The sequence below is a fragment of the Ctenopharyngodon idella genome, chromosome 20, assembly GCF_019924925.1.
Source record: "Ctenopharyngodon idella isolate HZGC_01 chromosome 20, HZGC01, whole genome shotgun sequence".
Classification (NCBI taxonomy): Eukaryota; Metazoa; Chordata; class Actinopteri; order Cypriniformes; family Xenocyprididae; genus Ctenopharyngodon; species Ctenopharyngodon idella.
The window spans coordinates 6,054,068-6,329,537 of record NC_067239.1 but is presented as its reverse complement, the minus strand read 5'-3'; the positions used below and the strand labels follow the sequence as shown (position 1 = coordinate 6,329,537).

The 275,470-nt window shown below is 37.1% G+C and overlaps 9 protein-coding genes, 1 long non-coding RNA gene and 1 other non-coding gene across 16 annotated transcripts; 4 read left to right on the top strand and 7 right to left on the bottom strand.

The window, feature by feature from the left end:
* Positions 1 to 31,173: 31,173 nt before the first annotated feature.
* On the top strand, positions 31,174 to 38,685 carry psma6b (proteasome 20S subunit alpha 6b). Of its 2 annotated transcripts, none has more exons than XM_051876442.1 (7): positions 31,174 to 31,383; positions 32,197 to 32,291; positions 32,494 to 32,575; positions 32,657 to 32,812; positions 35,860 to 36,038; positions 38,219 to 38,313; positions 38,522 to 38,685. In XM_051876442.1, the coding sequence occupies exons 1-7, from the start codon at positions 31,308 to 31,310 to the stop codon at positions 38,577 to 38,579; spliced, it is 741 nt and encodes a 246-aa protein (XP_051732402.1). In that variant the 5' UTR covers positions 31,174 to 31,307; the 3' UTR covers positions 38,580 to 38,685. The 2 variants fall into 2 exon arrangements, with proteins under 2 accessions (XP_051732402.1, XP_051732403.1); XM_051876443.1 differs by having other exon boundaries at positions 31,214 to 31,379.
* A 1,903-nt stretch (positions 38,686 to 40,588) lies between these two features.
* On the bottom strand, positions 40,589 to 42,995 carry nfkbiaa (nuclear factor of kappa light polypeptide gene enhancer in B-cells inhibitor, alpha a). The gene is made up of 6 exons (XM_051876441.1): positions 42,699 to 42,995; positions 41,946 to 42,051; positions 41,645 to 41,852; positions 41,463 to 41,551; positions 41,099 to 41,356; positions 40,589 to 40,989 (listed from the first exon to the last, which is right to left on the bottom strand). The coding sequence occupies exons 1-6, from the start codon at positions 42,935 to 42,937 to the stop codon at positions 40,957 to 40,959; spliced, it is 933 nt and encodes a 310-aa protein (XP_051732401.1). The 5' UTR covers positions 42,938 to 42,995; the 3' UTR covers positions 40,589 to 40,956.
* A 13,329-nt stretch (positions 42,996 to 56,324) lies between these two features.
* On the bottom strand, positions 56,325 to 57,467 carry LOC127502952 (uncharacterized). Its single transcript, XR_007926969.1, has 2 exons — positions 57,391 to 57,467; positions 56,325 to 56,938 (listed from the first exon to the last, which is right to left on the bottom strand). It is a non-coding gene; the product is annotated as an uncharacterized LOC127502952 (long non-coding RNA).
* A 1,781-nt stretch (positions 57,468 to 59,248) lies between these two features.
* Positions 59,249 to 69,197, top strand: brms1lb (BRMS1 like transcriptional repressor b). The gene is made up of 10 exons (XM_051876440.1): positions 59,249 to 59,584; positions 59,678 to 59,768; positions 59,850 to 59,977; positions 60,888 to 60,967; positions 63,660 to 63,756; positions 63,837 to 63,926; positions 64,378 to 64,442; positions 64,532 to 64,571; positions 64,723 to 64,849; positions 67,909 to 69,197. The coding sequence occupies exons 1-10, from the start codon at positions 59,449 to 59,451 to the stop codon at positions 68,024 to 68,026; spliced, it is 972 nt and encodes a 323-aa protein (XP_051732400.1). The 5' UTR covers positions 59,249 to 59,448; the 3' UTR covers positions 68,027 to 69,197.
* A 26,975-nt stretch (positions 69,198 to 96,172) lies between these two features.
* calm1b (calmodulin 1b) lies at positions 96,173 to 107,759 on the bottom strand. Its single transcript, XM_051875099.1, has 6 exons — positions 107,549 to 107,759; positions 103,409 to 103,439; positions 103,176 to 103,319; positions 98,688 to 98,794; positions 98,413 to 98,548; positions 96,173 to 97,146 (listed from the first exon to the last, which is right to left on the bottom strand). Exons 1-6 carry the CDS (start codon positions 107,549 to 107,551, stop codon positions 97,118 to 97,120), a joined length of 450 nt encoding a protein of 149 aa, XP_051731059.1. The 5' UTR covers positions 107,552 to 107,759; the 3' UTR covers positions 96,173 to 97,117.
* A 4,492-nt stretch (positions 107,760 to 112,251) lies between these two features.
* Positions 112,252 to 118,231, bottom strand: psmc1b (proteasome 26S subunit, ATPase 1b). Its single transcript, XM_051876119.1, has 11 exons — positions 118,125 to 118,231; positions 116,776 to 116,829; positions 116,595 to 116,691; positions 116,387 to 116,511; positions 116,124 to 116,309; positions 115,516 to 115,644; positions 114,878 to 114,974; positions 114,576 to 114,765; positions 112,929 to 113,080; positions 112,678 to 112,832; positions 112,252 to 112,535 (listed from the first exon to the last, which is right to left on the bottom strand). The coding sequence occupies exons 1-11, from the start codon at positions 118,125 to 118,127 to the stop codon at positions 112,401 to 112,403; spliced, it is 1,323 nt and encodes a 440-aa protein (XP_051732079.1). The 5' UTR covers positions 118,128 to 118,231; the 3' UTR covers positions 112,252 to 112,400.
* A 1,336-nt stretch (positions 118,232 to 119,567) lies between these two features.
* Positions 119,568 to 127,312, bottom strand: kcnk13b (potassium channel, subfamily K, member 13b). Its single transcript, XM_051876477.1, has 2 exons — positions 126,772 to 127,312; positions 119,568 to 123,695 (listed from the first exon to the last, which is right to left on the bottom strand). The coding sequence occupies exons 1-2, from the start codon at positions 127,109 to 127,111 to the stop codon at positions 122,797 to 122,799; spliced, it is 1,239 nt and encodes a 412-aa protein (XP_051732437.1). The 5' UTR covers positions 127,112 to 127,312; the 3' UTR covers positions 119,568 to 122,796.
* A 24,164-nt stretch (positions 127,313 to 151,476) lies between these two features.
* On the bottom strand, positions 151,477 to 159,549 carry tmem30ab (transmembrane protein 30Ab). Its single transcript, XM_051875148.1, has 7 exons — positions 159,099 to 159,549; positions 158,833 to 158,952; positions 157,394 to 157,501; positions 155,429 to 155,513; positions 155,199 to 155,339; positions 154,900 to 155,106; positions 151,477 to 152,666 (listed from the first exon to the last, which is right to left on the bottom strand). Exons 1-7 carry the CDS (start codon positions 159,342 to 159,344, stop codon positions 152,473 to 152,475), a joined length of 1,101 nt encoding a protein of 366 aa, XP_051731108.1. The 5' UTR covers positions 159,345 to 159,549; the 3' UTR covers positions 151,477 to 152,472.
* A 7,185-nt stretch (positions 159,550 to 166,734) lies between these two features.
* ches1 (checkpoint suppressor 1) lies at positions 166,735 to 246,208 on the top strand. 4 transcript variants are annotated; one of them, XM_051875035.1, is made up of 8 exons: positions 166,735 to 166,939; positions 184,086 to 184,160; positions 196,635 to 196,721; positions 223,241 to 223,791; positions 231,799 to 231,947; positions 234,494 to 234,552; positions 238,044 to 238,152; positions 239,629 to 246,208. In XM_051875035.1, exons 4-8 carry the CDS (start codon positions 223,255 to 223,257, stop codon positions 240,125 to 240,127), a joined length of 1,353 nt encoding a protein of 450 aa, XP_051730995.1. In that variant the 5' UTR covers positions 166,735 to 166,939; positions 184,086 to 184,160; positions 196,635 to 196,721; positions 223,241 to 223,254; the 3' UTR covers positions 240,128 to 246,208. The 4 variants fall into 4 exon arrangements, with proteins under 4 accessions (XP_051730995.1, XP_051730994.1, XP_051730993.1 ...); XM_051875034.1 differs by lacking the exon at positions 184,086 to 184,160; XM_051875033.1 differs by lacking the exons at positions 166,735 to 166,939; positions 184,086 to 184,160; positions 196,635 to 196,721 and adding an exon at positions 200,148 to 200,338.
* A 4,001-nt stretch (positions 246,209 to 250,209) lies between these two features.
* On the top strand, positions 250,210 to 264,770 carry gtf2a1 (general transcription factor IIA, 1). 2 transcript variants are annotated; one of them, XM_051875068.1, is made up of 10 exons: positions 250,210 to 250,459; positions 253,083 to 253,184; positions 253,270 to 253,426; positions 253,521 to 253,585; positions 255,760 to 255,835; positions 257,597 to 257,730; positions 260,456 to 260,557; positions 260,659 to 260,916; positions 260,999 to 261,088; positions 263,152 to 264,770. In XM_051875068.1, exons 1-10 carry the CDS (start codon positions 250,430 to 250,432, stop codon positions 263,257 to 263,259), a joined length of 1,122 nt encoding a protein of 373 aa, XP_051731028.1. In that variant the 5' UTR covers positions 250,210 to 250,429; the 3' UTR covers positions 263,260 to 264,770. The 2 variants fall into 2 exon arrangements, with proteins under 2 accessions (XP_051731028.1, XP_051731027.1); XM_051875067.1 differs by having other exon boundaries at positions 253,500 to 253,585.
* Positions 264,771 to 273,813: 9,043 nt separating this feature from the next.
* Positions 273,814 to 273,929, bottom strand: LOC127503029 (U5 spliceosomal RNA). Its single transcript, XR_007927013.1, has one exon. It is a non-coding gene; the product is annotated as a U5 spliceosomal RNA (small nuclear RNA).
* Between the last annotated feature and the right edge of the window lie 1,541 nt (positions 273,930 to 275,470).

The window sequence follows — 275,470 nt, the reverse complement described above, 5'->3', positions numbered from 1 at the left end:
AAAATAGGCTACTTTCCCATAGACTGGAGTGAGACCATAGACGTCTCTCGAGCTGTCGTGATTTTTTTGGCGCTCAGTGGTGTGACTGACAGTTCAAACAGAGGCAGAGCGCACGTGAACGGATCATCTCTTCCGCTTTACAACACGAAATAAACATAAATGAATGTAGGATGAATGATTACCGAAGGTATGTTGAAAGATACAGTACAACTTACTGAAATCCGTATCATGTTATATGTAACGTTAATCGATCAATCATTGTTTCAACCGCGGAAAAGCGCCAATAAAATAGCTTGTAAAAATGTCACGTTTACCATAACATTTACCTCAGAAAAGCCGTTCCATGTCAAAAAAACTTGTTAGTCAGCTACAAACATGAACTTGGAGAGGAGCATTTTTATATATATCCACTGTGACTATAGGCCATTGCATACTCATGTACTTAACGCGCATCAATACTGAATGTATAAAACCGTTTTATGATGGTCACCACTTAAATGTTTAGGCCGATATTAAAAACGAATAGAAACATAGTATTAAAAACGAGTAGAAACATAATTATGTCTTTAAAAATTTATTATAACGTTAGTATAAAAACTTCTTTATGTGTAATTTATATGTAAGTACAAATCAGTTAATTTTAACCTTTAATATTATAATGATGTACCAGCTGTGGTTCCCTGTATAGTTTACAGCAGTAGTTGAGAGATATTTTTTCTTTGAGGAAATTTGCCATCTACTGTACCTGATAGGCCCCAAATTAATCATTATTGAATTGAAGGTGATCAAATTGAAATCAAATCGCAAGCTTCTGAATCAAAATAGAATCCATTTGTGAAATTTGTGTCAATGCCCAGCCCTAGTGTCAATAAATGTTTTTTGTTTTTTTACTTGAAGCAAATGTTGTTTTTTCCATTTATTTTCTTGCACCAGAATGCTTAGTTTACATGTTAAAATCACGAAAATTTTCTAATGGGGAAGGATGCCCCCAGACCCCCCTACTGCTATTTACTTTGTAAACATGTCACCTTTTTCACCACTTTGGAGTTTGCAGGTATGTGAATTGCATTCTCCTTCGTTCTGCGCTTCCTTGCACAGCCACCTGTGACACCTTAATATTGCCAAGTTATAACCACTACACTATTATGTTAATCTTTTGGCTTGTTTTAAATAAAACAAGCCAAAAGATTAATATAATAGTGTAGTGACAACTTTTGTTTTTTAAGTAGTTAATGGGTTAATACTTGTATTTCATTTTAAAATGAGAAAAAAAATTGAGAAAGAAATGTGTATGAGTTTGTGAAATGTTTCTTTTAAATTACATTCATAGTAAAATGTATGTTTATGCTGTTTAAATGTAGGCGGCAGACAGATGCTGTTTTCTGCAACATCTTTACTCATTTCACTCAGACAAAAACAGATTCAGTATTTCTCAAAATGAATAAAAATGTACAAGAAAATACAAACACCAAATTTTATGCAAACCTGCAATAATTACATGTTTAAAATAATGCAAACATATTTTATGCCACCTTTAGACTTTATACCCACCTTTGAAAAGCACCAACTGCCCCTGCTTGAAACTGATGGTAATGTGATTCACTCTTAAAATATTATATTACCTCTGTAGGTATAACGGTTATGTTCTGTTTGATTTACTTCTCATTGTCGCCCTGTTTCCTACTGTGTGCATGTTTGTTTTCTTGATCGATTCATTATTCCATTCACCTGTTGTCTCATTAATTATCTCGTTAGCTCCTGTGCATTTATACTCCCTGTTCTGTTCAGTTCTTTGTCTTGTCTCGTTAAGGCATAGTGATTTGTTTCTCCTGTGATTCCCTGAGTTTTTCCTGCCTGTACCGTGAGTTTTGAATTAAAGACTGTTTCTGTGAATTACTCGTCTTTGTGCGCTTAATACTACCACCCGTGAGAGAAGACAGGACCAAACAGTAATTCATTTTTGCGTCATTTTTTCCCTTTTGTTTCTTTTTTCCCTTGTTTTTGTTTCCCGCAGTGCAGTAACTCTGCCTGGAGCAGGATGACCGTCCGCTGGAAGAACATACATGGGACTTCATACATCTAGGGTGCTAGTGTGGTAAAATACACAGAGCGAGCAGTCCAAGGCACATCTTCCAGCAGACGGTCCCAGAGATAACTGTGCTGCATTTGTGGAGTGGGCGCTGGTAAATAACTCCCCGTTTACCATCGGCCTGGCAAAGGACCACACCAGCCCCATTCCACATCCAGAGATCAGCCATCCGCCACCAACGAACAGCAGGATGGGGTTACAAGTGCCCACCGCAGACAAGGGAGACTAGCCTGCTGTGAGTGACAAGCCCGAACCTGAGAAGAGGACAGAAGCAGTCATCGCCCCGTCATGAGCCCCTCAAAGTATCTGACCAGGTGTGTTAGCCGGCAACATCGTGCAATGCCGAGGGAGTGTTATTGTAGTTCGAGGGCTGGGAGGAAAGCCCCGGCCACAACCTCACCTCTGGAAATTATTTGGAGGATTTGCTGAAGGCATTTGAGGAGGAAAATTATCTGTTTCTCCAAAACCCGCTGGTTCCGGCCAGCCCTGAATCTCCTGTGTTCCTGCTGGTTCCGCCCAGCCTTGAATCTCCTGTGATCCCTTCCAACTTCCCTCTCCTGCCTCCTCTAACAGCCAGTTTCTCAGCCCGCCTCCGCTGGTTCCATTCATCCCTTCTGCATCTCCAACACCATCATGTGAGGATCTGGATCAGAGCCTCAATTCATCAGTTTCGCCCAGTAAAGAGGATCCCCTGGCTCCGCCTCCAGCTTCTGAACCTATCATTCCACCATGGCCTGTCGACTCCACTTTGGCTCCTCCCTCCCTCTGCTCCACCAGAAACCCTCATCCTTAGGACTCCACCAGGCTCCCTCGTCCCACCGGCTCCACCTTGGTCAGATGTCATCCTGCCTGCACCTTCGGATCCACCTGGCTCTATCTTCCCTGCGGCTTCGCCTTTGTCCTCAGTTCCACTGGCTGCACCTCAGTCCTCTGGTTCCCTGGTTCCAACTCGGACGCTTGGCCCTCGGTCTCCAGTGCCAGTGACGTCGTAGGGGCTCGTCTGCTCCACCTGGGTCTCCATCTCCAGTGGCTACATCTCCATCGGCTGTCCCCAGGGTGTCGTCTGCCAAGTCAACAGGTGCATTCGACATCGGCTGCGGCTGGATGTAACAGATCGGCGAGAGTTGCCGCTTGCAGTCGGGGAGGAGCTGAAAACAAAGATGTAAAGTCAGACACTTTCTGCTTCCCATAGTGACGCTCACACTGCGTTTGCATACTTTATCACAGCTGAAGTGAAATAAATGCAATATTTGTCAAACACAGATGTTTCAACGACATTTTCATTCAATACTTTATGTACTGCTTACAGCGTCTGTTTGTACAAGAATAAAGTTCAACATAAGCCTATACTATTTAAATACCAAAGAAGTGGGGTCAAAATTTATCAGTTTTATTTTGATAGACACAGTATAACATTGCGACTACATGAAAAGAGCTTTTACTGTTACAAAAATACAGATTTGTGAGCATTAGGAAAAACAGGAAACAGGAAACAGGAAAACAGACGTTATCATTGTCATCTGATGAATCCGGCCAATCGTGAAACAGCTGTGTCGTCATCAGAGCTTGTGCAGCCGCTCTGCAGAAGCTGCACCAGCCTAGTCAGCCATTTGCTCTCGAATCGCTCTCGTGGTACTTTGATGCCATACGTCACATACATCACAGTGATGTGGTGTCGGTGCTGTCTCAAGTCGGACAATTTCTAACTTCCATGCACTGCTTCAAGTCAGCTGCCGATTGGTCTGCGCAGCACTGCATGAAGTTGAACAAGCCTTTCACCGTGGCTCCTTCCTCCCTCGACTCCGCCCTGGGGCTTTGTCTTGGCTGGTCTCTGGACCAACATCTGGCTCCTCCTGGTCCTGGCTTCCCCTTGGCTCCTCCCATCCTCCACTCCCCCTTGGCTCCTCCCACCCTCCACTCCCCCATAGACTTACGTGTTGGACTTTGGACTTGTCTTACCCCTCTCCAGTTCCTCGTCCTCCTCCAGAGCCCCAGCCTTCCCTCCTCAGTTGAACCATTTACGGTGCGAGGACACGCCTTTTCGGGAGAGGCCATACTGTAACAGTTATGTTCTATTTGATTTTGTTTCATTGTCACCCTGTTTCCTAGAGCCCGTCCACACGGAGATGCATTTAGATGTATCCGTAAAAATTTTGTATCATATAGGCGATTTGTCCAGACGGATCCGACGTTTTGGGAGCCTGAAACTGCTATATTTTGAAACCGGGTCCCAGAGTGGATAAATCTGATAAAGACACCCTTGTGTTTTCGTGTGTACAGCCAATCCGTATATTTTGTGAAACGATCACCCCACGTCTCAACCCTAGTCAGATACCGCAACATCACGTAACAGCAACATGCGCATGCTCCAAGTCTTATTCTCCAAAGAGGAGAATCTCTGTGGCAAAATTACAGTGCCACATACTGATCTGGCATGCTTACTACATCGATTTGAGTCGGTTTCAGTGGTTTCATCAGTTCGCAGATATTTCTTGAGACAAGGAAAAAAAAAAGATCAGATAGGAAAAGCTCTAGCTTCGTGTGGATGTGGCCCTAGTGTGTGCCTGTTTGTTCCCTTGATTGATTCATTATTCCGTTCATTATTCCTTAGCTCCTGTGCATTTATACTCCCTGTTCTGTTCAGTTCTTTGTCTTGTCTCGTTAACGTGTAGTGGGTGTACCACCCGTAACAGTAAGTTGGATAGATCTGTATGTGTTGTGTGGGTAGATTATGTTCTACTGTGCTCTCCTCTGATAGATACGGTTTTGTCTTGGGCAACAAAGGTCTCAATGTCTCTGTGGTACTGAAGGCCAGTTGAGCATGTCCTCAGTGTAACCCTTCTCATATGAGTAAGGCTGTTTTCATTCAGACAGAGACATTCATTATGACATTATCCAAATTAGCATTATAGTACTTGATCAAGTATATTTACAGTATATTGCACAAAACTAATTTTTACTTTGCAAGGACACGATGCATATAAAATAGCAATAAAACTGCTAATAATGAAGGAATGACTTTGAATAAACTTTGAATAAATATATTTTCAATTTTTATATCTTGGCCACACCACATCCAGATATTAAATATAAATATTAGTCTGTCAAAATTAGCGCGTTAACGTGTGCATTAAAAAAAAAAAAAATCAGTTTAACACATTAAAAATATTGGTAACACTTTGCAATAAGGTTCATTAGTTAACATGAACATATATTGAACTGCACTTATACAGCGTTTATTAATCTTTGTTAATGTTAATTTCAACATTTACTATAACATTATTAAAATCTTGTTAACATTAGTTAATGCACTGTGAACTAACATGAACAAACAATGAACTGTATTTTCATTAACTAACGTTAACGAAGATTAGTAAATACAGTAACAAATATATTGCTCATGGTTAGTTCATGTTAGTTAATACATTAATGAACCTTATTGTAAAGTGTTACCAAAATATTAAACGCAATTTACGCAGCATCCTTTTTTAACATCATCATTTGGCTAGCGTTACATTATATGTTCACGCTCTTATTCACGCAAATGCTTAAAACATTCAAGCGCCACAAGACAAACGAGAATGCGCTGTCTGTCAATGTTGTGTCTGTATGACACACACACGACTTGTGTGCATAGAAAAGACACGCGGCAGTATCAAGTTCTTTCGTGCTTGAACAAACTATAACACACAAAATTATGCCAAAATGCCAGAGTATCCTCATAAGAGTATGAAGAGTTGTGAGAAAATGAGATGCGGGTCAGATCCACATCATGTTCGGCAGCGGCAAGTCTTAAAATTCTCCAAAGAAAAGAAGGCTTTGGCTCAGAAGAAGTCCTGACGCTACCAGTGTCAGACTTCTGAGGGCAGCCCCCCGCGAAGTGTATCAGTGTTCACCTTATTATACGGGGCCCGTTCCACTTCGTTGCCCTCAGGGGGCCGTTCTGCCAACCCCGCCACCCTTGGTGATTCGGGGCACAGCGGCTTCCAGCGAGTGTATGACTCAGGGTCTACAGGGTCTCGGCTTCAGGTCACAGAGATGGCTGTTCAAAGAACACCAGAGACCAGCCTCGCGAGTCTGGTTCCCTTATTAGATTATCTGGCGAAATGGAAATCTCTACCAAATGTATCTCTATGGGTCCTGCAGATAATAGAAAAAGGTTACAGAATCCAGTTTGGTTCTCGTCCACCTGGTTACAACGGGATGTTACTCACGCTAGTGCATCCCGAGCAGGCCCTGGTGTTGGAACAGGAAGTAAAGTTGCTCCTGGCGAAGGAAACTATAGAACGGGTTCCTCCTCCTGACAGAGAATCGGGGTTTTGCAGCCGTTAATTCATAGTTCCAAAAAAGGACGGAGGCTTGCGTCCGATTTTAGATCTTCGACATCTGAATTGTTCAGTGAAAAAGCTCAAGTTCAAAATGTTGACTTTGCAGCAGATCGTGATGCAAATCATATCCGAGGACTGGTTTGACACAATAGATCTGAAGCAAGATCGCTTTTCAGCAGGGCTATCCCCTTCCATTCTGAAAGTCTATGTGGCTGCCATTGCAGCTTTCCATGTCCCATTGGCTGGTATATCTTTGGGGAGGAACCCTCTTATATCTCGTTTCCTTCATTGTACTTTGAGGCCTGAGGCCTGCAACCCTACTTGGGACCTAGCCATTGTGCTAGAAGGGCTATCTGCGGCTCCCTTTGAGCCCAATGAATCAGTTTCAGAAAAGTTTCTGAATCTACAAACAGTATTTCTCCTAGCCATTTCTTCTCTAAAAACAGTAGGAGATCTCCAGGCCCTGCCAGTGTCCCCTATGTGCCTTGAATTTGCACTAGGGACGGCCTCCAAGGCCTTAATTTTGGGTGTATCCCTTCAAGAGGTGTGTGATGCTTATGTCCTAGTGGTGCACAGTTTTCACATGGACAGGCTTTTGTAAGCATGGTGTTTGGGCATTTCGTTCCCAAAGCGTCCTTGAAGCAGCACGAGTTCCCTCGAAAGGGAACGTCTCAGGTTATGACTGTAATCATAATTCCTTGAGAAGGGAATGAGACGCTGTGTCACCCAGCCATACTTTCTTCATCCTGTTGATCAACTTGCTTCGGCTATTTGAAGCTAACGCCGGTCATTCCAGATGTGCTTTTATGCTTTCCTGGTCATGACGTCACCCGCCCGTGACGTTCACTCTCGCCATTGGACTAGTTCACACAATGACTAGTTGGCAATCACGCAGAGGCGTTCCCAAAGCGTCCTTGACGCAGCGTCTCGTTCCATTCTCAGGGAACCATGGTTAAAGTTGTAACCTGAAAGGATCTCTTTCCAGCTTCATTGAAATGTTGATGTTTTTGTTTCACTTAAAAAAAAACAAAAAAACAATAGTGTTAATTATGAGTTCTATTAACAATATAAAAATAGGTATTTTTCTTACGTCAAATTGAAAATCATCCCAAGAAAGATTCAGGCCTCTTTCCATCTTCACTGAAATGTTGATGTTTGTTGTTAATTATGAGTAATATTAGGTGCACAACCTAAAAATAGTAAGATGTAAATTAATAGTAAGTGAATAAGAAGCATTTAGCATTTTTAATTATATATATATATATATATATATATATATATATATATATATACAGTATGTATTTAACAGTAATTTATTTTTTTAAATGTAGTCATATTATACGATTGTGTATTTGTTAACCTGATTGACATTAGATAATGTTACTAGAATTCGAATTAGTCTGAATTACTGAATTAATCCCAGTTTATTAACCAGTTTATTCACGATATACAAACATCAACAATTTGACAACGAATCCTAGGCTTCTTACATGTTGTGAAAGGAGTTTTCAGTTTATTCCTGCATGTTTTTTTTCTCTATTTTTCCTTATCAGCTTTATGAAACTTCACCTCTTCAGTGTCCAGCAGGAGACTGACTCAGTTTTAGCCTCTGCAGTTCTACAGACAGTGTTCTGTGACATCATAACATGACTGAAAACAGTCGACAGAGGGCAGCAGCAAGCCCAATGTGTTGTCATGACAACCAGATTCTTTGCAGCTGACTGATTGAAAGACATTCTACAATTAGAGTATTAGGAAATAAACTTGAAACGGCAAATAAACAGCTTTCTTTTTCTGGAAACTATATATTTCATTTTAAAGAAAAAAAGTCTGTGAGCCTAAACAGCCGAAACTGGGATATAGTTATGTTAGTGTAAATGTGTTTCTCAAAAGAGCCAATAGATGGCAATGTTAACCAAGTGGAGTCAGAAACAGCCAATTATAGTTTTTTTATTCACTTTGGTACTACTTTCACAAGTAAGGTGTACATTTTCAAAACTCTTAGTACAAAACTCCAAACTGATCACACTTGTAACACAGCTAATCATTCTTTCAAAACCTGATCCCATGCTTTCATTACAGTTATACACATTTTTAGTCCTCATAATCATTGTTTCAAACACAAGATTTTTGTAATATGTGGGGGAAAAAAAACAAAAAAACATGAGAACATTTGGTTTAATTACCCAAACACAACAGTATGACCTTCTTTCAATTTAGTACTTTTAACAGTTCATTTAATAGCAAACATTGCAAGACACGTTTCAAATCACCCTTGTTGCTGAAATAACTACAGTAACACAGGCTACAGATGCCACATTAGTGACTTATCTAACTTATGTAACATAAAATCCATAATGTTTGTAATAGTATCTATTCAGTGTGTTATCAAAAGTGATTAAGTATGACACACAGCCATGAGGTTTTGTGCAAGAACAGAGTTTTTGCTGGCAATACAGTAAATGTTCTCACTGCACCATATGACTTAATCTATACTATAGTTGACCTTTATAAGCGTTAGTTACAGTAATGTGGCAGTCTCTACCATGGTAATCTGTTTACAGTATTACATGGCATACATACTGTAATGTAAAATGCTGTATTTGATGCCATCTGTCTCCCTTCTTCTAATGCATCTCTAATCAATCTGATGTTATACAGTCATTGACTGTACTCTATTGTACCGTACTCTATCCTGCTCTATGTTCATAAATTGCAAATCTCTCTCTGTGTCACACAAACACTTTGAACATAGTGGTTACTTAAGATAATAATCGATTATAATGTAAAAAGAATTCATTACATTTGGTTATCTGTATCGGAAATTGCAAACAAAGTAGAAACTATATCTATAGAATCTGTATCTAAAGAAATCTATAGATGTACCAAATTATTAATTGATTAACCATTGAGATCAGTTGGATTAAATAACAGACAAATGTATTAAAGTGAAAATTTTGATAGGAATAGCATTATGAAAGGCAGTTACTGTGAATGAAATGTTTATAGATGAAACACTTATTTTGTGTTGTGAAAAGGATACTTTGTGATTTTGTGTATTGTACTAACACAATTGAAAACATGCTGAAATGTTTGAAAAAAGTGCACTTTTGATGATCTGTTGTGATATTAGTACTAAGAGTTTTGAAAATGTAACACTTGCTTGTGAAAATTGCGCCAAAGCAATAAAAAAACTAATAAATCTTACATCACTTACACATTACACCCATTGATAGCATTGTTCCAGATGTACCCGTGCTTAATTTTTTCTATTTTATGATTTATAATCTGTTTAAAGGTGCAGTAGGTGATCTGGGAAAAGCTAACGTTAGCCTGCTAGCATTGAAAGCATACGATCCCACCCTTGCAAATTGCCGTCCAAAGCCACGCCTCCTCCAAAACACATGAACGCACACACACACACAGCTGCTCTCAGCAAAGCATCACAAGAGATGGCGTTAAACTACCTCTTGTCTCAAAGCACATACATTACAATAATAATGAATGTAAACAACTTAGAGAGCTTGTACCTGACTGCTGCAGATTCATTTCGGTGTTGATACTGTTGATGGGAACACATAATTCTGAGTCTAAGGACTTGAACAGCTCCGGTTAGAACGTCACGGGTTGCCATCTCTTAATTACGGTAGTTATGGTGTGAACGCAGCATAAGCTTGTTGTTTTGATTCGGTAGGAACTGTAAAAGGTGGCTGCTGTCTGTATGAACTCTGCATTGCATGAAACGCGCTGATGACGTATGATGTCTGAGCGAACGGTGCAGTGTTGCCAGACGTATGATAATTTGACCGCTGTACAATCAATAATGAAAAAATTTTTGTGACACTTCAAATGATGGTTGTTGTAATCATAGGTCTGTAATCATACTCATTGATCTAGCTATGGATTCTACAGCTACCATCACGTTTGTGAGGAGAACGTGAACATGGTGTTAAGCATGTCTTCCATCTCATCTCACGTTACGTCTTCTCGGCCAATCATCATGGAGAATGACTCTCTCTCACGAGCACAAGTTGACGTTCCTGCCGTGGCGCTTAGGTCAGTTGTTTCCAAGCTGAGGTTGATAGTTTAGCAATAAAGTATAGAAAATGTGTTTGAACCTTACAACTAAGGTACGCCTAGTTATTTATCTATTGTGGTAATTTGCAGGTCATGTCAAAAAGTTGTTGGTCTAGATCAGGGGTTCCCAAACACATCCCTGGGGCCTCCCCAAAACTGCATGTTTTCCATGTCTCCTTAAACACACCTGATTCAGATCATCAGCTCATTAGTCGAGACTCCAAGACCTGGGGCCAGTTGCATAAACTTAGTCACTCTATTAAGACTGTGTTTTAAGAACTAGTTTGACCAACTTGCAGTTAACCAAGGGGTAATCAATGTTATTTTTCCAATTCAAATTACACAATCTACCTTTAATGTAACGGACTTTAAAAAATTAGGACCACTCTTCAAGAAAAACATTAGTGTCTTAACTTTTAAGACTAGTCTAAGTGGTTTATGCAACCAGCCACTGAAATGGGTATGTGAGACAAAGGAGACATGCAAAATGTGCAGTGCTGGGGAGGCTCCAGGAATGTGTTTGGGAACCCCTGGTCTAAATAAATAGCTGTATTCTGTAGGTTTGACTCATGTACAATAATTTTCTTCCAAATATGATAATTTTGAGTTTCTGGTACGATACTTGGACTGCTGGACATTTCCAATCTGGCAACACTGGTGCGCGAGGGTATGTAAAAGCATACGTTGACAGGCAGGTAGGCCTTGGATGAACATTTTAGGGTTCTATGCCTTCCACAGACGATATATATTAATAAAAATACATTTAGACTGTTTAACATAGTTATTGCTATCAGGATATGAGGAGACGTTCAACCAGTATAACAAAAAATGTTTGTGTAGAGAATCACCTATTGCACCTTTAAGTTTTATAGACCATGTGGCTGGATGAAGACCATTTATCATTGAAGCAGTTATACATGTTATGCAAATTTCATATTTCAAAGCAGCAGTGCAAAGGTTGGAACGGTGTCACAGGTGGTGTAAATAAAGTTTTAGGCAATTCTGTCTGGCAAAACAAAACAAAATGCAAATCATGTGGCTCTGATGATCAATCATGAATAGACCTCACTGCAAATTGAAATGTTCACTGAACAAACAAAACAACATCAAAAGCATCAAAAGATATGCTAATACAGTTCTTTGTAGTACGGAGCACCTAAGGGGAAAAAATAAGAGATGGGGGAATGGAATTATATTTCAAAGCTTTTGCATTCACTTGAAAAACTTCGTTCAAAAAAATTTAACATTATCTAGCAAAACGTCTCCGGTTACTCGCATAAAGGTGCGGTCACACTGTACTTTTCGTTCCATTCGCTCGTGCGAAAAGTTTCGCATTTCGCTGCGTTCCAAAGTTCAAGTTTGGTGAACTCTGAACTGCATGACCATTAGAAGATCGATACATCACAGCGTGACCTCTTGGCTGAACTAAAAGAAAGATATTTTTGCAGTTAAGTCGAGTATATATATTTTTTTAATATATTTTGAATGTATTGCTATTTGTTGTATGTTGAATTCATGTTTATAAAAAAGATGCTTCAGAGTGTGACATCATATCACGACCGTTGCAGTGTCCGAAGAAATTTCGCAAGCTCGAAGTCTAGTGTGACCGCTGCTTAACCCTGGTTTCCTGAGAAGAGGGAATGAGACATTACGTCAGTAGCTGACACTATAGGAGAAACACTTATATCTAAAAATACTGAAGCCTCATTGAATCGCGCAGATACAGAGCATCGGCCAGTAGTGTTCGAGCCCACCTCACCATATAATGCGCCGCCGAACACTATTTCCTCAGAATCTTTCAACTGAATAGGACAGTTTATTTAAAAAGAGTGATTAATACTGCAGCTAACACAATGTCTTGTTTCCTCCTCTCGAGGAATCAGGGTTACGTGAGTAACCGAAGACGTTCCCTTTCAAGTTTGGTTTACTCAACATTGCATCAGTAGCTGACGCTGTGGGGATTGTATAAAATCACGCCTTAGTAACCGAGGAGTCAACAGATAACTGCCTGAGTGAAACTCAATCACCCCAGTCTAATGCATTTCTATTCAACAGCAGGAATAGTGAGAGCGACAAGACAGTCCTCTGTTAAAGGGTTATTTCACCCAAAAATGAAAATTCTGTCATTAATTACTCACCCTCATGTCGTTCCAATCACGTAAGACCTTCGTTCATCTTCAAAACACAAATTAAGATATTTTTTATGATATCCGCTTTTTGTGCGCAAAAAACAAAAACAAAAAAATCACAACTTTATTCAACAATTTCTTCTCTTCCATGTCAGTCTCCTACCCTGTTCATGTACTCATTATTTGCCGACGGCGTTCACGTGAGCAGCACGACACATGTCTGTGATGCTGACACAGAAGCCAGCCATTAATGAGCCGGCATTCTGACGCAGAACCCGGAAGCGCTGCACTGTGTGTAAAATGTCAACAGTGTAGAAGACTGACAGGGAGAGAAGAAATTGTTGAATAAAGTCATTATTTTTGTTTGTTTTTTGCACACAAAAAGTATTCTCGTCGCTTCATAACGTTAAGGTTGAACCATAGTAATCACATGGACTATTTTAACAATGTCTTTAATACCTTTCTAGACCTTGAAAGTGGTAATAACGTTGCAGTCTATCGGAGGCCAGAAAGCTAGCGGATTTCATCAAAAATATCTTAATTTGTGTTCTGAAGATAAATGAAGGTCTTACTGGTTTGGAACGACATGAGGGTAAGTAATTAATGACAGAATTTTCATTTTTGGATGAACTAACCCTTTAACAACATAGCTGAGTCCTAACGCTGCAGTGGGAGGGTCACATTGACATCAAGTGCAACGTCACAGGTTCCCTGCTCACCAGACGCACAACTAGTCGAGCTATGCAGAATAAGCATGAATGTTTCACAAGCGATGCTTAATATTCTTGAGAATATACACTGGTGAACAGAATAAAGGCAGCTGCAAGTGGCTACCAAAGTTTGAAACAGCATAAACATAACACTGCGCAGACGCTCACCACAGCATCAGCCCAAAGCCCAAGCCGGCAGCGCCAGTGCTGCCCAAACTTAGAATAAGAGTATACGACCTGATTAAGCTCCATCTCATGCTGGTCATGGTAAGATGAGAGCAGTGGCATCCTTTTTTCTTACCTGAAATTGAAAATCATCCCAAGAAAGATTCAGGCCTCTTTCCACCTTCATTCAAATGTTGATGTTTGTTGTTTCAATACCAAAAAAAAGTGTTAGTAAGAAATAGTTATAATAAGAAGTCTTTACCAATTTAAATTATATATATATATATATATATATATATATATATGTGTGTGTGTGTGTGTGTACTGTATATATGTATTTTGTACATATAACAGTAATTCATTTATTACTTAAATGTAGTCATTACGATTGTGTATTTGTTAACCTGATTGACATTAGATATTATTACCAGAAATCGAATTAGTCTGAATTACTTGAAAGAATCCACTAACCAGTTTATTCACGGTATACAAACATCGATAATCTGACTACGAATTCTAGGCTTCTTACATAGAAGGAGTTTTCAGTTTGTTCCTGCATGTTTTTTCAGGAAACTGACTCAGTCAGTTGCAGTTCTACAGTGTTCTGTGACATCATAACATGACTGAAAACAGATGACAGATTGCAGCAGTTCGCAAAGTCCCGCCCCCTTTAGTTACTGTTGCTACGTCCGACAAGCCATGCCTCTCATACAGTGAAAACAAATGCCGTTTTGTGGCTCTTTAATTTGTCGTGACAGATCGCTGTTGCTTCTCAATTCAAGCGTCTCGTGAACCGATCATCTCTTCCTACTAGTTAATTTATAGCATCAAATAATGAATGAACATCAGAAGGAATGGTGTTTCAACCGCGGAAAGACGTCAGTACACACAATTTTTCAAGTACAAGTGCACCGACGTTAATCTACTAAGTCCCCTGTCTGCTTTGTCGGACAAAATGGCGGATTCAGTGTTAGATTGGTTGGATCGCCCATCAATCAAACTCCCAGCAAAGGTTCAATTTGTTGTCATGACAACCAGATTCTTTGCAGCTGATTGAATGAAAGACACTCTATAAATAAACTTGAAATGGCAAACAAACAGCTGAAACTGGGATATAGTTCAATTTTAGTCTAAATGTGCTCCTCAAAATAGCCAGTAGATTAACCGTGTGGAGTCAGAAAGAGCCAAGTATAATAAATCTTACATCACATACAAATAATTGATTATTATTTCTGTTTTAATGTTTAAAGCAGCATCACAGGTAGAGTAATATAAAGTTTTAGGCCATTCTGTTATGCAAAACAAAAAATGCAAGGCACTGGCTCTGATCGTCATGCATGAATGGACCTTACTGCAGATTTAAGCATTCACTGATCATCTAAGCAACATGTTTTGTTTCTAATCGCAAACCAATGTCCTTGATATTTTATAATTTGACCATTTTAATTTCAATCGGTTTCTCATGCAGACATTTTATGGAATACAGTTTTATGGTTATTTTTATGAACATTGTGGAGCTCAACGGAGCTGGATCAACGAATAACAAGCGCCATAAGGTTTTGGAATGGCATGATGTTGAATAAATGATGACAGAATTTTTATTTTGGGTTTATTTATTTCTTTGTTTGCTTCTTGCTATTCATTGAATAACATTCAGCTATACATGTACTTATAATTTTGTATTGCTGGTTGAAAACTTTAGTTTATACCATGTTTGTGAAATACCATGTTTTCTTCTTCTTCTATTTTTATTGACCTATTATACCAGATAATTTCTATTTAAATTTAAATTATAAATGATCTGGGCTCACTCGCATTCTATTATCTATTATTGTCCAAACATGTTTCAGATACTTGATTGATTGTTCATTTATGATCATACCGTATTTTTTAAACATTTCAGATAGTTGTTACCAAGATCATGTGCAAATTTAAATAGCGACAAACTGTTTTGTGCTGACCTCTATAACACACAGCCCATAAGTTAGTTTGCACAAATCTAGTCAAGCGACGTGCTCAATTATACTGTCATGGGCAACGGTTTATAATCAGTGGGAAAACCCAGATTACACAAATCTTTTAATGATAGTATTTAGCAACACTTGATGGCAGTGTTTATCTGGGCTAACAGCTATTGTGAAACTGTATCTTGTTACAGTGGGAAAGCAAAACTGTTTTCTATCGTACTCATCCATCTCTTTTTATTTAAATGGAGCTCAGAGTTTCAGTTTGTGGTTTACTTCATTATACATATATGTATTCAGTCCCCTGAATGCATCACAGCTAGTGGCTTCCAAAAATAGGTCACACTCACACACCACATCTCTCGTCCTCTCTGATTGTGCCCTTCACAAAGATTTGTTTCTAAACTAGCAGGGGGATTCTGTGTTATTTGTTACATCCGTCTAGACTCACACATCAGAGATTGTTCACCTTTTCCGCTGTGGCTTTGCGTCAGACAGCTGCAGAAAAGTGGGTGAGTCTGGGCTTTTTTTTTTTTTTTTTACCAGGGAAAAAAAAATAGACATGAATGTAATCTGCAGAGACTCCCAGGCTCAAAATAGATCTGCACAGCCATTAGCTTCACTGCATGATTAGGAACAACTTCCTTTAATTCAAATCATTGTCCGGATCTCACAATGTTGTCCAGTGCAGTCGTGGTATGCAGCTGGACTGCCACTAGATATTTAAAAACACTATAATTTATAAAAATCATTATTATTATTATTATTGCTTAAAGTCCCCCTGTAGTCAATCATTTTATCCCTTAAAACTAATATTTGATCACCAAAATTAGCTTGAATATAACTCTACACCTTTGCCTCATTTATTACACGCGGATCTATGAATATGATAATTAGCCCCACCTTCACTCACTCGCACAAGCTCGGAGATCCACTCATTCAAGGATATTGTGCAACTGAGGTAAATGTTGCACAATGGTATCGCTTTTTACAATACTGAGCCAGCATTCAGGTGTAGAACCTGGAAGCGCTGGACGTAAACAGCGTTGAATAAAATCACAATTTTTGCACAAAAATTATTCTCGTCATTTCATAAAATTAAGGTTGAACCACTGCAGTTACGTCGACCAATTTAACGATGTCTTTAGTACCTTTCTGGACCTTGAAAGTGGGTTGTTAAATTGCTGTCTATTGAGGAGTCATACAGCTCTCGGATTTCATCAAAAATATCTTAATTTGTGTTCCGAAGATGAACGAAGGTCTTACGGGTGTGTAATTAATGAAAGAAATTTTAATTTTTGGGTGAACTAACCCTTTAATTAAAATAGCTTCTCCCTTTTGCAGTGACATCTCTTCTCTGATGATGTGTTTACTGGTACAAGGGCGGGACAACCTGTCACTCACATAGGATCGACCAATAGCAAACCACAACCATCCAATCAATTCCTGATGGACAAAATCAAGTTCCACCCTACATTTTTCTTGTTCATGAAGCCGTTTCACTGAGATATGTCACAAGAACAGACTATTTTAACTTCCGTTTCATGTCTACTTTAAGCAGTATGACAAAAACAAGACTGCTGTTGTACTAAATATCTGGACGGATGTGATTTGGTTGAGTGATCAGAAAACAAAATGCTTCAGCTTTTAAAAACCCACTCTTACAACCTCCCAATGCTGTAATACCAGAGCTCTACCCAAAGGGGGAGCCTCCAAAGTTCTAAAACTGCAGCTGTGTTCGAAATCGCCCCCCATACCCTCATTTACTATTCCCTACATTACTCCAGTAATTTAGTCCACTTGAGGGAGTGAATGAAAACGAGTGGTTGAATTCGGACACTGAATGCGCCAGAAGGGCTGCCGCTTTTGCATGGGTTGTGCATGCTGTTTAATAATCATTTGAAACTTAGCAAATTGGCATCTCCAGTAGTAATGAAAAGATTATCTTGAACTCTGTCATGGAAACTAGCATGTATAAACCTTAATTAAACAATTTAATAATCAATCTAAAAGGAATTTATACCTGTATGATATTACGCTGTAAGCTGTTTGGAAAATGGATGGATGGATGATTCAGCTGTAGGCGCCATCTTCTGGCGAGACACAGGAATAATTCAGCACGACTCTTACAGTGCATTATGGGTATTCTCTAGCCCCTGAGTGTTCATCAGTTGTACACTCGTTATTGCGTTGCATTGTGGGATTGAATGAGTGCACTCGATAATGTCCACTATAATTTCAGACACCACTACAAATGGCTGTCCCCTTAAATAGGGCACTATTTATAGTATAGGGGGCTATTTTTTTGACACAGCCTGCGTAACTTGGCTGCTGTCGTGAACATTTGGGATGGGGTCTGGCCAGGGGTTCCAAAAAAACATTTTCAGCCGATCCCCTTAGATGTAAAATATTTATGTAAAGTACCCCGAGATTTTAAGGTAATGTTTCAATAAATGAACGTAAACAGATTTAAGTAAACAGATAAAACATCTAATCTTTTTTAGCAAGGTTTATTTAATCCAACTGATCTTAATGGTTAATAAATTAATCATTTGGTACATATATATATTCCTATAGATACAGATTCTATAAATATAGTTTCTACTTTGTTTGCAATTTCCGATATGGATAACGAAAAGTGATGAATTCTTTTTACATTGTAAGCGATTTATCTTAGGTGATAACTACTATGCTCAAAGTGTGTGTGCGTGCGTGTGAGAGAGAGAGAGAGAGAGATCTGTAATTTGTGAACATAGAGCAGGATAAAGTACAAAGGAGAGGAAACAATCAATGACTGTATAACATCAGATTGATCGGAGATGCATCAAAGAAGGGAGACAGATCATTTTACATTACAGTATGCCATGTGGTACTGTAAACAGATTACCATGGTAGGGTCTGCCACATTACTGTAACTCACGCTTATAAAGGTCAACTACAGTATAGATTCATATAGTCATATGGTACAGTGAGAACATTTACTGTATTGCCAGCAAACTCTGTTCTAGCACAAAACCTCATGGCTGTGTGTCATACTTACTCACTTTTGATAACACACTGAATAGATACTATTAGAAACTTTATGGATTCAATTACATAAGTAATATTTTCTTTATTTTCTAATGTGGCATCTGCCTGTGATACTGTAGTTATTTCAGCAACAAGGGTGATTTGAAACATGTGTCTTGCATTGTTTGCTATTGAATGAACTGATTGTTAAAAGTACTAAATTGAAAGAAGAACATACTACATATACATTGTGGGATACATATTACAATAATCTTATGTTTGAAACAATGATTATGTGGACTGAAAATCTGTATAACTATAATGGGATCAGGTTTTGAATGAAATGACTAGCTGTGTTACAAGTGTGATCAGTTTGGAGTTTTGTATTAAGAGTTTTGAAAAAGTACACCTTACTTGCAAAAATAGTACCAAAGCGAATAAAATAACTGTAATCAAAGGTAATATGAGATTTATTAGGCTAACAGCACGTTATGCTAGTATGCTGAGCAGTTAAAGAATGAGAAATATTTAATTTCACAGTCTTTGCTTGTCACATAATAAATTGATGCACTAAACACATTGGTATATTCATTTTGGAGTGACCTATTTTATAAGACAGGTCATTTTGTCACAAGTATGATACATTTTAATAGCACTACTCATTTCTGCAAAGAATGACTGTGTTGTAAATCTCTAAAATCAATTCAATGACATCAGGGTTATAATATGATTGTCTTATGGGGAACACATGATCCAAGATGACTACTAAGCTTTCTTCAATGATACAGAGGTTACCATCTCCTTAATAAGTAAATTGCTGGTTATGCAAAGTCGCAAAATTTTCTACAGATTCTGAAATTTCTGTTTATATGAACCCTAAACTTTGCAATCTGATTCACATATTTACGCACATTTACATGTGCATTACATGTATTCCAAACAAAACTTGCAAGTGCAGAGCCCAGTAGACAGACGTCACGCACACGGACCGTTGGCTGAACATCTGGGCTGCGTTCAGCCCTGACAAAACGTTGCAAAACGTTTTTTTAAACGCAAATGGTGGTTGAACACCCGGTTCTAATGACGCAAGAGTTGCAACTATGGCAGCTGAGAAGGCCATTCTTTGTGTTCTTTTTGAAGAATTTTCGGAGCCTGATGAAATCGGTATAAATACATATTAAATACTGCAAAATACGCTCAATTTTACAGTCACTGCCCTTGCTGTCCAAGAATAAAAGAGAACATCCCAATCGAGTGAAGGGATTTGTGGAAACTGTGATCCAACCTCACATTTCAGGATGAAAAGACAAACATTGAAGGATAATCCACTTTTTACCTCCGAGACTATGTTATAATCTATATGACCTTATTATTTTTATTGTGAGTAGGCTTACCATTATTGATTATCGCTATTGTTGTGCTATGATATTGTAATATTTACCATTATATAATCAGATGAGAATAGAAAAGTTTATGAAAGTGTCACTCCAAAATACAATAGCAAAATATATAAATATGTATAGTATTTTTATGTTACAGTAGTCACTTTACATGGACCCATTGTGGCTGTCTCTTTAATACCTCGTGGTTTATGTTGTTGCTGATTGGGCTAACATTTTTGACACACCCACCAAACAAGAGAAAACGTATCTCAAACCTGTTGTACACCGTTTCCATGAAACATGTCGTTCAACCCGGAAACCGTAGCAAAACGTTGCGCACCGGTTTGAGCTTGAACGTGCCCCTGATGCATATGGCACACTTATCTGGAAACACTTCAGGAGTTTCGAAGTCATCATATGGTTGGTTGAATTCTACAGGATGTCCAGGAGACGCGTGTGTCAGATTTTCAAAAGAATGTTAAGTTCGCGGCTCCACTGTTGCAGTAAACTTGCACAACATTCTTGAATTAATAATTAATAGATGCACGCTGGTCTGTTATTGCAGGGACATGCCCCTAAACATGACGCGGAACAAAACGAACTGTGATTGGTTGAGTTACATGTCAGTCAAGCGTCCTCTTGGGCGGTCCTTGGTCAATGAAAGCTGGCATAGAGCTGCTGCCGTCAGTCTGGCCCTGTCCCAAGTGGCACACTTCTATGCACTTTCAGTCTTGTGGACTTAGGGTGGCTGCCGCGTGCGAGTGTAAGTTAACTCCACGAGACTGTGGGGTGTCCCATTTGTCAATTTTAGGCTTCAGAAGGGTGCTCGCGAGCACCCCCTTTGCAGCCGTTATGCGCACTTTTGCTGAGCCCGCACTGGTGCGAGCTCCGCGGCAGACTTCTTCCCTGACAGTCAAAGCGACGTTACGTCACGAAAGTGCGGACTCGTAGGAAGGCCGTGAGTGTTTAGGGTGCCATTTGGGACAGGGCCTCTGAAGGTCTGGCTACGTGAGACTAATGGCACGATGACGTACTGGATTCAATCCAATAAGTGGTGGAAGTGATTTTTCCCCCTCCAAATCAGTTGGCGCAAACTCCGACCCCCCGCAAATTTCGTTAATGATGTCAATCACAGTGATGATTGCCTAAACAACTTTAACCTGGCTTGGGGGGGGAATCACTCATCCACTATGTAAGCTATTTGATTTAATCCAGTACGTCATTGCGATACTATGGAAGATAATTGCGATTTTTTTATCACACAATTCGGACTATTTTTTTCTCACAATTGACCGTTCGCAAAGACCCGCCTCCTATAGTTACTGTTGCTATATCCGACAAGCCATGCTGCTCTCACGCCACACACGTTCTCACGCAGTGAAAAATACATCGCGGAGCAAAGAGGATACTGACAACGTGTCGACAGACAAGACAGAGAAGGTTACTTTTGAAATGAAACAAAGTCTCAAATTTCAAATGTTGTATTTTTTAAAGAGTTTAAAATAATAAATACCATTTTGTGGCTCTTTAATGTGTCGTGACAGATCACTGTCACACATAATTTTTCAAGTTCAAGTCCACCTACGTTAATCTGCTAACTCCCCTGACTGATTTGTCGGACAAAATGGCGGATTCGGCGTTATGATTAGTTAGATCGCCTGTCAATCAAACTCCCGGCGGCTTTTTTCTCGCAATTCTGACTTTTTTCCTCACAATTGTGAGTTTATACCTCACAATTCTGACTTCTTTTTTCAGAATTGAGATATAAACTTGCAATTGCGAGTTACATTCCAGTTCTGAGAAAATTCTTAGAATTGCAAGTTTTTATTTCACAATTCTGACTCCATAACACACAATTGCGTCTTTTTAGCACGCAATTCTAACTTTATATCTCACAGTTGTGAATTTATATCAGAATTGCAAGAGGAAAACTCACAACTGCGAGAAAAAAGTCAGAATTGTGAAATAAAAAGTCAATTACTTTTTTTTAATATTTTATTCAGTGGTGGAGACAAGCTTCCATAAGAAACCAAACTGCAGCAAGGACATCTTGCAAAAAAAAAACCTCTTTCCAGTCGCCGCGTTCAGAACCAAAGAAAGCTTCCGCAATAATGTCACCGGAGCTAGTTTAATTTAAGTAATTTAAGACAAATCTACAAAGAAAACTGACATGTATGTCAGAAGATCTTTTTTCAAAAATAATTAACAAGTAGGCTATTTAGTCTGCTCCGCTGACCAGTTCATAAGACATAAGTAAACATACGGATATTCGTAAGTCGTAAAATATGTAAACACTTACCATACCATTGCACATGTACACAAGATACTTTTGAATACGATTGAGAAAATAGTCAGATTAAAGCATTTACATGCACAATTTATTTCCTATCGAATGGATTATTTCAGGTTTACAACCAAATTTCATTCAGATGTGCATGTTTACATAAAGGCCATTGATTACTAAAGTATTATATAGTTGCATGTAAACTTAGCTATTGTTAGTTCAGGTTACATAATGCATTAACTAATGTTAACAAATTGGCACATAACATTTTATAATGAAGTTCATTATAAAATGTTATGTGCCAGTTGAGCTAAACTGGGGTTTACTTTGTTGCACATAAAAAATAAGGACATATAATGCAATGTGGGCAAATGATGACAGTTTGTAAGCAACTGAAAATGAAATCTGCCAAATTCCAAACAGGGGAAACCACAAAAACTGGTTTTGACAAAAGCGACTTCACTAGTCTAAAAATGCAGCTGAATTCCAAATACAGCACGACTGGCCTGCGCAGATACTCTGTGACGGGGATTTCCACCACCCATCCTCTTTCCTGTTGCTTTGCCCAAAACCCCGGATCTCTTCTTTCAGCACACCAGAGCCGCAGACTTTTCCCAATCATTTTGGCTGCAAACTGCAATGCTGTTAAAACCAGAACAGGTCAAATTCTACCATTTCATCATTACTAGACATTACTGCATTGCTAGACTGTTTAAAATTTCTACATTGACAAACATGCACAGTCATTCTGACATTGAACTTGTAGGAAAAAATGCAAAATAGCTAGTTCATATTATTTAAAATCTATCTATCTATATATCTACAGTTTCGCATGAAAGGGTATCAAAGCCAAACGAGCATGTGTGTGATAGGCTACTTGTTGTATCGTGCTGTGAGAAGAGCGTACTGAAGATAAAACGCTGTTACTCCCTCAGCTCTGGAAAGTCCCCACCAGTCTGCTCTACGAGCGCAGACCGAAAACTTCTGCAAAGGCAAGAGGTCAGATCTACCCTCACTGTACGGGTGTGAACCACAAAGCCTGAGCGAGTAAGCATGCCAAAAATGGAATCAGTTCTCCCTTTGATAGTGAATATTGGGGAGATTTTTGGTATTTTTCTGTTTGGCTAACCGTATTTCAATCATGTATTTTTGTTTGTGGTGAGACATCATGTGCAAACGTGCATGCCATAACTCAACAGATATAGTTTAACATATGCGTAGCCCACTTTTGGTTATATAACGACCTGATTTATAATCTGGAATCACACACAAGTCTTATTGCACAGGGATTCACGTCATTGCATGTGTAAATGGGTCATAATCTCCCACCTCACACTTCTAAAGGGATTTTGAACAAAAATAAATAAATGAGGGTATAATATACTGAGAAATTAATCAATAAACTAAGTTGTGGTTAGCAATACAGGCCGGTGCGGTCACTCCAGACATAAATGAGCTCACTCATAGAGGACTGTTAGTTGGGGAAATTCAGGGACATTCTGTCCTGCACTAAGCATAGTTCCAGCATTTCCTCTTCCTGTCTACAGGAACAGCCCAGCACAGCATGCAAGTATTATGAGAACAGGGAGACATTGTTTTTGCTTTAATGTTTAAACTAAAAGGTGAAGTGTGTTTATTTGGTAATACAATAGCTTCTCCTATCCCAATTTAGTATGCAGAAACAACTAAAAGTAAGTCTTTCATAGTCTGATTTCCCCAAAAAAGTGTAAATACTTTAACTCTGGCTCTATCACAGTATTGTGTTTGTTTGAACATCTTGACCAGCCCAACACAGCTACTCATTTACTCAACCACTGGTGTGAGTTTGGGGTGGGCCTATTTGTTTGTATGGCCAGTGGCAGACAGGGGGCGGGCTTGAGTCATTAAATTTTACAAATCTGTTTGGTTTTGCCACTCATCCAGACATTACACACTTAAATTGCAATTAACTGGATCAAGTCTTCTGTTTGAGGTAGTTTATCGATAGCTACATTTACATGCACACCAGTAGTCTGATATTGCTAGTAATTAGAGTGAGGAATACTGAGACATGGCAAACTTATATTATGAGCTTACAGATTATTCGCTAAGAAATCAGGCTGTTTTACAGCCGTTTTACCGCTATTCGTTTATACCCCAACCCACAACACAAAATTCTCAATTCAATTAGACCACAAATACAAAATGTTCATCACTTCTATGTTTTCACTTTCTTAATTTTGAAAGTGAAAGTGACGTGTAGCCAAGTATGCTGTCCCATACTCGGAATTTGTGCTCTGCATTTCACCCATCCAAGCACACACACAGCAGTGAGTACTGAAAACACACACACACAAACCCGGAGCAGCGGGCAGCCATTTTTGCTGTGGCACCCGGGGAGCAATTGGGGGTTAGGTGCCTTGCACAATAATGAATAATGACAGTGGAAGAAAGTGCTGTTTCCTGCCAGTACTGAGACTCGAACTGCAACCTTCAGGTTACAAGTCCGACTTTCTAACCTATTAGGCCACAACATCTAAAAATGTCTCCATGCTAGTGTTTCTGCCCAAGAATAAAACACATGATGTCCATGAGTACTACAGGTGCAGTTCCAATCATATGCGCATGCAAAATTTTCAGATTTTCAAATATTGAGAATTATCAATATTTTTGCACTAAAGCATTCTTTAAACACTATTTCTGTTTAACACGCTCGTCATTTGCTAAATCCAACAAAGTAAACTATCAGATTGAAGGGTGATTCTCATAAAACTGTATTTTCTGCAAGCTTTTTTCTGGGTAAGTTTAGGTGACTTTCCAAAAAAGGACACTTTGAGACTCAAAAAGGACACCAAATAACCAAATGATATAAGGAGTCCATATAATTCATAAATTTAAGCACACCAAAGCACCCAGATTTCACAGTGTATAGTGTACAGTGCAATAGCAAAGAGCTTGTTTACATTTTAGACAAGTCAAGTTGTGATATAGAACAGGACCACATGGAGATGCCAAAAAAACCCTAACCAACCGCCTTGACCTGACTGCATATAGCCTACCTACTACAGTACACGAATCCATTCAGAATTACTAAACACAGCAACATACACATGACAAATCAAAACATTATCCTGAATGTGTGTGGAAACAATGTGAATATAATGAAATGTGTGCGATCAGTACATCGAGACTCAAGAGCTCTCACAGGCCTTGTTTGTGCATCAGTATTTCATCCATTAAAACTTTACTAGCGAGACGCTGGTTTGCTTTATCCAGCCGAGAAACGTAGTTTGTGTATCATCTGGCCATACAGCAGTGCGGTGGGATGTTTTGACCTTCCATTCAGTCTGTATTTCAAACAGCGCTAGTTTTTTTTAGCGCTGTTTTGGACTGATTGTTTGAAAGAATTCGCTTACTGGATCACTGGACTGAAAACTTTCCTGAAGATTAGCGGATTAAAATGATCTGAAATGGTTAGAATAGAAATTTCTGCCTACCAGGGTTACAGGTGTAGATTGTAGATGTGTGATGACTTTTATAAGATGTTTATCTATCTGCGTGATGTAAATAACATTAATGACGCGATTTCAAGTGCTTCGGTAATTTATTTTCATTAAATCATTTTAACGCATTAAGGATTTTGAATTAAACGCATGCGTTAACGTGCTAACATTGACAGCCTTACAACCGGAACCGGACTGCATGGACAACTTTTTGTAACTTCATACAGGTCGAGAGAGCCGTTCTGCGCTGAACGCGGGTTCAGTAACTTGAATATAATATGCATGTTATAGTTACAGTTTTCAATCCGTGCTGCTTTAGTCTCAATTTTAATTCCAGGAGGTTTTAATCTGGGGACGGAAAAACAGGAATCACAATATTGCTTAAATGTGATGAACTTTAAAAGGCTATGATGTAAATAATTAAGCACGAGCACTATGTTTAAAAGTAAAAACGCAGAGCTGCTGTGCGTTATACGTGCTCGCATGTGTTTAGAAACGCAGCGCTGCTTTGTTTATGTAACACCTATAATTCTACTGTTCCACAAGCGCCACCTACTGGCAAAGAGTGAATTTGCATATGCACCTATATTTGACCCATGATTTTAGGCAACATATGTTGTAAATGTTAACTGTGTAACGACAAGATAAATTGCGACATAATCAGCAGGAAGCTGAAATTTTTTTTTATCTGGGGTAGGGGCGCCTACCGTAATGCTGTAGCCCCTGCTAATACATTTCAAGGAAACGTTACTGAAAAGAAATCAGCTATCATTAAAAAAGGAAAGAAAGGAACTCCCCTTATCTCTAATGTGGTACTGCTGACGTCACTGGATGAACACCCTTAAAAACAGCCCCTAGAGAGGCATAGTTCCTTTTACATATTGTCACACGTGGAACAAAAAGAGATGCGAGTCTTGTTTCATGTCTTGGGGGAAAATATACGTACCCACATCAAAGATTCGTGGTAAATGCTCTTGCTACATTGTGCACTGCATCAACCAAAAGCCCCGTTCCCATAACTCAAATACCCATTTTCACACATAGCAGAGCATGCTGTAAGCTTTGGCTTTTTTATTTGAAGGCGTGCATGTTTTGAAGTTGGCCCTCTACAAAAAAAAAAAAAAAAAACATCAAAAAAACAACTTGCTGTCAGTGTGAAGGTGTAACAGAAGTAGCAGATGTTGACACCATAAGAAAAGCGTTTGCACGCTGAGGTTTGGTTTATGTTATATTATACGCCTAGGTCATAAAAAGCAAATAGATACATGCACGAGGGAATTCCCCTGAGAGGCTGATCAATTACAGATGTGTAAATCCCCACTCCATGTCCTCCGCCAATCTCTTCCCTTTGACAGGAGCACAATATCCTCGCACTGCTGCTCTGGGAAGCAGCTGGCAGCTTTGCGCTTTTCACCAATAATAGTTAAACAAACTCTTGATCAAATAAATGTCCTGTTTTTGCAATATTATTGTTTTTGGTGAAGCGCTCAGCAGCCTTTCTTACTTTCTGGGATACGCATTATCACGCACCTGGGCCAGACATGATAGGGAAAGTTCAGGGGATTTTAGAGAAGAGGAACTGTAACTATTTTAGGGAAGCTGATGAAATTTAAAAGAGTGACATTCGGTGTGTCCCTCACTACACATTTATAGACTTACTAAATACACATCGCTGATAATGATTTGTACCTACGCCTTATTTTTAACTTTTATAACATGAATTTATTTTGTTTTTGCAGGATGAGCGGTATTGCAGTGTTATATTGTGTTTTTATATATATATATATATATATATATATATATATATATATATATGTATATATATATATATATATATATATATATATATATATATAATATATATTATAATATTTATTATAATAATATTACATTTTATATATATAGTAATTTAACAAGAACCACTAATCCACACTTCACAATATAACACTGCAATTCTGCTCATCCTGCAAAAAACCCCAAAAAATTATCCCCTTAAATTCCCTGTTTTGACCACACATTTATTTTTGGCACAATCCATGTTCGGTCAACAAAATAATGACTTCATGTTGACTGTGTGAGGGGAATTTTGGGATATCCATGATTCACTTGCAGTGGCTTTACTAAGCGTTGCCATGTGAAATCCATAACATGTCATGACACATGTCCACTCAATGACTTTCAGTTAAACAAACTTGTTCTTTCATACTTGACTCCACCAAAGCATGACATCATTTGTCATATTTCATAGGTGAAATTCAAGATCACGTAATAGAGCAAATACAGTAACAATGTTTCACTGGCATGGCAGAAACCAAGAGATTTAAAGAGGAGGTTCAGTTTTCAAGCCTATACTGTAAAAAAAAAAAAAAAAAATCATTTTGTCAGACAAACTATTTTACAGGATGATTGAACTATTAAGTGTAGGAAAGTTTATATTACATAAAATAGTATCTAAATTTATTTTTTGGCCATTTAGTACTAGAAACTTAAAAATATTCACATTACAATAAGTTTGGTGGTGAGGCTGCTGAGCATACTCAGTTTGATCATTTGTGCTTTTGATTTTTAATTTTATTTTCCTGTAAAATTTATGTGAAGTGGCATTAGTGATTAATGTTTTCTTCAGTGAAGTTTCTTCCATCCCAGCACATATATTAGTGGCCAAAGTGATGTCCGGCCTAGGAAAATTGGCATCTTTACAGTTTATTCAAATATTATTATTATTTTTTTTTTTTTTTTTTTTGAAGATTGTGCTTGGAGTCTCTTGTTTTATTTGTGATAATGCAATGAAACATGCCAAATTATGTGGACATAATTTTTGCCAGGCTGTCATACAAAGAAATTATGAACCTGCAAAAACAAGAGAGAACCAATGAAATATTAATAAATTATTTTTCTATGCATTTTTTCCTATTTCAGTGCATTTGTGTGTGTGTGTGTGTGTGTGTGTGTGTGTGTGTGTGTGTGTGTGTGTGTGTGTGTGTGTGTAGTAAAATAAAACCTGCAGTTTGCCTTTTTTGCCCAAAAAAAAATAAAAAAAATAAGTTTAGTGTTTTGTTCTTCCCTCATATTTAAAGTATTTAAAAAATATAAAATATTTTCCTCATATTTTGATGGTTTAATCAGACTTGTAGGGTCATTAAAAAAAAAAATACTTTTGGCCACTACTACACCACTTCATTTGGTGTAAAAGTAATTCTATATAACCTTTTCAGTTTGCTCAACAAACTGATACACAAGTTATGCAAACTAAGAACGTTCTACATCACTATTATGTAATATCAATGCTCATATATTAACCTAAAATACAAACTCATTCAATGTGGATCTACAAGTAAAACAAACATTAATTTCAAGTTCACAGAACATATTATATTGTGTTTGATGAAAGCTGACAGACCAACTTTATAATACTTTTATTTTTATCTATCTATCAAACTGAAAACCTTCAAATTCCAAGCTTTTAAAACTACTTCAAACTTTCTGGCTAGGCTTTTACTTAAAGTTTGTATACAAACTTTTTTTATCTATTTACTTTATACTATTTTATACGTATATACTTTAGAATAGCAGTAAATCATGGAGGAATGTTAAAGGGATAGTTCAACCAAAAATGAAAATTCTGTCACCCTCAAGTTGATCCAAACCTGCATGAGTTTCTTCTGTTGAACACAAAAGAAGATATTTTGAAGAATGTTGGTAACCAAACCTTTGATGGGCCCCATTGACTTCCATAGTATTTTTTTTTTTCCATAAATATTATGTAAATTATATATAATACATACATAAAGGATTCATCCACTATTAGGATGTTTTATGTAGCAAATCTTTGCATCTTTAACAGGGGTAATCTATTTTGCTTAGGTTGCAGTCAATATTGTTGTGTAAAAAGTGCTTGCTGCAACAATAGTGACTTCATTCACTCTTTTCATTACAGATGATTAAAATGGGAAGTGGTAACAGGGACTTTTCCTTTTGATTAATTCAAGTTTGATTCTCTGATCTTCAATGAATCCCTTTTCACACACATTCTATTTGTAGTCATAAATTTTTTAAAATTTTAGACAAAGACCATTATGGGTGCTCTGGTTTTTACAATCTTCCAGATTTACACCATCACAAAACTGTATCTGCAGTGTTACCTGTGAGAGAGAGCAGGAAACCGCTCTGACATACTCCCACAGTTTAGCTCTCTGAAGATGAATTGGGTCACAATGGGATTTTAGCGTGGTAGGTGTTATAACAACGGCCGTGTTTCACACCACTTTTTGCACTTCAAGTACTTTTTTTTTCTTTCCTCCTTTTACCTCTCTGTGAGGTTTAACAATACCACACTGTAAATAAACATATGAAAAGACATACAGTAAAATGTATTGTGCACATCTTTTTGCCTAAATCTCTTTGCCTTAAAACATGTGAGTTCTCTGCATGAACTATGCTTCTAAGAATCAAATACCAAAACCTAAAGGAAGTGAAATGAGATAAGTTTGAACCATTTTCTCTGAAACAGAACATTCAGAGATGAGATAGAGAACATTCACAACCGTGTGGTCAACACCTTCTGAAACGCCAAGTCAGGACAGCCAAACATGTAACTCAAAGGTTTGGGGTCAAGAGCTTTTTACCTCAAATTCATACATTTTATCCTTTGGAAGCATGGGCTAAGAAACCTACATTTTAAATGCGCATTTAAGATATAAAAGTTTGTTTTACCACTTTGTGGTATACGTTAATTGATAAGATTATCAAGGATCCAAATGTCTCCTTGTAAATGTTTGGCTACTTCTGAGAAAGTGTACAATGTGAAAAACAACCAGAAATGAAGTATGGCAACCAATGAAGTTTATTTAGAGTTTTAGAGGTTAAAAGTTTTATAGATTTGTTTTTGTAAAGCCTTTAGAGTACTGGAAAAACATTTTAAAAAGTAAACGTATTTTGTTTTTATTATTGCTGCTGTTAGTAAGTTGAGTTGCAAGACACAACTGTGAACACTTTAGCAAACTTTTAAAGAGAGTATATTTACTTTAAAAGAATACTTAAAACCCATCAGTTACACATTCTCAGGTTGTTCCAAATCTGTATGAATTTCTTTCTTCTGCTGAACACAAAAGAGGATATTTTGAAGAATGTCGGTAACCAAACAGTTGATGTGCCCCATTGACTTCCATAGTAGGAAAAAAAATATTATGGAAGTCAGTCTTTTTGCGAAGGGTCAATTGCATGTTAATTGCAAATAAATGAAGTGTACTGTATGCCTATAGGTTAAATTTATAACAAATGCAGTTAGTTGAACTTAAGAGTGCTTTTTGACTTTTAACAGGGGTCGACCCACTGTAAAACAATACAGCTTGACTGGTGACTGGAGTCTCATGTCAGAATACAGAAAATGTTTTTTCAAAAAAATACTGTTTTATTTATTTTCTTTTTTATTTGTATTTGGGTCAGTGTAACGTGTAATATAACAACTAAGAAAGCAAATACATTATACAACATTTCTTTAAAGTGTAAAAAAAAAAAGTTAAATTATCAAAAATAATAATAATAGAATGACTGCGCACCTTCGCGTCCGATGCTGACCCGGAAAAACAATCTCTGCACACTGCTTCCGGGTCATTCGTTCTGCATGTTGCTATTCAGTGTAGTCTGCAACACTTTTTCAATTTTACGTTTAATAAACTTATTATAAACATGTCCCGGGGTTCTAGCGCAGGGTTTGACCGTCACATCACTATCTTTTCTCCGGAGGGAAGACTTTATCAAGTAGGTGAGTACGGAAGACTTGATTTGACTTGAATAACAGCTAGTAAGTGCACAGTCATGTCGCTTCAGTTCAGCTCACATTTACTCTCTCTTACAGCAATGGCTTATTATGAAATGGTATTATTATTATATCTGTCATATAAAATGTTTTTTAACTGAATGTGTGTTTTTTCTATTTTTTCTTTTTATGTAAAGTCATATTATTTAGTCTACTAGCTAGACCGTTAGCACTAGCAGAGAGTGAATGATGGAGAACCGGTTCAATAATGTTTAATGTAGTAATTTAATTAAACACATTTACAGATATCAATTTCACAGTGTCTTATAAGTGTGTGTTAACTGCTCTAATGCAATAGTGACGTACCTGCCTTGACATATCTGTTGGTTAAGTAGTTTATGGCTTCTTCCATACAAACATTTACCATGGCAACAGCAGTTTCCGCCAAAATAGCGTCGTGTAAAAATTTACAAACAGCTTGGCATTATTAAAGCTCCAGGTCTTTTCTTGTAAATCATAGTCTTCTGTTAATTCAAAAAGTTGTATTGCAGTTTTATTTTTCATCCCGTTAAGGGCTTTTGTATAAAAGGCTCATTGTAAAATACACAAAACCTCAAAATACTGTAGTTACTACAGTTATTGTTTCAACTGTCAAAGCATGATGGTAAAATGTTTTCTTTCTAATAGCGTAAGAAGATATTTTTATTTTATGTATTTATTTATATCAGTTTGTCGTAATGTACCAAATTATCCATTTGCTTTGCTAGTAAATAGCATGCGTTACATATTCAAGTAAATAACTTAATTTAATTCCTACAGAATATGCATTCAAGGCCATAAACCAGGGTGGTCTGACATCAGTTGCTGTTCGGGGGAAAGACTGTGCGGTAGTCGTCACACAGAAAAAAGTCCCAGTAAGTCTGCTTTCATGTACCGTTTTTCCATCAAAATTGCTTGGAGGGGGTATTATAACCTGCCCACAAAAAAAACGCATTCTAACATTAATTTAAATTGTTTTTAATTCAATTTGTTAATTAAAAGGGGGCTTTTAATTAATGTGACTGGTAAGCTCAGTTCTTCTGATGCTGGTGAACTGAGACATTCTCTATTTTCCAGGACAAGCTGCTCGATTCTTCCACTGTCACTCATTTATTCAGAATCACAGAGAACATCGGCTGTGTGATGTCAGGAATGACAGGTACAGATCTCATCCACATTGTTCTTTTCATGATGTCTGCTGGAATTGATGCACTCATTATTGTCTTGTGTTTATGTTCAGCTGACAGCAGGTCTCAGGTGCAGCGAGCTCGCTATGAGGCGGCGAACTGGAAGTACAAGTATGGTTATGAGATTCCAGTAGACATGCTTTGTAAAAGGATCGCTGACATCTCTCAGGTTTATACACAAAATGCCGAGATGAGGCCGCTCGGCTGCTGTAAGTGAACACTTTTTGCTAAATTATTATACACACGCTTATAAAGTAGTTTAAAATGCCCCTATTATGCTATTTTAAAGGTTCCAAAGTTTGTTTTGAAGTCCTCCTACTATTGGTTTACATGCATCCAAGGTCAAAAAACACTTTAATTTTCTCATAGTAAGAGAAAATTCTTCACCTCTTTTCTCAGTGTCTGAAAGGGTTTGATGAAGGATTCAGTCATTTTAAACTCCTCCTTTCCGAGAGCCTGCTCTGCTCTGATTGGTCAGATAGCCTAGTTTGTTGTTATTGGTCTACCACTTACAGCACATGTCATAAAGAAATGGCCGTTATCATATCTGTATTTCAACTCTGGAGTACAGATGTGGCGGTGAGGAAATTTTCCCACTGATTTACCAATGTGTGGTAACACCGATATCACCGGGAGGTGATCACCTTGTATTTAAATTGTTTATGAATGCTTGTGCAGCCATGCGCATTTTACTTTCCCTTTCAAATTAGCAGCAATTCAGGGGTGGCAGTTGCTTGAATTGTGGGTTCGTTAATATTTTTTAGTGAAAAATACAACAACAAAACAGTACAATGACAAAATACTGCCAAAAAGGTGCTTTTACGTTACTCACTCTAGCTCGCCTCACTCTCGGCACGTGACTCCCGCTGCTGATCTGTGCTGCAACTCTTGTTCGACTCACGCTGAATTGAGCAGACACATTCGGTTTTTAAGGCCCCGATATACTTCAAGTGAAATTGAATTTTTCGTCAACGACATTTTTTCACGGACGAAAACGAGACGATGACTAAATAAAAATGCGTTTTGAATGACAAAAACTATGACTAAAATCTACTCTAATTTTCGTCAACGAATAAAAACGAGACGAAAATGATAGAGAGGGACGATTTGGGAAGATATCTAGTCAGGACTGCTGTCCTGTGTGGAAGATGCGCACATTTGAAGTGTGAAGTGCTGATCTAACCACAGGAAAATGCGGCGCTTTTGCGCGCTCTACAGGCTAGTGCAGCAGCACATCTGACTGCTGTGCAATCAATGAATAGCGCACATTTATGCCATGCGGTTGTATATAAGCTAATGTTGATGAATTATGACAATGTTTACTACACGATGATTATATGGTAATATGTTTTAGACGCTTGTAAGAATGCTTATTTTATCTCCCTTATCTGAACTTTAATGAGCAACCTGCCTAGTGCAGACCTCAGACATTTCAAAATAAGAGTCACAGTGTATATAATTATTAACTTTTACTGGTCATTATTGTTACTTTGTTTACACAATAAACTGTATTTAATTTAATTTCTATTTAATTCATAGTAAACTACTGTATCTAAGAACATTTTTTGACACATTATTCAATATATTTTACAAGTATAATGGTTATTATAGTTAACTAAACCTAAAACCATAAAAAAACTTAATTACTTTAAATAAACGTTAACTGAAACAAAAAATATATATATTAAAAATGTAAAGTTATTTCATTTCATCAAGTTTCTATGCTTTAGCTTAACCTGATACTAAAATAACTAAAAAAGAAAGCAGAAAAACTAAAAATCAAATTTAATCAAAATTTTAAACAAAATCTATAATAGTACCTCAATGATAAGTGTGTCAATCCCTGAAAAGCACTGAATTGAGCTCTCTTTCATGTCTTTTTGCGCTTGAATGGTCAAAAACCATCCGTTTTTAAACAGTTGGTTGTCTTAAGTGAACATAAACAGTTTGGAGAATATCAGATGTATATCAGTGTATTGGATCTGTGTATTGTTTGAGAAATGCTTACTTAATGCATTACAATTTAACTAAATTAGATTTTAGTTGACTAAATCTACTGTAGAAATCTACTGTCGACTAAAATCTTATGATATTTAGTCGACTAAAACTAAAACAATTTCCGATGACTAAAATATGACTAAAACTAAATGCCATTTTAGTCAAAAGACTATAACTAAAACTAAATCAAAATTTGCTGTCAAAATTAACACTGGTTTGGAGTTCGTTTTAGGAGTTAGTTTTCAGCTTGCCAAAGCAAACTTTCCTGAAAAGTTTGCTACGGCTGGTAAACACTTTCGTACTACCAATGGTCCATGGCGATTACGTAATAGGTAGGTGTGCGCGGAGGCTCCGCCTTCTTTCAAGTGGAAATCTTTTCTGGTTCATTTCTTCTGTTCAGTCCGTCGAGGTCAGACGTCCGTGAGTGAAAACATGAACACACTGGAGAGCAGCTTTATAGTAGAAAATGAAGTTGTACTTCTGATTAAATGAGACACTGACACTGTTTTTGATGTTTAATATGGTAAAGCTGCTTGTTTTTAAGCGATCTATTGTATAAAGTGGTATATAAATAAATGTGACGCAACTTTACTAGAGTGCCGAATTGCAGAGCTTGTGCAAACATGTCCATGTTGCTATGATCAGATGTTTTACATTATTAAAAAAATGCTTGCTATTTTCTCAATTTTGTTGGGTGTTTATTTTGTTATTGAGAGGAAAGCGCTTGCCGATCTTATGGTTATTATCGTTTTCTAAAACTATTAAAAACTGTTAATTGAAATAAAGCTGAAATAGAATATAAATATTATTTAAAAAAATAAACATAAATTAGAAAATGTATCCTTGCCTTTAAACCAAAATAAGTTTGTTGAAGCACTAAAATTATGGAAATAATTAAAAACTAAAATTAACTAAAAATTAATCCAACCTAAATAGCAATATTTTAAAAAATAAATAAATAAATAAAATGACATAAGCACATAATGAAATTACTAAAAATTAAACTAAAATGAACATGAAAAATTAAAATATAAAATCTAATTCAAAATATTAAAAAAACTATAATAAAACTAAAATAAAAAGTAAAATAACACTGGTGCACAGATAAATCATTTATAATAAATACTGCAATATTCCATAAAAAAAAAACAAGAATTGTCCATTTTGATTTCATGGTGACTTTAACATTGCATGTTGGCTGTTTATGCACATTTTTGTTCCCTGCAAAGTTCTTTAAGTTTTTAAGTTTCTGTTTCAGGCATGATTGTGATTGGTTTGGATGAGGAGCTGGGGCCGCAGGTGTACAAGTGTGACCCGGCAGGTTATTACTGTGGGTTCAAGGCCACAGCTGCAGGAGTCAAGCAGACAGAGGCTACAAGCTTCCTAGAGAAAAAAGTCAAGAAGAAACTCGATTGGACCTTTGAGCAGACAGTTGAGGTACATTAGAACAGTCTACAATTCACAAAGACATTTCTATATAGCTTTATCAGAATTGATTCCAGCTGCTAACATTGCCCATATCAGCTTGTAATTTAATTTTAGCAGTATGCTGCTGGTAAAAATGTTATTTTTGTCATTTAGACATCAGATTTCAGCAAATATGCTTTTATACACCTTATTTTTCAACAGGGAAGTAAGTGTTTTTCTATGAATGTGCCGAGACGTCCGATCATTTGCCGCTAAAGGACAAATAACTGGAAGAATAACAAAATCCAGTAAATGCGCTAAAAACCAGTGTTCATAATTACAATGCTAAATTAAAATAATATGATAACAAGTAGCTAACAGTTTGCAATATCAAGCAGCATAACAAACTGTTTTTGTACAGCTAAAATGACGGGAAGCCTTGACAAAATCAAGTTACAATGGTCATGCCGCTTTTACGTAAAAAGTAAGGTGATAACGTGCCATATTTATCACTGATATAATTAAAAATACCTAGTGAGTTAAAAACTATTTTTATTTTTGTATATTTGTGGCACCTCTGTTGTACAAAAAAAAGATAACATTATGCAATCTTTAGCCTTATTTGGTCTGTAATTGTTTCTCACGTGGATGTCTGTAAAAAATAAATTTGCATGGCACCTCAATGATAATTCATGGTGGAGGAGTGAGATTAGTGATCAACGTGCTGCTCACGTGATCACATGATTGTCTGCTGTGAATAAAATGTCATATGCTTAGAATCATATGAATAAATTCATATTTAATTTAATAATAGGAAAGTAATATTCTATTTATTATGTGATTATTTAAATCTCCTGTTACAGGAAGATAGACATGCTATAGTTGAAATGGTTTTCTGTCTTGCATTTGATCTCAAAATGATGGATGTCATTTTAAAAATATGGAAATTAAGTTAATGCAGCCTCTTATTTACATGGGGTAATCACAAAGCTGCTTGGTTTATATTTTTCAATGTATATAACTGCATATAATATTATACATTTTATAAATGTATTGCTCTAATATTTTTACTTAAATACTTCACAGAATTTCAGTAATAAAAGTGCACATATTTAAAATGCCAGCAAATTACAGTGAAGCAAAACAGTTATTGTACGGTGTTCTGCAGTGGTCAAAAAGGATTTAAACTGATTTTTGAATTGATCTCCGCTTGTAAACTCAGAGATGTGGATTCAGACAGCAATTAAATTAGCACATGACTTTGCCGTTTGTCAAAAAACAGTAGGTAATTCGACCGGGGATTTTTACGTGGGTGGTGGGAGAAAAACACTGACATTCTGGATTCGGACGGCAATAAAATCACCGATTAGCCCCTGTAAATGTTGAAAATACCTTACATCCCCATGAGAAACAATCTCAATTTTCCCCTGGTTTCACAGACAAGGCTTAAGCTAGTCCTAGACTAAAATGCATGATTTGAGCTGTTTTAACTTAAAGTAACTTGTATTGACATATCTTAAAATATGTCAGTGACATTGTTTTGTCTCAAGATGCACACCAGTAATGTTTTTTTTCTAGAGTATGTTTATAAAAGCTACTTAAATACCTCAAATAATTGAACTAAGGCCTAACCCTGGCTTAGGCTAAGCCCTGTCTGTGAAACAGTGGCCCCAGTTTTATTTCAGGCACTTAAGTCACATTTAAAATGTATTAATGTCAGTCCATTAGATGACAAACCAAGTAGTATTGGAAAGCCAGTGGAGCTAAAAGTTTTCTCAGAACTAACGTTTTTTTTTTTTTTTTTTTGTAATTACATTTAACCATTTGTTCCCAGGGTGGTTTTTAGTAGATCCGTGTCTTGTCACTGTAGCACAATTTCTTTGGAATGGAAATATCAACTTCCTCTAAACTTGCTTTGCTCAATAATGTAGTTAAAGATATTACAGAAAGGTTTGGTTATATAAGCTTGTTTCCTGATTTATTACACAATTTCTTTGTAAACAGGGAGTACTGGTAAGTTTTATATTTCGAAATTAATGAAAAAAGGAAGGGTTATATCAACAATCTGCTCTTTAAAAATTATATAAAACAATTTAAATTTAAAGAAAAGTTTTTTGTTTTTAGGGTGTGTTGCTGGACTGATATGTATATTGTATATATCCTAAAGCCAAAAATGTACATTTGCACTAATAAAACATTTCCATCCACAGACGGCGATCACTTGTTTATCAACTGTGCTGTCAATCGATTTCAAGCCTTCTGAGTTGGAGATAGGCGTCGTCACGGCAGAGGATCCGAAATTCAGGTGGGTGGAAGAAGAACCATGTTCTTCTACACTGAGAGCTCTGCAGTCTCTGCTCTACACAGGAAACCAGTTCTAGAAAGGCAGTCATTCGCTTCAGTACTGATATTCGTCAAATGATGCAACATGGCTTGGATATGTCAAATGCATATTATACTACTGCATATATTTTTCATGGTTTTGGCAGCTGAAATGACTTGCTCTGTTTCAGGATTCTGTCAGAATCAGAGGTGGATACTCATTTGGTCTGTCTGGCTGAGAGGGACTGAGATCTCCAGGGTGCTGCTCACAGTGTTCAAGATACGTAGGATCCCATTCAGAGCTTTTGTTCTTATGTAAATTCCCCGTTCCATTAAATACATTTTGAGAAAAATATTTGTAAGATTCCAGCACTCTTTCTTTCTCTTTTTCTTTTGAGGACTGAATCTTTAGCTAGGGAAATCCCCAGCATTAATATCTTTCATTTTTGCTGCATCCAGTGTTTTCCCAGGTTGATTTGACAACAGGGAAATGGTTTGCAAATCGTTTTTGCTTCGTGGAATTATTTGTGAACTTTGAGCGTCTTAAGTGTACTAAGAGTCGCTTGGGGCTGACTAGAGAAGATCAGGCAAGGAAACATGTGCTTTAGAGTTTATTCACACTCCTGATCATCTGATCATCTCATTGTTTAATTTAAAAAGCGTTCTTTCCCTAACCAGATACTACGCAATTCCCACAGCAAATCTGGTCCACAAATACATGCTTGAAAAAACATTAGAAAATCAGATTAAGTAAAGGATCATGAAGCTTTACAGCATTCATTAATACTGGTTTATGTTAATTTCTGCATGTACTGATATATTTTTAACATTTAAAGTCATATAAATTATAAATAGAAATGAACAATAGTTGATGTATTATGAACAAACATGAATTAACAATGAACAATAAATATATTTATAAATTAGCATTTAACCTATAAATTGTTCATTGTTAATGAAACCTAAATGCATTTTATATATATATATATATATATATATATATATATATAATTTAAAATTTATTTCTGTGATGCACAGTTGAGAATCCGAAATTTTTTTTTTTTATATATATATATATATATATATATATATATAATATAAAACTGTGCATCACAGAAATAAATTTTATATATATATATATATATATATATAAATATTTTCTAACATTATAAGTCTTTACTAAAACTTATCAATTTAACATCCTTGCTGAATAAATATTACATAGTTTCTGTTGTAAATAAATGCTGTTCTTTTGTAACTTTTTATTTATCAAAGAATCCTAAAAAAAGTATTGCAGGTTATATAAAAAAAAATTAAGCAGCACAGCTGTTTAGAACATTAATAATAAATCAGAATATTAGAATGATTTCTGAAGGATCATGTGACACTGAAGACTGGAGTAATGATGCTGAAAATTCAGCTTTGCAGCACAGAAATAAATTCTGTTTTAAAGTAGATCAAAATAGAAAACCATTATTTTAAATTGTAATAATATTTCACAATATTACTGTTTTTTTCTGTATTTTTGATCAAATAAATATAGGTTAGATGAGCATAAGAGACTTCTTTCAAAAACATATATTATATATATATATATATATATATATATATATATATATATATACACACACACAACACTGTCACATGGTAAATTCCAATTATATATATATAATTGGAATTTACCATGTGACATTGTTGTGGATGATCATGACGTATGTCATATTGAAATCTTTCCAATGGCTCCTGTGATACTCATTGTCAGGAGAACAAAGCAATGGAATTTCCCTAAAATTCAAAATCCCTGGCTCATCCGTCTCCAGAAACATGATTAATTCCTTAATAAAAAGAGAGCTATGACTCTGAATTAGGTGGCCATCTGAACAATCCATAAATTACGCTGATCCATTGTGTGTTTGATTCTGAACCTCACACCTTTAGTGGTCATGTGTTCGTTCTTGTGGGGAACTTCACATCACTCTAAGCATGAGTCAGTTGTACGTGACTCCATTTCAGCAGACCCAAGGAATTTTATTCAAACTATAAGTGACGCATCTACGTGACTCATGTGTTCCAGAAAGGAAATGATAGCACTTACAGTACACATTGAGGGCTTTTTTTTCTTAACTACCACTATGTGCTGGAATTCCACCACTACAGGGGTTTACATGTTCTTTCACAAGTTTCACAACTCAAGAAAATTTCCAAGCCTTCTGAAATCACTCCAGCACATTCAACACAAGAAACACCCCAACTCAGAATTCATTTCTTTCTTTTTAATGTAAAAAATATTTTCACAGTGCAATATATAGAATATAAACATTATTGACAAGTGTTTCATTTGAGTTATTTACAAATATAAAAATATATCTCTATATATTCACAAAATATACATATTTTCCCAAGTCTTTGGCTTCAGAAATATTGGTAAAGTTTTTGGTCTGGTTCTTTCCATGTTTAACAGCACCACCGCTATCATGTCCCCGAGGGGGGCAGCTCTTTTCCACGTTGTGGAGTCCCATCGAGGGATTGGTGTCCTGGGTCAGGGTACAACCTGGCACAGACCTTGAGACAGCACCTACAGCCTTTGCTGCTTTGGATTATGGGCAATGTTGTCCTGATAGCCAGACTATCTCCCACAGAACTGGATGTCGTCATACATCTATAAAAAAAGATACATATATAGATATAAATAACAGAACTTATGAAATGACTTTCCTGTAATTTCCTAAATGAATACTAACAATAGGATGGAATGTAAGAAAACTTACACAGTCATCATCAGACGAAACCTCCTCGTCGCTCTCCTCCGACTCGCTCTCTGGCATCGCCCTCAGCTCTTGGGCCGTCCGGTTGAAAAGCTGCCTCTGGATCTCGCTGTTCTGTCGGCCGAAGGTCAGGTGGTACGGTGTGTATCCACCGTAGGTAAGACTGTTGACATCAGCTCCCAAAGCAATGAGCAAGTGCACCAGTTCCAGGTTCTGCAGGTCTACGGCCAAATGGAGCGACGTCCGGCCACTGCATTGCTCCTAAACATGATAAACACCATGGTCAGTTCACTTTTCGAGTCATTTATGAAGCTGGAGAGTATTATAAACTGAAGAAAAATTGGTGTAGAAATGGCAAGTAACGTACCTTTGCGTTTACATCTGCCCCAAGCTGGACCAGACTCTCCACCATTGAGAGGTAATTGTGAATGGCTGCTATGTGGAGACACGTATGTCCTGTGATAAAAAAGAAGGACAATACTTAAAAAACTGTACTTTAAAGTCATGTGGCTTACTATTATGACTTGGTCATGAGGGACTTTGACTTACCGCTGTAGTTTGGGAAGGTGAGAATGGAGCGCAGATGCTGAGTCTGAATCTGAGTGAGTACTGAGAAGCAAGCTAGCGACCCTCTTTTGCAGGCGATGTGGAGGGCCGTGTTTCCACTTTGATCGACCAGCCGGGGATCACAGCCGGCCTTTAGCAGCCTGTCCACCATGTGTGGCTGTTCTGTGATGACGGCGAGATGCAGTGCAGTCTGCGGATGGTAATTGGACGTTGATTAGTTTTAATTACATTTTTTTTTTTGTGCATTGTTCAAGTGAGTATTTCTTTGTGGAGGTTCAATTACCTGTCTTTGGTTGTTCTGTCTGTTCAAGAATGGGTCATTCTGACACTGTTTGATGATCTGGATGGCATAATCTTCCGCCTCGTGGATGATGGCAAGGTGAAGATACCTGGAAAATAATGTGGGAGGGTTTTTTTTTAGAAAATATTTTAAGAACACTCTCAGAGGATGTGGTTTAGCAGACACACAGTACAAGCAGGCGGCCGTTTCGCAAGAATGGAGTTTTTAAGGTTATTTCCAACCAGTGTGGCTCCACACATCTGATACATTATCTGCGCTTGGCCGCGCGCCAGGGACTTTCCTGCCTGCGCACTTTGTTTCTCAAGCTCCTCCCACTTTGGGCGCTGCTCCAAAGCGATATTTGTTTACTTCCGCACTTTAGTGATATCTCGTGAGTTAAAACTATTTGCATAAAACTTCTCTAAGCAAATTTCAAAAAGTTAATTAGATTTTTTTTTTCCTGCATACAATTATAACTGCAGAATCAAAATTGCTCAGTTGGTCCAAACAGTTTTTTTTTTAAATATTTATTTTTTAATCAAGTAAAGGGAATAATAATCAAGTAAAGGGGAAAATAAATGCATTTGTTTTAATTTAACTTTGTTTCATTTAATAAAACCAAATTTTTTTGACCCTCCAAACTCTGAAGTAAATGTTGGTGAATTGTCGCCTACAGTTGCATAAAATTGGTCAATTTCTGCACGTTCTTGCTAGAAAAGCTCGCACTGCATTATTATTATTTTAAGTTAAACTTACGTGTCTCCATCCTCAGTGACTTGTGTCCAAGGTTCACACATCCCCTTTGGATTTGCACTTGGGTTTGGCAAAGTCAAACTCTCCATTTCCTCCACAATTTTCCTATACTCATCCTCCTTTAGCGAATCCACGCCGCTATCGACGCGATCCTCGCAGTGTTGCACTTTCCTGTTTTTCGTATCCATTTCATCAACATTACAATCCATATAGTTCATTATGGCAGCTCTGTGTACATCCATGTCGCGACGCTCGCAGTATCGCAGTCAGCAATGAAGTGTGCTGAGAGGGTGGCGCAACGCCCTTTTATAGCTGCGTTTCCGATTCCATGCTTAACATCGGGGGATTTCCATCTGCTACTTATCTTGAAAAGGGGAACTCGTGGCGGGCTTTTATTTAGAGAATTTCCCTCAAGATGACTACGCGAAGTAAGAATGAAAATCTGTATTTTCCTATTACACATTCAAATGTACCTGGTACGCAGTAAGCCAAACTCAAGGGTAAAATGAATGACAAGAGCGCATGAATGAAAGTCATGAGGAAGGGGACTATTAATAATGCAGGAAATATATATGCAGCTGAAAATAGCACTTGATATCCACATTATTTTTGTTTGTTTGTTTTTGTATATACGTAGGCAAATAGTATATACATATATATAACAATTTATGTTAGATGTGATTAATCGCGATCAATATATATATATATATATATATATATATATATATACATATTTATTTTTTATTTTATTTTTTTTGCAAAAACTTTATATATTTATACATATTTATGTTATATTATGGTTTTATAATTTGTTACATATAATGTAATATAAAAAAATATATATATCAAGCAAAGTTTTTGCAAAAAAATAATTATATACATATATGTTTTTTGCAAAATGCTTTATATTATATGTATAATATAATAGAAGGTGTTATATTTAATATTAGTTATATTTATATTATATTATATTTATGTTATATTACGGTTTTATAATTTGTTACATAAGTAATTTTTGGGGTCAATAGGCCTACGTATATACAAAAACAAACAAAAAAACAATATATATATATCTTTTCTTTTTCTTTTTTTTTTGTTGCAAAAAGCCTTGCTTGAAAGGTGTTCTCTCTCTCTCTCTCTCTCTCTCTATATATATATATATACATTTGGACACTTTCTGTTTAAAAAAATATGTTAGTGGAGCATGTGGTTAATGCTATGAACTGTGGTTACTCTGCTAGAAAGCGTGTGGGAACTTACAAGGGGAACTGACTTTATTATATATCCACTAAAAATCACCTTGACACAAATTCTGTGTCTGAGAAGCATTCTTGGACTTTTTTTTATCAGATGTAAGGCGTCTAATACAGATCAAGGCAGGCCTGGTTCCTCAAATGTAATTGCAAAAATGGTTCAGACATGTGTATTAAAATTCTGAGAAAAAAAACAAAACAAAAAAAAAAAAAAAAAAACATTGACATCAGTTTGTTTGCTTGCAGATGTAACTTGCTTACATATTTCATATCTAATGTACTGGCATTCAGACATTATAATTCTATATCTCTATATCTCCTTAAAATGCAAAGATCTTAATAGTGAATTTGGTAACACTTTATTTTACAGTGTCATTATTACATATGTTGTACAGTTACAGTTAATAACTATAAATTATGCATAATTACTAACCCTAAACCAAACCAAACCCTAATCCTATAACCCTATAGTAAGTACATGCAGTTACTTAATATTACTTAGTAATTAAATGTATAATTACACTGTAACAAAGACACCTTCAAATAAAGTGTAACCGATTCTATTAAATTCTGAAACCATTTCAGAATCAGTAAATATATGAATGTGAAGCAGGTAAGAAGGGCTGAGTCAGTTTAAAGCAACTGAAGTGAAACATCCCACATGGAAGGCCCCTGAATGTTCCACATGATTCAGGTTTGGGGGGTCCACGATATTCCCCTGCACTTTTTTGTTTTTTTTTCCGGGGCTCCCCCTTCAAATTTTTTTTAGTGGCAACCATCTTATTTCATGCCTTTTTAGTATTTTCCATGACAACATTACTGTAGTGTCCCTTAAAGCAGAAATGTCGTGTAATAAATCACCTACTAAAATGTATTTACCCTCATTCACATGATTAAAAATACGCATTTGTCTTCTGCATGAACTGCAGTATCTGTCTGGTTTCATATCCACCTCTTCAAACAGAGAAAGACAGGTGGACAAGCCAAAAAAAAATGAATATGGAAAGTCCAGGTAAATGAAGCTTTAACTATTGTGATACTGTCTACAAAACCTTTCTTCACTGGAAACTGCTGAAGCTTTGTTTGCATAAGGGAGGAGCCGTAACAATAGCAACCGTTTCTACCAACAACGCTTATGTCACCATGGCGATACTGTGACATGCGTCAAGATGGATGTCAGTGTCACACCTTGTTGCGTCTCGCTTGCTTTATCATGAAGTAATTGAAATGCATCATTGACATGATGCTCATGAATTCCAAACATTGAGTTCAGTCTGAGTTCAGGGAAAGGAGATTCACTGAAAGTACTAGAACATTCCCTGGATTGTCACGCATACAGGTTTGAACTTGAATGCACATACTGTTCCAATAGGAAAATTTGGCTACAGTCCTGGCAGGAGTTTCTGTACTGAATGTACAGTGTATGTGTAGAATTATTTACTGCTTCAACCTTAGTGTCTTTACATGCATATGCAGAGGATTTAGTTCCGTTCTGAATGGAGGGAGTTTTGGGAGGTCCAGGTTTGAATTTGTAACCCTGTGTGGGACGACAGTTTGACCCACTATTCTTAGTCTGACAACACTTTAAAGATCAGAGCGTGGGCTGTGTTAATCTGGGGTAGACCTGTTCTTAGCCTAAACAGTGAGTCACGATCCAGCTTCTGTTCACGGTGGTATTCGGGGTGTCTCCGAGACTCTGCAAATTGCCCGTCCACGAATAAACAAAGAGCAAGAATCCTTCAAATGTTTAAGAATACGCATACCAGGAAAACCCTTAAACCACTTGTTCCAGAACCTGTTTTACAAGATCCACCCACGCTTCAAGTTTTACCTCCCCCTAAGTCCAACAAAGTCGTTTGTTTTAATGTTGTGTTGCTAATAGTAATGTTACATTATTAATTTTTGTGGAATGTTGCTTGTTAAGTTACTTTTGTGTTGCTCTTTCACATGTCAGATGACTCAGTGTAGAAGGGCTTGGTTTGATTTGCATGGATTTAAGTGCTTTTTTTTCTGTTTTTTTTTTTTTAGCATTTTTAGCAAGTAGTTAGAATACACATATCAGGGTGGTTTAATAGGGACCCACCCCTATTTCTTCCCACAAGGGGAAGGTAGACTTTTTGTTCGTTGGTGAAAAAATATGAATAAAAATGATTATCATAACACTTTATTTTAATGTTCTTGTTACATATCTTGCATGTACTTAGTAATAACAGTAAATTATGCATAATTACATGCAACTAGGGCCGGGCGATATGGCCAAAAAATCATATCTCTGTATTTTTTGGCTGAATGGCAATATACGGTCTACAAACAATGTTTATATTAAAGGCTATGAAAACAATAGTGAATGTAGCCATGTAGTCTATGCTATATATCTGCAAAAAGGGTCAAATCACATAACATTCTAACATTGTAACATTACAATATAAAAATAAAAAAATAATGCCTTTTAAAGAAGAAGTTAAATTCAATAAACTAAAAATGAAAATATATAAAAACAAAAGCAAAGATTATATTAGGCTATGTGATTACCCCATTACAATACTCACTTTACTGTTACTGCTATCATAAAAAATACACTTACTTGTAGACTTACAGTACTACATATGGCACATTTATTGTTCAGCAACAAATATATTTAGCTAAATGTATATTTTAGTCAGAATTATGGCGCTCCTATACTATAGGTGCGTTCACGCGGCCTAGTAATTCCTGTAGTTACGAGATTCTAGCTTGTAAAAAGCGTTCACGTCCTCGTAGAGCTCGTAATTACAGCTTGTAAACTGGGAGTTTTCTGAAAGCTCCCATATGTACCACGTGGCCGCTGTACCACCTGACCGCTGTAGATTCATAGGTGTTGATAGTGGTGGCATGGAAACGCATAATGGGCTATATGCACGGAGCGTTCTTTAGAACTTCCGCATTAAAATAAGCCAGCTCGAAAACTTCCGGTGAGATGTCATTTGCTGGTGTGTTGAGCATCAGTAGTGTAATACTTAGTTTATAATCAGAATATAGTCACTTAAATAGACAGGCATAGCATTAATTTAGTTATTCAAACGTAAGACGGCATAAAAAAATAAATATGTGTTCCTCCTCGGCTAAATTCAATTCGACCATCAGTTTTCACACTTTTATGTGAAAAAAAAACTGCAAAAATTAAATATTTATTGTGCACTTTAGTTAGATTAATTGAATAAAATGTGTTTTCACAAGTGTGCCAAAATCATTGATCTTGCGCTGCGCTGACTGACAGCTGCTGTGATTACAAAGGGAAAGCACGGTGCTCGCTTTCTGTGTCATTCATTCACAAGAAAAGTTATTGTTTTTCTTAAGATTTTTTGAGTATTTCATACTTCACATTGACAAAATGTATTTTTAAACCTAGTTATTTTATAATGTGTAATATTTAGTTAAAAACGAACTGAAAAATGAATAGAGGAAATGGCTGATATATGCGCAAATAAATGCTACTTTGCCGCCACCTGCTGGTTAAAGCCGTAATTATTGTCTTTTTTTATTTTTAAATAAGTGTTTTCTATCAAATGTTGAATTTCCTACATTTTGAAACGTTCGGTTTTACAGTGGGGACAATCTCAGAAGGATGAACAAGTAATGTTTGTGGTCATCACATTAAAAATAACATCTGAAGTGCTGGGGGGAAAATGCGTGTGCGTGTCTAATTACAGACACGGCGTTTTTAAACGGTCCCAATAGCTTCGTCTTTATTGCAATCAATAAAACTGGTTTATTGGAAAATTAGGTAAATGTGATAAGTGCATTAAAACATGAATACAACATTAAAAAGTCAACCATTGATGGTTTTGTGTCGATGTACAGCGACTACAAAATGAACAGCTAGTTCACCGGAAATGCCCGAGCTGGCTTAACTACAACCTGGAAGTAACCGTTCATATAGCCAATTCCCAGTCCAAGGACGTGAACAGCTCCGAATATAACGTCACGTGTTGTCATCTCAAGATACCAGTAAATACGAGGTGGCGTGAATGCAGCATATTGCGCAGTCTGTTTGGCGCGCATGCGCGCGGCGGCGCTCGTTCAATTAAGTGTGAAGTTTAGCAGAAATAAACTGGCTTGGATAAGGCTCGTCCATTCCTGACAGCAAAATGGAAATATTTCCATGACTTTCTAACATCTACAGATGGAGAATATACCTGTGAAATGTGACACATTTTTATAGGCCAAAACCTGGAAGCGAGTTAGCATTTTAGCACTTCCGGTTCCATCGTCCCAAAGTCAGTGGGTTTTTTGAATGGGTTTTTGGTTAAATGGCTGAAACAAGGTCCGTGGTGAACACAAGCTCAAGATACTTTCACGTTTTATTCTACGACATAAAATGCATCAGTATTCCTACCTGTGATTTTTTAAGCTGTTACATGTCTTGAAAATGACCGGTTGCTAATAAGTGGCTGAATCAGAAAGACGGTTCACTCCTATTAGTTATAAATGGGAGAAACTGCAACGCGCAGTATGGCGGAATATGTCCCGTCTTCTAAGTAAAAAGCCAATCGCTGATTGATGAAGTCATTGCGTCACTGCAGCTGCCATTAGAAGCTCTGGTTCCCATAGAAACCTGAGACTTGGGCTTAGGACTGCATGTGCAAATTGGCTCGTCTAGCCTGAAAAAGAAGCTTTTTTAACACTATTTGAGCATAAGAAACAACATTTATGGGACAGTTCATGTCAGATTTTGTTGCTGATTTGAAATATGTTATTAGGGGTTCAAGCACAACGTGCTGAAACCCTATTGTAATTGTAAGGATTTTTATTATTTTTCTTCTCCCCTAAAACGAATTGTGCAGACCAAACCGTAAGTGGTAGAGACTTCAAATGATAGTCCTCAATTTGGGGAGAACCTCAGAAGTTATGACCCCAATTGGCCAATAGGTGGCGCTACAGCGATCAAAAGTTGAAAATCGCTAATAACTCCTAGAACGTTTGTCCTTGGCTCAAGACAAACAAAACGTATATCTCCGATTTCATTTCCGCCTAGAAAAATTTTCCGCCATTTTGAATTTTGTCCAAAACCTACTTTTGTGAACTAGTCCTAGGTTTTTCACCCGATCGGAACCAAACCAGTGCAGAAATGTTCTCTGGAGTGTGAATATCAATAATTATTAAAAAAAATTAAATTTTGATTCACGGTCGCTAAAGGGCACCAAAATGTACGATGTGGGCGGAGCCACTTTTATTAAAATGGTTATAACTTGAGAATGAAATTAGATATTTGCACCAAACTCGGTACACATATGTATGGTCTCAATCTTTGGTCATGATAAAAAAATTGCATCGATTTGACACTAGGTAGCGCTATAACTTGAAAAAAACATGAAAACAGCTGTAACTGCAACCGTTAGTCCGATCGACTTGAAATTTGGCATGCAGTGTCCTGGTCCAAGGGGGCATGATAGTCTATGAGGACACTGGCGTATCTCAAAAAACATGGCCTCCATCAGCACCTATTAGACAAGGTTAATGGAGGCCGATCGGAACGAAACTCATGGTGGTCATGTTCGATTCACGGGCCTAGAGTCCTGTAAGAATTTTGAAAGAAATCACCCACTAGTTGGCGCTAACAAGTTTTTATGCCTCTGTAATCACGTGGTGTTTCACAGATCTACACAATATGCATATCATTTGATAGATCTCCTCATTCTGAACAACTTTGCCTCAAGAACCAATGCTGTCAATCAAATCTTTCCTTAATTATTCGCGAATATGTGAAAAACCTACTTTTGCGAACTAGTCCTATGTTTTTCGCCCGATCGGAACCAAACCAGTGCAGGACAATTCTCTGGACTCTCAATTAGAAAATGGGCATGGCTAAATATACCCAAAATCCTATAAAGCCTAAACAAAAACTCAGAACTTCACGAAATTAAATGAGCACATGCAGCATATGACTCTAAAGAAGCATGCCAACTTTTATGGAGATCGGACCATAGGTGGCGCTATAACTGTTAAAAAGCTTTAAAAAACATATGTTTTTAATGGTTTTGGCTGAAAATGTATATAACTTTGGGTGTGACGTTGGTAGACTTCTGAATCCTTGCTGAGTCCAGCGATACCCAACATGCTAGGTTCCGCCCTATGGTTTGTGCTACGTTGTGATTTAGCGCTTAAAAAACTTTTGCGAATATCTTCGAAACCGTTAGTCTGATCAAGACTAAACCAGCGTAAGAAACACGGAACCTAAGTTGATTAACTAAACGTGAGGGCCCAAATGTCAAAATTTTGATAGGAAGTGGCAAAAAAATCCAAAGACGTTCTTGGGTCATTTTTTATGCTCTCATATATATAAGTATCTACAACTTCAAAACGAAATGAGATATTTTTTACTAAAATGAGCACACATATGTATGGTCACACTCTAAGGACACCCAAAAAAAAGTGGTGGAGATCAGGCAATAGGTGGCGCTATAACTGTCAAAAAACCTTTAAAAACCATATTTTTCCTTACTAAATTGCCTCTATTGGCTGTAAATGGTCTTTTCCATCTATGATCTATGTGTTTACATGCTTGCTAAATAAAATATAATACCTTTTTTTTGCCTAAAGGCCTTAAAGTGCTTGAACCCTGGTAAATGCTGCTTGCAGCTTTAATTTAATTGTGAGTTCGCCAAGCAGTTTTTGAGATTTCTGGATTCCCCTATTCAAATAGATAGGACTTGGTCTTGGATGCCCGAAGTAGCTGCCCAGAGGCGTTGCAGATATGGCCGCTGAGTGAACAGACTTTCCTTGAAAGGGACTACAGAGGCTGTCGACGACATTAAACGTCATCACGCCGAACAGGTAAGCTCAGTCCGCTTTTACAGCCTAGTTATGCTTATAACTGCGCTCTTACAAACTATTCTAATTCAAACTTTCAGCTAAAATATCTTTAGATAAAGATTAAAAGAGTTGTTGGAAGCGTAGTGTTGGTGACGTTGGAATTGTGCGACCGTGGTGTAGTTCGCTTATAGCCTACCTTTAGCATTTTGCTTCTGGCGACAGCATTTAGGCTTCAAAATTCATAAAAGTTGTGTTCATCTTTGAAAATTGTCGTGATGGACAAATCGTGCAAATATCATAAACTTTTGTTGATCACAGAACTAATTTTTTGCGATAATCCAAAAGCCTATGGGAAAATTCTGTTGGGTTTTTGTCGAGGGAACCAGCGTGATGCTAACTGCCATTCGGCCTACAAAGTAACCTAGTTCCACCACTCTATTAGCATAAACATAGCCCTGAGTGAGAAGCACAGAGTCCGTCATTTCTGTATCCTCGTTGTATCAGCTGGAGTTTTGCAATGTCTGCGCCAAAGATGCATTACAAATGTTGTGCTTTGGGATGTACCAGTGCACATAAGAGTCTCCATAGTCTCCCACCTGAGTCACTGAGGACATCGTGGTTGAATTTAATTTTTGAAGGAAATGTCCTTAAGAACGTAGGTAAAGTCTTGTATGTTTGCACCAATCATTTTATGCCAAACTGCTTCACAAATGAGGGTCTGTTCAATGCTGGATTTTCAGAAAGGTTGATCCTGAAACATGGGTTATTACCAGCGCTTTGTGCTCAAACTTCATATCCAGAACTGATGCTGCCCTCATGTGCTGTTGGAATTATCGTAAACAAGAGTTTCCTAGTTAAAAATTGCACATGAACGCCCTTTCTGACATTTTTGGTGTGTGAGATTGTCCTGTTTTGTTGTTGCCGGTATGGCGGAGCATGAGTTCTTGAAACTTCGCCCTCTTCTGGAAAGGGGGCCTGGAGCAACAGCTTATTTGCATTTAAAGGGATACAAACACAAAAACGGTGCGTTTTTGCTCACACCCAAAAAGTGGCAAATTTAACATGATATATTAGTAAATTATCTATGGGTTTTTTTTTTTTTTTTCAGCTAAAACTTCACATACACACTCTGGGGACACCAGAGACTTATTGTACATCTTGTAAAAAGAGGCACAAGAGGTCCCCTTTAAAGGTGTTTATTATAAACACCTTAAAATAAAGTGTAACTATTATTATTATTATTATTATTATTTATTATTATTATTACTGTGCACATTGAGTTAAAAATTGAATTTGAAAATGCAAATCAGTTTAATTCTTTTTTCATTCAACTTTTATGTCGACTTTTCTCTGTTTAAATGTTTCAAAATCCTAAGATCCTAAATCCAAAATCCTATTCTGTTTATCTTTTTAATGTTGATTTTTTTTGACACTGTATATTCTTTTTCTATTCTATAGACCTTATGCACCAGAGAAACAACCGTGCCGCCATCTTTATAAAATTGTCTTTGAACTTCCGTTTTGCGGTAGCTCTGTACATTTCTATGGCATCGCTGTCAAAGAATAATTAGCTGGTTAAGTGGATTTACTTGTTGTAGAGTTAATGAAAGTTATCATGAGCATTGTAATGTTTAAAGCAGATGTCTTAACAAATGTCAGTAGACCGGGAAGATTTTAAAACGAGCAGTTCATTCATAAATGTAAGATCGCTGTGGAAATACAAAACGGAAGTCAAAAGACAAAGAGCGCAACGCTGAAAAGGGGCGGGGCTACATAAGATCTATTAACAGTTCAAGGAAATTCATCATTGTTTCATAATGGACAGTAGTTTCCTGTAAATAGTCTGATGATGTAAAATTGACTAAACTGACATTCATGACGCCACAAGTTCTGATCTACTCGCTGTTATTCTCTGTACAGCATGGCATGACATAACAAAACCCAGTGGCCTTTTCCCCACTTTACGCCTGCCATACATCTACATTTGAGTCAGCAAGACCAAATCTGATGATTGACATACCGTACAATGTAAAAGTCTTCACATTTGTCAATTGTTATGATTCGAAGGAAAAGAGTATACAGTAAGTGATGTATTGTGGAAAGATCATGAAGAGTGTTTCCACTAACAGGGTCTCTGCAGTGTTCCCTGCAGCCTACACAGCTGAGAATTTTTGTAGAAGTCCCTCTGACAATGTTTGTCCATTTTGAATACCATGCAACATTATTAAAAAAATGGATGCTTGACATCATATCGTCACCTTGGAATTATAAGGTTCTATCTGAAATTTTTGTCAAAATTGAGTTATTCACATATTCTTATTCTGTCACAACTTACTTACATTATGTGATTTTTTAAAGTTGTGTACATTTTGGGACTTTTTATTTAGAAAACAAAAAAGTTTCTATATACAAAGTCGAATGGAATGCAAAAACTTTGAAGCTCAATATCTCAATAATTCCAAGGTGGCAATATATCATAGTAATACTACAATTTACATAAAACCAAATACAGTACAAATACAATTTTTGTAACAGTTTGGTAACAATTGTTTAAGGTCCATTTCTCACTATTAACTAGTTGCTTATTAGATGCATAGTACTAGGATATTGGCTGTTTATTAGTACTTATAAAGCACAGATTAATGCTTTATTCTGCATGACCATATTCTACATCCCTTAATCCCATACCTAAACTTAACAACCACCTTACTAACTATTAAAAAGCAGAGTTTATTGAGGCAAAAGTCGTAGCTAATAGTTAGTTGATCGTGAGAATTGGACCCTAAACTAAAGTGTGACCCAAATTTTAAATAATACAATATAATGTTTTATTTAGCCTGTATGGGTTACAAATGCTCTAATTTTTGCAAGGTTATAATGTCATAATATACATTCAAAATTTTATTTCAATCTTCATATAGGCTACACGCTAACCTAACAGCAACATCAGAACAGAAATATATATTTAAATTTGTGTTTTACTTTGTGCAAAAATTAATGAAGTATAAATGATTATCTATCTTTAATGTGTCATACTACTATTCCTAAATCATATACTGTCACATCAATAACCAGTGTTTGGGTAACGCATTATTACAAGTAATGTGAGTTACATAATCAGATTACTTTTATTATCAGACGCCATTCTGGATTTTGGTGTTCGCTTGTACGGTGGCTCTGAATTGTCAAAACACCTCTTAAAATGCTTGCTATGGATGCAAAAAAAATGTAACCCGATCCAAAAAAATTTTTTATGACGGACGAAATTTTCGGAGGCAGTGTGTAAACATGATTTGACACAACAGGAGGTTGTATTTATTTTTTAATGTGCAAAAATTTTGGACAAGAATTTTGGCCAATTTCTCCCCTTCCGATAATCCTAGGTAATGTCCCGATTATCTTGATGGTTCTACAGATTATCTTGTGTGAGAGGTGTGTTAAAGGGTTAGTTCACCCAAAAATTAAAATAATGTCATTTATTACTCACCATCATGTCGTTCTACACCCGTAAGACCTTCGTTCATCTTCGTTCGTCTTCTTAAACACAAATTAAGATATTTTTGATGAAATCCGATGGCTCAGTGAGGCCTCTATTGCCAGCAATGTCACTGAACCTCTCAAGATCCAGAAAGGTACTAAAAACATATTTAAAACAGTTCATGTGACTACAGTGGTTCTACCTTAATATTATAAAGTGATGAGAATACTTTTTGTGCGCCAATAAAAGCAAAATAATGACTTTTCAACAATATCTAGTGATGGGCGATTTCAAAACACTGCTTCGAAGCTTTACGAATCTTTTGTTTCGACTCAGTGGTTCGGAGCGCCAAAGTCACGTGATTTCAGTAAACGAGGCTTCGTTTACGTGATCCGAGCCACTGATCGCCCCAATCGGCGAATCATAAATTTAACTTTGAATATTTACGATCAGAAATCGTGATGGGTGGGGGAAACCCCAACGACAAATGCGCGCACACACACTCTAGCGATTATCACGTGAAACGAAACAATATCCAATCAGAAAGTGAGCTGACAGAAGACATAGAAGCATAACAAATGCAGTCACCCAAACCCTTTTCTTTTTTTCCATGAATTTTCTGTCAAAATCATTCCAAACACTATCATCACAATTTCTTCCTGCCTATCGTCTGCCATGTTTATTCTGAAGTCTCAAGAGATTTTATGAGATTTCCCGTGTTCACAGTCGGGACTCTGGTTGAAAATCTGTTTGTGCGTGTTGTGCTGTCTTTGTCACATCACGGTACACCACACAATATAGGAGCAAAACAGTTAAATTGTCCTCATATTTGTGGTTTCTCACATTTTGAAAATCTTATAAGAATCTTTTAGTGTGTACCTAGCATTACTTTGCTTTCCCATTTAGATAGCTCTCTTGTCTCCATGCTGAAAGAAATCGTGAGTAAGTGCAGAGGTGTTGTGTGCGCTGTGTGAACATGGTGGTTGCTGTAGTTCTAGACTAATGTGAGCATTAATTTATTCATCTCAATTCTACAAAAACAGATTAAGTATTCCTCAAAATGAATAAAAACAGGAAAATGCAAACTCAGAATATTATGCAAACCTGCAATTAAATGTTAAATACTATAAATATGCTTTTATAAATATACTTTTTATGTATTTATTCTCACTTTATTAACCAATGTCTTTGCTGCTGACCGTCTATGATCCAATTCAACCGTATAAATAAGCAAAAATACTTTAGATAAACATCACATTTGTGTTTTTAATTATTTTTATTGCAGAAGAGTGTTGAACTTCTCATGCATCATTTCACTTTGGTGTGAAAGGGCCTTTACATTTGCCAAAAATATAACTTTTTTTGTTATTAAAAAACACGCAAGCAAGCCCAGTAGAGACACAAAAGTAATGTAATGCATTACTATCCATAAAAAGTAACTAAGTAATGCAATTAGTATTTTTTTTTTTTTTTTTTTTTTTTTTTTAAGAGAGTATAAAGCAGTTTTGTAATGCATTACTTTTAAAAGTAACTTTCCTAAACACTGTTAATAATGAATTTTCTATAATAATTAGACAATGGCCTGCACTGAACATATTGCTACTGTATATCTCCACTCTTTGTCAATCCACTCCAGCAGTTGTTGCGAAGGTTTGGGGATTTCTTTAGCAAAAGTGCTGGTGATGTGTTAATATCATTGAGAAATTCAAGTTTTTATTAATATTTTGAATCTGTTTTTTTTTTATATTTTCTGTTTTTGTTTTAATTTTCATTGAAGTTTTAGTAATTTCATTGTGGTTTTTTATGGGTTTTTTTTTTTGTCTGTGTAGTTTTTTATTAATTTTTGTTTTAGTTTTGTTTTAGTTATTTTAGTACATCAAGTTAAACTAAATTAAAATGAGAAATGTTGCCTTGACAATTAACTGAAAACAAATTATATTATATTTTATATTATTTCAGTTAAAATGTATTTTATATTATTAAATATTATTTTATATATTATAACGACACCTATGCAGGTGCCTATTGTAAATATTATTTAAAATGCGTTTCATTCAGTTACAAAAACATCTGTAGTTGGCAAGGTAAAATGTGTACAACTGTGGCTTCTAATATATATTCATTTACTAATATATATCCAGGTAAATTTCATCTACACTGCAATACATCTCAAGCTGTTTGTCCACCCTCTTCAGCCATCTTTTTGGTGACCTGATTCACAGTCAGGGTGATTTGCAGCAACTGCAGAATAATGGGACACTGATGCCGCAGCCGGGAACAATCTCCTCAGAGCTGCAGAAGATGCATTGGCATGATATTAAGATCAGTTCACCAGCCAAGTTCAACACACAAAAGTACATTATAGGATGCTTGATGCATCTGTGCTCACATTAACTCGCTCTGTACACTCTGTGCAGCTGAGGAAACCTGTTCGGTCACAGGTTGATCCTTAGGCTGAAGAGAGCAGCATCCACCTGAGGAGAACAACAATATATAAACAATCATTTATATATAGCATGATGTATGAGGGGCTTGAAGGACAGTAACTGAATGCTCTACAGTACTTATGGTCTTGCCTGAAATCACATAAACATGAGATCTCTTGTTAGTCATCACAAACATGAGAGGGGAGCATGAAGTCCTCCAGTCAGGCTGATGGCTGGACAGGTGATACTGGCTAGAGTTTGCTGCAGTGTAAAGCTGGACACCAGTGACAACTACTGGGAACAACCAGAATTGCTAATAAATCTTTAGATCAACGCTTCTCAACCAGGAAGCCAGAGGCCACAGGATAACTTATTATGTACTTAAAAACTGAAATCATCGTTTTATTGAAGAACATCCATAGAATCTTGGATCTTCTGGAATCACAAAACGAATCATGGTTATTTAAATTTAAGTCATTAACACTTCTAGTTTCTGTGAATATATATATATATATATATGTGTGTGTGTGTGTGTGTGCGTATATATCATTTATATATATATATAAATGATATGTATATGTTTATATTATATATATATTTGAATAATTTGAATAATTGTGTTGGACACTGGTGGATCATGGAGTGATCATGGAATAGCCTACCTCTTTACAGGTAGGCTATTCAAATCAAGTATTATTAAATGTATCTTTTTCAATAAATTCAAATTCAAATTTCAGTGTTCTTACCTGAAGATGAAGCACTTTGGAAAGACATGTTTGCCTAAAAGTAGTTTGATGGATGCTGAAGTCTTCAAACCAACAATCTTTTGAGAATGAATAAATCTTTTTTAAATGATGCAAAAATGCATCTATTCGATAATGTTTAAAAGATGCACTTTCAGGATTCATTTCATTATTTGTAAAAAATACTATTCTAACAAATAAAACTTGATTGCTCAACATGTTTCAGCACATGCAGGAGGGATTGTGGAGGCTAAATAATTGTTGCAGTTTCTTGAACTTTTAGATTCAGAATTAATATTTAGGCCTAATGGCTATGTTGGGCTTCTCTGAGACAAAGACCAACTCATATTTAGACTAATGAAAAGAAGTAATAAAAAAGAAAGAAGGATCCGTATGCTATATTCTGAATAAGTGACTTTGGATTTCATTGGATATTTAAAATGGCTGTTTACAATGAGGTCTGCTTCGCAGCGCAAAGTAAGGAATGTGAATGAATGAACATGAATATAATATGTGTCAAGATATATTGAGCAGACAACTTCGTGAACATAATCACCTGTGTTAACATATCACCACAATATGTTTGCAGACAGCGCCCTCTGTTGGTTGAGAGTCAAGTTTCATGCGAAACAAAGTTTCCAGGGTGTGCTAAAAAATCACCATGGCTGTGTTCCACTCCACTTTTAGACACACACTCACAAACTTCCCTAAGCACTTCCCCTCGGGGGAATCCCTGCCGCCATTTTTGAAGAGTGGAAGTTTATATGGACCTCGATTTTGACCAAAGGAGCGTGTCTACTCTGATGTACACTTCAAGCACCTCTATATCCCACAATTCAACTTGATTGTGATGTCACAGCAGATTGCGCTTAACTGAAGTGTATGATATATTGATTATTTTAAGAATTAATCGCATAATAGTGCATAATATATTAATTATGTTGAGATTTAATCGCATAATACTTGTAGCTACCTTATATTCACAGTCAAAGTTTATACTATTGATATTTTGTTTAATTTGTGTCATTTTATTTTTTTCCAACAGCTCGTATACAGGATTTTATATATTTTCTCCAACAACTTATAAGCATATAGAATGTTGCATAAAACAAATTCATAAGTACAAAAGGGGTTTAAATAATAAATCAGCTCCATAGTGAATTCCAAGTGATCAAGGGCTTAGTGCTTTTCATTTAAAAACCTTATGCACGAGTTCCGCCAGTAATCGTGCAACGTAAGCAATGATGCACATCCGAGTCCACGAGACGGAGGGAAGTTTAAAAATTCATTAAAATTTGGAGTGGAACGCAGCCCATGAAATCAAAATTGACAATTTTTATATTTTTATCGAATTTTGCTGTATTTATTATAAATGATTTATCCGTGGACATCATCATCATTATTATTATTTTAAATTTATGTGTCCTGATATTTTGTAATCAAAATAATTTCCCCTCCCTTATCTGTTATCTTCTCTGATGACGTGTTAACTGGCACGAGGGCAGGACAACCTGCCATGAGTTCACAGCAATAGCAAACCACAACCATCCAATTAATTCCCGATGAACAAAATAAAGTCCCGCCCTAATTTTTTTTCGAGAAGCCATTTCAATCAGATATAAGTGAAAAAAAGATGATTGCAATTTCCATTTCATGGCGACTTTAAGCCACATTCACATCTCAGGATTTTTTTGTGCTATTGAGACATTTGTTTAAAAAATGTTTAAATCTATCAATCATTGTCACCTGACAGAAAATGAAAATCTGCCACACAGATCTCTATTAAATTATGTATGTGTGTACTGATGGCAATTTGGTATGCAAAACAATCATTCCAATAAAGTACAAAAAAATGGAAATTTATTGGAGTACTACATATCCCATCATCCACCTGGTCATGCGTAAACAAAATCTGTCCAATGAATTTGCAGCTCACATGTCTAGCAGCCTGCTGATTGGCGGTCCACGAATCCATGTTTGAAACGTGGATTGTCTTCGCCTGCCGGTGGTGTTGTCTTCGTCCTAGTGGGTTGTTTTACTGTATTAAAGATTTAATATAGGATGCCAGTGCACCCGCGTGACAGAAAAGAGAATAATCACGAAGAAATGGACGTGGACTATCCAGAACAAGAGGCCAGCAGCTTCGACGAAGAGGAGTCCGTGAGCTCGTCCGCCTCTGAGGATGGAGACACTTCAGGTAACGTTACAGACAGACTTCACGAGAAACACCGAAATTATTTCGTGCGTGACAAAGGGACGATAAAGATAATGATGAATTATAATCTTGCAGACATGGATGATGAAGACTGTGAAAGAAGGCGAATGGAGTGTTTAGATGAGATGACAAATCTTGAGAAGCAGTTCACAGACCTGAAGGATCAGTAAGTGATGAGCAGCACATCATATAAACCTAAATTATTTGACGTGAAGACTCGAGCCGGTGTGTTTTGAACTCTCTTTAGGTTGTATAAGGAGAGGCTCAGTCAGGTGGATCTTAAATTGCAAGAAGTGATAGCTGGCAGTGCTCCAGAATACCTCGAACCCCTGGCCACCCTGCAGGAGAATATGCAGATCCGAACCAAAGTCGCAGGTCTGTTAATGGCATAATTGGATACAAACCTTATGCAGTTTACAGGAATTACAATAATCAAGTCTATTTGATATATTATGTTGTAAAGCAAAGGTCTTCAACTTATTTTATGTCAGGAGTTTTGCATTTAAAGCCTGGCTTATAATAAAGTGTAGGTAGGTCCATATTAATTTCAGTAGTCATTTAAACAATTTCTTGACATTTTCTTGTACATTAACCTACATTTTCCATCTATGTTTTCATGTGGGAGGGTTGATGAAACTAGATTTAATTGTTGTTAACTTAATGTACACTAGTTCAAAACAAAAGTTTGGGGTTGGTAAGATTTTTAAATGTTTTTTTTAAGTCTCTTATGCTCACCAAGGTGGCAATTATTTAATTGTAAAAACAGTAATATTGTGAATTTTTGTTTTTTACAATTTATCATAAATATTTTGTGGAAATGGCGATACATTGAATAGAATTTAAAAAGTACAGCACTGTTACATTATAAATATCTTTATAAATCTTTACTGTCACTTTTGGTCAAATTAATGCATACTTGCTGAATAAAAGTATTAATTTCTTTTAAAAAAAATTCTTATTGACCCTAAACTTTTGAACGGTACTGTATATTTTCATTTTTCACAAATCCAAATAAGTAAATAAAATAATAAGTAAATAAATGTTTACAAATGAGATATAACAAAAATTGCTTTATTTTTTGCTCCAAAATAAAGTAATGCATTTTAACAAGTGTATATTATATAAATTTGATTACTTCCTCGTCCTGCAATCTTCGGCTTGTGGTCTGATTTTCTGATGCTGTATGTATTATGATGGCCTTGGTCACTTTTTGCTCATATATATATATATATATATATATATTTTTTTTTTTTTTTTTTTTTTTTTTTTTTTTTTTTTTTTGCAGGTATCTATCGTGAGCTCTGCTTGGAATCTGTCAGGAACAAATATGACTGTGAGATGCAAGCAGCCAGCCAGCACTGGGAGGTAACATGCAGGCATGGGAAAGGGCTTAAATTCACAGGGTTCTGGACGAAATTTGTGATGGCTCCACACTTCCAAGGGCCCAAAGGCCCTGTTTACACCTGGTATTAAGATGTGTTTTGGTCAATCGAATCACAAGTAGACGAGAGAGACACATTCCCGTTTACACCTGTTTATTTTAATCCGCCTCATCTGACCACTTCTGTTCTGATTTCTTCGAGGTGAGGGTCTATGGGCAGGTAAATGTATGGGCTTTTTCAGATCTTTCAATCTAATGGAAGAAATAATCTTGTGCAATTTACATATGGATGTGACCAGAGATGACAGAAAAACATATGGAGCACAGCACCTTTCATTTCTGCTCTGACAGTTGCAAGACCACGCCGAACGCGGTGCGTGTTAGAAATCCAGAATGGTGAGAGAACATTGTGCTTGGTACATTTTTAATCTTCAGACCAAACTTGGGTCTTCAACCAACAGAGTTTAAATCCTGTCTGGCTAGCGTGCGTCTCATAATGTTTATGCATTAGGTCAGTAGGAGGAGAGAAGGTGGTCCTTTGTGGCTGTTTGAACGCATTCAACCACATGAGCGTTTACACTAAGAAAGCAATTCAAATCAAAATGTTTTAGACCCGTTTACACCTGTATTAGTGTCATCCACTTGTGATCTGATTGATGAAAATGTTTAAAGGATTAGTTCACTTCAGAATTAAAATTTCCTGATAATTTACTCACCCTCATGTCATCCAAGATGTTTGTCTTTCTTCAGTTGAAAAGAAATTAAGGTTTTTGAGGAATTTTTTCTCCATATAGTGGACTTCACTGGGGTTCAATGAGTTGAAGGTCCAAATTGCAGTTTCAATGCAGCTTCAAAGGGCTCTACACGATCCCAGACGAGGAATAAGGGTCTTGTCTAGCGAAACTATCGGTCATTTTCTAAAAAAAAATACAATTTATATATTTTTTTTTTAACCACAAATGCTCATCTTTCACTGCTCTGCGATCCACCACGCATTACGTAATCATGTTGGAAAGGTCACGCGTGACGTAGGTGGAAGTACTGCTCCAGTGTCTAAAAAGCGAACATGCAAAGATTAAGCCAAACACCCTTTACAAAAAAAAGGTTAAACAACGATGTCAGATGATTTTGAAGTTGAAGGAGAAAATGAGATAGAGTTTTTCGCCCGACCGCGGTACTTCCGCCTACATCACACGTGACCTTTCCAACGTGATTACGTAATGCGTGGCACATCGCAGAGCAATGCAAGATGAGCATTTGTGGTTAAAAAGTATATAACTTTTTTTTATTTTATTTTTTTAGAAAATGACCTGATAGTTTCGCTAGATAAGATTATTCCTCATCTGGGATCGTGTAGAGCCCTTTGAAACTGCATTGAAACTATAATTTTGACCTTCAACCCGATGAACCCCAGTGAAGTCCACTATATGGAGAAAAATCCTGTAATGTTTCCCTCAAAAACCTTAATTTCTTTTAGACTGAAAAAAGAAAGACATAAACATCTTGGATGACATGGGGGTGAGTAAATTATTAGGAAATTTTAATTCTGAAGTGAACTAATCCTTTAATACCATTTCGAACAAATTCAGGCCAAAATGAAGTTCGTTTTGTGTTCGTTTCAAGAGTTGATAGAGTTTGCCAAAGCAAACTTTCCAGAAAAGTTCGCCCCGGCTCATAAACACCTTTGAACCACCATTGGTCTGTGGTGATTACGTAATATGTAGGTGTGGCTCTGAGGCTCCGCCTTCTTTATTGTGGAAATCTTCTACAGTTCATTTCTTTTGTTCAGTCCGTCGAGAACATGAACACCATGGGGAGCTGCTTTATTGTAGAAAATGAAGTTGTAATTCTAATTGAAAGCAACACTGACACTGTTTTTTCATGTTTAATACTGTAAAGCTGCTTGATTTAAAACAATCTATTGTATAAAGTGGTATATAAATAAACTTGACTTGACATTACTGGAGTGCCGAATTGCAGAGCTCTCATCAGGGTATGGGCAATGTTGGGATGTTCGCTTAAGGCTGATTTATACTTCTGCGTCGAGTGTATACCGTAGCTACGGCGTAGGCCGTTGGTACCACGCGTGGCCTACGGCGTAGGCCGTTGGTACCACGCACCTCTTCAAAAATGTAACAATGCGTCAATTCTACGCGGACCACAAGCGCTGTGATTGGTCTGCTAGAACCCCTCCCTTGGGTCAAAAAACTGGCGCGGAGCATTAGGAGAAGAGCGAGCATTTTCAACTTCCATAGGAATGAAAAAACACTCTTTCAGGGGACACATGCAGTCAAACTGCAACAAAAGTCGTTACCTATTTGCCGCTTCTATTTGTAAGCTTCTCTGACAACGTACATGACAAGCTGCTTCTTCTTCGGCTTTTGCCTTGATGACATGACCGCAGACACTGCCTACTAGTGGTCTGCATGCACGTCGATGCGGACAATGACTCAGAAGTATAAATGAAAACAGACGCATAGCCTATGGCACAGAGGCTCCGGCATAGGTCTGACGCAGAAGTGTAAATCAGCCTTTACAGTATATCTCTGCTCAAGCATTTCAAACTTCTTTTTACCCCAAAGCGAAGAACGAAAAAGAACTTTGTGAGAATATCGGGGCCTTAATGTTCAATTTGTTACTGAGTTAATTTACCATATTCATGGTGTTTTTCCACAGAGTGAGAAGCTCCTGCTTTTTGACACGGTTCAGAGCGAACTGGAAGAGAAGATTAGGCGACTTGAGGAGGACAGACACAGTATAGATATAACTTCAGGTAAAGTACAGATTACAACTCGTACTGTGTAATCTGTAAATTTAAATGTTATGTTTTACCTTTTCACTTTTCTGCTCCAGAACTGTGGAATGATGGTCTGCAGTCCAGGAAGAATAAAAAGAAGGATCCCCTCAGTCCTGGAAAGAAGAAAAAACCTGTCATTGTGTCAGATATCCTTTGTAAAGTAGCTAGTGTTGCACATCTGAAGTCATTTGCGAGTCTTTTTATAGTTTTTGTGGTAACACTTTACTGTAAGGTTCATTAGTTAACTACATTAGTTAACATAAACTAATAATGAACTGCATTTATACAGCATTTATTAATCTTTGTTAATGTTAATTTCAACATTTACTAATACATTATTAAAATATTGTTAACATTAGTTAATGCACTGTGAACTAACATGAACAAACAATGAACAACTGTATTTTCATTAACTAACATTAATGAAGATTAGTAAATACAGTAACAAATGTATTGCTCATGGTTAGTTCATGTTAGTTAATACATTACCTAAAGTTTAACTAATGAACCTTATTGTAAAGTGTTACCATTTTTGTTTATGGCAGCTGCCTAATTCTGTAATACAAATGAAGACATTAGTTTCCTGATCAATCCCACGACCATACATTGTTTACATGTTGCAAGACCTGGATATACTTGAAGACTGGACTGCAATTAGAAAGGTTTTATTTTTCACCTTAATCAGTTTTATTTTTTGCAGGTGAGCTATTGGAAGATCTCTAGCATTGATAAACTTCATTGTTTTTTGTAGGCTATGGCTTCAATGGGTCCCCATAGGGTAAAAGTAGATGGTAAGAAGAATTTTGAGCATTATTTTTATGTTTTTGCATGTAAAGCATTGCACAGAAAGTTCACCGTCTCTGTATGAGTCTGTATCAACTGTAAAGACTCTGTGATTTCTGGAAAAGCATTTGAAGTGAATAAACTGTATGTGTTTATCAGCTCCTCTGAAACCAGAAAGACACCATCATGTTGCACGATCAGAAGATGGCCGTCTGTTCTATGACAACAAATGGTACAGCCGGGGTCAGGCCATATGCATCAACAGGAAGGATGATTACCCCATCAGGTGTGTGTTTGTGTGTGTGTGTGTGTGTGTGTCTTTGTTAACTCATATGAGTGATTCATCAACTTTTCTGTCCCTGTGGATAATTTATCTTTAAAATTGTTAAAAGAATTTTTTTTTTTTTTTTTTAAAGAAATGAATACTTTTATTCATCAAGGACACATTAAAATTGATCAAAAGTGACAGTAAAGACACTTACAATGTTGCAAATTCCATTAAAAAAAAATAAAATAAATAACTGTCCATTCATCAAAGAACTCTGGGGAAAAAAAATGTTTTATGGTTTTCACAAAAGTATTAAGCAGCACAAATCAGCATTTTAGAATGATTTCTGAAGGATCATGTGACACTGAAGACTGGAGAAATAATGCTGAAAATTCAGCTTTGATCACAGAAATGACATCTTAAAATATATTGCAATACAATTGCTATTTAATAATATTTCACAATATTACTGTATTTTACATAAAATAGCCTTTGTGAGCATAAGAGACTTATATGTATATATAGTTTATACTATTATTATATAGTACTTTTTATTGCCTCTTTAATTACATTTTCTTAATTTTAATAGTGTTAAATTAGTTAAAATGTTAAATTAGCTAGAATGTCTCTTTTTAGAATTTTCCACTATACATTTTAAATTTAAAAATCACATTTTTAATTAATTTATCATTTTTGTACAAATTTTAGCTGTTTTTTTTTTTTTTTTTGTCACACTTTAAAGTGGTATGTTGTAATTACATAAATAATTACAATGTAATTCTAATTAATTACTTGTACTTGGTGTGTCATTTTTTTGAGCTACTTGCAATTACAAAATTTTTGATATTAGCATAGTAACGTGCAATATTTCCAACACAAACACTATAAAGCATTACCTCTTTTTTTGAAAAAATAACAAATAATCACTAGTCATTACGATCATGCCAAGTGTTTTAGAAAACAAGTTAATCAGAAGAAGTTAATATTTTGTTACAGGAAAGCACAATGACAGCTTGAAGAGGTCAATCATTTTAAGATCTGTACCATCATACTTTAACTTACTTTACTTTGAAGGGATAGTTCACCGAAAAATGAAAATGATCCCATGATTTACTTACCCTCAAGCCATTCTAGGTGTATATGACTATCTTCTTTCAGACGAACACAATTGGAGATATATTTAAAGATATCCTGGCTCTTCCAAGCTTTATAATGGTAGTGAATGGGGGGCGAGATTTTGAAGCCCAAAAAAATATGCATCATAAAAATAATGCATATGACTCCAGTGGGTTAATAAAGGCCTTCTGAAGAAAAGTGATGGATTTTTGTAAGAAAAATATCCATATTTAAAACTTTATAAACTATAATAACTAGCTCCCGGCAGACGGCCGTATGCATCAATTTACGGCGAAAGAGTAACCCCTAACCATAGACTGTAAAAAAAGATGGACGCCGCAACACCGCTTCCTTCCATTGTAATGAACTGAATGTAAAACGTACGACGATGGGCGTTGACATGTTACGTAAAAACGTCAGTTTGGAGCCTGGGCATGCGCAGAAGGAATCGTCAGTGGAGCCCGGAGGCGGAGTCGCGGTATCAAACTTCCGCCCAGACGACTGTGTCATCATTGATGTATTTTAAATAGGCTATATAAATTATACACAATTTAAAATTCTACCTATAAAAAAATTGGCTATTCTGTTTCTAGAGCGATAATATTTTTGAAACGGCAAATTCAGTAGATAAACTCAATATGCCACTAGAAACAACTGCCATTTGTTTCAGAAACGGTCCTGCCATTTTAAATAAAGTTGAACAGAGACGTTACAGGAGATCGATTGCTGTAGACAGTGCTCTATAATAAGAGTAGGCTATCATTAGTTTTGTCCTGCTAATTATTATTTTATACCCATAAAAATAATTAGTAACTGCCAGATAACGATCACCTGCTTTTTCCCAACATGGCTAATGTCAGGCGTGTTATCTTAACTAATAACATTTATTAATTAGCTTATAAAGCCCACATTTAACGTTACCGATAAAAGCTCAGTGATCCGTCAGATCCTGTAGGTCGGTTAGTACAGTTTACTACTGAACAACTCATTTTGTCGATGTGAAATAACACAGAATCGAAAATTAATAGTTAGTTATATATCTTCAATCTCCCCTCGAAGCTCCGACAGTCCTCAGAGAAGCTGTCAGTTACAACTGTCAATCACAACGACACGCCCCGTTTCTATAGCATCAAATTGCTAGCTAAAATCAAACTTAACACAAAAACGAACAATTGAATATATATCAGCGTGATAACAACTACCTTAAATGACCAAAATCATCTTTCGGAAAATTTTATTTGAAGCGTAATTTATTTTTTTGTTTTGACTCAAGTCCTGTTCATTTGCATTGAGAGGGCGAGGTTTATGACCTGTACTGCATCCAGCCACCAGGGGGCGATCAAAGAGCCCGCAGCTTCACTTTTCAGGACATATGAGGCACACCCGTCCCTGATGCAACGTAGGATGTAGGAGTAGCGTAAGCTCTTACGGTTCAAACAAATACGGCTGGGCAACAAACTCAAGCTCCTCTTCTTTTATATCGAAATCCTCTGACATTTCTTGGTTTAGACTTCTAATTCATGATTGGTGTTTTGTTTTCGCCAGTGCATCATGTCAGAGATTACTCTTTATTGTGTAAGTCGACTTGAGTAGGCCCTCTGCCGGAAGCTAGTTATTTTAGCTTATAAAGATTTAAATATGAATATTTTTCCTGCAAAAACCCATCGCTTCGCTTCAGAAGGCCTTTATTAACGCCCTGGAGCCATATGGATTGCTTTTATGATGGATGGATGCACTTTTTTGGGCTTCAAAATCTCACGCCCCATTCACTACCATTATAAAGCTGGGAAGAGCCAGGATATTTATTAATATATAACTCCGATTGTGTTCGTCTGAAAGAAGAAAGTCATATACACCTAGGATGGCTTGAGGGTGAGTAAATCATGGGATCATTTTAATTTTTGGGTGAACTATCCCTTTAAGTCTTTCATGTCTAATGCTTGACTTCTTTCCCCCTCCAGTGCCACAATAACCACTGTCAACCAAGATGAGGTTTGGTACAAACGTCTGGATGGCAGCAAATCAAAGCTTTACATCTCTCAGCTCCAGAAAGGCAAATACACCATGAAACACTCATAAGTGTTCTTCTCATCGTCCCCCTGCTCCCCGTCTCCAGTGTGGAACCCAAACCTTCACTGGTTCGACTCTGTTCTCCGTTTGTCACCATGACTACTCATTCATGCTGGATGGACTCGGGTCTTACATGCACGTACCACATGTTTGCACTTCCTAAGTTAGCTGCTAAACAAACACCTGGTTGCCAAGGAAACAGTGAAAGTGTGTGTGCCTTGATGACAAGGATGAGCCAGTAAAGCCTTGTTCAAAGCAGTAGAGCAGTGAAGCTCAACTTATTGCTATTGCTGATACTGAACACATGACAGTTTCCATGCTTTTTATGAAATACAGAGTCAGTATTTTTATTTGTTGATTTATGGAGCATGTGTTCTAAAACAAGTTAGTGCCATGAATCCTGTTCTGTCTGTGAGATGCATAATGTTTTAAACAACAGAACGGTTCGCCAAGCTCCGCTGGGCTAGTGTTATTTTTATACGTGTTCTGAAAATAATAGAGAATAACTTGTGAATTCACTCTTAAAGACTATAAAAGGTGTATTAATGTAACTTGGGCTTGTGCAAGTCATATTTTTGATTTGTAGCTATTATTATTTTCAGTTAAGCCAACCAAATGTAGCATATTCTGAGCTTTTGATCAAATTTGTGACTCATGTCTTACTATATTGGATTTTTAGAGCCCAATCATCAGCTAGAGACTATGAAATTCTCTAACCGTTGTATTGAATGCTGTTTGTCGTATTTTCAGTATTTATCATTTGTTCTCATCCATTTTACAGTGTTTTAGCTCTTGAGTGGTTTGTAATTGTGTACCGAGTTACATGATTTGAAATTGTCTGAGTGCTTGTATTTTATTTACTTGGATTTAATTGATGCAATACCAAACACTACACAAACCCTGCCAAAAGAACCATGTCTTCCACAAGTCATAGAGATCCAACACATCCTTAATGAAATTCATGGCTTTAATATCTCCTCATATTAGTAAAGTCAGTCATATTCAAGTGTTATGTGAACCATGAAACATGATTTTTGTAGCAGATAAAGAATCTTCCTGCGATGTTCAGAAGAAGCTCTAACAGAGTGTAATCATATTGCTGTTCTCTACACTGGAGTTTTTGTTCAGAAGTTCACAGTGGAGTTGTAATGTTCTCATATAAAGCTGATTTTGCATGGTATTGTGTTGTTTTTGTATTTATCCTGTGTTGGATCAGAATATCAAAATTGGTAATGTTTCCCAACTTTTCTTGGTTATTTTTGTATGTACCACTCCATCAAAAAGACTGACCCTTCGTCGACACCAAATCAGAATTGTGTTCCTTTTAACTTGTACTGGATATTTCATTCAGCACTAACATTAATATTGTTTTTAAAATTACTCGAAAATACTGTGCGCGAAACAGACTCTCAAAGCACGCATGTCTGCTACGAATGTCATGTCACACATGGTAAAATAATAGCTCACCCAAAAGTTAAAACTGTCTGCAGAATACAATATTTTGAAGAACACTGGGAACCAAAAAAAAAACATTTCTCAGAATATGTTCTTTTATGTTCCACAGAAGAAAGAAAGTGGGGTTTGGAATGACATGAGGGTGATCAATTTTTATTTTTTGGGTGAACTATCATCATAGAACACACGTAAACTTTATTTATTTATTTTTTTTTACATTTACTTTGGGACATTCATGCACAGATAGATTTATGAATGAACTCCACAAACTGATAGGGTATTTGTACCCATTAAGCCCAATTTAAAAAAAAAAAAAAAAAAACCTTATTTTACGCTGCTCATTTTAACCAATCCAAATGATTTTTTACTTCCGTGACATTTTTTATTGGATACTAATCACATTTGCACATTGTGCTGTCTGAGGGGACCTCACACAAAGAAAACCCTTCAGAAATCAACACATTTTCTGCCATTTCTTTGGTAAGTACATTGATATTATGTCAAATAAGAGATAAAGGCTAAAGTGTTCATTAGTTTACATTAATTAACTACATTAGTTAACATGAACTAATAATGAACTACACTTATACAGCATTTATTAATCTTTGTTAATGTTAATTTCAACATTTACTAGTACATTATTAAAATCTTGTTAACATTAGTTAATGCACTGTGAACTAACTGAACTGTATTTTCATTAACAGATTAGTAAATACAGTAACAAATGTATTGCTCATGGTTAGTTCATGTTAATACATTAACTAATGAACCTTATTGTAAAGTGTTACCGATAAATGTATTGTTTTTTGTGTATGAATAAATAGTATTTTATCATTTTATATAATTTTCCTTTAAATGGAAAGATGAGTTTTAATAGCTTGCTCACAAAGCTAATCTCAAGGTCAAACATTAGCCTGAAAGATAGACTGCCAAAGAATTAAGCATGTGAACTACAAACAATAAATGTTTTGTGATTCATTTTACATTAATTTACAAATAAATACATCATAAATTGTTTTGTAGAGCAAATTATTTTCATACAGTGCCACAAAATGCATGCAAACTGTAGCCAACACAAGCTAATCTTAAATGAAAAAAATCTTAATATTTCTCAATGTGGGCACAATGAAAATTACTTTGATACTTAGTCCACAGTATATTTAAGCTCCATGCATGTCTTTGTGAACATACCTTACATTTTTAAAAGAAAACATTGTCTTTTTTCAACATTACTAACTGGAACCATTTAAGCCCACCTTATGTGTTTCAATTAGGAATCCCTCTAATTACAAACTTTGATCAATTTTCTGAGTGAAAGTGTTTAATGACAACATTTCTTTGTGCACTTTTACCTTACCTTACTTACTACCTTAATTTACAACAATATTTAGACAGGCCTACAAATTACACACATTAATTAAATTGAGCCCATTTTTGTCCTAAAGTTCCTTATGTATAACCGGGCATAACTCAGGAGCCAAGCCGAATTAAGGCTTTAGACTCCGGGCATGGAGAGGTCCTACTTTCCCCATAGTCCCGACCCCCTGGGACCGTCCTGTTCCAAGATATCGCCATTTCCTGTCCAGTTTTACTGGGCATAACTCGGAACCCAATCCGAGATGGGGCTCCAGACTCCGGGCATGGAGGGGTCACCCAGTGGGCTCCCTATGCCGGGAGTATGGAGCCCCAACACGGCTTTCTTCCCAAGATGCGGTCAATTCCTGTGGAATTCTGACTCAACATAACTCAGGAACCAAGCCGATTTAAGGCTCCATACTCCGGCCATGGGGGGCCCACTAGGAAACCCCCCTAACACCAGAGTCTGGAGCCCCAACTTGGATTCGTTCCAGAGAAACGGTCAATTCCTGTGGAATTTTGACCGGGCATAACTCAGGAACCAAACCGACTTAAGGCTCCATACTCAGGGCATGGGGGGCCCACTAGGAAACCCCCCTATCCCTAGAGTCTGGAGCCCCAACTTGGCTTCCTTCCCAAGATACGGTAAATTCCTGTGGAATTTTGACCGGGCATAACTCAGGAACCAAACCGACTTAAGGCTCCATACTCAGGGCATGGGGGGCCCACTAGGAAACCCCCCTATCCCTAGAGTCTGGAGCCCCAACTTGGCTTCCTTCCCGAGATACGGTCAGTTCCTGTGGAATTTTGACCGGGCATAACTCAGGAACCAAATCGACTTAAGGCTCCATACTCCAGGCATGGGGGGCCCACTAGGAAACCCCCCTATCCCCAGAGTCTGGAGCCCCAACTTGGCTTCCTTCCCGAGATACGGTCAGTTCCTGTGGAATTTTGACCGGGCATAACTCAGGAACCAAACCGACTTAAGGCTCCATACTCAGGGCATGGGGGGCCCACTAGGAAACCCCCCTATCCCTAGAGTCTGGAGCCCCAACTTGGCTTCCTTCCCGAGATACGGTAAATTCCTGTGGAATTTTGACCGGGCATAACTCAGGAACCAAACCGACTGAAGGCTCCATACTCCAGGCATTAGGGGCCCACTAGGAAACTCTCCTATCCCCAGAGTCTGGAGCCCCAACTTGGCTTCCTTCCCAAGATACCCGGTCAAACTTCCAGGTTTGATCTTTAATCCACCCAGGACTCTAATCAAACATTAGTAAAAGGATTTTTTTAATACTTCCCTGTCATTAAATAAATACACTGATGCTTTACTTCTTTAAAAATCAATAAATTTTTATATTCCGTGAATCAATCATGTGGGCTTATTCGGAACACACGCAGGCTTAAGTGGTGCCAAAGTACCAAAAAGCCAGACTTCTGAATTTATTCATAAAAGATCTTAAATTTATATTCTAAAATGTACATCAACTAATTAATACATTTTCAAATGAGAGATAAATCTTGCATTTTAACAAATGATTTTCTTATAAACCATGTCAATATCTATGAAAAAACACATAAACTTAGATTTTGGTGGGCTTAATAGGTACCATATTCCTTCTGCTCAAGTTTCATGAGTAAGGCCCATTATTTTCCTTGAAAAGCAACTGAAAATCATGAGATTAATCATGATTAGTCATTTTGAACAGCCCTAATATTTCCTTATTTAACAGTTTGAAATGCAGTGCCTCTCTATGACCATGTAGAGGCAGTACAAACTTGCAGTTCTGGCGGTCTCTGCATGTGGGACATCTACTGTACTGCTGCACCACAGCTGCTGTTTTCCAGGGTCTTTCATCAGTTTTGTGGCAGTCTCTCTTCAAAAATCTCATCTTCAATCTCTCAACATTTTTTTCATTTGCTATCTATGGCTGGTGTAAATGTCTTTTGTATTATTTCTCGACTGATATTTAAGTGTTTTTAAACCCAGCACATTCTCTTCAGTCACCAAGTGAATAATGGTGGTACTCATAATGAATTGTTTATAAGTCAGAAGAACCTGACACTCCTTCACAAGAGCCAGAGCTAATGAGCTCGAGCAAAAGACAAAGAACACCTTTATGAAACGGTGGCTGAAACCTGCCTTTCTGTTTGAGACCAAGCGTTTGTACTCTGCTGAACTGATCATGCAACAACCTACTGATGTGGTCAAACAAAGGTAAAAACACTACAGCAGCAAAGTGTCCGTAGCCAAGAGCAGAACCGACTTCCTGCAAACACAACAAAAATAATTAAAGCTGAAGTGTGCTCTTTCTGCTCCACTAGCGTAACCAAATAGAACTGCAAACATAACACACAGGTTTCCCGAACACTCCCCCATCTTTTATTAGTCGATAAAACAGGTAGCCACGCCTCCAAACTAATGGCATTGGCTGAGCAAATGTTGCCATACCCAGCTGGAGTTCTGATATCAACATGAAGCCAAAGTTTGCACAAACCTACAAAAGGTTTCAGTCTCTGTTTGGAGTAAATAATTTAACATTGAACAAATCTATACACTTTACCTTCAAATAATGTAACTGGAATATCAACACACTCCAGAGAAAAGGGTTCTAATGTATCAGAAATGTATCAGTATCATTGAACATTGCCTAATATAATATCATTGGGTTATTTTATATCCAATATAATCATATTAGCCAATGTTCCAAACCAATATGGCTCAAATTTTGGCAGACACTTGAGGTTTGTTGTCGAGTTTCCCACACAAATGAGGCAGGCGTTTTCTTGTTGAGTTGACTGAGGTATGTAAAGCAACACCTGTCCTCGTACCTGATATCCACCAGACTCAAAGCAGGCCAGGGATGTGGAGGCAGACTCGCTGTTATGCCGTTTAAAGAAATTGATATGGAAATGATATTTAAATCATCAACGGACACAGCCAACCGTTTGTAGAGCTCCTCAAAAGCATAGATTGCTCTAATAGGCAAATTTCTTTGGTTTTATAAGGAACGTGTCTTCAAGGGGAAATTATGTAACATTACTCACATTGCTAACATTCCTATCATTTGTTTAGATGCTCCAGGAAAAGATTCATTTATCAGATTTCTGTCTTGTGCACTCTACTTGCCCCAGACTGAATTTGTTTTCCAACCATGAGAGAAAAAAGACGACAGCATGACAGCTCTTATGGGACCTCAGGTGTTTTGACTTTGAAAACTGTGACCGAGGCACTATTTTGTGAGATCACAAAATAGTTTTGTTTCATTTTGCTAGGATTCAGGATGTGTTTTGCTGATTTCTCTGACCTGTTTTGCTGTCTTCCCTGAAAATGTCATTGATTATTTGCTAATTTTCAGGCATTAATGTCCAGTGAATGCGGGAACATATTTGTTCATTCATCTTTATTGGTAATACTTCAAGCCTGACCACAGTGAGATCATTTGTGTCTGTTCCAGCTTCATTTAAAAACATCACATCTTCAAGGGCAAATGCAAAGCAAGCAATCCAGAAGGGAAATGAGAATCTTTTATGAGAAATTCCTGATGAGTGTAACCAGACTTAAACTAAAGGTGACAATCTGCACTGGAGTCACATCCTCATTGAAAAATAAAGGTAAATGCAGAGAGGGCAATGTTGCGGTTCATGTAGGAAAAAAAAGTATATATATATTGATGATTATATATATATATATATAAATGTTTATTGTAAGGTCAGACTAAGAATATTCAACCTTCCTTCCTGAAGTTCCACTCTAACCTCAACCTGCTAATCAAGGTCTTCAAGTTCACAAGAATATTACAGGAAGGACCAAATGGCAAGAATGTAGATCTCAAAGATGCATTCCATTCGAGTGTATAAGTACCCTGAAAAAGTATACTGCACAAGGTATTCCGCCATCTTAAGTGAGATACCAATCTGAAGAGAGCGAACAATGGTGTTCCGAATGAACGCATTTTGTCTTCAACATATATGCCGTGCTCAGAGAGTAGTGAACATTGCGTAGGTAGGGACTCTGTCAGTCGAAATGATAACACTTTGGTATGGGGAACACATATTCACTATAAACTATCACTTTTGCCTCAATAAACTCCTAATTTACTGCTTATTAATAATTAGTAAGGTAGTTTTTGTAGCATTTAAGTTTAGGTATTGGGTAGGATTAAGGAATGTAGATTAAAGGGTTAGTTCACCCAAAAATGAAAATAATGTCATTTATTACTCACCCTCATGCTGTTCCACACCCGTAAGACCTTCGTTAATCTTCAGAACACAAATTAAGATATTTTTGTTGAAATCCGATGGCTCAGTGAGGCCTCCATAGCCAGCAATGACATTTCCACTCTCAAGATCCATTAATGTACTAAAAACATATTTAAATCAGTTCGTGTGAGTACAGGTGGTTCAATATTAATATTGTAAAGCGACGAGAATATTTTTGGTGCTCCAAAAAAACAAAATAGCGACTTATATAGTGATGGCCGATTTCAAAACACTGCTTCATGAAGCTTCGGAGCTTTATGAATCAGCGTGTCGAATCATGATTCGGATCATGTGTCAAACCGCCAAACTGCTGAAATCACGTGACTTTGGTGCTCCGAACCGCTGATTCGACATGCTGATCCGAAGCTTCATGAAGCAGTGTTTTGAAATCGGCCATCACTATACAAGTCATTATTTTGTTTTTTTGGTGCACCAAAAATATTCTCGTCGCTTTATAATATTAATATTGAACCACTGTATGTTTTTAGTACATTAATGGATCTTGAGAGAGGAAATGTCATTGCTGGCTATGCAGGCCTCACTGAGCCATCGGATTTCAACAAAAATATCTTAATTTGCGTTCCGAAGATTAACGAAGGTCTTACAGGTGTGGAACGGCATGAGGGTGAGTAATAAATGACATTATTTTAATTTTTAGGTGAACTAACCCTTTAAGGTCATGCAGGATAAAGCATTAATATGTGCTTTATAAGTATTAATAAACAGCCAATATCCTAGTAAAATGCATGCTAATAAGCAACTAGTTAAAAGTGAGAATTGAACCCTAAAATAAAGTGTTACCGTCGGAACATATCTCAAGATTTAACACCCATAATGGTAATAATAATTACCTTATATTAAGAACAAGGTGTGTAGGGAGTTCCCACAAGGTTATCTATGTATCAAATGTATGTCTGAAAAAAACTGCCAGTCAAACGGTTATCATTTTCCATCCTGCTGGAAAAAAAAGACTGAAAGTTGATTTTAGACAACCCTTTGTCCCTTACTGGCACTGGACATTGAATATTCATAAACTGCCTTGTCTGTTCCAAACGGCTTAAACTGTTCAGTAAGGTTGTATGGGATACCAAAATAGAGAGTTAATTAACATTTAATCTCTAGTTCAACCCTGGGTCAAACAGACAGGCCAGATAAGCCGAGCCATGGCCTGTGAACAATATAAAACATGTTGAAAATGTTGAAACTGTATCTTGCCAGAGGGAACGCACAATACACCCCACGGCGCTTGGACAGTCCCCCAGTCTGCTGATAAAGATACTGCTGACAAACCTTTTGAAACAGAGAGCAAACCAGGGAAGTAAACAAAAGAAAAATGACCCGAAGTATACTTACCATATGCCCTTCAAAGTATATGCCATTTGATCGTGTGCACACAGGTTCTCAACACGTGCACTTGATTACTATCCTTGTTCAGTGTCTGTGCTATTTCTTTCCAGAAGTTATGTGTGATATAAAATGTCTTGATGTACTGATTTAAATAGTTCCAAGTGTCTCTAAAGGTGCGGCCACATTAGCGAAATGTAGCCATAATTTTATGGACAAAAAAGTTCCTTTTCCATTGTTAATAATGCAGATATATAAAGCACTGCTCAAACAGAAGTCACTTTCAAAATCAAGCAACTTTCTGTTGGTTGGCACAGCAAATTTGCGTGACCAACTTCAAAATGAGCAAAAACTGCATGGGGAACTTCTTTGCCCTCGTGCGAAACTCCTGATCACACGGATTCCTATTGAAATGGCTGGAATTCACCCGCAAATTTTCGCAGAGCAATGGTTAATGTTCGAACCTTCACACAAACGGTCTTCAACGCAGGCGTCTATTGTTGTTGTCTCCAGTAGTTTGTTGGGTTACACTTTATTTTAAGGTGACGTAGTTACATTGTACTTACTCAAATAAGTACTGAGTAATATTAAAATAAAGTGTTACCGTTTGTTGTTGTTGTTACGTCTCATTCGTTTCTTTTTGACTGTGAAACAACTGGACTTTACAATGTTGCTTCCTTGTGGACAAACTAATTAGAGCAAAAAAAAAACCCTAAAGGTTGTGCAAGCTGAGCGTTCAGAGTACATTAGAAAAATCCGGCTATTGCTGCATTCACGTCATGTTGCAATTGCCGTAATTACAATAAAACAACATGTGACATTCTACTCTGAGCTGTTCTTGGACTGGTAATTATGTGTTTCTTTGGCAACACTATCAACGCCGAAATGAATCTGCAGCAGTCAGGTGACACAGAGGTCACATGGTACAAGTCGGTGCTCTCAGACAATTCAAAGTTTACAAGTTGTAATTACAAGTTCTATGAGGATGTGAACGCTTTTTACAAGTCGTAATCTTGTAGTTACAGTCATTTCGACATGACGTGAACGCACCTTATGCGCAAACTATGCTAATGATGAAATTTGTGCCACGCGCACTGTATGCATACCCTAGCGTACACAAAGTATAATTAGTATTTAATGATGTTTAGTTTGTGTTTAGTGATCAGAATAATTTTGGTAACACTTTATTTTACAGTGTCCTTGTTACATATGTAGTAATAAACTATATAGTAAATTATGCATAATTACATGCAACTAAACATAAACCTAACCCAAACCCTGTAGTAAGTATACATGTTGTTATTACTCAGTACTTAAATGGATAATTATACAACAATTACACCTTAAAATAAAGTATAACCTAACTTTTTACAGCTTCATAGAATGTAAACACTCATATATCATATTCCAAAAACAAAATAGTAAATATTCTTTTCTACTTACTTTTGATTAGAGACCCAGAATGAGTGTAGAATCTTAAATATTTATGATTCATTTTATGTCATAACCTTTTTGGTTAATCCTAAAACTTTCTGTTTATTTCCAGGTTAAATTTAGATTTTATTTCCAAATATTCAGGATGACTTTGGACACCACTGTATATAAAAATGTTTCATTTTTCAAATATATTTTTATTCTGCCTTATCATTACTGTTTATCTCTATAGAAAAAAAAAACCTGGGGGTTTAACTGTTTACATTAGCTGTTCCAGCACCCACCCCCATCCCATACAGCCCACAGAGCCTCTGGCAGCATCCGCACATCCCTGCATGTGCCTCAGACTCTTATGTAACCCTGACAGAAAAGAAGCAATAAATAAAGAAACACCATCCCTCGCTCCCTCCTTCTTCACCTGGTTGTTTGAGTGTTGGCTAGCGCTCCAGGGCAGGAGGAAGCCTATAGTCTGCCGCCGAGAAGCATACGCTCAAAAACAGGCTGGATCAGAGCTTTGTGTTTACTCAAACCTGAAGTTGAATAGAGGAAAATATCCACGTCCCTTTTTTGAATGGGAAATGCTTCGAGAGTAAAACTGGTGTAAGTGCAGCAATAATTATGGATTCCATTTTTAAGACATGTTAGGCTCACAGGAAGACGCATATTGTTGTGAAAAGCATAATGATGAATTGAATGGTGAAAGACTTAATGCATGCCTTATAGTTCAGAAAGGCTATTTATGGGCTCAGAATTTCCCCCACCAATCTATATCATATTGGTAAGGATGAGGATAAAGATGCACTTTTTATTTTTTTATTTTTTTTATTGCACTGGTTTGGATTAATGGATTATTGTGGCATGGATGAAACCTTAACCAAGACCAACTAAAGACCAAGTCCAGTGTGTGTTGAGATCAAGACAAGACTAAGACTTTGAGGTTTTGAGACCAAGACAAGACCAAGACTTTGAGGTTTTGAGACCAAGACAAGACCAAGACTTTGAGGGGTTGAGACCAAGACAAGACCAAGGCAGGGTGAGACAGAGTCAAGACGAAGACCAGTGTGTATTGAGAACAAGACTAAGGCAGGACAATTCAAGTCTAAGACCAGTGTGTGCTGAGACCAAATCAAGACCAAGACCTGTGTGTGTTGAGACCAAGACAAGACCAAGACTTTAAGGGGTTGAGACCGAGACAAGACCAAAGACTTTGCGGAGTTGAGACCAAGACAAGACCAAAACCAAGGTAGGGTGAGACCAAGTCAAGACCAGACCAGTGTGTGTTGAGACCAAGACAAGACCAAGACTTTGAGGGGTTGAGACCAAGATGAGACCAAGATAAGACCAAGGCAGGGCGAGACTGAGTCAAGACGAAGACCAGTATGTATTGAGACCAAGACAAGACCAAGACTTTGAGGTTTTTAGACCAAGACCAAGGCAGGAGAATTCAAGTCTAAGACCAGTGTGTGCTGAGACCAAGTCAAGACCAAGACCAGTGTGCGCTGAGACCAAGACAAGACCAAGACTTTGAGGAGTTGAGACCAAGACAAGACCAAAACCAAGGCAGGGTGAGACCAAGTCAAGACCAGACCAGTGTGTGTTGAGACCAAGATAAGACGAAGACTTTGAGGGGTTGAGACCAAGATAAGACCAAGGCAGGGTGAAACTGAGTCAAGAAAAAGACCAGTATGTATTGAGACCAAGACAAGACCAAGACCAAGGCAGGACAATTCAAGTCTAAGACCAGCGTGTACTGAGACCAAGACAAGACCAAGACTTTGCGGAGCGGAGACCAAGACAAGACCAAAACCAAGGTAGGGTGAGACCAAGTCAAGACCAGACTAGTGTTTGTTGAGTCCAAGACCAAGACTTTAAGGGGTTGAGATCGAGACAAGACCAAAGACTTTGCGGAGTTGAGACCAAGTCAAGACCAAGACCAGTGTGTGTTGAGACCAAGACAAGCCCAAGACTTTGAGGAGTTGAGACCAAGACAAGACCAAAACCAAGGCAGGGTGAGACCAAGTCAAGACTAGACCAGTGTGTGTTGAGACCAAGATAAGACCAAGACTTTGAGGGGTTGATACCAAGATAAGACCAAGGCAGGGTGAAACTGAGTCAAGACAAAGACCAGTATGTGTTGAGACCAAGACAAGACCAAAACCAAGGCAGGGTGAGACCAAGTCAAGACCAGACCAGTGTTTGTTGAGTCCAAGACCAAGACTTTAAGGGGTTGAGACCGAGACAAGACCAAAGACTTTGAGGAGTTGAGACCAAGACAAGACCAAAATCAAGGTAGGGAGAGACCAGACCAGTGTGTGTTGAGACCAAGACAAGACCAAGGCAGGGCGAGACCGAGTCAAGACCAAGATCAGTGTGTGGTGAGACCAAGACAAGACCAAGGCAGGGCGAGACCGAGTCAAGACCAAGATCAGTGTGTGGTGAGACCAAGACAAGACCAAGACTTTGAGGAGTTAAGACCAGGACAAGACCAAAAACAAGGCAGGGTGAGACTAAGTCAAAACCAGACCAGTGTGTGTTGAGAACAAGAGAAGACCAAGACTTTGAGGAGTTAAGACCAAGACGAGACCAAAACCAAGGCAGGGTGAGACCAAGTCAAGACCAGACCAGTGTGTGTTTAACTTGAGACCAAGACAAGACTAAGACTTTGAGGGGTTGAGACCAAGACAAGACCAGACCAGCACTCCTCAAATTCATCTAAAACCTCCACATTTACTGCCTGAGAAATGTCTTATATTTAATCAATAAATACAAAAAGAATAACAAGACACTATAGATCTGTTACCAATCAAATGAAATCACTAACAACAAAATGCCATCTTTGCACTGTAGAGGTGACACAGAAGAATTTCACACCTCTAGATATAATAGATATGTTTTATTTCTGAATAAAAATTCATTTTGATATATGTGTGCAACATGACAAGACAAGGTTAATTTAGATTGCAAAATATCATGTGGTACAACTCCCCAAAAACATCATGATATTTATGAATGAATAATTCATTATATTTTTGAAAAATATTTTACTTTGGAAATAAATAAAAAAACCTTCACCCTCACATTTATTCAAAGTGTAAGGAAAGGTTGTCTTTTTCTTTTTATTTTGATGGTTACAGCACAAAAACATTTCTTGAAAATGTCATACAATTTTTTCAATACCAACAGGTACACATCAGGAAATTATGTTGACTTGCACATTTACATTGACAGCATATTCTTTATCCAGTTTCTGGAGCACCAAATGCAGAGACTTTCTCATATGCACCCACATACTGAAAACACAAGCTCGGCCACCGCTCTGAAATGACACATTGCTAGATGCAGTTGAACATATTTAGCCTCTCTGTTTCCATATTTCCATACAGCCTCCAGATCAAGTGAATGTTACACAGAGAGTCAAAGAGCAGCAGATGAGTCACTCATTTCCATCTCAGTGGTCTCAGGTGTGATAAAGCGTACACTTACTGTAAATATAGCTCTTCAAATTAACACGTCTGTAGCTTAAAGGTTCGAATGCTGCATTATTGAGGAGATTGCATCAACCGGCAACCTATAAACTTATCTTTTCGGATCCAGTGACTCATTAGTTGATTAGGCCGTTCAGTTATTAGCCCCAATACCAGGCTAGCACGGAACAGTGTCACTTATCTATTTGTAGCTCGTAAACTTTGGAAGACGAATGGCTAAAGGAAATCTGACTAGCGCACTATAACAGAAATTTTAGACTGTGGTGTATGTTACAGTCTGCTAGCTCGGGTTTTCCCTCGGTTGCTTGTCCCACTGAGTTACGCTGCGTTCCCGCTACACCGGCGTCTTTTATTTATAAGCTGGAGAGCGTGTTCAGGTGCTTTCGAGAACAGAGGGGTTTCAAAGCTACTGAAATGAGGAGCTGAGCACGAAAACAAAGGTCTAGAACAAAAAGGGTTGCTTTACATTTCCATTCCACTTTGTCTGAAAGTCAAATATCTTTGTTACTACTTTGCAAGCTATCAAGATGCAGAAGAGATTTAGTAGCAACACTTCGACTCTGAATCACACTGTGTTTGTGATATTAGAGAATATAAATGCTGTAGAATGTCTTCATTTTCTTTTGGAAGTAATGGAAAGGAAAATTCTCGGAAAGAGAAATGAAAGGGTTTACTTATAGCAATGGAGGATTTTGTTCATCCAAGGCATGTTTGGTTCAAATTTTAGTCAACTTAACTTGGATAAATTAAATCCACTTGACTAAGATTCTCCTAGAGTTTAATTTTAGTTAGATAAATTGGACAGATCAGATATTGCACAGAAATATTGTGACCCCAATTGACGAAAAAAATTGTTGATTAGCAACAGCTTAAAGGCCACAAACAAATCCTTTATAAGCGAAATCATCAGAGATACATCTGCCGGTTTGTATTACTTGGTTGTCTAAGTACCTCTAATAACTTGCCAATTGCAGCACACTTAAGGTGAAGGTATTCTGCAATATAATCCTCCAACTTAGTTTCAGTTTCCACTATTTCACGTAGAAATTAAGTCATTAAGTCATTATTTGCCTCAGCCATGCAGAAGAATTTGCCTTTCAAAGCTTGTGTGTCCTCATTGTTTCCACAATGGAATATAATGTAAAAGGTACTTTCCATGAATACGGTACAAAATATTGCCTGAAACTCTGAAAACATATTTATGAAAATAATCTTTTTTTTATAGAGAAAATTAAAACAAAATGCTGCTAGCATACCCTTGTGAAAAAGAAATACACTTTAGCATACTTTTAAAAAAAAGCACATATTACGTAGATAATACATTTTAAAGAAACTTAAAGGGGTGGTTGATTATGATTTCACTTTTTTATCTTTAGTATCTTTAGTGTGTAATGTTGCTGTTTGAGCATAAACAACATATATTCTCTGGCTCACAACAGTTCCCACATGAGCGATTTATTGATTATCATGACAGAATATGCTAATCAATGACTTTAAGATAGTTAACTCCACTTCAGCTACATAAATTCATCAACTAACCATTCAGAAACGTCCTGTTGCATTCTACATGTTGTCACTTCTTCTTGAGTCTGCTCCATCATTGTCCAACTACAGTTTGAACATAAAAGTCTGAACAGTTTCTGACATTTTCAGTGAGTCTGCGTGAGGTAATCGGCGCTGCTAACACGAGCTCCTGAAACTCCGCCCTCTTCTTGAGAGCAGCAGCTCATTTGCATTTAAAGGGACACACAAAAACAGAGTTTTTGCTCACCCTCAAAAAGTGACAAATTTAACATGCTATAAAAATGATCTGTGGGGTATTTTGAGCTAAAACTTCACATACACACTCTGAGGACACTAGAGATTTGTTTTACATCTTGTAAAAGTGGCATTATATGACCCCTTTAAGTTGGAACTAATGCTTTCAGATACTTACGTGCATGCTATTTAAAAATTAAATGAAAAATTAAACTAAATTTTACATTTACATTAAATGTAATTAGTTGAAGTTAAGTGTTTTTCGGCTCACTTAAGTAGGACTTAAGTAGATCTTTATATGTCATAATTACCTCTATTGTCTGGTTAAAATGTGGTTAAATGGCTAAATATGCTAAATATGGTTCAAATGTACTGCTGAATGTACTGACAAGTATTTATGGTAAACTAAATATACTTCAGTGTAATTTCTATTAAAATTTGTATGTCATGTATTTAAATATATTTATAATTACACATTTGTAATGATGCAATTTAGTACATTTAAAATCTCTCTCCAGGTAGGGGGGCGAAATTACCCCTCTTTTAATATTTGACATTTTGTGCTATAACAACTAAACTAGCAAATGTTTCTATTTATTTCCTATTATAACACATTCGTTGATGCATCATCATCCTGCAATGCTGAACTTATATTTAAATATGTTACAGTTTAAAAGGAAATGCACATTGTTCTTCAAAGGGGGCATTTTTCCCCATGTTACTCTGCTTCTTTAAAGCATGACAAAAGATTAAAAACATAATGATTTTGAATGTACCTTTAATTGGACATCAATTAAAAAGTGTACTTCTTACCCAAGTGTTAAGAAACAATCATGAATGTGTACTCTTTTTAAGTACACTTATGTGGCCTTTAATTTTATTAATATTTAGTGCTGTCAACACGATAATTCACATCTAACATAAAAGTGTGTATATGTGTGTGTATATATATATATATATATATATTATATATATATATATATATTATATATATATATATATATGTATATATATATACACACACACACACACAAACAAATATATTAAACATTTACAAACTTTTGTTAGATGCGATTAATTGCGATTAATTGATTTGATAGCACTAAATATTATATTATCTGCAAGTATAAGCAAGTTTTTTTTTTTTTTTTTTAAAGAAAAAAAGATTTGAAGTACACTACAAGTGCACAGGGTTAATAATTAAAATGAGTTTACTACAGTTAATTCAATTCTACACTTAATTCAAAATTATTACTTTTCATGCTATAGCTTAATTCTGTAATAGTTTATCTAACATATCCAATAGTTCTTACAACAACATTGGAATTTAGGTCTCTCATGGTAAAAAGTCATGGGACACTATTGTAGGGTCATCACTAAGCTTACATGAGTAACTTAATCTCTCAACAGTAAACATCAGGAACTTTCTGCATTGTTTTACTCATTGTCTAAATATCCCCTTTAGTCATTAAGACACAAGAGCAACTTCTCCTCCCTTTCGCACTGCAGAAAATGCGTCAGGCCATCTTTCCATCAAAAGGCTGCGTCAGCTCCGTATGCCTCAGTGCTCCAGAGATCTGCAGACGCCATCAATACGAGAGAAACTGGCAGGAAAATGGGCCAATCTCTTGTGAAGACTATAAAACAGCTCTTGGAAAGACTCAGACAATCCGCTCAGTTTAATTAGACTGCAGGACGCGAATATAAATTGACATACTTTATTCACCACGGGTTTGATTTCGTTACAGCAGGTTTATAACTATACGGAGGAAACTGCATCAGGCCATCTCCCCCATCATAAACAGCAATCCCTTGCTGCTCCATTTCACTCGCAATGTCACGTGAGCGCTGCTTACCATTAGCATTTTATCGCCACTGCAAAGCATTCACCGCTCTGGCAGTCACTAATGGCCAAATGCTCATTCAGCAGTCAGTTATGCAGGCCGCAGCATTGTGTCCCAGCATTCCCCGGCTCAGGTGGCATAAATCCAAGATTAGAGTGCGGGATAGGGGGATGTACATCAGAGTGAGGAAATCCCTGGCAGGAGGATCCCAGCTCAGCACTTTCTCTTCAGCGTGCAACCCTGAGGTTTATGAGCTCCAGCCCTTTCTGACGCTGCTGCAATCCCTCATTCTCACCTCCACAGTGGTCACTGCAGCATGACAACTACTCTGACTTGTGAGTTGAACGTAGACTGGTCTTCTTCGTCCACAGTGTCAGCAATGTCTCTTTTCTGTCTAGTGTACTTTTTTTGTTCTCTCAGCAGTAGGCGTAACTGTCACCTCACTCATTTCCACTTTGAGCAGTGACAGCCTCACACTGCATAAACCACTCCTAACAGTAAAATACCAAGTCTTGTCATGAAACTATACATGGCACAAGCTGATTGGTTCCTGTTGCATCTGCATCCAGTGAGCTTGCCGCTCAACATTTAAATAGTTGGTCAGTGTTTGCTGTATCAGCTTGCAGTGCGCTTTCAAAGTTCCTCTGAAACCCTCAACCTTCCCCAGCTCCACCTGTATAGATTTGCTATGAGTAATTGCCTATATGCTTTTTGTGCAGCAGCAGCGTAGCAGATCTATTCTGCCAAGACCAAATACATGGATACTTTCATATCCATTACCATGCTATACTGTAAAAAGTAATACGCTCTATCTACTGCATAAAATTTTGGCAACAGATTACAAGCAATATTATTAATTAAATTCAACAAATAGAATTGAGTTAGAATTAATCAAATTTATTCCTTAAATGTCAACCATTTAAAACGAGTAAAATTTAGGTAAAATTTAAACAAAAATAGACAGACAGGCGTCAAAGATGAAGAACTCTTAATTTTTTATTGCCAACATTGAAGACACCTGATGATAAGCAAAATCACTGAAGCAAAGAGAAACACATGAATTAACTGAGGTTTAGATGTTGATTTGAATTTTATTTAAAATGTTTGGTCACCATTATGGTGATCAGTGTTTCGTTTAGTTGGGCAGTTTGTCGCTTTGTTTTTTATGTTAGTTTGTGGTTTTTGTAATGGTGTTTGCTAATTTAAATGGTTGACTTTTAAGAAATGAATTTGATTAATTTTAACTCAATTCTTATATGTACATATTTAATTAATAATATTGCTTGTAATCTGTTGCCACAATTTTATTGAGTAGATAGAGCGTATTACTTTTTACAGTGTAAACTCTCAGAGAAATGTCATGACAGAAATACACTGTAAAAATGATTTTTCCAAGTTGTAAATAAAAGATTAGTGGAGTCCGGTTTACAAGAATCTTTCTACACTATAAAAAAAATTAACGTGTTGGCTCTACAAAAAAAATTAACGCAACAGTTTGCATCAATTTTTTTGAGTTATGACAACTTTGAGTCAATTTATGTTCAATCAACAAGCTACACTGAGTTAGAGGAACATTAATTGTAGCATAAACACAATTTTTAAAGCTGATTACTCAAAAAAAATTAGCCTTATAGCCTTGGAACCAATTAATCTGATCTATTTCAGTTCAAATCAACAGCTATCATAGCACATGCTAACAAACATGTAACCTGTATATTTAATGAACAAGTAAGATATTACTTGTCACTGGCATTAGCGCAGTCATTCCTTATTGGTTACCCTAATGTACACTATATTGCCAAAAGTATTGGGACACCCCTCCAAATCATTGAATTCAGGTGTTCCAATCACTTCCATGGCCACAGGTGTATAAAATCAAGCACCTAGGCATGCAGACTGCTTCTACAAACATTTGTGAAAGAATGGGTCACTCTCAGGAGCTCAGTGAATTCAAGCGTGGTAGCGTGATAGGTTGCCACCTGTGCAATAAGTCCATTCATAAAATTTCCTCACTACTAAATATTCCACAGTCAACTGTTAGTGGTATAACAAAGTGGAAGCACTTGGGAACAACAGCAACTCAGCCACGAAGTGGTAGGCCACGTAAAATCACAGAGCGCGGTCAGCGCATGATGAGGCGCACAGTGTGCATAAGTCACCAACTTTCTGCAGAGTCAATAGCTACAGACCTCCAAACTTCGTGTGGCCTTCAGATTAGCTCAAGAACAATGCACAGAGAGCTTCATGGAATGGGTTTCCATGGCCGAGCAGCTGCATCCAAGCCTTACATCACCAAGTGCAATGCAAAGCGTCGGATGCAATGGTGTAAAGCACGCCGCCACTGGACTCTAGAGCAGTGGAGACGTGTTCTCTGGAGTGACGAATCACGCTTCTCTGTCTGGGAATCCGATGGACGAGTCTGGGTTTGGCAGTTGCCAGGAGAACGGTACTTGCCTGACTGCAATGTGCCACGTGTAAAGTTTGGTGGAGGGGGGATTATGGTGTGGGGTTGTTTTTCAGGGGTTGGGCTTGGCCCCTTAGTTCCAGTGAAAGAAACTCTTAATGCTTCAGCATACCAAGACATTTTGGACAATTTCATGCTCCCAACTTTGTGGGAACAGTTTGGGGATGGCCCCTTCCTGTTCCAACATGACTGCGCACCAGTGCACGAAGCAAGGTCCATAAAGACATGGATGAGCAAGTTTGGTGTGGAGGAACTTGACTGGCCTGCACAGAGTCCTGACCTCAACCCGATAGAACACATTTGGGATTAATTAAAGCGGAGACTGCGAGCCAGGCCTTCTCGCCAACATCACTGCCTGACCTCACAAATGCGCTTCTAGAAGAATGGTCAAAAATTCCCATAAACACACTCCTAAACCTTGTGGAAAGCCTTTCCAGAAAAGTTGAAGCTGTAATAGCATATTAAATTACATTTTAAAATATAGAAAACACTTTTAAATTGTAATAATATTTCACAATATTACTGTTTTTATGTTTTGTTTTGTTTTTGTTTTTTAAATAAATGCAGCCTTGGTGAGCATAAGAGACTTCTTTCAAAAACATAAAAAAACATCTTACGAATCCCAAACTTTTGAACAGTCTTCTTTTAGAATTCTCATTTTTGAGGGTTGAAATATCCCTTTAATATGTCTCAAAGCTGTCAAAAATGATCTCTTTGAAGACGAGTTTGAGAATACTTGATTAGACTGCTCAGCAGTGTACATTTCTGTTTGAGAAAAAGGAAGAGAGACAGGGATACAGTAAAAGGAAGAAGGAATAAAAGATGTGCCTGAAGGTTTCCTCCTGATGTGGAAAAGCCTGGGATCCCTCTGCAAACCGTCGCACATCCCTCCTGCCTGCAGCGCTCCCGTCTTTTATTTTCTTTCCTCTTTGTTAAGCTGACAGTCCACCTCCCCATCTGCAGTTTTCCTGGAGAAGCTTTCCTGAAATTAGGCTCTGTGTCATAAATGATAGGAAAGGATGTTCTCCTCCACTGAACAGAGCTCCAGAGCGTCACACACACATTGAAACGCTGCAGAGGATTCATGCAGCAAACAAAAGCTGGAAGACCCCAGTTTGTTTTATGTTCTGCTGTCTCCAGCTTCTTTTTTTCTTTTCACAGCACTGTGATAAATGAATTAATTATTAACAGAATATCCAATCTAAAGCGCTTGAGGGATGTTTTCACTGCTTCTGTAATTTAAAGGTCTGTTTGTTGCACCAGTGCTCTTTGAGAAATGTAGGTCAGAGAGCTGCTGCAGTCATCTTCACACAAACACAAACGCTCACAATTATCAGCCACATTCAGGGTTTCCTCCTCAGTACTGTATATATATATCCATATCCATATATATAATAAGCATATATATATATATATATATAAAATTAAAAACTTTTTTGAAAATATTGATTAATAAAAATAATGAAAATAGTTATTTTAAATTGTGATAATATTTCACAATATTACAATTTTTACTGTATTTTAATTAGATCAATGCAGCCTTGGTGAGCAGACGAAACTTATTTTAAAAACATTACAAATCTTACCGATCCCAAACTTTTGAACGGTAGTGTGTGTGTATGTGTGTATATATGAAATTAATAATCTATACACTTAAAAAAATTATATATATATATATATAGAGAGAGAGAGAGAGAGAGTGTGTGTTTGGGGTAACGCATTACAAGTTACATAATCAGATTACTTTTTGATACTTTTTCGAAAGTAACACATTACTTTATAAATTTATACATTAATATCGGAGTTACTTTTAAAAAAACTTTTCAATTGAATTAATTTACTTAAATATTTTTAAACTACTGAAATTAAATTCTCTCTTCTCCATAACGTAGACACTTAGACATGTGCACTTATCCGTGTGCAGGAACAGACAAAAAGTACAAAATGTAACAAAACCCATTACTTTCAATAAAAAGAGTTGTACAGCATAGGTAAAATGACCTATAATGCTCAGAGATCTTTCGTATGGCATACAGGGTCAGGAAATATTCAAAGTGGTCAGAATATAATAATATTCTAAATGTGTTTTTAAAAGAAAATCAAGTTGGGTGTATATAGGCTATGTTGTTGAATGTATTACTGTGTTAAACAATTGGAAAAAAAAAGAAGAAAAGACCTGGAAGAGAGCGAGAGCACGCCTCAACCAGCTGAGAGAAAGTAAAGCAAAAGTAACATAATGTAACATTAATTTTCATAAAAACACAACATTGTGACATAAAAGAAACTTTCATAACACTGTGTTCAGCATGTGGTTGTGGGGAAACCCCTCCTCTGTGCACCCATGCTGGGCTGATGCTTGAAGAAATGTTTTTATGAAGCAATCTATTACAAAATCAGTCTGAAAGGGTTTTTTTTTTAATGCATTATGTGTTTTAGGGCTTTGTGCATGACTTTTCATGGTGGGTTCACTGTGTTCCATACTGTACATCAATACACACACAGACATGGTCACACACACACAGAAACACATACTGCTGTCAGCAGTGTTATGTAACAAACTGTCTTCAGGCTTTGTAATCCTTATGCTGATGTTAGTGTCTCAGTGTGTCTGTGGGTTTCTCTCTTGCCTGACAGTTTCTACAGCTTCCTGCTCAGAGCCATAAACAGATTCAATAATGCATAAGAAAAATGAAGATAGTGTGTTTAAAAAGAACTCTTAGTTTGATGTTTGGATCTATTGCAATGAAATTAAGTGTGACTTAAAGTGCAAGTTTGCTGATTTTCAACCTGCGTTGTATTGTTACAGTGTCAGTAGTTTATGTAAATGAACAATGTTTACTCTTTGGCTGTTCCCATTCCCATTTTTTTGTCAGCAAAAAATCCGGCGAACTTTTGACAGTTTCAGGGCTTTTGTGAAAACTACAGATTATACTTCTGCATTTTTGTATCCCCGTCCAGAGACAAAGAACAAAGCAGTTATTGCAAGAGTAGGTTTGTCACTGATAATTGTATCATACTTTGTCTACTCTTTAAACAGCATTATGGTAAAAACGCAACAGCTTCTTAAAGGCTCACTCCTACTAAATGTTTACTCTTGCACCTGGGAACAATACAAATCGATACCATTGAGATTAAAAGTTTGCTAAGAAGTATTTCCTTCTCACGCAAGCCAGTATTTGACTCTGGTCAAGTCTATTCAGTTCACCTTGTTCTTAATGTAAGAGCGGCACATCCATTGTAACGCGATTTTGTCGAGGCTTCCGGTCTCATCTGCTTCCAGTTATTTTAGCTGTACAAAAACTGTTCATTATGCTGCTTGAAATTGCAAACGGTTACTTGACATCATATTATTTTAATTTATCATCGTAATCATAAACACACTGGTTTTTAGTGCAAATTGTTTTACCATTTATAGCATTTTGTTATTCTTCTTTACCTATAGCGACAAACGAACTGGAAGTCTCGGTGTCATGACAAATCAGGTCCTCCAGTGAAATCGGGTCTCCCCAAACTGTCAGTAATGTTTATGCTAAGTATATACGAATGATATTAATTTAAAATACGCATAGCTTACTATGCTTACGAAAACACATTAGAGCATAATAAAACCAATTGAACGTAATTTCTTACACTTGATTAACTGTTAATTAATAAATAGCCTAATAAAAATAATAGTCTATTAAGTGAATAATTGAACATCATTAATTTTGTTTTATTTATAACTATTTGGACATCTAACACTTAATTTAACACATAACACATTTAACACATATTTGGTAAGTGCAAATGTGTGTATAAACTAAGCTATCACGCTAATCGCTTATCTGTATGCTATGCTAGTATATAATATGGAAGCCCGTTTCCACCACTAAATAAAAAATTAAAACGGTAATTGCGACTTTTTATCTCAGAATTCTGACTTTTTTCTCACAATTGCAAGTTATAAAGTCAGAACTGTGAGATATAAACTCGCAATTGCGTGATAAAAAGTCACAATTCTGATATAAACTCACAATTGCGTGATAAAAAGTCACAATTCTGAGATATAAACTCGCAATTGCATGATATAAAGTCACAATTCTGAGATATAAACTCACAATTGCGTGATAAAAAGTCACAATTCTGATATAAACTCACAATTGCGTGATAAAAAGTCACAATTCTGAGATATAAACTCGCAATTGCATGATATAAAGTCACAATTCTGACTTTTTTTTCTTACAATTCTGACTCTTTTCCCACAATTGTGTGAAACTATATCTCGCAATTCTGACTTTATATACGCAATTGCGAGTTTATATCTCAGAATTGTGACTTTATGTCACGCAATGGCGAGTTTATATCTCCGAATTGTGAGTTTATATCACACAATTGCGAGTTTATATCTCAGAATTGACTTTATAATTCGCAATTGTTAGAAAAAAAAGTCAGAATTGTGAGAAAAAAAGTCAGAAATGTGAGATATAAACTCGCAATTGCGAGATTATAAGTCAGAATTCTGAGATAAAAAGTCGCAATTACTGTTTTTATTTTTTTAATTAGTGGCGGAAACGGGCTTCCATATCAAAGCTAACCAATACAGACTTAAATGGTCATTAAAATGTAGTTGAAACAGTATTTATCATCATATAATTTTGTAGGAATTGTAATCAGGCACTAAAGAGAGTACCTATTAAAAGCAATTTGAACCAATGGGATAGCTTGGGGTCTTAAAGGGGACAGGATTTGTAGGGGAGGGGGGGCAATATGTCACTACATCGGCACACTGCCAAGAAAATATCTTACTTCCCTGTTGAAAAATGAGGTGAATAGGAACAGACTGGGAGTGGCCTTGAATGGCAACATGCCCAGTGCATTATGGGTGTTGAAGTTTTCCTACCTATTTGGCAAAATTGAAGACAACATTCCTTTTTCTCAGTTTTCTCTAGTCAGGTAGCACCAACTAACTCTTATTAATTTGCAACAACATGTCAAATAACTCTCATTAGAGTTGTAGTAGACTGTTATGGTTCGGGTTAGTAGAATAAGTTGACATGTACTTGCAAAGTTACTTGTAGTCAGTCGGTAGAATGTCTGTTGGGGAGCATCAAAATAAAGTGTTAGCAGATATTAAGCAGAGAGACTACTAATACTCTAATGAGAGTTAGTTGACAAGTTACTTATAGTTAGTAGAAGGTCTAAGTGGAATATATATTTTTTTTTTTCCGAAATAAAGTGTTACCACAAGTTTTATCGAAAGCCCTTTTTGCCATTGGTGAATAATCCCTTTAAGTGTCCAAATACTCAAGCACAAAATATTAATGGCATATATGAGAATTCCATGTCAAATTCAAAGGACTTGATTGATATATTTTTTCACATGCAAACTGGCGTCATACAGAAGAAACAGTTTTTCAAAAAAACCTTCAGAAATACTGATCTGGTATCAGACAGGAGGAAGTCATAACCACAGGAACAGCTGGTAAAGATTAAAATGGTCTTTCATCAAGTGATGTTGCACATAAATTGCACAAACAAGTGTTGCGAAGTGTTGTCTGATCTGGACGCAACGCTGCAGGAAACAGAGATGTGATCTGCGACAGACTTGTGGTTCCTCATGAGAAAAAAAAATGTAGTTATGAATCAAAAAAAATTTAATTTATTAGTTTAATGGGAGCAGATAAAGCAGTTTTTTTTTTTTATTCACTTTTTTGACTGAGCACCTGCCCAATTTTGAATGTGCGCTCACTACTTCGAATTAAAAGCGTAGTTACACCCACCAATTAATTCATTTTTTTTTTTTTTTTTTTTTTTTGACATGATATCCTCACACTGTGCACTCCCACACATCTCTGTGGACAGTTTGAAAATGGCTTATGAGGAAGTCCTCAAAGCAACCACAAATGGACTAAAAGCAGACATTAATTTTAAGTTACCTTTTCAAGTGTTACACATCTTTGAAGTTCTGCACAATATCTCAACATAATATCAATATTGCGATACGGCTTGCACGAAAAGTGCGATTGTCAAATTTCATAGGCTGCGATTTCATTAAATAAATAAATGTGCTGCGGGTTTCAGAGTGAAGCTCTGTGAAGGGTGGTTCATTTATTTAGACTGACTGAGACGCTGAAACAGCCTAAACGAACACAACTGCGCTTCACTCGGAAACTCACAGCGCATTTATTTACCTGCTGGAAAACCACCAAAATAATAGCACAAGAAATTAAGATTTAACTGTTTGTATATATTTGACAGTTGTGCTATAAAATTAAAATTATTATTTTATTTGTATTTTTTTTATTATTATTTTATTTTATTAAATATTCTATTTTTTATTTTACATTAGTAACATTATTACAGAATATTTCTGCCGGAAAACCACCAAAATAATAGCACAAGAAATTAAGATTGAAATATTTGTATATATTTGACAGTTGTGCTATAAAATTAAAATTATTTTTATTTTATGTGTATTTTTTTTATTATTTTTATTTTATTTTATTAAATATTCTATTTTTTATTTTACATTAGTAACATTATTACTAGAAATGCACCGATACTAAATTTCTCTGCTGATACCGATAGCCGATTATTCAGTATGATATTACAATTTAGATGTTACAATTAACAGCAGAGGTATTATATTCAACTGCTGTTTATTTTCAGATATAGCCTAATAATTATACTCAAATAAAAACTGAAATGTATAAAACTTAGTATCACATAAGGTAGTTTTTATAAGCACTTGTCTTCATAGCAAATTTGCACAAACATATAATTAACAGTAAATAAGCTCCTCTCTAGTGTTTTTTTTAATATGTAGATAGCTAAGGAACTGTGAACATCGGAAAACATTCCTGAGGTAAAAGTGACATGATGTGACATATTGTTTACAAGCTGTTTTATTGACGTCTTTCCGCGGTTGAAACACAAATAAAGTGATTACATAAGACATGATACATTCGGTTAAGTTGTGCAGTATATTTCAACATACCTTTGATGTTCATTCATGTTTTTCGAGGTATAACTTGTATTGAAGAGGAAGCAAAGACTCGCGCTCCGAGCTGCCGCCTGAACTGAGGAAGCGATCTGACACGTCACATTTAAGAGCGTCAAAACGCCATTTATTGTTTGAATTTCATGATAAAATGGACAGAATTTGAAAACTGAAACTTTAATTCTTATCAGAAGTAATAAAGCACAAATCTTTTTGCGATTATTCGATGGGATAATATACATAAATAATATTTGATGTAGAAAAAAAAACGCAGACCTGGCAACCCTGGCTTGAACTACGGGTGCTTCATAGGGTCAAAAAGAGCCTGCTTTAACGTCACTATTTTTAAACTTGTTAATGCGTTAAAATTCAACACAACAGTGATTTTCTTCACACACAGTATGTATGAGTTGCAGTCTGAACACGTCTTTCCGCACCCTTTTGATTGACAGGATATAATCGGCAGTTTTTAAACAATCGGCCGATGGCCGATAGTGATAATAATAGCTTTTATCGGCCGATTGTTAGCCGATACATCAGTGCATCTCTAATTATTACAGTACATTTCTTCCAGAAAACCACCAAAATAATAGAAAAAGAAATTAAGATTTAAATATTTGTTTATATTTGACATTTATTCTATAAAAATAAAATTATTTTATTTGTAATTTTTTATTATTTTTATTTTATTAAATATTCTATTTTTATTTTACATTAGTAACATTATTACAGTATATTTCTTATTTTGCTTCATATTTTTATTAAGCAATATTAACAATAAAAATATTTATTACTATTTTATAATCATATTGAATAGCTGAAAAATGGCAGAAATGTGGTCTTTGATAACTCAAGTGTAAAAAGATTTAATAGTAACTAGTTACTGAAAGAAGTTTGAGTTGGTTGTTGCAACAAATTTACCGAGGTATGAACACTGAATTTTTTGTACATTTTTCCTAAATGATTCAGCCCTAAAAGAATGTTTTTTTTATTTTTATTATTTCATTCTTGCAGATGCACTCCGCTATAAAATCAACCCAATTATTTTAGAATGACTGTTCCCAAATTGAGCTATTCAAGTCATACAGTGAAAAGCCCTGTTTGTGTTATATATCACAATATACTGTATATTACAAAAAAAATTGTTTGAATTTAAGATTTAATATATTTAAGGTTCCATATATTGAAATTAAACTGCTTACGTAATATGTTATGGCCTGTGAACATGCAGGAGACGGCATCTGCATTGTTTTGTGTAATTTGATAGGGTTTTAGTCTGTGTTGTTGAGCGGAGGGGGAAGGGTGGTAAATCCTGCTCTCTTCTTACTGGTACGGCAACATGCTGCCTCATTTTCACGTGAAATATTGATACACCTAATTTAACCCCAGGGCAGCTCAGATGTCAAAATGTGTGGGGTTGGCGAGTGAGACTCTCTCCTGCTTCTTGGGTGGGCGGCGGTTAAGATTAGGAGCTTTGCATTATGCAGGTCAATTCTAAAGAGAATTGCGTCTATATATGCATGCATATGTGAAGTTGAGGAAACTGAGGTGTAAAATGACACTTGAGAAAAGGAGAAAACTTGAAGAGAACCCAGATGATCGGGTTATTAAATGTTTGATGGCTTCGTCTCAACAGGAAGCTGTAATTTAGCTGGAACACAGGTGGTCTGGTGCTGTCACCGATCTATTTGAGCTCAAACGGGATGGATGTCAGAGCAGAAAACCTCGGTTAATGGACACAGGATGGTTTCATAAGAAACAGAGCAGTAGTCGTAAAGTACATGGTCACTTTATTCAAAGAAAATATTAAAACAGTAGCATGTACAACTTGGAATGAATGCAAACTGAAGAGTGGAGTGCAAACTCCCGCAGCAGAAGCGGCGCAGGGGAGAATTCACCGTTCAGGAGTAAAGAAACAGAGGACAGAAAAGTGAAGGCTCAGCCACAGACCTCCAACCATCTCCAACATCCCTCCATCATCTCCATCATGGTGTGAGACACCACAGAGGAGATGGCCGTCCGGGAAAAGAAAGTCATTGAAAAAAATAAAATAAATGATTGACAAAAAAAAAAAAAAAAAAAAAATCCAAAACAAAACAAAATCATGCCAAACATTTTCAAAATGTTGTTTTTTTTTGTTTTTTTTTTTCCTTGTTTTTGATTTTTGCTTTTTATCCCCCGCAACACCTTAAAGCCCCATTCCACTCGAAACCTGAATTTACAAGTTCTCTCTCTACTCGTGGTTCTATATAAATTATAAAAACCCCACAATACAACACTTCAGTGGACTCAGCACGCTCTGATTGGCTGGAGAATGAGCTCCGGGCTCAAGCTGCATGCATGAAGAACAGAAAAAAAAAAACAAGAGAACAAAAGGAGGATGGCCAGCCCAAACATTATCAAGAGCAGATGGAACTTAAGGAGTTCACCAAATGCTGTTTTTCTTCAGTTTGAAGGTAATTACAGGTTATTTTTCTCTTGAATAACTGATGCTAGACTGATCTTTGGGGACAGGATCACTAACCATTTCATGCAGATATTTGACTTTTTTCCATTATTATTTTCTGTGTGGACAGAAGGATACTTTATTTTAACATTCAATTATTTTTAAACAGAAACATTATGAATAAATAAACATTTTTTTTTTCTCAAGAGGTAAGTAAAACATTTGACTGATTTTTTTTCTCTTCTAAGAGGGCACGGCAGAAGGAGGCGGCTTCACTTTGCGGTCATCATCTGTACAAATTCTGAGAGGAGAGATGGAGAGAAAATGACATTAGGCAGTTGCTTCTGGCCGAATGCCACGCTGTGCAGCCAGCTGCTAAATTGTTCAATGGTTTATTAATTTTTTAATCAAGAGGTGAAGGCAGAATTCACACGGTAATTAGCGCCCCATTTCCGAAGAGCTTTCATATGCGTCTAATCAAGAGGCTCCGCTTTCAGCAAAACAAAAAAGGGCCCTTTCACATGTGCTTTGTACGATCAAGGTGCGTTCAGGGAAATTTTCGACGCAGATAACTTAGAAGTTAAAGATACTGTGGTCATTTCAACATGGAGTTGAATAAAGTAAACACCAGAGATGAGATTCTTAAAGGAATTTAAAGGGATAGTTAACACAAAAATGAAAATTATCCCATAATTTACTCCCCCTTAAGCCATCTTAGGTGTATATGACTTTCTTCTTTCAGTCAAACACAATTGGAGTCAGGTCAAAGTTCACTCTTCCGTCGGAATCAACTCGCGTACGGCCGTTACCAGAAGCCATACATTTTTCTTACAAAAATGCATCGCTTCCCTTCAGAAGGCCTTTATTAACCTCCTGGAGCCGTATGGATTACTTTTATGATGGATGGACGCACTTTTATATCGGTTACTAATCTCTCCCATTATAAAGCTTGGAAGAGCCAGATATAACTCAGATTGCGTTTGACTGAAAGAAGAAAGTCATATACACCTAGGATGGCTTAAGGGTGAGTAAATTATGGGATCATTTTCATTTTTGTGTGAACTGACCCTTTAAGGTCGTTGAAATGCTCAATTCACTGAGTGAGTGAATCATCAAGAAATCATGAGTTTGAAACGGATTCAAAAGGCTTTTTGAACAGAATGTCATGAAAATTGTTTGATTCTGGTGTTTTTTTTATTTTAAAATGTTTTTAGAAAATGTCCAAACTTAGTAAACACTTAAACACATAAAATAGTGATATAGTTGTAGGTGTATTACAGTTGAGTTACCAGATAGATAGTGGAGTATTAAAGCAAAAAGCCCCATGAGGTTGTGGTTTGAATTTTGTGAATTTAGTAAAGGGCGTAGTTAGACACGACACGGAGCGGTAATGAGGTCACAGGTGTATGTTTGTAGAGTAATTTACAATGGCTTCAAACACGGCTCAACCAATCAGAAGAATCTGAACAATCTGTTTTATAAAATAGCCTTTTATAATAGCCAAACAATAAGACTAAAAAAGATATGTTGTAGGAAATACAGTGAGCATTGAGAGGAAGCAACATACCTTCATAGTTCACCTGACCATCACCATCTATGTCGGCTTCTCTGATCATCTCATCCACCTCTTCATCTGTCAGCTTCTCGCCGAGGTTTGTCATGACATGACGCAACTCTGCGGCACTGATGTAGCCATTACCGTCCTAGAAGGAAAAAGACAATGTAAGTCACAGAAAAGGTGGGAAAACTTTGCCTCACTGCCGTGACTCTGAAGTTTGACTCAATTTTAGCTGTAATAAACAAACTTAAGCCAAGTAAAGTATAGTTACAGCCCAAACATACCTTGTCAAATACCCGAAATGCCTCGCGAATCTCTTCCTCGCTGTCTGTGTCCTTCATTTTCCTGGCCATCATCGTCAAGAACTCTGGGAAATCTATGGTTCCATTTCCTTAGAAAAAGGGAAGTGAAATTTTATTGAAAAACAGAAGTATTGAGTACTGTTCACCTCAAATACTCTTTGAGGTACAACAAACCATTTTCACTTTTGAGTAAAAGCCTGTTCACACCAAGAATGATAACTGTAAAGATAACGATAACCAGAATATTGTTGGTTACAGGGCTTGAATTTCGGCATGGGATTGTGCATATTGCGCATGATTTTACTCATTCCTGCAGATTTTGGGCTCATACCCAAAGTGTGCGCACATAAAGACGCCTCTCAGTACTAAATTTAGTTCTTTTTTGCTGCTCATCAAGCTTAAACAGTAAAAACTGGAATTACCAGTCTTGGCGAGTATTCATGTAAACACAGTCAGTTATGTTTTAAGTGAAAACAAACAGTTGAGAAAGAAAACGCATGCGTAACAGTATAATGGATCCGTGCTTCAGGTCTTAAAGTGACAGCAGCCTAATATACCTGCTGCCAAATTATCAGAAAATATTAAAAATATCTATATGGCAGTTTTTTTCCTCATGGTATTGAATTGTGGCCAGTAAAAATGCTGAGTGGCTAGTAACTTTGGAAAACCACTAGCCACAGTTAAAGTTAATGTCAAGCTCTGACGATAACTATATTAGCATCCACGCCAGCAGACGATATTGCTTAGATTATTCGAAGCACACCTGCAGTTCTGTCATCTGCCACTTTAAATGCTCAAGCTCTTAAAGTAGGATGGATTCTGATTGAATGTAAATGCTTTTATCATTCACCAACTGGAAAAAAACATTCTGAAAGTGATTTCAATTATATCGTTTCTCTGTATCATTATAGATAGAGTTGTGGTGTCGACTCTGCTATTCTTTTATAGTTAGAACGATTTTTCGAACTATATCTTTATTGTTATCGTCCTTGGTGTGAATGGGTCTTAACAAAATAAGGTAATTGTGACTTTACATCTCACAACTGTGACTTTAAATCTTAAAATTGCAAGAAACATACAACTCTGAATGAACTTGTTTCTCATAAATGTGACCATTTCTCATGATTATGACTTCATGCAATGTGGCTTTTTCTCATAATTACAACTACAATTTTAATTTCTTTTCTTATTTTAAAACTCATCTCACAATTACCCGTTCTATTTTTGTCTCTCAGGCAGAAAAAGGCTCCCATATTTAAGTGTCCCAACAGTTAACGTCTAGTAAAATTGCAGTTAAAGATCTTTATGTTTTGAGTGATGACACCTCCAACCCATGTCAGGATCATTCCCTTAGGAAGCTCTCAGAAAGCAAACCGCAGCCGTGTCCGGGGCACGCCGTGGTCACTCACAGTTTACCAGTGAGCCATCAAAGAGATGAGTGTACTGGGAGGTGGGGATTCGCTAAGAGAGATCAAAAACCATGTGACTCACTCTGGATTAGCAGGAGATGATAGTCCTCGAGGGACTGCGGTGAATAATGAAAGCTGAGAGGGTTACTGTGATATAAGAGACATGGCCAGATCCCTACAGCTGGCACGGACTAGCCGCAGCTGACCATAAAAGAGTTTAACCATGTCTAACGTTCATCGAGGTCTGAAATAGGTCAAGAGTGCGGTAATAAAGACCAGGCTGGATTACTGATTGGATGTGTGGAGCCACTCGTCTAGGATTAGCCAGCCTAAAAGAGACATTGAACTTTGACTATGGTTTGAAATCTATGGTCCTGTGGGTTGCAGCAGATGGAGATTTAATGGTCTGTGGTGTAATATAGCAAGGGTAAAACTTATATTCAATAAAAACGTGTACAATGGGCCACATTCATAGCTTGGCAGATAAAAATGTAAGACCTTTGATCGCCACAGGATGTTGAGTCATATTAGCACAGTCTTTGAAAGGTACCTAAGGGGAACGCAATTCATTACTAGAAGGACCACTCAGCAACACACAATTGTGCTGAAATCAGCCATTTCCAGGTCACTTCCAGTGTCGATTCTCAAAATAAGTTCTTCCCCGGTTTCCCGGCAACTGAGTTCGATGAGTGTGTGGGAACGAGATGACGAACGCAAAGAGTGGATTATGCAATTACTTTTATTTTCCAGTACTCGCATTATTGCCGTCTGACCTAGATCACGTCACGGCAGGAGAGAGGCAGGCTGCATCCCACAGGCCTATCGATTTGCTGATCGAAGAAGACCGACAGAACGGCTCGCAAATCTGACTGGCTTCAGAAGTCTTGCGGCCTCCTGATCCTCCCACACCATCTCGTCTGTCTGTCTATCTGAGAGGTCCGTGACAGGAGGCTGATAGGAGAGTTTTCTGGTGTCACTCTTTGCTGAGAGAGCGCTGAGTGAGTCACAATGATGAGTGGATGAGATTAAATGGTCTCACAGACAGGCTGTACTTACTCCAATGAGAGTCTTTTGAACGGTGCCTTTAAATTAAAGGTGAATAAGGGTGTTATTTTTTCAAAATTGCTATGCCAGTTTAATATGCAAAGACAACTGGGTAAATGACGAATAAGATTGTCCATGATAAAGAAAAGAAAAAAATCCTTTAAAGGGGACCTATTATGCAAAATTTACTTTTACATGGTGTTTGAACAAATGAATGTCGGCAGTGTGTGTACACAACCACCCTATAATTGTAAAAATCCACCCACTCCTTTTTTTTATATTCTCTATAGATCATAAACAGTGTCTCAAAATGAGTCATTTGCATTATCGATACATTGTGACGTCACAATGTAACAGGCCCCACCCACAACTGGGGAAGGAATCGGCCCTATTAGCTTAGCTCCTCCCCTAAGTGAGCCATACACAGTCCGCCATGTTTATCTTCTCGCTGGTGCAGCAAGTGGAAATACAAGAATGTCTCGGCTACGTGATAAACAATTTAAATGTTCTATTGTTGGCTGTATGTGTTTTTCCATTCCACTGCCCTATTTTTCATTGCATTTCTTTGTAAACACGCTAGACGGACGTGTTTGACAGATGCGTTTGCGTCTCGCATCTTTACAGCGTTGTGCGCAGGAAACGGCGTTCTAAAAACGCAGTTGTATGTGAAAGGTCCCGAATCCGTCTACTGCGTGTTTACACAGAAAATGATGGAAAAGCTGCACAGTCTCCTGTTTTATTGTTGCCGGAGTATCTGAGGCATGAGTTGTAAAGGCTCTGCCCTCTTCTGGAAAGGGGGGCGGGGAGCAGCAGCTCATTTGCATTTAATGATACACACACAAAAACAGCGTGTTTTTGCTTCTACTAAAAAAGGGGCATTTTGGGCATGGGATAATAAATGATCTGTGGGGTATTTGAGCTGAAACTTCACAGACACATTCTGGGGACACACAAGACTTATATTACATCTTGTAAAAAGGGGCATAATAGGTTCCCTTTAAAAATCTAGTTTAAAATTCATGAAAAACTAATGACTCTAATCTAAATTTAAATGTCATGCGGTGTAACAAATTCTCTCCTATTATTTTCAAAAACGTTTTTTTAGTTTAATGTGAAAATTCTCTCACATTTCATTCATACATATGTTTTTGTAGAGTTTGTGTAACCAATCGACATTTTTCAATGGGTCTGCAAAGATCTTTATGATTTCCTCAATTTTAAATGTTTTTTTCCTGCATGCTTCTGCAGGTTGGTCAGACCAAATGACTTCAATTTGACAGACTTTTTTTTAATATTAACAAGTGTTTTGTTGATATATTTCCTTTCAAAGAAATAAAAATAAAATATCCTGCCTATAACTATTTTAAGGTTACACTTTTACACTTCAGCTGTTCTAATTACACTTTTTTCTTCATTATGATATTAGGACAGTTGCATCACCCTGACATTTTTGACTTAATGCCACTTTACAAATTGTATTTATAAAGTAATCGTTATATAGTAATCTCTGTAAATAAAAAAAAAAAATTAAGAGATCCGGATTAGAAAATGAGTGTTGTGTCATTGACCCAATTATAAGTAAGCCATATGTAGGCTGATTTCCTGAACAAACATGCTCTGTTTGCCTGAGCAATCAAAAACAACAACATTATGAGTTTGTGGGGAGTGTCCTTTAAAGGGAAAATTCTGTCGTCATTTTCTCACCTTCAAGTTGTTCCAAATCTGTATGTTTTTCTTTCATCTGCTAAACATAGATGATATTTTGAAGAATGTTTAACCAAACTACTTAAGTCAATGGCTACAATCAACAGTTTGGTTTAACACACTCTTCAAAATATCTTCTTCTATGTTCAGAACGTCATACAGGTTTGGAACAACTTGAGGGTGAGTAAATGATGACAGAATTTTCATTTTTGGGTGAACTTTAAGTTGGAGATATTTAATTAAAATGTAAAAGGAAACAGGTGATCAATTGCATTCAATGTTGATTCATAGTTCACATTCAAATCCCACTCACCATCAGCGTCCACCTCATTGATCATGTCCTGCAGCTCTGCCTCTGTGGGGTTCTGACCCAGCGACCGCATGACTGTGCCCAGCTCTTTGGTCGTGATGGTGCCATCACCATCCTTGTCGAATAAGGAAAAAGCCTCCTTGAACTCTGAGATAAGAAAACGGTGGTTGTATTTAGTGTACACTTCGAAATACACAAATCAAAGTGATCTGATTATTACATGCATGAACTCTCACCTGCGATCTGCTCCTCTGTTAACTGGTCAGCCTGCAAATGAATGAGAAAAGAGATGCCTGTTACTAAGTAGACAGAAAACACACATTTCTGGTTTTTAGTATTAAAAAACATGTAACACATCTCTATACACCAAGAAGAGTCCTATTGTTTGTACAAAAACTGAACTGATAATGTGACAACTGTAGCATGGAAAAATTGTAAATGCATTTTTAGATTTCATGTGACATCAAAACAAAAACACTTTGTACAGTAGCATCAGATTACAGGACACTGACCAACAATCCAGGCCTTTGGCTTATCAGTGAGGAGGGAAAAGCTTGCTGTATGAGTCTCAAGAGCTTGCTAAAGTGGATGAGAGCTGCTAGGAAAACAAATAACCCACATTATGAAGGGGAGGAGTGGGACTAATGGACCAAAGAAAGAGGAACACATAGCCATCCCTTCAGTCACACTAATTATTCTACTTCCTTAATGCATTAAGCAGCCATACTCATATGATATGACATATAACATGCACTGACTGCACATTGATGCAAGAGTGCTGGTTTGTTGGATAACTGGGTCTTTCTGCTGCCAGATGTACAGCTCATTTCATTCCCCATGTGCCCAGTACCCAGGCAACCTCCATCACCCTCCTCCTGGGGGATGGGGCGCCGCAGCAGAGGAAGAGACGCAGCTGCTCTGGGACTCCCTGCCATCCAGTACGAGCCGCAGAAGACTGTCTGTCCCGCTGTCTAAAAAGCTTCTCTTTTATAATGGGCAATAAATGTAAAGTAGTGGTTGTAGGTCGATAAAGATATCGCAAACATGCACATTTAAGCAGTTGCTCTAGGACTCAACAATTCTCAAAACAACAACATGCTGTTTTTCCTAGTGGAATTAAGAGTACTTTTTTTAATAGTTGCCAGTGTAGTTGTCATCATGATCTTTGGCTGAAACTACTGAACTGTTTGTCATAGACTGATATATCGACCATGTCAGTTTTCCACCAATGTTTGGCCATTTTAATCAACCAACAGTTGTGCCGTAGCTGTGTGATTAACAGAACCGGCAGTTTCCTTTTCGATACTTATCGACAGACTGTTTCGTTTTTTTGGTTTGTTACTATTTGTGAAATTAAATAGTCAAATTAAAATAATTACTGTATTGTTCCGAATTTAAGACAATGTTTTTTTCTTAGAAATACATCTGAAAAAAACGGTTTGTCTTATATTCAGGGTCTAGACTTTTAGCCTACATCAATAATACATCCATAAAGATAGGTGGCGCCAAATAAGCATAAAAAGAGAGTGCCAAAAAATATGGTGTGTCAGAGTGTAATATTAGAAGATCGCGACCGCAAAAAGACAGTCTTAAAAATGCTAACAGTCAAAGAAAAGCTTACCGTCTAAGAGCCGCGTAACTGTCATATTTGTGTGTCTCGCTGACAGGACCGAATTTTAAAATGTAAGACGGTACCCAAATTTCAAAACTACAAAAAGATTTTACTTCTACTGTTAATTTTGGTAGGCTATGTGGTTTTCACTATGAGATGGATAGCCTAATTGTTATATGTCACATGGGCTACAGGTTATTTTTATGGTATGCCAAAAAGTTTATATTTTTAAATGTGATCATTGGTACATTTTACCAGTATTTACCATACTTTCAATACAAAAATTAAAATATGAAAAATATGCAATATGAAAATTACTTTCAAATAAAAGCATTTTCTTTATAAAATACAAGATTTGGTCTTCAAAAAGCCTTTTCCCAAAAGGTACATCTTGAAAAAAGGGGGTCGTCTTATAATCAGGGTCATCTTATATTCAGAACAATATGGTATATTAATTATTAACATACATTAAATGCAAATATTTAATTTTAATATTGAAATAAAACATCCATTATATATGGAAGCTTGTTTCTGCCACAGAATACATAAAAATGTAAAAAGATGGTAACTGCGACTTTTCATTTCGCAATTCTAACTTTTTTTCTCAGAATTGTGGGATATAAACTCACAATTGCAATTATGACTTTTTTCTTGCAATTTCGAGTTTATTTCTCACAATTCTGGCTTTATAACACAATTTTGAGTTTATATCATGCAATTCTAAGAAAAAAGTCAGAATTGCGAGATAAAGTGTCGCAGTTATTATCTTTTAAATTTGTATTTACTCCATGGCGGAAACAAGCATCCATATATAAAATGATTTTTTTTTTTTCAATATTAATATTTGCATTTAATATATGTTAATAATTAATACACACACACATACACACAATAGTATCAATTTAATCAGCCATTAATTATATGGTATTTTATAAATTTTTCATATTTTCCAATCAAAATTGCTGTCTGTAATTTTAGTAAATAATTAGGTAAAGTTGGCTTTTTGAAAAATACATTTTTGCAATAAGATCAGTATCACACTATCGGTTTCAGCCTCAAATTTCCTAATCATTGCACCTGATAGCAATGTATTTACAGAAAACGTGACCACAAAACCAAGATGGCAAACCGAACCCTGTGAAATTTGACCTGTTTCTCCTCTACTTTCTATCACACACCTGAAGGCTCTCTACAACTAGACCTCTAGAACTCCACAGGGTACAGAAACTGCACAAATGAATCCTGTCGCCTGTACTTACTGTGCTGTGACACCGCTGTCACCCATCTGCGCTGAGATGTGTTTGTCTAAAACGCTGTTCTATCGCTTATTAAAATGTTAAGGCAAATGAATGTAGGTCAGAATACACAGCATAATCCTCAAGAGTCCCAACACATAAAGCACGAGTTTCAGGGAACATTACATCATAACTTCACCCAGGACAGCTGTCTCCTACCAGATGCTGTTCCTCCTTATCAGAACACACTCAAACCCAATACAGAGTTCAAACCAGCTACAATAAACCAAACCAGTCCAGAAACACTGGATTGTTTGATCTTTCACAGCTTAGAAGACTTACTGAAGCTCTCAAGTTAAGTTTCTGCTAAACAAGAAATAAAATGGACAGATACAATTGTTGACGAGAACAAAGAGTATGAAATAAATGCAAATAGCATACTTTAGATAACATCTAGGATCTTGGAGGAATTGAATGAGAAACTTCCAGACTTTGATATATTACTAAGTTGTACCTGTTACTATTTTTAATGGACCTGAGCTAACATGAACTAACAATTTGTGATAATTTGTGAATTCTGATTCCTGCAGAAAAACCTTCAACAGGTTCTGGTTTACTAGGATGCACCATAATTGCATCACACAAGAAAAACGCCAAACAAAACCTCTCAGATTCAAGAAACACAAAAAGCTAGATGACAGACATTTCACAACGACACACCTTTTATTTGCATAAGCTACAGTGACTACAGAGAAAATACAGGAAACTGAGCACGAGTAACCATGAGCCTACACCCTTTTAGTCCACGCAACATTGTGGTTTGGTTAAAATACAACTGCCTGTCATTAGTGAGGCCTTCAAATGTCTATAAAGTGGTTTTAGATGGGAAATACTGACCAAGCTGTTGTAATTCAGTCTTTACAGTGGGTATACAGGCAGATAGATGATGCAACTGACGGTGGCGGAGCCACATCCTCCACATCCTCATCTGAGACACATCTACAACCATCTTCATCATGTCCCATCCATCATATTTCACATAAACATAAGCATATCAGCATGAACATCCTTATCAGCTCAACCTACTGACCTTTGACCTCCTAAACAAACACTGACACTGACCAGTCTGTCTAATTAAAATATCACTTTCAAACTACAGGTTTCCAATGTGAAGTCATGTTTATCTACATTACCTTACTGAATGATATCATACAAAAATGTATAATATATGGCATGTATTTCACATCATTTGATGTGTGTAACCCGTATGTAAGATAAAGGATGTAAGAATTGCGCAGTTGTAGATTCAGGCTTCACTCTGACTGTTGCATCACTAAACTACACCTCAGGTCATTAAATAAAGCGCAATATGTTCGTCGTTATAGCAAATTATCTCGGAAAGTTATATCCAGTAACTAATGCTTTAATTAAAAGCCTATTTCGAGGCTCATTTGGTGCGGGCAGACAGTTAGAGTTACTGTCTAGCCGTGTACGGCATCAAATAGTATAGGACATAAAAGAGTACGTACCATGTTTGTAGGGAATAGAGTGTGATAATCTCCAGACTAAACTAAACGCAGGTCTCTCCGGGATGCGCGTGCACTGGTGCGGCTCTGGCTCTGGACTCGGTGAGAAGTGCACATGTATTCATCCGCCACTCACTTCCTGACTCAGTGCGCGCGGAGCGGCCCTGCCTTTTCCTCTCAACCAATGACACGCGCCGTTAGAGAGCAGGCAGACCGAAGCGCCACTATGCCACCACGCCGATGCAGTAAACAGTTTTCTGTCCTGCTGAAATATTTCAACATTAGGATGATGGATTAGCACAAGTCCTTGCCAAACAATACATCTTTGCACACTATTAACAAGTCCCGCTCCCTGTTTTGAAGAATGTGAACAACTGTTGAAGAGCTCCCACTCAATCATACTGATTGACAAGAACTTGCTCATTTTGTGATTTATGATGAAAGAAATTGTAGTTTGAGGCACTAATAATTCATGTAGGTCTCCTGATACATATACATTTGTCACCTAAAAGAGAAAATGCGACTCATTTCCCTACTGAAAAACTCTGGTTTGCTGGTTTTAAAAGGGTTTTGTGGGCATTTCAGCTGGCTTGACTGGGAGACCCGCTTTAATCAGCCAACACTACCATCATAGGCTGGTTTAAGATGTTTTTACCCTCCAGGACTCAGGACTTTGAGGATGTTAAAATGTTGAAATTGCATATTTTGTTTAGTACATAGTCAGAGATGAATTAATTATCCAGGAGAGGTTTCTGTAACCTAATTATTAGGTTATTTACAACACACAAGAATTCATGCTCATGTGTCTCATTAAACCCAGTGTAAAGTAACTGAATGCCATTATTAGATAATTATTAAATAAATCCACTAATCTTGCTGCTTTGATGGAGGACAGGCTCTGATGTGTGGCCCTAGTTTCTCCAGGCGGAAGGACAGCGTGGATTTCCCTCCGCTTGAGAATTTACGGTGTCGGTTTGTTACGGAGCACCTGATTGGTTGACGCGGACCTGCAATATTATACACAATGTTAAGGGGGGCATTATTGGCCGCCCTAGACCTGCAATGCACCAGGCAATGGTATATAATAGAAATCCCATCAAAAAACTTCTTAGAATTTTATTATTATTATTATTTAAGGATATTATATTAGTATTTGGCTACGTTTACTTATATTGCACCACATTGCAGAACATTCTCTATTTAAAAAAAAAAAGGAAGTTCATCAGGTTTTACCCACATAGAATGTTCAGCACTTTCTATTGGCTAATGTACAACCAATGAGCGAATCACCTGTAGACCTCCACTCAACAGTTTAATGTAAATTAACGTAATAATGCAGTGCACAAACCTAGGGATTTCAGTTTTAAAGAGTATTTTATACCCCAGCAGAACTTAAAATTGCATTTATTAGCCTACTCAATCTTGTACTAGGCCTACTTGGTCATGTATCATTGATTAGTAAAATAAATGCAGCAAGGACGCAATTAATTGATTTTAAAAAATGACAGTTAAAATATTTATATTTCAAATAAATGCTGTTCTTTTAAACTTTCTATTTATCAAAGAATCCTGAAGAAAATGTATCACACTTTCCACTAAAATATTAAGCAGCAAAAAGCGTATATATATATATATATATATATATATATATATATATACATATATGTGTGCGTGTGTGTGTGTGTGTGTGTGTGTGGGGAGGGAGAGGGGGGGTGGGTCTGGTGGCTGTGTGTTACCACTTGCCAAGAAGACTATGTTCTACTAAACCGGTTAAACATGACACCTAGTGTCCTTAGTGTGTAAGATCCTGAATTGTACATTGAGTACCACCTTTACTAACATGTATGATGTGTCTGTCCTGAAGAAGCCTAGCATCTGTGACACCACCAAGGGGTCTGCATGCAGCTTTTGGTGTACATGAGCTAGTCTCTGACTGCTGAATGTGCATTGATGTGCAGACAGCGAATGATTTAAAGAGAGTGCAGCACTGATCCCGTGAAGGGCCGCAGACTGACTGCTTTCTGCTGACTGGAGACTTTCATTAGTTGCTCCTTTACATCAAGGAAGCATTTTCATCACATTCTTCACGCTGCTTTGCAGAGGTCGAATTAAGTCTTTCAAAAAGGACTGAAAGGAGGAAAACTTTCTTCCTGGTAGATTTAAAACATTTTATATACAGTAGCAGCACTCCTAATAAGGTATAATAATAATCTACAATATTATTTAACAATAATGTATTCAAACAGAGTTAACTTGGTCAAATACGAGCTGCAGCACAGTGATGAGGTTGTTTTAAATAATTAAGGGGAACAGAGAACTGAGATTGAGATGAAAATGATCTAAAAACACTGCATTAATTATGCCAGTCTCTGCAGAGTCAAGCAGGAGGAAAGACGGGCCGCATGACGCTGATCCTTTAGTCTAATAATTAGCAGATCCTCTACGGAAAGGAAATTAATCGTTCCTCTCTCTGAGGATATGCTTTCTCTGCAGGCACTATGACTTTCTGATTAAGATAATGGAGTTCAGGAGAACAGATTTTCAGTGAAATTCCTTGAAATTGAAATCTAAGAACATTAAAATGAATAAAAAACTAGAACATTAAAAGCAACAGATTGACAGTTTCTTTTCTGGAAAGAAAAAGATCTGAAATTCATGCAGAAATTGGACACACACACACACACACACACACACACATCCTTGTTTATATTACTTTATCGGGTCCAAATGACCCCACTAAGATAGTAAGATCAGGAATTTACGACGTTGTGGGGTCCTTTAGTCGGACCCCACAAAGAAAACATCTTAAAAAACATATATAAGAATGTTTGACAAAATCTCAAAAGTAACTATAGTATGGCCCTTCCCTACACTATACCTAAACCCATCACAGGAACCTAACGTAATTCTAACATTCTTATATATTTAAGAATGTTTCAACATTTTAAAAATGTGTTTTAAGTTTCTATGGACATTCCATAGACATAATGATTTTTATACTGTACAAACTGTATATTCTGTCAGCTACCCCTAAATCTACCCCTAACCATACCCATCATAGAAAACTCTGTTTTATTACATATACTGTATGATTTATAAGCTGTTTTTCTTATGGGGACCAAAACATGTCCCCACAAGGACAAGGATTTCAAATATTGCCATCTTTGTGGACATTTTGTCCCTATAACTCTGGGTTCACACAGGTTTATTCCTGTGATCAAAGCTGAATTTTCAGCAACATTACTCCAGTCTTCAGTGTCACATGATCCTTCAGAAATAATTAAAAATGCTGATTTGAAACTTAGTCTTTCATTGAAAATATTCACAATAATCTAACACTTAATTAGTCAAGAAAATATTCTTATCATAAAGCTTTTTTTTCTTCCTGAAATATATGTATTCCACAATTATTGGTAGCCCTTCATTTAATACTTTGTGAAAAATCCCTTTGCCAAAATTTGGATCTTCTCCTACAAAGCATAAGGTTGATGAACATATGGCAAGAGATCTGAGATCATTTCTCCACACAGAATCTCAACAGATCTTTCAGATTCAGTGGTCCATGCTTGTGGACTCTTTTCTTCAGCTCATCTCACAGGTTTTTATGGGGTTTGGGTCAGGTGACTGCTATGTAGGTGCATGAGATTGGCGTTTGATGTCGCCAAAGACTTTTTATTGCAACCTTCCCAAACAAGTTGTAGTTATAAAGGTGAGGTCAGATCATGTTTTGGAGAATTTATGACCCCAATCTGCAATTCTCCAACTTTGATCTTCAGTTTGTTTTGGCGACTCAAACTATCCTCCTCAGTGTGTGTAGGGCTAATATTGACACTCATTCTCTTCCAGGTAAATTGTTACCTTCACCAGCTGATTGTTAATTATTGCCCAGAGAGTAGAAATTAGTATTCAAACAATTAAACTATTATCTTATAGCCATTTCATGATTTGTGCAGCTCAAGAACCTTTTGTCACACATCATTGCTGTATTCTCAGGTCTTTTCCACAGTGATGGATGACTGTAGGAATTTGGCATTTGTCACTTCAAACAGGAAGTCATGACTTATCACTTAATTGTTCCTGTTCACTAAGGTGAACTTAAAAATATATCATATGAATGGGAATATACTTCAGGTATTTTTTTCTCATTAGAATTTGTAGGGGTGCCAATAATTGTGAAATACATATATTTCAGAAAAATATTTGTTTTGTGATAAGAATTTTTCTCTTTCAACTATTTGACTTTAATTCTCCATATCTTTTTAGATAACTGGTATCAATCTCAGATAGGTTTATTAAACAGTTTGCAGGTTTTCTTAGGTAAATGAAAACCCTACTTAAAGAGGTTGTTCCACATTATTAAGCAAGTCACAGTTCTCATGCAATACGAGGAGGAAGTGAGATCTGAAAAGCATGAAATGGTGCGATGTTATGCAAAAGGAATGAAAACTAATATTGTGAGAAAAATGAATGGAGATTTGCATTTCAGCCACCTCTAACCAAAGCTCACAAAGAGAAACATTTACAGTGGGTGTAGAAATATTTAACAAATCTGTCTGAGATTGATACCAGTTATCTGTATATATATATATATAAAAAATTGATTTAATTTTTGTCAGTTAAGTTTTAATTTTTTTAAGTAAAGTATTTTTGGTTAAATTCACTGAAGCACATATCCCACAATCAAAAAAAGAGACAAACTAATCAAATCACTCATACAGCTCTAGCATTTATTTTCTGCTCACATGAATAAAAAACAAATTGGCAGACAAAAACATGCGTATATTTTAGCTAAATGCGTACTTGAGAGGGAGCGTCACACTCATATATTTACATAGAAATGAAAATTGGAGGAAGATTAGAGATAGAGGCCTTCTGGGGTGCCCTCCTGCTTCTTATACAAAACATTTTCTTTGGATTTCTTGAAGTCCTCGTTGGTGACCTTCATCCTGCGTTCTCTGAGGGCCATGAGCCCTGCTTCTGTACAGATGGCCTGAAGAGACACGAAATCAAGAGATGAGATATAATGAACAATTCCTCTGCATTCTGAAAATTATAGACAAAAAAAAAACAACACAAGAGGGCAGCAGAGCTTTCTGCAATGAACTGAACCACTGGCAAACCCATCAACATACCTTAATATCGGCTCCTGAAAGGTCGTCTTTAGCCAGAATGAGGTCGTCCAAGTTCACATCCTCGGCCACAGTCATTCTGCTGGTGTGAATCTGGAAGATCCTTCTTTTGGTTTTCTCATCTGGTAATGGGAACTCAATCTTACGGTCGATGCGACCTGAGGGGGAAAACAGAGAGAAAAATGCCTTGAGGGTGCATCTAAAATACACACATGCTTTGAATATCACAGCGTCAGTTTGCAGTAGCATCTTACCCGGTCGAATAAGAGCAGGGTCAAGGGTCTCTATTCTGTTGGTAGCCATAATGACCTTCACATCTCCACGTGAATCAAAGCCATCCAGCTGGTTTAGCAGTTCCAACATGGTTCTCTGAATTTCACGCTCACCTCCTGAGTTTGAGTCGTATCTGCAAAGAGGTATTCAGGGTACACCATGACATGGTATCTTTTAAAGTGCCCCTATTATGCTTTTTCATACAGAGTGTAATACAGCTGTTTGTGAATGTAAAAGGTCTGCAAAGTTTCAAAGATCAAAGACAAATAAAGTTATTGTCTCCTAAAAGGAAGAATCGATTCTAAACTGCTGAAACAAGTCGTCAGTGATTCCAGTCTTATTTCCTGCATGATCCTATACGTAGATTTGTAACACATTTAATTAATACCAGCCTATGGTCTTCAATGGCTGCCCGTGAACAACTTTCTTTTTCTTTTGACCCTCAAACACTGGACTTGTAGATGCGGCCTGGAAGAGTTTGGTGTTGTCGACATGTTGAGAAGATGCTGTTTTCTGCTCTGTGAAAGCAAATCCACTTAGCATGCAAAGGAGGAGGACTTGTATTGATCCAGTAAAAACATTACTGTTCGTATCAAGTAAGACTGCCCCAGACTAAAGATTTTTCTAGTCGACTATTAGTCATTTTAAGCCATTAGTCGACTAATCACACATTTATATTAATTTAATTACTTAAATATGTACTGAGGAGAATACTAAACCATAATGAGCATTTAATATATATATTAATATATAATAATATATATGTTTTCTGAGTCAGTGTCGGCTGATGAAGTTGCTACAGATATATTTCTCATGTCTGTGAGGTGAGTAGCCTATACGCTGAGTTTTGGTTCATTTTTGTGATGCACTCCAGTTCAGGGAGACAAAAAGCGCATTCAGTTTGTTTTCTTTATTTTACAAAGGCACGTTTTCTTGTTATTGTGAGTTTACACAAATAAAAGGCCCTTGACAGTTTCAAATGATGTATTACTTTTATCTGTATGACCATAAATGGAGTATTTTAAGGTATTTCCGCTGTTATCAGGGAAAAATGTAAGAGAAATGCATGCAGTAAGTGCGTTATACTTCAGCTTCCACGCACAAACACTTGGATATGCGGCTTATAACAGCGCACATTTATCTAAGTTAACGCAGCCATATAAAGTTGCTACTACTTACATGTTTCAAATGATAAGTCATATTTGAGGTCAATGGATGATAGGCGAACGTTTGGATTTCCTGCCCGATATACTGTAATTACCACAAGGACCCACTGTTAACTATCGGTCCCTCACAGACTGCGTGACTTCGCCACAAGTTTTTTTTTCTGCGACTAACCAACTAATATAATGTTAGTCAATGGGTGTTTCATTAACGACATGCACTGTAAGCGTTTGACCAATCACAACAGACTGGGCTATCTGACCATTCGGGGCAGACCGTTTCAGACACTGCTGTTATGTATATTATAAAGTGTTTTTTGACCTTGCATGCATGTAAACCTGTTGTAGGAGAACGTCAAAACATAATTAGGAACCTTTAAAATAGCATAATAGGGGCACTTTAATAAAGACCAAAAATGTGTATAGATATAAGCATATTTGAATTATTTCATAATATTGCTTTACCTCTTAGTTCCAATGGCGTCAATCTCATCGATGAAGACGATAGAAGGTGCGTGTTCCTCGGCCACCCTGAAGAGCTCACGCACTAATTTAGGGCCGTCGCCGAGATACTTCTGAATCAGCTCTGAACCAACAACACGCAAAAATGTTGCAGACGTCTGATTGGCCACCGCTTTGGCGAGGAGGGTTTTACCTGACATCCAGAGGAAATATATGACAGATCAAGATTTGAGATGTCACCACATGCCCATGATAATGTACTTCTTTCTGTGGATTCTGTACACAAACAGTGGTATTGGACACACCTGTTCCAGGGGCGCCGTAGAGAATGACCCCTTTGGGAGGCTTTATCCCCATTTCCTCATAATACTCTGGATGGGTCAGCGGCAGCTCCACTGACTCCTGTAGATCATTGTGACAGCCAAAACATTTGTTAAGCAGCACAGGTTCATTTTTATCTGATTAAACATCACTATTTATTAAAAATAAAAATTTATTAACATGTAAAATTCTTCCTATATGAAAGGATGCCCTTTTGATGGACACCCTTCCTAAAATATATAGGCAGCTATACTGTATATTTCCATAAATAAAGACTCTCATTCTGTGTGTCAAAAATACTAAGCACTACAAAACATTCAAAACACATGTTGTTTTCAAAATTACAAAATCAAATAATAATAAAATAAGTTATAAAGTTGCATTTCTGAGAAAAAAGTCAGAATTGCAAGATGTAAAGAGTTCATTGTGAAGTATTATCTATTGTGAAGGGTCACGCAGAGCCGAAGCACAACCAAAACAATGTTCTTCCATGCAGTTTTGTGTTTTAACACTAGAGGGCCAAAAAGTTCATAATGTACCTTTAATGCAATTTTGTATGGTGATTTCACACTAGTAAACACATCTGGTCTTTCAATCTAATAAAGATTTGTCTTTAACTTGCCTTAATTTCTTGTATCTGAGCATCCAGTCCACCGATGTCCGCATATGTTTCTTGCGGAGCCTTCTCCACCTTCATGACTGTAACAAGAGGGTCCGTGTCGTCCATCAGCACCCCAATGACAGCATGGACCTAAAAACAACAAGTTGATCCCATTTAATAGGTCAATCTACCAATGTTCAGCATCCAGATTTAGATTTTATGTATTTGTGTTTTCCAAAAATACATAAAACAAGATAAATTTACATGAAGCCACACTGAATAAGATTTTAAGAATTGCTTTCATAGATTGCGACTTGAATATAAATATATTTTGTCTTACTGCACTGGAAGATTTTTTTCATGCTTTTAAACTTGTTTGTAAAATGAAAAACATAGGACAAAATGTACTCTTATTAAAGATACATTCTCTGAAAATAAGTCTTAATATCAAAATAAGTGTTGCTTCTTAAGTAAATTTATCAAGTTTCAGGTATTATTTGAAAAATATTGTTTTGCAATTTAAACTATACTACTTCGGAAGTTGTTTATTACAATTGTCAATAATAAAGTTTTAGAGATTCATCCTATTTATTTATATTAAATCCTGAATGTTCTGGTGGATATTTTACCTTGTGATTGAGCAAGACGGAACAGCCGGGCTCCAGCAGATCTTTGTCAACAAACGAAAGAATGCTGACATAATGCTCCGAGCCCACAGACGTGGAGACAATGGCATGATTGTCATCAATGATCTCCTCCAGGGTCCCCACAGACATTGGTGTCCCCCTGAGGTCATCGACCTTTGACCTCTCCTCCTAAGAAGAGAGAAAACAGAAATATCAGTACAGAACAACAAAAAGAGAGTGAAAGAGAAGAAGGACAGATGGTGCACCTCCTGTTTCTCCTCAAGCGGTTTCATCTGCTCCTGGTTTCTGATGAACTCCTCTTCCATCAGCAGGTAATCTTTAATTCTCTCCTGCTTCAGGAGCTTCAGTCTGCACTGTGTGTGAGGGGTGACTATACAGAGAGATAATCGGACATTAACCGAAAATGATCCACAAGATACTCCTGATTTCAACAGCAAAGGTCACTTCCTGTACCTAAAGGCAGTTTGCTTGCAGCATCAGGGCCCTTGGACTTCCTCTTCTTCCTGCCCACTCTAGTTGGAATGGGCGGCTCATATTTCTTCTTCTTGTCCTGTTATGATGATGGATAAAATCATTAAATAAGTACAAACATCTGGATGACACTGTTTTAAAATATCAATGTTATTCTGGTCACCTTATCATCTTTCTTTCCACCTCCCGGTCCATGTCCTCCGCTCTGACTCTGGCCCTGTGTTCAGAAAGATTCATGTCTAATATTTATATAGTACACTACTGGTCAGGAACATTTTTTTTTATGCTTTTGAAATTAATGACTTGTATTTGATGAATGTATACGAACAAAAATACATTAAAAACAGTGATATTGTGAAATATTATTACAATTTAAAATAACTGCTTTTTATTTGAATATATTTTAAAACGTGACACAAATATTCCTGTGACGCAAAGCTGAATTTTCAGCATCATTATTCTAATCTTCAATGTCACATGATCCTTCAGAAATCAAATAAATGCAGCCTTGGTGTGCAAAAGAGACATCTCCAACATTTTTAAAAATCTTAATCTATATAAAAATCTTAGTCATACATACAAATAAAATAAATATATTATTAACAGAAACTGGGACTGTCGCTATAAGTAAATTATTTAACCACAATTCATTTTGTGATTCCAGGAATTTCAAGAACTGTATGTTTTTCAATAAAAACAATAGTTATTATATTAAAATATAATATTAATCCAGCTTACATTTTGATATACATCTATTTTTAGCATTTTAATTGAGCCTGATTGAATGTATTATTATTATTAATAATAATAATAATAATAATAATAATGTGTAAACTTAAGAGGATCTGACAGCATAACTTAATTCTAGAATCATCCATTTGATATTTTGTATCTAATGCAGTGAAACTCATACATTTTTACTGTGACTTACGGCTACTGTACATTATTTAAAAGGAAGAGGACTTGTTAAACCTCACATATACGAAACACTACAAATATTATTCTATGTAGATTAGATAACCTATATGATGACAAATAAAATCATGCCCCAAAATGACATTCACTGACCAGTTTAAATGTAATTAAAGAAAAAATATTTGCTTTATATAATAAATACCCTACTCTGATTTTAATGATTTTAATTCATCTGTAATGGTGAACTCATTGTTTTCGACAAGATTGCAGGAATGAAACAAGCAAAAATACACCATAAATATCGGAATATCGCGTAGCCTTACAATGAGTTAAAGTTTTGACGGGTTTTAGGGTGTATGCGGGTAAGTAGAGTGACTGTAAAGCTTTTGAGATCTATGAATGTTTCCTCAGAGGATGATGTTGTGTTGTTAATCCATCGATGTATAAACAGGTATTCAGAGAGTTATGAGACACCGTTCACGCGCCCGTTCACACAGCTTTCACACATTATATTTGCAAATTACAGAACTGATGTGGGAAGAAGGAAACAATTGAAAAAAAAAAATGAATCGGTAAATAATCTGCTGGCTCACTCACCATTTTCACCACCGCTTGTCGCTCAAAATAAACGTCACTACGGATAGACTGATAGGACAAATGATGTGAAAGACCGAAACGCGTTTGTTCATTCACGATGGGAGTCTGGGCTTTAGCAAGACAGCTCTAATTTATCATTGCCAAAAACTTTTATAAACACTATTAACCATATAAGCTATGGGCTTATATTAGCTGTAAGGTACGACAGCGTCCGACTTCTGGCTCAAATGCGTCTGTCATAATGTTATGCTGCACGTGGAGGTACATTACCTGTCAAACATTTGGAATAATTAAAGATTTTTTTGTTTGTTTGTTTGAAAGAAGTATCTTATGTTCACCAAAGCTGTATTTATTTGATCAAAAATACAGTAAAACAGCAATATTGTGAAATATTATAATTTAAAAGAACTGAATGATGTCCATGATTAATATTAATGTTAAAAAATGTTTTTGCTGCTTATTTTTTTGTCAAAACCAGCATTTATTTGAAATAGAAATCTTTTATATCAATGTTAAAAAACGTTTTTGCTGCTTAATTTTTTTTTTTTTTTTTTTGTCAAAACTAGCATTATTTTGTAACATTATAAATGTCTTTACTGTCACTTTTGATCAATTTAATGCATCCTTGCTGAATAAAATTATTAAATTCCTTTCTTTCTTTATTGTGTCACATTTTCCTCAAAAATATTAAACAGCACAACTGTTTTCAACATTGATAATATTACGGTTATTTTTTCTTGAGCATCAAATCAGCATATTAGAATGATATCTTATATATATATATATATATATATATATATATATATTACCAAATCATGTTTTTACATACATATATATATATATATATGTAAAAACATGATTTGGTACTTCAGTGTCTTTGAAGTCACATGTATTTCTGTGTATGATTGTAGGTCATCTTATTTACTGAATGTAGGTCATGGGCTATTTTTTTTTCACCACCATCTTTTTTCATTCCACACTGTTTCCTCTGATTGCTTCTTTGACATGTTTTGGCAGGTTTGCAGGGGGTCCTCACAGATCCGGCCCCTGGAGAGCCAGAAACAAAAGCAGTCGTGACTACTTGCAGCCTCTTCGCAGCAGTCTTGTAAAGCTCTTCTATTCAGAACAATACTAGCCAAAACATCTCGCCCATGAAGCACATATTCACTTACCAACAGGATTCCTGCTATCAATGTTTTTCATCTAAGTGGTGGATATGAGGTATTCTTCTTGCACATTAAGAGTTATAGTTTCCATAGCAACCTCCTAACATCATGACATATTGTATCTCTGGTAATGTGATCTAAACACATTTCGTTCCATCTTTATGTCTGAGTACTGCCCCTAAATGGTAAAAAACATGAATATTTCAGCCACATACACACTCACAAACAATAACAAAGACATAATTCAGGACAATATTTATTTATTTATTTATTTGGTTAATGTGTCACAAACTGTTTTTGATTTGTATTCATTATTTATATGTCCTTTCGCGTCAATCTGTGAAGCAAATAGAATAGGACAGTAAATATGATACGACTTTGCTTCTACTTGCGAGTGTAGTGTGATGAGGAAGACACAAAGTTCAAGATGTCTTTGCCTTAATGAATTAAGACATTATTCATGCAGATTTCATGGACTGTCTATCCTATTCGTAGAAAAGTTCTCATAGAAACGTATTCTAAGTACAACTGATGCAATGAGAGCAAATGATTCATTTCCCACGTATACTCCATCGATCTACCAATGCATAAATGTCACACTTCCCCTTTAACGTTAGATATAATGAACATATTAGCATACTGTGACAGTGCAGAAATATGCAAGAAAACTAAGGGCATCCATTTTTACACATTTGTTTTCAAATGAATGAACTCTACAAGTTTACAGTGACTCAATTAGAGAAGTTTGTATGAAAGATGATGAACAGCACAGCAGCTCGAATATCCTCAAGTCCAAAATCAGCAGCAATAAATTATTTTGTTCACAATGGGTCTTATTCACTAACTGTGCAATCATTCTCACTCAAAAATCATGATTGATCAAAAAGTTTGCACTTTAGGATTTAAGCACACGTGCAAAAACCACAGACTCCTCCTGGTGGCCTCAGATATCTCATGTGAAACAATATTACAGTTCAATTTTCAGCATCATTACTCGAGTCTTCAGTGTAACATGATCCTTCAGAAATCATTCTAAAGGTCATTCATCCTTATATGGAAATGTTTGGACGTGTATTATTCAAATCACTAGCTTTGTACCTGTGCTCCCTTGTTTCATATAATCCATATTCATCAACATAAAAGAGGACCTATTATGCTTTTTTACATTTTCATCTTTCTTTAGTATGTAATGTTGCTGTTTGAGCATAAAAAAAGGTCTGCAAAGTTACTAAGTAGTGTTATGGCGTGACATTTCTGAAACACACTCAAAGTGGTTGACCAATCACAACACACTGTTCCAGTTGACCAATCAGAGCACACTGCGCTTTTCGGAAATTAGTAGACCCCAGAAACAAAATCAAAGAGCATAATATGGCCTTTTAAAGGAACACTCCACTTTTTTTGAAAATAGGCTCATTTTCCAGCTCCCCTAGAGTTAAACAGTTGAGTTTTACCGTTTTCGAATCCATTCAGCCGATCTCCGGGTCTGGCGGTACCACTTTTAGCATAGCTTAGCATAGTTCATTGAATCTGATTAGACCGTTAGCATCTCGTTTCCGTCGGTCTTAGTACACGATGTAACTACAGAAGAGTCATGTTTTAAATAGGAAAAATATTGAAACTCTTTGGTCATTTTTTAACGAGATGCTAACGGTCTAATCAGATTCAATGAACTATGCTAAGCTATGCTAAAAGTGGTACCGCCAGACCCGGAGATCGGCTGAATGGATTCGAAAACGGTAAAACTCAACTGTTTACCTCTAGGGGAGTTGGAAAATGAGCCTATTTTCAAAAAAAGTGGAGTGTTCCTTTAAGACACATTTAATCTGCATACACATTACACACATTTTGTGAGTCCACCATACATTTTGCATGAGAAACTTTTACCAAAGAGCATATGTACACAATTATTAGTGAATGAGACCCAAAGGATAAGAGTTAAGGTGTGGTCACATTTACTGTTGTTAGGCGAATTTTTATGGGCAAAATCTAGTCATTTTAACAGGAATCCACACGATCGAGAATTTTACGTGAGGGCAAAAGATTTTCCCAAACAGATTTCGCACTGCATTCGCACTGAATTCACCATGTTGACCAACAGAAAGCTGCATGGTTTGAAAGTGACTTCTGTGTGTGCTGTGCTTCATACATCTCTATGCTATTGACAATAGACTCTTAAAAAAATAAAGGTTCCAAGAGGGGGTTCCTGCAGCAATGCCATCTTTGAGTGAACAGTTCTTAAAAGAACCATTTTTCTTAAGCCCGGGACACACCGAGCCGATGGCAAAGAACTAGCAGCGACGAAAACCGAAGGTGTTGTCACCTCCTGTCGGCTGCGTCTGGAACAAAAAACTGCACATGCGCACACAGCACACACTACAACCGACTGCAAACTAGGATGTGTGTTCTGCACCAGCGTGTACCGAATTAACTGTCTATATCAGCAGGTATCAATAGTCTACATTCGTCATTCAAAATGAGAAACCAAAACAAGGATATACGAGATATACTTAGATATACGAAACGTAAACAAAGCAGTGCTTGCTTACCATTTTGAATATCAGTTATGTTGATAACTTTCTTCATTTTAAGCGTCTCATGTTGTAATGAAAATACTGGCGCTTTGGAATTCTCTGGTGGGATAACATAACATTAACTTCTGTCTGTGCCGTCTTGACTTACTTGCTCTCTTTCATCATTTTCGCTTTAATTCTCAAGCACTGACTCGTTTCTGAAAAACTGATCCAATCAGAGTTCCCACTCTCACCAGCGGCCCCGTCACCGATTCAACATGCTGAATCGGGCAAACTGCCGCAGACATGAGCCCGACGTGAGCCGACGCGTGGAACACACATTTAAAACTAGTCCAACAGGTCAGCGCCGATAGCCTAGTGGTTAGTGCGCCGACATATGGTGCAAATGCGTTCACGCAGTCATTTTGCGCCGGACTGCTTCACCAACGAGGGGTCAATTCTACGCTGGATTTGCACAAAAGATTAACATTGACGCCACATGCTAGTTGATGAGTTGAATCAACCCCACAGCAACTACATAAATTTATCCACTAACCATTCAGAAACATCCAGATGCATTCTAAAAGTTGTAGCTTCTTCCTGAGTCTCTCCATCAGTGTCCAACCTCGGTTTGAACAATGTAAGGTTGAACACCACTACTGACAGTCGTCATTTTGGCTGCATAAGATTCTCCAGCTTTTGTTGTTGTTGAGCAACCGAAGCTCGAGCTGTTAAAGCTCCGCCCTCTTCTGGAAAAGGGGCAGGGAGCAGCAGGGACACACACAAAAATGGCGTGTTTTTGCTCACACCCAAATAGGGGCAAATTTGACAAGTTATAATAAATTATTTGTGGGGTATTTTGAGCTGAAACTTGAGCTGAAAACAGACACATTCTGGGGACACCAAAGACTTATATTACATCTCGTGAAAAGGGGCATTATAGGTCCCCCCTGTGGATGTCCTCTGGTTACTTCACATTTCTAAATACTGGATTTATCTATCTACACTTGTCTCTGCCAGTCGGTTGTTCATGATTCCCAGGGCTCCGACCCCTCCGGAGAACTCATTGTGGCGTGAGCTGCTCCCTAACTGGCGAGGATGTCCGTTAGCCATCTCTGACAGCTGCTTCTGCATAATAGCCAGATTAACTTTATTAGCAGCCAGAAAGTCTTTCATGGAGATCATCTCTCCAGACATCCGCCGTCCATCCGCCTCGCTATCATTGACTGCGTCAGTCTCGATGGAGTTTTCACGCCGGGGTCTCATGTGGCCCGGGACGACCACGTTCCTCCGAGTATGGCGGTTCGCTCGGGCTGGGCAGCGGCAGGGAGTCTCCAGCCTCCGCAGAAGCCAGTTGAGAACTTGCTTGATCACGATGGAAATGACGTTGAACAGCGAGTAGATGCAACACACCCCAGTTAGAATGAAAAGGAAATTGCCCACCCTGTAGGCCACCTGAGCCTTGTACATCTCACGCTGGTTGCTCACCATATCCCCGAAACCAATGGTGCTGAAAGCCACGAAACAGAAATAGAGGGCGTCCAGATAGTCCCAACCCTCGGCTGCAGAATACATGGCGGACGCGCAGCAGGAGACCAAGATGGCGGCGACTCCCAAGATGAGCATTACACAGTACACCGAAGGTTTCCAGCCGGCCAAGCTGTCCGTACGCCTCTCTCTGTTGCCAGCGGAGGGACGGTGGCAGTTTTGAGCCGGACCGGCTTTGCGGCGTTCTCTGCGCTCGTGGCAGAACTTCAGAACGAATGCGATCACGGTGATGACACGTTCCAGGAAGAGGTTAAAAAACAAAATGGTGGCAGCACAACCAATAAGCCCATAAAAGATCAGGAATATCTTTCCGGCAATAGTGACGGGTGTCGTCATCCCAAAACCTGCGCCAGACACAGAAATAAAATGAGGAGGTTTTATTTTTATACCTGTTATAAAGCAATCACAGCAAGCACAATATACAAGGTTGCAAGAAAATGTTCTTTATAGTGCCATTCAGTATATTATTATTATTTTTTTTTTTTTTTATTAATAATATAATACATATAATATGATTTTTTAAATGTCTTATATATATATATATATATATATATATATATATATATAAAATTTTATATTTTTAGAGATTTTTGGGTCTGGTTGGAGCAAAATTTCCTCAACATACCTTCCATTTGTTCAGTTTTTGAACACTGAACAGTAGAAAAAACACTTCGAAAAACCAATTCTAGTGAAATCAGATTTTACTTTGATAAATCAGATTTTAATCAGATTGGATTCATGTTTTTTTTTTTTTTCATCATCCATTGTTTGACAACTTGTTACATCAGGTCAGTACTATTTTAGGTCCAATGAGATACTATTATAGTTTTTAATAATATTTTGAATTTGATTTTATTATATATTTAAATTTTAATTTTAAAGTTTTATTAATTTTGTTGTGTTTTTGTCATTTTTATTTATTCATTTATTTTATTTTGTTATTTTAGTACCAGATTAAGCTAAACAAAAATGAGAAATATGGTCGTAAAAGTTTTTAATGTTTATTTTATTTTAAATAACGAAAATGGTTTTAGTTTTAGTTTGGTTAAATATAATAACCCTTTATCAGGTGTTGTGACATTAAAACATTTTATATTCCATCCTTTGTTGTTTTTATGCTTTTGTCTGCGTCAAATGTGATTTAGACAGTCAATGCAAAACATCCATTGTCAAAATCTCACGCATGTTGAACCAAAGTGGATATGCTAGAAACAGCGGTTACAGTCTCAACAGAAATAATCAGATCTGGCCACATGTAATTTGCAGTTGGTCTTAAAAATCAGATTTGAGAAAAAAAAATCCTCCTACAATGTGAACAAATAGCCTATATTGTGTTTTACCTGATATAATCTATAGACATGAAAACATACAGAGAACTGTATGAAAACTATCCAGCCACTACAGACCTTCATTTTACTGCAGAACTACAATAGATTAGCACAACCAACTGCTGTGGGCTAATTAGAAACCGAGCTGTAATTGTCCTTTAATGAGGAGCATGTGCTCCAAATCCCACGTGAACCCCAGGCTCCAATCACCTGCACCATCCAGACAACCCCACTTTCCTTTCTTCTCAAACCACTAGAAATAGGTTGCCATTGGTGACGGCAGCCTTACCTCTCCATAGTTTTTTCTTGTATTGGTCATACCAATTTCATCTGCAAACTGGTTCATTTTGATTACGATTTCATTGCAATTAAATCCTGAGAAGCATGTATATATAGCATCCACTGGCATATTTACAAAGACCTTTTCCTACTATGTGTTTATTGATAACCTGAAATTCGGTGCATGAATTAAACTACGAATGAATAAGACACCATTATGCAACTATGCCCTTGAAAACTGTCTACTGTTCATATCCATGGTATGACTTTTCTATCTTCTAGATGATCTACAAGCATCAGGAGAGGATAAGTGTAAATATTAATGAGCTTAAAATAAACTTCGCTTGCTCTGCTGTGAAGACGTCTCATTTTTTGCGCATGAACTGCCAGATGACAGACTGCATGGAAATAAGACCTGATGGATTTAATATCCTCTTTAGCCTTTCTGCAAAGACAAATCTGACACATGCTGAGAATTAATTGAACTTGGTTTATGGAGATACTAAATTTTAAGTTCTCGTGGGTTAATATTGAAAGAGTTTCACTTTCAAAAAAGGTTTATGTATTAGTCGAATTGATGGAATGGAATTCTGTTTACAGTTAATCTGTTTATCATGTTCAGAGGTTTCACATATAGGTTTATTCTCTTGCTTCTTCACAAAAAAAGTGTTTTTCCTCAATATAGCTCTAAACTATCAGATAATATGTATATATATATATATATATATATATATATATATATATATATATATATATATATATATATATATCTATATATATCTTACCAGAGTCTGTGTGATGTTAGCAGATGAAATGTGACCCTGGACCACAAAACCAGTCATCGCACGGGTATATTTGTAGCAATAGTCAACAATACATTGTATGGGTCAAATGATCGATTTTTCTTTTATGCCAAAAATCATTAGGATATTAAGTAAAGATCATGTTCCATGAAGATATTTTGTAAATTTCCTACCTTAAATATATCAAAAAACATATTTTTGTGAGTGGATATGCATTGCTAAGGACTTCATTTGGACAACTTTAAAGGCGATTTTCTCAATATTTTGATTTTTTTTTTTTTTTTTTTTTGCACCCTCAGATTACAGATTTTCAAATAGTTGTATCTCGGCCAAATATTGTCCTAACAAACCATACATCAATGGAAAGCTTATTTATGATGAATAAATCTCAATTTAAAAAAATTGACCCTTATGGCTGGTTTTGTGGTCCATGGTCACAAATATAGAAAGGGGGAAGAAGACTCAATTTAATAGCCTATTAATTTTACAAATACCTGACAGTGGTAATGGCAAAAAAGTATACAGCTGTGAAACCTTTTGAGTATTAGTTATAGCCAGGCTGTTTTAGATAATGCTTTAGAGAGAGAGAGAGAGAGAGAATATGAAATGAATTGGTTTGCACAGTGACCAGCTCAGATTAGCTTCAAAGTGCTTTTGATTAGTTTTAAATAGCTTTTGTAAAAACAAATGGCAGGTAAATGAAAAGGACAATGTTTCCCACGTCTCAGGAGTCAAGATGCTTGAAATCCATTAAATCAGATTAAACTTGTTAATTAAACCATGACGTGAGAAAATCCATCTAGTCTTAAACATCAATATTATCACTTTAGTGCCACTGAAAGAAAAAAAAAAGCTATCGTTTCGCTGTCTGAATGCGAACCAAATGGTAAGGACCTGTTGCGCATGTTACTTTAATGTATTTATGCTGGCTATAATCACTCTAATAGATTACATTTTTATCAAAATATTTTTGTGCACTTTGAGTTTAGAAGGTTATTTTGGCAGCTCACCGATAGTTGAAACCACAGTTCCGACAAAATAAAAAGCTCCCGCGAAATCCCATCGCGGTCTGGTCGCGTCCACACGGATTCCCGCCACATTGGCTTCCTCGTAGTTCCTCAGGAAGTTCTTCAGGTCGTCTTGACTCAGGTTGTACTTGTGGGTGAACTGCTCGATCCTCTGAGCCCATCTCTCCTTGGCGAGCTTCTCCTTCGGATGCTCCAGCGCTGAAAACACCGCTGCCCCGCATAACAGGTAGATGATGATTAGCAAAGCCAACATGAGAAATCTTGCATTATCTTCATTTATGTTACTGATGCTGTTGCAGCAGCATCCAGCCCTGCAAGCCATTATTTTAGAGCAATATTATAGGAACAGATGAACCACCACATCCCAGTTCATCATGGATCATGCATTTTTCTGTTCAGAGGTCTGCGTCCAAATGTTTCTGGGATCTTAATCTCAGAAGCGTTATTCTGCTCGAAATGTCCAGCTCCTGCCGGAAGACATCTGCCAGCATGATGCGTTTTGTCTCCAGCGCTGTGATGGACTGTGTGACCCCAACCTCTCCAAGAGCGCGCGCAGATCCGGTCAGTGGCGTCAGATCAGATCACAGGTTCTACAGCAGCGCGCGCGCGTACACACACACACACACACACACACACACACAAAGGAGAAATCTTTTAAACATATAATTCAAAACACTTATACCAAGTTGTTTAAAATACCATTTTTTTTATTCATGTTGGTTTTATTTTTTATTTTCTACAAATAGCCTGTTTTTTAATGGCTTTAAAAATATGGTGTCAACTGAAAAAAAGTTTTTTTTATTTTTATTTTTTATTAACCATTATTTTCAAAGCCCTTTCCAGCATATTTTTCAAAGTAAATTTTGTTAGCTCAGAGGGGAAATAATAATTAATCATAACTTGTTATAATTAATTATGATCATTTGGACCAGTTAATCAGATTAACTTGATGTAGTTACACAAATAACTACATCAAGTAGTAGTGGGGATTCGTAAACGACAATGGCCATCAGGACGCAAGATTCGATCATTTCAGCTTGTGTAGTGTCAAAATAGCTGTAAAAAATTGAAACAAATTTACACAGTAAAATACAATTTTCCACAGTAAAAACAATGTATTCTGGGTAATTTTATTTGTTGTTTTTGAGAAAGACTTTCTCGAAAATGACAAATAATATTACCCAGAATGCACTGTTTTCACAGTGTATTACTGCTTCAATAGAAAACGGTATTTTACTGTGTAAATTTGTTTAGTTTTTTTTTAGAGTGTAGTGGACTACAACCGATGCCACGTCTGCGATGCTTCACGATGTCACGACAGAAAGACTAGCATGTTTAATATTTTTCCAGTCGTCCACAGCCAATAGAAGCACAGAAGCGCCTTCCTACATGCTTTCAAACGTGCTGAAATGAAAGAGAGACAATAGTATCTTTCCTGCTAGGTGGAATTTTACAATGGAGGATATGTTTGTGGAGCTATGGCAACAATACTCCTGCATTTATGATGTTTCCTCGAAGGACTACTGCAACAGAGTGAAAAAGGGTAAATAAAACATACACTATATTGCCAAAAGTATTGGGACACCTCTCCAAATCATTGAATTCAGGTGTTCCCATCACTTCCATGGCCACAGGTGTATAAAATCAAGCGCCTAGGCAGGCAGACTGCTTCTACAAACATTTGTGAAAGAATGAATCGCTCTCAGGAGCTCAGTGAATTCAAGCGTGGTACTGTGATAGGTTACCACCAGTCCATTCGTGAAATTTCCTCACTACTAAATATTCAACGGTCAACTGTTAGTGGTATCATAACAAAGTGGAAGCAATTGGGAACAACAGCAACTGAGCCACGAAGTGGTAGGCCACGTAAAATCACAGAGCGGGGTCAGCGCATGCTGAGTTGCCCACTTTGTGCAGAGTCAATAGCTACAGACCTCCAAATTTCGTGTGGCCTTCAGATTAGCTCAAGAACAGTGCGTAGAGAGCTTCATGGAATGGGTTTCCATGGCTGAGCAGCTGCATCCAAGCCTTACATCACCAAGTGCAATGCAAAGTGTCGGATGCAGTGGTGTAAAGCACGCCGCCACTGGACTCTAGGCATTGTGCCAAGTGTAAAGTTTGGAGGAGGGGGGATTATGGTGTGGGGTTGTTTCTCAGGGTTTTTCCGGATTTTCAAGGGTTGGTCTTGGCCCCTTAGTTCCAGTGAAAGGAACTCTTAATGCTTCAGCATACCAAGACATTTTGGACAATTTCATGCTCCCAACTTTGTGGGAACAGTTTGGGGATGGCCCCTTCCTGTTCCAACATGACTGCGCACCAGTGCACAAAGCAAGGCCCATGAAGACATGGATGAGCGAGTTTGGTATGGAGGAACTTGACTGGCCTGCACAGAGTCCTGACCTCAACCCGATAGAACACCTTTGGGATGAATTAGAGCGGAGACTGCGAGCCAGGCCTTCTCACCAACATCACTGCCTGACCTCACAAATGTGCTTCTTCAAGAATGGCCAAAAAATCCAATAAACACACTCCTAAACCTTGTGGAAAGTCTTCCTAGAAGAATTGAAGCTGTTATAGCTGCAAAGGGTGGGCCAACTCCATATTAAATCCTACAGATTAAGAATGAGATGTCATTAAAGTTCATGTGCATGTAAATGCAGATGTCCCAAAACTTTTCCCAAAATCCAAATATTCATGCAATCCAGATATGTGTCCACTTTTGGGATTTTCTGACAACAAGTCAGAGCAAAACACGCTGCTAGCCATTGTTTGTTTACGCTCACGGCACCTTCTGTCAGTCGATGGTCCCGCCTTCTCGATGACAGCACCCACGTTGGTAAAGACGGCACAAACAAAGAATGGTCGGGTAGCAACGTGAAGTCTGGCATGTTTCTTGTCCACGACATGACAAGATTTTAGGAGTCAAAACCAACAAAAATATTGTGTAGTCTGAACCCAGCATAATATTGCAATCAATTAATCAGTTCGTCCAGTGAACACTCAGTATTGTTTATGTGTTAATTCATTTTTCATTTTTCTTTCTTAGCATGCTAACAAGATCAGAAATCGTTTAAGTGACATCTGTAGGCAGAATCAGAACCAGGGAGTATTGTGCACAAAGTTTTATTAACTAAATCAAGAACACATAACTGATCTAAACAAACACATACACACAAAACACGCATACATGGGAAATGGTAAAGTGGAAGTGGATTAAACCGGAAACAGGACTCTTATGGAAAAGAGTCATTTAACCATATGAAAAGAACCATCAGCTCTGATTTCAAAGCAAAGTGTACGATAGCTTACACCAAACCTCTATCTAGTGAAGGGTACGATACTTGCATTTGCCTTGGCCGTTGAACAAGAGTCCGGATGCAGTCTCAGGAGAAGGTCTGATGTTTGGCTGTTCAGTGATGGTGAAGTTGGAGTTTTCTTCCAAGCTGGAATGAAGAAATTACAGTCTGACTTTGTTGGGAAAGTTCTCCCATGCTTATGGAAACCGTGATACTTTTTTTCATAGAAATAGAAAGTTAAATAGAAAGTTAAAAAGAACAGTATTTATTTGAAATAGATGTCACAAACTATTTCAATAATCAATAATTTCAGTCTTTTAATTAAACATTTTTTGTACAGTCTCTAGACAGTTGCACCACCATTTTTTTTACTTTTACCTCCACAAAAAGTTTCAAACTGACTTTTTAATTTAGAAATGACAACTCATTCTTCAAATCATAGAAGAAGTGTATTCAAGTTATTTTGAAACTTGAAATTTTTGAATAGCTTAATACAGCCAAAATCTCATCACTGACACATGCACAAAAGTCTTGTAGATAGTCGTGTAACATTAAGCACGTTTGCATTATTAGATTAGACTGTGCGGTGGGAATACTTCATTGTGATCAATAGTGTATGACCTTTTGAATCTGGTTGGGAAATTTTCAGCATTTACTCTGGGACGTCCAGAGGCAACTTCTGTAAATGTCACAGTTCGGACAGGGAAACGAAAATCCATTATGCATTTAAGACAGACAGACACAATGTATTTATAGATTCAGTGCTAAACTGTCCGATCGATTGGTTTAGACATTGCACAGAGCTTTGAAGTCTGATGTATTGCGTTATTTTTAGAGCTAAAAATGTGCTTGTCCTTAGAAAGTTTTCAGGACCTTGGTGATTAGGATTACGTTCAAATCAGGCCCGGCTCCACAGGGGCGGCAGAGGTGAACTGGTTCACCCAATAATGAGTTCAGCTTGACAAACACATATTATATTATCATCGTACAGTGATTTGTATCAAATATTAGTAAGTAATACCATGTATTTTAATGTCAAACTTTCAAAGTCATGTTAACACACATAGAGGCAACATCCGACAAAACCTGACAAAGTGTCTTTTGCTGTCTGTCGGTGCAGTCTGAATTGGCCTACAGAGACAGGATAAAAGAAAATATAATGCTGCATTCACCCCAATGTCATAATTACCGTCATTTTGCGACCATTAAAAAAGTATGTTCTATATTGTATGAATGTAGTTGTGTCTCAAAATAATGCACTATACATTTGTACACTATGTACTTTGTATGAACTTAATAAGGTTATTTTGATAGCCCTTCCCTCTCCGCTACGTAATTAAAGCTGCGACAGTCGAGTGTGTGAAGTCCAACATTCCACACTTAGTTTTTTCGGTTAATTAAGTGCATCATTGGGGTATTTAAAGTGCTTTTTTTTAGTATGAATGTGTGTAGTATGAATGTTATCTGGACGTACAACATCCACCATGTTGTTACTGTCACGTGACCTACCAGCATCAGGGGCGACGCTTCACTGCCATTCACAAATCCTCTCCCGTGGCCTCATGGGATAGTAAAGTGTCCCGCCAATGCACACTTCAGATTCTTGCCGGAAGTAGTAGTTCATCTGGGTACTTTTTGTCTACTGTTTTTCAAATACTATGTATTCGGACATACTACTCTGTTGGCTTACTGTTTTTCACTATTTTATTTCGGATGCAGTGTGTATTCGGACATACCGTATTGTTCCGAATATAAGAATGTTTTTTTCTTAAGAAACACATCTGAAAAAACAGTTTCATCTTATATTCAGCTTTTAGACTTGTATGGCAATGATACACTCATAACAATAGGTGGCGCCAAATACGTGTAAAAAGTGTGTGCCAAGAAATACGGTGTATCAAAGTGTAATGTTAGGAGATCGCGAGTGCTAAAAGACAGTCTTAAAAAGGCTAACAGTCACAGAAAATCCTACCGTCTAAGAGTTGCGTGACTGTCACAAGTGCGTCGCACAAGTCCTGAAAAGAGAAGCCAAAACATCCCCGGTGGCTGGTTCCAGTATAGGTCATAAACCCTGCCCTCTCTATGTAATCTTATGGGACATGAGACAAACTAAACAATCAAATTACACTTCAAATAAAAAAAAATTTCCAAAAGGTTTTAGTTAGTTATTTGATTCTATAAAAACGGGAGTGTGACGTCATGGTTGACAGCTGAGATTGACAGCTTCTCTGAGTGAGGTAGCCACTGAAGCACCAACAGACTTTTTTCGGGATTTTCAGGTTGGAGCTTTAATTTTAATTTCTGCATTTCCATAGCTTGCAGTAAACTGTACTAACCAATTCTGCAGGAGTGTGAATCTACAAACATAAGTTCACAACACAACGGAAACAAGCCACAACACAACGAAATAAAGCCACAGCACAAAGAAATCGAGCTACAACACAACGGAAATGCTCCCGACCACTAGGGGGCTCTCAGAGCTCGGTAAAGTTAGTTTTCCTTGCCAATATTCTAGAGTCAATTAGTTTCAACAGTATGTAACCACTGTATATCGACATGAAATATTAATTCAAAATCAACTAGGTGCTCAATAGCTTCATATTTATACATGTGAATGATTTGATGCGCTACCACGGCGCATGATGACGGGAACTTCTGCCAATTCCACCAAGTGGTTAAAACGTATAATTTGTATTAATTAAAATTATTAACATTTAAAAACAGACATGTTCAAATTCCAAAGCTTGTCAGTCTTACCAACAGGAACAAACAAGCTTTGGAATTTGAACATGTCTGTTTTTAAATGTTAAACAAAGTAATTGTAATGAATACAAATGATTCATTTTAACCACTTGGTGGAATATAATCTCTTATATAAGATGACTCTTATAATCAGAGTCATCTTATATTCAGAACAATACGGTACTACTCTTTTAGCGTACTGTTTTTCACATACTATATAGTAGGGAAGTATTCGATTTCGGACACAACTACCATTTTCGTCAATTCGACACAGGGATGGGCAAATGTATTATATGTCAAATACGTATTTCAAATACAAAATAGTATTTTGTAATTTGTATTGAGGGTTGATGAAAATGGCTTTGTATTTTGTATCAAAATACTTTAGTCTTTTGTATTTTTGTATTTTTAAAATACTGTAAATACTTTGTAAGAAGTCTACATGATGACATCATAAAATTGCAGCCTCTGATTGGTGCTTACTCAGTAGTTTGCAGAGACTTGTTGCGATCAGAACAGATCCATATGGAAGAAGGTGGTCAAGAAACGTGCAGGCTGCCAGCTTTCCATCAATTTTTTTGCATAAATCGCTATAATTTTTAACAGTTCATGTTAAGTTTTGGTGTTCGTTTTGGTAGCCTAGGCTAAATAGTTTACCAATTTACATAGTGTTCTTGAAAACTATTATACCGAGCAGCAGCCCCCCCTATATTTATGATTAACAATCAAATGATTAATTAGTTAGAAACTAGTTGCTATGAATACAGGTGCCATCAGTTGTCTTCTTATGAATGACTTCTTTGTCATTGAGTCAGTGTTGCTGATGCAAAGTAGGCCCTTCGTTACCAAACACCAAGTAACTAAATTAGGATACAATTATGAGTCATTCGCAAACATTATACTGTTGTTTACTTTAAAACTAACCTTTATCTGGGAGATCAGTGAATATGTGAATATTTGATCTGTTAAAGCCACAATATGTAAATTTTTGCCGCTAGAGATCGCTCATTCAAAACAAAGGCGTAGCTCGATGACACCTTGATTTCACGGAATCATGAGAGGTGTTGTCTTCGCGTCTACAGCCGGTGGAAAAGAATCGGGACGGGACAGAAATCATGTTCATGGATGAGATTATTAACGTTACTGTAAGCAGAGCATGGCCGAGTGCTGTGGGAGCAGTAACGAGGCCGCTGGAGCGATTGCTAATGAGAGATGAGCGCGACACACGTCTCGACAGCAGCGGACCTTTTATTATGCTGCAGTCGCTGCTTCCGCTTCTTCCGGTCATGTGCACGTAGGGTAAAGCAGCGCTGTTTATCATATTAGATACATTTGTGTGTTGAAAGTTGTTATAGTGCTACTCTGTGCTTTCACTCAGCGGCTACTATGAGACACTTGTTGCACACTGCAGTAAGCTAGATCGATATTAGTCATGGTAAAACATGGTACTCGCTGTAAATCAAGACAACGAGATTCAAACAAAAAGACTTAGGGCCAGACATCAGCTCTGTTTATTTGTGACCCAACTCTAATTTGTGCTGCTCTTGGTAGATTGCGTTAGTCATTATGTAAATGATTTGACTGCGTCTGTGTTCTTTAATTTGCGTGTCAGCAGCAGATCACACGCAAAACTTGCCACTCCCTTCGACGCATTTGTGGAATTGCGCTCTCACGCTAATTTGCCCCGTTTAGTAAATCTGGCCCTTGATGTGTTAAGCTTTATAACATGAGTTTTCTGTCGATGAATGTATCCAAACATTTGCTCTCCTGTCTAATAAAACACATAATATACAGTACTAAAGTGTCTTTGATGTTTCCATGGTTTCGACAAAATAAAACCGGAAATCGAGGGTAATGATGTCATTGATAGGCGACACACGGACACGCTCCGTGTCCTGGTTAAAATTGCTTATTTCTCTGGATTTAAACATTCTTAGAAACATTTGGGATAATGTAAGTACACAAGTCAACAAAATATATAACATTGTTCTAGTGGTTTTTGGATATTTTAATTGAAAAATCCTACATATTTGTGCCTTTAACTGGTTGCATATGTCAGATTTATTGCATGACTCGGGCAGAGAAAAGCTGTTGCTTTCAAACAACTTAATCAACTTAGTCAATGTAATGGTGAAGGGATAGATCAAATAGGCCAATTGATGGATGGTTTGCGAAGAAATTTCATGCTCCCTTGTAAAAGTATTTTTTAGTATTTTTAAAATACAAAAATACAGTAGTTTATTTTGATACATGGTGTGGCTGCTGTATTTTGTAGTTTATTTTGATACATTTAAAATTAAGGTATTTGGTATTTTATTTTAAAATACATTTTGATGTATTTTTGCCCAACCCTGGCGACACATCACATGCTTACTCGAAATTCCAAGTCTAGATGTCTCTTTTTGTTTGTAAGCAACATTTGTGTACTGCTCTGTCCTTTGGGCAGCAGCACTGTAGAATTCCATCTGATGTCAGGAAGACCTCAAAACTCCCTGGAGGGCGATGGGTGCTTTTGGTGGGACAGACATCAAAACAACTGCATGGAGGAAAAGGAGGGGCGTAAAAACACCAACACCGATCCAGCAGAGAGGACACAGGAGAAAAAACTGTTTAGAATTGCGACCATTGACGTTGTTGCAAATGAGGTCACTTCTCTTTTGCTGTAATGTGACTTCCTCACATTTTCCCCACCTACTTTCTTATCATTAGTCCCACACCAGGATTTGTTAAATGACAAGCGTTTCTTGAATGAAGGTGAAAATAACGATTTAATAGTTTCATACATGCACACAGTTGAAACTCTATATAGCCAATGTCAGTCTGCAGAACAAACCTAAACTCCTTTTATCCACAGGGAGAGGAACATCAGTCCGTTCCCTTCAAAGCTTTGAAGTTTAGCCACTCCACTGGACCATTGGGGTCATTCAGAGAGGGAGTAAATAGGCTTTGGATCAAAATGAAGGCAAAATGCGCAGCCCACAGAGTTAACAACCTCACTGAAATGATTAACTGAATTTTCTATTGTTTTAATAGCTGCTTAAAAGATTAGTTCACTTTCAGATGAAAATTACCCCAAGCTTTACTCATCCTCAAGCCATCCTAGGTGTCCTTTCTTCTTTCTGATGAACAATCGGAGAAATAATAATACAAATCCTGACACATCTAAGCTTTATAATGGCAGTGAGCGATACTATTAAGGAGTATGAGCTGAAGAAAGTGCATCCATCCACATCCATCCATCATAAACGTACTTCACATGGCTCCGGTCCTTCTGAAGCAAAGCAATGAGTTTGTGTAAAAAAAAAAATATATCCATATTTAACAAGTTATGAAAACTTAAAATATCTAGCTTCCACCAGACCGCCTTCCGTAATCAACTTACGAAGAATGTGTAAAACTCTCGCAGTTCAAAAAGCTTACGCTATGTCCTACTTCCTTATTCAACTTACGGAAAAAGCTTAACTGACGTGACGCCAGTTTACACTTTCTTCGTAAGTTGAGCATGCTTTAACATCATGACAGTTGCTTTATACTAGTGGTTGTCACCTAGTTAACAGGGAACATTCACAGAACTTTGGCGTTCTGGCAAGGTTCTCTCAATGTTACGAACAAACATTCTTCCAGTGACAATAATAGAATGTTCATTCAGAGTTATCTGGTCTTTAATAATGTTCTCAAAACATTGGCACAATTTATACATCGTTCATTGAACGTTTTTTTTTCTTCTGAAACATTTTAGTTGGATGCTTCATCTAATGTTTTTTAAATGTTACTACTTGTTTCAAAAGTAGCAATCCCATAATGATAAAATGGAATGATTCCTATGGAAGCTTGTTTCCATATAGACCTTATGCGCCAGAGAAACAAGCGCGGCGCCATCCTTATTAAACTGTCTTTGAACTTCCGTTTTGCGGTTCCTCTGTACATTTCTATGGCATCGCTGTCAAAGAATAATTAGCTGGTTAAGTGGATTTACTTGTTGTAGAGTTAATGAAAGTTATCATGAGCATTGTAATGTTTAAAGCAGATGTCTTAACAAATGTCAGTAGAACGGGAAGATTTTAAAACGAGCAGTTCATTCATAAATGTAAGATCGCTGTGGAAATACAAACCGGAAGTCAAAAGACAACGAGCGCAACGCTGAAAAGGGGCGGGGCTACATAAGGTCTATACTTTTTTTTTTTTTTTTTTTTTTTGAGTTATAAAGTCGTGATTCTGACTTTTTTCCTCAGAGCCATAAACTCACAATTCTGGGAAAAAAGTCAGAATTGTGAAATATAAACTCGGAATTGCAAGAAAAAAGTCAGTCTGATTTTATTTCTTGTAATTGCGAATTTATATCTTGCAGTTGTGACTTTATATCTCACAATTCTGAGGAAAAAAGTCAGAATTGTAAAAAAAAAAAAAAAAGAAAGAAAAAAAAAAAGTGGCAAATATTTTTTAAATTGTTTTATTCCATGGCTGAAACAAGCTTCCAAAGTTAAAAATGCAATTTATAAAAATAATGACTAGAAAACACCTCTAAACACCTCTTTTTTGAAAAAAAAAATAAATAAATAAAATGTCATGGTAGTATAACTGGCATCTTATCACAATGAAGAAAAAAGCCTCATTAAATTACGAAATTCAGGTTTGATCTTTTTATGATGAGGCAAGGATAATTCAGGTTTTTTAAAAATTATTTTTACCTTAAAAATTATAATTAAAAACTTTTTTTAACTTTTTTTGAAAAGAATGATTACGACATGTACACTCACATATTCAAGGTGTAAGGAAAATATGATATTACTTTTTTCTTGATGATTCCACCACATGTAATTAAATTAAACCTGTTTTTGAAAATTGTCACGGACTGGCTATAATAAAGTGCACAAAGAAGGAAAGGAGAAACAAAAACAGTCTTTAATAAATCTAAAACAGGAAACTCAGGAGATCGCAGGAGAATAACTTCACACAACCACACCATTACGGACAAATGAACTTAGGAAACTCATACATGAGGAAAGCAATTAACATAAACAGAAACAGGTGAGGGATAATTAACAACCAAGGAAACTAACTATGAACACAGACAGGGAAACCAAAACCTAATAAAACAGATCATAACTGTTACAAAATTGGTATAAATGTTTTTCAAAGTCATATGATACCAACATGTGCAAAGAGTACTGTTTGTCACATGTATTTTTACAGTAGATATTTTAAAAATTTCCTTCTCTTTATCTGAGACACTCCTTTTTGTTCCGTATACGTTGTTGTTGACGTTAGGTTATGCGTCCAATAAAACTATGCAGTATTTTCCCAAAAGCTATGTTAAATTAACACATTTTAAATTACATTAAATTAAATACCTTAAATTAAATACAGTTTTGCTCCCACACCATGAAACTGTTGAAATTCAGGAGACATTTAGACATTAGAATTGTACATTTCCCTGCTCAGCCTTTCACACAAATGTTTGGCTTAACGAGGCTTAATTTCGGACATTCATAATTAACATGCATGTGGGTTGAGGACTCGAGGCTGAAGTGGATGACCTTGTTGCCTGATTTTTGCTGCCCACCAAGTTTTCCCAAAAAGTTCCATGCCTTATTTAGCCTGTAACCCAGAGAAACAGATTTTGATTTTTAGGTCACTTATTATGACATAAATATCACAGTTTCTCAAACAACCAAAAGCTGTGGTTTTTGTAAACAGTTCATTAAAAGCATGAATAATGGATGGGTGAATGAAGTGAAACAACAGCTAAAGACTCCATAAAAACATCATATGTGTCAGGGTTATGTCTGTTTTGAGTATTTTGATCCGTTTTCCCTGTTCTAGAGCTGCACGATTCTAGATAAAACGAGAATCACGATTTTTTGGTTTCAAATAGAGATCACGATTCTTCACGGTTCTGACAAAATATAAATTGCTGACTCTAATTGCTGGAAAATGTTTGAATGAATTATTTAAAAAATGGTTTTGAATGAATTCAATGACTCATTTGTTTCATTGATGGATGAATCAGTGTTTTTGAACGAATCTTTTGAATGAACGATTCAATGACAAATGCATTTTTTAACAGTCAGTTGTCGCCACCTAGTGGAATTAGATGTAATTGATACAACCGTTATTTCACGTGCCAGGTTCGTTTCAAAAGGTAGTTTGCTCTATTTTGATCGCTACCGTAGACATCGGTGTTTAAATACTAACTTAAAACTTATATCTCAGGAATTCTGTGATAATGTGAATATTTGTAACACAAAAAATAACTAATGTGTGATTCAAAACGGCTCTCTCTGGCTTCAAAACGAACACAGATTTTAACGCTCCGGTATGATTTTGTCGATAATAGACGCGGGAGAATCGTTGTCATTAATAAAGTAGGATCGCGTGGGTGCTTGAATCGAGATCGCGATCTTTTTACGATTAATCGTGCAGCTTTGCCCTGTTCTGTTCATGTATGAGTTTGTTTTTCATTAGTCACATGTTCTCCTTTGTTCCTTGTTTCCCGCCACTTGTTTGTATCCTAGGTTTCTCATTTGATTAGTGTCCTCAGTTCAACTGTGCCTTGTTAATTAGTCTCGTTTAGTACTTTGTTCACCTTGTATATAAGCTCTCAGTTTCTATCTAGTCTTTGTCTTGCATTGATGTTGTTTTAAGGTAATGTGGTTGTTTGTTCTATTTGCTCTCCTATATGTTTCCAAGTTTGAGTCTTCAATTAAAAGATTATTTGTGTATCTCCTGAGTCGTGCGTTTCACTACAGCCACACCTAAACCCTGACAATATGCTGATTTATTAATCATAAATATTAATCATAAATAATGATTACTTCAGAAATCATTCTAATGCTGATTTGCTGCTCAAGAAACAATTTTTATCATTATAAATGAAGACAGTTGTGCTGCTTAATATGTTTGTGGAAACCATGATACTTTTTTGTGTCAGTAAGTCTTTACTGTCACTTTTGATAAATTTAATGCATTCTTGCTAAATAAAAGTATTTTTCTTTAAAAAAAAATCTTACTGAGATCAAAACTTTTTAATGATATATTGTTGACCTATGTTATGGGGACAAAATGTCCTCACAAAGATGGCAAAATCCTTGTTCTTTTGCAGACATTCTTTGGTCCCCATGAGGAAAACTGCTTATAAATCATACATAATGGTGTTTTTTGAAAACATAAAAATGCAGAACGTTTTCTGTAATAGGGTTGGGAATAGAATATACAGTTTGTAGGCTACAGTATAAAATCATTATGTCTATTGAGTGTGTGATGAGCAGACATAATAAAAAATAGCTTTAGATGTCAATGCATTGCTTGTTATTAAGTCTTTCCCGACTCATAAACACAGAATATATGACATTTTTAATGCCCTGGTTGTTTACTGACAATCAATAGTGCATTTATATATAGCAAAGCTTCTATCAAACGGTCCTACAGGCAAGAGGAATCTTTGCTGTTAGAGTAAAAGCCTGACCTTCCTTCTTCTGTCTGAAGATAGATCAAATGGCTGCTGTGATTACAGGCCTGAACAGGACCAAACAGGGTCATTAGTCCCTGCTCTTTTTTTCTTGCTGCGGTCTGTTTTTCAGCAGGACACTCTGTCAATTAGCCTCCAAGGTCAAGACACAAACAGCACTGCAGACATCACAATCTCAAAGGCTTAAAGGTCACCATGAATTCAAAACTGAATTCTTTTTTTTTTCATGGAATACTGCAGTATTTATTATAATGATTTATCCGTGCACATCTTTTTTTTTTTTTTTAGATTCATGTGCCCTCGTAATCTTTAATCAAAATAACTTTCCCTCCCTCTTACAGTATCTCTTCTCTGATGGCATGTTTACTGGCATGAGGGCGGGACAACCTGTCAATCAAATGAAATCCACCAATAGCAAACCACAACCATCCAATCAATTGCTGATGGACAAAAAAAAGTCCAAACCCTACATTTTTTCTTGTTCAAGAAGCCATTTCACTCATATATATACATCACAATAGAGATGTATTACAGTAACTGAACAGCTTGTTTACCCACAGCTACTCTGTTGGAGTAGAAAATAGTACAGACAATAGAGGCACTGCTTACCGATTTTGTACTGAGACTCAACATGAGAAAGCCTGTAGCAGCAAATCCAAATGAAAGGAGGATGTGCTCACAAGAGAGATAGCAGCAGATGTATCAGATGGTCTCTATATATGCAAAAATCAGGCCCCACTGGAGCTGAATTCTGATGCCTCTCTCATTAAGAAAGCAGGCGAGTCGCACAAGTCACAATCTGTTTCCTCTTCATTAGTAAAACAGACATGAGAACCAGGAGCTTTTGGGGGAACAATTGATCGGATGGATAGAAAAACTTGGATCTTTAAGGGATTTGTTGTCAAGATAAAAGGACTGACACTGTTTCTGTTATATGACCATAATGAAATGAGTTAAATTATGATAATATTATGTAATCCCCCAACTGATTCCTCTAGGGTGTTGTGGGTGGTTGTTAGGCTTTCTATGTGGTTGCTAAGGTCTTCAGAGTGGTTTTTAGCATATTGCAGTTACTAGGGTATTCTGGGAATACCACCACCACCACCACCACCACCATTTTATCATTTGATTTCTTAACCCATAAGTCTGACATATAAAATAATAGTCAGATTTTTTTTTTAATGGAACAGTCTTGATCCTTCAGACAAAATATTTAAAAAAAGTTTGCATATGTTTTTTTTTGTTTTTGTTTTTTTTGTTGAGTATCATGTGACACATCAGGTTTTTATTGCTCTTATGGCAGAGTGCATACTCAAGGAGGAGAAAAAACACCTTAAAGGATTAGTTCACTTTCAAATAAAAATTACCCCAAGCTTTTCTCAGAAAGAAAGCGTAACTGTCGTCACGTCAGTTAAGCTTTTTCCGTAAGTTGAATATGGAAGGCGTAGGATGTAGTGTAAGCGTTTTGAACTGCGAGAGGCGTTACACTTTCTTCGTAAGTAAGGCAGTCTGGCGGAAGCTAGATATTTTACTTTATAACTTGCTAAATATGGATATTTTTCTTACACAGACGCATTGCTTCACTTCAGAAGGCCTTTATTAACCTCCCGGAGCCATGTGGAGTACGCTTATAATGGATGGATGCACTTTCTTGAGCTTCAAACTTGTTGATCCCGTTTACTGCCATTATAAAGCTCGGATGCGTCAGGATATTTATTAATATAACTCTGATTGTGTTCATCAGAAAGAAGAAAGTCATATACACCTGGGTGAGTAAAGCTTGGAGTAATTTTCACTTGAAAGTGAACTAATCCTTTAATTTTATTCAGACACCCAAGATATGCAATTTGCTGCAGATGCTGATATTTATATACCCAAAAAGTAAGATGAAATTCTGATATCTTGTGATGTAAAAGTTTGGAAACACCCCTGGCAAAGTGTGGTTTTGGATGATATCAGCATAAATCCTTATCATTTTTTGGTGCAAATACATTAAAGTAACTTGACATTATCATTGAAGACCAGCAAAAATAATTTTCATTTTGATTACATAATAATGGCAATATATACATTTCAAAGTCAGACAGCTGTGATGCCTGGTTACTGGTTTAAACTTGGCCCAGGTTTGTAAAAGATTTTTGGGTCCGCACACCTTTATAGCTTCAACAATTGATTCCCAATTAAGTTTAGAATACAATGAACCAATCAGAACCCAGTTTAGGTCAGATAGCTGCTAATGGTGGATATTTTGATGAATCGAAAATTTAAGTTTTTTCTATGTATAAACTGTTTATGTAATAAAATATGTTTTCGTAGTTTGTGTTGTCCCTTATCAGTGCAAAATTATCACAATTTAAAAAGGATTCATGCCAATATTGTCCAAAACCCCACTTTTCTAGGGCGTTTCCAAACTTTTGGAGGGCAGTGTAAATCAGTGAGATCTTTATGAGAGTATAGCAGATACTGACTACTTTCAAAACATCCATATAAATATCTGTTGTCACTCTATATTCCTCAATAATGTCTTTGTAAGATAATATTTAAATTCTTGGTTTTATGGTCAAAGCTCTGTAATTTTTATTGTGGGGGCAAAACATTTATCCCAATGCAATACAATGAGATGTACAAATCATGGTTCTTTAAAAGCCTGATGTATTATATTTGATACTCACATTTTAAATGCTTTTTCTAAAAAAAATATGTATGGATAATCAAGTAAACCTTAAGGTGATGATACACGGTACAACTTTTTGAGCAATGTTGCCAGGCAATTTTGCAAAGCGATGTTGCTTGGGCACTTTCCCATTGAGAATAGGCAACAAATTTCTATCTGGATACTTTAGATCGAAATTTGTTGCCTATTCTCAATAGGAAAGTGCCCAAGCAACATCGCTCGGCAAAATTGCCCAGCAACATTGCTCAAAAATGCCCTGTTTATCATCACCTTTAGTTGCTTCAGTCCAGTAACCGCTCATCTTGAAATATCACTAACAATATAAAAGTTTGGTCATACTTTTGCCTCAATAAACTCCTAATTACTGCTTATTTTAGTAAGGTAGTTGTTAAGTTTAGGTATTGGGTAGGATTAGGGATGTAGAATATGGTCATGCAGAATAAGGCATTAATATGTGCTTTATAAGTACTAATAAATAGCCAATATCCTAGTAATATTCATGTTAATTAGCAGTTAATAGTGAGAATTGGACCCTAAACTAAAGTGTTACCAAAAGTTAGCTACAAAAGTATGAATTTTCAGTCAGATGAAGAAGGCATGTAGTATATTTTGTAGAGCAGGTTTTTCAGCAATGTTTTGATCATGTTGAAAATGTGAAGGCCTTAGAAATTTGCATATCAATTATGATACTGTAGGCTTTATAGGGTTAAAAATCAGCAATTTTAAGAAGATAATTTGAAAGTCAGTGGGGTCCAGACAACATTGGACCCCATTGAATAGCATTGTATAAACATAAACAAAACAAAACAAACAAAACAAAAAAACATTGAGAAATTTCTCAAAAAAAAGAAAAGAAAATAGGCGTTTCTCAAAATATCTTCTTTAGTATTCCACAGAAGAAAGAAAACCATACAGGTTTGGAATGACAGAATAAATGGTTTAAATTAGATTTTGAATCCCAGATTTACAGTGTTGTCTTTGGACCTCACTGTATGTTTAGACACAAACATGTACTCATACACTTGTCCTTCACTGTAACAGGGGATTACCCCGTGAGCCCTCTGGCAACCTGTCATTGTTGCTCTGGGCAACACTGATTGCACAGTCACATGGATGGGTTTGGAGAAACTGCTAACAAAACTCTTCTGCAATTAATTCTAATTATGTGACAGGTCCAAAAGCAGCAATGCCGTCCCAGTCTGGTGAGCCGTGTTTTCCTACAGCGAGTTTGCCTTTTCCTTCAGGAATCATTTAGACAGGGCCACCCTGCTCTCTGTATCCACCCCATGTCACTCTGGCAACACACCAGAGCACTCATGATGTCAATGCACTTAGCATGAATTACACAATAAACATCCTTGTGCAATAGGTGATTCTCTACAGAAACATTTTTTGTTATACTGGTTGAACGTCTCCTCATATCCTGATAGCAATCACTATGTTAAACAGTCTAAATGTATTTTTTATAAATACATAATGTCTGTGGAAGGCATAGGACCCTAAAATGTTCATCCAATCTTTATATTCGGTCCAAATGTAATAATACAATGTCCTACCTGCCTGTGTCAACGTATGTTTTTACATACCCATGCACACCCTGTTCGCTCAGACATCATACGTCATCAGTAGGTTTCATGCTATGCAGAGTTTATGTAGACAGACGTCAGTCGTGGAGCACTGCAAACAAACAGCAGCCACCTTTTACAGTACCTTCCAAATCAAAACAACGAGCTTTTGCTGCGTTCACACCATAACTACTGTAATTAAGAGATGACAACCTGTGACGTTCTAACCGGAGCTGTTCACATCCTCAGACTCAGAATTATGTTTCCATCAACACCGAAATGAATCTGCAGCAGTCAGGTACAAGCTCTCATGTTGTTACATTCGTTATTATTGCAATGTTATGTGCTTTGAGACATGAGATAGTTTAAAGCTGTCTCTTGTGACACTTTGCCGAGTGTGTGTGTGTGTGTGTGTGTGCGTTCATGTGTTTTGGAGGAGGCGTGGCATATTTCAGTGTATTTCAATTTCAATTCTAGCATCACCAGCCACTGTGCCACTTTGATTTTCCAAAGTTACTAACCACTTTCACTGGCCACAATTTTGACATTAATACTATGAGGGAAAACTGCCATATATTTTTAATATTATCTCATAATTTAGCAGCAGGTATATTAGGCTGCTGTCACTTTAACACCTGACGCACGGATCCATTATACTGTTACACACGCGTTTTCTTTCTCAACTGTTTACGCTCACTTAAAACACAACTGCCTGTGTTTACATGAATACTCACTAAGACCAGCATTTTGACATTATTTTGTGTGTATTTGACTGTTTATGTGCAATAAGCAGCGAAAAAAGAATTTAGTACCGAGAGGCGGCTTTATGTGCACACACTTCCATTATAAATCTGCGGGAGTATGCGCAATATGTGCAATCCCACGCTGAAATTTAAGCCCTGTAACACCAACAATATTCATCCGGAGCAAATGAAATGAGTGAGTGAGGGGAGGCGGGTTTGTGAGTCAACTCGCTGTCGGAGAGATGAGACAGCGAGAAAGCGCAGCTGGTATCGTGTATCTATTCTGTAGAAAATGAGTATTGGAAGGTTTAGATATTTAAGTATCGATAAGTATTGAAAAATCAGTATGTTTGACAACACTACATTGCACGTTTATTATTTGAAGACTAGCCTGTCTGTTCTGATCACACAGAATAGCTACGGTATAGCTCAAATTGCTGGAAAAAGTAATGTTGGCCATGATGTGTCACACAGGGTATCACATGGGACAACGTAGCGGCAGACCGGTCAGAGTGCCTATGATGACTCCTGTCCACCGTCAAAAGTGCCTGCAATGAACATGTAAGCGTCAAAACTGGATGGCTGGGTATGTGTGCGTCGCTTACCTGGCGAACACATCGCACCAGGATGCACTATGGGAAGAAGACAAGCCAGCGGAGGCAGTGTGATGCTTTGGCAATGTTCTGCTGGGAAACCTTGGGTCCTGCCATCCATGTGGATGTTACTTTGACACGTACCACCTACCCAAGCATTGTTGCAGACCATGTACACTCTTTCATGGAAACGGTATTCCCTGGTGGCTGTGGCCTCTTTCAGCAGGATAATGTGCCCTGACACAAAGCAAAAATGGTTCAGGAATGGTTTGAGGAGCACGAGTTTGAGGCGTTGACTTGGCCTCCAAATTCCCCAGATCTCAGTCCAATCGAGCATTTGTGGGATGTGCTGAACAAACAAGTTCGATCCATGGAGGCTCCACCTCGCAACTTACAGATCTTCAGGATCTGCTGCTGACATCTTGGTGCAGATACCACAGCACACCTTCAGGGGTCTAGTGGAGTCCATGCCTCGACGGGTCAAGGCTGTTTTGGCAGCAAAAGGGGGACCAACACAATATTAGGAAGGTGGTCATAATGTTATGCCTGTTCGGTGTGTATATATATATATACATACAGGTGCTGGTCATATAATTAGAATATCATGAAAAAGTTCATTTTTTTATTGTAAATTATTTTTAAAAATGAAACTTTCATATATTCTAGATTCCCTACATGTAAAGTAAAACATTTCAAAAGTTTTTTTTTTTTTAAATTTTGATGATTAGAGTGTACAGCTCATGAAAGTCCAAAATCCAGTATCTCAAAATATTAGAATATTTCCTAAGATCAATCAAAAAATGGATTTGCTAAACAGAAAAGTTCAAGTTCTTTAAAGTATGTTCATTTGTGCACTCAATACTTGGTCGGCAGCACATATTACAGCAAATGACTTGCTCCTAGCACAAATTACAGCATCAGTGAAGTGTGGCATGGAAGTGATCAGCCTGTGGCACTGCTGAGGCACTATTGAGCCTTCAGATCATCTGTATATTGTTGGATCGACTGTTTCTCATCTTTCTCTTGAAAATATCCCATAGATTCAGGTCAGGCATGTTGGCTGGCCAATAAAACACAGTAATATCATGGTCAGCAAACCACTTGGAAGTGGTTTTTGCACTGTGGGCAGGTGCTAAAGTCCTGCTGGAAAAGGAAATCAGCATCTCCATAAAGCTTGTCAGCAGATGGAAGCATAAAGTGCTCCAAAATCTCCTGGAAGATGGCTGCATTGACTTTACACTTGATAAAACACAATGGACCAACACCAGCAGACATCACGGCCCCCCCCAAATCATTATTGACTTCAGAAACTTCACACTAGACTTCAAGCAGCTTGGATTCTGTGCCTCTCCAGTCTTCCTTCAGACTCGGGGACCATGATTTCAACATGAAATGCAAAATTTACTTTTATCTGAAAAGAGGACTTTCGACCACTGTTCACTGTCCAGTTCTTTTTCTCCTTAGCCCAGGTAAGATGCTTCTGACATTGTTTCTGTTTCAGAAGTGGCTTGGTAGTCCTTTTCCTGAAGATGTCTGAGTGTGGTGACTCTTGATGCGCTGACTCCGGCTTCATTCTACTCATTGTGAAGCTCTCCCAAGTGTTTGAATCGGCTTTACTTGACAGTATTCTCAAGCTTGCGGTCATCCCTGTTGCTTGTGCACCTTTGCCTACCCAATTTCTTCCTTCCAGTCAACTTTGCATTTAATATGCTTTGATATTTCACTCTGTAAACAGCCACCCCATTCAGTAATGACCTTCTGTGACTTACTCTCTTTGTGGAGGGTGTCAATGATTGTCTCCTGGACCATTGCCAATTCAGCAATCTTCCCCATTAGTGTGGTTTCAAAAAACAAAAGATACCCGGAATTTATACTGTAGGGATGGTCATTTAATGAAACTCAAATGTAAATATTCTAATATTTTGAGATACTGGATTTTGGACTTTCATTAGCTGTACGCTCTAATCAACAAATTTTAAAAAGAAAACTTTTGAAATGTTTTACTTTACATGTAGGGAATCTAGAATATATGAAAGTTTCATTTTTTAAAATAAATTACAATAAAAAAATGAACTTTTTCATGATATTCTAATTATATGACCAGCACCTGTATATATATATATATATACCATCAGCAGATGAAAGATCTGACAGACATATAGACATGCACAGACTTATGTACACATGCACGGTTGTTGAACCAATTTTCTAAACGGACTACTTTTAAATCTTCTGGGAAGTCTCACTCTCTCTGACAGCCAAGATCATTAACTGAACTTGCGAAGAACGTCTGTGACTAACTGACAGGAGAACAGAGAAACGGGAACTTCAGTGCTCATCATTATCTCACAGCAGAACATCTCAATTGGTCCTGATGTTGTGTGAGGTCAGCCGTGGTGCCAGAGGTGGTCTGACGGTGTGAGAGGGAGTGAAAGAGCGCACTTGGGTTGGGAAGCAGGTAATTAATCCAGCACTTTTCCTCTGGGCCTATTCGAACAGCTGGTCTTTCAGGCAGTCCAACATACCAACAGCAGGAGAGAACAGATGTTGCTTATGGTGTAATGAAGAAGCCAGAGGCTATCAGATTATTCACAGCTTTACAGACGCCTCAACTGTTGGTCCTTGATATTGATCCAGTTTGGGTTTAATCTTTTAGTTTGAAGACTAATAAAGGAAACAAATGAATGAAAATAGCTCTTTCAGTGCTGCTTCACCTTCTTCAGAGTCTCTTCTGCACAAAAAAAGAGGAAATATTTCTTCTTTTTGATAGAAAGACATATAAAGCAGTGCTATTTTCATTTATTCATCACATGATTTCTTAACAGTGACTTTTTAACAATTAGCTAGCCACACATATGTCCAAAACAAACAAATAAAAAACATTATATTTTAATTTCATTATGGCCAATGACTGAACCAAAAAAAGAGTTTTTTTTTTTGCTCTTCATATATAGCTTAATTTCTAAATAGTGTTTAGAGAATATCATTGTTTACTCACCATTATGTCATTCCAAACCTAGAGTAGACTTTACAGAGTGCTTGACTCTTGCATTGTCAATACTAGATCTTGAGCAAAAATGTATGCACCTCTTAATGGAAATAAATGTTGTGATGTTATTTCCATCAAGAAGTGCATCAATGTTTGTTCAAGATCTAGTATTGAAAATGCAAGAGTCAAGCACTCTGTAAAGTCTTCTCCAGCACATCCCAAAGACTTTTAATGAATTTAAAGGGTTAATTCACCCAAAAATTTTTAATTATCCCATAATTTACTCCCTCAAGCCATCTTAGGTGTATATGACTTTCTTCTTTCAGTCAAACACAAGCACCTTATAGAGTACCTTAGGGATGACGTGTTTTTGTAGGCCAACCCGGAAGTTAGCGGCGCACGGTTCCCTCGATCGAAAGCCAATGCATTTTTCCCATAGACTTTGGAAAATCGCAAAAAAATAAGCTATGTGTTTAACAAAGGGTTATGACACTTACACGTTTTGTCTATCAAGGTAATCTTTACAAGTTAACAACATTTATACAAGCCTAAATAAATTCGTCAGATATAAAAAGCTAACAGTAGGCTATAAACGGACTACAGCACACCATGGTCTCGGATCAGCGTCACCACCACCAAGCTTCCTCAAACTTTATTTAGAAAACAACTTTATTTAAAAACATGCTCGCTGATTATGATCTGCGCTGTGTATGAATACTTATCCACTTTTTCATGAGAAATGCTGTCCAAATGCAATGTTTGTCATGATGATATCTAAAGTCCCCACCAAAGGAAGTAGTCCCTTTTAGCAATTTGTTAGCAACCGCCGTTTTTAAGACACAATAAAGGTTTAAAAAAAAAACACAAGCAGGTTATAACTGGTGTGTTTTATGTCATAGATCAAAACATGAAAATATTTAGAGGCTTTGTTAACCACAGACCTTATTTCAGGCAATTTAGCAAAAACCCATTCAAAAAACCCATTGACTTCAGGGCGATGGAACCGGAAGTCCTAAAATGCTAACTCGTGTTTGTAAGGTTTTGCCTACAAAAACACGTCATCCCTGAGGTACTCTATTATGACCTATATTTACGTTTTAAAGTCATGCGCCATCTAGCTGGCGTAAAAATAATGACAGTGTCGTGTTACGTCTGTTGTCATGAAATGACGTATGACTGTCGTTACCAATCAAAATGCGTGTTCATTTGAATGCAATGTGTGGACTTTTTACACCATTTGTCCTATTTCCATTTAGCAAAACTATTTTTTTTATTAATTACTACACCCACCCCACCCCTAAACCTACCCTTAATGCATATACACTTTATGAGCACATGCGTTCCCTGGGATTGAACCCACGATCGCATTATCACATGATTGTATATTGTTATATATTGCAATGCTCTGTCAATTGAGCTACGCAAAACCCGAAATATGACGCAGATAAAAGAGAAAAATGCATTAAAATGAAAGTATCCTGTTGTCGATTGGGGCGAAACTTTAGCAAACGCTCCTGTGGGTCGTATTTCATGAATTAAAATGAAAGTGTCCTGTTGTCGATAGGGGCGCAACTTTAGTAAACGCTCCTATGGGTTGTATTTCAGGGAAGTGACAAATGACCTATATAGGCATTTTGGTTGGAGAACATATTGCAAAAATATGCTGGCTCTTCCAAGCTTTATAATGGGAGAGAATAGCAACCGAGATTTTGAAGCCCAAAAAAGCACATTGATCCATCATAAAAGTAATCCATATGGCTCCAGAGGGTTAATAAAGGCCTTTTGAAGGGAAGCAATGCATTTTTGTAAGAAAAATAACCATATTTATAACTAGAATTACTGGCTTTCGTACGTGAGTCGATTCCGGTGGAAGAGTGACCTCTGATCTGACACAAGACGTGACGAACACGAAGCGAAGAGGACAGAGCAAAAAAAAACACCGGTCACAAATTAGAAGTCTAAAACGAGAATTTTTAAAGGTGGAGGAGCTTGAGTTTGTTGCCCAGCCCTTTTTCTTTGAACCGCGAGAGGCATCTACTCTCACCTTAGCTTACGCTACACCTACATCCTATAACATACGCCGAAACTCGGCTCTCTTGTGAACGAGCGGACAGACGTTACCAGAATCTAGTGATTATAGTTTACAAAGTTATAAATATGGATATTTTTCTTACAAAAACGTATCGCTTTGCTTCAGAAGCCTTTACTAACCCTCTGGAGGCGTATGGATTATTTTTTATGATGGATCAATGTGCTTTTTTGGGCTTTAAAATCTTGCCTACTATTCACTCACATTATAAAGCTTGGAAGAGACAGAATATATTTTAATATAACTCTGATTGTGTTTGACTGAAAGAAGAAAGTCATATACACCTAGGATGGCTTGAGGGTGAGTAAATTATGGGATAATTTTCATTTCAATTTTTATAATTTTCTATCTATCTATAACTACATTTCTAGATTGAACTACAATTTCAAATTTGTTTTATTGGAGCACTGGATAAAGTCTGTCAATTGCTTAATAAAATCCTACAAGAGGATTAAAAAGTGTTATTTTTCCTGTATTGATTTAACATGTTAAATCAGTCTTCAGCTAATAACGAAAAATCTCAAGAAGTTCAGTAATTAGACATTTTATTCGCCCAACAACAAAACATACACTCCTAAAAACTGGCCAAAAATATATGGCTTGTCACGTTCTAAAGTGCTTATTTGTTAGAGGCAGACATGCTTAAAACATAACACTTAAAAAAGACATGACAGCCAAAATGAGCCCAAGACGGTTTCAATTAAATAGACAAAGACTAAACATTTGGTCCTTGCAAGCCATGAAGTACACACAGCAAAGAGCACAAGCATCTCCAGAAAACAAAAAAAGTAACAGTCCTCAAAAATTAGATGTATTTGTGTTTGATCCCTATCATAATCTGGCACTACTAAGGAGTTTGGAAGGAAACACAGCTTCAGTATTTGCTTTTACAAACCTCAGAGGAAAAGTAAAATTACTCTTTTATATTAAACTTAAAAATAAAGTAGTCATATTACATTGCTCTGTTTAAACATCACTTTTGGCTAAAAGTAAAAACCATTTCTATGAAATACAAATATACATTCATTTAGTTTATACAACTTTGACTTTGTACTGGATATATCTTGGAATATGTATGGAAGCTTGTTTCCACCACGACTTTTTATCTCGCAATTCTGACTTTTTTTCCCTTGCAATTGCAAGTTTATATCTCTAATTCTAAGGAAAAAAGTCAGAAATGTGAGATAAAGTTGCAATTACGTTTTAATTTTTTATTCCTTGGTGGAAACAAGCTACCATAAATATCAATCATAAATAAATATCCTCAGCCTTAAACAGACGTGCATATCACCGGTCAAATCATGCTTGAAATGAACCATCAATCATCATCAGAAAGAATAAAAATTAAAAAATAAAACTTTGAAGTGGACAACATCTTTATCTTGACAAATAAATAAGCTGAACATCAAGTGGTCAATTGCTGTTTTGCACTGTTTACAATTTTAAACTCGAATCGCTGCCATGCTATTCATACGCACAGACACAAACCCGGTGTGCCTGACATAACGCATGCACTCCAAAAGCTTAACTGGGAATATCAGAGCTGTTGTTGCGGTTTCCGTATTTGTGATGAATGAAAAGGAGCACCACACCGAGGAAGAAGCAGATGGAGCCCACCGTTATGTAGGCAATGCCCAAGAAGGGGTTTTTCCCTCCCATCCAGGAGATGGTGCTGAGGATCATACGCTTCCGGCCCTCGAAGCTGCGGACGGGGTAGTCTGAGGGGCAAGTGGTTGAGGAAACAATGTCAATTTAGTAGTTATTAAAGACCCCTTGTGGTGAAAATCAAGTTTTTAATTTTGTTTATGTCTATGTGGTGTTTTTAATATGCTTTAAGACAAACTATCAGTCAACACCATTGCTGAGTATATTAAACCTGTAGCAAAGACAGTCTCAAAAACACGGTTTGAAATCGCCCGTTATACTATCACAAATATGTAACCAATGACGTCAACTTGCGGGGCGGGGCTTTTCTCTACTGACTTTCTATGATGTTCAAAGCATTTCTAAGGATACTGATTGTTAGAAGGCAGCTGGCTGACTCTGAGATGGCGAACGGGAACATGGTTTGTGTAACATTAGCAACACATTATTAGCTGTTTGATAACGTAGTCGAGCCAAAGCCTAATCATATTAATTACCATTATGTGTCCGACGTCGCAGAAAGAGATACATAAAACGCATTACCATTCTGATACATCAAAAATTTAAAGGGTTAGTTCACCCAAAAATGAAAATTCTGTCATTAATTACTCACCCTCATGTTGTTCCACACCCATAAGACCTTCATTCATCTTTGGAACACAAATTAAGATATTTTTAAAAAAATCCGATGGCTCAGTGAGGCCTGCATTGCCAGGAAGACAATTAACACTTTCAATGCCCAGAAAGCTACTAAAGATGTATTTAAAACAGTTCATGTGACTACAGTGGTTCAACCTTAATATTATGAAGCAACAAAAATAGTTTTTGTTCGCCAAAAAAATCTAAATAACGACTTTATGACAATATCTAGTGATGGGCGATTTCAAAACACTACTTCATGAAGCTTCGAAGCTTTACAAATCTTTTGTTTCGAATCAGTGGTTCGGAGTGCATATCAAACTGGCAAAGTCACATGATTTCAGTAAACGAGGCTTCGTTACGTGATAAGTGTTTTTAAATTTCAATGGTTCACCACTGGGGAGCTTGACTTTGGCGGTTTGATACAAGCTCCAAACCACTGACTCAAAACAAAAGATTCGTAAAGCTTCGAAGCTTCATGAAGCAGTGTTTTGAAATCGCCCATCACTAGATATTGTCATAAAGTCATTATTTAGTTTTTTTGGCGCACAAAAAGTATTCTTGTCGCTTCATAACATTAAAGTTGAACCACTGTAGTCACATGAACTGTTTTAAATACGTCTTTAGTAGCTTTCTGGGCATTGAAAGTGTTAATTATCTTGCTGTCAATGCAGGCCTCAATGAGCCATCGGATTTTATCAAAAATATCTTAATTTGTGTCCTGAAGATGAACGTCTTACGGGTGTGGAACGACATGAGGGTGAGTAATTAATGACAGAATTTTCCTGTGCAGTTTTAAAATTGTTTACTAAAAGCATATTTTAGGTAAGCATGGATATTTATCACTTTGTATTGTTATATTAGTATATATTATTACATATAACACTAATAATTGTCTTCCTTCATTTAGTAAAAACAGACTCATCATGCCTTCATCATTTTAACTAGATTTTGACTCTATTGTAGTTCTTGCATTAAATATTTTAATTACTAGTCAAAAATTGCGGTTATGATACCACGGATAGAAAAACAAACTATTTTTAGCTATTTCAGAGCAAATATACATTATCGTTCAAAAGTTTGGGAAAGTCTAAGTTTTTGAAGGAACTTTAAATTGCAAATAATCTGATCAGCCTAATAATTTGAATAAAACAAACGTTATCGGAGTATGACAAAGAGCATGTTGTGCAGAATCGGAAATATTTCTTGTTCATTTTAGCTTACGTACTCCTCACAAAAGCCGCGTTTCCACTGAAATTACTCGGAACAATTTGTCCCAGGAACTTTTTTTCCCCCCAGATCTGTTTCTGTCTTGTGTTTCTATCACGGTCTAAAGTATTGTGAAGATTAGTCCGGTGACGTAGCACCGTGCGACTTCCCAGTTCCCACTGGATTTCGTCCTCCGCATATAAGCTTAATAAAGCCTGAACCTCGTTCCTAAACTTTAAAAAAGTACTACCTCGCTAGAAGGGCGAATTTCTGAGGGGCGAATTTTTACCCGGAACTTCATTTAGACCCTGGTCCCTGTGGTTGAAACACACTGAGTACCACCCCAAAGTCTCTAGTTCCTGGGGAAAGTTCCTGCTGTGGAAACACGGCTATAAACACACTGTTCTCTATTGCTCTCTGCAGAGCTTCATGTTTTAAAGGTATGCAAAGTAAGGATACTGTAGATGACTTCCAGGGTGTAGTTGCCTCTTGGCAGTGTGGGTGTCTGGTTGTTCTTCTTCTGAATGATGCGGTAGAGCTTTCTGAAGGTGGGGAGGGCAGCCGTGCGCATCCATACAATGAAATCCTCATTTATGAAGCCGTTGTTGTCTGAGTCAGTGTCCAGCTCATAAACAGGCTTGTGCCAGTTGACCGGCTTGGCTGTTTCTGGAAGATGAGGAGTGTTTTAGTTACAGATATGTACAAAATATATACTGTCTCATCACAGTATATATGTAAGTCTATATATAGAATTATACCTATAAAAACAGCAGTAAGATTACTGCCAGGAGGGTTTCTGAACTTCACATGTTTGTCCGTCCACCATGCGATCCCTTTTTTGATAAGTGGAATTTGGGTTTTTGTTCCATTGGGATCAAGGTAAAACAAGTCCAATGTGTCTGAAGCAAAGAGTGAAAAAGACAATTGATATTAAAACTCTTGAGGAAACAGTCTTGCACAATGACAAGTATTCAGATCCAGGTCTTACCATTAAACATGCTGTTAGCAATGGCTCCACACGGGGCTATCGGCTTTGCATTAATGCGGTACGGCTCACATTCTTTACTTGGGTCCTGTAATATAAAATTATATGCTTTTAGCTTCATTCAATAACATGCAATTGTATAGAATCAAATCAAGTACATCTTGTATTCAGGAAACAGTAGTGTTGTTGTAACAGGTGACAGCTGTTGCAATGTCACTCAGTATAAAGTTCATTAAAAGCGACAATGTCTGTCAGTGATTGACAGGGATATAATAGGTGTGGAGATGTTTTTAAATCCATGATGCCTAACCCTGCTCTCATGCAGCACTTGTTAACGTTGTGTTGATATGTGTTTGCGCTGGCGGAGCATACTATGCTGTCAAACATGTCAGACAGCTAAGCTCAAAATCAGGTGAACTATTTGGTTTCTATTTGCTTCGCCATTAAAACTAGGGCTGTCAATATATATATATATATAAATAAAGATAGTCTGTCTTACAGATAGATAGATAGACACAGACAGACAGACAGACAATAAAAGATACATATGAAGCAGCTACCGATGCGATGCGATTCACCCCTATTACGATGCAGTGTGATCTGATTTCGATTCGATTCAACACAATGTGATGCAATGGAAAAAATATGATGCTATGCAATTCAATGTTTATTTTTTCCTCAAATTCCTTTTTTTTTTTTTTTAAACCAAATTCTGTTTTCTGCTTAATTTTTCTGGATTCCATTTTAATGGTTTAATCAAAAACATGTCTAATTAATTGAATTACTAAAAAGCAACTTTATTAATTTGTTTTTTCCAGAAATTCTGTGCTGTGTATTTTCATTTTTCTGGTAATCAAATGAAAGCGTAAAACATTCATTTATTTTGAATCAAATTTAATTTAAACAAAGTGCTGCACAACAGGTTTACTGTTAAAATTAAAACATGGATGAAAAATTGTGTGATTATTCCTTCAAAAATAAAGTCTTAATAATTATTGTACTATTATTATTAGTAGTAGTATTACATTAAGACATACATTATACAATAGTAATACAATAGTAGTACATAGTACTAAAATAGTAATAGGGCTATATTTCTTTCATAAGTCACCGAACTTTTATTTTGACGGGTTGCCATGAAGATCTTGAAGTTTTTGTGTGTGTATTTGGTATGACAATAGTTTTCTGAAATGAAACGGTAAAATGCTCATGAAGTGACTCTCAGAGCAGCTCTGGAGATGAAGTTTATGTGTTCATGTCTTCATATAATCAGATGGCAGACGCTGGAAAAAACACTGCGAGCATCACGCGTGCTTCAGTATGTGTAGTAAACATATTCGCGAGTCTGCCCCATTCATTCACACAGAGACACGCAGAACATGCAGGGTTCATATACAAATAGGCTTCTTTCGGTTTAATATTCACAGACACTAGTCCATATCGCGATTTGATTTAAATTCCAAAATGACAAATTCTGTGACATTCCACGTTACATAGTAAATTCAGTTTTTATGAATGGATTCCGCGATTCCGTCCGTGTTTTCTGCATCGCGGAAATCATTGGTCCCTAAACAGATAGTTCGCTTTTATTCCTTTGGTTCAGACAGACAGCAAATCATAAATTAACTTAAGTGCCTTCTGACTTCTAACACATGGCCCTTTCACAAACATTGTAGTGTCATGTTAATCTATATTCTGTGTGACTCTCAGGACACGCCTCGGCCTCCAGAGTGTTGTGATACGTCATTTTCACATATTTTCATTTTCACTGATGCAAATGTTAGAAACAATGCATCATGATACAAATGCAAGCTTGTATCTGATGCCCACTTTTTTAAATCGATGGATCGCATCGTTAACTTTTATGCCAATGCGAATTTATGAATCTTACCATCCCTAACACAGACAGATAAATAAATACAGACAGAGAGACAGACAGACAGATAGATAGATTCAAATGTGCAATACCTTAAGTGATCGTTCGTCTCCATTAAGTTGGCTGTCATCTCTGGACTTCACATACCGCCGATGGTTTTGGTAGAAATTTGAGAGGCCATAGTACATGAAGACATTACTCTGAGGACATAAAGTTAGAGTCGTGAACTGACGGTGTTATGATCACTTAACCCACCAGTAAAACATCCTCTATAAATAAATAAACTGGTGACATTTGGATTTAAAATGCGTGTCAAATGTTATCAGTCAGGAAAAATCGAGGCCTACTGCTTCCTCATAATACAGCTATAAGCGATCGATGAAACAACTAACAAAAAGTACTACGGTACTATTGTATGTTTCTAAATAATGAACAATACCATGGAGCAATGAATATGATAATCATTTAGTTCCTATCAAAGTGTGAGAGACTTCCAATTTATTAGCCACAATGAGTAAATAACTAAAAAGAATAACAAAGTGCACTAAACGGTACAACTATTTGCGCTACAAACCAGAGTTTTTATGATTACTATAATAAATTAAAACAATATGGTAATAAATACCAGTTTTAAATATCAAGTAGCACAAACAGGAAGGTTTTTGTACAGCTGAAAAAAAAAAACGGAAGCAGCTGACACCGGAAGCCTTGTACACACAAGTTAAAAATAGCCAAGTCTAAATATGCAAAAGCTAAAATTATTTGAATAATTAGAGGTAGAAGGCTTCAGAAAACATGGAAAATAGTGCACAAGTCATCGTGTGTATGATGTTAAGATACGTTTGTGCTGTTTTTTTGTCCTTTTAGCACTTTGACATTCAGTGGCCACTAAAAAGTTTTATTCTATGGAAAAAGCAAACTGAGTATGGGTCCTTCAACTTTAATGCACGTTTGTGTCTCAGCCAGGGGTTGATTTTCAGACTTTAACCGTTCAATCATTATTACATTTACTCGAGTATGGTTTTCATGTAATTTTTCCCCCTTTAGATTTTTCTGACTATGGTTTCATATGTCAGGCTTTTAAAGGATTAAAGGGATAGTTCACCCAAAAATGAAAAATCTGTCATCATTTACTCACCCTCAAGTTGTTCCAAACCTTTCTTTGTTCTGCTGAACACAAAGGTAGATATTTTGAAGAAAGTTTGTAACCAGGCCGCTTTGGGGCACCATTGACTTCCACAGTAGGAAAAAAAAATACTATGGAAGTCAATGGTGCCCCAGAATTGTTCAGTTTCCCACATTCTTCAAAATATCTTCCTTTATGTTCAACAGAACAAATAAATTTATACAGGTTTGGAACAACCTGAGGGTGAGTAAATGATAACATAAGTTTCATTTTTGGGTGAACTATCCCTTTAAGTCAAATAGAGTTGGAGCAACATGAGTGTGAGTAAATGACAAAACATTTATTTTGGCTAAACTATCCCTTTAAAAAGGAATGCTGCATAATGGGCTGGTCATAAACACTCACCTCGAAAGGCTGGTCTAGAGTGAAGGACAGGACACATTTGCATGGAGTCGTGCTGTTCCAGCTGAAGCTTTGAGAGCAGTTAAAACACGGACTGGACATGTCAGTCCCGGTATAATCAATCTGTGAACACAGATATATGCTTACACACATGTGACCAGATTAATACTTCAGATCCACCTCATTAAGCCCAAGCGAACAGTAGACGTCTATTTGCTGTGTATTTATTAATAAAATGACACAAAACACACGGTGCAACAGGCTCAAACCTCTATCTCTTTGATGTTGTTGGACGTCACGTAGAGGCCGATTCCTATGGGAATGAAGATGAGGCCGATGACGAAGAATGCGGGCAACACGGTCCCCGCGGTCAAGATCGGCTGCCAGGCCGGTAACCGCTGCTGTTTGAAGGCGGTGTTGTCGGGCTTTCTAGTCCGAATGGCGGTTCCGCCGAGCCCCGCGGATCCAGAGTGATGACCGTCTTCCTCTTTCGCGCTGTAGCTGGACGCCATCATAGCTGTTAATACCAGCTCACAGCTTCAGTATTTGTATTTAAACACACGATTCCTCGATTATAGACACGTAGTTGATATAAAAGTGTTTTATATGTCCACTGCAGTAGATTATCTACACAGCGGCCTTCTCTCTAGGTTGTATGGAAAGTCGCTTGTTTTGTTTGAGGCGGTGCTACAGGAAGTGTCAGCTAGAGCTAATGTGATTCGCGAATCACCGGTTCGTGGATGATTTGATTCAGTCACTGAGCTGTTTTGTTTGTTTGAATAACTACGTTCAGGGCCGAAATGTATTCATTTGATATGATTTCATGTAAACGCTGTCTAATAATGATGTAGCCTATAGGCAGAGACATTTATTGAGCTGAATTTTATCTGAAAATGTGTAATTCTGTTACCAAAATATCTACTTTGGTAACATTCGGTCTTCACTTGTTGTTATAAAACATTTTATTCACTGTCCCAAATAAATTCAGTTCATAAATTCTTATGATGTCTGATTTGACAGTCTAAACACATAATTTAAAAAGTAATTTTAGACTATATGTAGTAAATGTGTTAAAAATGATTGAGTTCATATAGGCTACATGCAGTAGGCCTGAGTTTTATTAATATCTTAAGTTAACATGTTAACCTTGAAATAACAGCCTACTTACAACAACCTGTTCATATTTGTATTAGCCTAATACACGTTCATACGATCATAAACAATAGCACCTTTTTACTTATTAAAGTAATCATCATAAAAATGTCATAATGAATTTGGAGTTCTAACATGGTAAGTTGACAAACTATAAAAAGCCTGTTAGACCTTGAAAAATATGCTACAGTATACATGTAGGCCTACAACTTGGAACTTGTAATCTTTGCTAAAATACTGCAAGTTTAGTACCCACCGCTGTTATGAGAGAACCTGTTGATGAACAGGATGACTCAAAGGATTTGGTGAATCAGTTTCTTGAACTGGTTCACTGAGACGAACCGATTCGTTCAAATGAATCAGACATCTGCAGGCGTGTCATACCACATGACACCACCACTCAGAGATGTTAGTAGATCATTAAAAAGCATTAGTAGTAGAATTATGTATTTAATTTAATATATAATTTTATAACAAGCCAATACTTGCATATCTGCCTTTATTATTATTTTGTTTTATTAAAAAAGCTGGTCAAAACACTGTTTTGTTAGAAAATCAAAATGTATTTCAAAGTAATTAGTTTAAGAAATGTAATGTAAATGTAATCAAAATTGACCATTCTTGTTTTTTTTTTTATTGCAGTATTTATTATAAATGATTTATCCATGCACATCATTGTTTATTTATTCATTTAAAAAAAATCATCTTTATTCTTTTTAAAGTGTTGACTAATGGCTGTTATGGAATTAATCTGTGGTGTAGTAAATCTCTTTTTACCTTCATGTTTCGCTCTCTCTCTCTCTCTTGAAATACACATTTTATTAAATGAATAATATGTTGTATAATTTTACTTATAAAACCGTTAGTTCCTGTCCTTGATTCTGATTGGTGAATAGCTGTGTTTTATTCACGATAAAACACGGTTATGACCGCTTCACCCAACGGTTCTGTGTATCACTACATAACACCCTTAGCAACCACTCTTAGCAACGTAAACATATGTTAGTTCTCATTGAAGCTTACTGTATTATGTAGAAGAGTATTGTGAGAAAGATCGAGTATTACCTGCATTCAGATTTAGCATTTTGCTTCAGGTCAGTACTATGTTCATAATAAAAAATATGTTTAAATGTCCAATGTATTATCTTGTCCTTTTAACAGTTAAGGGGTTTTCCCGTGACTGACAGCGCTAGTCAAAGCATTTGTCAGTTGCGTCTGGTTCCGTGTTCACAACAATTCAGTCTTTTCAATATTAAAGTCTTCGCTACTGACTGACACACTCATAAAGACAGTCTTTGCCGCCATCTAATGGCGTAATAATGTAACTTCTGTTGCTGTTCACGGTCAGGGACAATTTTTTTCCGGCGGAAGGAATGCTTTAGTGAAAGTTTACTTCATGAAAGTTGCATTGATACATATTTTTTTGCTTTAATTTTTGTATTGTGTGGTAACCGTTTTATAAGTAAGCAATAAGGTGCGAGAGGCTGTGCTGTATCGTGAATAAGTCACGGCTGAAGGGCGTTGTTAGGCACGACGCGAAGCGGAGCCTCTCGTACCTTATTGCTTACATAAGAAATTCTGCACATAATTGTTACACAAGTAACGACATTTAGAAATCCCTCTCTAAATGGCCCTACTTGTGTAACAATTATGTGTGGAATTTTTTATATAAATTATGAGCCAAAACATTATGACCAGTCACAGGTGAAGTGAATTTCATTGATCATCTCCTAACAAGGCCACACATCAAGGTCTGGATAGATTAGATGGTACAATCATTGTAATCAACATGTTGGATGCTGGAGAAATGGGCAGTAATAAAGATCTGAGCGACTTTGACGAGGGCCAAATTGTTATGGCAAGGCGATGGCACCAGGATGCCCTGTGGGACGATGACAAGCCGGTGGAGGCAGTGTGATGCTCCAGGCAATGTTCTGCTGGGAAACCCTGGGGCCTGCCATTCATGTGGATGTAAATTTGACACACGCCACCTACATTCAGTCAGCATTCAGAAGTTGCAACATTTGAACCACAAGATGGAGCAAGAGACCAAAGCAACGACTTAAAGCAGTAACAGGTTCTCTCATAACAGCTGTGGCAGGCTAAACTTGCAATATTTTATCAAACCTGTGTTTATGCCAACACTTTTTCCATTAAAAGTTCCAAGTTTCTTATCATGCAGGTGTAGACCTTCAGACTTGCTCACTTTAAAAATCCCTATATATTTTTCAAGGTCTAACATGCCCTTTTATGGTTTGTCAACCTACCATTTCTGCTCACAACTCTGATTCTTTTTATCCAATAACTTCCCCTTCAGATTTATGCACTGTTTCTCTGACTTTGTGATTTCTTTATCTTTGTCCTCCTCTCTTTCAAAGGCCCCTTTGCTAAGCTTTAAGTTCTGAGTTTTCACAACTTGCCTCTGCTTACTTCATCCCTAAGGTCCCCTTTTTTCTGAGCTTTACTTTTGTTCTTCTTTGATTGCTCAGTCCAAAAGGTGGCCAACTTTTAAACACTGTCAGCTCTTCCCGTTCCTCAACTGCCATCCTGGCAGTCAGCTTCTCACATTACTGAGCAAACTTGGCTGGGTTTTGTCTGAGCACTACCCTCCAACCTTTTGGGTCATTTAGCTGTCATGTTCAGCTTTGCTGTTGACAGCCTCAAGACACTGCTTTGCCGAAATCAGTGAAATAGTGTCATTTTTTGTCTATGAAACTGACTCTTCGCCAACATCAATGCAAATTATTCCAGCTATATCATCTCCTATTTAAGTGGTCTTCTTTATGTTCTTCTGCAGCTTCTCTTTAACTGTACAGTCTTGCAGAATTAGCAAAGATCTGACCAGGTGACCTTTCATTATTCATTGAACATGAGGAATCTCAGTCTCTCTCTCTCCTTCTCTATGCATGTAGTATAATAAATACTGCAATAAAAAAAAAAAAACAAGAATGGTAAATTATGATTCATTGTGACACACACTCATACATGAATCAAAATTGACCATTCTTGTTTTTTTTTTTTTTTGCAATATTAATTTTAAATGATTTATCCATGCACATCAATATTTATTTTAATCAAAGTAACTTCCTGTCACAATGGGGAAGGAAAGACTATTGAAACATCCATTTCATGCCGACTTTAAATGAAAACTTATATCGTATTGATCGCCTCCATACAGTTAAGGGTTAAAAATTATTTTCAGAATGCTGAATAAGCTAGATGCTAAAATAATCTCTTTTAGGTCCCATGTGGAAAATCCTGTTTGGTTCCCTGGTGGTGTATCTTTCAGTGAAGTATCTTATGGCTGCCGCAAGGGTGTTTAGCCTAAGCTGAAAATTCAGTGTGAGTGTAAAATTACATTAATCAAAAATTCTTCTGTTGTTTTGATATTTTGAGAAATTGGACACACTGTGTTAATGTATATAAGCTGAATAAAAAGAAGGGGATTCATTATGGGATATGGGAAATGAGTAAAAAAGTCCCTCTGTCTCATAAAGAACTGGTACTTTTACATTTCTTTAATATTTCAAAATTATTGCAAGTAAAGGAATCTTGACCAGCCACATATTTCAAGGCAGCACTGTATCCACCTTATTTTTCAGGTAAGAGCGGGCGCGGCCATTTGTAAATTTAATGCGTCTGGCTTCCAGTGTCATCCGCAGTTATTTTTAGCTGTACAAAACAGCTCTTTATGCTGCTTGATATTGCAAACTGGTATTTCTTACAATATTATTGTAATGTATTGTCTTAATTAAAAGCGCTGGTTTGTAGCACAAACAGTTTTACAGTTTACTGCACTTTGATATACTTTTAGTTATAGTGGCTAATAAACTGGAAATCTCACATTCACAGAAAACACCTTACTTCCGCGTTGAAAAATAAGGTAGACTGATATTCCTCATCGTTTTTTCTTCTTGAGCCCCTTACATACTCAAATTTCAAATTTTATTTTGTAGATACCTTGAGTCTGTTGTTAAAAATATCACCAACTTTGTGTGTTTTCGCTCCATCAACAAAAATCCAATCGAAGCTACAGCAGATGATAGCCCGTCGTCGCGCAACAGACAGTGGTGTTTCGCTCCTGAATGAATCGGTGTGCTTGAACAAATCAGTTGAATGAATGATTCATTGACTCATTTATAAAGACAGTCACTTGTCGCCACCTTCTGGTGTAACATGTAACCTGCAGAAAGTCAAAGACTGCGTCTGAAATTGCAGTCTCTGAGTAGGTATATCTTTTGAATAAGTCTTCACTTTGTGACCGTTAAAAAGGTATGTTGTATATATGAATGTGTGTAGTATGAATGTAATCCGGAGTCAGTAGCGTCGCTTCACTGCCATTCACAAATCCTCTCCCGTGGCCTAATAGGATAGTTAATGTGTCCATCAAATTCACACTTGACTTCAGAAAATCAGTGGAAGTCATCTCGGTAAAAGCAAAGACTATATAGAAAGACGGTTCACTCCTATTAGTTATGAATGAGAGAAACTGCAACGCGCAATATGATGGAATATGTCCCGCCTACCAAGTAGAAGAGCCAATTGCTGATTGATAAAGTCATTGCGTCACTGTAGCATCACCGGTTCCAATAGAAACCTGAGACTCGCGCTTAGGACTGCACATGCGTATTGGCTAATTTAGCCAGAAAATAAGCTTTTTTAATGCTATTTTAGCATAAGAAACAACATTTATGGGACGGTTCATGTCAGATTTTATTGCTGATTTGAAATATTTAATTTAGTTGAGAGTTCGCCAAGCAGTTTTTAAGATTTTAGGATTCCCCCATTCAAGTAGACAGGACTTGGTCTTGGATGCCCGAAATAGCTGCCCGGAGGCGTTGCAAATATGGCCGCCGAGTGAACAGACTTTCCTTGAAAGGGACTGTCTTATAAATACTGTAAATCTGAACCTACAACTCGTTTTACATACTGATTTCACCTACTAAATAGTAGAGAACCTGACATGGTTCTCTCAAAGTTATGAACAAATGTTCTTCCATTAATAGAATGTTAGTTCAAAGTTCCTTTCCCCCAGGAAATGCTTAATGCATATATAGTTGAAGTGAACTCTTTTTAATCTTGTTATATTCTCATTTGTTTATTAGATTCCTTAACTTTTAAAAAAGGCAATATCAGCTTTCTCTTTAAAGTGCATAGATCAGGTAACTATATGAAATCTTTAAAGCTCATCAAGATCCTGTCTTTACGTTTTTTTTACAGACTCACAAGTACAGAACATTCATAATGATGGAGATGGCTGAAATCTATTTGACGGATGCATGCAATGGAAGGGCAAAGAAGCTAGTTTGTCTTGACAGTGGTCTGAAGTTGCTCACCTGGTTCAGAGGAGGGAACTGAAGATGAATATGAATCTGACTTTTCCAAACCAGTCTGAAATCTTACACGCCTCTGCAGAGCTGCAGTGAAGCATGCAAAGCAATCCAGCATGGAAACACTGTCGTCTCCTCTTTTTCCTCACAACTTTTCTGCTTTCTCAGCAGGAGATATTGAAATGCTAAACCACCATGATTAATCAACCGCTTGTAGCTGGAGACACCATAAGCTGCTGGGCCAAGAGAGACACAAACAGACAGCAAGGGGCCTGGATGCTGTCAGGGCCTGAAAGAAATATGCTAATAAAACAAGAACTGATGGTGAGAAGCTATTCAATCAATGATTTCCACTGACTCTTGAAAAAAGAGAAACAGAAAAGCAAATATGTAAACCCAACTACTGGTGGTGGTACATGGAAACTCTTGCTGTCCCCTTATGAATGATTTAGGTGCCAGTAACTCCAGTATTGTTTGCTACTACAATTGCCCCATTATTTACATGATGCATAATGTATGACTCAACATTTGTACTCTGCTTGGTTAATTTTTCAGACAATGTCTGAGGCCCAAGGTCATAGCTGGTGAATAAACATATTTAATGCATCATCTTAGGCAGAAGATGGAGCTTAAAGACAAGTGATAGAGTGATAAACAAGATCCTGAGCTCCAAAATGATAATGGTCAATCTGAAATGGAGTATTTGGGTGGACACCAGCAGATCCATAGCCTTTTCAGGGGGCATTACATGAATTTTGCCATTTTGCATCCTTGAAGGGCACTGCAGAATGGGGAAAGCTATTTGAAGGGTCAATAAAAGTGAGTAATTGAATCACTTCATGAAGATCCCATAAGGCTGTTAGCAAAGTGTAAAAAGATATGGACTGGGATTTACTTAATATAGCCAAATCTAAAAGTCTTTAAAATAAAGTCTGGTGAAGAAAAGTACTGGGCATAAATATTAGATTAAATATAGACCGGATTATTATGAAAAATGCTGGTAACCAAACGGTTGATGGACCCCACTGACCATAGTCCCCCCACCCTTTTTCTTCAAAATATCTTCTTCTGTTGTTCAGCAGGTCTGGAACAACTTGAGGGTGAGTAAATGACAGAATTTTTATTTTTGGGTGAACTATCCCTTTAACAAAACAGTTTGAATCGGTTCTCTATTCATGATTTATTCGGACAGAGCTCGTGAATCGAGCAGTTTTTCACAATACTTAAGAACAAAATGGCGGCTGGATGAATTATATTCCTGGAATCAAAACAACTTGCAAAATGTTCTATCGTTTAACAACGAAAGACCGTTTTCGGACAGAAAGAGTCTAACAACATCGTATGAATGACTCTTTTTCATGAGTGAAGTGGGTTCAAACGTTCTGAACCGGTTCACGATTTAAAATCGGTCGGACTGTTCACTCACGCACTGAATCGTTTGGAGAGGTTTGGCTTCTCATTCCATAAATGCGCGCCGAACTTTATAAGACCGATAACAAAAAAGCAGCGCTCAATGAAGTTGATATTTACTTCAACTGAAACAACATGCAAAAGCGTCCTATCGTTTGTCAGCGATAAAGAAGATTTTCAGTGAATGTATCGTGCATTCGAACGACCCTGAATTGCAGGTAACGACCAAAAGTGCATCAAAACAAAAATAGATTCACAAAACAGTACCGTGGCACCATGTTTCTTTTGGACATGTACCATGTTCGTCCAACTGATATCATTTTACTCGAGTAATGAAAAGGTTAGTAATTCCTCTGGAATGTGTAAATATAATGTACATATTCTTTATGAGACACACTTTTTATGTTTTTGAATATGTGTTATGTTTTATGTTTCTGAACTTCTTTTGAGAGTGTGAGTAGGCCTACTTCAACTTCATGTATGCTAATATATTCTACTTAGTTCATGTTTTTTCCTGTTTATGGCTATGCTTATTTATGAATCCCAGCTTGCACTTTGCATATCTTTAGTTTTACTTATTTATTTTATTTATTTACAATAATTTTAGTTCTTTGTTTGTTTCAAAAGGCACCTGGTCATTTAAAATCTTACCTTATCTTATTTTAAAACCCTTAACTGCTTTTGATTATCCAAAGATATGAGTGGAAATATATTTTTGAAATATTTTTATAAATATATTTATAAATATAATATATATTTTTGAAATATAACCATAAAAGGGTCACCTGATCCCTGAGGAGATCAAGAGGTTAAATACAAGTTGTTTAAAGTCACCATGAGATCAAAATGGACAATTCTTGTTTTTTATATGGAATATTGCAGTATATATTATAAATGATTTATTCCAATCATTTATAATCAGCCTGTCACTCACATGAGATCGCAGCAGTAGCAAACCACAACCATCCAACCAATTCCTGATGGACAAAATCAAGTCCAGCTCTGCATTTTTTTCTTGTTCGAGAAACCGATACCTGATACACTCGGATATACATTACAATTGGAAAGAAAAGACTATCACAACTTCCGTTTCACGCCTACCATCAAAGGGACAGAAGCTGGTGGCATTACAGCTGAAACTAAAGATTTATTTTAACCTTATGAGTGAAAGACACAAAGGTCAAATCTGACAGCAGGCAATGACAAGCCTGTGCAAATGAATTTACCACACAACCTGTCATAATAACGACCACGGCAATCTGATGCCTATAATCTTAGGTACACCGGTCTCAGTATGCCTCCCCTGAGATCCATCTGGCCGCGTTGCTCCGTAAGGTCACTCCGGTGGGCGTCTGCACCCACTCTTTTCGGCTACATGGCCAAGCAGATGGCCTCACAGCGTAAAAGGTTCCTGTGTCTTAGGATTCGCTGGGAAAATGATGAGTCAGTCAGGATGTGGCCTGCCTTCAAAAATGTCCCAGCCTGCCAGTGTCCTTGCCACCCTGATCAGCCATCCACATGATGACAGACTTCCATAATGTGCCATCTTTCATTAACCTCCCTGTGAGTGATGGATTAACCCTGAGGGCAGAGACAGAGTCATAGATTATTGAGAACGAGTTTGCCTTACCTCAGCCTCACCTGGTTTATAACGGATGAGACTGAAGTTTTCTAGAGGACAGTTTTTGGACTTGATGCCATATTTTTGCTCAATCATAGCGGAGGTAAGATTATGTTCAGGGGAGCCGATGTTAAAGTCGGCATGAAAGAGAAACTGTGATAGTCTTTTCTAGAATGACTTCTCGAACAAGAAAAAAAATATAGGGCAGGACTTGATTTCGTTTGTGGGGACTTGATTGGATGGTTGAATGGTTGTGGCTTGCTACTGGTCAATCTCATGTGAGTGACAGGTTGTCCCGCCCTTGCATCAATTAACACGTCATCAGAGAAGAGATGTCGCTGTAAGAGGGAGGGGAAGTTATTTTGATTTATGAAAGATTATGAGAGAACATAAATCTGCAATATTCCGTTAAAAAAAAAAAAAAAAAAAATCATTCATTGTGATTTTATGTGATACCAATAAGCTGAAAATTATTTTCATGATATGGCCGATAACCAATAAATGATTATATAAAATAATTATACTACAATTTTAAATTGTTTTGTGTTTAAAAAAAAAAAAAAAAAAAAAAACTCACTCAGCATAAATAGTAATAAATAATAATCAAAAGTTTTTCCGTGCTACAAGTGAATTTAAATAAACTGTCATTAAAATGAAAAAAGTGCAAAAATAATAATTGCAAAAATAATTTAAATCTGATGCGTAATTTCTGTGCATTTTAAGCGTTATTTAAAAAATAATGATTGTTTTCAAACAGGTCTCCGGAATATATTGCCTGACAGACAATACATGGTCTCTCAGACAAGCAGAATATTAAAATCCCCCTGTAGTCAATCATTTTATCCCTTAAAACTCATCTCTGATCACCAAACATTTTTTTCCTGTGAAGAAAATGTCTTCATGCCTTAAAATAGCTTGAATGTAACTCTACACCCTTGCTTCATTTAGTATATGTGGATACATGAATATGCTAACTAGCCCTGCCTCCACTCACTCGCACAAGCTCAGAGATCCACTCGGTCAACTTACTGAGGTAAACGCTGCACAGTGGTATTGCTCTCTACAACGTCGGACACATAACGGTAATTAATGTGGCGTAGGTAGTTTGTGACGTAAGAAACACCAGAGATTTCAAACCACGTTTTTGAAACAGTCTTTAGATCACAACAGTTTTAAGGAGAAAATACTCAGCAATTGCGTTGACTTATAAATTTGCACATGGTTTGTCTTAAAGTATATTAAAAACACCATATAGTCATATAAACAACATTAACATCCTGATTCTCACCACAGGGGGACTTTAATAATATTTCCATTAGGAATAACATCTAATATTTATGGACAAAATGTAGATGTGGCAAGTTTTTTTTTTTTTTTTTTTTTAGCACTTTTAGCGATTATTGACAAATCATAATATAATTACAGTTATAATTGATCATAGGTGGAGATTATAATACATGACAGATTCTGTTGGGAAAAGAATGGGAGAACCGCTGCAGGAGAATTTGTTTTCTGCTATCCATCAATCACATTTCTGTATTGATTTCTTTCTATCAGTAAACTGTTACGTCAGATATTTCATGTATTACTTTTCACCCAGTTCTCATCTCTGATCATGAGCCGGTTACCTTCACTCTTAAAAACACAAGAATCAATAAAACTATAGACAGGTGGCAATTCAGTATATCTCAGTTGAAAGATAAGAACTTTAATGAATACTTCAACTGACAGTGGACATCCTTCATGAAGACAAATGACAGCCCAGATATTAATGCAGCAACAAAAACTGAAATCCTACTCTACAGTGATCTGGGGGCATATTACTTTGCCCTTCAGGGAATATTCCAGATTATTTTCAACATGATGTACACTAAGGGCCCTATTTTAACAATCTAAGCGCATGGTCTGAAGCGCATGGCGCAGGTGCACTTAGGGCATGTCCGAATCCACTTTTGCTAGTTTAACGACGGAAAAAATGGTCGGCCCGTTAGGCGCATTGTCCAGAAGGGTTGTACCTAGTCTTAATGAGTCATGGGTGTGTGCTGGGCGTAACGTACAAATTATAAACCAATCAGAGTCTCATCTCCTATTCCCTTTACAAGCCAGGTGCACTTGCACCATGGCGGACTCGCTATTTACATGGTGGAATATAAACACCCTCAACCTGACGAGTCAGTTTAAATCCATGTGTGTATTGCCATGATTGGTCAAATAATTAGCCAGCTTCATCCATTATTACTGCAAATGAGTAATTCTGATACATGCAATGACTATCCATTATGATATGTAGGCATTTTTATCTTTATACACTAATAATGTTTTACATTGTAATCCTTTTATTTTTAATATTTGGCATGTTTGTGTGCTGCTGTGTGTCCTTGTGTGTGTAACAAGCAAAGTGTACGAGCGTTGGGGCATATTACTAACGCGCCCTTTAAATAACAAAAAAATTACTGCGCCATTGACTTTAGAGCAGGTTTTTGTTGATTAATGGTGCAGTCATTTTCAGTTGCCTCAAAAAAGCAACACGCCAACAATGCACCTGAACACACCTCGTTTTCAGACCAGCACGCCCATGGGCGAACAGATGGGCGCGAGTGCATTTGCTATTTAAACAATGTGGGCACTGGATGTGAAAATGATAACTGCGTCGGGCTGAAACTAGCAAAAAACACTTGCATCGCGCCTGGCGCCGAATTGTGCCGGGTGTATGATTGGGCCCTAAAAGTCAAGCGTTTGGAATAATTAAGATTATTTATTTTTTTTTTTTATGAAAAGTTTTTGAAGTTTTATTTTTTTGAAAGAAGTCTATTATATGTAAAATACAGTAAAAAACACTAATATTATAAAATATTGTTACAGTTTAAGGTAGCTGTTTGAATTTGAATATATTTTCAAATGTAATTTATTACTCTGTCAAAGCTGAATTTTCAGCATCATTACTCTGCAGTGTCACATGATCCTTCAGAAACCATTCTGATATGCTGATTTGGTGCTCAAGAAACATTTATCGGTTTAGAAAACATTTGTGCTTCTTAATATTTGTAGAAATTGGAATACACTATCGTTCAAAAGTTTGGGATAAGTATGATTTTTAAAAAAAATAAAAATTACTTATCAAAGATGCATTAAATTGATAAAAATTGAGAGTAAAGGATTTATAATGTTTCAAAGGATTTCTGTTTTAAGTAAATGCTGTTCTTTTGAACTTTCTGTTCATCAAAAAATCCTGAAAGAACGGTTTCCACAAAAATATTAAGCAGCGCAACCATTTTCAACATTGACAATAATGAGAATTTTAAAATATATACATTTTATAAGAGACTACCAAAAACAAAAAAAATTCAAACATTCATTTGACCGGTAGTGTATATGGCATGTAGTCGTTTACCACAGAACCATTATTACAACATATCCTTCAGTTTGTAAAAATAAATAGGAAACACAAAATAAATGAGAGTGAGTAAATGATGAATAAATGATTAAATGATTTTCATTTTTGGGTGAACTATCCCTTTTACCCCCTGTAGTTGATGCCTGGCTGTAAACCCCAAAGAAGAACACATACCAGCAGGAGTCATATACCCCTTTTTCTACCAGAATTGTTCTCGTTCTGGAGCCAGAGCCTGTTCTCTTCCAGGCGAACTGGAGCCTGTTGCGAACCGGCTGTGTGAAATTCAGATGGGCGTTTCTGTCACGCGCTGTAAGCGGTCGACCAATCACAACAGACTGGGCCATCCAATCAGAGCAGAGTAGGCTCTTTGTAAGGAGGGGTTTAGAGATTCTGACTCTTTGAACAAAACGTTTTCAGAGTCTTTGAGAAATGAGGTGATGTGCAATGTATTTTATAAGAAAATCAAGGTGTTTTTTTTCCCTTGGATGCTTGTAAACCTATTGTAGGAGACCTTCAAAACAAAAATAGGAACCTTTAAAATAGCATAACAGGGGTACTTTAAACATGTGAATGCGTGATTTTTGCTACATTGTTGTAGACAATTGTTTTAACCTACAATATCATGTAACTCAGTCATCAATAGATACAAATTCAATTTGTTTTGCCTCAAAATATCCACTAGGTTGATGTTTCCAAGGCCACTTAAGTTTCAACCAGTGGGTGCTGGCGGTGGTTCAGGAGATCTGGCTCCCTGCTGGAATGGAACGCTTATGTTTCACAATCCAATCAATTCCCAATGGATAAAATCAAATCACTCTAATCTTCCCCACCCTACATTTAAGCCAAACGTCTGTCAAAGCAGTGTGAGACTGAACACTGCAAACAGTGAACAGTTTCATTTTGTTGTTGCTAAATGGTGGATCATGAGCTGGCTTTTCACACATGGCTCCTGCATGCTGATTGTTTTTTGTTTAAAAAAAAAAAAAAAAAAAAAAATAGTGAAATATTGTTATACTGTAAATATATAACAAAATAGCATTGTTAATTTTTATATATATATACAGTATCTCACAAAAGTGAGTACACCCCTCACATTTCAGCAACCATTTTATTATATATTCTCAAGGGACAATTCTATAGAAATGAAAATTGGATATACTTTAGAGTAGTCAATGTGCTGCTTGTATAGCAGTATATATTTACTATTCTCTGAAAATAACTCAACATACAGCCATTATTGTCAAAATAGCTGGCAACAAAAGTGAGTACACCCTGAGTTATAACAGCTGTATGTCATTTAACCATGCAAAGCCACATGTCCTATTCATCATGTTTATGTTTTTGTCTGCTTGACATGACCATACAAATGTGGGTATCTTGTATTAGAGCAGTTAAAATTTGGTGCTTTGAGTACAATTCTCTCATACTGACCACTGGATGTTCAACATGGCACCTCATGGCAAAGAACTCTCTGAGGATTTGAGAATTAGAATTGTTGCTCACCACAAAGATGGCCTAGGCTTTAAGAAGATCGGTAACACTCTGAAACTGAGTTACAGTACAGTGGCCAGGGTCATAGAGAGAGAGGTTTTCCAAGATGGGTTCCGCTCGGAACAGGCCAATGAAGTTGAATCAAAAAAGTTGAGACCTTGTGCTGTGCATCAGGTGCAGTAGCTGGCTTCAAAAACAGATGCATGAGTGCTGCCAGCATTGCTTTAGAGGTTGCAGAAGCGGAAGGTCAGCTTGTCAGTGCTCAGACCATACACCGCACACTGCAACAAGTTGGTTTGCATGGCCGTCGTCCCAGAAGGAAGCCTCTTCTGAAGCTGGCTCACAAGAAAGCCCGCAAACAGTTTGCTGAAGACAACCTGTCCAAGAGCATGAATTACTGGAACCATGTCCTGTGGTCTGATGAGACTAAGATAAACTTGTTTGGCTCAGATGGTGTCCAGCATGTGTGGCGACGCCCTGGTGAGGAGTACCAAGAAAACTGTGTCTTGCCTACAGTCAAGCATGGTGGTGGTAGCATCATGGTCTGGGGCAGCATGATTGCTGCTGGTACTGGGGAGCTGCGCTTCATTGAGGGAAACATGGATTCCAACATGTACTGTGACATTCTGAAGCAGAACATGATGCCCTCCCTGGGCTGAACGGCATGATAATGACCCCAAACACACCGCCAAGATGACAACTGTCTTGCTGAGGAAGCTGAAGGTGATGGAGTGGCCAAGTATGTCTCCAGACCTGAACCCTATTGAGCACCTGTGGGGCATCCTCAAGTGGAAGGTGGAGAAGCACCATGTGCCTAACATCCAGCAGCTCTATGGAGGAGTGGAAGAGGATCCCAGGATCCCAGCTCTGGTGAATTCCATGCCCAGGAGGATTAAGGCAGTGCTAGATAACAGTGGTGCTCACACAAAATATTGACACTTTGGACACAGTTTTGACATGTTCACTTTTGTGTACTCACTTTTGTTGCCAGTTATTTAGACAATAATGGCTGTATGTTGAGTTATTTTTTAGAGGAAAGTAAATACTGCTATACAAGCTGCACATTGTCTACTCTAAAGTATATCCAATTTTCATTTCTATAGAATTGTCCCTTGAGAACATGGTTGCTGAAATGTGAGGGGTGTACTCACTTTTGTGAGATACTGTATAATTATTATTTCTATTTTTTTCATTTTTTTTGCATTAGCTGCCTAACCCACGCACAAGCAAAATGAACATCATGCCAAGTTAGCGACTCTTTAGGTACTAATATTTATCTTTAATGTTATTAAGCTTTATCTTGCCTGAGGGGAGCCCACTGAAACATCTGAAAACAAATTAGTAGCAGAATTACTCCGTATGAATAAAAAATGTACATCTGCGAAGATATTCGTAAGCAGTTGCTTCCATCTTTAATTAGGTCTGCTTGAGTTAACAAAGACATTTAGACAATTTCACCCTGTTTTAGTAGAGCAGACTGAGATACGAAGGGTTAAACTGTCTTCAGGTGGTTAATAGAAGAATTATGATGCTTTTATATTTTACACTACTGTTCAAAAGTTTGGGTTTGTTAAGATTTTTTGTGCTAAGGCTACATTTATTTGAACAAAAACACAGTAAAAACAGTAATATTGTGAAATATTATTACAACTTACAATAACTGGATATATTTTTAAAATGTAATTTATTCCTGTGATGCAAAGCTGAATTTTCAGCATCATTACTCCAGTCTTCAGTGTCACATGATCCTTCAGAGATCATTCTAATATGCTGATTTGCTGCTCAAGAAACATTTCTAATTATTATAAATGTTCAAAACAGTTGTGCTGCTTCATATTTTAGTGGAAATTGATACATTTTTTGAGAGTTCTTTGATGAATAGAAAGCTTAAAAGAACTGATTTATTTTTTGCACCAATGTAAAAGTCTTTATTTTCACTTTCGATCAATCAGATGCATCCTTGCTTAATAAAAGTTTTTTTTTTTTTTTTTTTTTTTTTTTTTTTTTTAAATCGCACTAACCCCAAACTTTTGAATGGTAGCTCTTTGTTTGGGCAGGGTAGAGTGAAGCAAGAAGGTTCTCACAGACTCTCATGTTTGCACTTCAGTCCCAGGATTTATAATTACTTGGGTTTGTTGGGAGGATAACGTTAATACCGCTAATGCTCTCAAAGCAGGAGGAAAAATAAGATTGCTGTGTCATAAAATCAATCTCTCTTTATGAAGAATTCATTGGTCTGCTGTCGTTCTCCTGAAAGCAATAGAAGTTCTTGATTAGTGTAGAATCAATACTATGTTGGAGACAGTGTGTGAATAACCAAAGAGAGACAGAAGAGAGATCGCGGTGGAAGCCCCAGAGTGAATGAACCCTCTCCATCCGTGCGGATCTGTGTCAGTTCTGTGGAGTCTGGGTTAATTGGTCTGAGAGAAATCAATAACATCGGCTAATTTGCCTCCAGATCTCACCAGCTCAGTGACATGGAAGGGAGAGCTGGATGCGTAACACAAGCTTTTGATGAACGCGCCGAAACGCCTACCGTCAGCAAACCTCAGCAATTACGTGCCTTCTAGTGCTAATGATATGTATTTCCCATGTCTGCTGCTTCTGTCTTAGTTCAAAGCTTAATCACAGTCACTCAAATTCAGCGTGACACCAGTGGTCGCTGAGCGGGATTGTTTTCCGACGGTTTAATGCGGATGATTATGAATCAAAAACAGTGTCTCAGGAAGGCTTTTAGATTTCCGGAGCACTGTGATTGTTATTGTGCTGCTTTGTTTCTACTGGCTTTAGATACTTCGGAAAAGGAATACAGCTCAACCCAATTAATAACTTAATGAGGGAATCTCAGGAGCAAAGTTTCCATCTCTAAGCCTGGATTGACAGGAATAGTTTTTTCTTAAAGGGATAGTTCATCTAAAAATGAAAATTGTCATTATTTACTCACCCTCATGTCATTCCAAACCCATAAGACTTTTGTTCATCATAAAAGGAGGTCATCTTTTGTGGATATGGATTTCTTTTACAATATCTTTGTGAACTTTTTGAAGCTTTGGTGAAATGGACTTTCAGTGGAGGGACAGAAATCTCTGAAGTTTCATTAAAAATATCATCATTTTAATTTTGAAGATGAACAAAAGTCTTATGGGTTTGGAATGACATGCGGGTGAGGAAATGATGACAATTTATTTTTGGGTGACCTAATCCTTTAAAGTCAGCATGAAACATCACATGCAAACCATTTTACTTCTGTAATCTGACATGTTTCTGAGTTTTATCCATCTTGAATTTATTGAAAAGTGGGTGTTATATACCAGAATGGAGCCAGTTGGGTGTCCTTTTTTTCATAGATCACAAAAGGAGAAGTTAAGCTGAATGTTCACGTTGCGCTTTTCAATACTATGAAAGTGAATGATGACCAGGAGCGGTCAAGCTCCAAAACTTACAAAAAGCACTTTAAAATGATCATAAAAGTAGTCCAGACAACTCGTGCACCATATTCCAAGCTGGAAACAAGGAAAAGTTATACAGACTTTTTAAGGAGTCTGTGAGAACCTTTTCATTTTACGCTGGACAGCTTCACAAACGAGGGTCAATTCAATGCTGGATTTGCACAAAAAATAACATGACGACACATTCTGACTTGAATCAACTCCACTGCAACTACATAAATTTATCTACTAACCATTCAGAAACGTCCAGTTGCATTCTAAAAGTTGTAACTTCTTCCTGAGTCTCTCCATCAGTGTCCGACATCAGTGTTTGAACAATGTAAGGCTGAACACCGTTACTGACAATCGTCATTTTGGCTGCGTGAGATTTTCCAGCTTTGTTGTTGTTGAGCAACCGAAGCGTGAGCTGTTAAAACTCCACCTTATTTGCATTTAAAGGGACATGTTTTTGCTCACACCCAAATAGGGGCAAATTTGACAAGCTATAATAAATGATCTGTGGGGTATTTTGAGCTGAAACTTCAGACACATTCTGGGGACACCAGAGACTAACATTACATCTTGTAAAAGGGGCATTATAGGTCCCCTTTAATGTAGGCTTTTATATAAACATTGCTCAATTACCATTACAACTATCTCACCTAAATGTTTGCTCACTCAGTGTATTTGTGTTTTTACAATGGGGCAATTTTATTGCAATTGCACAAGATAGCTTGATTTCAAACTTTGAATTGAATTTAAAAAAAAGACATGTAAACAGGAGTAAAATAAGAACAAATAAACAAATTACTAACAATAGCACAAATAAATACAATAGAGTAAAGAAACAAATTAAATTGCTAAGAGTTTTTCAGGTAGGTTTAACAGTAGTAGGGCTATTCATGTAGGAAATTCTACAGAAACTAAAATAATTAAATGTAAAATATAGTCTTTGTAAAAAAATTAAATACAGAAGTTACAAAAGTTATTCAGTCAAGAGCAGTGAGTGATTTTTCTCTTTGTTTTTGTTTTTTTGTCATTTGATTAACATTAAAAACACAGACAGCAGCAGGTATATTAGGCTGCTGTCACTTTAAGACCGGACACACTGATCCATTATACTGTTGCACATGCATTTTCTTTCTGAACTGTTTACGTTCACTTAGGACATAACCGATTGTGCTTATGTGAATACTTGGAAAGACGGACATTGTGAGAGTATTTTTTGTGTATTTGACTCTTTAAGCACAACAAGCCGCGAAAAAGAAATCGGTTTGGGTATTTGGCACTCGCAAGCTGTTTGAAAGATGGCCTTATGTGTGTACACTTTGGATGTGTGCACAGGAATGAAAATTATGCGCAATCCCACGGCGAAATTTAGACCAACCTTTCTGGTGCATGTATTCATGTATTTGTTATTGAACACATCAGAGATTGATGGTATATATTAAATGCTTGCTTGCTTTATTTATTTATTTATTTATTTATTTATTTATTTTTACACATTTTAGCAATTTAAAAATGTTTGAAGTATTTTTTTTACACGGCACCCCAGTTGGGAAGCACTGTTTTAGACAATATAATGTATCTGCAATAGAGATCAGCAAGAATAAAGAAAGTCTACTGAAGGGTTTCAAGTTAAACTTTCACGGTTTGCTTTATGTAACAAAGTATAAAGGTGAGTAAATGACTAAAGTGAGTACAGAATTTTTTGAGTTAACTCTGTTCCTTTAATGCGTTAATTGGAAAAAAATGTTTGTTTTTTATTATTGTAATTTTACTCATGCAAACTGTATTAACAAACCATCAGACAACTGAAGCAGAAGACATCAGCTCACATGACTGACGGCTCTAATGGGTAGATGAATATCTAATTCTTGTCTCACTCGTGACCTTCTCCATTGCAAACCCAGTTGCCATGGCAGCCAAGTGTGATGCTTTTGACAGGGCATATGGGTGCCAAGGTATGTGTTCATCATGCTCATATACACACGCAAGCACTTTCATCTACAGTTAAGTTTGCCAGTGGATCTTACAAGCATGCTTTTTTTGGTGACTAAAGAATCTCTGTTTGTTCAGACTTTTAACTTCTCAGATGATTTCCACCACATGAACACCAACAGCAGACAGTTTCTTTCAGCCAACACTAATAGAATTTGCAATGCAGATTTGAGATTAAATTAACATAACTATAGTAATTTCAGTTAGGTAATTTCAGCTGTTTTGCTAATATACCATTTTGCTAACTGGAGAGAGCTCTCAGTTAGCCTTCCCATTCATCTCAATGGCAGTTTTTGAATGAAACCTGCTTTATTTCTCATAATTGCGAATTTATTTATTAGTTTTTCTCCCCTTGTAATTAATGCCTTTATAATTCTTGCGGCATTATCTCACAATTGCTACTCCAGATCTCACAAATGAGACATTGTTTCTTGTAACTGCATTGTTTCTTTATAATTGACTGTTTCTTGTAATTAAGTTCATATTTCAAAATTGTTACTTTATTTCTCCTAAGTAACTGTAACTTATCTACTACTTCCCACAATTGTGACTTTTTATTTCCCAATTGCAACTTTACTTCTCGTAATTGTGACTGTTTCTCACAATTGTGACTTTCTCATTATTGCATTTTTTTCTTGTAATTGTGTCTTGATATTTCTCTATTTCAAAATTCTTACTTTATTTCTCATAATTTAGATTTTATTGCACAATTGCAACTTTACTTGTGACTTTATTTCTCACAATTGCAACTTTATTTATTACTATTGTTTTTTTTTTCTTGTAATTGTAGCTTTATATTTCTCAATTTCAACTTTTTCGTAATTGCAGCATTATTTCACAACTGCGACTTCAGATCTCACAATTATGACATTATTTCTCGAAACTGCCACTTTATCGCACAATTGCAACTATTTCTCATAATTGCAACTTCACCTCTAACAATTACAAATGTATTTCTTATAATTGCAGCTATTTCTTGTAATTATTACTATATTTCAAAATCGTTACTTTTTTCTCCTAACTGTAACTTATCTACTACTTCTCACAATAGTGACTTCTTCCCAATTGCAACTTTGCTGCTTGTAATTGTGACTGTTTCTCACAATTGTGATTTATTTCTTACCATTAAATTTTTTTCTTGTAATTGTGGTTTTATATTTCTCAATTTCAACTTTTTCGTAATTGCAGCATTATTTCACACTTCAGATTGCAACTATTTTTCACAAGTGCAACTTCAACTCTAACAATTAAAAATGTATTTCTTATAATTGCAACTATTTAATGTAATTACTATATTTCAAAATTGTGACTTTATATCGCACAGTTGCAACTTCTCATAATTGTGACTTTATATTGTATATTAAATTTAATCTTACAATTATCTGTTTAATTTTTACTTAGAATACTTCTATATACTAACCGCTTATGTTACTGAACAAAACCTTCACTCCCTGAACCACATATCATTTCTACAAAACCCTGACCTTCAAAAACATACCAATCCGAAGTCTGCAATCCTGAATTCACAAAATTTTGATTGGCTGATTTTCTAATAACAGGAGTGATATCTGTCTGGTAATGAGGACATTTTATGCACTGTAGCACCTTTAATATGGGTTTACTAAAATATAGTGCTTTATATATTGAAGAAAATAGTGATGGTGACCATCTACGTCCTTCACGCTCTGTGTCTGCATGCATTTAGATGTCCAGAGCACCCGTTGCTGTCCATAATAAAGCAGCTCAAAGCCCTGGACATTCATCTATCCATTTAAAGCAGCATAGTTTCTCCTAGAGACCTTGAAGCGTCAGTTAGGGTGGCCGATCCATCAAAGTCCCAAGTGAGTGATGATGTCATCACCACAGGCCATCTGACTGATTATATATTTTCGTCATCTCTCTCAGGAATGAAGGAGAAACACCACCGCATGCCTTCAACTGCCTTCCCATTAACCGCACTGGTATGACATCTTCAGTCCAGCATACGGCTGTATTCCCTGATCAACGCAGGCCGGCCCCGTGCCATGCGTAAGCGACTGCCCTTTCCATTCTCTCTCCTCCACAGAGCAGTTCCCACAGCGGTGCTTCTCAATGGCCCATTTCACCAATTACTGTTTTCACTGAACCAATTGAACCCCAATTGTCTGCTTTCTGAGAGATGATAATTTGTAGCGAACTGAGGCCGGCTGTGTCTCCCATGTACTCCAGCAGTTTAATTGCCATAATTATGGAATTACAACTGCAAATGAACTGCCCTGTCGCCAGTAAATGGAGATCTTACTTGGGCTCTTCTGTAGAGCATTAAGAAGGACAGTGATAAACCTCACAGGATGCTGCAGTAGATGGAATAGCGCTGAAAGGAGCTAATTAACCAACCAGTAAAAGCCCTTGCTCTATATTCTATCTGACATCTCCTTCCACTCTTTCTTTTTCGCTTCTAGCTCTCATTTTGTGTAGATTTATTTCCTTGCATGATTCATTTCCAGCATTTACTGGAAACTCTGCTCTTTTCTATTTGTCAAATTTATGGAAAGACTTTCATTCTACTTTAATGGAGTCTCTTGTGATGTCTTATGACTGACTCATCTTGAAATGAATCGTTATTTGTACAAAAAGGCAAACAATGCACTTATTTGAAGAGACAGGACATTTGAAGGAGGGAGAGAGAGGGGAATGGGATCAGGAGAAGACTCAAACCAGGTTTTTCATACCCAACAGCTCATATGTCACGCGCTAGTCCCATCATCATAGTGGATTTAAAATTTTTCTCTTAATTCAACTTTAATTATTGATATGTGCTATGATCAAGGTGGGAAAGGAAATTCTACACATCACTTACATTATATTTTAGATTTGTTGGGATGTTTTTGTGGGAAGTTGTGTGCATACATCACTCGTCCGTGTGTGTCTTGTCATATGAGTAAAAAGAGAAAAGTTGCTCCGGCTACTTTGATGCATGTATGGTGTGGAGGTGGCATAGATTAATTGTCACAACGAGCGGGAAAGTTTGACATGGATCTAACAGAGTTCATTATCTATTGTGAAGGGTCATTTAATTGTGGTTGTAGCGCTGCTGAATTTTATTTTTAAGGAAGCTCTGTGTCTATTAATGGGTATAGCTACAGTAACATCTTCAGCCAGTCAGCTTTAGATTTCCATCTAAACTGGTTATATCTCTTAAGCCTAGTAGTGAATGTTTTATGAGCCGCAGGATAACCATATTCATCCGTAGAGTCACGCAGAGCCGAAGCACAACCAAAACAAAGTTATTCCTCATAATGCATGCAGTTTTGTTTTTAACCACTAGTGAGCCAAAACTTACACGTTTCCACCGAATTACCCGGAACAGTTTGTCAAAGGAACTTTTTTACCCCAGACCTGTTGCTGTCTGCATTTCCATTGCGGTCTAAAGTACTGTGAAGATAGTCTGGTGACGTAGGACTGTGCGCGACTTTCCAGTTTCCGCTGGATTTCGTCCTCCGCATATAAGCTTAATAAAGCCTGAACCTTGTCGTCGGCCCATCATATTTTTTTAAACTCCATTGTTGATTCAAATAGCAAACAACTCTTACTGCATGAACTGCAACAGACTTGATGGTTGAAATGATGGTTGAAATAAAATGCTGCATGGAGTCAACCAATCAAAATACTACGTAAACTCAACCAATCAGCATGTTCAGCACCCAAGTCCCACCCCCGAAAGATCCTAAACTTTGGAAAAAGTACTACCTCGTGAGCAGGGACTTTCTGAGGGGAAAATTTTTACCCGAAACCCTGCAGTTGAAACACACCGATTACCACCCCAAAGTCCCTAGTTCCTGGGGAAAGTTCCTGCGGTGGAAACGCGGCTATAGTGTACCTTTTAAGTTAGTAGTAGGTCTTGGTCTTGACTGGTCTTAAGACCATTTTTTGAAGGTCTTGGTCTTGTCTTGGTCTCGGTCTTGTCTTGGTCTCAGGCTGAAAGGACTCGGATTTTATTTCAAGACCGGTCAAGACCACAACTGCGGGGATATCGCTAAATTGCCACTGCGTTGTTTGATTTCTTTAACATCATTAATTTGATTGGATGTAAAACTTTCCAATAACTTATTACTAATTTAATTTATGTTGTGCCGGGTCAGAAGGGATTGTGTCAAAAATGTCACCAAAATTAATACAAATGTCCACAAAATTCAAGATATGATGGCAAAAAAGTACTCGTGATCTTGATTATTTATATTATAACAAATTATATAATTAAGCAATAACACAAGAAAGAGGGCTGTTTTCACAAACATGAGCACAATTGCAAACGTAATATTGAATTTTTACAAATGTTCACAAAATTTTATTTTAAAAACATTAATCTCAACATTATTTATGCATTTGTAATTGTACCAATTCAGATGCAACTTCTGTTCCACCTCTGCAGTGTAAAGATGAATTTTGTTAGTGATTTCAATTGATTGGTAACAGCTCTATATAGTGTTGTCTTATTATTCTAATTGTAATAGTAATTGATTAAATTGTAATTGATTAAAAATAAGACAATTCTCAGGCAGTAAATGTGGATCTTTCAGATGAATTTGAGGAGTGTTAGTCTGGTCTTGGTCTTGACTCGGTCTCGACTTGCTTTGGTCTTGTCTTGGTCTTAATACACACTGGTCTTGGTCTTGTGTTGGTCTCGACTTGGTCTCGGTTTAACACTAGTTAGTAGTGAATATTTATTTATTTTTTTTTATTTTTTTTTTTTTCCATTAGAGTGTAAACATTTTTTTTAGCCAAGCCAGCCACCCAACTAACTCTAAAGCTGTGTCCAAAATTGAATACTTCTCTACTATATAGTACACAAAAAACAGTATGCGAAAAGTAATGAGATTCCAGTGAGATTCTGAAGTGTGCATACAATGGACACTTTACTATCCCATGAGGCCATGGGAGAGGATTTGTGAATGGAGTTGAAGGGACGTAACTGACGCTGGTAAGTCATGTGACAGTAACAACATGGCGGATGTAGTATGTCCGAATTCATTCATACTACATGCATTCATATATACTTAATAACGTACTTTTTCAACGGTCTTGAAGTAAATTTAAATTCAAATGTAGTACCTACTCAACAGTATGCATTTCCCTTCAAATATTCTATAAAATATTTTTGCATCAGTGACACAGCCTAACAATAGTAAATTTTAATGCTATTTAGAGGATTATAGGAGCTTCAGTACCCTGCTTATTATTGGAATATAAGAACATGTAAATATAAATCTGTAACAAATGTTCTGTCACTATCCAGTCCAGTGTGAGTCAGGGACAGATAACGCTCTCAGTCAGGATGTGCTAGTCCTCAGATGACCAGACCGTGTGCTCTATGCCTGTCATTTGCTCAGTTTGATCTTGGCAGTGTTATCTGATGTTCTGTCATACACATGGTCCTTTTTGTTGTTTAGGTGACCGTTAAGGCGGTGGATGCTCATTGTGATAATCTGAGGGATGGATATACTATTATTTGTTTTTTTTCAAAGGTAAGCATGACTATTACTGTTGCTCATACTTATGATTTGAACAAAAACAACTTTTTTTTTGTTAGGAGTTACAGAAATGAGCAAAACAACCACAAAAAACACACTAGCAAACACATAGCATCCAGTACGTCATAGTATCATGGCGGTGAGTTTTGCACACATTTTGTTTTGTTTTGTTTTGTTTTATTTATTTTATATTTTTATATAATATATATTATATTTATTATTATTATAATAATAATAATAATAATAATAATAATAATTTTTTATTTATTTTTGCAGAGTAACTGAAACAACGGTTGATTGCGCCTGTAATGAAACATCATAATGCAACAATATTCTTGACCTTTGAATGTAATATCCAGTCGAGTTTAATTCACAACATCATTCAAAATTCAAAGACTCCTGGTTACATTCATTACCAGCATTACTTCATATATGAAATGTGATAAACAACCTTATTGTTTTGACCTTATGTTGTCCTTGTGAAGCCAAGTCAAACCATGCATAAGTATTTCGCAGTGGTTCTCCTTTTGAAAAGTTTTTTTTTTTTTGGCATTTGAATAATGTATCATTTTCAATGCTGAAAAAGCTATGTTTGCGTTTTTCCCCCTCCACTCCACCATTCTCCTCCTTCCCTCAAAATAGAATGCAGAAGAGGGTTGTTGCTATGGTGATACATCCACTGGCTTTTGCAAGACATTTATAGCCACGCAATCCATGGGGGATTTAGCTCCCTGTAACTTTCTGTAATTTCCAATCTAATTATATCCCGCTGCTGTGGCTGGGCTGGAACAGTGCATGGGTGATCTGGGATTGAGCTTTTGGCTTGCTTCTCCCCATATGGTGACAGTGCAAGTGTGCCGTTACCCATGAAAGCAAAGGCTTCAGCATGAAATATCATTTGGTCGCATGAATATAAAGATGATATCACTGTCAGGCCCCTTTGCGAGTGTTTCATTGCTGTGCCGATGGCTGATCATTCATGTAGTACAGAAAAGTCTTGAATGGTCTTCGGCTTTAACCCTTTGAGGACCAGACACTAAATTTCTTTTAAACAAATGGGTTTTAAAATGGGTAACCATCAAACTAAAATCCATGTTGTTTTTGATTAGTCATGCTATGGACTAGTGTTATTTCAGTGTTATGTATTTATGATTATATTATTTTTATATTGGTAATATAAAAATTTTACAATAATATATAAAAATTTTACAATAAATATATTTGTTAACATTAATGAATTGCTCATGGTTAGTTAATACATTTGTTACAGTATTTATTAATCTTTGTTAATGTTTAGTTAATAAAAATAGAGTTGTTCGTAGTTGGTTCACGTTAGTTCACAGTGCATTAATTAATGTTAACACATACAACTTTTGATTTTAATAATAATAATAATGTATTAGTAAATGCTGAAATTAATATTGAGATTAATAAATTCTGTAGAAGAGCAGTACATTATTAGTTCATGTTAACTAATGAAACTTATTGTAAAGTATTACCATAATATCTTCAGTATCTTTTTTTATTTTTTTTTTTTAAGTTGTAGTTAAAGTTTTCTCAACTAATATTTATTTAATTTTATTTCAGCTTTATTTAAATTATTTTTAGTTAACAATAACACACCTGTGTTTAGTATACGCTTATTTTAGGGATGCAGTGATTGTTAAAATTCTGGCTGATACAGATATTATATACAGTAGCTGTTATAAGCTGATAAATATTATAATTCATTTTTAGCTAGTAGCCAATAAATGTCTGATATTAAAATTCTATGATTTATCTAAATTAAAAAATATACATTAAAAACTAAAATCAAATGTTATAATGCTACAAGTTAGGCATCACAATATTGTCATGTGTAAAATAAAAATAGTTTTTTTTCTTCTGAGATTTGCTAAAAATTACATTGACTTGAGAGTAGCTTGTAAGTGAGCGTTACAAACTGCTCCGAGACTTGGGTTGAAGATCCACACGCAGCTTTATTGAGGGTAATCCTTGTAATCCTTATAACAGGCATAGGGTCAAAACCATAGGGCAAACAATCCAGATAATAACAGAGTCTGAGACACAGGCAAATTCAGGGAGACGGGCAGAAGATCAAAACCATGACACAGAACACCAGAAAAAGAGCTCAGAAATGCAGTGGTGACACAAACAAGACTTCGCAAAGAGTGAGTGAAGACACAGGGCTTAAATAGGCTGAGCTTGATAGGATAATGAGACACAGCTGAACCTAATCACACATAATGAGTCTAGCCAATGGGTTATGGGAAATGTAGTTCAAGGTAGGAAAGCAAAGTCTGGTGTCTCGAGGATTGCCCTCTGGTGGGTACCATGGGCACTGGATGTGACAGATGACAGCAAAGGTATTTATAGATGTAAAAACGGACGAAAATGAATGAAATATATAGGATTGACCAATATATACAGTTGCGAGGAAAAAGTATGTGAACCACTTGCAGAATCTGTGAAAATGTGAATAATTTTAACAAAATTAGAGAGATCATACAAAATGCATGGTTTTTTTTGTTTGTTTGTTTTTTTATTCAGTACTGTCCTGAGTAAGATATTTTACATAAAAGATGTTTACATATAGTTCAAAAGACAAAAAATAGCTGAATTTAGTAAAAATGATCCCGTTCAAAAGTTTGTGAACCATTGATTCTTAATACTGTGTGTGGTTACCTGGATGATCCACGACTGTTTTTTTGTTTTGTGATGGTTGTTCATGAGTCTCTTGTTTGTTCTAAGCAGTTAAACTGAGCTCTGTTCTTCAGAAAAATCCTCCAGGTCCTGCAGATTCTTCACTTTTCCAGCATCTTCTGCATATTTGAACCATTTCCAGCAGTGACTGAATGATTTTGAGATCCATCTTTTCACACTGAGGACAACTGAGGGACTCAAACACAACTATTAAAAAAGGTTCAAACATTCACTGATGCTCCAGAAGGAAAGAGCCAGGGGGTGAAAACTTTTTGAATTTGAAAATCAAGGTAAATTGTACTTAATTTGTCTTCCGGGAAACATGCAAGTATCTTCTGTTGCTTCCGAAGGGCAGTACTAAATGAAAAAAAATTATATTTCAAAATTAGAAAAATTTGTACATCTTCATCCTTTTCAAAAGTTTTCACCCCCTGACTCTTAATGCATCATGTTTCCTTCTGGAGCATCAGTGAATGTTTGAACCTTTTTTAATAGTTGTGTTTGAGTCCCTCAATTGTCCTCAGTGTGAAAAGACGGATCTCAAAATCATAGTCACTGCTGGAAAGGGTTCAAATATGCAGAAGATGCTGGAAAACTGAAGAATCTGCAGGACCTGAAAGATTTTTCTGAAGAACAGAGCTCAGTTTAACTGCTCAGAACAAACAAGGGACTCATGAACAACCATCACAAAACAAAAAAAACAGTCGTGGATCATCCAGGTAACCACACACAGTATATAGAATCAATGGTTCACAAAGTTTTTTTTTGTTTGTTTTTGTCTTGTGGACTATGTAAGACAGTACTAAATAAAAAACATGCATTTTGTGTGATCTCTTATTTTGTTAAAATTTTTCACATTTTCACAGATTCTGCAAGTGGTTCACATACTTTTTCTTGCAACTTTATTTCCAACACTCAAAAAATGAATTGTTGGATTTACTTAAAGCAGTGTCAAGCGGTTCCACGCAACTATATTGAATAATTTGTACAAATAACAATTTAGTAGTATGAACAAAAGGAATTCAAGTTGACAATTTCTTTGAGTAAATAAAAATCATTTGAATTTGTCACTGTTACGTAATATTTTATTTCTGTCAGACCACTATTGTCAAAGATTATTAATGATAACAAAGAACGTTAGCAATAAAACAATTTAAACGATACTTGTAAGCAATAGCAATTTAAGGTTGGCAGTATGAAACTGTTCTGGGCAAAACTCATTCAAGCAGCCATGCCTGGACAGAGCAGGGAGCGCAGCGATACATTTCCCCCATAACCAGAACAGTTTGGCAAAATAATAGAACAGAGACATCTCACAGAACTGATACATAAGTATTAAAAATACACATGAACATCACCTGAAAGAGAAATAAACAGACATGAGGAATTAATAACAACAATAATAATAACCCGGATTACATGAGTAGAGGTGCGGTACTGAGCCACAGGTGCAGTCATATATTGGAGGAGTAGGGGATGGAGACGGGTATATCGAGCGCAGTGCGGCGATCAAGCAGCATCTGAATACTGGAAGGTGTATTTGAAAGATGCGGTCTAATCTGAAATGTATCCCTATTGGATGGTATGGATCAGCTGAATGTCAGCTAACGCAAGCTTGACTGACGTGTCTGCCAGAACTGACGCTATACACTTGATTTGTGCAGTTTACGTAAGGTGAACACATTCATTGATTTAATTTACCTTATTAAATTAACTATTTGCTGTACAAAATGCACTCAAAAAATAACTTGTTGAAAAAACTCAATTTAACTGTGAGCAGGAATTCATGTGTATATGAGGCTCATGGCCTAAACACAGGCACCACTCTTCTGCATAATAGTAATAACAAAATTCAAAAACATTACAGAAACTCCTCTAAATGTCCAACATAACTAAACATTAAACACTAACATAAACTAACAACATCTTTCCCTTTGCTGAAAATCAGCAATGTTGAGTGAACAAACATTTAAGTAAAGCTGACAATACTCATTTTCTAGTAGATACAACTCAGTTAAATTAAGTTCATGTAGTTACATGAGGTTTTTTTTAAGTAATGTGAACAATAATGGTTTGAGTGAAACTAACAACAGTGAAAGTTTTTTTTTTTTTTTTTTTTTTTTTTTTTGAGTGAATATAGACCAATATTGGTAAATAAAAAATCTCCGATATCAGCTGATAACCAGTGGTAATTGTGCTTCCCTAATTTATTTGTGATTGTTAGCATAAAAGCTTTAATATCTTCAGTATCAGGAGACTGAAATGTTATTCAAACTTTTTCAATCAGAATGTTCTCAATATGTCATTGAATAAATACATGAAGTCCATTAGGTTAATCGATTCATTAGACTTAAATCATTATTTTTTATTTTTTTTAATAACACCTTGTATAATATGCAGAATGTGATTTCACCAAGTCAACATGTTCCTGGATCAATATCCTTGTTGATCCTGGAATAACATTCCAATCAACCAATCAGATTTGAGGGACAAGTTTACAGTTTAAGTTTAGGCTTACAACCAGTGTTAGGTGCTTCTACATCAGTGTTATTCACCTATCATTTCCCTCTGATTTTAGGGATAACTTATGGGTAGGGTTAGGTTTAGGGATAGAGATATGGTTAGGATTAAATTTTCTGACTGGAATGTTGTTCCAGGATCAACAAAATATGTTGACCCAGGAATGCGTCTTACTCTGCAAAATCAGTATGTGCGTATAATACAAAGATTTCTAATTTTCTAATCCACTATTTTTTGCCCAATGATTTTTTTTTTTAGCTGTATATGCACAGTGGTTGTTGTACATAACCACAGCATTTTACACGTGTTGTGGTTACTGTGTAAACCCACTTAATATTCCTTATATAATTGTAATGTTTTATAGTTGTACACTCAAAGGAATTTGTGTGCAAATCAACCTAGTTCAGCAAGTAAGATGTTTTATAAGCACTGGCATTAACTGTTGGAAACAACTTCGGCGCAAACTCCAGCTATATCATCACCTTCTGTGCCCTACTTTTCCCTGTCCTAAACAACAATCAAAATGTTCACAAACTGGAAAGACTTTAAACTCTTTTCACTCAAAATCAGTGGTGTGAAAATAACACTGTGAACACTGTCAAATTCACGCCGTTTCTTGTCTGAGCCGAAATTCAAATCGACAAATAAGTGTCATTCAACTCTGGCTACATGAATCAATCATCACGTAGAATGAAAAGCTGTCAGACACGTCCATTAAAGCCGGGCGGACCGTATTTCAGCCTACAAGACATGGTCTTGTTTCTCCATGTGCTGTAGAGTGCAAATGGGCAGCTGATAAATGTAGGGTGGAGGCCTGCTGACCACAACATCCTGTCATCTCCACTGTCATTTTCTGCTTCATTACGGCCACAGAGATTCATTTAATATGACTCCTCCATGAGCAGCTGTGTCTCTACAAACTCATTACCGCTGCCGGCCACCAGTGATCAGAAAAGCCGACTCTAATCCAAAGACCTGTCTTCAGGGTTTAGTTGCATGAGTGATATGACATGTTGTAATACAAGTTACGTTAGACATAACATATGAGTAACACGTTAGACTCTCAAGAGTGCTTGTGCAGTCAGCGGGTGATAAAGTTACAGTAGGGTGTGAGAGTAGATGGGCATCATGTATATCAACCCCCACAGACTTTGATGTGGGTTATGTCTGTGCTACTATTTGTTGCTTTCAAACTGCTTTCCTGTAAGTCAGTGTATACTTTCAGTGAGTATCTGGGACCAGGTAATAGTAAGCCATGTTTCCACCGCAGGAACTTTCCCCAGGAACTAGGGCGGTAATCTGTGTGTTTCAACACAGGAACTAGGGTCTAAATGAAGTTCCGGGTAAAAATCTCCCCCTCAGAAAGTCCCTGCTCACGAGGTAGTACTTTTTCAAAGTTCCGGAACTTTCGGGGGTGGGACTTGGGTGCTGAACATGCTGATTGGTTGAGTTCACGCAGCATTTTATTTCAACCATCGTTTTTTAAAGTCTGTTGCGGTGCGTGCAGTAAGAGTTGTTTGCTATTCAAAACAACAATGGAGTTTAAAAATACGACCGACCGGACTGACGACGAGGTTCAGGCTTTATTAAGCTTATATGCGGAGGACAAAATCCAGCGGGAACTGGAAAGTCGCGTCCAGTCCTACATCACCGGCTATCTTCACGGTACTTTAGACTGCTATGGAAATGCAGCTAGCGATATGTCTGGGGAAAAAAAAGTTCCTGGGAACAAATTGTTCCGGGTAATTTTTGTGGAGACGCGGCTATAGCCAATAGCCAGGTCTTGATGGTCAATTCTGATTTTTTTTTTTTGACTATATCCATTATTTTTTTTTTTTTTTTTTTTTTTTTTTTTGACAAACTGCTTACATCTTCTTTTAAAAACGACCTGTATCCATATCTGCATTTACACTTGGTGAAACAAACAAAAAATAGCATTATGATATCTAGAAATCAATTTCAATAGTACATTGAATAGAATATCAGAATCCATGCGCTTTTTACCTGCTTATACTTTCTTGGGTCATATCCGATCTGTGCCACATGGGGGGAAAAATTGGGTTGGGTCACTTGAACCATGCAGTGTAAATGCGGCCTTAGTGAATTTAGCCATGTGACTTTTTGTTGATGCGCGTCTAGGAATTTCTTAAAGGAGTAGTTTACACAAAAATTAAAAATGTCTCTGTGATTTGATTTTTTTTTAATTTTTTTTTTATTATTATTATATGTCTTTACAATGAAATTGAATGAGGTCAAATATTGTTTTTTACCCTATTTGACTTTCACTATATGGAAAAAAAAAAGTCATACAAGTTTGACATGAGGGTGATTAAAATAATCACATAATCTTCGTTATACCTATTTTTTTTAAAAATGCAATTCTTTTTAACTTTCTATTCATCAAAGAATCCTGAAAAAAATATAAAGCAGCACAACTGTTTTCAACACTGATAATAATAAGAAATGTGTTTTTTTTGTTTTGTTTTTTTTTAACCATCAAATCAGCATATTAGAATGATTTCTGAAGGATCACGTGACACAGGAATAAATTACATTTTAAAAATATATTCGGAGAGAAAATAGCTATTTTAAATTGTAATAATATTTCACATTACTGTATTTTCTGCTTTTTATTTATATATTTATATATCTTAAAGATGTCTGCTCAAATATGGACACTTTTTGTGAATGTCCTGCTTAAGTTTAGAGAATGAACAGCTGTAATAAACTGCATTTAATTACAGCTCTTGTTGAAACTGTTCTGATGAAGGATCTCATATAAACTTGAATGATATTTAATTAGTGGCGTAAATAGCAGCGACGCTTCTGCCAGAGGATGATGTCATTCCCACACAAGGAGATGAAGAAGAGGCGGAGGGAAGCATCTTTTATTTATACAGTAAAAACATAACATTTAATGAGGAGTTTAAGTGATACATTAAGATTATGTGACATTGGCAATCGAAGCTTTCTTAGCATTATGGCTGAAATCTCCTGACTGAAAATTTCAAAGATTTTCCTTTATGAAAACCTAGCTTATTGTTCCCAGTTGATCTTCTTCCAACTTTTGTAATAGTAATTTGATTGCAATTAACACCAGCTGAGAGTTTAGCAAATAAAATGGGGGGGGAAAACAAACAAACAAACAAACAGCAGATGACATCAAGCGCCTCAATTACATGTCGGTGACCAGATTGGCTTGTTCATTACTCCTCCTGCAATGCCCATCTCAGCAGATGGAAGTCATCATTACTAAAACTTCTGCTCGAAGACTGACATCTCACACGCACGCACACACACGCACACGCACACACACACACACACACACACACGTATCTTCCCTTCGCAAGCTCTGTTTGCTTTTTCCTACCTCATTGATTTTGTTTATTGTTTGTTTCTCAGCACTGGAAGGCCTTTTTTAACGCACAATGCTGGAGCGTTCCAAATTGTTCCATTAAGTGGGTCATCATTTCCTATGGTCTCCTGAAAGACAAAAGAGCTTTTGTGCATCTCTTCCTGCAAGGCAAAAGCCCCCTGCCTCCTCTGTCCTGTTGTATGCGCATTAGAAAGCGTTTCTGGAAAACAATCTAATGTCTATGATTAATAATAGAAGATTGTGAGGGGATTTGAATACAGGGAGGGCACGCGTACCCTCATGATGAAGTGTTTCATGAATCAGATGGAAATTTTGGCACGAGCCAAGTGTGTCTGTGTGCCACAATGAATAAAGTCACATTCTGCATGTGATCTGGTTTGAAGGTCTGAGTGTTTAAAATGGACATTTTTGCCCTGGAGCTTGAGTCTATGCCAGTGACTCAGCCCTGTAACTAATAAATGACGTAAGGGTACATGTGCTATCCAGGACACTTCTCTTAGAGCAAGGAAAAAGCTTTGAACGAAACGCAATTTGTGAATTTTCTCACTTCCTTTCAAAGATACTACTGAAACTGCATCACTGGTATGGCTCCTTCGCATTTCAGCATGTAGGATCAACACCTTGTCCTGGAACAACATTGCTAACATTAAACTAATCCCAAAAGCTGGTTAGTTAGGGTTAAGGTTACGCTCTGGACTAGGATTAGGAGCTTGAACTGTGTTCCTATCAACCTATATTCTTTGTCCCCTCAGATTTTAAAAGTAGCTAATGGGTCTGTTTGAGATTAGTAATTGTTCCACTAACATGTCCTGCTTGGCTAAATTACATTGATCAGCAAAATGCAGACCAGCTTTCTCAGATATTTTACACCAAAACTTATATTTTTTTGCTTTTATGCTTTGGGAAGGGAGTCCCTGGCTTGAAGCATGCTTTTTTGGCATGCGAGAATCAATAAGGTTTGTTCTCACATGACAGGCAAGCATGTTTGAGTTTCCGCAAGAAACGTCAGTGTCTCAGTCAGCTCTCTAGGTTGTGAATCAGTATATCATGTACATGAAATAGACCCTTTTAATGCTGACGTCACAGTTATGTCACGGCGCTAACTGGAGGCGGCCAATACAAACCAGCACAGAGTCACGGCTACATAAAGAGCTTAATATGTTATCTTGTTGTTGTGTTGGGTGGCAGAATCAAAGGTGTACAGGCATAAAATCAGGTTTTCTCCTGTCATTGTTAAAAAAACAAGCTAACAAAACTTGCTAGCTAGTGTTAGTGAAGAAGTCAGGGGAATTGCTCTGCCTCCACCTAAGCGCCGTCCACAAAAACATCACAATGTTTACTTACTCAAAAGTGGTCTATTGGGGCACTGAAAAGCACAGTAAGGACGCTGGCTCACTACACATTGGGACACTGTTGGTGACATGACGACGCCCTCGTTGTACAACATCACTACTGGTATTTATGAGCAACAGCAGAACTGATATTTTTCTCACATTTTTAATGTTAAAGTACATAATGATAAACACTTTGATTGTTACATACACCTGCAACATTTCAGCTGTAAATAAATTATAAATGTTAGCAAGATCATGTTCATTACCTGTCTAGCGATGTATGTTTATGCTGAAATATTTAAATAACGGTTTGTTTTTCCAAAACGTCGATGGCGTGTTGTGTGTATTGATGTGTACAACCCAAATTCCGGAAATTTTGGGACGTTTTTTTAAATTTGAATAAAATGAAAACTAGAAGACTTTCAAATCTCATGAGCTAATATTTTATTCACACTAGAACATAGATAACATAACAAACTGAGAAATTGTACAATTTTATGCACAAAATGAGCTCATTTCAAATTTGATGCCTACTACAGGTCTCAAAATAGTTGGGACGGGGACATGTTTACCATGGTGTAGCATCTCCTCTTCTTTTCAAAACAGTGTGAAGACGTCTGGCATTGAGGTTATGAGTTTCTGGAGTTTTGGTGTTGGAATTTGGTCCCATTCTTGCCTGATTTAGGTTTCCAGCTGCTGTTTGTGGTCGTCTTTGACGTATTTTTCTCTATAGGTGAAAGATCTGGACTGCAGGCAGCACTCATCTGACCATAGAACACTTTTCCACTTTTACTTTGAAACAGTCCATTTTTAAATGAGCCTTGGCCACCGGGACACGTTGGTGCTGCTGGACCATGTTCACATATGGCTTCCTTTTTGCATGATAGAGCTTTAGTTGGCATCTGCAGATGGCACGGCGGATTGTGTTTACCGACAGTGGTTTCTGGAAGTATTCCTGGGCCCATTTAGTAATGTCATTGACACAATCATGCTGGTGAGTGATGCAGTGTCGTCTAAGGGCCCGAAGACCACGAACATCCAATAAAGGTCTTCGGCCTTATTCCTCACGCACAGAGATTTCTCCAGTTTCTCTAAATCTTTTGATGATGTTATGCACTGTAGATGATGATATTTGCAAAGCCTTTGCAATTTGACATTGAGGAACATTGTTTTTAAAGTATTACACAATCTTTTTACGCACTCTTTCACAGCTCTGCCCATCTTTACTGATGAGAGACTCTCTAAGACATCCCTTTTATAGCTAATCATGTTACAGACCTGATATCAATTAACTTAATTAGTTGCTAGATGTTCTACCAGCTGAATCTTTTCAAAATTTTCATCAGATTTAGAGCTCATTTAGTAGATCAGAGTGTAAAATTTCTCAGTTTAAACGTTTGTTATGTTATCTATGCTCTATTGTGAATAAAATATTGGCTCATGTGATTTGAAAATCTTTCAGTTTTCATTTTATTCAAATTTAAAAAACGTCCCAACATTTCCGGAATTTGGGTTGTATGTTTTACACTTAAGAATTTCGTTTAAGGGAACATAGTGAGCATCAATGCTTCCTGCTTTTCACAGTGATTTGTGGGACTTTAGGGAGCAAATGTTTCAGTGCACTGGAAGGATTTTGTGAATGACAAAGCCCTTAAAATGGCCGACTCCCTGATCTGATCAGTGCCCTGACTACTAAACTAGGGAGCTGATTGAGACATACCCACAATCATGTCATTCTAATAAAAAATCTGAACGTCATGAGGGTGAGTAAATGATGACAATTTTCACTTTGGGTGAGCTATCTACCTTTTTTTTTTTTTTTTTAACGTGGAAGTAAGGCATTTTCTGTGTATGTGTGAGACTTCTAATTTATTAGCCGCTATAGGGAAATAACAAGAAGAATATCAAAGTGCAGTAAACTGTAAAACTGTTTGCACTACAAACCAGTGTGTTTATAATTTAGACAATACATTAAAATAATATGGTAAGAAATACCAGTTCGTAATATCAAGCAGCATAAAGAGCTGTTTTGTACTGCTAAAAATAACTGGAAATGAATGGCACCGGAAGACAGACACATTAAAATTACAAATGGCCGCGTCCGCTCCTACCTGAAAAATAAGGTGGATACCTTTTAAGGCTCTTGCCTTTTTTAAGACCTTGATATGTCCTACAGTTCATGAAACCATTTCATGGGGTCTTTAAATCAAGCCCACAGTTCACTGCATCGCTCTGTGTGGCTATATGACACAGTATTTCTCCAATGAATGTGTTAGGGAGCAACTCATAATTCGAACCTCTGTAATGATCTGAGTGAGTGATTTTAAAGGGCAAATTTATGTCACCCCGGCATGTAAAGCTTTGGTTATGCCTTTGAGTGTTGCTCTATTATAAACTGTACTATGGCATTCTATTTATATACAGTACTTAAAACCCTACAGATACTCTTTAGATAAAAATCAAGTCAGTTTCCCCTAAGGACCGGTCACTCTCTACCAGATAACCTGATTACTTTTGTGTCCTGTGTGTTTTCAGATGGTTTAAGCCGAGCGCACAGGCTTTCAATAGCACGTGGCGGTAAGGAGGAGCCGGGCTGCCCGCCGGGTGTGAGCTACGACTACAGTAAGTCAGTGATGTGTGTCCGCTGTGTGGTATGTGGACAGGCATGTGGACATTGACACGGTGGTTCCTCCCCTCCATCTGATTAATGGCTGTGTGAGAAAGCAGCCACCCTTTCAGGCCTCTCAGACTTTCCAAAATAAACAACTCCTGCTCTCTGGATTACTATCGATCCGAGCCGCCGCTGAAGACGAGCATGCAAGGGCAAGATCTCTTTGCCCCCCCCTTTTCGCTTTCCCTGTAATCTGTCCCTCTCTCACTTTATCTCCAACCTTTCAATCCATCACTCAGACAATCATCTTGTCTTTCACCCTGCAATTGTGGTTCACCTGGAGTTGATGTCTTTGTCTTTTTTGGAGGTAATCCTTTTATATATGTGACGAACGTTGTGCTTAACTACTGTAAAAGCATTTAAAACCCACTAAAAAGAAGTATGACTGCCAGAGGAGGGATAATATTATTAATGTCAGAGATCTATAGTGCCCTTGGTATCTTCTCAGCAGATTGGTATGTCGTCTTCTGCTGAAGCCTGTTATTACAGTCTCCTGAGAAACGCAGAAACGCAGTGCACAGAGAGGCCTATTTCATGCACAGTGTTCAAAATATGCTGTGTTTTTCTACCCATTCCTTGCATATTTTCCCCCAGCCAGTGTCTGAGTGGTCAGTTGCCTGCCATCATCTCGCATAGACGGGTTTTTGACAGTCTGCATGAGGTCTGGTTCACTTTGCAGCTTATTCTGGCCTCCCACTTCAATGAGAAATTGCTGTCTATATTGCAAATTCATAACAGTTTGTTTTGGTTTTACCTGCCACTTAGGGACGGGTTAGATTGAAATACCCTAATAATATGCAAAATATGGTACAAGTTGCAGATTTGCTAGCTAGAAAACGGTTCTATTATGGCTGTCCAGATTGAAGTGAAATGCGAAAAATGGATCAAGTCTTGATTGCGGCATTACATTTAGATCTTCTCATGTTGCATCAGATTTCTTTTTACTTGTTTTTGCATAATTATAAACTAATTCATTAATGTTTCTTAACTTTATTTTGTCTGTGTAGCCTGTATATGACGTGTTGTTTCCTCAAACACAAAAACATTTTTACACACTGATTAGGAATTGATACAATATCAAGAGCAATAATTGACAATAATGATTTGTCATAGTATTGCAGCCCCACCCAGTAATATGTTAATTGTTAACAGTCTATAGTAATCAGTTTCTGATTGATTGAAGTAATTGGTTAAATGTAGGCATTTGACATAAAAGTCAACACAGATACATTTAATAAGGTAATTATAAAAATTGTCATTACAAAGGTAAAAGATTTCTCTGGAAATCAATTCCAGGGGGCAAATATTGCACCTTAAAGGATCAGTTCACCCAAAAATGAAAATTAGCCAATGATTTACTCACCCTCAAGCCATCCTAGGTGTATATGACTTTCTTTTTTTAGCCAAACACAACCGGAATTATATTAAAAATGTCCTGGCTCTTCCAAGCTTTATAATGGGAGTGAATGGCACCATTTTTTTGAAGACCAAAAAAGTGCATCCATCCATCATAAAAGTAATCCATACGGCTAATAAAGGCCTTCTGAAGTGAAGCTGTGCATTTTTGTAAGAAAAATATCCATGATTATAATCTTTATAAACTATAATAACTGGTTTCGGGTAACGGCCGTACAAAGTCTAGTTCCAGTCAAAGAGTGACCTCTAAACCGATGCAAGACGTATTGACGAACACGGAAGCGCAGAGGGTAGAGCAAAAAACACCGGTCATGAATTAGAAGTCTAAAACGAGAATTTTTAAAGGTGGAGGAGCTTGAGTTTGCTGCTCAGCCCTATTTGTTTGAACCATGAGAGGCGTCTACTCTCACCTAAGCTTACATTACGCCTACGTCCTACGACATACACCGGTACTCGACTCTCTCATGTTTATAAAGATATAAAGATTACAGTTTATAAAGTTATAATTATTGATATTTTTCTCACAAAAATGCAAGGCTTTACTTCAGAAGGACTTTATTAACCCTCTGGAGCCATATGGATTACTTTTATGATGGATGGATGCGCTTTTTTGGGCTTCAAAAAAAAAAAAAAAGGCACCATTCACTCCCATTATAAAGCTTGGAAGAGCCAGGATATTTTTTAATATAATTCAGATTGTGTTTGTCTAAAAGAAGAAAGTCATATACACCTAGGATGGCTTGAAAGTGAATAAAAAAATTATAGGATCCTTTTCATTTTTGGGTGAACTATCCCTTTAATGGAAAAGTAAATTTCTGACTCTGCAGTATACCTAAATGAAATGCTGAAACTGACAGTTAATTGCATCCGCCATAATCATATATCTGATTTCTTTCTTTGAATTATTGTGCTATATAGGTTCTCCATGGAAGCATTAGATCTATTGGCATAACTGAGGCTACATCTGCATTAATTTGGATACATTTAGATACACAGTGTTTTTGTTTCAAAATGCCACATTAGCAATTTCAAGCATTTTCCAAAAGTTTCTCGTCCACACTGAAACGATAGAAAATGCTAAAATCATCTTACCGCATATGCGGAAAATGTAATAAAAGCTCACTGAGATGATACCGAGAGATCACCAGACATGATAAAGTTCTCACGCTATTCAGGCAGGATCATTTTATTAGCAAAATATCCCACCACTTACTGCATTCAATCGCTATTTAATGTATGGCTTAAAATGCAATTGCCGCAGGACAGCAATTGTGAGTACATTTTCTATAATCTTTGCAGGAATGCAATATGAAGATTGTACAAAGTAGCATTTATCTTAGGAAACACTGTGAAAGTGAATAGCACATAGCAGGCCCATACCGGTATAAACAGGTGTCTATTGGTACAATGTGTGTCACATGACTGAACATGCATCATCGATTTCAAATTCCTCAGATTTCTCCATGACGCAAAAACGTTTTCAAATGTATCCACTTGCTCTGTTTCCACAGGGCAAAAACACTTCTCATGTGGACAGGTCAAAACATAGAGATAAAGATGCATTTTCAAATGTATCGGGATTAGTGTAGACCAGGGCTGGGCAACTCCAGCCCTCGAAATCCACTTTTCTGCAGAGTTTAGCTCCAGCCCTGATCAAACTCACCTGCCTGTAGCTTTCTAGTAATCCTGAAGATCTTAGCTTGTTCAGGTTTGGAGCTAAAAAAAAAAGAATCTCGAGGGCCAGAGATGCCTACCCTTGGTGTAGAGGTAGCCTAATTGTCCTCGAATCCCCCAGTCCCGGCATGTTAATGGTTGTCACCTGCAGCCTCTGTAGTGACTCTGTGTGCAGGGCTTCCCCCTGAGCCACAGACAATGGCATCTTTGAGTGCACACAATGAGCACTAGGACCCAGAGAGCGCTGCATTTTCTTCCAGGGGTTGCCTAAGCCTCAGCGCACACCCCTGCTTAGGAAAACTGAGATAGGAAAAGAGAGAGGGTGAGACTAGAGGAACGCAGCTCTGTTGTTGTGGTCACTCCAAGAACACTGCTCGGGCAGAAATGGAGGGGCTGAAGTGCAGGAACTGACCCGCTGCCGTCGGGAGCAGAGGAATACATGTGGAAGGGCTTATTCAGAGTGGATCGGGATTAAAAGGTGACTCAATTTGTTGATCTTTAGGGCACACACGCGAGTGTGTGAATGCGAGCATGCACGGTTTTATGAGTGTGTTTATGGTAGGGGCTTCAACAAAAGGAGGCTGGAGTGTGTTTGGGAGTGTAGGGATGGTCTTCACATGCGTCTTCAGGATGATTGTGGAAATGAGTCATCGCTGTGCACAAGGGGAATACTTGTGTGTGTGTGTGTGTGTGTGTGTGTGTGTGTGTGTGTGTGTGTGTGTGTACGTGTTTGGGGTGCTTTTCCTGTCTGGGTGGAAAGACAGCACTGTTTTTAGGGGAAAAAGAGCGCAAGGCTGATCGTTCCATGCAAAACCAGGAGAAAATGACGTGAGACAAAAGTTTGTTGTGGATTTGAAAGGAAACACCACAGCTTCGTCATTAACTTCTCATCTGTTTGGAACCTCAGGTTTGTATCTGGAGCGTTTCTGTGGGGAAGACAGGTTTACCACAGACTGCTTGTGATCTCTGTGATTGCCTGGACAGATGGTGGTAGGCGTGTGTGTGCATGCGTGTATGTGTGGTATGTTGTGTCTGTCAGGCGGAAAACTAGTTAAGAGAGGCAGATCTGATGAGGACCACAGCAACAGCAGAAAGACGCCTCGGTCTGACTGGCTCAACACAGCTGATTGTACACATGAACGCTGTTCGGTTTTAATCGCGCTGCCACGTGTGCGTGCAATGCATTTGTGTTTGAGTATATTAATCTGTGTGCGAGTGTGTGGAGTCTGTTTACACAGTGTGTGCACTTTAGGGATGCACATTTGGATTCTTGGGCGACTGTATAACAGTGTTATCAGATTCCCCCCCCCATTTTTGGTATTATGGCTGTTTTGTGGTAATCTATTTGAAATATATGTGTATATGCTTGTTTTTGTGAATGAGTTTATGTGTTTAAGTCAAATCTTCCCACAAGGACAGTAAATCTTGAAATCCGCTACAATGTGAGGACTAGTCAGAAGTCCCATGAGGAATATGGCTTAATAAACCAACTTAAAGGGATAGTTCAGCCATAAATTAAAATTAAAATTCTGTCATCATTTACTCACCCTCATGTCATTCCAAACCTGGATGACTGACTTTCTTCTGAAGATATTTTGAAGAATGTTGGTAACCAAACCGTTTTTGGAAATCACTGACTTCCAGTGCACAGACCAAAATAAATAAATAAATTAAAAGATTTCTCAAAATCTTCTATGGAGAAATCACGGAAAGAAGAGAAACCCCACTCTACACTGTAAAAATTATTTTTAGTAAACTAAACTTAATTTACTGTGTTTATCCAACTGATGTGTCCAATGTGTCTGAATTGACAAAAAATGGGAGTATAAAAAACTCAAAAAAGGTAATGCGAAAAAGAAACAAAATATAATGAGTTCAGGTTTTTTACAGTGTAGAGTGAGAGACACACAGATGTTCCAGTTTTTAAAAACCTCCTCGCTTCAGGCAGAATCGCTGCTTCCACTCTTTACCGCTCTCATACTCTGGTCTGAAACACCGCAAACACAGACAAGTGGAGTGATACACACAGTTCAAAGTTCCAATTAACTGTTGTATGATACTTTTTATGACACTTTTATGTTAAATATATAATATACACAGTAAAAATATAATTTTTTTTAATCAGTGTGTGTGTCAAACTTTTGTCAAATTTTATGTCAGCTAGTTGGCAACATTTCTCATTTTAGTTTTGTTTAGTTTAATATGAAAAACTAAAATAACTAATTCTAATAAACTAAATAAAAATTATATAGGCATATTTAAAAAAAAAAAAGAATAAATTACAAAAACAACTACATTACTAAAACTAAAATTAAAGTGAAATCAGAAAATAAAAAAGAAACTGATTCAAAATATTAACTAAAACTATAATAGTATATCAATGATACTAAAATAATACTGACTCAGTATTTTTAGTCTTGTTTTCTGGTCAAAATATCCTTAAAGGCACAATATGTAAGATTTTTGGATTAAAATATCCAAAAACCACTAGAACACTGTTATATATTTTGTTGACTTGTGTAATTACATTATCCCAAATGTTTCCAAGAATGTTTAAATCCAGAGAAATAAGCTATTTTAACCAGGACACGGACCGTGTCCGTGCGTCACCTATCAATGACATCATACCCGCGTTACCCTCAATTTCCGGTTTTATTTTGTAGAAACCATGGAAAAATCAAAAACGCTTTAATATATTATGTTTTATTAGACAGGTGAGCAACTGTTTGGATACATTCATCGACAGAAAACTAATCATGTTATATAGCTAAACACAGTAAGTCTTACTGTTTAAATCTTGTTTTCTTTATTTACCCCGAGTACCATGTTTTACCATGCCTAATATGGATCTAGCTTACTGCAGTGTGCTACAAGTGTCTCATAGCAGACGCCGAGCAAACAGAGTAGCATTATAACAACTTTCAACACACAAACGTATCTAATATGATAAACAGCGCTGCTTTACCCCACATATGCTTGACCGGAAGAAGCGGAAGCGCTCGTCTGCGGCATAATAAAATTTCAGCTGCTCTCGAGACGTGTCGCGCTCGTCTCTCATTAGCAGTCGTTCCACCGGCCTCGTTCCGATCCAACAGCTTTCAGCCACACCCTGCTTCATTCTACAATAGTTAATCTTTTAATACATTAGCTCATCCAAGAATATGATTTCTGCCCAACTCCCATCGGATTCTTTTCCACTGGCTGTAGACGTGAAGACAAGACTTCCCATGATTCCGCGAAATCATGAAGCTACGCCTTTGTTTTGAATAAGCGACCTCTAGTGGCAAAAAATTACATATTGTGCCTTTAAGCAACATGCATTTACTTGACATAAAATATATCTTAAGTTAATTTAAGCATTAATAGATTTCAAATTTGTGTTCTTGTTATAATCATATACTCAGTTTAGTGAGGTTCATATTCTCTGAAAGCAAGCATAATGTAATCTTGCTTCCCATGTAAATGTGTCTCGATACACTAATTTTTCTTGATTTAAAGTTGTTGTTTACATTTAATTTTTAGTGGAAAGACGAAATACTTTTTGCTCTGTACACCATTTTTCAAAATATATACACTCTATACAACACAATTCAATATACTTACAATGCAGTATACAACACAATGTAAATATAGAATGTGTAAAGTTCTAGCGTGGTGAACATCAGTACTGTTATGTCAATCCAGTTCATCTAAAGACACTAAATGAGTGTCAAACACCATGAAAACAAGTGCGACATTGTGACTATTCGGCCACGTTTTTGCTGATCATGATGTAATACTCCAAGATAATAAGTCTCAGGCCACAAAATCGGCCGTACTGATGTGAGAACAGCCAGAACACTGTGTTTCCTCTCTGTGTCCTTGAACTTGTTTCAGAGAAAAGAGCAAAGTGAGGAGTGAGAGGGGTGTTTAGTTTCAGGGGTTGATGTCATGACTCATGATGTCATGCTGTAGTCTGACTGATTGCTCTGCCTTTGATTGGTCCATGGCCACTTTCGCCGTGTGAGTCAGTGACTGATTTTATTTTTATTTTTCATAAATATTTACTGGCCAGTTGCCGGTGAAAGTGGTTGGCACTGTACTGTATGCGTTTGTCTTCGTGTAGTAAGGCAGCTGTATATGTAGAGCACAGTGTAAGTATGTCTTATTGTCCAAACTAACCCTCAGTCAGAAGGAGATTGTAATAATTAGCTGTGGTTATCTTTACAACTGGAACATGCAGCAGTAAAAGCCCAGATTTCATGTGCCTATAGTGTGTCTGAGTGATGATGTCATGCCTTTGTGACTCATAAGAGATTGATCATCTTCACCAATGGGCCATTATGTCATTTTCTAAAATGGTATAAACAGGGTCTGTTTATTCTCGAAATCAAGTTACTTTGTAGTGCTTGCTTAGGTCATCACTATTATTATTGCTTATTTGTTTAGTGTTGTTTATATAGTATTATATTATTTATTAATATTTTAATTAGCTTTTATTTTTTTTTAGTATTTATTTAGTTATTTTGTAATATTTATATTTTATCTCAAATAGTGAAAATGATTTTTAATAAAGTTTTGGTTCACAATAACAACATTGGCTTATACATGACCTTGAAACAGAACTAGCTATATCGCCACGATAATTGGCCTCATATTTTGGATTTATGTGCTTGTATTTTTGTCCTAGAAAACATATGAAAGCTGAAAAATGACTTCACTGCATTCTTTCTCCCTTCCTCCACTTTTTTTCTCCTCTTCTGTCTCTCTTGTGGACTGTAAAAGTGAAAGTGTCAGCTAACTTACAGAGTGGGTCTGAGTGCACCGTCTGGATGATCCCTCAGACTCGGCACTTCAGAAGAAACCTCATGGGTCAAAGAACAGCCTGAGCTGAACATTTCAGTTTTAAGATGCTATATCATTTAAGCTGAAGTGTCATTTTTGATGTAAAATACTGTCTCTTATCCCACATCCCAATGTGCAAAGTCATCTACATGTAAGCTATTCATAGGTTTTTTTTTTTTTTTTTTTGTTTTTTTTTTTTCTGAAAAGGAAAATGTTTACATTACCTTTTGGTACTGGTGTGAAAACAGTGTGAATTGCCATTCGAAAGTTATCTCTGTAATTTGACGTATTTCTAAGTGAAACATTGTGAGCAAATATTATGACGCAGAAGAACAAACCTCTTGCGAAAGCTCAAACGTGCTGCGTAACACAAGAATGAACCTCATTGGTTGTTGCTGAAGCTCAAACGTGCTGCGTAACACAAGAATGAACCTCATTGGTTGTTGCTGAAGCTCAAACGTGCTGCGTAACACAAGAATGAACCTGTGTTACGCAGCATGTTTGAGCTTCTGCAAGAGGTTTGATCTTGTGCGTCATTCATGTTTGGTTGAGCTTCTGTTTATGTTCGCTGATCAAGGTTTATATGCTAGTAAAAGCCTAAATTCAATCTGTTCATCATATAAAGTGATCAAGTCTCTTCAGAAAATTTGGACTAAACTACTCAATTCATATGGATTAGTTTTCTGATCTCTTTAGGAACTTTTTGAAGTACCAAATTTACATTGTGTATGCTGTGGATGGACAGAAAGCTCTCAGAATTCATCAAAAAGATCTTCATTTGAAGATGAACGAAAGTCTTAAGGGTGTGGAATGAGGGTGAGTAATTAATGATAGAATTTTCATTTTTTGGTGAAATAACCCTTTAATGTTAGATCTTTTACTTATCAGACAGTTAATCAGATAAGAGAAATAATAGAGTTCCAGTAACACTCATTATATTTACAACAGTGCTAGTAATACACGCAGTGCAGTCCCAGTATCTTCAGTTATTATAGGAAGGTATAGTTGGGGTAATGTGAAATAATCCGCAATCATTCGTGCTTTTTTTTTTTCTTTTTCTTTTTTTTTTTTGTCAGGGTTGTACACTAATCCCCCCCTGAATTAGCCTTGTCCACCCCATGTATACAGCTCTAGTTCTGCCACTGACCATCATTGATGATTTTGTTTTTCACTTTAGTGTCACATTAGTCAGTGGTTAAGAAAAAGTACTTGTTTTGTTATCTCAGGTGCACTCTGATCATTTCCAGCACAAAATTTGACCCAAAACAACCATCTACTTTCTGGGCAAAACAGTTTCCGCCACAAATAAAATCACACATATGGATCTTTCCCCCATTAATGAGTAGGTGCACAGCATATCCAGGTTCTCTATGATAATCTGTTTCCCAAATCTCCATATCTCAAGCAAGAAGGGCTGTCTTTTAGATCTCTTATGTGGATGATCCACATCTATCCAGTCACATTTTCATGAGCTTGTCCTTCTGCTTTTGTGCGTCTCCCTTTGCTCTGTCTGGACCATGCGTGGGCCTGTTCTTTGGCAATGCAAAGGGGAAAAATACCTTCCTGTATGATGTCAGGGCTTAAACACCAGAGCAAAGCATAACACAGTCTGAGAGAGGTCCTAAACTCACTCCCTACGAACAACAGCAGGAATGAGGATCATCTTTTTTCAATGTTGCCGCTTAAGAGCAGCGCAGCATTCATACCTTAATAGTCCTTTCGGCCGAGGCAGTGGCCGCTCCATTCATAGTGCTGGTCATCTGAGAACTGCCTTCTGATCAGGCCTGAATGAACAGCTGTGATGGTCATGAGTGCACTGTGGGTCTAGTTTCTCCTTTCTTAAATGTTATGGAAAGATCCACACGTACATGCAGTACATAAACATAGCATGGCCTTAGCTGACACTTTTGTGTATATAATAAATAATGAATGTCTAAATTCATAATTATTTCTTAGCTGGCGCAAACCGACTTACAAGAAAGTGCTTTTAGAGTGTTGTGACAAATTGTCAGGAGCTCGAAGAGAGGTGACTAGTGACAGTAAGAATGTAGTGCTGTTTGTAGACAGAGAAACTGCCAGTTTTAGCTATGGTGTGCTTGAGTAACTAGACACATTCTTTATAACTTTTTACCGGACAATGAATTGAATGAACTGAGGGCTTAAAGGGCTAGTTCACCCAAAAATGAAAATAATGTCATTTATTACTCACCCTCATGCCGTTCCACACCCGTAAGACCTTCGTTAGTCTTCGGAACGCAAATTAAGATATTTTTGTTGAAATCCGATGGCTCAGTGAGGCCTGCATAGCGAGCAATGACATTTCCTCTTTCAAGATCCATTAATGTACTAAAAACATATTTAAATCAGTTCATGTGAGTACAGTGGTTCAATATTAATATTATAAAGCGATGAGAATATTTTTGGTGCGTCAAAAAAACAAAATAACGACTTATATAGTGATGGCCGATTTCAAAACACTGCTTCATTAAACTTCGGAGCGCTATGAATCTTTTGTGTCGAATCATGATTCGGATCACGTGTCAAACCGCCAAACTGCTGAAATCACGTGACTTTGGCGCTCCGAACCGCTGATTCGACACAAAAGATTCATAACGCTCCAAGCTAGCCATTATAAAAGCATAAGTAAAAGGTATAAGAAGCAAATAAAGCAAACAATTCAGTCAAACGTACAAGTCAGCGCTTTAGTAGGTTAACGGTAAATTTAAATAGCCTAAATATATAAAGTTATGAAACGTCACTTTTCCCTCAGCCAAAACGATTTGCCAGGAAGCAAATTATAGATTCATGAGTCCAAAGATCGTCCGTTAGATATACACAAGACAAATTATGTCATGTTTAACCACTACAGAGACATCAGAACCAACGGCAAATGTCAGAAGGACTAGCCGAGGTAAGGCTGTTTTCGACTGGGTACATGAGCGCTGAGCGCTCGATGATCGCCTGGATCTCACAACTCTGAAAATGTCAGATCAAATTTTCAAATAGGTGCTATCTTTATCAATAAACCACAGATTTGAGCTTTAAACCAGTATATTATCACCTAAAAAAACTCTTAAAACTACATATCATGACATAAAAACAGTAATATATTTAAATTACATGGGTTTTCTCCTTTACTGTTGACGCTTGCTGGTTAGTGCGAGATGCATTCTGGGATATCTGGCTGTCTCAAGTCTGCACAAGTCACCTCTCGATGCATCCTCGATAAAAGGGGCAGATCAAGAACACATCTGGGTATTTTAACTGTACTTGGCTAGATGCAAACTTTGAGTTGGAACAGTACTTGGTCAGTGAATGATGACGTTTTTACAAGTCCACAAGAACACAAGTACAGACAAGAACGCATATTGAGAAACGGCTAATATATGCTGCATGGAGATAGAACAGATGTAGTTTAGTTTAATTATGATTATATCTTATGTTGTCATCTGCTTTTATCCACTATTAGTACAAGCCTGTTGTAGCGGACCCTGTCCAAATGATGGCCAAAATTGATTTTTATGAGTTTTATTAAGTTTATTGAACATCACACAAAAGAAGAAACATCTTTTTCACTCAAGAACTGTTTTCACTCAACATCTTTTCTTTTTTTTCTTTTTTCAGAATCCATAAAGTAGTCATTTTGCAGATGCTTTTAGCTAAAGTGACTTAGAATGCACTTAATACAATCCCCTGGACATAATACAATTCCCCTGGACAATGATGATGGGTCAGGGGTCACACTCAAGGGTTCAGAGTTCACTTACTTAGCACTTGCAGTAACCTTAAGCTGGTTGATGCTGTAACGATTCCATTATGGAGAGAGAAAGCATCCTTTTCTATTGATGACCATTGAAAAGTATATGGCAGATTTCAAATCACATACTGCATCGGGTGAGAAACTGCCACTGAGGTAGATGGGAATGCTAATGCATGGCTTTCTGCAGGCATTAAAGACCTCCTTGGTCTTGAACCCAGCACTGAACTTTCATTCTTGGGCACAATAAAGGGTCAATTATTCCCGAGAAGCTGTTATTGTGGAAAGCTCCTCTTTTGTCCCCTTATCGTGATGATTAAGTGCCCAAGACTATTATGTGAGGGACACTTATGAAGAGCAGGAAGTGCCAAGCTGAGATTGTGTACTGCGTTTGGACGCAGACATGCTGACTCCTCTGATTCATGCTCTGAATACGCTCAGAGGAATCAGGTATTCACAAAAGTGTGCAGCTCACACTCTGAACATCTGAGTCGATTTATCACCATGTCCATTACCAAAAGCTTTACAGTTTTAATGAATTTTGGGAATTCTGAAATAATCATGGAAGTATATCCTTGTGATACTCCAAAATTCCTCCTGGTAAATTGAGAAAATATGGCTGCGTCCTGGTCATGGATCAGTAAAATCAGTATATTGCAAATGATAATTCAGGCACAACATGCTATTCCTAGAAAAGGTATATTCAAGTCAGCGTATGTACAACTGGTATTATCAACAACATCTGTATAACACACCATGACTGATATCCTTCTGATAACATTTGTTTCGTTTATTGTCCATCTTCTTGAAGCTTTTAAATCTAGTCCCTGGGTAGTGCACTTACTATACACTACTGAACATTGAAAGTGGACTGAAATGCACCCATTGCTGACTTTGCGCTGCTGGGGGATGCGAACAGGATTGTTTGAACAAACTGACACGACAAGGACGCCAGGGACTGCGGTCCTCTTGCAGAAGCGGGCAAGTTTGATGAACCGCAGAAGTGTATGGTGTCTCGAGTTCGGCAGATCACAAAGGGCACGTTTGATGAATATGTATCTGGCGCTAGACTGTCAGCTCTCACGGTCCCCGTCTCATCTTCCTCTTCCACTCCTCCTCCTGTCCTTTATGCTCAGATCTGTGGATGCATGGCCTCTCCCTAGAGCTTCTGTCTAATCATGGTACCATCATCCCTCAGTCACGTTACCCTGGCAGGGCCTGTCAAACAGCATACGCTGGAGGACGCGTTGACTTTGAAATGCCGCTAATGACTAGAGGATGTTCTTTTTTCTCTGTCCTGATGGTCAAGGGCCAGGAAAGAGTTGGGTAACAATGCTGGGTTGCTAGTCCTCGGTGGTACCTGCAGGGACAAACTTCAGGCTGATGGCGAGCGGCCCGTCCTCCTGTTTGCTGGAGATAAGTGGTGATGCCACAAGGCTGAAGTCTTTGTGGGTAGTGTCTTTAAACACTGGCTGCTTTGGTTTTTAAACCACCCCAAATATTGGACTTGGAGTGGAAAGCTTAGTGGTTCTGTAAACACTTTTAAAATGCCCCTATTATGCTATTTTAAAGGTTCCTAATTTTATTTTTTAACATGCATGCAAGGTCAAAAACACTTTAACTTTCTCATAGTATACATTGCATCACCTCTTTTCTTACAGTATCTAAGACAGCTCGATCAAGGATTCAGTCTCTCTAAACTCCTCCTTTCTGAGAGCCTGCTCTGATTGGTCAGATGGCTCAGTCTGTTGTGATTGGTCTACTGCTTACAGCGTGTGTCAGAAATGAAACGTCCGTTATCATATCTGAAATTCAGCTCCGAAGGCTTCCTCAGCACTTGATACACTGTGATACGAACAGTAACAATGGCGTTGGTTTTACCATATCAATTCAAGCCAAGTTCGATAATGAAACATTGGACTAAGTGGCTGAACCACCATCACAAGCACAACTTGAGCAGTGCAGAAAACGGTGTCTTATCAACATGTCGACAACACGAACCAAACTTTTCCAGGCCTCAGCCATTGTTCTCTGGCAGCCAATGAAGACTATTGGCTGGCATTATGCAAATTTGTTACATTGTTACTTAGATTTGTAACTGGAAGTGAGACTGAAATTACTGACCCCTCATTTTGGCAACTCAGAATGGATTCTTTCTTTAGGAGACAATAACTTCATTTGACTTTGATCTTTGAAACTTTGCAGACCTTTTACATTCAGTGAGCTACTGGATATTACACACTACATGAAAGGTAATATCCGGATAAGCATAATAAGGGCCATTTAAGGCATGGATAAATGCACACTTTGAGTGTCCTTTCATTGTACCTTGGGTGTGGTGAACCTTAAATGAATATTTGAGGTTTAATAACAACTCTATCGACAGCATCTGTGGCTTTCTGATGTTTACCGCAGAAAATCTTTACCACATGTCCGTCAGTTTCTAAAAATAAACAGTAATGAACTCATGATTGAAGCATTGGGCATTTGTACAGCACTGGAAATAAACGTTAAAGAAACAGTTAACACACTGTTTCCAAAGTGTACACTTATTTATCATGTGTTAGCATGAGACTAGTGTAATAGAATCGCTTACCAACCTTGTCTGTGGACAATTTTTCAGTTCTTGACCTGAATCATGAATATCCAGTAAATTCTATACATTTTGTGTGGTACATGCAAAGGAATGTGACGTAAGTAAGTAATAAGGTATGAGAGTGACTTATTCACGCTACAGCACTAGCCTCGAGTACGTTATTGCTTTTATAAAACGGTTACCACACAATACAAATATTAAAGCCAAAAATATGTAACAAAGCAACTTTCATGAAGTAAACTCTTACTAAAAGCCTTCCTTTCACTAGAAAAAAATAGTCCCTGACAGTGAACAGCAACAGAAGTTACATTTTCACGCCATTAGATGGAGGCAAAGACTGTCTTTATGAGTGTGTCAGTCAGTAGCAAAGACTTTTACATTGAAAAGACTGAATTGTTGTGAACACGGAACAAGACGCAACTGACAAATGCTTTGACTAGCGCTGTCAGTCACGGGAAAATCCCTTCACTGTTAAAAGGACAAGATAATACGTCGGACATTTAAACAGATTTTTTATTATGAACATAGGACTGACCTGAAGGAAAAAGCTAAATGTGAATGCAGGTAATAAACTCGCTCACTCGATCTCTTTCTCACAATACTCTTCTACATGATACAGTAAACTTTAATGAACAATATAAATTGAGAACATACAGTTTACGTTGCTAAGAGTGGTTGCTAAGGATGTTGTGTAGTGATACACAGAACCGTTGGGTGAAGCGGTCATAGCCGTGTTTTATCGTGAATAAAACACAGCTATTGACCAATCAGAATCAAGGACCGGAACTAACCGTTTTATAACTATCAGTAAAGCACAGCTTTAACACAATCAGAAGTTCAACCAAAAAGTGCCCACATGAAAATGACAATTTAGACCACTTTAAATAATAAATATATATATATATATATATATATATATATATAATATGTGTGTGTGTGTGTATGTGTATATATATAACCTGAATTCAGGTTGATTGGGACACTTTTTCCCAGTCATCTCAATAGCAAAAAGTGTCCCATCACCCTGAATTCACCCTATATATATTATAAAATATAATTGTATTCAGTAAAAAATGTTTACTTTTCTACTTTTATTCATCAAGGATGCATAAAATTGATCAAAAGTGACAGTGAAAACATTTATAACATTACAAAACATTCAAATAAATGCTGTTCTTTTCAATTTCCTATTCATCAAAGAATCCTGAAAATGTATTACATTTTCCGAAAAAATAAGCAGTAATAATAATAAAAGTTTCTTGAGCAGCAAATCAGCATGTTCAGATGATTTCTGAAGGATCATGTGACACTGAAGACTGGAGTAATGATGCTGAAAATTCAGTTTTGTCATCACAGAAATAAATTACATTTTAAAATATTTTAAAACAGAAAACAGTTATTTTAAATTGTTATAATATTTCAACAATATTACTATTTTTACTGTATTTTTGATCAAATAAATACAGCCTTGGGGAACCTAAGAGACTTCTTTCAAAGATCCCAAACTTTTGAACAGTAGTAAACTAAGAAAAATGTATATAATGAACTACCAGGAATAACTCACCCCTTTGCACTACAGTGCAGCATCCATAGAAATGCTCTACGCATGCTTTAATGTAATCATAGAAATTATGTGGTGTGCAGTTATTATGTCACTCTGGATATAAAAGCTGAGAGGGAAGTCTTTTTGGCTTCCCTGCTCTTTGCCGAATACTCGTCTCCCATCAGTTATTGTTCAGGTCAATAGCAAAGACTGTGTAATTGAGAGAAAAACAGAGTGCAAGAGAGAGAGAAAGAGAGGGGTCCCTCTGCAGAAGCGTCTCTTAGCATGCTGCCAGTGTATGCTGTGAATGCAGGGGCCCGGGGCCAGCGCTGTTTTAAGCCTGACTTCTGAGAGTAGAGGTCTCCTCTCTGCACCGAACTTCACTCGAAGACCCTCGGGCTGAGTGCGGTCAGGTCACCTTCACTAAGCTCAGATCAGACAAGGGAGCGAGGGAACAGGGGAGCAGGGGAATAAAGCAAATGAGCGCTGTAACTCTTCCAATGGTAAGTGCCTGTGGGGTAGAGCAGTTCATTTGGAACGGAGAAAGTTCTTGCCCGGAGTCTATTGCGTTGCGACCCCCACAGGGAGAACTGTGCGCTCCAGCCCCTTTGGACAATGAACCTTCACCTTTTTGCCATTGCTTATGGAGTTTTCTGATATTTCTGGCGGAAACGATGGGCCGTATTCTTTGATCTGCGGACGGCCTGGCTGATTGGTTGGCTGTATGTACATGCCCTGGTGTGCCCTAACACTGTTGTCATGGGAACTGAAGAAATGGAAACTAAACAAGTCTTTTTTTCAGTGCTGGAAAGGAGGGGGAAACTCCGATATCTCTCAATGCTGGTGTTGACATCGAGACAAAGGTCTATTATTTGTACTCTACGTACCAGAACTGAAATCTCATAAGCTCAATTGGTTAGGTGAATCTGGTTTATTGTTGGCTTTTGTGAAAGATTTGTTTAGCAGGTTTTGTGGAATTTAAATATTTCGAATGAACTCGAGTCCATTGAGACTTTTTCTTTGCTTGCTTTGAATTAACTCAAGCCTTGCGCTACCTGTCATAATTGATTGCCTGTTATTTATGGTTGTCATTGTGAAGAAGAAGAAGAAGAAGAATTTTGATGGTCTCATGCTGCTGTAATTTATAGGAAAATTCCCTTGTGCTCTTATCTGGTGTATCACTATTTTGACATTTTGTTTATTATTTTGCCTTTGTTTTGCTTTGCCTTTGTTTTGATTTTTGGTTCGTTTGGTTCTTTTTTTTCTTTTTTTTTTTCTTTGCATTTTATATTTGTTTTTGTTGTTGTTGTTGTTTGGTTTGTTTGGTTCTTGTTTTATTTTCTTTGCCTTTTTATGATTTTTGTTTTTGTTTATTTGTTTGTTTGTTTTTCCTTATGTTTTTTTTTTTGTTCTTTTTTTCTTTGCCTTTTATGATTTTTGTTGTTGTTGTTGTTGTTGTTTTTTACCTTTTTATGTTTTTTGTTGTCGGTGTTTGGTTTGTTTGGTTGTTTTGTTTTTTTTTGTTTTGTTTTTGGTTCTTGTTGTTCCACCTCCCCCCCCCCTTTTTTTTCTTTGCATTTTATATTTGTTTTTGTTGTTGTTGTTGTTTTTGTTTGTTTGGTTTTTGTTGTCTCCCCCCCAAGTTAAGCATCAGTGCAAGGTGTAACAGGTGTGCAAAAAGTCATAAAATATATGGTGTAATATTTTGAGTTTAGTCTGATTTTTTTTTTTTTTTTTGCTAGTTATGCAGTATGCTATCTTAGAAAACTAATCTTTTTTGTGATTTGATGTTTCAGCCCTTATTCCATTTGTGAAGTAATAAAACTAAACAAATAAAATAAAGAATTTTTCATTTTTTCATGATTTTCATTTGAGTTTAATTGAATCCATGGTTATAATGAGGGATGTCTCAATCAAGTTTTTTTTGTGCCCCCGATCTGATTCAAGTCATTGAATATTGAGTATCCACCAAGTCCCAATCTGGTATTTGTATTTTCCTAGTGCTTGGTGCACACTTCAAGTACATTAAAGTTATTAAAATCAGTCCAATGTAGGCTATACAGGACTGTGCAGAGAGTCTCAAATGTACACACAGTATATATACATACATACACACAATGTATAAAACATTGGTATATGTAAACATCTGTTATAATGGTAGACATCGTAAACACTGTATGGTCACAATAATGAATATGGGACTACCGACATACTGATATAAACTTCTTGTATTTTATATGTACAAAAAGCAGAATAATTGCAAAAAAAGGAACAAACGTGGACTGAAGGTTAGAAAGCATGAAGCTTGCGATGTCAGAATGCCAGTCTGTCAGTCAAGTTCTGAAGCAGGGCTGCGTCTGAAATCGCATACTCTCTTGAGTAGGTACTTATTTTAAATAAGTAATTACTTCACGACTGCCAAAAAAGTATGTTCTATATAGTATGAGTGTGTGTAGTATGAATGTAATCTGGATGTACTATATTCACCATGCTGTCACTATCACGTGACCTACCAGTAGCATCGCTTCACTGCCATTCACAAATCCTCTACCGTGGCCTCATGGGATAGTAAAGTGTCTATCGTATGCACACTTCAGAATCTCGCCGGAAATAGTAAGTCATTCGGGTACTTTTAGCCTACTCTTGTGATGAGTACTGTGAATTCAGACATACTACTTTTGTCACATACTGTTTTTCGCCTACTATATAGTAGGGAATTATGCGATTTCGGATGCAGCCCAAGACGCAAGCCACACTGAGCTGCTTCTTTTCCTTTTAATGGCGGTTGGCAAACCCACTTAAAGCTGCATACCGCCACCTACTGCACAACACCTGCGTGACAGCTGATGTAAAATAAAGGCTAAAGCTTAGGATAGCCAAAACCAATCAGTTTAAAATTCTAAATTTACCCCGATATCGATCATTGAGAACGGCTCAGGACATCCCTAGTTATAATATTCATATACCATTGTATATGTTTAATTGGTATCCAAGGTACGTCAAAGAAAGCCATACTGATACTTTTTGTACATTTGCTGTAACTGTAGAAAGTTAGCAAGCTTGCAGTATCTAGAAAGCAGATGCTGTGTTTTGAAGTTTCTTTCATTCACACTGAGCCAAAATGTCTGTAATATTTACATTAGATTTGAGGCACAAAGGGCAAGGTGTTGTTTGCCTTTTCCAGTTTGCAGATCTCTTTGGTCATTTATCACAACTGCTGAATTTCCCTTATTTCAGAGGGTTTCTCAAGGGCTTAAACAAGAACCGGCTTCAAACTTACTTTCTGTTTGTGAACGGTAAGATGTAATTGACTCTTGAGCGTAAGGGAAGTTCACTGGCAGCCCCAATGGTACCCTGTTCGAGTAGTTTGTTGTCATAGCAACAGTAAAATTAGCTGGCCCTTTTCTGTCAGATGTAACATTTTGTGGCAGCGCCACCATGGATACACAGAAAGCAAAACTGCGTATCGTGTGTGTATATGTGAATTTATATGTTCCAAGAGAACACCTTCCTGCAGTTACCCTTCATAAAACACCTCGACTGATAACTGACACAGCAGTCCACTGCTTTTCTTACAGCTTTGTTTATTGGCTTTCATATTTTGAGCCCAATTTGATACAGAGTTCATGTTTTTTCCTATACACTACATATTTTGGAGACTATCATTAAGATGGAACCATTGAAACAACATGTAAATGCTATTTTATTAAAGGGGACCTTTAATTATGTAAAATTCAGTTTGAACATAAATGTGTTTCGGCATTGTGTGTACACAACCACCTTATAATGATAAAAATCCACCCTCTTCTCTTTTTTTAATCCCCATAACTCATAAGCAGTGTCTCAGAACAAGCGGATTGTAGCTTTTGTGAGGTCACAAATGCCTAGGCTCCGCCCACAACTGCTGACGGACTCTACTCTATTAGCATAGACCCCGCCCTGAGTGAGCTGTACACAGTCCGCCATGTTTATCTCCTCGCCAGAGCATTTAACAGCAGCATTCTAGTAAGAAATGTATTCTTAATAAAGCTACTAAGTTATTTAATCAAGAGCAGTCAGTAATTTTATGTTTTTCTTTTGTTGTTTTGTTCATATTAACTGCAAAAACAGCAGTAGGTACTGTATATTATGCTGTTGTCACTTTAATACACAGATTAAAGGGTTAGTTCACCCAAAAATGAAAATTCTGTCATTAATTACTCACCCTCATGCCGTTTTACACCCGTAAGACCTTCGTTAATCTTCGGAACACAAATTAAGATATTTTTGTTTAAATCCGATGGCTCCGTGAGGCCTACATAGCAAGCAATGACATTTCCTCTCTCAAGATCCATCAAGGTACTAAAAACATATTTAAATCAGTTCATGTGAGTACAGTGGTTCAATATTAATATTATAAAGCGACGAGAATATTTTTGGTGCGCCAAAAAAAAAGAAAATAACGACTTATTAGTGATGGCCGATTTCAAAACACTGCTTCAGGAAGCTTCGGAGCGTAATGAATCAGCGTGTCAAACCGCCAAACTGCTGAAATCACGTGACTTTGGCGCTCCGAACTGCAGATTCGACACGCTGATTCATTATGCTCCGAAGCTTCATGAAGCAGTGTTTTGAAATCGGTCATCACTAAATAATTTGTTATTTTGTTTTTTTTGGCGTAACAAAAATATTCTCGTCACTTTATAATATTAATATTGAACCACTGTACTCGCATGAACTGATTTAAATATGTTTTTAGTACCTTTATGGATCTTGAGAAAGGAAATGTCATTGCTCCCTACGTAGGCCTCACGGAGCCATCGGATTTAAACAAAAATATCTCAATTTGCGTTCCGAAGATTAACGAAGGTCTTACGGGTCTGGAACGGCATGAGGGTGAGTAATAAATGACATTTTCATTTTTGGGTGAACTAACCCTTTAAATATACACATGCGATTTCTTTACTTGCTGTTTGTTCATAGACATAACCAACTGTGTTTACGTGAACTTTGTGTGTTTTTGACATGACATTGTGTGAATTTCAAAGCTGAAAGAGAACTTAGTTTGATACTCACACGACATGCCATCTGACAGTCAGCTTTCTGTGCACGTGCTTCGGTTGTGAGCGCCCTGAAAACCATATATCAGAAGTTTAGACTGATATTAACTGATTTAAAATGCATGCAGATAATATAATGCAATGTCATGCGAGCGTGACCGTGATAGAGATGATAATTAAAACCAAACAGATGTTTTGTTAGTTTTTGGCAGAGTATTCCAGGCATGAACTGTACAAGCTCCGCCTTCTTCTGGAAAGTGGCGTGGGAGCAGCAGCTCATTTGCATTTAAAGATACATGCACAAAAACAGCATGTTTTTCCTTCCACTCAAAAATGGCCATTTACAACATGGTATAATAAATGATCTGTGAGGTATATTGAGCTGAAACTTCACAGACACATTCTGGGGACACCTGAGACTTAGATTACATCTTGTGAAAGGAGCATAGTAGGTCCCCTTTAGCATTGACAAAATACACTGAAAAAAATCTGGTGTAGAAAAAATTGTCACTCAGAAATTGCTAGTAAATTTCACAAACAATGACAAAGAAACAGCAAGTAACGCATTGAATTAAACATGAAATTTTTAAGTAGAAAAACTGAAAAAGCAGTGTTACTGCCAGTGTATTACCATCAGATACCATCACTAATTTCAAAATACTTTTAATTGGTATTATTTCTCTCATTATTTGACATATTTAAAGGTCAGGATTAAATAATGTACTATAACAGTTTTCTCTTGTATTTTAGTAAAACAACTGCATTTTGTTAATATGCAGTTGATTCTAGCTGAGACCTCGGTTGTGATGTGGATGTGATGTCGTCCACATTTGTATAATCTGCCTTATAAACGCAGCCATGCCTTGACTGACCCCAGGGAATCTCTGCTCCAGATTGTGAGGCTGGATAATATTCTCGCTCCGTTGCCGTGGATACAGATGCTTTATTAGCAATGCAGCGCTAGCTGTCAGCTGTCAATCAATGCAAGGGAAGAGAGTTGCTGCTTTGACATGTAAGTGCGAGTGTCAAAAGCAGCCCTGAGGCGTGACTGTGCATTTTCCAAGGAGTGCTCAGCTGCATATGCTGTTATTGACTGATTGAATGGCCTTATCAGGGGGGTGCTGCCCCTGGCACATGTGTTGACATGTACGTACGGCATATGTATAATTGTGTGTGGGTACGTGTCGGCATGGGTGTCAGAGAGAGAGTTAAAAGTGACGGGTAATGCTGGAAGGAGAGATTAACTGGATTACCTACTGTGACTTGGGCAGTATGTGATAAGTTCGTATTTAGATTTTATGCATCTGCAGATAGCGCCAGGCTTACTTCCTCTAAAATATAACCTCCTGCTAATCTTACCTCCCAGAAACCTCAAACACACACACACAAACAGGCTGCTGCCACAAGAATGCTTGATCAGATTTTCCATTATAAAAAAGTTTGCATCATTGTTATGTCTTTTTTTTTTTTTTTTTGTATGGAAGCCTGAGAAGAAAATTTAATTGTAGCTTTACATCTAACAACTGCAACTTCTCATAATTATGGGGAAATAAGTCACAATTATTTATCTCTTGCAGCTGTTACTTTATTTCCCACACTTTTCCCAAAGTTGCGAAAGTTTCTCTTAATTGCAGCTTCGTATTTCACAGTTGCTTTGTCATAATTACTACTCTTTCTCATTATGACTTTATAACTTACAATGCAACTTTAAATCACACAAATGCTAATTTATTTCTTTTATCTCAGTTATCTGTTTTATTTTTTTACTCTTAGACTGCCTTATTTATGGAAGCTTGTTTCCGCCACAAAATTTAAAAAAAAAATTAAAAAAGTAACTGCGACTTTTTATCTCACAATTCTGACCGTTTTTTCCTTACAATTCTGAACAATTCTGAAAGTCAGAATTGTAAGATATAAACTCACAATTCTGAGAAATGAATATAAACTTGCAATTGCGAGAAAGTCAGAATTGCGAGTCATAAAGTCATATAAGGGTCATTTGACAAATAAGTGTAAAAGTGTAAAAAAGCGTAATGGAGATAAAATTAATTTTGAAGTTTTATTAAGTGTTAACAATGAGATTGTGTTTTTTATAATCAATTAACACTGCTTTTGTCATTTTTTTACAAGAATTTGTTACCAAAACAGTTATTCGGTTTAACCAAAATTTCAGTTTTACCGAATGACACTTTTGGTTATACCGAATGACTGTATTTTCAAACAGTGCCAACAGGCTGATATCTAGCTACCTAGCAAAAGGACAATCAAACATTTTATATTTAGTACAAGTTTTAAAATATTACAACATGTTCCATGTTTTATAGCGGTTGAACCGAATGACCTGATGTTTCGGGACATGCGTATGAGCAAGTGAAAACATGCATTTTTTCAAATAAATAAGAGAATTAGTTACTTTGGTTCATGACCATGGGGTTCTTTGCAGGTGTCTGAATGATGTCACATCCTGTCACATGATATTGACTGCATGACTTGATCCAAAATTGTCCCTTTATATTGGTTACTCCGAATGACATCAATGAAATTCATTTTTCCAGACATTCTTTCTCATAACAAAGCAACGACTTCTACACATAATTTTAATACCATTTTGCACTGTGTTGATATATGATGTTATAAAATCATGCAAGAATAAAAAATATATACATTTATTAAATTTTAAGATATTTTAATCACAAATGAAATGGCTGTATTGGCCTTTGGACGGTTAAACCGAATGACATTTTGACACTTCAGAATCTTTAAAATACCTTTATATGTAGCGAAATATAATTAAAACCTTTTGAATTCAATAAAAGAGATCAAGTTGTACTACCTTACATACTTTGGATGTCATATCCTTTTGATAAGTCTTTGTTCTTTATTATTATTATTAAGGCCTTTGGACAAAAAAAATGACCCGTCACGTCATTGACCCATAAACTTACTACAACTTACTGCGAACTTAATGTATAATTATATATAAGATATAAAGCCAGAATTGTAAGATATAAACTCGCAATCCTGATATAAACTCCAAAATCTCGAAGTCATAATTGCGAGATAAAAAGTTGCAATTATCTTTTACATTTTTTTTTTTTTTTTTTTTTTTTTTTTTTTTTTTTTATTACGTGGCGGAAACAAGTTTCCATACTTATCTATGTTTCCATTTAACTTGTCACAATGACTTCTGTCAAACAGAATCTTATGCATTTCTAGACTAATGAACATGATCTTCTTCTTTAAGAAATTCAAAATAATAAAGTTGTTACTTAATTTGGCTTATAATTCTAACATGGCCATTAAAATTTGGTTGAAAAGTTGAAGGCCACTCTACGATGTAGTCTTTTCACAGACTGTGATGACATGTTTCCACAGTTATCAACATTGCAAATCTAGTAAAGTTTTTCATATTTTCATTTTTAAAGAAATTTAAAATTTTCTGCGTCCAACAGAAAAACATACAACTACCGACCACCAAAGACTGAAAACAGCTAACTAAATACACAGAGATAATGAAATGATAATGAACGAGTGTGATGATTAGATTGTTGGAGCCCTAAAAATCTCATGTCTGTGTTCAAAGCACCATTTTTTTTTTTTTTTATATAGTCGTTAAAAAATGCTACTAATTTGACTGGTGAGTTTAGCTGCAGTAGCTTGTCTGCTCTGTTCCTCAGTTTATTTGGAATTTTACTATTTATCATAAACTGTATTTGCTGAGAGTGTGTCAACTCTGTTTTTCCTGTTTGCTGGCCTCACCTCTGAAATATGGAAGTGGTTTCCAGTTCTCATGCTGATTTTTAGTCTCATTTCTCTCTGGAGTTTGTTTCGTGGGAAGATCTACAAATACAAGAGATTAAACTTAACATGCATTGATGTTAGGTCATGTATTTGTTGACCCTAAAAACTAGACTTTACTAACTATATGTTTGATTAATACTGAAAGCTGCAAAACTCATGACACATCATACAGTGAGATCAACCAAAAAACCAAAGTTGTCTGCACACTGACAGACATGCAATTAGACCAAGGCAAGGGTCTATCACAAAAATTACTTTAATTAACATCTACAAGGTGAAAAAATGTGCAAAAAAGTGACAAGTGTCTTATAAACAGACCAAAGAGCAGACGTTTCAGCTCATGCTTTTCTTACAATATCATTTTTGATACATCATACAGTGAGCAAATGATAGAGAACAGAACTTTAACTTTTAATGGCACTCACCTCATGATAATCTCTAGATGCAATACTGAGCCCATAGTTCCTCCTAGACAGCACACAAATGTGCTTGCCTGAAATTATGACTTTTTAAGTGTATCTTTGCAGATTTTCAACCCACTTTGTATTGTTACAGTGTCAGTATATTTCTATATGAACAGTGTTTATCCATTCTGTTACCTGGACTGACAAATTCATGTTTTTTTTGGCAGCAAAAGTTTACTGGATGACTCGTTTTAACAGCTCCAGGGCTTTCGTGAAAACTACATATTATACTTCCGCACTTTTGTATCCATGCCCAGACAGTCGGATCAGCAGAGGGTTATTAATAGAACAATTATTGTAAGGGTGGTATAAATTTAAAATTTAATCTTACTTTGTCTATTATTTAAACAGCATTATGGTAAAAATTCAACACTATAGCAACAGCTTACTTACCTGTACGTGACAACGTTTTGCGTCGGGAGTTTGGGGGAACTGACGCAACGGCAGTTTCTTTCAGTTTTCCCGTCTGTTTGGCCTAAATCACTGTGTTTGTGGTCAGTCTGAAATGTTGACTACAAATACAGAGATTTTTCAGATTTTCTGTCGCTGTGTTTTCTCCATATTTTGCAGTCTTTGCAGGCTTAACCCACTGCTTACAATGCGCTGGACCGAAAGTAACTCACTCCCGCTAAACATTTACTCTTTGAATTCTTGCAATCAGGAACAATACAAGTCAACGCCATTGACTAAAAGTTTGCTAAGAAGTATTTCTTACTAAAGCAAGGCGTTATTTGACTCTGCTAAGCGTATCCATAGCAGACTGGTGCGTGTGGCCTTGGACTGCAACATACCCAGTGCATTATGGGTGTTGAAGTTTTCCTACCTATTTGGCAAAAGGGAAGACAACAGCCTTTTTTCTCTGTTTTCTCTAGTCAGGTAGCACGATTTCACTTTTTTCCCTGCCTTTATACTATTTAGTCAGCCAAGTTTTACTGAAAGCCCATTTGCTAGCAGTTAAGTAGCCCTTTAAAAAAAAGTCAAAATTATGGCATAATTTTAAAGTCAAAATTATGTCATAAATATGACAAAAAAGTCATAATTTTGCCTTTTTATCTCACAATTATGACTTACTATGTCATAATTTTGACTTGTCATAATTTTGATTATTTAATTTCATAATTATGACTTAGTATGTCATAATTCTGACATTTTATGTCATGATTTTGATCTTTTTATGTCATAATTATGACTTTTTTTTTTTCTTATGTGGTGGAAATGGCCTTCCATACCAAAAGATTCATCTTATATAAGAGTTCCAATTAAGCCTTTTCATGAATATTTGATTTAAAAAAAAAAAAAAAGATTTTCTTTAAAAACCAGCAGTGACTTTAAAGTGTGCTTCTCGTGTCTCTGCAGGAGCCGAGGGCTGCATGGGTCCAGTGGTCATGCCCCCAGGGAAGAAGGCCGAGGGCCCCAGCAGTGGGAGCGTGGCGCGGGGTCTGAGTCAGCTCTACCAGGACACCGAAGCAGCTGACCTCTCTCTGGCCCTGTCTGCCTCTCTCAGCCGGGCCGAGGATGAGGAGCTGACCAGCCTCAGCTGGTTGCACGAGAGCACGGATCTTCTGACCAGTCTGGGCCACTCTGGCCTGCGTAGCGTTAGCCCCCTGCAGGATGCTAACGGTGGTCGCGAGCCCTCGTCCTCGCCGTCGTCCTCCCCTGAGCCCAGTGAGCCGCCCTACCACCTGTCCACGGGTCCCAGCCGTAAACCTCCCTACTCTTTCAGCTGCCTCATCTTCATGGCAATAGAGGATGCTCCCTCTAAACGACTTCCTGTCAAAGACATCTATGGATGGATACTGGAGCACTTCCCTTACTTTGCTAGCGCCCCCACTGGCTGGAAGAATTCAGTGCGTCATAATCTGTCACTAAACAAATGCTTCAAGAAGGTGGATAAGGATCGCAGTCAGGTGAGGGCTTGTGTTTCAGTGAGTTTTACTGAGGTTTAAGGTGTCAAAGAGCCGGTTGTTTGTTTAGAATGCATACTTTCATTTTTTTTCCCTGCATTCTAGGAGTTATGTACTTTTTTACCATCATTTTTGGACCAGTGGTGTCCACAATAAAGAAAAAGATAAATCTTTTAAAAATATCATTTCCTGATATCATTTCCTGTTTCATGTTTTTCTGCATGTTGATTGAACCACCACATGACTTACAATATGACGTACAATATATTTTTCAAATATTAATAGCAGTGAAGCAATTTTGTTCAACATGCGAGTTCATGCCAACAACATGCTAAAAAATGCTTGCAACATGCTAATTAATGCTAACAACATGCTAGCAGCATGTTAAATCATGTTAATTCATGCAAGCAACGTTAAAACATGCTAGGAACATGCTAAAACATTTTAGCAGTGTGTTAAAACATGCTAGCAACATGTTAAATCATGTTAGAAACATGGTAATTCATGCTAAAAACATGTTAAAATATATTAGCAAAAGGCGAAATAATGTTAGCAACATGCTACATTATGCTAAACATGCCAAAACATGTTGGCAACATAATTCCTGTTAGCAGTGTGTTAAACCATGTTAGCAAATTGCTAATTAATGCTACCAGAGTGTTAAATCATGTTAGCAATGTTAATTCAAGCTTGCAACATGTTAATTCATGTTAACAAAATGGTAAAACATACTAACAACCTGTTAATTCATGCTAGCAACGTGTGAAATCATGTTAGCAATGTTAATTCATGTTAGCAATGTGTTTAAACATGCTAATTAATGTTAGCAATGTGTTAAATCATGCTAGCAATATACTAAAACATGTTATCAACATGATAATTTGTTAACAATGTGTCAACCTGTTAATTCATACTAGCAACATGCTTATTCATGCTAGCAATGTATTAAATCATGTTAATAAAATATTAATTTATGCTAGCAATGTGGCAAAACATGTTAGCGACATGTTAATTCATGTTAGCATTCTGCTAAATCATGTTAATTCATGCTAGCAAAGGATTTCTCGCTTTCTTTCTCTTTCCACTTGATTAAATTTAAAGCTTATAAAACTTTCAAACTTCCATACGGATTTGTCAAACTAACTTCAAAGTTTGTCTCGATGAGCTTTACTCATCTAGATTTTAATTATGATGTCAGGACAGTGGTATCATCCTGACATTTTTATATTGTCACCCCACAAAAAAAAATCTAAATAAACTTTAATAAAGAAAGCTAACATTCTTATCATAGAAGTTGTCTTTTTATGTATGAATTGCATTTTTAATGTAAGATAGGACAGAAAACTCATTGAATCATTAATGCTATATTAACCTTAAATCAAAGTCCACATTGACTTTATGAAAGATTAGGTCTAAGTGCCAGGCTGCCAGCTAGTCAACAAAGACTTATTATGGTTAGTTTTTAAGAGATTTTATGAATGTGGGCTGTGGATATGTAAACATGTCCATGTAATCATGCTTTTTGTTTAGATGTGACAAATAATGATAATATCGTACACTGACATCAAAGCAGATGAAAAGATTAACAAAAACACTTTGTGCTCTGGCAGAGTGTGTTTGCATTGTTATGTGTGTGTGTAAGAGTGTGTTTGTACCTGTCTAAGCCATCATGTTGTCTTTTGGTTCTTAACTACGGCCAAAAGAGTTTTCCTTGTATATGTATTCCCATAGCAACCAAGCTGTAGTTGACATGAAAAGCATGTCGTTTCTGTAGCAACAGCAAAACTGATTGGCTGCGTTGCTATGTCTGTGAGCAGACCTGTATATATGCGTGTGTGGGTCAAATATGGGAACATTTCAGGGAAGTGGTATGAAGCATAGTGATCTGTTTTGATGAATAAAGTTCATGTTACTTGTCCAGCTGGACCACATTTCACTGAGTACAAAATAATCAATGTAATTCTCTGGCAGAATACCAAACTAATCTGCTGAAATTGACATGTTCATGTAACCTTTCTAATATACACTGTGAATTGTTTCATTTAGTTTCATTTCCCACTCTGAGTGGAAGAAGGAATAGAAACATTTTTATTATTATTATTTCAGAATTCTTTTTTTTTTTTTTTTTTTTTTTTTGTCCAGATATTTTGACAAAAACAAGACATGTTTGTCTTTGAGTAGCCTATCAATTTATTAAATGTCTCTCTTGATTTGATTAAAAATTATATTTAATCTCACTGATACATACACACATCAGAAGGGTGTTTGGAGGAGAAGGGCAAACTAGTGGGTTAAAGGGATAGTTCACCCAAAAATGAAAATTCTGTCCTCATTTACTGCCCCTCAAGTTGTTCTAAACCTGTATGAATTTCTTTGTTCTGCTGAACACAAAGGAAGATATTTGGAAGAATGTTTGTACCAAGCATTGTTTTGTTTTTTTTTTCTGCTTCTGTACCTTTAAGTCTTCTGTATGCAAATGTTATAATGACTAAGAGTTTCCATAATACTTTTTGTTAATGTTCCCAATCATTTCAGTTCCTTAGCCGGCACAAAATCCCTCCAAAAACAGGCTCATGGAAACTCATTTCCACATTTAGGTTTTTTTTTTTTTTTTTTTACCAAATCACGTGTTTCAATCCATGTGGACAATCACTCTGAAACTGCTTCTTTTTTTTTTTTTCTTCATAACAACACTGATTGGCTGATGGAACAAAAAAAAAGTCCACATTCCCAAACCCTTCAAGAAGCAACGGACTATTTCATGTTTTTAAAGAGCTCTCCGAAAACATCTATTATCATATAATGAATCATTTATTATTTTCGGTAACACTTTATTTTAGGATCTTTTAACTAGTTTCTTATTAGCATGCATGTTACTAGAATATTGGCTATTTATTACTATTTATTAATCACATATGAATGCCTTATTCTGCATGACCTTATTCTACTGTCTTAATCCTACCCAATACCTAAACCTAACAACTACTTTACTAACTATTAATGAGCAGTAAATTAGGAGTTTATTGAGGGAAAAGTCATAGTTAATAGTTTATATGTGTTCCCTATACTAAAGTGTTACCTGATTTTCTGTTTCATCAGAATACGTAGCTACTTTTGAATCACCATAGATGGAGATTTGTTGTAGTTACAGCATCCACCGGGAGAGACTAACTTGATTATTCCAACTAGGGATGCACGATACCAGTATCGGTATCGGGCCCGATACCAAGCTCATGTACCTTTACTCGTAGCCTACTTGTTAAAATAACCCCGATACCATAAGACTGATACCTCACGTGACGTAACTGACAAAATTTTCCGTGCACAGATACACCGGCGGCAGCAGCAGAAACAATGTCAGCCTCAGGGGTGTGTAAATACTTCAAAATTAATGATGACAACCCACACATTGCGAACTGCATGCTTTCAGTCACAATTCGTTATCAATTAGTGAAGGCGGGATAGGCCAGGCCAGACCAGACCAGACCAGAAGCGCGCGCTCTCTCTCTTTCTTGCGCGCGATCCCCATTCTCTCAGACAGCGCGCGATCAGTTCTCCTAGCGCCTGAATGGTCAGATGCACACATAGTTGTCAAAATGTCCATCTTGTGGAGTATCTCACGTAAATACAGTCGTTTATGGCTTAAGTGGACGTTAACATTTGGGTGAAAACAGGATATGTGTAAGTATCCATGGATTCGGTCTTAAAGGGACCGTAGCCTAATTAAATATTTGTCATTAATGTTAATAAAACAACAAAAGGTGTTAAATAAATGTATACCTGGTAAATAAACCTACTGTATCTGAAAAACAAGTTTATTTAATTTGTATCTCTATAGTATGTGTTGTATTGTTTGTAATTTTCTTTTTATATAGCAACAATTATATATATTGGTAATTATGCCCTTTGAAGGTTATTGGACATTGTAAAATTTTTGTTCTTTAAGTTTGTGACAAGCACATAAAAATGTATTACTTTTTTCATTAGTCTATTTCTACATTCATTAGTCTCACTGTGCTTGAAAAAAAAAAAAAAAAAAAGAGGAATTAATAAATGTATAGGCATCAGTATCAGTATTGGCGAGTACCAGAAAAAAAAAATATCGGTACTCGTACTCGGTCCTAAAAAAATGGTATCGGTGCATCCCTAATTCCAACCAAATAAACCTTGACCCCTTGGGCTAAACTCAGGTGTACTTCATATAAGTTTTAATCAATGTCAACCAAGTTGCTAAACACTAAGTGTTAATATGATATGTGGGATGTCATATGGTAATGAGTTTGCCACTGGAACCATGAAGATTTTTGAATAAGCCATTATTGCAGCTTAGTTTCCAAAAACGGTCTGAGCGGAAAATCCAGTTTTCCATGATATGACCTCTTTAACATTTTATGAATATATGTGTATACTTTATAAGCCATAAGTAGAAACCTTCTCCTTTAAACATAGGCAATCATGTATTCTGGCTCTCTCAGCGTAGAGTCTGTGGCAGAAATCTGCTTTCCTCATTTACCACGGTTGGGAAAGATTAGCACATTGGTCTAGGCTGGTTTTAAAACGCCATCATTGTCTCCATGTAGACTGAGATACTCCTGCCAAACCTTCCAACCAGACAACCAACATTCCTCTCTTCTACTTGTTGCCTTGGAGACCAGTGAAACCACAGGTGCTTGTCTGCTCCTCCTCTATCTCCTGTAGAGAGGGGTCATGCGGTTCTGGCAGGCAGGTGAGCTGGAGCCATACCCGGATGCCGTGCCGGAGCTGGTGAATGATGTACGTCAGTCTGTGATGTTGTTTTGCAGGCGTGTTGACAGCTAATTGAGGGCAGACTGGTGGGGGAAGTTATGAATGAAGTCATGGGGAGTGTATTTGAATTACCCTGAACCCCCGGGTGGAAACGGCAGGCTGGGCCAATGGCTCCTCGAGTAGTGTGAAAAACACCAATACACACACAGAAATGTGAAATAAAGTTGCTTCCCCCAACCGTTTGGCAATTGCTAGCTTGTCGGCCTGTTTAATCAAACCTTTCCCCTAATTGCTGTGAGTGGTGTGTCAGTAAACACTGATGATCATTGCAATAGCGACTGTTCTGTAACTACGATAATATCAGAGCGCTTTCATCATCCCGTCTCACTTATTTTTGTGCTTAATACGAGAGCCGAGATCAAAGGCACACGGGTTGAATTTCATGGCTTGTGTGAGTTGTGTTTTTTGGTAAAGTGAAATGTGGCTCTGGAAGCCCCTGATGGAGGGCAGACAGCTTAATTAGGTGGAGAATGGCTTCTTTGATCTAAAAATACATGCCAGTGTTGCCTGTTGAGGCAGTTTTAAAGGTGCCTCTATGTTCACTAGACAGCGAGGGTCTCGAGTGCAAGGTCTAATCCTCCACCCTGCTGTTCAGTTTCCTCAGTACTTTGCAAATGTGTATCGTGAATCGGGCTAATCTGAGTGCTAATTTAAGTCTGGGTTTGGGCTCTTCAACTCTAGTTCTGGAAGGCCAGTGTCCTGCAGACTTTAGTACCAATTCCAGTTTAATCCACCTGTCTGTACCCACCTTGGGAAATTTGATTGGGGTTTGAGCTAAATTCGGCGAGACACTCGCCATCCAGGGGTTCAAAACCCGTAAGACTTTCGTTCATCTGCGGAGCACAAATGAAGATCTTTTTGATGAAATCTGAGAGATTTCTATCCCTCCATAGATGGCTATGCAACTGACACTTTGATGCTTTAAAAATTCATAAAGAGATTGTAAAACGAATCCATATGAATAGAGCGGTTTAGTCCAAATTTTCTAAATAGACTCGATTGCTTTATCTGATGAACAGATTTAATTTAGGCTTTTATTCACATATAAACATTGATCAGCGAACATAAACAGAAGCTCAACTGAACCTGCTTGATGCGCGAGAACAAATCTCTTGCTGAAGCTCAAACGTGCTGCGTAACAAGCCTGGGACGATACGTCGATTCTCGATCAATACAATGAATCTGGATCGATCCTGATATTTTCTCTCTCTAATCAATTCTGAGCATAGTTTTAACAGCAGATGGCGCTCTAGGCTAGTTTTTAACCGCACACTCTCAAATGCTCATGAAGAAGACTGCTGGACAGCGCTCGTGCGTTCGGCTGAATCATGTAAGTGGTTAAATATACTTGCACCTCAGCTCAGAATGCTTTTACGATGCGAGATTTGTAATTCGCTTCAAACTTTTTGAATGATTATTTTAAGTTTAAGCGGTGTGTGTAAAGGAACTGGAAGCAGGCAGTGTACGAGTGTTTCTAAAGCACGTATAGTAGTGCCATCTGCTGTTTAAAAACTAAGCTCAGAATTGATTCGAGAGAGAATCGCGATACGTCGGAAAACTATCAGAATCGCTCCAGATTCTTCGAATCGCGAATCGAGATTCGATGTATTGTCCCAGCCCTACTGCGTAACACGAGAATGAACCTCATTGGTTCTCACACGTCAAGCAAACATGCTTGAGCTTCTGTTTACCACAACTGATGTGTGACTTGATTAATGTTTTTATGTGAATAAAATCCTAAATTCAATTCATGTGGATTAGTTTTATGGTCTCTTGATGAACTTTTTGAAGCATCAAAGTGGTAGTTATGTAGCTGTCAATGGAGGGACAGAAAGCTCTCAGATTTCATCTAAAAGATCTTAATTTGTGTTCTGAAGATGAACGAAAGTCTTATGGGTTTGGAACGACATGTGGGTGAGTAATTAATGACAGAATTTTCATTTTTGGGTGAACTATCCCTTTAAATTTTCGACACTGTTTGCGAATGTTTGCTTGAACTATGCTTTCGTGAAATGCCAAATCGTTCAACAATGTTGGCAATGACGGAACTTGCGACTATAGTTGGCTAACGATGCTTTTGGGAGAAACACCCCAGGCTATTTCAGGTAATCCTGAATATTTTGATTAGCTGGTTCAGGTATGTTTGATTAGAGTTGGAGCCAAATTATGCAAGACGGTAGCCCTCCAAGAGTAGGTTTGGCTACGCCTGGTTTAGGCCTAGTCCACACGTACACGGGTATTTTTTATAAACAGAGTTTTTCCTAAAAAAATCGCGTCCACATGAAAACGCAAAAACAAACGATGAAGCGCTGTCAAGAGCATGCCAAACCAACAGGTGGCGATATAACCCTAACCATAAAGCCATGTTGGCCAATCTGAAGCCTGGAAAAAAAGGTTATTACCGATTCCGGTTCCAACGTCGGTTTCACCATCAACACGACAACACTGTAACCGGAGTTTTTGAAAATCTCCACTCTGACAGGAGTTTTCAAAAAAGTTTGGTTTCAGTGACTGGATGCTGCGTTTGAGTGTGTAAGAACGGCCAAACCGCATAGAAAAAGCTGCGGTTTTGAAAATACCCATGTTTGTGTGGACAGGTCATTAGAGGTATGATTCTTTCTTGGGCTCCGTGAGGTCCCAGTTTCCTATCCTGTAAGAGCCCCCAATTTAAATTATGTTCCTGTAGAGCAGGGCTGGGCAACTTTGGCCCTCGAGGTCCACTCTCTTGCAGAATTTATCTTCAACTTCGATCAAACTCACCTGCCTGTAGGTTTCCAGTAATCCTGAAGCTCTTTATTAGCTTGTTCAGGTGTGTTTGATTAGGATTGGAGCTAAACTCTGCTGGAAAGTATGTTCTCAAATGCCAGAGCTGTCCACCCCTGCTGTGCAGTACTACTATTTACTTTGCCTTTTCCCCCATTTTGGGGTATGGGCTGTCAACCAGGGCTCGCCAGACATCTCTGTCTTGGGCTTTCCTCTCGACCTCATTCCAGGTGTAACCCATCTTTTTGCAATCCGCTTCAAGATCGCGGTGCCAAGTGCTTCTTGGCCTTGCTTTTTTCCTTTTTCCTTGAAGATTCCAGGTCAGGGCTTGCCTGGTGATGTTTGATGTAGGCTCCCTGCTGTACAGTACCTCTGAATATTCTTAATCTTAATAACGATACTGTGTAACATGACCGTAATTTGTGTTTTTTTGTATTTTAGAGCATAGGAAAGGGTTCTCTCTGGTCTATTGATCCTGACTACAGACACAATCTGATTCAGGCGCTGAAGAAGACTCCATATCATCCGTATTCCCCTCGGCTTCCAAAACCTTCTACCTCCCCATCTGCCTCTCCTCAGCAATACCACAGGTAACGCCTCAATTTCTCACTCAGTTTTCTTTTCTTTTTTTTTTGGCCGTCCATTTCTTTTTCTTTTTCCTTTCTGTTCTTTTCCTCTGCAACTACCAGTTATTGCTGTTTCCCTCTTTTTCTTCTGGTACTTCCATTCACACTTTCCATTTTGTGTGGCCCTGAAAATCCTAGTCCAGACTTTTCCATCTCGAAAGAAAGAGCTTGGGCACAAAAACCTCTCAGTGTGGAATAACAAAATGTGACTGAGAGGATGTTGACCTTACCACGGTATAAATAACCTTGAGAGTAAAATAGTCTTGAATTAAAACAAATCTTCTCTTACACTTCAAGAAAGAGAAAGGAGGACAGAAGGAAGCTCATATATACACCTTTATTTGGTGGCCTCTCGTATGACCTTCCTGTGAAGAACACATTGATTCAGTGTCTGAGGGTTTTGGGTCAGTTCCTCACTCATTCCTGAACTCTTTGTCAGCAACTGGACATGGTCCTCTGGGGAATCTGTGGGATGTAAAGAAACGGCACACGCTTGCCCTTCCTGAGTCGTTTCTTCTCCTCTGCTGTTGCTGTGACGACCAGAGCACCTCCATGGCAACATATGTATGAGGCAGGTGGAATATAAGCACAAAGCTATTTGTCTGACAAAAGAAGAAAAAACATAGATAGGACAGACAGTTAGAGCTAAGAAATACATTATAGGCTTAGCAACACTAAACTCCATAGCAACAGTAAATGTAAAACACCTGTTTTCTTGGTTTTTCCTTGATTTTTTTTTTTTTTTTCCCACTTCCTCTTGTGGGATGAGGGGGCTGCTGTCAGTAGTTTGTGGTCTCTAAGTCTCGTTTGGGAAATTGGGAAAGTCAATTACTGTGTAAACAGTTGTACAGTCAATTATACAGTTTTTTTCTGTTTACAAAAAAAAAAGAAAGCTTTTTTTGTCTTTCATTTTGAATAAGTGGCTTTTTTTTTATCAGTTGAAGAGCCAAACAAGTGAACCATGATCAAATCTGATACTCCAAATTCATTACCTGTTGGAAATCCCAGCTAAAACAGTTTCATATGATTTTTATGTGGTCTTTAGATGGTCCAAGCTAGTTTAGATGGTTGTTTTCATTAAAAGCCACGATGTAACAGAGAGAATTCTGACGTTTCACCAGAATATTGAGTCATGACATTTTGATTAAAAATTACAAGGTCAAAATTAATAAATAAATAAAAATGAAGTGCATTATTGAGAATCAATCACAATAAGATCTATGTCATACATTTATAAAATAGAATTTCCATTTTATGTCGACTTTGTGTATTGTAATGAGTGGCAATACTTTACTGAATTTATTCAGTTTTTTAACTGTATAGCTGTTGTGATTGGTACTTGATTGATATCGGTTTCTTTTATCAATCCACTGGCATACTAATGCAATTATTATGCAATTCGAACTGCTCATACTCAAAGCAAATATGTTACCACTAGACCAATTCATAATTATTTTATAAATATTAGTGCTGTCAAATCGATTAATCGGATAAAAGTGTGCACGTGTGTGCGTGCATGCGTGTGTGTATATGTGTATATATATGTGTGTATATATATATATATATATATATATATGTGTGTGTGTGTATATATATATATACACACAAACATATATATATATACACACACACACATACATACATATATATATATATATACACACACACATACATTATATATATATATATATATATATATATATATATATACACACACATATATACAGACAAAATGTTATGTTAAATTGTAAACAAAATAATATTCATGAGACGTCGCACTTTAGATTAGGGTCTAATTCTCACTATTAACTAACTGTTAACTATGACTTTTGCCTCAATAAACTAATTACTGCTTATTAATAGTTATTAAGGTTGTTAAGTTTAGGTATTGGGTAGGATTAGATGTGGAATATGGCCATGCAGAATAATATGTGCTTTATAAATACTAATAAACAGCCATATCCTAGTAGTAATCATGCTAATAAGCAACTAGTTAAAAGTGAGAATTGGACCCTAAACTAAAGTGTAACCTAATGAGATTAGATAAATGTGATGTTAAACGTCTCATCTGTGAACCCCAACACCCCCTACTGTCTCTATGACTTTAAAAAGTGATGCCTATGGTGAGTTTGATGATCCCGTTTCAAGACTAAAGGAGTGAGTCAATCTAAGTGAAGGGATGAGATCGACTGTTATTGAAAATAGAAGCCATTTAGATACATTGCTTTACACTGTCTATAACAAGTAATCATGATAAATAATTGGATTTCCAAGCCTCGCCAGGATGTCTGTACTAGTTCAATTAGACTCCTGCACTACCTCTCAGTCTCCAGTTTGCATTCCACACCATGATTCTAATTCTCTAGAGTTTCCTTTCCTCTGCCTTTATCTGTCTTTGACTAGGATTTTGGAAGTTCATAATACAAGTTTTTTTTTCCTCCCATTATTTGATTTTATCACTCTGTGATTTTCTCTCTCTAGCATTCTTGCTCTGTGTTTATATCCCTTAGTCCTCCACTATGGCCAGGAAGTCCACTCTTCAGAAAAAATGGAGGAGTGCTCTTACAAGGTAAAATCCCTTTTTTGTCAGTTCTTCTTTTCTTTCTTAAAGACTCCATTATATCAAAATTGGAGTTTTGTTGCTTTTAATTTTAACCCATCTATAGCCTGAGCAGATAAACAGATACATTACTGTTGACAAGTTTGGAGTCAGTAAGATTTTTTTGGTAACACTTTATTTCGATGGTCTACTTTAGACATTCTGCTACCTATAAGTAGCTTTGCAACTACATGTCAGCTAACACTAAAGCAGTGGTATTCAAATGGTGGACCATGGTCTGGTTCTCGGCTTAGTTCCATCTGGACCGCAGGACCATTTTTACAGATTAAAGTGAGCAGCGCGTCAAAACAAAGGAGCGGTTCACACCACAAGCGCTCAGGGTCGTTTACTGTAATGATCTTTTGCCGCTACATCCTCTAATATTTTCATCTAGAGCCAAACACGCTTCATTCAAGCTCTTTCCGCTCCATGCGCGTTGCTTTCTCCCGACAAAAGCCCAAAGTATACTTCACTTTTTACGCGAGGGTCAGCGTAAAGTGCTCATGATGTGAATTTCGTCATCATAATCTGATCTAACCTTTTATATTCATATCCATCCATATTACTTTTTTGGTAAAAATTCTTAGACATCACTGCTTTGACTTTCGGGGCCCAAGATTCTCATCTTTGATGACTATTTTGAGTGTTTAAGATTTTTTTCTTTTACAAAGTACTACGGCTGCCCCAATGGAAATGTATAACTGTTCCAAAAAAGTATTGTCTGAACCTCCACTGGGAAGAAAATATAGAGACCGGACCTCTTGGTACTTTAATTGAATACCTCTGAAATCATTTTAATATGCTGATTTGCTGCTCAAGAAACATTTATGATTATCATTGTTGAAAACTGTTTTGCTGCTTAATATTTTTGAGTAAACTTTCATACTTTTTTTTTTTTTTTTTTTTACAATTAGATTCTTTGATCAGGACAGCATTAACTTGATGTAGAAATGTCTAATAAATATATATATATATATATATATATATATATATATATATATATCAAGTCCTTTATGTCCCACCCAAAGAAATATATCAAAACAGGAAAAAAAAAAACTGTGCTTGCCAAGGGATGTCATGCAAGCTTTAAAAGTGCCTTGCAAAAGCCCCTTGATTTTGATTTATAAAAAAGCCCTTTTTATCACACAAATAGCTGCTTTGCGCCTACAGATTACCTTTGTAATGTCTTGGGAATCATTCTTTTTTTTTGCCACTGATTCTCTCATTTCCCACAACTGTTCCTTCATCTCTCTCTTTCAGTCCATCTGTTTCTCTCTTTCACTCCCTGTTGGTGTCCCTGCCGTTTAAATGTCCATTCGATTCCAATCAGGGTGCTCTCTTTCCACTCCACCGCGAGCAGCTAAATGGAAGGAAATGGATACATTATCTGTCTGTAGTGGCTCCTCTCTCCTTCTCGTCTGCTCTTGATAATGGAATAATGGGTGCAGAGCTGCCTGTGAAAAGTGTCTGAACAAGGCTATTGGCATTTGAGTGATGTGAACGTCTTGATGGCTGTCTACATAAAAGCAAAGAGCTCAGTGTGTGTATGTGTGTCAAGCGCTGGACTGGACAGCCTTAGCTCAAGGCCGCTTCACTTAAGCTTGCTACTAGCCAATGTCATAGTGCTTAGAGTTTGTGAGTGGCTGGACACCTGTGAAGACTGTCTAGTGTCCTTTTGGCTTGTCCCTTTAATGGATTAGTTCACGTCATGATTAAAATGTCCTGATAATTTACTCACCCCCATGTCATCCAAAATGTTTGTCTTTCTTTCTTCAGTCGTAAAGAAATTAAGGTTTTTGAGAAAAACGTTCGAGGATTTTTCTCCATATAGTGGACTTCAGATGGGTTGAAGGTCCAAATTTCAGTTTCAATGCAGCTTCAAAGGGCGCTACATGATCCCAGACGAGGAATAAGGGTCTTATCTAGTGAAACGATCTGTCATTTTCTAAAAAATAATAAAAATGTATATACTTTTTAAGTATATACTTTTTAAACACAAATGCTCGCATTATGTAATCAAGTTGGAAAGGTCACGCGTGATGTAGGCGGAAATACCGAGGTAGGGCGAAAAACTCCATCTAATTTTCTCCTCCAACTTCAAAATCATCCGACATTGTTGTTTTACCTTTTTTTGTGAAGGGCGTTTGACTTCGTCTTTAAACGTTTGCTTTGTAGACACTGGATCGGTACTTTGGCCTATGTCACACGTGACCTTTCCAACGTGATTATGTAATGTGCGGCGCATCGCAGAGCAGTGGAAGACGAGCATTTGTGGTTAAAAAGTGTGTGTTTGTGTGTATATATATATATATATATTTATTTATTTATTTATTTATTTTTTTTATAGAAAATGACCAATCGTTTTGCTAGATAAGACCCTTATTCCTCGTCTGGGATCATGTAGAGCCCTTTTCGACTGAAGAAAGAAAGACATAAACCTCTTGGATGACATGGGGGTGAGTAAATTATCAGGGAAATTTTAATCATGAAGTGAACTAATCCTTTAAGCAATAGTTGACCCAGTCGTTTACTTGCCCTCAGGTGATTAACTGGAGAATCACTTTCCATGTTTTTGCCTGCTGCAAAACCGGTAGCGTCAACACTATTATTGACCTTTCAACAAATCAGTTGAGCAAACATCGCATCACCTAATTAATATTCATGGTCATATGGTTTATAATGTGTTCCTCACAGTTGTCAGATCGTTCTATTGTTCAGCTTACCCTCATGTCATTCCAAACCTGAATTACTTTCTTTCATGAGATGTTTAGCACAATGTTCACACTGCTCTTTTCCATGCAAAAAAAAAAAAAAGTAATTCATAAGACTCATACACTATACTTCAAGTCTTCTGAAGCCATACAATAGCTTTGTTTGAGGAACACATGATGGGATTTTCATTTTTGGGTGAACTTTTCTTGTAAGGGTGATGTTCTTCAGATGTTTTAGGGCAGTGGTTCTCAACCAAGGGGGCCGCAAGATAGCTTAAAATTATTTGAAATAAGCTATAAAAAATAATAATAATAATAAAAAAAAGCTACAAATCAAGAGGTTAACTGACATATTTCTCATTTTATTTAGTGTTTATTTTGTTCTATTTATGAACCAAGTTGCCAGGGTCAGGGTTTTTATTGAAAATTACCCCATTTATCCAAAACCTGGATAGATTGGAAAAGATATAAAGATATTAATATGTCATGGAAATTTATATAATATAATATACATTTGTCTAGTTATGTCAAGCTCTAAAATATATTATTAGGTAGAAAATGCTATTTGTGAGAAGAAAAAAATATTTAAAAAAGAAGAAAAAAAAACCCTGTAAAAATCCACCATGGCACAAACTACTGGTAATTTCAGTTCTTGAAACTTCTGGAATCACAGCAGTGTAGTCCAGTCCAATATATGTTGTTTGTGTATTTTATGCCATGAGTTGTAATTGGCGGTTTGTTGTTTCACAGTTCCACAGAGAGTGATACAGCATAGCTCACGTGTTGCCGCTCAGGGGCTCTTTCCAGTTATCAGACCCCTTCCTTTGAGTCCTGTGAGCAAGAGGACCACAGCCGTGAGGTTAGTATCCTTCTCTCCTTCTCAGTGTTGTTAAATGAAAATAGTTTTTGTTAAAGTGCTATTATGCTATTTTAAAGGTTCCTGATTTTGTTATGGTGGTATCCAACAATAAGTTTACATGCATTCAAGGTCAAAAACACTTAATTTTCTTTTAATATACATTGCACATCACCTAATTTCTCAAAAGATTCTGAAAACGGTTTGTTCAAAGAGTCAGTCTCTCTAAACCCCTCCTTTCTGAGAGCCTGCTCCGCTCTGATCGGTCAGACGGCCCAGTCTGCTGTGATTGGTCTACCACTCACACCACGTGTCGGAAACCAAACGCCTGTTACAATATCTGAATTTTAGCTCTGGAGGCTTCCTCTGTGCTTGATACAGTTATACGAATGATGGCATTGGTTTTTCTGTATTAATTCCAGCACAAGTCCTGGTAATTTGGAAGTGCATGCAAAGTGGATTTGCTTTTGCAGCGCAGAAAACATCGTCTTTTTGACATGTCGACAACACAAACCAAACTCTTTCAGTCCTCAGCAACAGCTACAGTATTTGAGGGTGAAAGTAGACATAGTTTGCGGGCAGCCAATGAAGACAGTAGGCTGGCATTGGTATGTAACAGCAAGTGAGAATGGAATTGCTGACGACTCGTTTCAGGCAGTTCAGAATCGAATCTTTCAATTGGGACACAATAACTTTATTTGTCGTGAATTTTGATCTTTAAAACAGACCTTTCCATATAGCATTGTTGCGCCTAAGGCAACCGTGTTCGAGTCCTGGCTCGTGGACCTTTACCGACCTTTCTCAACTGTTTGTTCATTTAAAACATAACTGACTGTGTTTACATGAGTACTCACCAAGATCGGCATTTTGACATTATTTTGTGTGTATTTGACTGTTTAAGCACAATAAGCAGCAAAAAAGAACTCAATTTAGTACTGAGAGGCAGCTTTATGTGCGCGCCCTTTGGGTGTGAGCACAAAATCTGCGGGAATGAGTAAAATTATGTGCAATACGTGCAATCCCACACCTAAATTCAAGCCCTGTAACCAACAATATTCATCTGGAGCAAATGAAACAAGTGAGTGAGGGGAGGCGGGTTTGTGTGTCAACTTGCGGTCGGAGAGATGAGAGAGAGAAAGAGCACCTGGTATTGTGTATCTATTCTGCGGAAAATGAGTATCGTAAGGGTTTATTATATTTTTGACAACACTAAATTGTACTTAGTTTATTATTTCAGATGCCTTTTTAAAAGATTACAATTGAAAAATGTATTATATCTAAAATTCAACCCTCCAAAGTGGCTAGTGGGAGTGACTGCGTTACACGCCACTGCTGAAATCCGCCCACATTTGGCAGATGTTAAGGTCAAACCCTAGTTATCAGCCATAACACAACATGTGTATATACCTTGAATACACTGTCATTTTGTTAATGGCATCTGTTTGATAAAGATTTGCCTCCCTCTGTCTGTCTTAACAGATCAGCCCTGGGCGACTATCTGACACGGGGTAAAAACAGTCTGTGCAGTGACTCTCCTCCACCCAGCGATGATCAACAGGAGGACCACACGTACAGCAGCTCCCAGTCTCCAAGTACAAAGGGGGACATTTCTTCCTCCCTCTCCTCCTGCTCCACTCAGGGTTCCCTCTCTGTCTACAGCCACGGTCAGGAGGCGACGGTCACTGAGGTCAAGGAGGAGCAAAAAGACTTTCCGCTGGACGCTTCGCCACCTCTTCCCCAGCTGCTCCAGCGCAGAAGACTGCTGTGGACCAAAGGTCACCTACGGACCCCTGGTGACACACTTCCCCTGAAGAAGAGGAGGGCGGAAAATCTCCTGGTAAAAGAGGAGGAAGATGAGGAGATGAAGGAGGCGGCGGGGTCGTTGCTTCACCTGGCTGGCGTGCGCACCGGTTTGAATAAGAACGCTCAGCGTATGTGTAAAGTTCAGAAGGAGCTGAAAGAGGAAGCCAGTGATTAGCAATGAACGGAAATCCCGTTAACACAGATCTAAATACTTCTGTTCCAGGATATCAGGTGAATTCTAGTCAGTTGTTGCAATATCAATAAAATCACTGTTGTCCCTTGTTAAATTTGATTTCCCGGGTGAAAGAATCTCATGTTCATGTTTTTTTTTTTTGTGTGTGTGTGTGTGCGTGCGTGCGTGCGAGTGTGTGAGCGTGCGTGCGTGTGTGTGTGTGTGTGCGAAGAGGGAAAAAAGCCATAGTAAAAATTGGGTCATTTGAGTGAAAACTGTTTTAATGTTTGTTTTTGAATTCATCAAGCCTACGGAACAAGTTAAAAGAATTAATTCTGTTGTAGCAATCCTTCTAGTTCACATCAGAAAGTTGAACGGAGAGATTTTCTATGCTGCTCTCAAGTGTGCCAAAGATGATACCTGTTGATGAAAGTGCAGCTAATCCATGCACACTTAGTAAGACCAGTAATAGTTTCAAAAAGTAGTGATACCGACCTATATTGCAAAAACCATCAGATGAATATTTGGGTCAATGACATGATGCTCATTTTTCTTGGTCCACATCTATTGATTAACTCAAAAATACATTAAAAATGCAGTTCTCGACTTGCATTTTTTTATTTCAAAATTCATTTTTAGGTCATCAAAAATTTCAGTGCGATCATTAAAAGTAGCAGTGTTGGGGAAAGTTAATTTTAAAAGTAATGCATTACAAGATTGTGTTACTCCCTAAAAAAGTAACTAATTGTGTTACTTTTAATGAAAAGTAATCCATTACTTTCGTGATACTTTTTCTCACCTGGGCTTTCTTGTTTGTTTTTTAATAACAAAACACCCCAAAAGTTCTATTTTTGGCAAAAGTAAAGGCCATTTTACACCAAAAGTGAAATGACTAAGCCTTAGGCTGAAGGAAATGCAAAGTAACTTGTGTTACTTATTTGAAAAAGTAACTCAGATATTTTGTAAGTAATCTGATTACGTAACCCATGTTACTTGTAATCCGTTGCCCCCAACACTGTAAAGTAGTATGGCATTATCTTTTTGTTTTTATTATTGTCTTATTATTTCTTAGAAATATGAAAAAGTAGAAAAATGAATTAAAGCTGCAGTCTGTAACTTTTCTTTTTTGGTTAAAAATGATCCAAAATCAATTTTTGAGCAAGTACATAACCAGCCAGTGTTCAAAACTATCTCCTTACCTTAATCTGATTCACAACGGTAAGCCTGTAATAATGTTTTATAATTTGGATGGTACTGGTAGGTTTCCGCGGGAAATTCGAGCATGCAACCATTTGTCTTTGCGCCATTGCGTCACGTCTGTTTACAAAGAACGAGTCCCAGCTAGTAGGCTAAACCACATGTGAGAGGGCCGATCATTTATAGCCTTTTCTCACAGCAGCTGGAATATTTAAACTTATCATTTTGATGGCGGATTGTAATCCAGAAAGGTCGAAATGACGATCATCAGTGACAACTGGAAAAAGTGTTTTTTTTTTTTTCCTCAGTCAGTCAGAACAAAAGTGGCAGACATGTTACTTATTTGTTCAGATGACATTTTCCGGTGAAAATTTTTATTTTGGTCATACTTCCAAGATGTAGAGTCTGTGATTCCGAAGTGCAGTATCTACACCGATGTGGTGACTGACAGCAAAAATTAGATTAATTCACACAACCCAAGTAAAGATGATAATTCCGCAAATAACTGCAATTGCAGGTTTCAAACAGAGATGGCGACAAAGAGGGAAAACTTATGGACTGCAGCTTTAAATTCAAATAATATAAAATATTTTGAGACAACTGCTAAATAATATTTGAAAAAGTAAAAAAAAAAAAATATATATATATATATATATATATATATATATATTTTTTTTTTTTTTTTTTTTTTATTAAAGTTTAATTGATGGTTACACCACATGACATTTTAAAGTTGTTAAATTTACTTTTCTTGAAAATGTTGTACACAAATACAAAAAGTACATTTCTACTTAGCACATGTTTTAAAGTAGATTTTTCCCATTCTTTATGGTGGACACTCTTATGTCATTGATCCATTTATTTATTAAGCAGAAAATGTTTTGTGTAAAATGGCCTGTGTCCAGTGGATAACAAATGTAAAGGTCAAATGCAATATGCCAATTCTCTCTAGATGCCTGGTGTTCAAAACATTTCTGGTGTTAGTTCTTATTTGAAGCACACGAAAACTAATCTTTCTATGAAGCAATGTGTCAGAAATGCCTATTATGTTGCCAAAATGTTGGTGTTTTTTTTTTAAATTCTTCTTTCTTTTTAAAAAATCTTCATCACAATCCAAGCAATTTGTCCTGTCAGGATAACACTGTAAAAAGATATTCCCTTTTTTTCCACAAAAGGCAGTTTTTGCCTGTTTTTCAGTTATATTGCATGGGTGCTTGTACATAAGAAAGAAGTATTTTCTTTTCTAAATGAAAGATCATGTAAGATAGATATTTAGCATGAGGCATGGCTTATTTTCTTACGAGAAAACAGAGAGCGGCGTCTCTTAAAGCGTAGGTTTCTTTCTTTTCTTTTTCTTTTTTAATCGTATTTCTCTTCTGCGGCAGACAACTCTTCCAAAGGAAGGGACTTCATGAAAACCCATTAATGAACAGATCTGCCTTGTATTGAATATCAGGTGAAACTGATTTTGCCTTTTTCGTGGTCCTCGGTTTGGTGGTCCTTTTTCAATTCATTGATGTAAGTGTTCAGATGTTGTTAATAATCAGTGTTGGATGACCTATCACTCTGTACACCCTTTAAGGTTGTGCTTGGATGTCTGTTCTGTTCTTTTGTAATGGTTCGATACTCCGTTAAAGTCATTTGCATTGTGCAACCTGCAGCGTTGATATCATAAATTGTACTGAAATAGTTTGACAAGGAATTAGTATTGGCTTTAGGATAATCCCTTATTAGCGCGATACTTCGCGATCGACCATGGCTTGTCTGTTTCCTTTGTATTTTGTTTTAAAGTACCCATCTTTGGTTCCATCCCTCATGAACTTGAACTCCATCTGTGAAACTGAATGTCCAGGTGTGTGAGGGCGTCCTGTGGTGGTGGTTCACTGGCTGCTTGGGTCGTCATCCATCAACATCATACATATGGTGCGTTCAAGTCATGTCGGAAAGATCGTATTTACGAGTTGAGCGCACATGAATGCCACCACAATGTCGTACAAGTGGGAAGCTGGGGATTATGTGCGCATTCACGCCATGTTGTAATTACTGTAATTAAGATATTTCAACTTGTAAAAAGTGTTCATGACCTCAAAGATCTTGTAATTACATCTTGTAAGATTTTCTAAAAAATCCTACCTGTACCACGTGACCACTGTACCACCTGACTGCTGCAGATTCATTAATATGGAAGCTTGTTTCCACCACAGAATAAAACAATTTAAAAGATATTTGAGACACAATTCTGACTTTTTTTTTCCTCAGAGTCAGAGTTTTGAGATAAAAAGTCGCCATTACTTTTTTTTTTCTTTTTTTTTTTTATTCAGTGGCGGAAACAAGCTTCCATACATTTAGGCATTGATAGTGTTGACATAGAAAAGCATAATTCCCAGTCTGAGGATGTGAACAGCTCCGAATAGAATGTCACGTGTTGTCATCTCAAGACTGCGGTAATTACGACATGGCATGAACAGCATATATTTATGCTGCCTCACGGAATTATCGTAAATACGAGTTTCCTAGGTTAAAGTATTGCACATGAACACCCTCTCATGTCGAAACTGGAATGCGATAAGCTCGTATTCACGACTTAGAAAGTGGGGAATTATTAAAATTCCTATAGCACGTGAAGGCAGCATAAAGCCCCCATCTTTACAAATTGGGGGCGTGTCAGTGAGAAACATAGCAATGACATTGTCAGGCGTATTTATTCACAACCAAATAAGCTAACTGCCTGCACAAAATATGATAGCATTGTAATATAACAATATAGCCTAATAATATGTAATAATAAAGTTCACAGTAGGTTCATAATTAAAACATAAAAAAGCAAAACACACCTGATGCAAAGTCTTTGTTCTTCATTTTAGTAGTAGAGTTTAAAAACCTTGCTGTATTTTTGTGTAGTTAAGGGTTAGTTCACCCAAAAATGAAAAATCTGTCATTAATTACTCGCCCTCATGTCGTTCCACATCTGTAAGACCTTTGTTCATCTTCAGGACACAAATTAAGATATTTTTTGATAAAATCCGATGGCTCAGTGAGGCCTGCATTGACAGCAAGTTAATTAACACTTTCAAACACCCAGAAAGCTACTAAAAACATATTTAAAACAGTTCATGTGACTACAGTGGTTCAACCTTAATGTTATGAAGCGACAAGAATACTTTTTGTGCGACTTTATGACTTTATTCAACAATATCTAGTGATGGCCGATTTCAAAACACTGCTTCATGAAGCTTCAAAGCTTTATGAATCTTTTGTTTCGAATCAGTGGTTCGGAGCGCGTATCAAACTGCCAAAGTCACGTGAACTTGAAATTTCGAAACACTTATGACATAACTCGTTTACTGAAATCACGTGACTTGCATGCTCCGAACTACTGATTCAAAACAAAAGATTCATAAAGCTTTGAAGCTTCATGAAGCGGTGTTTTGAAATCGTCCATCACTAGATATTGTTGAATAAAGTCATTATTTTGTTTTTTGGCGCACAGAAAGTATTCTTGTTGCTTCATAACATTAATGTTGAACCACTGTAGTCACATGAACTGCTTTAAATATGATTTTAGTTGCTTTCTGGACATTTGAAAGTGTAAATTGTCAATGCAGGCCTCACTGAGCCATCGAATTTTATCAAAAATATCTTAATTTGTGTTCTGAAGATGAACAAAGGTCTTACAGGTTTAGAACGACATGAGGGTGAGTAATAAATGACAGAATTTTAATTTTTGGGTGAACTAACCCTGCCTTCACGTGCTGTGTGGGAGGATGTTCATGTGCAGTTTTTACCTAGGAAACTTGTATTTACGATAATTCAGAGAGCACATGAAGGCAGCATTAGAGAAGGTACACCGTCATTTTGCTCCTACGAAAGTGGCTTGAACGTACTCGACGTCATAAACACGACTTCCCAACCCGTAAAATCCGAGCTTTCCAGGAGGACTTGAACGCACCAATATATTTGTTACACAGCATCTATCGCGATGTTTACACTCCAATTCCGCTTTATGTATGAAACGCTTTCTGAATGTTATGCGTCTCCCGGGGGAGCGGAGCACAGATATACCATTTTCAGTCCTTTTCAAGTACTCCAGCACGATATTTCAGCACTTTTTAAAATGGTAAAATAGGACTGTTTGTCTTCGGCAGGGGGTCTAGTGATGGAGCGGCACTGTAAGGGTGAGTACAGTGTAAAATAAGAGACGTATGGCGGGATGGCCCTACTTTATTTGATTTGCATATTTAGGCAATAAGCTGCTGCTACGGTTTTGCTTTAAATTTATGCCAGTCCCATAATATGCCATTTTGTGTGTGTGTGTGTGTGTGTGTGTGTGTGTGTGTGCGTGTGCGCGTGTGTACCAAAAAACACGATTTGTTTTTAACTGATTTAATAGCTAAGATTCATACAAATCCATGTAAGACAAAAAGGGGAAACAAATATGCATGAATTATTTATTGGAAAACTCTCACTGCCTCTGAAATTATATGTGAAATAATATAAGGGTTTTGTCAATGTTGTTGATGTTGTTTGTTTTTGCCAAATATGTTTTTGTCCTTGTACTTACATAAGTCACTAGTGGTCTGATATGATTTTAGAGCACAATGGAGTCATGATGAATATGTATTTGACCAGGTCTATTTTCAATACACACAGATGCCAATGCTGTACGAGTATAAAGCTGTCTATTTCCTTGGTGTGCAATCATATTGCCAAAGAACAATATCAAACTATTTCATCAATACATGTAAATAATCACATTGTCTATATGACAATAAATGTCACATCATGTTGTTACTTTTCCACATATTTCTCCTGAAACTTAAAATAATGTTTATGTAATGTATTGTCTTCCAGTTGCAATAATAAAAATATCAGAGTTTTAAATGACAAGTTGTTTTCAATTATTTAGTTTCAGTGGTAGGCTAATTGTTGTCAGACTTTGAGTACTCCATTCCCTTCAAAGTTATGTATAGCTATTTGGGGATTATATATTTATTACATTATATTATAAATTATTTTATGTATCATCACCTCAGTATAGAAACCATTGCATCTTATCCTGTGTGTGTGTACACACACGCGTGTCAAATGTTCTCACAAAGATAGGCACAAATTTGGCCTTGTGTGATTTTTGTCTGGTTTAACTGCAATCTTGACGGATTTATCCTACGTTTAAGGTGACTTGATTACACTGAGGTTGGGTGTGGCTAATGGGACCCAATGATGGCTTATGCAACTGGAGCTTTATTCATAATTAAAGGCAATAGAGGCTTAATCAGCAGCCACCAGCTCCCTGTGCTCACTGGAGCCATTTCTGTTGCTATGCAACTCCAGGAGCCATAAGTAGGCAATCTGTGCTTGATACATTTTATTAGTCTTTGTGTTGAGTCTTTATGAGTAAACAGTACAGGTGTATTTCTTTCCTTGCTTAAGAAAAATGGGCCAATAATTCCATAGCACAAAAGAAATGATGCAAATAGTGAGTGGATGAAATTCATGTAAACAGATGACACCCAAAATGTATTAAAAAAAAAAGAGGGATAAAAAAATTTAATTATATTATATTAATGTTAAAGGGTTAGTTCACCCAAAAATGAAAATTCTGTCATTAATTACTCACCCTCGTGCCGTTTTACACCCGTAAGACCTTCGTTGATCTTCGGAACACAAATTAAGATATTTTTGTTTAAATCCGATGGCTCCGTGAGGCCTACATAGGGAGCAATGACATTTCCTCTCTCAAGATCCATAAAGGTACTAAAAACATATTTAAATCAGTTCATGTGAGTACAGTGGTTCAATATTAATATTATAAAGCGACGAGAATATTTTTGTTACGCCAAAAAAAACAAAATATCGACTTATTTAGTGATGGCCGATTTCAAAACACTGCTTCAGGAAGATTCGGAGCGTTATGAATCAGCGTGTCGAATCATGATTCGGATCATGTGTCAAACCGCCAAACTGCTGAAATCACGTGACTTTGGCGCTTTGTACTGCGGATTCGACACGCTGATTCATTATGCTCCGAAGCTTCATGAAGCAGTGTTTTGAAATCGGCCATCACTAAATAATTCGTTATTTTGTTTTTTTCGGTGCACCAAAAATTCAAGGTCCAGAAAAGTAGTGAAGACATCGTTAAAATAGTTCATGTGATTACAGTGGTTCAACCTTAATGTTATGAAGCGACGAGAATACTTTTTGTGGGCCAAAACAAAACAAAAATAACGACTTTATTCAACAATTTCTTCTTTACCCTGTCAGACTCTTACGGAGTTGACGCAGTGCAGCGCTTCCGTGTTTACGTCCGAACACCGGCTCAGTATTGGCCGGCCCCTGCATCAGCATCAAACGCATGCGTCGTGCTGCTCACGTGAACAGCATCGGCCAATACTGAGCCGGCGTTCTATAGGGGAATTTTACAGTTAAGGACCCAAAAGACCAGATTTGTTGAATAAAGACCCGGAGTCAGAGTTTAAAAAAAAAAAAAGAAATTGAAGAAAATTTTACTGAAGAATAGTTTGCAGTTTCATCAGCAGAAGCCAGCTTCAAGTCTCACAAGGAGTTCGTAGGCCGCTCTGCGTACATTCACATTTCCACAACAATTATACTCTAACAGAGTCAACTAACTACGTCATTACTTCAGATTGAATGATTCTGATTGGCTAAGAAAAATAGACAAATTTGGTAATCTTCCACACATGGACAGATAGTCAGAAGCATATCTCCGTTTGTCACGATGCTGACGAGGGGACTCTGGATTTAGTTACTGGATGTCCTTTTGGGGTCATGACATGGCGTCTGCTGGTCTCAAGCAGAGTGCCAATTGTCCACCAGTACAAAGGACCTGCACAGAACACTTAGCGCACATACACAGATACACATGATTCACAGCTTCTTCAAGGTTGAAGTTGATCTAAGCTCTTCTCTGAGCAGGAAACTTTCCCACAACATACTGATAACATGTTCTTTTCTCTCAGTGAGAGGTACAGACAATATTCAAAATTATTTTCTAGTGTTTGAAAAGGAAAAGAAATGCTTTAACATACGTTGAAGAAGTCATTCAAATAATTTAACAGAAAGATACATGTTGGTTAATAACTTAAAAGATATATATTGAAGCGGCAGTGGATTCCAGAATCCACCCCTTCAGTTCAGACATAAACACTGAAGTTCTGAACTGTGTTCACTGCGTCACCTGCGTACAGGGTAGAAAAGAAATTGTTGAATAAATTCATTATTTTTGTTTTGTTTTTGCGCACAAAAAGTATTCTCATTGCTTCATAACATTAAGGTTGAACCACTGTAGTCACATGGACTATTTTAATGATGTCTTTAATACTTTTCTGGACCTTGAATGACGGTAATTATGTTGCTTTATATGCGGGATAAAAAAACCTCTCGGATTTCATCAAAAATATCTTAATTTGTGTTCCGAAGATGAACGAATGTCTTACGGGTGCGGAACGACATGAGGGTGAGTACTTAATGACAGAAATTTCATTTTTGGGTGAACTAACCCTACACTTAAAGATATTGATACTCCATGTTTTTACCACTGGCAAACATGTATTCTATGGCTCTATTTATCTCCTAAAGCCAAACTGTAAAGCTGTTGCATTTACGTGAATTTAAACAGAGTTTAATGCTGCTCAGAGGTGGAATACATGAATTTACACAGCAGTTACAGTTGCATAAATAAACTGCCTTTGATACTAAGGGCTGGGTGGGTCAAAGATGGCATAATCTGACTTTTAATCAGCATAATGTCTTTACACTTACTTTTGAGCAGGCAGCCTTAGCTCGTCTGTTCAAAGACAAAAAGATCTGAATGTCGACAATCCTCTCTCTGGCACGATCTGCACAACTTATAGAGGCAGTAAAAGTCCTCAATTCCTTTATTTAAATTTCTTGAAATACGTATATCCAAAAGCGCTGACACTGTTAGTTTTGCTATTCCTAATTATTTAAAGGTTTTGAGAATCTAGAACATTGGAATGTTTAAAATGAATCTTAGATATAAACCAGTGGTTTCTTATGGAGTGGTACACACTGCCCTCGTGTGGTGAAAATGGTAAGTCCATTAGGCTTGTATTTTCCAATAAATTAAAGGCCATACATAGCCTACATTTCTCCATACCTTGCTGTGGCTGGGCGATATGGCCAAAAAAATAATATGTCTCGTTGTTGTTGTTGTTGTTGTTTTGGCTGAATGGCGATATACGATATATCTATTTTCTACATTTTTCTATTTGTTTTTTTTTTTGTTTTTTTTTTTTTTTTACAAAAATATCTTATTTCACATCCTGCCCAATGTTGTCCTATAAACAATGTTCATATTAAAGGCTATTAAAATAAATATAGTGAATGTAACCATGTAGTCTATGCTACAGTATAGGATATATGTGCAAAAAAGAAGGGAAAATTACATTACATTCTAACATTCTTGTAACTGCATTTGCGCCAGTATCAAACTACTGTATATCGATATAAACGGTATATTGCCTCATTTATATAAATAATATATCGCTATACCGCCCATATAAGTATAACTAGAAAGTTTGGCAAATATTGATGTTGTTTTGACAAAGCATTGGCCGAAAGTTTGAATCATTTATAAAAGCATAAATATTTAATCTTTATAATATTATACGGGCCTACAGAAGGGCTAATACATAAAGATGCTAAGAAACTTGATCTCAATAATAATAAACAAGAAACGCTTAGTAATCAACAATCGTTAACAGTCTTTTTTATGTTGATAAACTAAGTGACTCCATTGGCTGATTTTGGTAAAGCCTCCATATTGACTAACCGTGTCGTATTTGCGGTAACTCGTTGAAATCTCGCGATATTTCGCACAGTGCCCGCTTGACCCTGCCCTGTGTCTCGCGTAGCTCCGTATATAAAGGCGGAGGACTGGAGAAGACGGACGGCTGGGGAGCAGCAGCCCTGGGACTGTGAATAAGACCGTAAACGGCTGTGTTTTTATTTCCAAAATCTTTAACCGGCAACTTTTTAAGCGTTTTAGATGTTTCCGTGCTTTTTTAAATGATTTTTGGCGTTCTTGCTTGATATTTGCGGTGTGTTTTTCCCCTCACTGCGCTCATAATGGCGAGCTCGGCTAACTCGAACCAAGTGGTAAGGATCAGACAAACGGCACTCATACTCGAAATCACACACGTGTCCAAGCATTGTAGTTAGACGCAGTGCGCTTTAACCAAACCCACACTTGGCATTTACAATAATAAAACATATTAGACACATCAAATCTGATCCATTTGAGCTCTTTGTAGGGAAGTGTGTGAGTGTTTGCTGATAGAGAGGTACAGGGCTGGATCTGCTGGAGAAAATACAGTTGCTCTGATCCATTGCAGTAAGCTTTAGTATGTGTTTGAGAACGCATTTCTGTTAAACTAACACGGACTTTATTACATTTGGCCTCGGCCGTGTAAAAAGCTGTGTTTGATGCGGAAAATAAAATATGTTGGCTCGCATTTTCGTGTAATGTTAACTCTATATTAGTTTGTTGCTAAAGCACCATTTAAACCCGACAAATGCATCCGAAATTAAACAATCTATATTATATATATCAAGTGAGGGCAGAATTGTGGTGTTTGTTTGTCCTGCGTGTTAGAACGAAAACCTTCCTACATCACAATTTTATTTTAACGAGTTCTACAGTTCCCCCATATTACCGAATCCCATGTATAAGAGCCCAAATATGACCCGATTATCACAATAAAACACGTTCACGGAATCCTCAATGCAGGCAAATGCTGTTTCATCATGGCTACCGTCGCCCTTCTCTGTCTGCGTCTCTCTCCGCCTCTGACCCTCCTTCTTTCAGGCGCCTGGTTTTATACAGCCATACCGGCGCTCTAATATAGACTGCCCGGGATGGGAAGGTGCTACTCGGCGCTACGTCACCGGCTCTGCATATAAACACCAGACTGCGCTTTAAATAGTGAGCCGACGGGCCGCGCGCCACGGACAGGACACGGCACAGACCGCGAGCCTGCTGCTGTTTTTCCGTCTTAGCAAAAACGTATTAGTGGCGCCATGGCGATGGTGGTTTCTGTGCAGAGAAAGACGTTTGCTTGATTGACTGCTGCCGGAAGTGCATGTGTTTTTGACACTTGTTTCATTTCAGTTTCGTCGTGTGCAGTTGACCGTGGTCGAAGTGGTGCACGCGCTATTTAAAGCGGATGTATCGCCTTCAGATCGCGAGCAGCCGTAATGCACACGTTAGCAGATCCCAGTGTGTCTATTTATAGTGCTTAGACTCAGGTCCAGTTACCAAATGTTGACTGGGAAGTCGGACTGATGTCCGCGGGTTGGTTCTTTTTTTTTTTTTTTTTTTTTAAAGAACCGATTGAGAAACAATTCGGCGCTTTTTACGTAATTACGTCATTTTCTGTGTTCCTGAAGTGGATTGTTAGACTCTAATACAAACTGCCAAATAAAGCCACATGTGTGGACACATATTACCGTTTATTACTTTCTTTTACGTTTTGGTTTTCTTGTCGTTTTGGATGTTTTTTAATTTTGTGTCTCAGTTCAGTTTGTTGCATCCATTATTTAGCTCATTAAAGGGTTAGTTCACCCAAAAATGAAATTTCTGTCATTAATTACTCACCCTCATGTCGTTCCAAACCTGTAAGACCTTCGTTCATCAGATATTTTTGATGAAATCTGAGAGCTTTCTGAACCACTCATAGGCAGCAACGTCATTGCACCTTTTGAGGTCCAGAAAGGTAGTAAAGACATGGTTAAAATAGTCAACGTGACTACAGTGGTTCAACCTTAATGTTATGAAGCGACGAGAATACTTTTTGTGCGCAAAAAGTTGACGTAGTGAACGCAGTGCAGGCTTAAGTGTTTACATCCGAACACCTACTCGTTATTGGCCGGCTCCTGCGTCAGCATCAAACGCATGCGTCGTGCTACTCACGTGAACCGCGTCGGCCAATACTGAGCTGGTGTTTGGATGTAAACATGGAAGCGCTGAACTGCGTTCACTACGTCAACTGCGTATGACAACAGTTCAAATTGTTAAAGTCGTAAAATTATTCTCGTTGCTTCATAACATTAAGGTTGAACCACTGTAGTCACGTTGACTATTTTAACCATGTCTTTACTACTTTTGGGACCTTCAATGACTGTAATTATGTTGCTATCTATGGGGGATAAAAAAAAAAAAACCTTGGGTTTCATCAAAAATAACTTAATTTGTGCTCTGAAGATGAACGAAGGTCTTACGGTGTGGAACGACATGAGGATGAGTAATTAATGACAGAAATTTCATTTTTGGGTGAACTGACCCTTTAAAAACAAAGCACTTTAGAACCTTATATACACAATAAATATTTAAATAGAATTATATTTATTATAAACATTTACAGTCAATATAAAAATCAGTTTAGGATTTGGCTGAAAAATGGCTTTCCCTTACATGTTTGTTGATAAAGCTGTTGTATAACAACGTTGAAAACATTACCAGTGCGTTTTTTTTTTTTTTTTTTTTATAAACACTTCTGCTATTATTAAACTTTTTGCCTCTTCTGTCAAACGCTCAGTTCACTGCAAATCAGCTCAATCATTGATTCTCAGCTCATTACGAAACTGATTCAGTTCGGTTTGTAAACAAATAGTTTGTATACAGTTCAACCACTTCATTTAAAAACATGCATTCATAATATATTTTTTTTTTATATAAATATAGTAGTAAGAAGGGATTACATTTTGTTTGCTTGCATTGTAGCCTAAACTGTATAGATCTGTAATGGAGGATGTCATCAATGAAGTCCGGGAGCTTTTCCTCGATGAGGGAGTGGATGAGCAGGTCCTGATGGAGCTTAAAACGGTAAGATGTTTGGCATTATGATGAATCTTTAACATGCTGGCCAGATCGATGGTTGATTTAAACCTGCATCTTGCTTACTGAGCAGCTGTGGGAGAGTAAGCTGATGCAGTCCAAGGCAGTGGAAGGCTTTCATACAGAGGAGCAGCAGGTTCTTCAAGCTCAACAGCAGCAGGCCCAACAAGCTCAGCAGACGCAGGCGCAATCCCAACCACAGCAAGTCCTTCTGCCTCCAGCGCAGCAGGGTGAGGCCCGGTCTGACGTGCTCTTGTTTTCTGGAATTAAATAAGAACCAGTAAATATTCTGTTAATTATAAGTGTCTTTCTGTGGTTTCTCAGCTCCTCAGCAGCAGGTCATTGTTCAGGATCCTAAGATTCTCCAGCACATGACTGCAACAGGAATGGTAAGGCCATGTTTCAGTGCTTCACTTTCGTGTTGTGTTTGGAATAATGAAAAATAGAGTGCAACAGTTGGGTTCCAGTCATTTACTCCCTTAGGAAATTGATTTATGGTATATGCTTTTGTTGAAGCCATCAGCATTATTTTAACTCATTTTTTGAATAATCAGTGTTTAACAATGGAATTCCTTGTGAATACCAAAGTTACCCATGATTCTGCAAAGAAATCTCCAAAGCCCACCACTCCCATAAAGCAATGTGAATGAGAGTAAGAGTTAGTCTCCCTAATACTTCATGGGATTGTAGTTCTTTCCCTCATTAAAGGGGTCATGAATTAAGAAATCAAATTTTTGATGACATACAAGACAAATAAGAGGTCATTGTACTAAAAAAAAAAAAAAAAAAAAAAAAAATCCCAAAACAGCTTTTATTGAAACCAAGCTCCCCAAATTACTCATTTTTGATTTTGCCAGATTGACATCATAGTGCGACAAAAGCCCGCCTCTGCAGAAGATCAATGTCTACTTCTACATCATTGCCTCTTTAGCCCCGACCACTGATTCACACGTTATGCAGTAGTAAATATGAGAAAGAAGAAAACACAGGATTACTCCAGTAACAGAACTGATAGACAGTGCCAACAGTGCCAAGTTGTGGAAAAATCACAGCATTGCCATCCTTGGGATTCTAACATTTAAAGGGTTAGTTCACCCAAAAATGAACATTATCCCATGATTTACTCACCCTCAAGCCATCATAGGTATATATGACTATCTTCTTACAGATGAACACAGTCGGAGTTATATTAAAAAATATCCGTCGCATCAGAGGTTACGCTTTCGCCGTAAGTCAAGTTGCGTTTGGATGTTTGCCGGAAGCTGGTTATCATAGTTTATAAAGATGTAAATATGGGTATTTTTCTTAAAAAAAAAAAAAAAAACCCAAAAAAACAAATCAACTCGCTTCAGAAGGCCTTTATTAACCCCCTGGAGCCAAATGGATTACTTTTATGATGGATGGATGCACTTTTTTGGGCTTCAAAATCGTAAGCCCCATTCATTACCATTATAAAGCTTGGAACAGCCCGGATATTTTTTTTATATAACTCATTGTGTTCTTCTGAAAGAAGAAAGTAGGGCTTCACGATTATGACAAAAATCATAATTGTTGGTTATTCCCTTGAAATTGTAATTGCGATTATTAATTACGATTATCACAATTTGCATTGATGTTTTGAATAGCTTTATGCCATTGTTTGAAACGACTGCATGCCATATTGTTCTATCAAAATAAACAAGCTGAAAAAACTTTTGTTCCTTTTCTATAGCATTACGCCTCAAATGTCAACTATACATTGGTTTGTTTTCTTCTTGAAATAAAAAAAAAAAGATTATAAAGTGTTAATGTTATACTAAATCTAATTAAAACTTAAGATAACCTGTAGAAAGAAAACATCTTAAGCACACACAATAATGTAAGTGGCATCAGTAAGACACTGTTTGTTTGTTTGTTTGCTTCATTTGACTGCGGATTTGTTTTCAAACAAGACGCAGTTCAATGCAGGCTTTTCAGAGAGACTGAAAATAAAAGATGCGGTGACTACTACATTGGATCCCACAGTAATGTCGCAACACACAAGTGTAACAGTTCATACTTGTGGAGCCAAGGCCACTGAAAACGTGGGTGGCCACTGTTGCACTGTGTTGACTTAATTGTTTAAGGGTTGTAGTTCAGAGTTCATATGCTCAGCAAATTTTGTGAGCTCCAGTGTTTCTATTGGCTTAGGTTAGAGATAGCTGCATCACTGCTTTACTTGCATAATGTTAAGCTTTTTGTGACTTTGTCACAAAGCTGAGCATGTCCAGTCACCTGTTACTCAAATCCGGAAATCTGCAAGTCCCATTGAAAATGAATGACTTTAGTGGTTTTGTCACTGTAGTTGCCTGTATATATAAACAACCCTTTAGGGATCAGCATTAATGTCAGCAGGAGAGCAGATGGGAGGAGTCTTCCTGGAAAATGGTTTAGACAGAGCTGGGGACTTCAAATTAGATTACACTGCAAATTCCTGCAAGGATATTGTTCTCTCTCTCTCACACGCTCCAGCTCTACCTGATCATTAATGTATGTTTGTGTCCTCTGTGGATTCAACTCTTGTTTCAATCTCCTGTTCCACTAGAGTGCCGCAGCCACAGCAGCGACTTTGGCTTTACCCGCAGGTGTAGCACCAATTCAGCAACTTATCACGCCTCAGGGTAAGACATTACACTCTGACATGTGTCCTGTAAGGCAGTGGTTCTCAACCCAGGCCAGAGGCCTCAGAAAACTTCCAAGAAGGCCTCAAGGTGACTTAAAATCTTTTAAAATAAAAGTAAACAAACTATAACACATCAAACTTCTGGAATTCTACAATGTATCTTAATTATAATTATTTTAATCTATGGGTGCTCCTAATTTCTGTAAAAGAAATGTGTGAGGCCTCTGAAAGGTTGAGCACTACTGCTGTATGGGGACGTGTTGGTTTATTGTTAGAGGTATCAATTGATTTAAAAAATGTTACATTATTTAAACCAAGTTGTTTTTGAGTAACAGTGTCAGAATCATTAGTTTATTAGCATATATAGTTTTTTTACGTGTGACATGCAGTGCTCCAATTATCAAGTATAAAATGTCTCTGCTATATATAATGTTTTGGTAACTCCTTACAATAAGGTTTCATCTAACATTAGTTAACATTAACAATGAACAATATTTTAACTCTAAATGCTATAAATGTTCATTTCAGTGTTTACTTGTACATTATTAAAAAATTTAGTTGTATTTAACATTAATGCACTGTTTAACATGAACGAACAATTAATCAATGATATTTTTACTAACTAACATTAACAAAGATGAATAAAATGCTACCTTTCATTTTACGCAGTGTCATTGAATGAATGCATTAACAATGCCTGTGGCGAAAATCAAGTTTTTAATGTTTATGTCTATGTGGGGTTTTTTTTTTATATGCTTTAAGACAAACCATGTGCAAATTCATCAGTCACCGCTGAGTATTTTCTCCTTAAATCTGCAGTTTACTAAAGACACTCAGAAACATGGTTTCGCCCTTGTTCTCTTCGTCACAAACTAAATTGCAACCAATCACGTCATTGGGCAGGTGGGCTTTAGCTAATCATTAACTATGCTGTGAGAAGGGGTTCTTAAGGGAAGCCAGGTTATCCCGGTATATTTTTCGGTTGATATGAAAAATCGGTACATTTAACAATATAGTGAGTGAATTATGTATATGATTACGATGTTATGATTAAATGCCTTTCTCCACTGATGTTCAAAGTTGTTTAAAGCTTTTCTAAGGATACTGATTGTTAGAAGGCAGCTGTCTGACTCCGAGATGGCGAACGGGAACAACATTTGTGTAACATTAGCTGTTTGATAAAGTAGTCAAGCATAAGGCTAATCATATTAATTACCGTTATGTGTCGGACGTTGTAGAGAGCGATACATAAAACCCACGACCATTCTGATACATTGACTTGTATACGAGCCTGTATAATTCACTCTTTCACTTCTTCTGAATCAGTTTCTGGTTAAAACATATATATGGCTGAATTATGTCAGTTTGGTCATCAAAGATGAGTTTTAAGGGATAAAATTAGTGACCACAGGGGGCCTTTAAACATTTAGTCACCATGAAATCTAAATTGACTTCAAGTTGACTTCAAATTGAGTTCAAGAAAATGTGTCCTCGTCGTAATCTCTTCTGATTAAACCAGTGTGACCACTGGGGAAAAAAGTTGACAAGCTGCCTGACGAGTTTAACTCCCCTTCAGCAACCTGTCGCATACATGAAATAAACATCCATTTCGTTTGCAGTGCCCACATTTTACGATCCAGTCACTTTCAATAGATTTTTTTTTTTTTTTTTCTTCCTCTTTCGCAATGTCCGTTTCATGCTGACTTTAAGTGCATCAAGTTTTAAAGCCCTAAATAAAGTCTCTCTGTTGGCTGTCCAGGTCAGATCCTGCAGGTGGTCAGAGCTGCCAACGGAGCTCAATACATCATTCAGCCTCAGCAGCAGATGGTGTTGCAGCAGCAGGTCCTGCCACAGATGCAGCCTGGAGGTGTGCAGGCCCCCGTCATACAGCAGGTCTGTGCTTCATACCTCACATAACACTCAACTTTCAGTGCCCCTGTTCAGTGTGCCAACAGTGACTCATTTGTTCTAGTTCAGTCACTGGATCCTGCAGGGTATGTTGTGACGCTGTCTGCACATGTGATGTGTGTGATTTGTTTCACTGTGTCAGTAGAGGTCCTTATGATAGCTAGCCAATGCAAGATACCTGTCAGCTCTCTTGCTTGTTTAAATAACAAATTAGAAGTGATGAAGGACATTTCACAGGAAGAGAACTGATGGAAGTAGAGCAGGTTAAGCTGTTGCAGTGTCAGTGGTTTATGAACAGTGTTGTACATTGTAAAAATACATGAAATTTATAGAAAAAGAGGTCACACTCTAGTTTAGGGTCCAATTCTCAGTATTAACTAACTGTTAACAAATACTTTTGCTTCAAACTCCTAATTACTGCTTATTGATAGTTAGTAAGGTAGTTAAGTTGAGGTTGGGTAGGATTAAGGGATGTAGAATATGTGCTTTAGAAGTACTAATAAACAGCCAATATCCTAGTAAAGTAAATAGAGCGCCACATTGACTCAGTTCACCACAAGTAACTTTTCCACAAACTGATGTAAATACTAATATATAAAAGTTTGACTGTCATGCGCACAAATACAAAACGCCATATTACTCACATCACAAAATAATTCAATAAACATTTAACACCATAAGATATAATAACCCTGATAACAAACTTTTTAAATGGGGGGGAAAAAATGGAATATCCATATTTAAAACTTCATAATAACCAGTTTCCGACAAACATCCGAATGCAAATCGACTTACAGCGGAAGCGTAACCTCTGATGCATGACGTAGGAGTAGGTGAGAGTAGACTCCTCTCGCGGTTCAAACAAATAGGGCTGGGCAACAAATCCTAACATTTCCATTTAAAAATCCTCATTTTAGACTTCTAATTCATGACCGGGGTTGTGCTCTATCTTCTGCGCTTCCGTGTTCGTAAATACATCATGTGTCACGTCAGAGGTTACGCTTTGTCAAATAATGTAAGGATGTTTGCCGAAAGCTGGTTATTATAGTTTAAGTTGTAAATATGGATATTTTTCTTACAAAAATCTCTGAGGTGTCATACACCTAGGATGGCTTGAGGGTAAGTAAATCATGGGCTAATTTTTATTTTTGGGTGTACTATCCCTTTAATGTTATATTGTCATGTTTATCAAAAAAAAAAAAAACATAAAAAAAAAAATCTAGACCCACTTTATTGGCATTTAAATAGTACAGGCTTATGTTGAACTTTTATTCTAGTACACATGGCTCTGTATTAAGTAGTACATAAAGTATTGAATAAGTGTTTTTCTTCATGAAAACCTCTGAAATCTCAGTGTATTTGACAAATATTTCATCTAATCCACTTTATATTTAATAAAGTTCGCAAACACCTTGCGAGTGTCCAACTTCATATCTGTTTTCAAGTCCTCCCTGATTACAACTGGCAGATCTCGCCAGTCGGTGGAAGCCTAGTATAGAGCTCCGGCAGTCACGTGACCCATTCTGTTTACTCCACCATGCTGGCAGGCAGGGACAGCCAGGGACAGCCAGGAGCGAATATGAAATTAATGGCGCCAGCATCAGTTTCAAGGCAACAGAGTTCACTGCGCACTTTAATTAAAAAAAAAAAAAAAAAAAAAAAAAATAGACATGTACATAGCAAAACATTATGGATTAAACTTAAAAGATCCCTATAATGCGCCCGGGGTGCTTTTAAGGTGTATCGATAAAGGAACGATAGCTTTTCTGACCTGCAGTATCCTGATATGTACAACTACCTCATCAACTTTCCCTCGTCCTACTCCGAAGACTCTTTAAAAGCCTACAAAAACCGGGATGGGTACAAATGAACAGTCTAATTTTGTGATGAATATTCAACTTTGGAGTCTGCTGGCTAAAACCTGCTTCAGTAAGTCAACTGTGTTGTTAGGTAACGTAATCGGCCCTAGCTGTCCTTGTTTGTAGGTAGCCAGCATCGCTATATCACTGTGAGTACAGTAGACATCATAAATGTCATATCTTTAACCTGTTTAATCTCACATTTTTCCCAGACATGAAAATATCCAAATGAGGTGTCATTAGTTGCCCCTTGAAATAATCAATAATTATTTTTTGAAAATTTTATGGAAATGTGTGTGGAAAATTGTTTTATGTTCGACCACAATTGTGACCTGTGGAATAATGTTACGTTATACTGAAAATATAGCCTATTAGCCCAGTTATTTAACACATTTTAAACTTTCATATTATTTTAGGGTTACTATTAAACATAAAAACCCTTATACAACACTTACAGGAACACTGAGATGAAAGACAAAAAATACAAATATAACCATCTGTTTTTTTGTTGTTGTGTTGGTTAGCACGTTTTATTGCAGTGAACCATTTCAGTCGTCTATCAGGATCCTTAGGAATATGATAAAATGATTTCCCCTTTGCTTTCCCCCGCTTGTTCTGGCATTCTGGCGCACAGCAGCTGTCCACCATGTTGAAATAGTAAGGTTTTGTAAGGTCTAAACATGTCTGGTTTTAAATGATTTTGACCACTATCAATACCAATGCTACAGCCGCTCTAGCGCTCTCCTGATGGCCTGCCAAAATGGTGGAGTTTAGATTGCGTGACGTCAACCTCCGGAGCTCTATAGTTCAACTCAAACACGCCTAATGTCGGTCTGTCTCTCTCTATGCAGGTGTTGACTCCTCTTCAAGGAGGCCTTTCTCAGCAGACCGGAGTCATCATCCAGCCACAGCAGATTGTTCTCACAGGAAATAAAGTACAGCAGAACACTCAGGTCTGCACAAACTCTGACCTCAAGCGTAAACTACATGCCTCTGGGATGATATTGATGAATGTATGCGGCAGCGTGTATTGAGAAGTCTTGCGTGTCTTTAGGTCATGCAGGCAGCAGCTATGACGGTGCAGCAGGGACAGGGAACTGCGCAGGTGCAGGCTCAACCTCAGCCTCAAGCACAGCCACCCCAACAACAGACACAGCAGCAGCAGGCCTCGCAGCAACCTCCCATGATGCTCCAGGTGGACGGAGCAGGAGACACGTCCTCAGAAGAGGATGAAGAGGAGGAGGACGAGTATGATGAGGATGAGGACGAAGACAAAGAGAAAGATGGTGGCGAGGATGGCCAAGTGGAGGAGGTACGTGCTGGACACAATTGTTTTTAAAAAAATCAAGACTGGTCTAGAATCAGAACCAAAACGTGCTCTGTCTTTAATTTAGGAGCCGCTAAACAGTGGTGATGACGTCAGTGATGAGGAGGACCAGGAGCTGTTTGACACAGAGAACGTGGTGGTTTGCCAATATGACAAGGTGAGTATTTGTAGGTAACTTCTGTTACCTCTTTTGCTAATTTACATGTTAAAACCAGGAGGAAAGACTCCAGAAAATAAATAGGATTTATGAAGGGTAAAAATAAATGGATTTTTTTTTTTTTTTTTTTTTTTGTCTAAAACTGAAATAAAATTTCATAATAAATAAACTAAACGGTTACTGAAAAACTAACTGAAATAAAATAATTATCATAAATGATTAAGCTCTTATACTGTGGTGGAAAATATGACCTTTGGCTGTTTAGGGAAATACCTGTAGATGGCGCTTCATGCACGTGATGTTAGCTGAGGCAGTGGGCTGGGAGATTAAACGCTGTCCTGTGACAGTCAATGAAGGACCGTAATGTAGTACACATCGCTAGTTCTAAGCGGCTTGTCTGTTTTTACAAAACATTTACTGATAATATTATCAATGTGAAGACATTTCCCCACAACGTAGGAAATACCTGGACATGCGCGAACGCACACGCACACTTCATTATTTGACAATAATGAAGTGTTGCTGTATATGACTTGAACTGGTGTGGGTTTTTTTTTTTTTTGACGTACCAGTGGTCTCACTGCTACACTGTACAGCTGAAAAAAAGTAAACTAGGCATGTTTAACAAGGCTTCATCTTTAATATGAATGAATTTTTCATAATCTTTACATTTATACTTTTGTATTTATTTGGTTCTTTGTTCAATCTCAAACCATTATTTTATTTTTAAGATGTATGCACAGTAGTTAACTGTAAACTGTGCAAACATTAAACTTACATTAAATGTCTTGCTTTGGTCTACACTGGAAGTCTTCTGTTAATTCTGCTAAATAAAAATATATTAAAAAAAAATATTCTATATAAAAAAAAAAATATAAATATAAATGTTTACAATATAAAAACTAAACCAAAACTAACAAAACCGTTAATGAAACGAACTAAAACTGAAATTTATAGCAAAATTGAAAACGATAATAAAAATAAACTAATTTAAAAATGCAAAACTATAATAACCTTGGTCAATACGATCCCCGTTCACACGGATCTGTGAAAATGACTAAAAATGCTTTATGCATGTTGGTCTTGTAGTTGACTATGTCACTTTGCAAAGAAACACTACATGCCTATGCGTTCTTATATAGAGCAGTGATTACAAACAATCAAGATAAAGGTAAATAATGCATCTCCGCTGGTCGTAGTGGTGCAGTATACCTACACTTTGCTGGAGAAGCGTTAATAAACTCAGTAGCTTGAGCAACACAAACACAGTCCTGTAGTCCGCCATTGTTTTGCTTGTCAAGAACTCAATACGGTTTTTTTCGATTACAACAGGGAAAACTGCCATTTTTAGATATTTTTATCGCAATAATTTGAGTAATTTTGTTGCAATCTCTTAAATGTAGCAATGAGCTGTGAAAAAGAACTTAATTCGGTACTCGTGAGCCGTTTGAGAGGCAGATTTGTGCACACCACTTATATAGACTTGTATATCATATGGTGAGCACGAAATCTGTGGGAATAAGTAAAATTATGCGTGATAGCCGCAACACTGCACAGAAATTCATGACCTGTAACACCAACACTATTCAACCAGTGCGTATGAGATGAGTGAGTGACCGGAGGCGGGTGTGTATCAAACTGTCAACTTGCCACCAGAGAGAAGAAAGAACGAGAGTATGATGAAACAGTACTGCAGAAAAGGAGTACTGGAATTATTTCAGATATTTTGGGATGATTACGTATCGAAAAATCTCTTTTTGGCAACATGACTTTACAAGTGAAATTAGACATTGCTTAGGGAAAAAGTTGATTAGAACTTTGTCAATATAGTATATTTATTGGTAATTTATTAGTCATTGGCATATTACATGCCTAGAAATTTAATGCAAAAAGAATAGCATGATTTTGAAATTGACACTGCATAGGAAACTTTCTTTATTAAATTACCAATAAATAAACTTATAATAGTCACTGACATTACACCCTTGGGCATTTAATGCAAAAATCTTTTTTTTTTTTTTTTTTTTTTTTAATCAAAATTCATACAATATCTTTTGCTTCAGATTCACAGAAGCAAGAACAAATGGAAATTTCACCTGAAAGACGGGATAATGAATCTGAACGGGCGGGATTACGTGTTCTCCAAAGCCATTGGAGATGCAGAGTGGTAAAGAGAGGAACAAAACACAAAACTGTCTACTCATAAGGCAAGACACATCGAGACCTGAAACTGTACGTTTCAGGGGATTCCCACTTCGGGGGCTGAAGAGTAACGTCCCAATGCTACTGTGCTGTTTGAGTGATATCTGCACAAAATAATGTGTGCCATCCAAGAGATTTTCCCCTCCCCCTCCTTTTAAGATGGCCCTTTTACCTGTAGAGTTTCACAGGAGTCTGTAACTTCTCATTTAGAATAATATTCTTGCCCCTCAGATGTATGAAAATATATTAGGCGCAGGGAGCCAATTTTAGCGCCTGGCGCTAACTTAAGTTGACTCTGGTGTGTTAAGATGGCCTTTTTACTGCAACCGTATGTGTTTGTTGGTGATTTCTGTAGCTAGATCAGCCATCTGAATCCTGTGTAAAGCGAATCGTCCAACACGAGGACTGTTTCATCACCACCTTATACAAACACTAAAACAAGCAACCAAGAACTGTGTTCCAATAAGTTCCTTTCATATTTGCTATGTTTTTAGACCTTTGTATGTTTAACAGCAGAGATACCAATGAAAACAGGCGAGTTAAGTGTAACGTTGTCACTAAATTGTTCACGTGTTTGTATGTCTGTCATGGATTTTTCTAACTCTGTACTCTGGCTAAAGATCTGCTCTGTCAGTATGATGCATGTTTTTGGGCAGTGCATCACGGAGCTTGCGTCGTTCCGCGTGTGTTTGTGTGCAATTACTGCGTTTGGTGTCAATGAAGTGCTCGGTCAGGCCACCCTTCCTACTTTACTTGCGGTCAGGCTTATTTTACACATTTCTAGTAGTTCGTATTTATTCCTGAAGCTCAGGCAGCATCATATTTTGGGGGATGAAACCGAACTGTGCTCTTAATGAAAGAAGTGCTCCTTTCAGCCCATTCTCTGCTGAGGAGGATTTCAATCTGATTCTGTGCATTGTGGAACTTTTTTTTTTTTTTTTTGTCCCTCCATATTTTGTTTCATAATATTTAGTCTGACTTTTTAAGCAATGCCCTCATACAGTCTGAGAAATGACAGATTGTGGTGGTCTGTGTCCATATGTTCAGCAGTTAAAAGTATTGACATGTTTTGTTCATGCTAAGATTGTTCGAAGAAATGGTTTGGACTAGTTTGGGGCTTTTTTTTATTTTATTTTAGTGTATGTAGTTCTTTGCGCTCCTTATTTGTGCCTTTCAGATTTATTTTAGATATCAGGTCTTTTGTCTAAAGGGGGAGAGCCTTTAACAAATCCTACAAACTGTACATTTCGCTTTGCGTTTCTAATGGTAAGTAAATAATATTTCAGAACTACTGTCTGGGTCATGTGAGGGATCTTGTATGTACATTCATATACTGTTTTACCAATCAAACTGCTCTGTCTCTGATTCTCATCTCTATGAAGGTTGTGTTATGTTAGTAGAGATATTTAGTGTTTTGTTGAACCATGAGTTTTATTATTTTTGCCTTTGCTGAACTTTATTAAAGCACTATTAAAATTGACTCTTTGTTGAGCAATGTTTGTTTTTTCGCAACTTGTCTCCTGCTGATCAGTGCTGCCTCAAACTTTTTACTGAAGACCTATCATGAACTACTCCTATTATAAAGGTGCAATAGGCAGTTCTCTACAGAAACGTTTTTGTTATACTGGTTGAAAGTCTCATATCCTGATGGTAATCACTGTTAAACAATCTAAATGTATTTTTATAAACGTATATCGTCTGTGGAAGGCGTAGTACCATAAAATGTTCACCCAATTTTTATATTCAGTCCGAATGAAATGCTATGTCCTACCTGCCTGTGTCAACATATGTTTTTACATACCCTCGCGCACCCTGTTCGCGCAGACATCATACGTCATCAGCACGTTTCATGCTATGCAGAGTTTATGTAGACAGACGTCAGTCGCGGAGCACCGCAAACAAACAGCAGCCACATTTTACAGTTCCTGCCAAATCAAAACGAGCTTTTGCTGCGTTCACACCATAACTAGCGTAATTAAGAGATGGAAACCCGTGACATTCTAACCGGAGCTGTTCAGTCAGACTCGGAATTGTTTCCATGTCAACAGTATCAACACAGAAATGAATCTGCAGCAGTCAGGTACAAGCTCGAAGTTGTTCACAATAATAATGAACGTAATGTTATGTACTTTAAGACACGAGGTAGTTTACCGTCGTCTTGTATTACTTCAGCATCATTACTCCAGTCTTCAGTGTCGCATGATCCTTCAGAAATCATTCTAATATGCTGATTTGATGCTCAAGAAACATTTCAGTGTTGAAAACCGTTGTGATGCTTAGTATTTTTATGGAAACCAGAATTCTTCAAAAGAGCATTTATTTGAAATGGAAATCTTTTGTAACACATCTTTACTGTCACTTTTGATCAGTTGAGTGTGTACTTAGTGAAAATTGTTCATTTAAAAAAAAAAAAAAAAAAAAAAATTCTTGAAGAGTTATGAATCAGTTGGATTTTAAAATACCAAAAGTCTTGTTAAAAATGTCAAGGAATGAAGCTTGATTTTCATTGTCTGTAGTTGAGCTGAATTAAGCTTTCTTTGCAGCAGATCATCTGCCTGAATGCATATCGTGCTTTACTACAATGATCCACTAGGTGGTGATATTCCCTATAAAAGTAGTTATATGTAAAAATTGTTATTAATGTCTAATTCTAACTATGGATTAAGACTGCTTTGCAAACTGCAGCAATATTGATGATGACTGGTGGAGTGAAATGTGGGTTAAAAGTCTTTATTTTACAAGTAAGAACAAACCATTGAGGAAGTAACACTAAATGAAAAGTTTGTTTTCTCCTTTTTCATTTTGTCTTCTCATACCTACATTAACCTCTTCCACATAAATGCTACAACTGCAGTTTAAAAAAAAAAAAACCCTCCATTCCAGGTCCACACCTCCCTTCTCCTGAATCAGCACTTTTCCACTGCAGGTCTACCCAGGTTGATTGAGCACCATATCAGCACACGTCTCTCACTCTCCCATGGGTCCTCTTTCCTCCATCACTTTGTCTGTGGCTTTTCCCTCGAATTTTAAATCATGATCCATGTCCTTATACCTATAACTTCCTTCATCCCATCCATTCCCTTTCTCTGAGGTCACGATGCCACTCAAGTCTATGTATATTCACCATCTGGGTTTATATGCCTCATCAATCTTCACACACACTCCATTAGGTGTCTAATGGAGAGGACAGCTGTGTTGATACCTCAGTTTCATATGAATTTTACGCCTACAAGAACATCAGCAGATTATATTGTCTCCCACTCTCTTTAAAATAGGTATGTTATGGTGTGTTTGTGAAAGTAGCCCTGAGCTCTTATATTTATCACTATCTACACCCACTTTAGAGCTCTTCAGTGTCCTTTGACACCCTGGCAGGTTATTCACATGTATAGTGCTGTGTGTTTTACAGTCCAATCCTAGTGTACATTATTGAATACACATATAACACAGTGGTTATGTAATGGAGGAATCGGATGATTCAAGCAGTGGAAGAAAGACAATAGTAAAATATGTTATTTAGGATTATACTGCATTGGTAATATTGGGATTTAATGTACATTTGACCAAAACAATAATGTTAACTGCTAGACCAGATAGTTGCAGTTAGTGGTAGTGGTCTCCTAAAATTTAAGGACATGGGCTGTTAACTAATATTGGGGATTTTGATTCCTCAGTGACTCAAATCTTTTAAATCCATTCCCCAAAAAGATTCATTCAGATTTGTTCACGAATTGTTCAGTGGACGTGAAGTTTCATTATACCAGTAGAGTAGATGCTGAGGTTGCACTTTAATTTAAGGTGTCCTTGTTACATCACACCTAGTCTGTTCTATGATGAAATCCAGTCATTTCAATATGAATTCGTGAAAGGGCTAAAAAAAAAAATCCCTCTCAGATTTTGCTCGTCACACAAATTTGTGACTTTTGTTCAAGTGGTGCTCCATATCTGTATTGATAATGGACAGCGATCTTTTTTTTGCCTGCAAAATTTTGACAATGTGTTCAAAATCGCCCCCCTGTACACTTATATAGTGCACTATTTGAGGGGACAGCCATTTGCAGTGGTGTTCGAAACCATAGTGGACATTATCAGGTGCTCTCATTCAATCCTATTATATACCACACTAACAAGTGTCCAACCGAAGTACACTCAACAGATAGTGAATATACTCATGCACTGTGAGGGTTGCACTGAATGAATTCCTGCTTTTCACTTTGTTTCTGAATTCGCTCACTCATTTTCATTCCTTAAATAATGTATGGACTAGTGAATAAGGGTATGGGTGTCACATTGGCGAAAACCGCGAAAGAAGATCCATTGTCCATTATGAATAGTGTAGTGATGCATGAAGCACTCAAAACAGTCACTTCCAAACTAAGCACTTTTATATTGGGTCAGTGCAGCAAATTTGCATGTTCAAAATTTAACAAACATGAAACCGTTGCAAAATAGCCTCGCATGAAATTCCAGATTGCACGGATGCCTGTTGAGATGACTACATTTCATCCATGGAATTTCGGCATACAAAGGTAAATGTGACTGCACACAAAAGGTGCAGAAATTTGTCTGGCAAAAAGGATAGGCCTACATTGCCCATTCTCAATAGCATGGAAGCTTGTTTCCACCACTAAATAAAAAAATAAAAAGTTAATTCTGATTTTTTTTTTTCTCAGAATTACATGAAACTCGCAGTTGCAAGTTATAAAGTCAGATTTGTGAGATATAGACCTAAACTCAAAATTACGAGTTATAAAGTCAGAATTGCATATTCGCAATTGTAAGAAAATGTTCAGAATTGAGCTGATTTGGACTTTATAATTTAGAATTGCAAGTTTATATCTTGCAATTACAAGAAAAAAAAAATCAGAATTGTGAGTTTATATTTCTCAATTCTGAGAAAAATGTCACAATTACGATATGTAAACTCGCAATTGTGAGACAAAAGTCACAATTACATTTACATTTTTTTTAATTCCATATCGTCGAAGTTCTCACGCTGAACTCGCTTTCTGTTGGTGGCAAATTTGCGTGACTAACTTGAACATGAGTGAAATCTGGGTGGGGAACGTTTTCACCCTCACGTGAAAGTCACAATCAAGCGGATTCCTATTGGAATGACTGGATTTCATCCACAAAATGTAAACAGTAAATGTGAGTGCACCTAGTAGCTTCGAAGCTTTACGAATCATTTGTTTCGAATCAGTGGTTCAGAGCACCAAAATCATAGGATTTCAGTAAACGAGGCTTCGTTACGTTGTGTTTTGAAACTTCAATAGTTCACGTGACTTTGGCAGTTTGATACATGCTCCGAACCACTGATTCAAAACAAATGATTCGTAAAGCTCTGAAGCTTCATGAAGCAGTGTTTTGAAATCGCCCATTACTAGATATTGTGGAATAAAGTCACTATTTTGTTATTTTTGGTGCACAAAAAGTATTCTCATCACTTTATAACATTAAAGTTGAACCACTGTAGTCACATGAACTGTTTTAAATATGTTTTAGTAGCTTTCTGGGCATTGAAAAGGGAGTGTTATTGCTGGCAATGCAGGCCTTACTGAGCCTTCGGATTTTATCAAAAATATCTTAATTTGTGTTCTGAATACGAACGAAGGTCTTACAGGTTTGGAAAGACATGAGGGTGAGTAATTAATGACATAATTTTCATTTTTGGGTGAACTAACCCTTTAATAATGTCCTTACCTTACTTAAATTTTGTATGGTCATTGTCCATTTTTACACATTAATAATTCTTCTGCTCCCTTTCTCTCAACATGCCTCTGTCATTCTGTATTACGAAGAGTCTCATTCAGAAGGTTAAACCAATTAAACACTTCTTTACAACCTTCACTCTGTTTGCTTGGTTTATAGTCAATCATTGAGGTGCGGTCACATTTACCATTATTTGGCGAATTTTTGCAGCTAAAATCCAATAATTTAAATAGGAATCTGCACCAAAAAAAGATGGTTCTTTAAACATTCTTTACATGTAGTAACAGTTCTATATAGAACTTTATCATCTTGAAGAACTTTTTAATGCTGAAATGGTCCTTTGTGTTGGGTTCTTTTTTCCCGCCTTTAAGCAACCTCATTACTGATTCTCTGGAGCTCAGCAGCCAACCAATTACACAGACTGTCAACACACTCTCAACAGGTAAATGATTTCTTTCTTATGTCTATAAATTTTAACTTTCAAGTTATTACTGGTTTCCCATGCCATGTCATTACTTTTTCTCTTTTTAGTTTCACCGTACATGTAAGTGTGAGCAGCTCTGTTCAGTTAAGGATACTTATCTTCTCTTCTCCATTAAGTAACAGTGATATTGACTTTATGATCCATATTGTTAGATTTTTTTTAATTATTACTTTATGCATAAACATACCCCATGACTATATATCACTTTTTCCTTTGATATTTGTAAAGGGCTTGCATACTGTCAAGCCAAAGAACCCTAACTTGGTACTATTTAGAACCATTTTTCTTAAGAGTGTGGAATTTCACGCAAGGACGAACGCAGATGAGATATGGTGTACGGTTGTGATGACAGATTGAAGATAGTGGGGAGTACTGTAGGTGGAAACACTGTACTGATTTTCATCTAAAGTGCAATGACAGTTTTAGACCACTCTCTTGTTTCTTCTGAGAGGACATCAATACTGGTAGTGGAATAAATAGGCTGGGAGAGGCATCTCTATCTGCGGTATAACAGTAAGATCAGACTTGGCTCACTTGCTGGCCTGTGACCTTGTGGGTTTAATGGCCTTAGAGGCTGTGACACGGTGCAGGGTGCAGTAAAACTAAACTGATGCAGAAACAGATCCTGAATTTTAGAACTGGAAGACACTGGTTGCTTCAGACCGGGAGAGACGAGACAAGGAGAAACTGACATCAGACAGTTCTACTAATACGATACGGGCAGTGGCCCTGTGGTCAGACAGACTGTTACAAATACACACTCACACACATGCATGTATGCATGTATCCCAGGCTTGTCTGCAACATTTGAGACAGGAAAGAGCAAGGTGATATGCTGTAACATGTACATGCGATGTTAAAAACAAAAACACACACCCAGAACCTTATATAAGGAGATTGCCGTTACAAAAGACTCCACCACTGCATACATGTTAAAGCAATGCATATGTTATGCATGTTATAGGGGTTGAAGGCATATATGCATGTTAAAGGGATAATGCACCCAAAAATTAAAATCCTGTCATTATTTAAGGCCGCAATATACTCACGGTGTTCTTTTCCATCCTTTGCTCAAGAGTAAAAAGAAGTTAGAAATACTGAGCAGCGGTATTCTGACGCCCCCCTCATTTTGATGAACATGTTAGTATGTGCTGCAAAAGAGTGTCAATTTTGCTTTAAATTAGAATTACAACTTTATTTGGCTCTCTAGTGTGTTGATATTTTTTACTCGTGGATGTCTTATTGAACAAGAAATAAACCAGAGAAGATTCCCACATCAAAGAAGGCGGAGCCTTGCCACACCTACCTATTATGTAATTTCCATGCACCAATCAGGGACGTTTCCTCCAAGGCAGTGCCTCCTCAAAAATTGGATGAGAAAATAATCCATATTACAAAAATAAAACAATGCAAATATTACAAAATGTGAGATTAAAAAGTGTATTCACTTATTTTTTTTAAAGTCACACTGTCCAACAGCAACACCAGTGGGTAAAGTTACAGCACTTTTCTCTTGCCTCCCCTGAACCCATTGAGTTTTAACAGACCCCCTAAAGCTTGTGCTGGGAATTTATTTGAGAATGAATGGGGGAAAGGCACGTGAGAGGAGGCAATACCTCCAATGCGCTATGACTGGATGTGATTGGTTCGTGAGATAAACCCCACCTCTTGTTTTTGTGCATGAATCAGTCTGAAAGAACAAAATGAGTTGGCGTTCTGATGTTAGAACCTGGAAACACTGGACGTAAACAGCGTACGAGAATGACACAGAAGAGAAGATATTGTTGAATAAAGTCATTATTTTTGTTTCATTTTTGCGCACAAAAAGTATTCGTCACTTCATAAAATTAAGGTTGAACCACTGCAATCACGTCGACTATTTTAACGATGTCTTTAGTACCATTCTGAAACTTGAAACTGGTGGTTAAATTGCTGTCTGTTGAGGAGTCAGACAGCTCTTGGATTTCATCAAAAATATCTTACACCGTGTCTACATCGGATGCGAGTGGCGCGGCGCGATGCGAGGCATCAAAAGACAATAGAACCCAATATAATCCGTGATATTGTCTACACTGGATGCGGCGCGGCGCGATGCGATAAAAGTCGTGTCTGGTGTAGACACGCCGTTACAGGTTTGAAACGACATAAGGGTGAGTAATTAATGACAGAATTTTCATTTTTGGATGAATTTACCCTTTAAGTGTGACTGTTACAGGAATTTATATTTGATTTATTAAGAAAAACAACTTTATTAAAAAAAAAAACATTGAAAAACCATGTGGACTTTGAACATGCGAATGCTGTTTTCTTAACACCCTTTAATGAATATAATGCGGTTTATCAGTTAACTTTATCTGTGAACGCGGCTTATGTTTTCAGGTAAACGCATTTGCGGCCTTCCTAAAGGTCTTTAAAGAGCGCGCATGTGCGCGAGATAATTAAGTTACCGAAAGGTGTAGAGGAAGCTGCTTTTTGATTGCGCTGCATAGATACAGGGGTTAAGAATACAACGCTAACACAGTGCATGTAAACAATGATGCCGCTTTCACGTCTTTAAAACACTTTTCTCTCAATAGTCGGTTTTCTGGTCGACATATAAACAGTCAATGAGCAACAGATTCTTTTAAAAATTAAAACTTCCAAGCAGAACTAAGACAGATTAAGGATTAGACAGAATAAATTAAGCTTTAAGGACCACAGGGGGTGGAAAGACAAAGGGATGAGCTCCAGACGCTTACCAACCCCCACCTGCAGTTTACTTCTCGGCCAGCAGGGGTCCGTAAGCCGGCTTTTCATCTGTGCTGCAGGCAGCACTGTGTTCACTGTCTGCTGCTGTTGTCCTCACTGCCCTCTCTACAGGAGTCCCTATGCATGCAGCTGTGTAAGCAATAGTGGACTACTTGTTTCTACCATGCCTACAAATATACCAAATGTACTCGTTTACTGATACATTGACCAAAAAGCCTAGAACTAGATGATATTCGGTCTGGACTGACTAAAAACCCTTACAAAACCAATGTTAGGACATATTCTGTTTCATTTGTAGTTAATAGTAATGTTTGTTTCCTGTCAAAATAATATAACTTCCAAGTTCCAGCAGGATGTCATTAAGGACCTGACAGTTAAAGGGATATTAAAGGGTTAGTTCACCCAAAAATAAAAAAAAATAATGTCATTAATTACTCACCCTCATGCCGTTCCACACCCGTAAGACCTTCATTCATCTTCGGAACACAAATTAAGATATTTTTGTTGAAATCCGATGGTTCAGTGAGGCCTGCATAGCCAGCAATGACATTTCCTCTCTCAAGATCCATTAATGTACTAAAAACATATTTAAATCAGTTCAAGTAAGTACAGTGGTTCAATATTAATATTATAAAGCGACAAGAATATTTTTGGTGTGCCAAAAAAACAAAATAACGACTTATTTAGTGATGGCCGATTTCAAAACACTGCTTCATGAAGCTTCAGAGCGTTATGAATCAGCGTGTCGAATCATGATTCGGATCGCGTGTCAAACCGCCAAAGTGCTGAAATCACGTGACCGTGGCACTCCGAACCGCTGATTCGACACAAAAGATTCATAACCCTCCGAAGCTTCCTGAAGCAGTGTTTTGAAATCACTATATAAGTCGTTTTTTTTTTTTTTTTTTTTTTTGGTGCACAAAAAAAAATATTCTCGTCGCTTTATAATATTAATATTGAGCCACTGTACTCACATGAACTGATTTAAATATGTTTTTAGTACATTAATGGATCTTGAGAGAAGAAATGTCATTGCTGGCTATGCAGGCTTCACTGAGCCATCGGATTTCGACAAAAATATCTTAATTTGTGTTCCGAAGATTAACGAAGGTCTTACGGGTGTGGAACGGCATGAGGGTGAGTAATTAATGACATTACTTTCATTTTTGGGTGAACTAACCCTTTAACAGGATGGGAAGTGAATCAAGTGATAAGGACATGGTAATGGCAATTTAGGTTTTCATAATTAAAACAATTCCCAAGAACATGTTTTCCCAATAAAGCCAAATAGATCTTCATTTTTTGTTTCAAGTTAGTGGACATGGCCAAAAAGGCATCATCCCCCTAATATAATTTCTATCTTTAAGTTATATGTTTATAATTTTGCAGAATATTAGAATTACTATTAATATGATGGCATTTAATAACAGGCTATATATTACATTTAAATTTGATTATAACTTAACTGCTCACCTTTTAAGTGCTTACACACCTGTAACGCTACATGAAACATTGCAAAACATTCAAATAACTTTACATTTGTAAATCTAATGATTTCTTATTTTAGACCAATATAGGAAGCCCCACCGTTAGGCAGGGCATCAAAAAATTATATTATACTCATAGTGTTCTTCCCCACGGAAATCTTTAGTAAAAGGCGAAAGATTTATACGATCTGAGGAAAAACATGAGTGTACTGACTCCAAGCAGAAACCAGCAGGTACCAGACCGACGACAACACACTTCACAACAACGGTAAGATTGACTTTCATTATTACCGCACATTTTAACTCAGTTAAACATTAGCACTATCCCTAAAGAGTGTTGTTCATATGTGTACCGAACATGTACCTAACAAATCTAATGGATAAAAAGCAAAAATGTTTATGAAATACGTGTCGCGTTGCATTGTGGGTAGTCCGTTTCCTGCTCTTCCTGATACGTCATGCTTCATATCATTTTACATACAATGCGTTGCAGTTACGTCGGATCAAACTGAAACATACTGAAGCAGCTCCTTAATGAACAGAAATAATAAAACTGTGTTTGTTTCTGAAATAATAGTTATAGGTGTTATAAGATTATACAGACCAAAACACAAACTATCTCAGGTAATTCCAGCAGAGCCTACTGCAGCTCATAGTAAACTAGTGTGTGAATCCAGGGCAGGGACACATTCAGAACAGCGTGGAGAGATAAACATTATGAATCGGTTATTACCGCTGCACGTCATCATAATCTCTCCTCCAGGTTATGTGTTGCCCTCTTTATTGCAACAATCTCCTGGATTTACACAGATTTAAAGAACTGTTTTCCACACCGAGCTGTTTCACCGTTTGGCGACTCAAGCGACACCCAGCGGTGATGGTCCAAGTCTTCATTTGCACTTTTAACGTTAATTAAAAGGTTATCACACGTTAAAAAGATGATAAATGAATAAACAATGTCATTAAAATAATTGTTTATGACAACTAAGAATAGTTATGTCTTTCTTTCTTCAGTCGAAAAGAAATGAAGGTTTTTGATGAAAACATTCCAGGATTATTCTCCTTATAGTGGACTTCAATGGACTCCAGACGGTTGAAGGTCAAAATTACAGTTTCAGTGCAACTTCAAAGGGCTTTAAACGATACCAGACGAGGAATAAGGGTCTTATCTAGCGAAACGATCGGTAATTTTCGAAAAAAAAAATACAACTGTATATGCTTTATATAAACAAACGTTTGCCTTCTAAGTGCCTCCTCCAAAACTGCATTTCTGTATTCTCCAAAAAGCTTACGCTGTATGTCCTACGCCTTCCCTATTCAACTTACGGGAAAAAAATGTAACTGGCGCTGCGTTCGTTCCGTAAGTTGAATAGGGAAGGCGCAGGACATACAGCGTAAGCTTTTTGGAGAATACAGAAATGCGGTTTTGGCGGAGGCACTTAGAAGGCGAATGTTTGTTTATATAAAGCATATACAGTTGTTTTTTTTTTCGAAAATGACCGATCGTTTCGCTAGATAAGACCCTTATTCCTCGTCTGGTATCGTTTAAAGCTCTTTGAAGCTGCACTGAAACTGTAATTTTGACCTTCAACCATCTGGAGGCCATTGAAGTCCACTATAAGGAGAATAATCCTGGAATGTTTTCATCAAAAACCTTAATTTATTTTCGACTGAAGAAAGAAAGACATGAACATCTTGGATACCATGGGGGTGAGTAAATTATCAGAAAATTTTCATTCAGAAGTGAAC

Bases quoted from the DNA above. Each gene is read 5' to 3' on its own strand.
- psma6b (XM_051876442.1), top strand. From the start codon at position 31,308: ATGTCCCGGGGTTCTAGCGCAGGGTTTGACCGTCACATCACTATCTTT. The intron at 31,384-32,196 runs GTGAGTACGGAA...TAATTCCTACAG, and splicing joins GGGAAGACTTTATCAAGTAG to AATATGCATTCAAGGCCATA. The intron at 36,039-38,218 runs GTACATTAGAAC...TTCCATCCACAG, and splicing joins CCTTTGAGCAGACAGTTGAG to ACGGCGATCACTTGTTTATC.
- nfkbiaa (XM_051876441.1), bottom strand. From the start codon at position 42,937: ATGGATGTACACAGAGCTGCCATAATGAACTATATGGATTGTAATGTT. The intron at 41,853-41,945 runs GTAATTGAACCT...TACCATCCGCAG, and splicing joins GACAGAACAACCAAAGACAG to ACTGCACTGCATCTCGCCGT. The intron at 40,990-41,098 runs GTAAGTTTTCTT...CTTTTTTTATAG, and splicing joins TTTCGTCTGATGATGACTGT to ATGTATGACGACATCCAGTT.
- brms1lb (XM_051876440.1), top strand. From the start codon at position 59,449: ATGCCAGTGCACCCGCGTGACAGAAAAGAGAATAATCACGAAGAAATG. The intron at 59,585-59,677 runs GTAACGTTACAG...ATAATCTTGCAG, and splicing joins TGAGGATGGAGACACTTCAG to ACATGGATGATGAAGACTGT. The intron at 64,572-64,722 runs GTAAGAAGAATT...TGTGTTTATCAG, and splicing joins CCATAGGGTAAAAGTAGATG to CTCCTCTGAAACCAGAAAGA.
- calm1b (XM_051875099.1), bottom strand. The intron at 103,320-103,408 runs GTGAGAGTTCAT...TTCTTATCTCAG, and splicing joins AACAGAGGAGCAGATCGCAG to AGTTCAAGGAGGCTTTTTCC. The intron at 98,795-103,175 runs GTGAGTGGGATT...CCTTTTTCTAAG, and splicing joins CAATGAGGTGGACGCTGATG to GAAATGGAACCATAGATTTC.
- psmc1b (XM_051876119.1), bottom strand. The intron at 114,975-115,515 runs GCAAGTTAAAGA...AATGATCTACAG, and splicing joins CTCAGATACAAGAAATTAAG to GAGTCAGTGGAGCTGCCGCT. The intron at 112,536-112,677 runs GTATGTTGATGG...GTGTCTCTTCAG, and splicing joins TTTCAGGAGCCGATATTAAG to GCCATCTGTACAGAAGCAGG.
- kcnk13b (XM_051876477.1), bottom strand. From the start codon at position 127,111: ATGGCTTGCAGGGCTGGATGCTGCTGCAACAGCATCAGTAACATAAAT. The intron at 123,696-126,771 runs GTGAGCTGCCAA...TGTCTGGCGCAG, and splicing joins AACTGTGGTTTCAACTATCG to GTTTTGGGATGACGACACCC.
- tmem30ab (XM_051875148.1), bottom strand. From the start codon at position 159,344: ATGATGGCGTCCAGCTACAGCGCGAAAGAGGAAGACGGTCATCACTCT. The intron at 155,514-157,393 runs GTATTGCACATT...TTTATATTACAG, and splicing joins GAGACGAACGATCACTTAAG to GACCCAAGTAAAGAATGTGA. The intron at 155,107-155,198 runs GTATAATTCTAT...CTCATCTTCCAG, and splicing joins TCTTACTGCTGTTTTTATAG to AAACAGCCAAGCCGGTCAAC.
- ches1 (XM_051875034.1), top strand. From the start codon at position 223,255: ATGGGTCCAGTGGTCATGCCCCCAGGGAAGAAGGCCGAGGGCCCCAGC. The intron at 223,792-231,798 runs GTGAGGGCTTGT...TTTGTATTTTAG, and splicing joins TGGATAAGGATCGCAGTCAG to AGCATAGGAAAGGGTTCTCT. The intron at 238,153-239,628 runs GTTAGTATCCTT...CTGTCTTAACAG, and splicing joins AAGAGGACCACAGCCGTGAG to ATCAGCCCTGGGCGACTATC.
- gtf2a1 (XM_051875067.1), top strand. From the start codon at position 250,430: ATGGCGAGCTCGGCTAACTCGAACCAAGTG. The intron at 257,731-260,455 runs GTCTGTGCTTCA...CTCTCTATGCAG, and splicing joins AGGCCCCCGTCATACAGCAG to GTGTTGACTCCTCTTCAAGG. The intron at 260,558-260,658 runs GTCTGCACAAAC...GCGTGTCTTTAG, and splicing joins AAGTACAGCAGAACACTCAG to GTCATGCAGGCAGCAGCTAT.